A 244,743-nucleotide genomic window follows, 5' to 3' on the forward strand; every position below is an offset into this window, starting at 1 on the left:
TTGAAATTTGGTTTTGCAAATATCGAGCTTTTATAATGCGTCCTTTCACTAGGGCCGGAAGTTAACTTGCTGCACGGTCACGTGGTCGAGTGACGTATTACAAAGTAAAATGTTGTATTGATGCCGCCTGAATGGCGAGGGAGCTGGCACGTTGAGCTATCAACTCAGCTGTCATTGTGTACCTCTTGGGTGAGTTTCCAAACCCCGTTAACGACTCATGGCCATTCCCCTTTTCTTGAGCGGTCAAAGCCTCGTGTAGTGATGTAAAGCCTCTTACCTGTCTATTATATTCAAGACTATCCGTGCTAATATAAAACCACGTGGTCGGAAAACATCAGAGCATTTTACTCATTCTCAATTCGCGATGGCAAACATAGCTGCGCATCTAAAAAATTGGCATTACCAGTTTGAGCCCACTTTTCAATGTATTTCACATGTCGACAGTCATGACAAATCTGAGGTTGACGGAGGGGATTGCTCTGCAGACGAGGAGTATGTCGAGTATGATCGATATCCACGTCTAGAATAATATTGAATAGGGGGAATGTGCCTTATTTATAGTTAATTAACACTCGTAAACAAAAGTGAAATATTTTTTATTTATTTGTTGATGCTGGAATTTTAAATTTTTAGACCTAATAATAATTCAAGTCTTAATACTGCTCAAAATTGCTTTTTTTTTTCAAAAAAATCGCATTGGAAGGAGTCCTGCACTTGTAAGTCGACAAATCCAAACCGACATCGTTTTCTTTAATGTAAATAAATATCATACAAAACACAGTCACTCAGGGGCGGGTCCAGGATTATTTTAAGGGGGGGGGGGGGTCCGCGAATATGAAGCCCCCCCCCCCCCCCCCCGAAGGGCCCCGAAAATATTTGGTATTTTAGATGGCGAACGGTGCCATTTGGAACGGTTTAGTATTAAAAATCAGCTAGTCAAAATTTTAATTCCAAGAGGGGGAATATTGGTGTGATTTTTTTAAGAAACCGAAGGGGGGGGTCAGGACCCCCTGACCCTCCCCCTCTAAATCTGCCACTGGTCATTTATCTCTTTATGATGTTCTTTTCAAAAAAAAAAAAAAAAGAATTCCAGGTTTGTATGGGGTTCATGTCAGTCGATGCCCAACATTAATTGTAATGTAGACGCTGTCGCCAACTGAGACATTTAGAGGATAAAATAGCCTGATTAAAGAGAACATATACGAGATTTTTTTCTCGAAAAATAAAATACGGTTGACGAATTCCCTTAGCGTCCTCAAAATACTTAACGATTTTTTCAACCTCGGAAATAAACGGTTTTAAAATTACTGTTAAAAAAACAAACACTTATTGGCCTGTGCCGAGTGAAAAATCTCTTAACTTCATGTTCTTAAAACCAAGGACTTGTGATGAAGAATCATTACAAGTCCGTGTCAAAACGAAGATAAAAAAATTAACTTTGTGATATAAAATCATGTGAAATTTAGTAATTGATAACGATTTTGCTGTCTCTTTAAAATTTAAATGATTAGGTTTCGGTTAAAATATTAGGCTACTAATTTCCTAAACTGAAAAAAAACCCGGAAAAAAAACATTTTCTTGGCCATTAAACATTTACTCCGTTACATTTCGTAATGGTCATGAAAGAAAGAAAACATTTGTTGAAACAATATATTTCTTCATACTGCGTCAGTTAGGGGTAACGTGACCGTTTAAGATAAGCGTCTCAGTCACCTGAACATCATTTGACCTGCTAAGATGAAATATAAATAAGGACAGCCAGAATTACAGAAACATATTTTAGTTCTTTTTCGCACCTGGCAACATCTCTACCTCACAGTAACAAGGTAATTGTTGCAGTGTTAGATATTACTGAGATATTTCTATATCCTAGCATAGTGTGCATGAATGCCAAATTGCAAAACCGCCTTTAAATTGTTTGGGACTTTAAGAGATAACATCGATTTTCTGGGATCTAATATTTGCTTTCAGATGCAACTTATTATTGTGGCAGCCTCTTTGTTCGCGGTAGCTCTTGCTCGCCAAGATGTTTACAGTGTCGAACTTGACAGCGAATGGGAAATGTTCAAGTCTGTCCACAAGAAGCACTATATCAATCAAGAAGAGGAACTTCACAGGTAAAGTTTGGTGTGAAATAATACCTCGCATTGTAAAAGACAATCGAAGACATATACATATATATTATTATAGATCTTTTAGACTGCCGTTGCCCTATACATTCTCTGAGAATTAACAAGTTGCTCAAGGAGTGAGATAGCTTTACCTAAAACGTAGCTGGGTTATCTTTTAAAAATCTCGATGTTCTCATCTTCAACAACTCTTACATTATTGTGTAACCGTTGCACTGTCAAAAAGGAAGGTTTCTACTATGTAATTTCTCCTGTCTTTAGTAGGTCAGTCTATATCTTGTGTATATTTTTCTTCACTCCTCTTCGAAATGACAGTATCAACACATTGCTGTCTAATTGCAGAAGAAAAATCTGGGAAGACCATATTGAACTCATTGCAAAGCACAACAGAGAATATGACATGGGACTTCACACATACACCCTGGGAATCAACGAGTATGCTGACATGGTAAGTACAGTACGGCCCCTCAAAGTACATTCGGATAGAAAGCTTCTGTTTGCTTATTACGCCTAACTGAATATCCAAATTACCAAACTGTTCCAGCCTTTGAATTCAATATCTGATGTATGAGAACAGAGCGGCTTTTTTTTAAAACTGATAACTGTGACTGATAACTTGGCTTCTTAAGAGCTAGGCCGTTTCCTCCCATACTTTTGTCAATATCACCAAAAATAACGGCAATACATAAAAGGAAATTCCATAGCTACCAACTGAAATAACAGAGACGCTCCCTTTACCCTTTTAACCCCGTTTTAGAGCAGTCGCAAAATCTACTGAGGCACTTGTCCGCTTTACCTGTCAAGGCCCATACTACATACTGATAACAGTTGCGCCTTTCTGCCCTTGAACAAGGTTAATGTACGAAGAGCCACCTTAAGTTAATAATTTAAAAGACAAACTGAAAATAGAATTTCAACTCGTGACCAGCCTCTTCATGTTTTAGGATAAACCATAAAAGCCTTGGTAATGGAAGGGAAAACTGTTTTTGATATTTTCTTAACCATATCCTTAGTTATTTCAAAGTGCACCAAATGATTATAGGTAATGCCAAACACGATGGAAATAATCGAAATGATAAATACTAAGTCCACAAAGAAATTGAAAACAAGACATAAGTTGGGTTGTAAATGAAATAATTCATGAGTTTCAGCTGATATAGTGAAAAAATATTAATAAACTTGTCCACTTCACACATTGCAATATACTAGTAATGAAGAGACTAACAGAAGCATCACTACAATGTCTTCATGGCTCTGATAATCTTCACTTATAAATTCGTTTTTTTTTTAATTTTCGTTACGTTTATTTCTAAGCTGTATCATCTATCCTCTCCTTCCTATTTCAGTTCTGTTATATGTTTATTTTGAATTCGTGCTGTAAGCTTATATCAACTACTTCTCATTAAAATATATTTCAGTCAAATGAGGAATTCGTGCAGACAATGAACCGCTATGTTATGTCCAACAGAACCAGCGGTAACGTGTTTCTGGCTCCAAGTCACGTACAGATCCCAAATGAAGTAGACTGGAGAAAGGAAGGCTACGTCACCGAGATAAAGAACCAGGGGCAGTGTGGATCTTGCTGGGCGTTCTCTGCCACCGGATCCCTGGAAGGACAGCATTTCAAGAAAACTGGAACCTTGGTATCTCTGTCCGAGCAGCAATTGATTGATTGTTCAAGGAATTACGGTGGGTATATACTGGGGTATTAAATAAGTGGGGATTTCTAATATTTCCCCGTTTGCATTAATTTTTGTTGGGAATAATATTTAAACGGTTTCTTCATTGATTTAAAAGATGAGGAACTTTTAAGCATACAGAAAGAATAATGTTTTTTACGATGATGTGAATATTTGATTCGAACTTACCTGTTTTTTATCTACATAGGCAATATGGGTTGCCATGGCGGTCTCATTGACACCAGCTACAAGTACATCAAGGCAAACGGTGGGATTGATACCGAGCAGTCTTACCCATACACAGCAGAGGTACTCTTTTTTTTTCATTTGAAATTTTAAGTTCCATGGCGTATCATCAAGTTACAATTTATCAAAACCTTCAAAGTTTTTCCCACTCATATCGATTCTTTTCTGTCTGTTAAATGTATTTATACTGCTCAGTTAGGGAACACTTGGTAAAGCAAAGAAGATAGGGAACTCTAAGAAAAGAAATCATTAAAATAGAACATTTACTGTTCAATAACTAAAAACGTAAAAATGATAATTGTCTTCCATCCCTTTCATTGAATCGTGCATTGTGTTTGGACTTTACTATCAGTAGGCGTTATGCAAATGAGCATAAAAAGGAAGTGGGGTCAAAAATTAAATTCACAGCGCTGAGTATCTTGTGGGTACGGTGCAATAAAGATTCTGACAAATTGATTTCATTAACAGACTGGTCCCAAATGCAAATTCACCACGGCAAATATCGGTGCAACATGCACTGGATACACCGACATCAAGAAAGGAAGTGAGACAGACCTGAAGTCTGCTGTCGCCACAATCGGGCCCATCGCTTCCGCTATGGATGCCAACCACGTTTCTTTCCAGCTTTACAAGTTAGTGCAAGTGTCAGTTTTGTATATCTCTTGATAAGGATGGCCTTTGTTATGTTTTTTTATCGTCTAATTTAAAAAAAAACATGTGTATCTGTTTAACTGAATTTAGCAAGATTGCAATGGCCCAGTTGCATTTATTAGTCAAAGTTCAACTCATGTAATGGGAAGGGGGGGGGGGAGGGAGTGCTTCATTTTTGGCACAGATTAGGTGACATGTGCTAAGACTTTTGGATGCTTCTTTAGTATTCTGGGTCGTCAATTGATTCCTTTTGTGTTTTCATTTTATTCTATTGATGATAACACATCGACCCCTTTTAAGATCAAAATCTTTGGAATTCTTAAAATATAACGCGCGCAAATATTTCTATAATCACTTTTCTTCCTGTTATGCTTTTTCTACCTTATTGATGGATTTGTTTGTTTCAGGAGTGGAGTCTACAATGAGCCTCGTTGCAGCAGCAGTAGCCTTAACCATGGTATTTTGGTGATCGGTTACGGAATTGATGGCTCCAATGATTACTGGCTTGTGAAGAACTGGTAAAATCACATCAATAAAGCCATATGCTATCATAACTTAAGATCTAATTTAAAGGGGGCGTCTCGATAGTCCGAAGGTTCATTGGTCCGAAGGTTCATTGGTCCGAAAAGTGGTAACATTTTCATCGATTTTTTAATCAAGGGTTCATTGGTCCGAAGGTTCTATAGTGAACATTTGGACCAATGAACCTTCGGACTATTGAACCTTCGGACTATCGCTACGGCCCCAATTTAAAATGTCCTTATGTAAACGCCACTGCTTCTTATAGTATTTGAATTAAATTACTTCATTGCATGATGCATATATCTTGCATCTTCCATGCAGAGCTAATTTTTTCAATAACAAATTTTTATACATGTTCAGAACATTGTTCTTACATTTTAATGTAAGTCTTACGTGTGTCATAACATAGTATTTTAATCACACAACCCTCGCACTTTCAACAGGATGCTTTTGACTTTTTCAGGTGGGGCAAGTCCTGGGGTATGGAGGGGTTCGCCATGATGAGCCGTAATAAGAAGAACCAATGCGGTATTGCCACCTCTGCTTCCTATCCGCTGGTTTAGATATTGGAACCTTTTGAATTGTGAACGTTGCAGTAGTGGGTTTGGATGGTTAATTCATTCGGAGAAAAACTTGTCTGTTAAGTCAACACATTGTGATTTAAAAAATTCTGAAAAAGAGATGGTGATGCACGCTTCGTCACTGATGTATAGGATTTGTAGAAATCATTGGTAGGCCTACTACATGTATGTACCGGGGTAGGTAGGCCCTACATGTACCTACGGTCGAAGAATTTGCTGCCTCAGCATCGTGTTACGTGCAGTCCTTGAACTGTTTGCATCTTCATAGCACAAATAAATCAGACAGATACTTTCACTGTTTTGATACTTGAATTATTGTTATTCTGATATATAAAAAAGGAAAATAAAAGTTCTATGATAGTTTCTCTTCTGTTGTTAAAAGTAACGGCAAATATATTCGAAATGCACAAAAGCACGAGGATTCCGAGAGCAGAATCGAAATATATGCCGAGGAAAATGCTGGGGGGGGGGGGAGTGTTAAAGATCATAAATTAATGTAAATAAATCCAAACATAGGGCCTTCCGACTAAAAAGAGGAAAGGTGTGGGGGTAATCAGATTGAGTAGGCCTAATGTATTAGGTGAAACTGCCGCCTGAGAGGCGACGGAGCTGGCACGTTAAGCTATCAAACTGTGCGGTGATTGTAAACATTCAGTTTTTCTTACCTAAGTGGTCAAAATCCTCATGTAGCCATTTGAAGTCACTTTCCTGTCTTTTCAGTTCTTAAACAAGCATTAGATTACAAATATCCGTGCTAGTATGAAATCATTCCAAATTTCATTCATTCCAAATTTTCGATGGAAGACATAGGGCCTATCTGGGGATCTAGAAAATTTGCATTACCAGTTTAAGCCCACGATACGCTATTCAATGGATTGACGTGAACAGTCAATACCACGACAGTCATGAATAATCTGAGGTTGAGAGTACTTCTCTTCAGGCGAGGAGTATGCTGAGAATGATCGATAAACCATCCGAGTCTAGGGGTGCATTCGCAGAGATTTAGATCGATCCAGAGATTTAGATTTAGATCGACCTAACTCCCTGGGGGTTCACGCTAAATTGCAGTCAGCCGAGCGCGCACCTTACAGCTTTTAGTAGGCGGGATAGACGCTTAAGCCGGCTAAGCTGACAATAATCTAGTGAGACTCCCCACAGGGATAGATCAATCTAAAATCTATGGGAATGGGATCTAGAAAATACTATAGGGCTATGGTACGGGAATATACATTTCTTAATTGTTTATTAACGCTGTCAACAAAAATGAAATGTTTTTATATTTATGTTGATGCCGAAAACCTTTAAAGTTTTTAGAACTTATAATAATTCAAGTCGTAACACTGCCTTTTATCTCACAAAAAAGCAATCCAGCAGCGAGTCGGAGAGTAGCCCCGCACTTGTAAGTCGACAAATCCAAACCAACGCCGTTTTTAATATAAATATGATTCAAACGACATTCACTTATCTCCTCGTGATGTCATTTTTTAAATTATGTGGTTCATGTCAGTCGATGTGCAAAGGATTGGATAGCATATACTGTTGCATGTTGAGATCCCTTTAGGATAAAATGGACGTATAGAGAGAGCGTATACATACGAGATTTTCGGGCGAAAATTTTTAATACCCAACGATCACAGTTTTCAAACTCTGAGATACCCGCTAGACACACAGTTTTAACATCGCTGTTTTTTCCTTACTTGGCTCGTGCCAAATGAATAGTTAATCACTCAACCTCCGGCACCAAAAAAGAAATATAACGTTCAAAATCACGTGGAACTAAAGGGATAACAACGTTTTGAAGAAAATCTTTATTTCACAATAAAACATTGTAAGCAAATCATAGTTCTAATATAATGTATTCTATTTTACCACAAAAACGGCAGTTAAAGCAAATATTCTGAAATCTGTGCTTGCTATCGGGCCGATGTGAATTTCATAGAAGCCTATACTCTGTAATAATCTCTTAAGAGAAAAAAAAAACAAACAAACACACTTTTTAGAAAAAAAACAGGAACTAACTTTGAATGTAGAAATGGATTCATTAACCACTGGTAAGTATGGGAAAATTGTTGTTTACCCCAGGGTAATTCATTTTTTGGCCAAAATGAACAGTTGTTATCTCTTAAAGTAGCTGATAACAATTTTGCCCCCTCTTAAACATAAAAAAGGATACCTATTTTCGGACCTTTATCATTCAATGAGAATGAGGAAGCTGTTGCTAAAATTTTAGAAAATTCCCTAGCGAAAAAAAAACTAAAAAGAACCATTTGTATGACCCGTAACATTGACCCCGTTAGATGGTTTTGAGAGAAAGATAATTTGTACAAATAAGATTTGTTTGTATTGCATAGATATGGTGTAACGTTTAAGATAAACGTCTCAGTCACCTGAACATCATGGGACCTCCTAAGGTGAAATATAAATAAGGACACCCACAATTAAAGAAGCACATTTTAGTTGCTTCACGCACCTGGCAACATCCCTACCTTACAGTAAGAGGGTAACTGCTGCAGTGTTAGATATTGCTGGGTTGTTTTCTATTTCCTAAGAGTGTACATGTACACCAAATTTAGATTAGCAAAACCGTCATATAATTGTTTGACTCTTCAAGAAAATAGCCTTTTCGACTTTTTGTGAAGTAAATCGGAGGTGCTCTGGCTGTCAACAGTCTTTTGCTTTATAGTCAAGCCTGAACGTCTTCACTACAATTACCGAATTTTTCACTCTAATATTTGCTTTCAGATGCAACTTATCATCGTGGTAGCCGCTCTGTTCGCGGTAGCTCTTGCTCGTCCCCATGTTTACAATGTCGAACTTGACAGCGAATGGGAAATGTTCAAGTCTGTCCACAAGAAACATTATATCAATCAAGAAGAGGAACTTCACAGGTAAAATTTGCTGTGAAATACTATTTTACATCTTAAAAGACAACCGTTGACATGATAATGTAGATTGCTTAAGATCTTTTTTTAGACTGACGTTGCCTTATATATTCCCTCGGAATTGACAAGTGGCTCAAGGAGCGAGATGTCGTGAATCTATCCTTATTTTGTCTAAAACGTCCCTGAGTTATGTTTTAAAAAGAGTGATAGCGTGTAAGAACATCTTAGGCTTCTACAATTATTGTGCAACCGTTGTACCGCCAAAAAAGTGACGTTTGTTTAAACACCTTTATTTATTATGTAACCGTTGCACTGTCAAATAGGAACGTTTCTACTATGTAATTACTCCTGTCTTTAGTAGGTCAGTCTATTTCTTGTGTATATTTTTCTTCATTCATCTTCCAAATGAAAGTATCAATACATTTCTCTCTACTTGCAGAAGACAAATCTGGGAAGACCATGTCGACCTCATTGCAAAGCACAACAGGGAATATGACATGGGACTTCACACATACACCCTGGGAATCAACGAGTATGCTGACATGGTAAGTACAGTACAGCTCCTCAAACTAAGACAGGATAGAAGCGTTTGTCAATTACTAAATATCCATTGGGGAAGGCAAAATGTCCCAGTTTTCGATTTTTTCTGTCAGTCCTTATTCAACATCACATATGAAGCCAATAATTAAGAAAATGTTCGTAGTTCCTTCCTGAAGTAATAGACACGCCCCCTTTACTCTTCCAAATTTAAGAGAAGCTGTGAACGAAGGCACTTGGCCGCTCTATCTGTCAACGCCATGCTAAATACTGATAACAGCCGCGTCCTTCTGCCCTAGAACGAGGTACATGCACGAACAGGCATCTTAAGTTAATCATTAAGAAAAACTGGCGATAAAGTTTCAACTCGTGACCAACCCCTTTAGGATAAGCCAAAATGCCTTGATAATGGAAGATAAATAGCATTTTAAATATAACCATTTCTTAGCCCATTTCCTAGTACACCAAAGACTTATACACTATGTATATATAATGTCAGACACGACACGATGAAAATAAAAACGACATGATAGATAAAAAGTCAACAAATATTTTGAAGACAAAACCGGCTCGTGAATTTCGGCTGATATTATCAAAACTTAATAACTATTTGTCCTCTTCACATTGCCAAACTTTCTATACGCGAAGATAGCACAATATACTAGTATTAGAGAGAAGAACAAAGCCGAACGGAATCATTCCAACGCTTAAATTATGCCTCTGATTATCTTCAGTTTTTCGTTTTTAGTTTCGTTACGTATATTTAAATTTTGTTCTGTATCATTTACGTCCTCCTTCCTTGTTTAGTTTCGTTATGATTCTTTTATATCCAAGCTGTTATCATCTGTGCAACCTCCTTTATTTGTTTAGTTGCCTTATGTTTACTTCGAATTCATGCTGTAACCTATATCAATTACTTCCTCATTTTAATATATATATATATATATATATATATATATATATATATATATATATATATATATATATATTTCAGTTAATTGCGGAGTATGCGCAGACAATGAATGGCTTGTTTAGTTATATGATGATTTTTATTTCGAATTCATGCTGTAAACCTGTATCAACTACTTCCTCGATAAAAATATTTCAGTCAACTGAACGTGAAGACATTGAATGGCTATGTAATGTATGGCTTGTTCAGTTGCGTTATGTTTATTTCGAGGAATTCAGACAACTGAGGAATTCATGCTGTAAGCCTATATGAACTACTTCCTCATTTTAAAAAAATATATTTCAGTCAACTGAGGAGTTTGTGCAGACAATGAATGGCTATGTAATGTCCAACGGTACCAGCGGTAGCGTGTTTCTGGCTCCAAGTCACGTACAGGTCCCAGATGAAGTAGACTGGAGAAAGGAGGGCTACGTCACCGAGGTTAAGAACCAGGGGCATTGTGGATCTTGCTGGGCTTTCTCTACCACCGGCTCACTTGAGGGACAGCATTTCAAGAAAACTGGCACCTTGACTTCTCTCTCGGAGCAAAATTTGGTTGATTGCTCCAGGAAATATGGTACTAATAAACCAACCATTTCAGTATTATTTACTGCCATGCAATTTATATAACTTTTCTTGGGGACCTATTTAATAAATTATTTTTGGTGACCTATTTGTAAAATATAACACAAATTTTTATGCGCTCAAACTAATTTTTTGATTCCATACTCTTTTGTCGTTTGTCTTCTACGCGAACTTTATAGAATATTTAATACTTTAACTTTGTATAAGTTCATACGGAACTGAGGTGGGTCAAGAAAAGAATGTGCACCTTAATATAAATCATGTAGGGCTAATAGGAAAAATGACTGTTGAACATTTTGTCTCCTCTCTCCAGCTGTGCTAGACACGACCGAATGATATATATATATATATATATATATATATATATATATATATATATATATATATATATATATATTTATATCAGTCAACTGAGGAGTTTGTGCAGACAATGAATGGCTATGTAATGTCCAACGGTCCAAGTATATATATTGAAAAACATTACTTTATAACTACAGGCAACATGGGATGCAAGGGAGGTCTGATGGACAATGGTTTCAAATATATCAGGGACAACAACGGCATCGACACCGAGGCATCCTACCCGTACACAGCAAAGGTGAGTGTCGTGGCGAAAGTGGATGGTACCATTGAATACAAGGTCTTTAGTCAAATACATGCATATATTATAATTCACTCAAAACCATAAGCATTGTATTCGACGATGCAATCCAATAATCCCGTACAATTCCATCGGCCAACCTATTTTCAGAAGTGAATGATTTAGCATTTGAAATTGACATCTGTTTTGTTAATTGGCCAGCATACAATAACTAATAGATGTTTTAATATAGATATCTGTACAGAATAACTAGAATTACACTGATAAGTAAATAGACATAGTGAAACCCCAAAGACAGAAGGAAGGATTAGATAAACATAATACAGAATGTACACATGGGAAATTAGTGCACACACATATACAGTGTGAACTATACAGGGGTAGTATTCCATGATTATACAGATGCCTTCTTGTATTTCCAGACTGGGCTGTTTTGCCGTTTCAGAACAGCAAGTGTTGGTGCAACATGCACTGGATACACCGACATCAAGAGGGGGAGTGAGTCCGACCTCCAAGCCGCTGTTGCCACAGTTGGGCCGATCTCTGTCGCAATTGATGCCGGCCACAAATCTTTCCAGCTTTACAAGTAGGTGTAGTAGTAGTAGTAGTAGTAGTAGTTGTAGGTTATTTACCGTGACATTCTTGTCATAGGTGCGGTACAACAATTTACAGCATAATAATGTTAATCACAATAAAATAAATAAATGAGAAATGAAGATAATACAATACCAATACGTCAAATATAATATCTAAAATCTTCCATATATATGTAGTTCTTAACATGTAATTTCCCTGCGCTTGCAGGCCTCTAATAAAAATTTCCCGAGATTTCTATTTTCTGTTAGGTTGCGACTTCCAAATAACAGTATTATTTAAAAACCGAGGGCTTTTTCCAGTAATATTTTTTAAATATATTTGCTTCTCAAGTCACTATAATATGGGCAGATAAAGACAAAATGAAACTCATCCTCTATATCATTTCGGTCACATAGTATACATTTTCATCTTCTTTCGGAACACTGCGGTATCTCCCCTTTTCAATCATGAGTTTATGATCTGACATTCTAAACTTACATATGATTTATAGGTGTATAGTTTGCATTTGTCTATTGCTATTACTATCAGTTTAATCACCCCTATGTCTATTTTACCATTGGTTTCGTAGGTTAAGAATATAATATTTATTCTTTATTCTAAATGCAAAAAATTTATTCTAAATGCAACAGCATAGCCATATTATAAGATATATTTTGTATGCAGAGCATTTCTGACCTTCACATATTTTTCTCTCTCGTTTGTTGCCTTGTCAAAACTACTTTCCATTATTTTATAAAGGAGAGGAGTATACAGCGAAGGTGCATGCAGCAGCAAAAAGCTTGACCATGGCGTGCTTGTCGTTGGTTATGGCACAGACAATGGACAGGAATATTGGCTGGTTAAGAACAGGTAATATATAGTTAACCTGGTTATCATGCCATTCCATGTCATTCCAATGGTTTGAAGGGTATTGCTTGTCATCTTACTTAATTTAAATGTTAAACTTACCAATTGTGCATTGCTTTTTACTTTTATTAAAATACCTTTGCAAGCCTTCCGTTCTCATGTTGTAGTAGTAGGTATACCTGTGCGCTTTGAATGAAACTTCAACTGGATGCACTGAAATATACACTTTGATTTATGTTTTAGCGCTGCAAAGAAGGGAACACGCCATTTTGAAAATTCATAGTTATTATTATTATTTTCCAATTATTTTAATAATTACACGATATAATAAAAGATAATTTTTCTAGTGAAATGGCAGTTGAAGAATTAGCCATCTTTTCATTTTTTTTTCAGTTGGGGACCTTCGTGGGGAATGGATGGCTACGTTGAGATGAGCCGAAATAAGAACAACCAATGCGGCATTGCTACCCAAGCCAGCTATCCTTTGGTTTAAAACGGAACTTGTTCAGAACTGATGGTGAAAGACAGTGAATCAAATACATTTTGAAAACCTCAAGATTTAGAAACATTGGAGAGAACATCAAGGCCCTGCAGAAATGACAACATGCTTTTGATACGTATTGTTGCCGATGGAACATAAACACACATTTTAGATCAAACCACGATAACAAGGACCATCATCTTATCGGGAAAAAAATGTCGAACTTCATTCCAAATCATTATGCGTTTAAAGTCATTCAAGATTTTTATTATTTATCTTATGAGACAATTGTCATGAATAAAACCCATGTGGTTCTGCCGCAAAATTTTTGCCATGATTTTTCAAGTACATTCTAAGCAGTTCTTTTGATAGCATATATTGTCTGTTGTGTTGACCAAATTTGTCTTTTCCCTTTTATTGTGTTATTTAATTGTTTATATTTCATTAAAGATCGTGAAAGAAATGACCTTGCCTTTTTTATGTTTGTTTCGTTTAAAAAGGAAAATAAGAGACCATTATACCAGTATAACAGATTTATTAAATAAAAACCCATTCTAAATCGAACTAAACGTTGGCAAAGTGAATAATCGAAATGTCACAGACATTCCTGTATGTACCTTATATTTGCTGGTATCATTTTCAGCAGAATGATGTTCCTCGTTCATAAATCAACAAAAACTCCCACGTCAAAATCCCACTGACACAGGATTTAAGGGGTGCATACTTAGTTCGTCTCTGCTAGCGTTTCATATGGGGTTTCTTATTTGGAATAGGTTCCATATGATGCAATAGCGCACTGGTTGCCCCTGTTTCGGGACATGTAGATGTATCCTTGGACTCCCCATCTGGTGCTCCAGCTGAAAAAAAACATTCATACCGTTCAGGTTTACAATCACTCTCTTGATACAGATGGAGACCGGTGAATGTTACTCATAACATAAAAGATAAGCAATTAAGGGAAAAAGAAAAAGTAGACCTCAGTGGTTTTGGATAAGGTATTCCTCGGCCATGAAGGGATTCATACTGCAATGTCCAAGAAATGTAAATGTAGCGCGAATTGTATATCTATAATCAAAATATACACGTACCTGTTTTTCACCAACCAGTAAGCTTGTCCACTCATGGTTCCATAGCCAACGGCCAACACGCAATGGTCAGTGCGGTGAGTGCAAGCTGGTTCATTGTAAACTCCACCTCTGAAATTGAAAATAAAATGATGGAATTTTTCCGATAATATATAAGTGACAACCTTTTTTAAGCATTTGTTTCCAACATAACTTAAAGCGTATAACAATAATTGTTTTTGGCTCAGATTTAATATACAAAATTTTCCTTAATTTAAAAAAATAATGAAAATTAAAATAATGAGCCATGCAATTCTTTTTATATTCATGTTAAACTTTCCTTTGTTGCTAATTTATTTGCATTCACGATAATATATAATCATATACTGGTCCATTGGAAATACCATTATATGCGTAATATATCGTTATCTCTGCTCACTTGTATGAGCCAAAAGAGCGGTGTGATGCATCAATGCAGACAGAGATTGGGCCTACGGTGGCTACGGCAGACTGGAGGGAGGACTCGCTCGCGGGAACGTGCACCACGCCGGAAGTGGTGTATCCAACGCCACTTTTGCTGAAGTGGCAACTGCCGTCCTACATAGAAATCAGAGGTGCTAGTGCAATATGTCGTTGAATCTGTTTTTATCTTTACTCATATATCATTTTCTTGACTTCTCGGCCTACAGACAATGTACAGAGGGCGTTAATCTGTTTAACTGTGAGTTTGATTATCCTAAAAAAATTTAGATTCTTGTTCTAATCCACTGTAGCCCTATTTTAATTAAAATTTTTGCCTTAATTTAAAATTGATTGATTACCTTCATCAATACAGCGCTTTCTTTCCTTCATTAATATAAATAACTAGGGATAAAATTAAACAGTTCTAAAATGAGTAAAACCATCTCTTTATTTCGTATCAAATAGCACACCAAAATATAGAGATTAATACAACCGAATATGTATGACTGACAATTAATGAGTGACAACTATGTATAATATGGGTTTGTGAACAACCTACCCTGCCGGTGTAGCGGTAGGCAGTTTCGGTGTCAATGCCGCCGTTTTTAGCCACATATTGGATAGCAACGTAAGGCCAACCGCCATTGCAACCACCATCACCTAGACAAAGCCAGCAGAAAAATTATGGTTAATTTCAGATTATATTTTAAAGAAAGTAAACAAACTAAGATATATGATTTTGAATATCAACATCAAGGCTTTATTCAAATATATAATTTTTAACGATATTTCCTTGATATTTTGCTTTGTTTCATCGAAATTATAATTATCCCATTTGCACTAAGATGGAATTAATAAGTAGGCCTAAAACCGCTGCAAAAACATAGTAATTTTACATGGGCGTGAATACGACAAAAATGTCCGTCTGTTTATTTCTTGTATGTGTGTATGTCTTTACTTAAAATAAAGGCTTGATTCTATACCATTCACGATCAGATCTGTTTTCTTAAACCTTCGCATTTTACTCTCTAATACTGGGTTCTAAATGAGAATATTTAATATGAATGAAATGAAATTTAAAAAAAATATGACAATAATTCATTCCATTGCAAGGCGTGCAGCTTTGATGTTTACACATATGCCGTGTCACGTAACTAACTATACAAGCAATTTCAAATGTTTAATTTTTCGTGGAAAATTTTGGTAATTGCAGTTCAATAGGACAGTGTTGGTTAATGCTAGGAAAGTATCCTTAATAAAACAGGGGTACTTTCGTACTCATCCCACTCCCCATTTTAACACCTATGTACCACATCTTTGAATATACATATAAGCAATGCTCACGTTTGTCACAGTCCACCAATTGCTGCTCTGAGATAGAGACTTTTTTATGTTTCCTTAGATACGACTGTCCCTCCATGGTGCCTGTGGCGGAGAAAGCCCAGCACGACCCACACCCACCCTGGGGATAAAAAAGCAACAAAGTCTGCTGTTAACGATTCATTGTGAAACATACATATAAGTTTCGATAGAGTATATATATATATATATATATATATATAGAGAGAGAGAGAGAGAGAGAGAGAGAGAGAGTACACTCCTATAATAAAGGTAAGCAGCTTTAACAACGGTGGACCCACAGAAAAAAAGGAATAAAGAGTAAAACGAGACAAATTCACGACAAAATTTCCAACCCTGTGCTCCCCATCCCATGGCAAAATTGCCATCTTTTGCCGTTTTAAATTTGCCAAGTGAAGGAAGTTAAAAAGCTTGTCCTTCAGCAACCCCCCCCCCCCTTCCCAGCAGAAACCTGTGTGAAGTACACGTGAAATGTCCAGAAATGTTCTTTCCTCGCGCGCTTGCTTTTCATGCAGTTTCTCACTGGTTTGTGCAGCGTCACGAAGACGAAATTTATCATGATGCTGCCACGGGGAGTGGATCCACTCCTTTGGCCGAAACTAAACCATTGATGAAATGCGTTTGGGTTCAAATAATCTTACGCAATATTATAACCACTTTTAATGGAACTATGAAAAGAAAAAAAACTACTTAAAATTATTTATCTAGCGACCGTGCACATATTAGCATATGATACGGAATATAAAAATATTCCTTCCATTACCTGATTCTTGACCGGGGTGACGGCACCTTTTTGTCTCCAGTCCACTGTGGAAGGTAGTTCAACGTTCAGGGGCTCCTGAAACCATTCCATACCATCGTAGGTCAGGTTCTGTGGCATAACTGCGCCGTTCATCTTCCTAACTCTTTCCTGTTGTGTCTGAATGATAGAAGAAAAAAATCGTAGTGTTGCCCATTAGTCATCACTTTCATATCTGTAAGGAAGATACAATGACACTTCGATATACATTGGACATAATACACTGCTCCATCCATTAGGGAAGTAATAGCTTGTCTTTAAGGATAAATAATAAAAAATCAGATCTAAATGTAAACTTCATAAACATATAAAGAGAGTGAATTCCACTGTTGAAGAAATAAGGTGAGAAGGAGATTTCGATATTGTAAGTCATGAGTTTCATACGGCTGGTCTTGCATACAACAACATCTATCAAATGTCTAACTTACCATGTCAGAAAATTGGTTGATTCCCACCCAGTAAGTGTGGACTCCCATGTCGTATTCCCTGTTATGTTTGGCCACCCATTGCACCGAGTCCTCCCAGAGATTTCTTCTGTAACAGTCTTCAGTTGGGGTCTCGTAAACTTTGTTGTGGAATTTTTTGTATACTTCCCATTCGTCGTCCAACTTCTGGTTGCATTTGCAAGCCAGAGCGACTGACGCGCAGGCAAGCAGAACTAAATATTTCATCTGGAGGAGAAAAACATGAAAATCACATTGACGTGCGAACACTTTGGAAAACAGGGACAAAACAAGTGGATTCAGATGTGGTCTTGTAGCTGCTTAAATGAAAGCTCATGTATGACTTCCTATCTGTCGCCAAGAGTACTGTAATGTACTGTAATTGTATGTATATCTGTGAAAAGTAAGGAGTAATAAGTGGAAAATAGATCATACAATACATTTATCTAAAGTAGGCAAATTTACGTTCATAAAATACCATTGATTGAACCTAAGAAATGTATTTTACACTGAATAAACGATTTCGACTGAATCAATGAAGCGGAACAAAGTGTGCTGGTCTACACCAAAAGTATTACAAGAGGTGTTTCTAAGGTAAAAGTAAACTGTACCTTGGGAACGTCTACTCTTCGCCACAGTCCAGTCCAATTGAAACCAATCAGCTAAACTAAGGGATTTATATCATCCTCTGTATCAGCTGCACACGTTCCTGGTTGGTTCTTATCAAAATCATGCGACTCGTCATTGTAACATGATGTGGTTAAACGCACACTTTTTACCTTGTCATCAATATCAGTATCATCCCTTGTCAGCTGAACCTGGTGACTTTCCGTATAATGACACGGAGGGGGGGGGGGGGAGAGTGGGGATTGCATTGATAGTTTTTTTTTTTTTTTTTTTTTTTTTTTTTTTTTTTTTTTTTGCAGTATACTTGCAGTTTGAAATGTGTGGTATTTAATCGTTTTCTTACTATTACTAGGTCACAACATATACTGTAAGGGATATGTACTGTCACTGCACGGTCAAACTGATAAAAAATGGCTGTATCATTGTAATGATATCATAATAATCTTTTCATAAATAGTTTTGGAAGCTAAATTAAACCACCGTGTTCTACATGTGTTACAAGTTAGATAAAATATTGTCATTACGGTGACGAGTTTGATCAATGGTGGTTTACATGATATGAATAGAGATGCATGAAAATTTGATACTCGTGTGAGCACATTGCGCGCTCGTCTCTTTCTATTCATTTAACTAATAATAACAGACACAGGCATAGGCGGTACTAAATGTGTTTATTTTAATTGTAATTAAATGCAAGTGTATTTGTAGTGTCATGTTATGCATAAAAAGAACTAGGGGTGACCATTAGCCCCCGCCACATACAGTATGACCTGTCAACACTCGGGAGTTTCGCGATTTTGGGACATATCTCCCGATCTCCCGATCTATCTCTCTTTTCTCTTGATTTCGTTAGAAATGAAAGAGAGACTCCATTCACGAAAACGAGCCGTCACATGATTTCTTTCTTAGTTTCATTTAAGGAGGGTAGTAATTGCGGTAACAATGAGGAAATGGCAAAGACAAAACCACGTCCGATTTTTGTATTTGTACCATCATGACCGTTGTCATGGGACGAAGCTTGATCCGAAAGGAACCGAGATACCGAACATTTAAACCGCGGGCATTGTTTGTATTAATTGTTTTAAGGGTAGACTTCCTCAGTTAACGTTAAAATGAACACCATCTGGCCCAGCTGAGAAAGCGGACCTTCTCCCGAACTTCCTGGCTACGGGCCTGCTTATCCATAATACTTTGGATATTTTTTGTCTTTTCTCCAAGTTTTGGTAGCTGCATGAGGGAATCTGACTCATGATCTGAAAAGCAGAAGAATAAGTGTCTCATTAAACAGAGGTGGTTACGTGATAAATTTAGGAAACAATCCTCTCTGCTGCACAAAAAAGTAGCTTTTTAATCTTCAAAGTGTTTTCGGTTTTGCTTAAATGAAAAAAAAATTTTTGAACAAATTCTATTTGTGCTGCTTTGAACATTATATGTGTGGACAGTGGTAAAGAACTAAACTGCTTTTTAACCTAGCAATGCCGGTCAGTAAATTTGGAGACAAAAATATGAGAACAACAAAGCATTTTATTTGTTTACAAATATACTATCAAATGCGACTGTCATCTGCCAGTGTCTTAGACACCATGCATTCACGTGCCTATCTCAAGGCTCAGACACACCTAGCGTAAATTGAGTATCGATGTACATGTATTTGTATGGTTTATGATTGATTCAGTTTTGTCGGTATATGATAAGTCTCACAGGTTTTGGCCAATGATAAACGCAGGAGTGATTACTACTCATTTATTTAAATGAGGTCTCCTTATATAAGCTGACGTTATGAGTTACTATTCATTCAGCCAAGAGTCAAACTAGTTAACGTGTATAGTGTATAATGACCATTGTTGTTTCTATTTTCTGGGTGTTAGTTTTTGATATTATTTTTCTCATATACTGTTGGAAATGTGCGCAAAAGATTTGTTAAAATATGTTATTGCATTGGTGCGAAAATTACAATAAAAGCCACAGGGTGTTTACACGCTTACTTCAGTTTGGCTTCTGTGGCAAATACTACAAGTTTTAATTGTTGTTTTTTATTTATTTGAATCAAGAGTGAAGAGTTTACAAATTATTTATGTTCGTTTGAATAGACGAATAAGAACACAATACGTTAAATCGGTTATAAGCACAATTTTGAAATAACCCTTTTCCAGCGTATGACAAAAACATATAAGAGACGTATGAACATTTTTACAATTCTCAAAAATCATTTTTATCTCCCTCCAGAACACCTCGAGTATAAGTGAGAGGTTGTTCAAGACATAAATCGCGAGAAGGTGGCAGTGTGTTATTTGACATTCAGACCGAGAACAAGCAATCGCAATTCACCTAAAACACCCTTCAAACCGAATAAAGCGTATATCGCCACGATCACATAACATCTATTCCATTCACTAACCACGCCAGTATCTTACAGTAATCACTCGGCGTATGTTTATAGCCAGCTACCCTAAGATTCAGATAGTGATGGAAACTTACTCTGTTATCGGCAAATCTCTGCCGTTTCAAGTAGTAGAAACGGGAGGGAGTTGCTGGTCATGAAGGCTACCTTCATGCAGTTCTGGAAACTGCAGAGGCTTGTAATATAGTAATGTGTCATATAATAATAATAATAATAATAATAATAATAATAACAGCAACACACTAAAAAAGGTTCGCTTTCCTGTAAACTCTTTAACTCAGGGTGTCCACATCTTGAGCGGATAATAACCTGTCTACCTTCGTACAATGTGCACTGGAGTACTGATAACTGTTACACACTAATTGCGTAGATGACTGTTCTCGTTTGCGCCTTGTCAAAAAGCAGGGCTTTATGTTCAAGCTGCAATCATTTCCATGTGTTTCACAAGAAAAAACGTCGTAAGAGTTTCGGATTTGTACCTGCGCTGCATCCCCTTGTATTTGCCCATACTCTGTTACTAGAGAGACACGAATCCGTGTCCACACATCTCAATAAGTGGAGACTATAGGTAAAGATACGATGTCGATCTTCCAATAGAAAAGCGCGCCATTGTAAACGACATCTTCTCCAAACGAAGACGGAACTTATTTCACTTCGTAGATTATTGCAACACTCTTATATTGGTAAGTGGTAACTCAAATGTAACTTTGATCATTTTCAAAGGATGCAGTTAGTCAAAGAGAATATACCTCCAGTATTCTGGTAGATATGTAACTCAATTTTCTATGGCAATAATCAAAAGGCCTTGGTGAACTGTATTCGAATATGAAGTTTCGCTCTTCCTATAATCGATATTAGTTAGATTGTAGTTTTGGTTTTGGTCAAAGGGGTGAGTTTTTAACGGGTCTTCTTCAACACAGAAATAATTATCTTAATTGAGACCTTATGTAGAAAGTGGCGATTTTGGTCTTGCCTTTGGTCAAAAGGATGAATTAACAAATTCTTGGTCAGTCCACAGCTGTCACAGAAGGTCATTACGTACATAGGCTACCTGACCGGCTTCCAAACTATTTTAAAATAGTATAAGTGCTTCAGTTGTTTGGCTTGGTTCAATAGCTGACTCCACTCTGTTGTTTATCTTTGATGTACAGCTTGACAGGTTTCTAACTTTCATTTAATAAAAGCACTTTAAAAAACAGTTAAAACTTCACCAGGTATCTGATCAGAGGGGCGGAAAAGGTCTGCTACGCAACGCTGCACCGGCTAGATAACATACCGTAAAGAGATGCACCTTCATAATTACTGAGTGCTCAGCGAAATCTTCATTATGATCCATATGTTAAGTAATGAATATTTATATTATTTATATTATCTTGATCCATATCTACCTAACAGAATGTTGAGGTCAGGATGTAAAAGAGGAGTCCTTATTCAGTTTACTGGTATAGATGGTGTCCTCATTCCATTCATTGGCATTGTTAGGAAGATCGTTCCGGATCCGCTTGGGCTTATAAATCTGACTGTATTCAAGTACGGAGTCGGGGGTTGAGCAACGTTGACAGCTGGCTGCATATGGATGTTATTTGTTGCAAAAATCATGTTGTCTTGTCGCATCCTGTCGGCACTTTTTTCTTTTCCTTTAGTACATGTAAGACTGACTTTTCTTTTAGTACTTTTATGCGCTCACTTTTTACATTGATGATTACACCCGTTTGTGTTTTCATAGCATTCACCTTCTCTTCTACTAAAGTTGAGATGTCTCTTTTAAAACCGTTTGAAACTGGCTATTTATCTAATATAACATCAAAATAATTCTTATGCGATCCCTTCGTATTTATCAACCCCTTGCTGTTATTTCTAAATTCATTTATACTATTAAATGTGTACAATTGTTCTACAATTGCTGTATAATTCTTGCTAATCGACTTACCCATTTTGGCATGACACGTGATTTTTATTGTCGTACATGTAAAAAATTGCAAAAATGTTTCTACGAGTATACTTTCCCTATGTGAATTTTAAAACTCTTTCTTACAGAATACTTGGGCGTGGTATAAACCTCCGCCATGGATGCTGGTGAAGCTAACGTGACTCTGGCATCTTATGACACAACCGAGAAATCCACCGACGCCCTGAAGATCAACGGGAGTAATGAGACAACGACTTACTACTACTATCAGTCATCGTGGTACAAGCCTATGGTGGTGACAGCGTTTATCTTGCTAATGACATTAATATGTGTTGGGAACGCCCTGGTGCTCGCTGCGTACTGCAAAGCTCGCAGGCTGCGGACCAGAAGCAATTTGGTGATGATCCAACTTCCGGTGACAGATTTCATTGGCGGCCTTTTGTTAGTGTTTCACATTGTGACATTCTTGGTTTTCGACACTATTAAGTGGCTGTACCTGTGTATCCTGAGATATTGTCTGACGATTTTTCCGGGTATGGCGACAGTGTTTGCCTTGCTGATGATCACTGTTGAGAGATACTACGCCATTCTGCATCCTCTGAAACACCGACAGCGGCACTATGCAAAATGGTCTTTAGTCATCGGCCTTTCGGTCTGGATACCCTCTTCATTCGTCGGCCTTATTCTTCCATTCGTTTGGCACAAAGACTGGTCCTATGACAAAGATAAAGATTGCGAAATGTCGTTAGTTCTTCCAGAACACTATTTAGGCAGTTTACTTTGCTCCGGCTTCACCATTGTTGCCTCTTGTATCGTCTATATGTACATCAGAATAGAGAGAGCTGTTCGCCAGTCAAACTTTACAGTCAAAGAAAAGGACGTGAAACTGTCAAAAACTGTGGTATTAATCCTTGCATGTTTTTTCACGTGTTGGGCTCCCTTGATAATAATGCTGGGTGTATTTAGTTCTCCTCTTATTCAATACACGCCGACAACAATAACTATTCGATTCTTCCTGATGAACTTGGCCACATTGAATTCCGCCCTAAACCCGATCATATACGCAATTCGGCTACCAGAGTTTCGGAAAGCAATTTGGGAAATGGTCACCGGTAGAAAACCTATGAGAAGGAACACAGTCAGCTCTTCTGACTGTTATTCCACCAGTAATACAAGAACTAGGTCGTCCGTTCGTTCTGATATTGTTTAGGTATGATATTGATTAGAACTATTATATACACGCAAGTCTATATGATAATTAAGAAATAGATATTCGAAGAACAGATACAAAGCATGGTGTTTAGAGCTAAATTAAAAGTAAAGGGCTATTTTCAACTGGTTGGCTTCTTTATTGTAAAGAAAAACTTGAGTTTATTTCATAATCTCAGACATTTTTATAACTCTGATATTGCGTTCCTTTGATATAAATCGTTGATAAATAGGCCCTTTATTGAATGTTAGAAATAGTAATAACAGTTAAAGTTGATGATTCATTTATTTTTCTATAATAGCATAAAGTGAAGTTTGTTAATTTTGAGCTATTTGTAGTTCAATAAATATATATATAAAACACTTGTATGCAACGTGCGTTCACCCCTGGCAAGGGCAAATTATTGTTTGATGAATACATTCAAGTGTGAGAAAGTTTATACTAAATTAGTTCGGATTTAGTAAGAACAGCTCTGGGTGTTCTAAGGTTTCTAACACCCCATTTCCATAGATTAGATCTACCTACTTTAGATCGACCTAACTCCCTGGGGGTTCACGCTAAATACATGTAGCTGTCAGCCGGGCGGACACGAAAGTTAATTACCCCCTTACAGCTTGTAGTAGGTGAGACGGACATTTAAGTCGGATTATCTGAAAGTAATCTAGTGAGACTCCCCGCGGGGATAGATCGATCTAAAATCTATGGGAATAGAGCCTAAGACACCGTTAGTAGGGCAAAATGCAAAATAGTTGTTCCATCTTTGGCCACACCCATTGGCGCGTTCCATCTTTTGCCTTACCTATTGGCGCATCTGTATCGTTGGCATTTCCCGGAGTGATATATTTTCTCTACAGGTAGTCCATGTACATGTAGCTCGGGAGCACCTTATTCTTGCTCATCTGTCCCCTTCTTCTTGACTTGACTTCCCATTCCGTTCCATTTTCGTGCACTGAAAAGCTAACATCTCATAATACCTGATGAAACCTGCGATTTGTCGTACTTAACAGTTACAGGACAGTTCCATAAAGTTGGTTTGCCAAAAAAGTGATATAACTTAAACTTGCTGATAGATCGTGAACGTTGCAGGCTGAATAGAACGGAAGAGGCATTCCACCATTGACACGCACCCTTTGAATAGTAGACAAGGATATATCTAAAAAAAATTAGGCGAATAAGATACATCTAAAGCTAACTTCTTCCCTTCTTCAAAACTCTTTCTTCCAGAAGCGTTCCTAGATCAGTTCTGGTATTTCCGTTCAGTTGAAATTAAATCCGTTGTCTTTTGCCATAATGCGCTACTGATATCAAAGTGGTTTTCAAGGAACTATTACGTATAAAGTTTAGAACGTAGCGCACCATGCAGAATCAAGCCCCTCCCATCCCTCATCGATACCACTTTTCATTTTCTAACCTGGTTTGTTTGATAAAATTTCATCTTCTAAATGTTATACTTTTATTTAGTATGGGAAAAGAATCCAAATGAATTAAACATTTTTTAAAAATATTTTTTCTTAACATTTTTATTATTTTTTTTATCTTTAAAAGAAATATTTTTTCTCGGTTTTCAAATAGGGGAATGAAGGGAAAAGGGGAGCTTCTCTATGTGTAATAGTATAAACAAAGACAAGTATAATATATCAGCTGGGAATGCCATCTCAGAAATGAAAAAAAAAAATTAAAAATCTCTGTTGAAGTAATCTTCATAATTATATAACCTATACTATAGCATCTAGTTGCTACATGTAAGGACCAACATTATAATGGGCATAGTTTGCAAGGGAAAATTTTCAAATTAAAATCTGACCACATCTTTATTTTTACTTTCTTTATTATTTACATCATAAATGCAATCAAATTTTGGCATATGATTTATCACAGATATACTGAGGACGGAATTGTGTAAACAAATAAAATCAAAAAATTAAAAAAAAAACATGTACATGTACATTAAATCAAAGCAGTAACTCCTTAGATATATTTACATTATCCTTTTAAGATATGAAATAGCATAGACACCACTGTTTCTAAAAGGAAATGTACAATATTATTATATAAGCACAAATGTATTATAGTCACCTGTAAATCCTATTAAGTAACTTTCTTCTTTGCAGTAAAAACACTGCAAAATAATGTGAATCTCTCCTTGCAAAAACAATGAAAAAGGTTAATATTAACACCCTGTTTTATACAAAGAGTATTGTATAATGTGGTATATCTATCTATCTATCTATCTATATATCTATATATACAATTATTGACTTTAAGTGAGGTCAATATGTCATTTTGCAGACCTCAGAAAAGAAATATAAATGTCAGTGTCCTTCAAGTTAACATCAAAATTTGCATCATCACTGTCATCTAGCATTGTTGATAATGTGTTCTTTCTGATTGGTAAAATGATCAGCAATTATGCCATTGGTCAATTATATATTTGGAGACCACCTCAATATGTCAATAGTGGGCCTTATCAGACCTCACATTACTAGATATCAAATTATATTCTATTATACACTTGGCCAAAAAAGTTTGGAATTGTTTTTCAATAATTAAAAACTATGTAATGTAGTGGGAAAATCTTCAGTGTATATAAAAATGTAACTAATGGTAGTTGCATTATCCATCAATATTTGGCTAAAATATATATTTACCTTAGCTCATATGGTTATTTTATAATTATTAAAAATAACATTGTTTCCAAACTTTTTGGTCAGTGTATAATTATATTATATTATGTACATGTAATGCACTTAAGAATGTTATGTTATGCCTTAAATCACAGAGCAGTACCGGTAAATATTACATTTCTAGTGTTTTTATATGACAGTTCTGCAAGGTCCTTCTAATACTCGGTAAATGCACCCTTTTGGTCCACAACAATGTACACGCTACACCTGAAACACCCTTTACTATATAATGGTAGCTGTATGTGGTGCAATTGTTATAGAACAAAAAATACAAAAGATGAACCTAAATTCAAAATAAAACCAATTTATCAGCATTTTTACACTTCATTGCTTTTTTGAGCCTTAGTAACTTTGTAAAAGTATTTTTATATTAATCTGTTTGATTATAATATCAGATAAGAAAAATACAATGTATAAAATGCCTTGTGCCATACTAATAATCGGTGTTCAGTAAGGAAGCAATTAAAACATTTATTTTACAATAATGACTTTCATGGGGAAAAAAGAAAGCAAAGTTCTGACTTGTAAAACATGACTCCCTGTTCACAACTTTTAGAAATGGTTCTCTTGCATTTGTTTACAACACAATTATTTGTTCCCTTTTATATTAAACTGATGTTAAATGTATACATGACACATAAGGTAACATTAGATTAACAAATATACATAAAGAAAGTACACATTAAAAAATGATGTATACTTGAACGTTAATTCACATATCAAATTCACATTTTCTTACTTAGGTCAAAAGACCAGCAGTTAGTACAAAACTTCTTTGACTTAAAGTAAAGGACTGGACCACACTCTAAGACCACATTAAGGGTAGTTAATACTGTATTGTTCATTTAACTGCTGACTTCCAAGGCCTCCTGTCTTTGTCTGCGACTACGCCTAGCTTTCAATTTTTCTTGTAAACCTTGGTCCATACGAGCTTTGTTGATTTCTTGAGCTCTTTGGAATTCTTCCATCTCACGCTCGTGTTGTTTCTTCAGCTCCTCTATGTCTCCTGTAAGACAACATTTTTACAGTGAAAAAGAGTATAAAGGAGATACTGAGCATGCATGTTTATGCAAGTAAATGTCTAAGATACAATGTTTTGACTTATTTGCTTTTTTGTTTATGTGTTTGTTTGGCAAACAATGATGTCAGAGCATCTATCATTATAAAAAATGTTTTATGGCATCTGCACGTTTGCTCAAATATTACGCAAAAATTTTTAAATTTACAGAAAGTGTTTAAAGCATTTAAGAGAACTGCAGCTTTTTGTTTATATTAAAAAAGGAAAACAAGACTTCATTCAGCAAATACACTTACGTCCTACTTAACAGAAGTGCATGAGGAATTAAAAATAAAATAAAAATATATAAGGAAAGTTTACCAAAGAGGTCTTCCTGAGAAGGAGGTGGTGCCAGTTCATTCAGAGGTAGTGGCGTGGCAGATATGCTGTCATTGTCACCAGGTGCCAGTTCATTACCTGTGATGACCCCCTCAGGTTTCTGTAAGTAATAACAATGTTAACATTTAAACAATCAAATGGAATTAATAAAATACATTGAATGTATACAGTCTGTTATGTAGACTTTGTTTAGACTATTAAATGGAAAATTTCATAACCAGTCAGAGACAGAGAGTTTTTTATCTTTAACCAAGAGTTGAGAAATTTGCACACCATAATAAAAAGTCAGAGCATCTGACTCTTCCCATTAAAATATTTCAATTTACCTCCACATCTTCTCCATTTGTTGATACTGCATCAGCATCTATAATGTCCACAAGTTCCTTCTCTTCAACACTGTCATCAAACATGTTCTCTGCAGAAACAAAAGAAAGGATTGTTACTTGAAATTTCCTTCTTTTCGGAACTCACAATATCTTGCAGCAACTGCACTTAAGTGAGACTTTTGTAAAATTAGTTTTATTAATGATGATTTAGGGTTGCCAATATAACATCATACCTCTATTCAGAATGTGCATACGATCATTTAAAATATCAGTAAAAATTGAAAAAATAAAATCAAATTGGTTGTGGAAGTGTATACATGTACATGTATAAAGAGGAGATCATGTAATAATCCTTCTACCTTCTTGTTAATATTTGTGCATGTGGAATGTAAGACCACTTTTTGGTAAATTAAGTCCATTATATATAAAGTTAATAAAAGTGCAAATTAAATTAAATAGTTCCCACAAAAAAATCTGTCTATTTGATTTTGCTGTTAACACTCGTGGGTGTGGGTGTGTGTAGGTGGGGTTGGTTGTGTGTGAGTGTGGGTGGGGTTGGGTGGGCATGGGGATAAGGGGGGGGGGGTAGGAAAACAGTTGAGGCCATCTCTTGGAAAGTCAGTAATATAATACTTACCATCTGACACAGTAAAGTCCACATCTGTTCCCAGAACCTCCTTCACTCTGGCAACGAGAAGGGTTACCCTCTCCTGTCTCAGTTCCTTTTCCTTTTCATTGACTTTCTTAGTGGCATTAGCAATATCTTTGTTGATTGTATTGTTAATTACCTAAAATTCATGATAAGACAATATTGACTAAATGAATATGAACACTGAGCAATCTCAACATACAAAATAAACCCTAACATCCTTCCTTTGGTTATCGTACTACAATTAACTTTTTGGGAGTTCATTGTAAAAGTTACCACACACACGTAGCATAGTACTTGCTACAGAACTAATACCTATGCAAGATACACTGTTGTAAGTATGGAATTACAGCAAAAACTGATCATGAATTTGCGTGTAGTATTATTGTGGAGAAACGCACAAGATATGAATCTCATGCTACTCAGGATGGAGAAGATATAAAAGGCTATTTTTTCTTAAAAAAAAAAAAAAACACTCGGCCTGTATTCTCTATGGAACTCTTCAAAATACAGCCCCTGAGCATTTGTGTGTTAATTTCCATTAGAAATTCTTTTGGAAAAGCTTACAGTACATATTAACTTACATGGTCAAACCACTGTATCAGGGCAGCACACCTCTTGTATGTTGTGATGTAGCATTGATAAGCATGCTGGTGTCTTTCTCCTGTGTTCATATCCGAATAAATATTTGTGGTGGCTTTATTCAGGGTGTCCATCTCGGCTTTGGTGCAGTATGGGAAGGTTATGCCGTGGAGGTAACGCTGGGCACTTGTGATGTTCTGGGACGCAGCAATCAGGTTGTTTCTTGTTTCTGTTGTTATGGTGTACTTCCTTGGTACATCACTTTAAAAAAATGGCAGTAATTTGAAATACAAGAAGGAAATTTTTCAAAAATATCTTAATCTAACTATCAAACATACTTCAGTGCTACTTGTACTTTATCAAAATATCTTTCATTATTAAGTTCCTTTTTCAAAATTGTCATAGATAATAACAAGATTACTTACTTTGGTTGTACTTTTAAAAGTTCCAGCCATTTTTTGCAAGCAAATGACAGTTGGTTGCAGCCATGCTGCAACAGGGTACGAGCATTTTGCCATTTAAATTTGGCCACACTAACTCTCTGGTGATGGTCCAGAAGCATGTCTAGCTCTGATTCCAGTTTGTACTCCTTTTCACTGCCATATTTACCATTAAACACAGAAGCTGAAAGACAAAAAAAAAAAAAAAACACATTGTAAACTATTGCAAAAGCAATCAAATTAAGTGGGATGTATTTGAAGAGACTTGCAGTTGCTGAGCTGAAAGCAACTAAAATACTAATCAATGGCCTAGGATTTTGGCTAATTCTGTTGTCTAATGGTTAATTTAGAAGGTTTTGGGATGCATCACACTTGAGGAAAGTCATGTGTTGACAAATTATAAATTGTAAGCAAATCAAATGATCTGACAAGATGGGTCACAAGGTGTTAATTGAGCCAGCCTAACTTCACTGGAGCAATACCCACAGGAGTAAGGCCCAAAACTGGGTTTAACTTAATATTTGAACACACACACAAAGCCCATGGTCCGGAGGGTTTGGAGATGGGGGTGATGTTTAAAAGAACCACTGCCTTTGGCAGAAAAGGTTCAATCTAATCAAATCTGATTTAGGTTCAGTGCCATCTGTCAAGCTAGGTCAAGTTATGGGGTAAAAAGGACAACTTTTTCAGAAAAATAAAATTTGAAATCATTGGCTACAAGGCTACTCATTCTGCATACCTAACAATTCATCCTGCTCCTTGTAAAGTTTCTGTAAGGCCTCTGCTGCCAGCTTCATCTCCTCCACTTCCTTGGCTACTTTGTCTCTCTGTGCAGTTACGCCAACCAATTGCTTCTTAGCAATTTCTTCATTGTTGACTGCATCAAGGTATTCCTCCTACAGAAGATGAAGCAATGACGAGACAATTAAATAAAATATTTAAAGAAATTAATCACCTGAAGTAATCACAAGAAAAAGAATAAGGCTGGATTTGGTAAATTTAGCCTCATTTATAAATATAATTATTATAATACCAGTAAATCAAGAACTACATGTACTTTAAATATAAGAGAAAAAAATCATCACTGCATGGACACAACCCTGACTGAAAAAGGATAGTATTACTTTGATAGTGAAAAAGTAATTTAGAAAATAAATCTTACCTGTTCCTTTGTTAGCATAGCTTGGTATTCTTCTGCATTCAAAAGTTGTTGTACAGATGGTGCATTGTCTACATCGGCCTTTTCCTTCTTCCTACAAATCAAAATAATTCATCATTAATTTGTGTGTGCTATTGTAAGCTCAAAACTAGACTTATGTGCCATATGCTAAGTAATATTTTCATTGTTGAATTGAGTGAGGCTAAATTAGTGAAAGTCAAACTAACACAGAATTCAGAAAAAAAGTTAAAGAGATGAAAAATCGAAGCTTTGTGTATGACTACAGTCTTTACATAATTTTGACAGCTGCCAATCTGACAAAGAAATTTATTTTCAGTCTTATGCATTGTTTTTAAAGCTTTTAAAGAAAATACACCAGTTCAAGAAATAAATATTATAATAATGATTATTTCATAAATTACTGAATGATTGACAATATTTTTTACGCAACAAAGTTTAATATCAATTACAGTAAGTCATTCAATAAAATCAGAAAATATTTCTACATACGTCTGTTCTACACATTTCTTGTAATGTTCTTCCAACTGCTGTATGGTATCAGAAAGTTCAGCTACTTCTTTCTTTTTCACTTGCAAGGCTTTGACAACATTTTTGTTTTCTTTCTCATGGATTTCCTTCTCCAAAGCCATATACTTTTCCAGCAGTTCTTTGTTGATGTCAACTGACTTCATCTGTAACACAAGCAGCAATGCTTCTATAATAATTTGATCAAGTCTATTCAAATAAATTTTACTTGCTACTTCCGTGAATCCCTTTTAATTCAACGTGTATAATATATTATTAATGTTCCTGTTTGCACCTTTACTTTATTTTTCCATTTTATCTTTCCTCTTCAGCAAATTAGGGTGAAATCAATTAAATTCTTTAATCATTTTCATAAAATACTTGCAACTTGCAATTTATAGGGCTTCAAGTTCTGTGACCGTGTTATATTTTCTGAGACCTACCTCAATTTCAGTTTTCTCCTAAAATAAAGAAAAAAGCAAATATTAATTGGATGGATCAAATTATGCACTCTGAAACAACATTTGTCAAAAAATATATATCATAGATTGCGTCAACTGGTAACTGATAACAAAAATGTGAGACAACATGACAAAAAGTAACTAATTACCAGAATAAGACTTATTTTAAAGTGAGAAAAAAATTCAGAGCAAAAACAAATGTTTATATATCAACATGCATCAATTATGGACAAAGGAACAATTAGTCTAGATTGCATATGAATAAATCAATTCTATGAAATGCATTTCAGTAGTGAACAAATATAAGTAGAATATTAACAATAAATACAGTGTAATTTAGTATACTAGTATATATATTATATAGTGTTCAAACCTCTGGAGAATTGTCAGTAATAACAGGTGTTGGTTTTGGTTTCTCTGCAGGCTGTTGCTGTGATTGTGATGTTGCTACTGGAGCAGCAGCAACTGTATTGTTAGCAGGCGCAAGTTGCTGCAGCAAAATTATATCACACGTATCAATACACAAGATCTCAAGCTGGCATGTTAAGTCTGTGATATACATATTATGTGTTTTTTAAGCATGAATGCTGCAAGCTTGCATACTAATTAATAAGCCAGTTGCTTAAATTAGTTACAGTTTAAATCTGTTGAAAACTGGTTAAAGATTTTTACACTTAAAACATGATAAATTATGAAAAATGTAACTCAGTTGTTATAGAGAAAATATTTTCTTAATAAGAAAAAAAATCTCTCAAAGATATTTTATTATGAATGACAATTTGACATAATCCTATGCAATTCAATATAGCACAATGACATACTATGCAGAAACTACTAGGGAAAAAGCTAGCACACTTTATGTGATGAATAAGATATAAAAAAATCTGGACTATTAAATGCCTAAGCTAATTCAAATGCAGCAAAAAAAAAAAAAAAAAAAAAAAAATCCAGCATATAAGCAAACACCATGTATAATTATTTATATTAAGCATTAAGCATAAATACTGATAGCAATACTGAAGAAAGAAAAGGCCTAAAAAGCGACCACTACACTTGGTAAGTGAAAGGATAGGAGGGCTTTGGGATGAATAGTTACTGACACATCGCCCATAAATGGTATGATAAAAATATCCATAAGACTGAGAAAGTTTAATCACCTCTTTAACTTATGTGAATGTAGATAATGAGGCAAAAAATACCATATCTTGAAACCATGAGCAAGGTATATTCAGTGAGGATGACAGAAGGGATATGGGAGTGGAGATCATGGTTTTGTAATTACAGTGAAACATTGTACATGTACAGTATGTATGTCTTTTTGATTCTAATTATTTAAACTTGGTGTAAAGTAGAAAGATTTTACTGTAAATTTGAAGGAACATAATACTGGCGCACTAAATTAACTGTCATAATACTAATAAGTTCTATGCTACATGTGAATGCTTGGGTTTTGGTTTAGGCACATGTACTACATGAAGTGATATAGTTATAAATTAGTCATATATATATATATATATACTTTGGGCACATGCTTTTCATGATCTTATATATACTATATATACAGTACGGGATACTAGTACTGTGTATGTCTGTCAATATATGTCCTCATGCTTAGCACATGTTTTTGGGGCTCATGCAGTCCATAAATGTCATGCTTTTTATTATGATCATGCCTGTCTACCTCAATAAAGAAAACCACCTCCTCTTGCAAAGAGTCAGACGTGGGCTTCTTTTCAACTGAACTATTTTGGAAGCTGTTTGAATCCTGGATTGCATTGAATTCCTTGATTGCTTCGGGAGGTGCCTTTTCTGTCTGCTCTGCAGCAATGGTGGAGGTGATGGGCATTCTTTCATTGACCTCCAACTCTCCATCTCTGAGACTTGCCTCTCTGAAATCCAGTGCAGGATCTTTTATTCCTTCAAAAGGAGCCTCTGCAATACTGGATAAGCCCTTTTCTCCATTTCCTTTCATTTGGGTTGCAGTTTTAACACTGTATTCTTCCTCGCCACTTATAACTTCACCCCCAAAACTTGGCTCAGCCGCGGACGTTCCAGCTGCAGTGTTGTTTTCATTCTCAAATGTGAGCGACTTGACTGAGGCAGTGCTATCACTGTCTTTGTGTGTATCCTACATGTATTATGCAAATGCTCCATGAGTACAGATATTTTTCTAATATCAATATAAGATGCCTGCATATTTCAAAAATGATGGCAATGCTCTCTATGCATCAATAAATATATGATAACGACATACTGTACACTGAAAATACAAAAACACATTCTTTACCACATCAAGCTGTAACAAAAACACCTCATTCCTTATCCCCAATATTTCATCATGGTAAAAATTTAATATGAACTCTACTACATGACCATGTCCTTCATAGTTAAGATAATGCATTACACTCTCTCAAACCCCCTCTGAACAAAAACACACCCAATCACAGTGACATTAAGATACATCAAGTGTCTGTATGATTGTGTGTATGCATTCGTTTGAGGCATATGGGCTTAAGATATTTATGCCACTTTACATAGGTTTCACCTACACTGGTACCTAAGTTAATGTCAATATCAAAAAGAGTAAAGCAAACATACTTGTCTTAACACATCAAAGATCAATGCTTCATGCACAGTCAGATCTAATCTGCATTAGGCTATAGCTAGGATGCAATATTCATGAATATTGCGTCCTAGGTTATAGGACTAAGAAAACATTAATCTCCTCCATAAGCCAATCTAAAACTCTACACATAAAGGTACTATTATAATCAATAGTATAGGAGTATATATAGCATACCAGCATGATATTCTGGTTCATGTTTAAAAGCATTTCAGAAACAGATTACAACCTTGAAGCTTAAAATATATATTTATGAGTACACATGAACATCACTGGCACTAGTATAAAAGTATACAGAATTTTTTTCATATTTTTTTATCTCTGGGCTTTATCTCACCTTTGGACTGCATTTGTAACACAAATAAATAATACTGCACTACCAGTTAAACAGTACTTGCACTGTGTTGAAATAATAGTTTACTGCCACAACAATCACAAATTCAAAACTTGAACATTTAATGACTGAAAAACTACATTCTATGCCAAACACATGTGCATAATTTTTACCTATAACCTATGAAGAAATTAGAAGATTTCACTGCTCGTGCAACAAGACTGTTAAGTTTGGCACATTAACACGGTATTGAATTAGGTATATCTGCCTCTATTTGCCAGCCAATTACTTTCACCACTTGATTTCTAGAAATAAAATTCATGCCAGCCTATGAAATTATGAAAGTGGTTGCAAACAGACTTTAACTATGGGAATGACATGTTAATTATAATATTGTTGTTATTTTTTACTGACAAAAACAGTTACTTGGAGGCTTAACAAATTTGAAGGGCAAATTAGAAAATGTAAGGAGGCTAAGAGAAACTGGGGTAAAATAACAGAACGCTAATGGATATATATCCAATTTTCATTCTGGTCAAAATAAAAAAGTAGCTCACACAGCAGACAGAAGTACATGCAGTTGCTCTCCAGCAATTCTCTTCATCCAAAGCACATGAATATGTGCATTCTGCTGAATGTCAAACCAAGTTCAAACCTTTTATTATATATTACCTTTAGAGATGATCTGCTACTAGTAGTGCTTGCACTACTCTTGCTTTTAACTGACTTTCGGCTTATCAGGCTGCAACTACTTGCAGCTCGGACTATTTTGTCACATTTTCCTTCTTTCTTCTCAATTTGGGGCAAAGAGCTATGAGCCTGGATAGTTATATCATAGCAAAAGTTAAAATTAATTCTTAAAAAATAAGGAAGACGCCTTAATACAGTACTAGTACATGTACATACTATAATACTAGTGTAAACATATGCCCATTTATTTATTTATTTATTTATTTATCATGCTATATCAAATACTAAATTTACTTAACCACCACACCCTTTCAGAAAGATGATAAACACTCCACAAAAGAGTAAAATAAATATATTCATGCATATTCATGCATTCTTAGACACAATATTTAATAGCACAAATTACCATAACAGTTAAAAAATCAATATAAAAAATCATATTATTACAACATGCAAGTTTATATTAATTTCATCATGCTTTACCATCAATAAAAGGTGGTAACAATTGAAAGAATAACTATAAGTAAAAACATATGTATTGATTAAGATTTTCTACAATGGCAAAATGCATCTCAGTATCAAGAAGTGCTCAAGATTGACATAAAGAATTTACCAAATATTTGCATTCCTATATATTTTGTCTTGAAAATACACTGAAAAATTCTGATACAAACAACTGTCCTCGACTTAATGTAAAACAACATTAACAGTATAAGGAAAATTATCTCCATGCAAAAAAGAGAAAATTGTGAAATACAGAAATGGCACAATTCAACTGTCTGTCAAATGTACACATGTGGGATCTGGTCATATGCACCTGTGCATTTGCACATATGCCTAAAGGTGTATGCATGCATACCAGTACCTATATGTGTAAGTGATATCCAGATTTTGTAATGACTGATTCTCTTTCTGTTAAGGATGAAGTTTAAATTGAAAAGTATGCAGGGCGAAAAAGAAGAGAGTAGATCACATCCAATCCGGAAGGAGCAGATGGGCCCATGCTAGCATAAGCGTGAATCATATTGAATTTCTGACCAAAAAGTCATGAACATCTGATTTTGCCACATTTAAAATAAACCTAATTGGCTGAAAATATGGTAGAGTGAGCCCAATAATTCTGCATAACCTTAGTGAAATTCAGAGATCAGTGTATTCAATAAAAAAGCCAAATAAATTTATAAGAAGCTGTTAGAGTCAGCATCACATCCAAAAGTTTAAAAGACCAGTAAGAGTTACAGAAGAAAATTAACTCAGTCCTTACCTTCTGCTGGGGTGTTGGGTGTACATGCTGTGTAGGTTTTTGTTGTTGCAGATGATGTTGCTGATGAGCATGCTGTTGTACAGGGTATGCCTTGTTACCATTGTAACGAGGTGCTGGCTGGGAACTTGCTCCACAACCCATGTTTTTTTTTTAGTTTATTTTCTGTGGGTACGTAGGTCGCTAAAAAAGAAAAAGAAATACAATTAAACAATGGAACTATTATACAGTTATAATTAAAAACTAACCAAAAGTGACACAAATGCTTGTTTTCTGTTAAACAATCTTTTTATGGTTGAATGCAAACATATTAACTTTAATGGTACCCAGTACATGTACAGTAAATGTAGACAAATAAAAAAAATAATAAAAATCAAACTCCATGCCAGTTGGCTGAAATCTGATTTTGCAATTCTAGATATGGGAAGAGGCATATGGTACAGCTGTAAAATGTTCTCAAAAATGACTCTGAGAACCAAACTGGTTACCTGAGATCAGAATACAATGATTGAACTTCACAGTACTGTGTACATCTAGCTTTATAATAATTAAATGCAATGATATACAAGAAAAAAATTCTTGTCGAGGAAAACATTTCATATATCTATAATGATCTTGCCAATTCACTGCAATATTCAAGTTAATGTGTTACAATAATTAAAGATTTTAAAGTATGAAGGTACAGTGTACTGCAGTACATGTACCCCAATACTCCCAGTACCAGTTTGGGGTAACAAAATGTAGCCATGGGGCAATTACTGCTCAGATTTCATTTGTGAAAATTTTAGAAAATATAGCCACGTTTATGTTGGATGTTCACAGTACAGCTATACTAAATTGATATTATGTCATGGCATTATACAGTAATGGCCTCTCTACTGCTTAAACACAAGTACTCGTACATGTGCCGGTTAACCAAACTTCGAGTATCACAATCACAAATTAAACTAATTTACAGTATTAAAACGCAGAAAACTTTCTTTAAAAAGTTATATATCTGACACTCACCGAATCCGAATGTGTTAGTCAAATGACTTACTTATTCCAGCGCCTCGTTAAGCACAATGTTGCACAATGCTCAATTTGCTAAGTTCAATATAGGGGTAGGCCTACTTCTAGTTGTTGTGGTGTTCTCCATAACAGATATTACCATATGAATGCTTTGACGTCACCTCACCATGGACACAGCATATACAAAAGTAAATGGGACATTTTCGCGACATATTTGTGTCAAGTTTAGTTTTATTTCAGATCTATAAAGGCACTCTAATAGAAAAAGACACTTTAAATTTTGAGTTGGAAGCCACAATTATGTCTTACAGTATATCTAATAATTGAAATTGCTCTTTTAGACGGTCGGTTTAGCGTAACACGGAAGTCAGAGCGGGCACCTGTTGGGAGATCATGAAGATAGATGGCGCTTTGTAACAAAATAATCCCAAGTTTCACACGACCCCTATCGTTCACCTCGTCCACCTTGCCACATTTGAGATTGGAGATTTGGACTGGTACAGTATGGAGTTGGGGATACGGCTTATTTCCAGACAGAATGGCCCTTGACTTACATTGTTAAATTATGGAATTGTAGATTGAGGTCAGTGTTTTACAATTGCTTGTGATAACGTTATTAGTGGGTTGTTTCACGGCACTTGGGATTTATCATTGAGATGTGTGTAAAAATTCTATTCAAATAGTATTTACTATCATAAGTGCTAGTACTCGTAATTTCCGAACTGCTGTATCTCTGCCCTGGTCTGAAAAGAGCCTAACCGGACAGTGCATATCATAATTACTTTTTATGTTGCCTTTCTAAATTGCAACTTCTTAAGTGATAGCTTCTCTATACTAACTGGTATTTATTGTGTCAGAAGGTTGAACGTTATGTTCAGCTTGGACACATTCGTCATGCATACAATTATGTATGATGATTGACTGGTTGATGAGAATGCACTTTTAATTTTACTTTTGAAAATAGTTGTATTTTGGGGTCTAATATTAATTAAACTGTAGTATGTATATTTGCTTTAAGTGGTACTGTAGAGAAATATTTATCACAATGAGCCTTTGAAAGTTTGGAATATAAATTAGTGATAATCATACATTTTTATTAGCAAATATAGACAAATATATAAAAGGATAGCAAACTTGTTAAAAATTATACTGGGAATAAACAATTTCTGTGTCAAGTAGTTGCACAGTAGTTTGATATCTTTTATCTTCATGCAACACTTAATGCAAGAAAAGTTGGTTTTATGGGTACATAAAAAGGATAATTAGCATCAAGGAAGAGATTGTAATTATTAAATAATATGTTAATAGAATGTGACATGTAACCAGGGTTGCCAACATTGTAGGTCTCCACATGGATGGATCTATTGTTTGAAAGTGTAGCTATTATCATTAGAATAGCATAGGCCTGTCTCACAGGAGGTACAGCCCTAAAACTTGTCTAAACTTTAAGGTCACTTTGGCACAAGATGAATGGGCAGTAGTGCAATTTAAGTATTCTGTTTAAGTTTGAAAATGCCCTAAAGTGATTTTTTAGAATATTTTTGTCATCTTTCTCGGTTCTAACTTTAATAATGATAAGATAATCTGAAGTGTACCTGAGGTCATTATTTCCTTTGAAGCCTTAGAACAGAGCAAGGTCCAAGACTTGGTATCCTGTGTCCTCACATGAGATATAAATTTGTCTATTTTCTACTTAATACAAGGCCATGTTTCAAAACTTCTCAAGGATTTATGTTTTCTTATTTTTTGTTTGAATTGAAAACTAAATCATTCACAATCTGTGTGCAGTTTGTGTCTTTTGAAATGCCAGGAAGACAAAAGGCAGTCTTAATGTTAGGAGAAGCATTTAGAGCTAAAGCCCAGAGGGGATACCTTTAACTGCACCGTTTTATAACAAGAGATACATGGCTTGGATTTAAGGCAACACTTAATTTAACTGGACTATTAGGCTGCGTTCACATGAAAAATCTATTTTCTAAAAATCTATTTGCGGTATCTTGTGATCACGGTCTGTGCCCTGAATATCCCACGGCGTAATTACTGGCAGCGCCGAGAATTAATTACAGCTTTGAAAGTAACTGGTTGTTGCTGCCCGTAATTATGCCGTGGGTTATTCAGGGCACAGACCGTGATCACAAGATACCGCAAATAGATTTTTAGAAAATAGATTTTTCATGTGAACGCAGCCTTATATATGTATCATGAACCGAAGCAGTTCTTACTGATTAACAGTATCTGTAGATATGGCCCTGATTAGTTTAATAAGATGTTTGGGAAAAAGTGAGCAGTCAGATGATACCCTGTGTAAAAATTTAACTATCATCTACTATTTTGAAGTAAGAACGAGCCAAGAATTACATGCATCAGAAAACAATGAATAGAGTGCATACAAATGTGCCAAGTTGGCAACGCTCAGTTTCATTATTCAGTGAGCCTGTTTTTTATTTATTTTTTTTAACCCATAGTATCACATTCTTGCATTGCACTCTTCAGGGGAAGAATTCTACCATGAACTTCTTTCTTTTTTCACTAGACCTAATTTATGTTCATTTTTCAGCTGTTTTTTAACCCCCCCCCCCCAAAAAAAAAAAAAAAGAATTAAAGATTTCAACCTTGTCTGATGAAGTCTATTTGGTGGTCTGACCCATCCTGTTGACAACTTGCATGTTTTAATGCTAGAACAGAAAAGCATATATGTCCATTTACATGGACATTATTCTCTCAATCTTTCTTTCTCTCAATATTTCTTAGATATCTGAAAATGTGCACAATTTCAATGCCCTTACTAAAAAAAAAGTTGATATACAAAGATAATAAAATTGCTCATAGAGAGCAAAAAAACTTGCAAAAGTTGTAAATTTTTTAAAATTTCAATTTACTTTTAATTTTTATTCATTTTTGAATCTAGTATTATTTAGATTTAATTACAAATTAAACAAGAAAATGCATGTTGTACTGGCAGCATATTTATTCTATCTAAATCTAACTTTGTTTTACACTGCATTATAATTGCATAAATGATTGCCATATTTTTTAGTCTTTTTTATAAGTAGATATCTGATAATACTGTAACTATGTTTTCATATAAATAAATAAAACGATGTTAACATATGCTTAAATATGCACAACCATATACTGCCTGCCTGGGCCGAATCTCCCCGACCAACCAATAGACTTGCAAATTCTTTGCAAGTAACAAGAATGAGAATCGCCATAGTTGCTCCTCATCTATATAGACATTTTCTACATGTCATTTCTATCCTTGTAAAACAATCTTAGCAGCGTATAAATATATAGCAGAAATGCTATGTAAGCCCCTGGCCAGTTTCAGTTATAACGGATGAGAACGGGGCTTGAAATGATTTTAATGGCTGTGACTTCTGCTAATAGCTCCTTTAAAAGGAAACCAGAAGTTGCTTATGGCATTGATCGTGATTGAATAAAAATTTAGATAAAAGAATGAGATTGAAACAATTTGATAAAAATGATGCACACAGCCATTAATTTTTTTTTTTTTTTTTTTTTTTTTTTTTTTTTTTTTTTTTTGTGCAGGGCAATTTGTATCAATTAACTTGTTTTCTGGTGGTATGCCATGACCTATGGGGACTTGTGGCACAGTGTGGTTGCATTGTACAGTACATACTGGGTATTATAGGTTGTGTAAAGTTAGGAAACATTGGCTATTGCTTGCCCAGAAAGATTTGTTTCAAGTTGTAACAAGGTTTGCTCTTGACAGGTTTGCTGTCTGAAAAAGCATTGTGTGAAAGTAGTGCAAAGGCAACTTCTGATTACTGATAGTACAGTCTGGTGGATCGGACGGCATTTTAAAAACTAAAATCCATAAATTTCAGACTGAGATCATGTATTGGGTTTCACATGTGTCCACAAAGCATGGAATTTTCAAATCAGGATATCAATTCTTATCTGTACATATATTTCTAGTTATAAGATATCTAACAAGAGGAAGTGTGTAATTATACCATGGAAAACTAAATGTTGTCAAGCAAGTTGTCATAAGTCCTCAGACAATGTTTTATGACACCACTCTCTTTTTATCAATTCATTGCAAGTATTAGCATTTACATTCAGGCAGCCTTTGTTCAAATTATCTGTAATGGTAATTTAGTATCACCTGTTTAACAAGTAGTGTTGAATGTGGTTCGTGCATCTTTTTTTTTGTATTTACAGTGTAAATAGGAGTGGTTAACAAAGATCTGGTTTGAACTACATTACTTCTGTATGCGTGCACTATATATTGCTATTTTCTCTATGTGGCAAACCAGCATGGCCTACATTTAGAACTGCATTTATTCAGATAACTTCTCTCTGGATTTTACCCCATTCTTGTTGGGGCCTAACTTAGATACTATTGGGTACTTAGTGCTCTCTGTTGCCTAAACTGCAGTTATGATATAAAGAGGAGAATTACTAGTAAGCAGTATCTTTTACAGAATGCTACTTAGTGCCAATTTCATTTCTAATTAATTCAGCATTAAGTACATAAATCACTGAGTGTTTAATGCATTTTTTATTTTAGATGTATGTATAGGAGAAAACAGACATTGAGTACCTGTAAGATTAGTAGGAGGATGTCCTAAGGAACACTTTTGTCATGAGACGAAGACACCTGGTGTATGTTATCATTGTCTGCCTGGTGGGATGGCATCTCCTGGCATACATGACAATGCCTAGGAAAGTAGCAGAAAAGGTAAAGAAAATTGTGATGTCATTTATTTAAGCTTAAGAAAATATAAAAAATGCGTATTTTTAGTATTGTAGTGTACAGCCAAGTTGTTTGGGTGAACAGTGATGGACATGCTTTTAGTAAACATTATTACTTTTTAAATTTTATGATAGCAAACATAGATCAACAGTTTTGTTATATATGTAAAATGAATTGATTATTTTCTTCAATAAATGGATGTCAAACATTATCCTTCTTTTTCTAGAAAAAAATCTTTTTCATTAGTATAAATATGATATTTGACTTCCAGTGCTTTTTTTTTATAATCACAATGACAAGATCTGAAATGGATATTTTCAGGTTTTGTAATTGATGAGTCTTTTGTATTAGTACTAACACAATGCTACAACTAATCAGATGATAGATCTTTTCTGAAATATCATCTGTATTTATATTAACTTTCAATCTCTGTTTTATATTCTGCTTATTAGCCAAATTATAAATTTTTGTGACCACCAGGAAGATGTTGACTGAGAGTAATATTTTATCACAGCAGTAATTGTTTCTCTTTAATTTTAATTATTTTCCATCATTCATGTTTTGTCTTTGCATAGGGTGTACACTTGGCTTTTTACTCTAAGTGCACTTTTCAGTATATAATCCTTAGTGCATCCGAACTACCTGTTTGGAGCCAGAACCCTCCAAAGTGTTTACAGGTGGTAGATACCAAAGTAACTATCTTTAGATCCATTAACTTTCCATCACCACATTAAAACAGCAATCATAGATTACCATGTCCCAAGGTTGTTATTTTACCCAATAAGACTATAACTGATAATGTTAGTTCTGGAAGCAATTTGTGGCATTTATTGGCAAGGGCCCATTATTTCATGCAGTTTGTTCATCCAAGCTTTCCAGGGATGGTGTTTTGAGGAAAGGAAATTGATGTTCGAGCCTCTAAGGGATTCTGTCAATTTTTTACAGCATGTTTGAGGCTATGTTCACCATCCTAAACCCTAAAGATATCATACATTAAGCTTCTCAAAGTGCATAGATCTGATATTTTTTACATGTTTTAAAGAGTAAAATTACACAGAAAAATTACTAATGTCAAATAATACTGAAATATATGTAGAATAACATAATTCTGTAAGATTAGCAGCCCTGGGACTTGTTCACTAAGAGGGCTTACCTAATCAGGTAATTGACTAATTGCTGTCAGAGTATAATTACATTACATAGAACAGAGTGATTTTTCGTCATGAGATCTTATCCAGGTTTGCCTTTTATTACTGGGCCCCGTGTCACTGCATGGGGGAGAGAGGGATTACAGCAAAGCATGTAATTTATCAATATTTCTTCATTCCATTGCTTGTTCCTTCTCCCTCCCAATGCTTTCTTCCTCTTCCCCTTTTACATCAAATTTCATGTCAATCATCCACATACAGATTTCATCAAAAGGGTTTTTGCAGTCCTTTAAGTGTTCACAAATCTCGTGCAGTACGTATGTTATCTGTACTAAGAGTATGGGGAACACAAGGGCAATGCAAGGGCAACGCAAGTGGACATAAAGTAGTCTTCCTGACTTCCTACGGTTGTTGCTCGTCCTTTGTTGTTGGTATAATGGTTATTTGCCTTGTGGTATCCTGGGCAGTGACATCAAAAGCCTCTGACAGTCCAATCCGTGAGAAGCTCGTGTCCAGGTTATGTAGTGACAGTCTGGTCTGGGAGGGATTCTGACAAAAATAAGACATAAATAAGAAATCTTTTTAAAAATTAATTAAAATGTATGAGGTTTTTACTGCTCTAAAACAGACATGAAGTACTCTGATAACATCGAAAGCATAGTTTGGTAGAGGCCTCATCAACATTGACAAAATTCCTCCAACAAATATATTTTAACGAGTACTGATCTGTGTGACTGGGACTAAAGGGGCACTGCATGAACGAGATGGAACAGTCGTCAATTGCTGTTGTGCCTGCTGATGTTGCCATGTTTGCTGTGGTTGCTTTTTCCACTGCTGAGGCTGGGAGGGCCATTGCTGCTGCTGATGCTGCCAACATTGCTGTGATTGGGGTGTCCACTGCTGGGGCTGGCTTCGCTGCTGCTTCGGCTGCAACCACTGCTGGGGCTCCCCCTGCCACCTTGGACGCCGCATTCTTTGTTGGGATGTCCAGTGCTGGGGCTGGCTTCGCTGCTGCTTCGGCTGCAACCACTACTGGGGCTCCCCCTGCCACCTTGGATGCCGCATCTTTGTTGGGAGGTGCTCTGCAGTGCTAGCGGAACAGAGGATGACTGTGTCGAATATCTGGACTCGGGACTTGAAGGAGGGATATGGGATTGTAGTGATGGGTATGGGCGGGTATACTCTTGCATGAAGGCCTGTGCGGCGCTTTGGAACTCTTCCCACCAATGTTCGGGTACTTTGGCCATCTGGGCCAATATCCACTGGCCAAGTGCCACTCTCTCAAACTCTCTAGCTAGGGAAATGAAATGTTACTACATTTATCAAAATGAAAAATGATGATATAACGAATAATACAACATGATCTAATCAAAACTTAATTTTCATGTGTCAGGTATGACAGAAAATGCGCTTATGTGCTATGTGCTAAATTAGAAACTCTTGTTCATTACATTATGGAGAAAAAATGCACCTACCTTTTTATTAAGTCCTCGACAGGAATTATCCTTGAAATACCCTCGACCAGCAGGTCATCCAGCCTGGATTTTTTTGGCCTTCTTAGAGACCAATGGTGGCTACAGCTGGTCGTGATGGTCTGACTGGCTTGTTGGTGGGTTAAATGGTCCTCCTTATCCTCATCACTAGCTTTCCCCATCTGAAAAAACATTCATTTCCATTCTCCTTATATTGACACATTTTCTTCTGTTTTTTCTGCACAACCTCATTTCCCTTCTTTACAATTACATGTATGTTGGAAAATTATTTTTTATTGAGGTATGATATTTTCCCGGCAGATTATGGTAAAAAATTGCTTTCCTCAACCTACATAACGTGTTGAAATGTTTTTTTTAAATGGTTCATAACACATGTAGGAAATAAACCAAGTCATGATTAAAATCAGCATAATCAATAAAATAGTTTATAATGATCATTTTCACCTACTGGTGCTGTCTCTGTTGTATAAGTCCTTGGAACTATGTGGTTTTTTAGAAAACTGAAATTCTGCAGCTACCATTTCTTCCTAGCTGTCAGTGATTCTGCAGCCTGTCCGGATTTCTTTTTATAAAGCTTTCCAACGGAGGTTCTTTGGTTTTTCACCAGCCAATTATCTTCTTTGCTGTAGAATAAAGAAATGAAATATTTTGTTTAAAATTAATTCATTGTCAAGCATATTTTTGTTTGCAGTTGATCAAACTCCTTATTTTGTACTTAACACATACATTAATAAATATGCAATGAAAAATTGTTAAATAAATATGTTTGGTATACTTACCGTTTGAGTCCAGCTTTTTTGACAGTCCTGCCAACAGCTTGTCTTTATTCGTTTGGTTTAGGTAGTTCGGGTGGGATTTGTTATAAAAACAATTGTTGTTTGAGAAGAATTCCACTATCTTCTCCTCCTTACTTGCTCTGAATGAATACAACACTTTTTTCTCATTGTCCAGCCACTCTTGCTCCTCCTCACCCTCACCCTCATCCATTTCTTCACGGACCTCATTCCTCTCTTCTTCCATGCTTCTGGCCAATTCCAACGTGGCTCTCTCTTCTTCTTCTCTTGGAAACTCTTCTTCCATGACCCTTGCCTGGCTTGTCTCCGGTCCACCTCTCCCCCTCTTGCTCTTCGCTGTCTTTTTTGGCATTTTACGCAGCGGCTGTTGATCATGTCGAAAAAATTTCTATGTGCTGTCTGCACTGTAGACCAGACGTAGAAGCCCGTACGTTGGGTTGGAACCCAGGCTTAAGTTACTGCTGATGGGAACAAACCTTGGGTTACTTATAAGTTGTTTAACAGCTGCCTAGAGTCCAACATACTACTGCCTGAATAAATAATTTAAGACTGATATAATATATGATATAATATATGATATATTCTATGATCATCCTGGATTGAGAAAGTTGATTGAAATCTGTCAAAGTTGGGTGCTTTATCACCCATGATTATATAACATGATAAATGTATAGTTTTCATTCTAGTAAGTTCAAGTGTTTTGATGCTGATGTAATTTTAAATACCATATGAACACGGCCCAAAATTTTACATAATAATGTATGTGCATTTGTTTTCTTGTTGTCACCATTCTAGACCAGCAGTTAAGAGCATGTCCATGTCAATTTGCCAACATGATTTGAGGAAATAGATGTAATGGAGTTAAACTCTCCCACTGGAACCTACTTAATTCCATTTTCTCTGGATTAAATTTCCTGTTCTAAAATTGTTTGCAAGTTGAGTGATTAAAAATTTTTGGACTCTCTTTTGGTCTGATTGCCTGTAGGATGTTTCTGCTTTGCTTCAATTCTTTCTTTGTTATTTGATTCAGAGATGAGGTAGAATGCTTTGGTAAAAGGCAGTTAAGTCAATTGATCTTTTTCATTAATAATGATTTAAAATGTCAATGCAATTTCCGTTAAGCAAGTTACTGGTGAATATGAACCAGATGACTGTGCCACAAAACCGACCAACACATGTGTATCATATAGATTTTATTATATAATATTCTGTCCTGTCATCAGTATTGTAAATATTGCCTTGGTTTCATGTGGAATGCATAAGATATTTCTGCTTTTATGGATAAAGTTGTTCTTGACTAGATTCAATTATCCCTTATTATGATGAAAAGAGGGGAAAATGCCAGACAAGTGATAATACAAAGAGGATTAATGCAAATACTAAAAGAGTCAATTGATAGATTATAATTTTTAAAAAAATGTGCATACATGTTTTAAGGCAGCTGAAAAGAATTATGTCCAAGTACAAAGATGTTTCATTTTGTTAGCTTGTATTAATCTAAAACCAGTCTTGGAGATGCTCTTGGAAGAATAATTCATTGATAAAGGGTTGCTTAGACAGAAATATCCCATGGCTCTATTTGAAAATGGGGCATTTGGGATTTTTTCATGATATTTTCTCATTTTCCCAGAGGCAACACGAATGATTGCCTGCTAATGTAGCTTGCTCTTGGGGTCTTTGAATAACATTTTGCTGCTCTCTAATCCATACATTTTTGTATTTCCTATAATTTTGATAGCACACTGTACCATTAAGACTAGAAACAATTATAGTCTATGTGAGTTATATCCGTACTGTACAATAAATATGTAAATGATTTATAGACCAGAAATGAATATTGCAATGACAAAAAATGGAAAAGACACAAGTTGTCTCTTTCACTGTAATCTCAGTTTGAAATGAATGTTGAGAGACACCTAAGGTATCCAGCTTGTCACACAAATCTCATAAATGCTTTATGTGGAGATGAGTATGTTGGGTAAAACTTTTGATTTGACTCTCACAACTTGGTGGTGATGGTGCACTTATTCTCAAGTTTTCAGGCATATGGAAGATTTTCTTTTTGTCTTGCTGATTCTGCAAAACCGGTATTCAACTTGGAATTGTCCACTTTATACATAAAAAAAATCTTCCTTTTCCATAGAGTGCCACCATGGATAAAGAGACTCTTTTGAGACGTTTAAAGGCACTCCAACAAGAGGTGCGCCAGCAGGCTAATTTTCACGAAAAGTTATTGAAGCAGTTGGTTGAAGAACGGAAAGCAGTTGAATCTGATCTTGTACAAGGGAGAGGAGATTATTTGAGTAAGTTGGAGAGGCGTGGTACTCTGGGAAAATGGGATTTTTATTTCTGGCTTTATTTTGAAAGGCCATTCAAAATACATGCTCTCATTGGATGGAGTAATTTTTCATAAAAAGGCTTGGCTACAGACAGTTTCTTTAGAAAGATTGAAGGGAAGAAAAGGTTAACTTCTTTTCTTTTAATTGCATTAACATTATATATCTTCATTACTGGCTGCACGTTTGTCTGATTTGCTGCCTTTTTGCTTAAATGGATCACATAAGTAATAACTGGTTCTAATCAAAGCATGCTTTTGATGGCCTTTCAAAAGAAGGAAGAAATGTCCCCTTGGCCTTGTCTCTCTCTCTCTATCTTTCATCTCCTGGTTTGGGCACTGGTTTCTTTTGTTGCTTTAGGAGCCTAATCATGATGACCTAGTGTCTAGGGAGCTAAAAGCAGTAGAAGATGAGCTTAGACACCATGGGTTGATAGTACCAAAAAGTAAGTGTGTGGAGCTGGGTTGACCCAGCATGCAAAATTCTCGGATTTTTTGAAAGGACATTTTCAGAAATTGTTTTCAAATTTAATTTTTAATTTTTTTTTCTATTTCCAAAATGGTGGAAACATTAATGTACTATACATTGGACTAAGTAAACCCACTCCAAGGTTGTGTTCACACTAAACTATTTGCTCTGAAAATTGACAAAGTGCATCATTTTTGGCCAGTTTTTTCTAGAGAACTTTTCTAATTCAAATGTTTGGGAAAGCTGAAAAAATGAACATTTTGGTCCATTTTGACCATGTATCGATCAGTTTTTGTCCACTTGAATACTTGGGCTGTTTCTCTAAAAGAAATAAAGGATACCTCTAAGGATTACAGCTTCTTTATTTCAATTAAGCACTTGTGATTTATCTTTGTCGAAGAAGAAGAAAAAATTTAAGGTAGAAAGTGAAGACCAACTTTTGACCATGAAACCTGCGGTTGTTTTAATGTTTGTATACAACCAAAACATAGCTTCCTTAAAAAAAAAAAAAAGGTTAGCTTTTTCTGCTGCAGGACAGAGATTAATATCTCAGGGGTTTTATTAGCCCTTTCCTCTGGTGACATCAGCTGTAGAATGAGTGTCAAAGGTGACGTCAAACGGGCCAGTTTCTTCATTTTCAAAAATCAATACATGCCTGCATATTTTTGTATCTTAACTTCAGCAGCATTTAATTGAAGTTTCTCACACCAACCAGTGGCAACCACTAAAGTTAGATAGGTTTGTATACTATATTACATGCCCTTTATGGGTCCATGAAATCTGGATGTGAATCTGTGCTTGGTGCTGTAAACTTCAAACATACTTGTCGCTAAGGATCAGATTTAGAAAAAAAGTCCACATATGTACGATGTAGGCTTGAAAATGAACAAGCTGACACATCAGATCTGAAGCTCAGGCTACATAACTGGCATGTTTTAGTCAATTTCCAGTTCAAATTAGTTGTGTCTGTGATCACAGCTAAATTATTTGTTGGGTAAAGAATGATAATGGAGCATTATTTTCAATTTTTTACTGAAGGGATTGCTTTTTATGAGTTACGTTTAAGATTTTGCATTTGATGAAGAAATATTATTATATTATTTATTTATTATTTTTTAGTTTTGAAATATCAGAAGATGATATTGCACCAATTTAAATCACTTATTGAATAGATTAAACATATTGAATTTGTTACAAAAAAGGATAAAAAGAAAAAAGATGATGTATAGTCAAAAGGGACTGGTTCAGTCACTACCCTCATTTCTAAATTAAAAAAAAACAAACATTTTTTTTAAATTATGAACAAATATTTTGTTTTTCATTCCAGAGGACCAAGTGACATCCAAACTCCCCTCTGTCACAGCTAGGTATACTGCCACAAAGGTTACACAACCTGTAAAACATGTTGAAACAAATCCACCTGTGCAGCAGATTCCTATTGGTAAGAAAATATATTGTGTTTTCTGTTAAATCTGTGCTCAGTTCCGTGAAATTTAAAAGATTTAAAAACTTTTTTACCCTGCAAACTATTAAAAAAAAATTCATGGCATTATAAAAAGCATGAAGCATTATTTCACCTTTAGTTTAAAAAATAAAATACACTAAAGCAGTGTCATTTTTTTCCAGATCCCTACAATGCTGTCATACCAGTGTTGGTGTTTGCTTGCAATCGCATAACTGTAAAACAGAATCTAGATCAGCTTTTAAAGTGAGTAATTTTACTTTTGATATGTCAGATAACTGAAGAAAAAATGATAACTGTAAAATATATATCAGGGCCATAACCAGTGGGGTTCAAGGGGTTCAAACAAACCACCCTTGTCGTTGAGAAAAGGTCTGTTCTGGGTAATATTTGATATAGGTACGTTCAAACAAACCACCCTTGTCATTGAGGAAATGTGTGCTCTGGGTAATATTTGATATAGGTACGTGAAGGTTTCATACCTTTTTGAAATTTCTGGCTACAGGCCTGTATATCAATATAATTTTATCATATAGGAAAGTAAGAGGTATTTCCTAAAATGAGATTTATTGATGTAAGCATATATTGTCTACAAAAAGAAATATATCGATACAAAAGGCATTAAATATTGTGATATTTTCTAACTTTTATCGATAATTTTTATCTCATTACTGTTTAGATATCGTCCATCAGCAGAAAAATATCCTATCATAGTTAGTCAAGACTGTGGCCACAAACCCACATCTGATGCCATTGATTCATATGGAGCTCAAATAACTCATTTAAAGGTGAGTTAGTTTTTTACACGAGTTTGGATGGATTTTGTACCTTGAGCATCTCAACGTTGCAAAACCCAATTCTTTTAGATACCAATATTTGATACAAAAAATCCTCATGTTTTATTGAAATGTTATGAATGTATATTTATATTTTCAGCATCCAGACCTGACAGATATTAGTTTACCTTGGACACAGAGAAAATTTCAGGGTTATTATAAAATATCAAGGCATTACAGATGGGCCCTAAATCAGATATTCAGGGTTCTAAATTATTCTGTTGTTATTATAGTAGAAGGTAAGTCTGTGGATGCTAAGGAATATTTTGTATATTTTGTAATGCTGTTTAGTTTTCAACAATCTCAGTACTTGCTAAATTATGATCCCCTCACTTGTTATTAAAAAAAATCAATTATTAGTTTTTGTTCTAAAATTTATAATATTCTTGCACATTCATCTAATTTTAAAATCTGTCAACAATTTGATTATTTTAAAGAACATTTTAAAGGTTAAAAAATTATTTTTCTTTTTCTTTTCAGATGATTTAGATATATCACCAGACTTCTTTGAGTATTTCACAGCTTTATTCCCTATATTAGAAAGAGATCCCACTCTATGGTGTGTGTCAGCATGGAATGATAATGGAAAAGTTAACAATATTGAAGATAATCCATGTAAGTTTGAATGGTTTTTAATCCAAAATGTTAAGATAAAATTTAGAGTAGGAGAACATAGTTGAGACAGCAAAAAAAAGTCAATGGAGAAAAATGCATCTTTTCCATACCAATCAGAGGGAAAAAGTTCATGTTTTTTTTTTCCACCAACGTGAGGTCGCAACACTTCAGAAGTAAACATTCATGTTGTGAAGCAGTGTATTGCAAGGAAAGTCTTTTAGTCTGAAGAATGTATCTTGTGAGACAAAAAAATATTGAAATGTTGTTTGAAGGGACTATTAACAAAGAAAGCTAAGAAATTTTTTGTTGGATCTTTATCTGGTTTGTAATATTTAATAGCTGTATTAAATGAATATATGGTTACTGTATTCCATGAAATCTTGACTTTCTGGATTTTGAATAGGACTTTTCTTAACCCTGATGTGTGTTTTCAATTTCAGTGCTTCTGTATAGAACAGACTTCTTCCCAGGACTTGGGTGGATGTTAGATAAAAATACTTGGTTAGAATTGGAGCCAAAATGGCCAGCAACGTAAGAAAACAGTATTTGCATAAAGCAGGATGTACGGAAGGAGATTTTTCCCTATGAGTAACTCTTTAATTTATGTTGAGAATTAGAGCCAAAATGAGCAGCATCTTTAATGTAAATAATCAGTTTTCATTTATTGAATATGAAGAAGAATTTTTCTTGTTTGTGACATTTGAATATTGATACACGATCACTACCATGATTTATGTAAATGGGCCAGTGTATATCACTTAAATAACAAACAGTGATTATATGTAATTTGACTCCTGTGCAACCTGACTCCGTCATCTCCATCATTGACAAAAAGTGAAATTGAAAGCTGTCATTTATCCAACTTGTAGGTTTTGGGATGATTGGATGAGACACCCAAATCAGAGAAAAAATAGAACCTGTATACATCCTGAGGTGTCTAGGACAAGAACCTTTGGGAGGATTGGAGTTAGTAGGTGAGACAGAATATTTTTTTATTTTATGAATACAATATCAATTAAGTTAAAATATCTTTTGAAGTTTTTGAAGAAAATAGCTCTTGAAATGAAGGCACTTTTGTAACCCCACAAAACAATACTTTGTCTCATTTTTTGATAATTATCTGAGATTTAATGGACAGACAGACAGACAGACAAACAGATGAAAACATCATGTAAAGTTTTTTTGAGAGGTGGAGATTATTGCCAATGTTTTTTATTTTTCAGGGGCCAGTTTTATGATAAACATTTAAAATTCATTAAGCTAAATGACAAACCAGTGCCTTGGACAACAATGGATCTCACATACCTATTAAAGGTAAGTTCATTTGAAATCAAAGTGTATATTTTTATTCATCTATTTTTTGTTTCAATCAATAAGAAATGGAAATTAAGTCTCAAAGTTAGTTTGAATGGGTTCCAATGAGTCTCTGGGATGTAGGTAGAAATTCAAAGATTGTACCATCAATAGTGGTTAAGTGTTTGGAATGAGTTTTAATTTCCATTCTTGATTTAGTAAGTTCTTTTGGTTGTATTACATGTAGTATTACTTGTAGTATTAATTTAATATGAAAGGTTTTTTCTCTCTATCCAAAACCATTTGCAAAGATATTAAAGCTACCTTTGTCAAACAAGGACAATAGCACTGAAGAAGAAAGTTTCTGTGATTTAATATCTTTAAGAATTGTATGGATGGAGAAAATGAACCTGTTTGAGTTTTAATGCATTTTGTTCACATTTCATTAGAACCTTGTATTAAGCTGAATTATCAAGTAGCCTTGGAAAAGATTTAAAATGTTTGATCGCATACAACAGACAAGCTGGGTGATTGGGTGTAGTAAAAAACAATAAACATGGTAATTTCCCACCTGATTAATTATGGAAAATCATGGTTACTGTAATATGTTTGGCAGCTTTTATCTGTAGAATGAAGAAAAACAAAAACTTTTGAGATAAGTTTGTGTGTTTTGTTTGATAGAATTAGAAAGATTATAACATCAGGGATATGCTAATCTGGAAGGCAAATAACAGTTTCCGTTCCTGTGTTGCAGGAGAATTATGATGTGAAGTTTGTGAGGGATGTTTATGAGTGTCCAATCGTTAGTGTTGCTCAGTTACAAGCTGGTGTCTCAGGGAGCCATCCAGTCAGGGTACAGTACACTTCAAAAACAGATTTCAAATCCATTGCAAAAGCATTGGGGATTATGGATGATTTGAAAGTAAGTGCACTATTAATCCTTTTACCCCCACCCTTCCCCCTCATCCCTCTTCATAACATCTTTTTTCAGTCATAAACCTTTTTTATGGCTCAAAACAAAGAAAAAAAATCAATTCTGTGGAATGAAATCCTGGAATGTCAAAAGCATTGAACATGGTCACATATAAAAAAATTAAAATGATGATAATATAGACCGCGAAAATTGCAACATCTGATGTAATTACTTCTGTATTGATTTTTTTTAATGATTCAACTATTGCAGTAAGTCAGAAGTTGTGAATTGTTACTTAATCACTTCAATGGGTTTACTTCCAGTCTGGGGTGCCAAGGGGGGGTTATCGAGGAGTGGTGAGCTTCATGTTTGCCGGTCGGCGAGTCCATCTTACTCCACCCATGCCATGGACAGGGTACGATCCAACGTGGAACTAGTCCCATTTTTATGTCTCACGGGGATTTACTCAAGGAGATGTTGATGATGAAGATAATACACGCTTCTCTGTATGGTGGAAAGAACATGGTGCTTAACAATAATCAAACCTTTATTTTGCCAGCATAAGGTGGTAAGATGCCACACTGAATTAAAATTGAAGCACATTTTCCATAGCTTTGCAGACAGTCTGGATTAGCTACTCTGAGATATGCTAAAAAATACAAGAGCTTGATTTTGCAAATGCACATGAAATGCCCAGGTGCATAGGGTTTGGAAGCATGTGTGGATTCACATTTGCACATGAGGACATTTGCTCCCTTAATTTGTCTGATGCATTTCTCATTTGTTAGATAACGGGGTAACATATTCATGTAATTTTTTTTGTTGTAAGATAGACTGAAGTACATAGCCAGGATTGACATGGAAGAGGTCTAGCTGCATTTACACACAATGAAAAAAATGTTCATTGAATTACAGTGAATGTATTATAACATAAGGGTCATTTTCATAAGATTTTTGTACTGGGATATGTTATTTATTTCTGCTTTGTGCTTCATGATGATCACTTCTTAGCTATGAAATAAGGTGTTTTGCCAAATGACTTGATGAGGAAATAAAATATAATGAACTTGTCTGAAGAAATTAATAATGTTTGTTTCAAACAGAATTGCAAGAGACCTGTGAGTAACTTCATCTCACATGTGATAAACTCAAACCAAACTGGTGATGGGATGCAATAATAATTGTTCTCCAATCTCATATGATGAAACATTAATGTATGTGTGAGGTATAGACTGAATGTCTTGTAATTATAAATGAATGAAAGAATAAGGATGCTCAAAAAAGCAAAATATTTAATGCTGAAACTCCTGAAGAAGGAAATCATGTCAGAGAGTTAATTAAGTTTGCTGCTGTTAAAATTGAAGGAATGCTGCATGGTAGTGTACCATGCAGCAGTGCATTGATCTGTTACCTTTGTTTTAGTTGCATTAGAATATAATTGTATCTTATTGTATTTTCATGTTTATAGAGTACCTGCAATACTGGCAGATAAAACTGCCAACTTTAAAGTGGGGGTGGGGTGAAAGAGATGTTATATTTAGGCAGTTGAGCACATTCTATTCACTTATACATGTTCTACTTTAAGCCACTGTCATAGTTGAAGATCATAATTATCTTCCAGTCTTTTATGTTGTTTATTTGAAGGGTTTATAAAGCCCAATGGTTTCTAATGATAATCCGATGTTTCAAGTCTATGTAAATATTAAAAACATTGTTATGAATAAATGGTAAACACTTTATAGGTGGACAAAAATTAAAATGAAAAAATTGTTACGATGTGAAAACTGACCATTGCATTCCATGTGAAGTACAAAAAGGACTATGTTAAGAAAGTTTTAAGTATATTTGTAGGAAATGCTGCATCACTGATCAGTTTTTTTTTTGTACCATATCTGGCAATTAAAAGTCTCTTCATTAAAATTTAAATCTTTGGTGTGTTTTTTTGTTTTTTTTTTTGTGTGTGTGTGTGTTATGGTTTTACGAAAATTGGATATTACAACACCTGAAATGAAATGAATGTCCAAACTACAACCCCAAAGATGAAATGAATGGACAAGTCCAAGTATAAACCCCTCAAATGAAATAGGCTTGCTCAACCAATTCCTCGATTCCTCCATATACATGGCAAAGAACTTGTACAAATTGTAAGCGAAAAGATACAACACTTTGCTTTTAAATAATGATTTGTGCAGTTATGGGATGTGCAAATATTAATTTGCACAGAATTTGATTTTAAAAAATATTTGCACATCCCATATTAAGTTATGGGATGTGCAAATATTTTTTAAAATCAATTCTTTAATTTTTTGTTTGCAAATTGCCAATGAGGGAAACCATGCATTACAGATTGTGCAATTCATGGAACCAGACGTCAGTAAAATCCTTCTTCAATTTTTCTCACAAATAATTAAAATCAATCTTTAACTTAAAGCCTCAGTCACAACCGGACACACAAATTTCAGGATCGTATGTCTCCTGCGATTTTTGGGTGTTGTGGAGGTCGTAGAGGTAGAGGAAAGTCTGCCTTGCGAGTCGCAAGGGCCACATGTGATGTCCTTTCAAGCAGGTACGCCAATTGCAAGGAGTGATGGCCGTAGAAATTGTATCAATTTCTTGAGTTTGTCTTGCTTCCTGTGTATGTGGCACACACTCACCACTTACGAAGGGAATGCAACGCACGGCGAAAGTAGTGCCCTTTTGCGTCAGTTTTGCTTCACACTTGCCTCACACATTTGTAGTGACATACTGACGGCGTACGTCAGTTTTACTTCCTGTTCTCCTCTTCTTTCTTCCTCCTCCCTTTTTTCTACTATGTAATCTTCTTTCTCTTTGCCTTTTGGAGGCATATTAGAAACTTAATTGAGCAAAAATTTGAAAATTTTGAAAATTGTTGTACACATTACACAGTCGATGTTCATTGTAAAGACACGAGCGTGAGTAAGCCTTTTATACACCAGGCGTGGGGGTGACGCACGTGCCACACATTCCCGGTGTGCTATCGACTTTGTTCGTTAGTTGTGAGGGCATGCACCTTACTCAATACACAAAGGGCACTTGCTCCTTCATTGCTTGCGACTTGCGTCTTGCAAAACGCAAATCTCTCTTGCTAACTCCGTTCGAGGGGAGCAAGTTACGCTTGCAGCCTCGCTGTTCGCAGGCTATTCGTAGAATCTTTTAGATATGTCTAACATCTTCCGGACGTGCTTATGGGCTGTCTGCGAACTCGAAATTTCGTAAGAAGGACTTGCATGGGACGTGAAATTCTGCACAAATTTTGGATGCAAACAGCCCGTAAGAGCCCGTACGGCCGGTTGTGACCAAGGCTTAACTAAGCCATAGCAATAGTATAATTTTAACTAAGCTATTGCAATTGTAGTTTTATACTTTAAATTTTTTTATCCTGAAAACTGGAAGCATATATTAAAGAAGGAAATCAATTACAAGTAATAGGTGTGCTGTCACGTTTTTAAAAAATATATAAGCAAACGCTATAAAAGTTGAATAAGAAGTTTTACTTAAAAAGTGCAAGGAGCACCCCTTTTACATCAAAGTTCAGATATAAGACCAAGTTCATATCCCTGGTCAAGATTTAATGTTGACCAAATCTTAGATTGATTATAATTTAAAAATGATAAAACCCATACAAATGACTTTGAATACAATCTGCTGCAGGTAATGCACCGATACCCTTTACAACAAATACCAGTAAGCATAAGTAAATACATACTAATAAAGAAAGAAGTTAATTAGCAAAGGGAATAATCTCAAATTAACTCAAGTAACAGTAAATACTCTTAAATTTCAAACTCTTCATTAGAATAGCATGTCTTTTTACATTTTGACATTTGTACATGTAGCTTATCAATTACTTCCTGAAATCACCAAGCTCACCTTTATACTACAATGTACTTCAAAACATTTTCAAGTATTGGTTAAATTATAATTATATTTTACTTAGGGAAACAAAAGAAATCAATTTTGTTCAAATGTGTTACCAAATTCTTGCAAAATGAAGCTAGACAGCCAGGCTTGAATATGTACAGACATATTAATACTTCAAAGTGATTTGCAATTAAAACCGTTCAAATATCCAAGATATTTTCTTCTTTTCCCCTACATATCCTGGCTAGATGTCCTTTCACACTGGCATTTCAACAAAAAAAAAAAAAAAAAAAAAAAAAAAAAAAAAAAAAACCCTAAAATTTTGACTAAAACAGAAAACAATTTGGCTGTTACAGGGCAATTGATACAAATGATTACAAAATATCACAAATCATGCAATAACTAAAATAAAATTGGCCAATTAAATGTTTCAGATGTACAGCCTTTACGATGTGTGTATATAAAAGGGCATTCCACATTCCACAGTGAAAACAGTTGTCCATAACAAATAAACATGACTGAATTGAATAATCAAAGAAAACAAAACCCATGTCGGAATGTAATTAAGAAATAATAGTATTATCAAATAAAAACTTAGGAGACATTTGACTTCTTGCATAACAATTGCACTTTGTCAAAAGTTTTCCCTCTGCACTAGTGCATGCTTTTAACAATAAATAAAAGGATAATGTGGACAAACATTAGTTTAAATATTCCAAATATACAGTGTATAAAAAATCCATTCGATATATGAATGTTCGATATGACACTGCATGTTGTACATGCATCTTATAACATTAAAATGACCACGGATCAGTATCATAACTTTCAAATGACTACTCCTTGATTTCTTATTGATTGAAGTGCACCTTGCTTGGAATTTTCTTTCAGATGAGCAAGTTGGTAATGCTTGTTGCTTTTCTAAAACCTAATGCTATGGTGCATCTCTCTCAGACATCTGTTTTGACATAACCAACAAATCAATCACACATCATGAGCCATATTTGACTCACATATACATACCTTGGCACCATTATGATTAGCAGAATTATACATGATAATAATACATTCTTCAGTGTTCTTAATGCTTTATAACATAAGTATTACTTATACATCAATGACTTATCTACAAAATGTCCAGCATTTCTTATTATTTGTTTTTTAGTTGCATGGTTATACCTGCTTCCTTTTAAATTATACATTATGAATGAATGGTAATAAACATTCAACTATATTTAAGTCAATCTTTGACAAAACAACACCCTGAAGGTTTAATAAGAATAATATGAGCTTTGGGGACTCATTTGGCATTGAAAATTCTTCAACAGAAATTTTTCACAAGCATCACATCATAAGAGATGTCCACTTTAAACAATTCTTACAATAATTGATTACACGATACAAGAACATTTTAGAATTATTCCAAAAATTTGATTTTTTTCAAAGTTTACAGAGAACATAACAGAAAAGATAGTTCTTCTGAAAACAATAACATTATCCACCTCAATTCGAACGCAGATTTTCTAAAGAGAAAAAAAAATCTGGCTCATTCATTCTTCTGGTAATATAAATGACATTAAGGTACCTTTATTCATGACAATCTTATTAGATAATATATAAATAGCACTCCTTCATTAGATATACAGTCTATGCAGAGATGTGGGTCCAATTAACTTACCCAGAGCTTCAGATCCTACTTGTGCCAATTTTCTTCATTCTCAAAACCTCTGTTCATGCTCATTTATTAGACTCTGACCATCAACAGCAAGTTTGTCTGGATTTAACCACATTAAAGGGATAACAACTCTCCTTATAACATCCATATTTCACAATAAATACATACAATAAATTCTATCTTGCCACCAAAATGGCAGTTATCGCAATTATTCTGGAATCTGTGCTTGCCATTGGACAAGGTGACTTCCACAGATGGGTACCCTCTGTAACAATCTCTTGAGAGATTATTACAAAAGAAAGGGACTAACTTTGCATGATGGAACAGATCCATTAACCATTAGAAAGTTTGGGAAAAAATGTTGTTTACCCCAGGAAAATCCATTTTCTGGCCCAAGGAACAGTTGTTGTCCCTTCAAGCACAGAGGCACACCCAATCATTTGGATTTTGTGGGTCCATAGAAGCACAAATAAAGTAGTTAACAGACTGGTCTGACATGTGGGATTGGAGTAGCAGACTTAAATCAAATGTCATTGAACTTTAGGCAACAAAAGTTGGCACCACTGAAATTCAAAAATGAGGAAGTTGGTCATTGTCGTTTCTGAAACTAAGGCTAAATAAACTGAAAGACATATCTACATGCATCAAAGCATTAAATAATTATCTATAAACCCTAATGCCTGTTATTAAAACCAAAGCTTAGAGACAATCATATAAGTGACACTTCTTCAGTAGAAACACAGTCTGCTGGAAACCAGCCTTTCACGTTGTGAGCATGTGGTCTGTTTAAAACTTTGCCGTGTACATAACCCTGTCTTCTGTCCAAAATCTCAACTATCTCATTCTGAAGGACTGTGATCTCGCCTTTGTCCTAAAAACAGGAAAAAAGCTGCACGATTCCTGTATTTTAATATAAATAAACAAACAAACAATCATTTTATGGATTACTGAAAGCAATGGATAGCAAACATAAGCGCTAAGTTTGCTGATAGATTTGCTAAAGTGCTTTCTAATAATTTGGCTGAACATTAAAAAAAAAATAACCCAAGGGACTCTTAATATAATTGACAAATACAGAAGGGAGGTTAATCTAATAAATTTGAATGGTAATAAAACTAGGATAACAAAATAGCCATAATCTAAAAAAAAAATTGAAATAATCTCAGTTTTGTAATATCCCAGAACATTTTTTCACCCTTTAAGAAAGTTGAACATTTGCCAGTTTTGACATTTTTTTATTGCCAAAATTGGACACAACATCAATGAAAAGAAAAAGAAGCATAGGGATGGGAATCAGAAACATATAATACAATTAACTACTAAAATAAAAGCACATGTAAATAACTGAAGCAGTCAAAATTAAAAGAAAAGAAAGGGAGCAAGCGGTAGCCTCCACATTGTACCTTGGCTTCAAACTTCTTGATAATTTGGTAAGTTTTGCGTTTGTCTGGATAGATTTCATTTACAGAAGCATACAAGCCATCACCTGAGTCTGCAAAAGGGAAAAGCTATAAATAAACTGAGTGCTCTTTCCTGGCTGTGCTCACCACGCCCAACTAAGTTGTGCATTGCATAAGAAACCTCAAAACACTGAAACATTTTCCTTATAATTTCCAAGTGAATAATTCTAAATTATAAAAGTAAAAAAATAATAAATAAATATATAAAAATAAAATTTAAAAAACTTTTTAATGCCTTTAACCTGAAATTTAACCCCCCCCCAAACAATTCTTGTAATATTTTTAAGTTCTTTGATTAAAAATTAAAGGAAATGAGCCCTGCAAAAGCAATATAAAAAGTTGAAGAAATGTGATTTTTCTTAGCCTCAGAATTTAGCATGCATGTTCAGAGCCATTGAATTTCATATAATTTTACATTTAAAAGAATAAATATCAAAGAAATCAAAAGTCAGACTGGAAAGCTTACTTAAATGTAACATTATGAAATACTGTTTAACAACTTACACCAAAGCAATGATTACAACAACAACGTGATATATGGAGTAAAAAAAAAAAAAAAAAAAAAAAAAGTCAGCAGCAGTTTCCACAATAGTTAAGCACTACCCACTAAAAAAACATTGATGTTCTTACAAGTTCGTAATCAATTTTCACAAGATATACATAACAAAAATTTAACTTAACAATAAAAATTCTTCAAACAACACCTAAAAATCAGAGTTATCATCACTCCAATATTTCAATGTCTCACAAGAAGCCTTCATCATGGACTGAGGCTATAGGTCCTATAGTAACCCCTACCTAGGACTGCAGTTGCCCCCTTTCCCTTCACTCTTTGTAAAAATTATGTGTGCTGAAAAACTCAAATATTGGAGTGGTAAAAACGCTGAGTTTACCTGTTGTTTGAAGAAACTATTATTGCAACTTTGAGTCCTAAACACAGCTGATGAAATTTTTTGCTGATGAACGGGGATTTATTACAATTACCGGTTCCTTCTGAAACAAAGAAAGTTGCTGAAGACACTCCTACTGGTGGTGGCGGCCTCTTGGGATTTGGCATTGTGCGAAAGTCGTGGTGGCGGTTATCACCAGGAAGAGGCTCAGGTGGACGACGGCTTAATGTTGTCACTCTGTTTCCATTTCCACCCCATGACTGCTGATACCTCTCATATACAATTGGGTCTACAATACCATCATGATCAATATAAGTATCAGAAACAGAAGACAAAATGAGGTGTCATTTTGTTCCATTTTTCAAATTGAATGTCACACTTTTCTGCAGCACACCACTGACTGGTTCTAACATGTAATAACAATATGGGAGGTTTTATTGTCTTTCACAAGTCCCAATTTACCAATCAAAACTAGAGGATCAGAGAGGCGATACCGCCTCCTGATATAGTACCACCAGCTGGAGCAAGCGCATTCATATGGACCCCGCCCCCCCCCCTCCAAAAAAGAGACACCACCACCAGTCTTATGCTTGACAAGCTCTATAAAATGCAATCAACAAGAATTCTCAAAATCTGCAAAAAAAATATAACCAAAAATGGTTCAATCAAAATTCAGTTCATCATAAAAAGTAGGTCAAAGGTCAATTTTAAAGTCACAGTTAATTGCCAGTATATGACTTCCTATTCAAGTTCAATAGTAACTATGGACCTATCTCTGCCAGTTTTGGAGATAAAAGGAAACCAAATTTTACAAAGTTCAATTCATGATGAAAAGTAGGTCAAAGGTCAATTTCAAGGTCACACTTAGATTGCCAGTATATGACTTCCTATTCAAGTGCAATAGTAACTATGGACCTATCTCTGCCAGTTTTGGAGATAAAAGGGAACAAAAATTTTCAAAGTTCAGTTCATGGTGAAAAGTAGGTCAAAGGTCACTTTTAAGGTCACAGTAAATTGCCTCTAGTGACTTTCTATTCAAATTCAATAGTAACTATGGGCGTATCTTTGCCAGTTTTGGAGATAAAAGGGAACCAAAATTTGCAAAGTTCAAATCAGGATGAAAAGTAGGTAAAAGGTCAATTTCAAAGACACACTTAGATTGCCAGTATATGACTTCCTATTCAAGTTCAATAGTAACTATGGACCTATCTCTGCCAGTTTTGAAGATAAAAGGGAACAAAAATTTGCAAAGTTCAGTTCATGGTGAAAAGTAGGTTATAGGTCTATTTCAAGATCAGTGTAAGATTACCAGTATATAACTTCCTATTCAACTTCAATACTAACTATGGACCTATCTCTGCCAGGTATGGAGTTAAAAGGGAAATAAATTAGCAGAGTTCAGTTCATGGTAAAAAGTAGGTCAAAGGTCAATTTCAAGGTCACACTTAGATTGCCAGTATATGACTTCCTATTCAACTTTAATAGTAACTATTGACGTTTCTCTGCCAGTTTTGGAGATAAAAGGGAACAAAAATTTGCAAAGTTCAGTTCATGGTTAAAAGTAGGTCAAAGGTCAATTTCAAGGTCACATTTAGATTGCCAGTAAATGACTTCCTATTCAACTTAAACTATAACTATTGACCTATCTCTGCCAGTTTTGGAGATATAAGGGACTATATGTTATAATTCTGAGTTACAATAATGTGCCACCACAATGTACTTTTTAATACAGCATAACACGAAAACCGTATGAAATACAAAAAAACGGAGACTACATCCCATGTTGGGCTTTACATGCTCTACAAAATGCAAAAAAGAATTGGTCTCTAGCATTAACGGTTTCCGAATTAGAGACAGTTTTCAGTTTCGGTATCTTATGGCCGCTACTCCCGTGAAAATGTACTGATTGACCCCAAATTCACGGAGATGAAAGATGACCCAAAGGGTAACACTTTCCAATAATATTATTGGTTAAGTCTGTGTAGTGTCTGAATAACAGCGCAAATAATTTTTTTTTCGTAAAAAATTTGTTTTTTTTTGAAAATTTTGGCCCCTTCGACCTTGGAATAAAGGTCAAAGGTCAAATCCAAGGGCATATTTGTAATCTACACATATGACTTTTGGAAAGCCGTCTGTAGAAATTTTTCCCATAATTCCTTCCGTAGGGTAGATAATTGGTATTGAATTTTCAAAAATTTTGACAAGGGTGCATTTCAACAAGCGTCACGCCCAGGTCAATGCACCGACTGAGACAAAAAAAACCTGGGTGTTCAAGTTGAGGTTATATGTGACCTAAATCCAAGAGATGGGGACAGGGGTCCTTGTGGTCTAGGAGGAGAAGCGGTAACGGTGACTTGTATCCGGCGCCAGTACGCGGAGCTCACGGAGCTCACGGAGCCGGCGGAGCCAACGGAGCCGGACGAGACGGGTCGGGACTAAAACCATGAGTACCGCCAGCGTACACGCTGGTGGTACTAATTAATAGAATAAGAATTGAAATAATTCTGTTACCTGGTCTACGTGTCCCAGTTTTCTTGTCTTCAATAAAGGCCATAATGTCTGCTTCTTCTTCACACTTTTCTAGGCTCAATCGAACAACTTCACAATGCTGTAACATGAACACTTATATTAATGAATATAATGAGAGAGAGAGAGAGAGAGAGAGAGAGAGAGAGAGAGAGAGAGAGAGAGAAATAGAGAATGAACCAATGAAAACCTGTTGTGGAAATTTCTCTTTAGCAAAATGTCAGAAGAAGATTAGAAAGTTGCCTTATAGACCTGCTTGGCTGCAATGCAGGTAAAAGAGAGGGAGAAAGTGTTCTTTACTTACATCATCAACTTCCACACATAACTGAGAGATAAAGTTTATATGCATCCACAGCTCATTCCTTAAAATACCTATTCTCTCCTCCTCCATTTTTTGTGTTACCTGCAGGCCAATAAAAAAATATGGGCAGTTAATAAAGACAGAGCTTTCATTTTGTGTTTAATCTTTGATGAATGATAACAAAATACACTTGACTTCTCACGAAACACTTATAATTAACTTAATAAAAAGATTTTTGAAAACACCAGTGATTATAGTACATGTTTAAAATATTTTAGTCATAACTGAAAAATTAGTCATTCCTAAAAGCCATTTATTACATTGCATGCCAATTCCATTTCTTTCTCCCATTCCCGCCGAGCACCGTCTAAAGAGTCAATAGAACTACGATACATAAGATCTGAAAAAGAAAAAAATGGTGATAATAATTGTTAAAATCTATATAACAATATTTAGTTGTGAAAAATCTAATAGTATATAATACATTTTAAAAAATGCCACTTGTTAACATCTTTGATTATGTCAAATCAAGAATTTGAGTTTTAGTTTTGAAATTTTAATAGATTAAAAGTTATGATTACCAACTATCAACAATAAACATGCTCATTAGCAGCAAAAATAGATATTTGAAAAAAAAAGCCATTATGTACAAGGGCAAAGCTAGAGTAAAATGTGTTAACTGTTCTGAGGTGATGAGGGAGAATTGTGAGGGCTGTGTCATTATTACTTTTCAACTATATTTCTATATTCTATCATATACTACTTTTTTACATCCATTATTATCCTTTTTATTCTTATTTGCATTTTCATGTTTATGCTCATAGATATAGGAGGTACACTGTGCAATATATAGTCCATTTTCCTAATAGAAAGGAAAAAAAGACTCTTTTTACTTCTAAATATTTCAAAGGCTTAAATACTGAACTGATTTGCTCAACATGAGAAAATAAAGCATTTAGTGCTCAAGTAATCACTATTACATGATCCTTTACTCCATTTGCTACAAATAAACATAAAAAACAAGCAGAGGCCAATATGCCCCCCGCCCCCATATCTATGTATTAATTGGCACATGACTTCATGAAACAGGCTTTTCAAGATATGTAAACACTGTCATGATATCATGTGAGCTAAAATTACAAAACTGAACTGGCCATTTAAGATTGCTTGAACATGACAAGTCAGATGTGAAAATCCTCAACTTACAGATTTTTTATATGTTCAACCACTGAAAACAAACTTAAATGTCCAGTTAATCAAAATGTTTTTGTTACCTGCTTGGTCCCGTTCTGTTTTAGCTTTTTCATATTTGGTTTTTGACTGTTGAGAAATACAAAAAATTACAAAAAATGTTTTCTATGTGATTTTGAATGATGCATAAACATGGCATTATAGCTCTCTAGTCTGTGCACTAGTGGTCTGTTACAAAATAATTGCATGTCAGCTGCAGCTCATACTTAAAATTTTGTATTCTACTTCAGAAGCCCCCGACATCAGAAGATAGTATTATAGCATAAATTTACCTTACACATATAAAAAACATGCAAATTCTGTTTCTCTCTAAAGGCACTAATCAACAGGTTATAATAAATGGCACATACATTCATACTATGTGTCTGATAAGTTATCTGGCTGGTGTCACAATTTTTTTTCAATTTCAGCAACAAACTACTTAGTTTCCTCAATCTTGAAAGAATTCCATCTTAAAGTCAATTGCACTTTTTCTCTCTTCTCTGCCATGCTTCTAAGCACTGCTACAAGGACTTCCAAAATTTTCTCAGGCTCTTTGTTATGGCACTCTTGATGACCTCCAAGTATTCAAAACAGGTCCCCTTGAAGTTGGGAAAAAAGAAAATGGTCGCACAGAGCAAGATCCAATGAATAAGGAGGTTGCTCAAACATGGCCATGGTACTGCTCATCTGATCTTGCATCAATTACCTTTTGCCCCCCCCCCACCCCCTAAGCCCAAGGGGGTCAGCAAGAGCATCTGGAAGATTCCTTAAAGCACTGTATACAAGAGTGGCAGAGAAAGGTAGAAAAGTGCATTGGTATTATTTTTAAGGGAAAGCATGTAGTTTGTTGCTTTGAGTCGAAATAAATTGTTTCTGACCCCAGTCTTGTTACTTTTTAGAAGCATCTGGTACACATCGGCATATACTAACTTATACTATGTAAATACATATAAAAGAGATAACAATTCAGAACCCCTCACATTTGGTGTCACTTAGGGGAAACAGTAAACATAATTTAGCAAATTTACAAAGAGCACAGCAGCAAAACATTAACATGCTAACAAATAGTTATATTTTGATCATTTTATTTCATAAAAAAAGCCCTCAACAATTGCATGTAAGATATTGTTTTTACTAATGCTTACCTTCTGTATTTCCTTAGCTTGTATATTTGGCTGACTATTCAGAGAGAGATATTGTTCATGAGCCTCATCACAATTGCGACATTTGCTTTCATAGTTCTTTTTGCTCTGAAATTATAAAAACAAACATTCACACAATTACTGAGACAACAGAAAACATCACACTCAATTCTGTGTACAGTAAACCTTTGTTTATGAGCTTGTAAGACAGCTTATTTTGTAACTTTCCCAAGTTAATTTCTTCAAAAAATACAGTAGCTCTTTAGCTGCATTGTCTCAAAATGCGCTGCATTGTCTCAAAATACTTCATTTAATGTATTGAAAGAGGAATTAAAAACTATATATGGCACTAAATTACCTGAATGGTCTTATGGTACAAAGAAATTTTATTTGTTTGGACTTTTTTCATGGTATCTTCCACCTAAAATAGAAATCTTTCAGAGGTAAGAACAGCAAGTTCTGTGTAACTATGCTTTTTTTAAAAAAATTCTATGTAGATAACTTAGTTATAAATGAACCACAAGAAAGACTGCCACCCATCTTTCTAAAAATCTAGACCTTGTTTTTAATTAATAACAATAAAATTGTCATGCTGTGTTTGTATGGTGCACATAGTATCTTAGATTGCTAGACAATTTTTTGTAATGTAATTGCTGGATAAAGCTCAGAAGGAAATATTGACTTCAGGTACACCTCTTATAAACTTTCAATTGGGATTCTTTTTTTAGCTTTATAGGGTCTAAATTGGGAAAACAATCTTGAAGCTTTCCAGATAAAAATATAACTTTAGGACATTTCTAAACGGCACAAACTACCTATTGTTTTAATCATACAATTTATCATATATTTTATCATTAAAATGTTGGTCTTCTATATATTAAAATTGTTATTCTGCTTCTTATGTGCAGTTTTCTTGTAAACTCACTTGTTTTCTCTCATCTTTTTGTTTAGTCATGAATTGATTTAATCTTTCCACTTCTTTATTTAATTCCCGGCTAAACTCTAAGTGAGCATTGGCCATGGCTTCAGTGCGAGACTTCACTTCTTCCCATGACGCCCTTAGGGTACTGTAAAATACAATATAATATAAAGGTTAACTCAGTGTATCTGCTTCCTTAAGGGGAAATCAGTGCATCCCCCTTCCTTAGAGGGAAATGAGTAGCAAGTTGACACTTGGTAAAATGTTTCTGTTCCTACCAATTCAGTTCCAGAACAAACACTTGTTTTTTTGTTTCTACAGTTGTATATCCTCATGGGGCATAATGAAAAGAGGAAAAGGTTTAATGGCAGGAAAACAGCATCATAGAAAAAATGATGGGATGCCCAAAACATTAAACAAGTGTTTCTCAAAATGAGAATATTTACTTAAGAAAATCTCCTCTCCTTTCCTCTAATGCATTCAGTTTTCTTTCATCAAAATTAATCCGCCTCTTTCATAAATCACTAAATTGTCATATCTTGCTTATATTCTTATGGTGTAATTTTCTTCTACGATAGTTATGAAATTTGACATACAACTATAGGGGTTAGGGCCATTATTATCAATTTTAAAACTTCTCAATTAACATGCGTTTCAAAGAACAATTTCTTGCAAATATTCACTATATAGCATGTGATTTTCATTTTAAGTAGATAAGATGATTAAATCTGTGATAGATCATATCTTGCCAAAGATATCAGCTCTGACCAAACAACACTTTCACAACATGAATATACATACTAGCACTAGATATAAACTGAAACAAAAACATATCCACTTGTTGTTATCTGTTTCAAAATAAAAGAGGTCTACTTGTAGATAGCTTTACCCATTTTCAGTTGCACCTCCTGCTTTCTTCGTCAAGTTTATTAAATTCTTTTGGTAGTCTTCCTCAATCTTAGCCCTTACAAATGAATAAATGTAATAAGGTAATGTAATATTCTTAATAAGACAAAAACAACAATTACATAATGAATATTATTAACATCTCTCAAAAGGGGAAAAATGGATGTTTCAAAATGACCTCTATAAAAGTATATAAGCATCATCATTATAGGCTGCCATATTAAACTTGTAAGTACTATATATACACAATGGCAAAAGCATTATCATATATTAAGTAAATAGAAGATAGCACTTTACTCAAGCAATGATTGTCATTCTGCATTATGACGACAAAAGATGTTAATCATTTAACTTCAGTTAAAACTTATCAGTCATTGTTACCCTTTAGGGAGCTTAGCTATGACAAGCCGAGGTGTATGGTCAGCTTTTACCTGCCATGTGTTGATGTGAGAGGGAGACAAAAGAACGCAACACTGCCCATGCGCTTTTACTGCTCTAAACTAATCTTTATTTACCATTTTTATAACATTTTTTATAAGTATGCTGCAAATGTACTTAAGCAATTTGGCAATTCTATGATATCTATAATATGTTTATTGGGGGTAATAGATTTTTAACACTTATAGTGGACTCGTACGTGTGTGTGTAGGGGGGGGGGGGAGAGAGAGAGAGGGGAATCAACCTACTGCTAGGTTGTTACAACTTGTACATTTACTTTCCTCATGCAAATATTCATTTTGAATATTTTAAACCTCAAAACATGACATCATGTAAAGCAAATGAACCAAATGAATTTCACCTGCTGAAAAAATTTTGGATAAAATTCAAGATACCTCTGTTTTAGAAAATCTTCCACATCTTTGACCATCTGCCTTCCATCTTTCAATCGTCTGCATACTGTATCGAAACCAAGTGTGCTGCAAAACTCTGTGCCCTAAAATGATATAATTTGCTCCATGTACTATACCAGTTCAATTTAGCTTTTACTGTTTATATTGAACCAGTCACATGTGAATCAGTGACAAGTTTGCCACTGTACCTACAGGTGTACCCAAGGAAAGATCTTTTTTTTTGTTTTATTGTTGTATTAAAAAAAGACCATTTTGATTCAGTCAAACTATAATTAATAGTATTATATTTTAGACAAAAACTATTTTGATGCACAACATAAAGCAAAATGGGAAGCTTTCAGAAACAATGACTAAGAGGGAAAATTATCGATTCTTGGAAACCGAGCACTAGTACTTAATTGCTCGTCCAGCTTTGTCTATACACAGTTTTAACTGCATATATGTATACGGGTGTTTTACATAATTCTTTTTTTACCAAGATCTATCAGAAACCTCAGCTGAATCTATAAAACAAATAAAAATATAGCAAAACTGAATGTACCATAAACAACACTGATATACCTCTACATGTACATTCTTCTCTAACGCTGACAGAAACACTCACCCAAAAAGCGTCTGAAAATTTCTTCAGCTTGGTCATCTTGCAGATTGAAAATGCTCCACAAACACAATGAAATGGTGGAGCTCTCGGCTTTATTTTGAATCAGCAAAGTAAGTGATTCCTGACTAGCCTTGTTTTACCAGTTTGCTACCAGCATTAATTATAGGCTTGCACGTTTCTGCATCCTGCATCCTGTGTCCCAAATAAATGATTTTTAAGAGGGTGCTGTATGAACCCGGAAGTTTAATGTATACACCAAAATAAGAAAATATCAGTCAAGTTACTCTTAAAACTTGGTAATATTTTAATACAAAATCGTTTGGGGGAAAATTGCAACGTTTCTTTCTATATTTTTATTTACAGTTATTGCAAGTTTAATTCAGTGCAGAACAAGGTCAAGGTCATAAAAAGTTGCCAACCTCTGCAAAGGCACACGTTTGTCATACTTTTGGACATTGCCCGAATAAACGAAAGACAATGTAATGTGAGATAGCTTGAAAGGTAGCTAGTAACATGACCGAAGAAAAGTACAAGTGCCGTATGTGCAGACATACCCTTACTTCGAGTACAGACATATCAGGTGACGTGTTGTTAACACAAAGTTCAAGATAGTCCAAAACCGGTTTTACAAATGAACTTATTCCTGAATTAAATCGATCTAAATTATTGTCTGTTTTTGACTAAAATGATTCAGCAGCAGTTCAGATAGTTGGAATATCGGGACTCTTTTAAAACAAGAAAGACTTACAATACAATAATTTCATTGAATACTAATAGTATGTACAACTACCGGTACTTTACTATACTTTTGCTAGTGCCACCATTTAACGTTCAACTTACCATGTACTTCCATGAATTACCATGTTTTAAAACTCTAGAGGCTTAAGTTCTTTTGTGCTACCAGACCCTAAGGCTTTATAGACTAACAGTAAATTAACCCACATATTACAATGTACTTGCACATACAGTACATATACAGTACCATTACTGTACAGTACTAGTAGCATGATTATAAATATATTTCGTACTCTGACAGTATTTCAACATTAATATTGACTTTAAAGTAAATCTTGTTCTTAGTTTCATTGGTAATTTGACCTTTATTCAAAGCTGCAATGAGTTTGATTGTATTTCTTTTATACAGTATCTTGGCCCACACTGACATTGATATGGTTCAACAATGCATTGATGGAATTTATTTTATCATTATTCCACAATAGATTTGGACTGCAACACTTCCTCATCTTTGATATGGTTAAGAAAGATGGACAGTTTGGAAGGCCCCCAATGGATTTTGGATCAACTCTTAAAGGTAATTGTACATGTTAAAGATGGGGTCATTTCTTTCTTTGTGTGAGATGGATAATATAAAGAATTGAGTGTAACATGAAACTGTATTTCATCCAAATATCCTCTTTTTGAAGCACCCTTTTACTTTATAAATGTAACTACAGTAATATTACTGGTTTGTGTGTGTGTGTGTGTGTGTGTGTGTGTGTGTGTGTGTGTGTGTGTGTGTGTGTGTGTAAAAAAGAGAGATAGAGAGAAAGGGGGTGTTCTTTTAGTGAATTTTTAAATATTATAGCTGTTTTTCAATGTTACTAAAATATAGTTTTCATTAATAAGTTTTTTGTCTGTAACAGAACTACAAATGATGTTGATTTTGGTCTTTGATATTTCCAGGGAGGCTGGACAAAAGGGAAGCTAACCTGCCCAAAATGTGGTGGAAAAGTAGGTGGCTTTGATTTCATCAGTCCAAGTAGATGTAGCTGTGGTTTGCATATGAACCCCTTCATATATCTAACAGCTAACAGAGTGGACAGAGATAGACCTGTCTCAGTGCCACAGTCCACCCCCAGTGCTGCTCCTCTAGCACAGAGGCCAGTTATTACAAGGGAGGAAAGTGGTGGCATTGTACATTTAGATGGTGGAAGTGAGAATCTTGCAATTGTATCAGCAGCCAGTGATGACATTGACCATTTACTACAAAGTGATTTAATACAGGCATCTAGTGATGGTGGTAATACCTCTTTAAGGTATAGGAATAGAGAAAGAACTGAACATTCTGTTAGTGAAAGAAATGCAGACGCACTCAACCAGCAAGGTGTTTCAGTGGAGGCAAATGGTGCATCCCAGTCAGGTGATGATTCCCATAGGTTGCATGGTGCACAGGAGGGAGCTGTGACTAACTCTGACACTTTATTGCATTCAAGTGACTCTGAACTTAGCGATTCTTCTGTGAGCTCATGGATACTTGAAACTAGTAGTTCACCAACTTCACAGTCTGAGCCAGATGAAACGTGGGCAAATAGTGACAATTTACATTCAAGACAAAATAATTTTACTCTGCTGGTACAGAGCGGAAAAGAAAGTGACAATGATTGCAGTGACAGTGTTGATGAGAAAAATAATGAGGTAAGATCTGGTGTACATGTTGAATTCTTGCATATAAAAGATTAGCCACTTGCACTTTCAGGCCTGTAGCCAGATTTTTTAATGGAGGGTTGGGTTATTTTTCTGAAAAACGCACCTTTGTACCCTCTCATTTGACCCAACTTGAGATACGGCAAATCTTGATGCAGAGTGAAGCTTTTTGCCTCTCTCCCATAATTAGTTTGCTACTATGATGAAGCTTTTTAGAGCAGACAGTAACTTTGAATTACTTCTTTTGTTTTTGTATTTTAAGAAGATTTAAAAAAGATTCTAAATGACCTAAAAATCTGGAGTTGGTAAATTTACTAGTAACTGCATGTAACTTTAAAATATGATTTTGTATTGTTTTTAGATCTATTGCAAGTTTAAAAGAAATTAAGCAGTCTAAATTATCAATTGTTTGCGATTTATTTTCATTTCTTCAGCTAGGAGATCTTGAGTTGATCAAACAAATGGAGGGCTTGACATGTTCCATATGCCTGGACCTGTACTACAGGCCACACTCATGTTACCCTTGTCGCCATGTTTTCTGCGAGAGCTGTCTGCGTCAGATCGCCAACTCCAGTTCCACAGACACTGTGTGCCCATTGTGTAGAACTGAAATCAAGAAATGCATTTTACATGAAGGTACTGTATAAGTGTCCTATTAAATTAGTTTCTTAAGCATATTTGAATAAAAAAAACTTCATATTTAACTCTAATTTTATTTGGTACGTAGACATTGCCGTACTTGATGACTAACTGGTAAAGTGCTTCTTTGTAGCGTAGGAGGTTTTAGGCATGATTCCCAGACTGGATCATATCAGTGATCATCATAAAATTGTCACCTCTCCCCCAGGCCAAGTTTTCAACTTAGGTGGAAGTTGGATTTATATGGTCATGGATTAATTGACAGAGTTTGAATGATTAGCCTTACAATTATTGACTGATCATTCAGCATCTTCTCTGGTAGGTGAGAAATGCAAAAAAAAGTGCATTTAATAATGTTATCTGTATATATAAAAAACCAGTGCATCTCTTCTGATTTATTTTGAAATATTATTTTTTTGTGAATTCCAGATCTAGAGAGACAAATCAAAACCACTTTCCCAGAGGACTATAAGTGTCGACTAAAAGAAGGCAGGAAACTGAGACTTAAACACATGCCCCTTCCTCGTAGAAGATGGAACCCGGGGCTTGACCTGGAGTACCAGCAGCAGCTGAGCTGGAACAGTTATAAAACTGAGCTAGCTGTGGTGTTCATGTTGTTCTTTGTGGTGGCAATATTGGCTCTGTCATCGTTTCCCATGGTGATGGTGTTACATGGAGGGGAGCCTTGACAACGATTGACTTACATGTATGTGAATATTTACACCAGGCAAAGTATAGTTGTGTTGAATGTAAACTTTACTAGATTAATCATAGAGAAAGTAAGAAATCGATAATATGAGGTCATTGACAACGTAAGACAGTAAGAAATTGATATTTTTTACTTGAAAGTGCTCAGCTTCATCAGGTGAAAAATCTTTTTTCAGTTAGCACTATGTGGTTATGAAGTTGGAGCTTGTGGCATCTGATAAATGCACCTTTGTGATACTTGTCAACTTCAAACGTTGTGCAATAAAACTGAAAAACTGAGGATACACATAAGAGTGATTGTGTTTATTCTGGTAAATTATTTGAAATAAAACTTGGGGGAAAAATCATGAGTCAAATTGTAATATAGTAAGCCAGGTTTCAGTATTTTTGCTGTGAATGATATAACAAAAAGCACTTAAAACTTAAGTGGTTAGTCAGTTCCCCAAAAATGGACAAATTCATCCCAGTTGAGTTTTTTGTCTCCATCCTTGTCATTTTCAAGTACCATTTTCTCTATTTCATCATCTGCGATGTCAAATTGTCTCATGATCTGAAAGAAATACAAATCAAATCATGCTCCAGATTTATGTTGTTATGCATTGTGGAATTTTTGGTTTTGAAAGTCAATAAGGAGAAGGTTAGTTAATTCAAGTCAATTTATTCTTACTATTCAAAAAAAAAAAAAAAGAAAAGAAAAAAAGAAAGCCCATTGAACTAAGTGGTAAGCAAAGTTTACCTCTTGTGCTTCATATATATCTACATATCCATCACCATTTGCATCAAATTCTTTGAAAATCCTTATGAGCTCTCCTTTCCTGAATAACAAACGTACTCCATGTGGGAACAAGTCTATGAATTCAATTCACCTCTCTCTCTCTCTCTCTCTCTCCCCGTTATACATCAATTTGTCTTTAGGCAATGTAAAATGTACTTCTAGTCGTTCAAAAGAAAAAATCAATCATCCACATTAAAGCAATAAAAATTTGATTTAGAACAATTTTTAATACTCACAATGTATTCTGTTTGTTTAAATAAGGTTTATGTAGCCATTAAGAAAAACAAACATACTTTTCCTCTACTTTTTCATAAAAATCAGCAAATTCATCAATGTTTAGCTTTCCATCCTTGTTTTTGTCAAAGAACTTCATGTATGCTTTTGACTTGTAGTGAGGAAAGGCAAGTTCTTTGCTCAACACATCTGTTGCCTCTGTAAGAAAGCAATTGTCAGAAGCATGAAAATTCTCTTTTTAGTTTTTTTTACAAGTAAAAAACAAATGAGCATGCTTACAGATCCTTGCAATGGCTTCCTAAAAAATGAAAAGCAGTGTTCAGTGTGTTCCATTATTGTGCTGAAGTATGTGGCACCAGTTACCGCAGTCAATGTGATAGACTTTGAGACAGATATAATAGATCATTGTGTTTTAATGGAGGGCTACAGTTCCTACCTTGTTCAGAAATAAACCCAGAGCCACTTTTGTCAAACTCCCTGAAGTGAATCCTCAGTTCAGCTCTCCTGGTTAAAATACACATTTCAAAATTTCATCTTTTTTCCTCTATACATTGTTAAGATTGTTATACATTCTTTCATAATAAAAAAACACAAAATCTTCCCTTTAAGTAATACTGTTTAATTTCTTTAGCTTTGTGACATATGGCGTGCCCTGGCTGAGAGTTCAGAGGCTAATTGGTCTAACATTTTGATGGTCTAAAGGTTAACTGTTCAGAAACCCATTGGTCTGATAGCTATATTTATGACATTTTGCACAAGAATCAACTACTGGTAAGAAGTCATTACTGTTTTTCTAATAATTTTTCTGAAAGCACTTGCTGTAGAACCTTGAGGCTCATGAACCTTTGAACAAAAGAGATGCACATGCAACCATGTTGAAAAATTTTGTATACATTTCAAAGTTAAATTTACCAAATGAAGTTACTGGACCAGCTGGACCAGGTATATACTGGACAAAACCTACTGGTGTTGTCTCGATAGTCCAAGGTTCATTGGCCGAAAAATCATAACATTTTCATCAGATTTTTACTCAAGGGTTCAATGTTCCGAAGGTTCCATAATGAACATTTGGACCAATGAACCTTCAGACTATTGAACCTTCGGACAATTGCTACAACCTCAACCTACTTGTGCTCATCTCTGGGTATGTGGATAGCATTCCCTGGCATGGCATTGATGAATTCTTGAAAATTTAAGCAGCCTTTTTTGTCTCCATCCCATCTCTGGATTATTGCCTTAGAAGAGAAACATATTTATACATATAAAAATATAGGACTGAATGAAAGTAGTAGAGACATGGTGAAATGTACCAAAAATATGAATTCTTTTTCTGGCAATAGCTTGCATTATACACTGTAGTCAAATAAGAGAATAAAATAAAACTTTTTTCAGGAATTATTAGGCAATTACCAGGTAATTATTCACCAAATTCTAAATTGAAGAAGAGGATGTAATAAAAAAGAGCCATTTCAATAAAAAATGAATATAAAACTGCTATTTAACCTCAATTTGCTGTTTATCCAGATTATATCCAAATTTTTTAGAAACTGCTGCCAACTCCTTCACGCTTACAGTTCCATCTTTGTTGATGTCATATAAGTTGAAAAGAGCCCTGTACTTAGCCAGTTGCTTTTCTGTGAACTTTTTCTTCCAGTCTTCTTCTGTTTCTGTAGCCATTGTATTTTATCTATGACAAAAGGACTATATCAATTAAATACTTATTTGACTAAAAGGGCATGTATGATAAGATCGAGTAAACCTTATTTAAAAAAAATTCCCTAGAACTATTATTAAAATGCCCCAATGTTAATGTTATGTCCTTGCAACAGATGTTTATAGGTAATATCCACCTAGACTACAAAAACAAACTTTTGAAGGTGTGCTATTGACCTACATTTCCTGGTATGTTGCAGTCTACCACCAAAAGTTGCTTAGACATATTAGTTTGCTCAAACAACTAAATTAATTGTCATAATAATATGTAAATTAAAATGTAATGAAAAAAATTAAAGTAATAAATAAATACATTCAAAGTAAATTAAATTATAAATGAATAAACCACAGGTATAACAATTATATAAGGTAAGAACTGTTCCTTATTTTCCTCCCAATGTGAATATGATTCAAAGCCAATGCTACTGTACACCATATAAAAGCTGGAGCAACTCTCCCCTGAAGATAAGCATCAGCATAGATTTATAGGTGTGTGTGTGCTAATAATACACCTATTTCCTAGCCGTATAATGCAATTAAGGCCAAATCCCACTTTTTATTTCTTTTTCTTTTGCCATTATCATTCCTTCATTTTTCATTCTTGCTTCTTTAGCTGCAAGCACATGGCGCTGTGGATGCATTTTTTTGTTCGATGAAGACATTTCCTAAATAAAGTGAGAGATGCAAGATTCCAAAATGTTTAACTGTTGGACATGAGACCCAATTTTATTACCTGAGCAGGTCATTTTTGGAAACTCATTTTACAAGCTGGCCATATCACACAAACTTTTGAGGAAAACCAAATCCTACACAGCTGTAAGTGATCTTTTTTTCAAAAATATTTTTCTGAGGTCACCATAGTGCAGTGATGAGCAAATAAAACAGCTAGGCCATATAGAAGTGTTTGAACCTACAACATAGGCAGAGTTGATATATGAATCATGGTAGCCTAGAATCAATTAACCGTAGAGTTTAAGCAACTGCTTAATTACTTCTGGGTTTATTTGACTTACCGTCATGTGAATGTATTGGAATTTACTTTAATATCACAAGGAATTTACTTTAAATATTCCTGAGCCATATAAATACACAATATTTATATGCCTCAGTGGGAAATCCAGACCTACCTGGGCTGTACTTGCTGCCTGCCAAACTTTCTGAAGCCAACTGGGCCCCTAATAGGTGGAGTTCCACAATTGTACTCTGGGAATTGAAGCCAGCAGGAGAGCTCTTACTAATCAACATCATATTGGCAAGTGAAATTCTCAGGGACTTTTTCCCCCCCCCCCCTTCTCCTCCCCCTACTTTTTATCTATATTTTTGAGAAAAAAAAAATAGCTGCATATTTTCTGTCCTGCAGGAATTCGTTGTTCTTGCAGGTTTATCTATGATCTAAAAAATATGGACAGCAGCCTTTTTTCTGGAAGGTCCTTATCCTCAGGAATGCTCAAAATGACATGTGTGTTTATCTTATCTCAATTATCTCACAAATGAGGGCAGTGCAAAGGTAAAATATCAGATTTCCAACTCATCTTCATAGAAATGAGAATTTTGGTGGCCTTCATTTTTTTCTACAAAGACAAATAAAAAAGAATTGATTGGACTTTCATGTTGGCTGTTAGCATTTAAATCATTTTGTCTAGGTATGATGCTTTAAACTGAATTAAATCTTGTGCAGCACAAGTGACAGTTAAAATTCAACTCTGCAAATTAGTTTCATCTTTTTTGACAAACCAACAAAATAAACACCTGGATGCTTGGAAAATGGCAACAGCTGTCAAAAAACAGATATATGCATAGATTTACTCATTGGCATGTTGAATTAGTAAACAATTTAAATCTCAGAAAAAAATCGATATTTATACACATTTGATGAAGGTGTTTAACACCCAGATTAAAAAATTTAGTTTGCAAGATTCCAAACATATCAAAAAGATGTGATCAAACATTCACATCATCTTATTAAGCACCTCACCCCATGACCCATTTTCAAAACTAGATTAACATGAAAAAAAACAAAAAACATCTTCATCCCTTAAATATATAAATTCCCATCTAAGGTAAGAGCAAAAGATTTCATGTAATTCATGAACAAAACAAGAAGTATTTATGATGGAAGCACCTGTTTATTTCAAAAGAAGCAACCAGCTTCCAGAGGAAAGGAAAAGATCGCAGCACACACTGTGCTTGATTTCAAGAAGATGCTTTATCTATTAGCACCACATTAAAACACCAGTTAGGAAAAAGGCACTGCTAATGATGACCAACTGCTGAAGCAAAATTAAAAAAATACAACAAAAACTTTGCACTTAAATCATTCAATAATCATCACTTTAAATCATCACCAAAATCAGTAATATGATTTACATGTAGCACCAGAATTACAACAAGAAGCTTTGACTTTCTAAAAAATGAATCTCCTACTCAACTTATCTCCAAATCTCTTGGGGGAAAATCAACCCTTTGTTTTAAAACTTAATATGAACTTTCATCCATGGCACATGTACACAAGGTGGGACAAAATATCTAAAATGACTATATAAGATAAATTCAAGATTTATAGTAAAATACTGCTCTGAAAGCTTAAATACATGCACTAAAAGCAATGTAATTTTACATCTGTAAAGCTTTGTACCAAAACTGCTGATGATTCATAGATTGAAATGATCAGCCAATATACATATCCTACTTAACCTTTATATATGTGTGTGTATGTGTGATTATTCCATATAACTCTCCACATTAAATACATACATTGTAGAGCAGAGATCTTGTGTTCACGTGACAATCACCTGGATATATGAAACAGTGTTTACAACCAACATTTACAATACTTACAAATGACCATAGATACATATAGCACAAAATTACACAGCAAATGTACAAATATACATATTAATATGATAATATTGTAATCTAAAATTGAAACATAATGCATATTGTGCTTCCATTTATCCCATATGCAGTCTTTAATACTCTTCCATTCCTGCCAATACCCACAACCAAAAACGGAATAATTCAAATTGCAATCAATAATGTTAATCTATCAGATAACATAAGCCATAACAACAACTTAACTATAACATATGTCATTAAAAGCAACCCTGGCAGAAACATCTCTGTTGTTTCCTGCAATAAAAATCAAGAGAATATTAAAGCTAAGAAATGTTTGTCAAATTCCAAATATTCTACGGCATTAAAAGGCAAGCAAATGGGCAAAATATGTCTGCATCATTTACAGGCCTACCCAACTACCAGACTCGGCACCGAATGATCCTGAATTCACCGGTAGATCAGACCACACTACCCGTTTTCAAGGTGTGTGTCAGATCGCATTACACAGTATCATACCCTGAAAAAATTTTGAGTGGTGATGTAATGCTTTTCAACCCCGCTGAGAATCGTCACTATCACATCGCGTACTAGGCAAGAGCGGTGTCGTGTGTGATACTGTGTAATGCGATCTGACACACACCTTGAAAACGGGTAGTGTGGTCTGATCTACCGGTGAATTCAGGATCATTCAGTGCCGAGTCTGGTAGTTGGGTAGGCCCGATTTATTATTGTGGAAAATTGAGTGGCATAGAAAATTGCCTATAACATAAAAGAAAAAATTGGTACTTGTACAACAATATCTTAAAAGCAAAATGTAAAAACAAACATATCTCTCAATGACCTTTAAAAGAACAAATCTTGCAAAACAATTTGGCAAATATTTAACCAGATGAAAAAAATCTATATCTATATTCATTTCACTTGTGAACTCATTTAATTACAGAATCCACTTATTTAATAAATGACAGTTAACTTGTATATTTTTCAGATTTTAGTAATTACATCCAATTTTTACTACTCTTCACATCAACAGGTTCAATGAAGATATTTCAAATTTCCTGCTCAAATGCAAAAAAATACATTAAATTAAGAGATTTCACCACATCATCCATAGATCATATTGGCAACTGTCATATACTGTGCTCCTGCATCACCACACAAAAAGCATATTTTACATGCATACTCGTGACTAAGTCCACGGATGTACTGTTCCTGTGCCACCGTCTGCTGAGCTAAATGATTCACAACCTTGACACGTTCTGTCTCAAACCACAGCTGGAATGTATCGTCACTATATACAGACTCCTTCCCACCCATCTGAAGTATAACCCTCATGTCCTCCTCATTTGGTCCGAACAACAGGAATTCTAGGAGATATTTAGAATGTAAAAGGAAACTCCCAGGATCGGTTTTCAGGATGTCGAATAATTTTTCAACTCCCCGGGAATATTTAGGAGTGAAGAGGATTACCGAATCCCAATCTGATCCTGGAAATGCTAAGTTCAAAACAGACACTAACATGTCCTTCACCTCAGATTTTTCAAATGCTGTGAAAGATTCCTCAGAACTATTGTCTTGAATTTTTGGCATCAGGGCAACGGTCCTATCCTGGGAACTTAGTGGAGATACCACTACAATGTTGGCAAGTTTTTGTTCAAAATTTTTTTTATTATCTTGCAGCACTCCAAAACCATCGATAATCTGCAGCAAAACAAAACACATCTGCTTCTCAAAATCAACGAGATCTGAAGAAGATCGAAGGCGAGTCAAGTACTGATTTAATGTCTCTATAAAACTGAATTTCAGGAGTCTAAGGTGGACTTGTTCAGATGATGTGTGGTATTTGTGTAGTGTGTAGGGAAGGCTGCTGACATCTATCTTATCTTTCATCAGTGGTTCAAGGTTAAAGATGTTTGGGTGCTGTAAAGTGACATCATCATCTGTGATTGGATTGTCTGTGACCTACAAATAGAATTCAAAATATATACAGACAAAATATAGAAGAGTAAAAAAATGTGACTGCACACTAGAACTTAAAATAAAGCAGTCTCACAGCTGACAGTAGATAAACATAAAAATATCAAAACTTTAATTTTTATTTTCATCATAATATATGTCTTGTAAAAAGAAAATCTGACAGGAAGTCATTTAGCAACGGCACTGAATACTGTTTTACATGGACAGTATACATTATATTCATCTTACATCTCCCCTTTTTATCTTTAAAGCGTTAATGTTGAATTGCATGTTTTATCCTTACAAAGTACTGTACTAGCCCCACCCTCCCCTCCAGTATTCTGAGTGTGGAACTCCCTTAAATGGATGGATGGTTAGTATAGGACAATAGTAAAGTGGCCCCAAAATTGCTGCCACAATTCTATATCTGTCCAAACACTAATAACTTACCAAAAGCACATATTCTGTCCTGCAGCGCATGTCTCGGAGCCTAACACAGTAGAAGCTGTAGTCACCTATCTGACAAATAGGACCATCTCCCTTTATATCCAGATCCTGAAACCTCAGATCAGTCGGTATTTTGTCCTCTGGCAGAAACCAGTTCTCTTTGTACAATTTGTGGATCTTCGTCAAGGTATTCAGAGTCAGAGTAGCCTGATAGCAAAAAGCATCCACAAAACTTGTGAAAGGTTGCTCCTTTAGTGGCTTATGTCTGCCTTCTTTAATCATAGTCACATAAGGATCCAAGGGTTTTGGCTTCTTTATGGAAGGCCCTCGAGATAGTTTAGGTGAAACACCACCAGGCAGAGACCTTGAAGACCTTGGACGAGGCAAAGGCTCAGGCCTATGACCGTACCTGCTGGCCATACACACTAAACCAGCAGTGGAAGATGTACCAGCCAGAGAGAGATCGTCTGCATCAGAGCTAGCCCCAGATTTGTGCTGTTCTACCAAGTCATAGGAGTCACTTTCCTCTGCCTCTTCTGGCACATTTCTGAAAGGTAATGGCACCTCGCTGGGATTGTCCCAGAGCTTGGAAGGTTCAAGGTAGTCCTCTACATTGGCTGGTGGTAATGCAGGTGGCTTCATCTCATTAGCAGAAGACGAAGTTGTGTGACTTGAGTCTGAGGACGTATGTGAGAAGTCCTTTACATCACCATGGGCCTTCACTCCCACTGAGTCATAAATTGGCTCGAAACCATCTTCCTCGTCATCTCCATCACCATCACTGTCTCTATCTTCCACCCCTGTTGGAGTGACTGGCTCATATATCCCCTTGTCTGGGTGGTCAGGGCTGAGATCATCTGGGGGTGGCAGGGCAGGCAGGGGAGGGGGAAGAATTTGTAAAGAATTGGCACGCTTTCCGAAATCAAAGGCGGCGTTTCCTAAAAGGAATTAATTAACATAGGTAAGTTTTGGTGCTTTTTTTTTTCACTGTCCAGTTTATATTTTTAAAACATGCAATCATGCCAGCAATCAAGCAAAGTCTTAACATTAATAAGATTATACATTATCATCATAATATATTTAACTAACCGATGGTATGAAATGCAGGATATTCACATGGGACATTTACACCTGCTCCATGCCAAAATTGTTCAAACATAGCCTACTTTAGCCAATAGATTCTTCGACCCTTGAGGCTCAGAGAGCCACTAGGTCAAAACAATTTTGGCTCAGATTGGCTTATTAGAATAGCACTGCACAAAAGTTTCCATTACCATCATTGTTTTTGAAAAACAGTGGTAAACAGTACACATAATGTAGGACATACCAACTGTATCATATATATTTTCTCCTTCTTCTGTCATGGCTTCCTCAGTCAGGGTACCACTTCTCTGCTGTAGACTGCTTTTGGCACTGACTACTTCATCAGAAGATGCCTGCAAAAGAGAAATGTAATTCTCACTTAGAAAGCTCTTTACTCAATAAAATTCTGTGAAGATCAAAGTCAAATAAAAATAAATTAAATTAGCTTACACTAATATTATCTTACTGATAGTTACTAATATATTTCAATCAGCTATAAACAGTTTACTAAGACCAAATGCAAGTAGCACAAAAGTTCAGAGAAATACCATGGAAATCCACATTACTTTAAATAACCTTGACAAAACCAGTTACAAAAGTAAAACTACACAACATCTGTAATAAGCGAAACAAAATTAACAAAGGTTCTCACCCTGAAAAGCATTTCTTTGGAAGGTGGCATGTTCTTCTCCTTTTTATCCTTCCCTTTGTCTAAATTAAATAGTTTGAGATGAAAATGTTCTGTGGGCGGCAAGGACTTTGGCCTGTTTAATACTTTGGCAAGCCTGTCCCTTGTCTGTGCCGAGTCCCACGGTTTATTGTAGGTCTCTTCTGGGGAGCCAGGCGGAACAGGTTCTGAAGATTCTGCATCAATCTCCTGATCCTCCGTTTTGTTTTGATCTCGGTGAATTTCTTTACCCTCTGCATAATGCACCATAGAGCGCTTTAATCTCTCTCGTTCTTGTTGCCTTTTGTTCTCTTTCCTGCCAGACTTGCGTATATTTTCAAGTCTGGTGAATAATGAAGGTTTGTCTTTGTCTTTATCTTTCTCCTTTACTTTTTTATCCTTTGCCTTAGAACCTTCTTCTGATATACTCTCTCTGGATTCTGCTGATAACAAAGATTCTTTGCTTGCTTTGAGAGAAGCATCCTCATCCTGATTGCCCTCTTTAACCTTCTTCTGTTTACTTTCACTGGCAACTTCTTTGTCCTTACTCTTTTTCCTTCCAAACAACTTCAAAGAATAATGCTGTTCTCTATCTTTTTCCTTCTCATCAACTGATTCAACAGACACAGAATCTTTATCTGGACTTATGTCAGACACATCTTCTGTGCTTTCCTCCTGTTCTTTCAATTTAGCCTCACTACTGGCCTTTCTACCAAACTTAGGAATTAGTTTCTTGTATCCAATTTTGAAGTATGATTTACTTTGTTTTTCTTCTTTACCAAACTTCTCCTTGAGCAGAGCTAATTCTTTTGGGTTTTGGTGCAAGTCCCCGTAGTCCATATCTTCTTCATCAACCTCCTCGATTGGCCTGTCATCATCCCATGTAACATCTGGTTCATTATCACCAGTCATTTTTGGGATTGGTTTTCTAGACTTCGACTTTTTACGAATAGCTAAATCCAGGGTGTTTTCAATAGCAGCTGATAATTTTGCTTCAAAGGCAGTAGACCTTCCAAAAGAGCGCCTCTGAGCAACCTTCTTTTCAAATTCCGCTTTGCTTTTCTCATTTTTGTCGAGCGAGGCTTTAGTCAATCCATTTATCTGTTCATCCTTATTAATCATGTCAGCAGACAAAGCAAATTTGACACTGTTTGACCTTTCTTCTTTTAGTTTCTTGGGGCTCTCACTTTTATCTTGAACACCATCTCCTGCAGATACAGTGCTGGAGTCTGTCTGTACTTTTTCCTCTGCTGCTGGCAAATCAAGCCCTACAGGTTCATAAGGGGACTTGGGTTTCTTATTTCTATTTCTAGGAGGTGGTTTGAGGGGGATTTTTGCAGGACTTGCCAAAATGGTAACATTGTCTTCAGCAGCAGCAGCAGCAGCAGTCTTTTCTGGTGTGGGCGATGTTGGTTTAAAAGTGGTTAATACTTTAGTACCCTCTTTCTCAAACAGATTAGCTTTTGGGCTCTTTTCTCCAGTAGCATCATTTGATGTTATCGGTTTATCATATTCCCCAGGTGGAGGAGTTTTTGGTGGCGGAGGGGACAAACTAATGTCCCTCTCAACTCCATTATCTATAGGCATGTTAGATATATCAACCACAGTGTAGGGCAAGACCTCCTGAGGAGGGGCAACTTCTATAACTTTATATGGACGAGCAATGTTAGCTTTTGATTCCTGACCAACCTTAAAGGGTTTAATTGGAACCTTCTGATGTCGTATCTCAGCTTCCGATTTTGGTGGACCTTTGGCTGACAATTTTTGTAATATTTTAGCTGGTGATATGGGTTCTTTAGTTTTAGCACCATTAACTTTGATGATTTTTTTCACCCTAGGTGACACATCCCCTTCTTGATCCAGAGAATTTTCTGTGCTTTCGGAAGGCATCTTGTAATGTTCACTCTCGTTGCTGCTACTGGTATCAGCTTTGGCCACATCACATGGCAAGCTGTAATCACCATCTATCGAATAAATTTTTTTGTCTTCAGCCTTGGTTGAAGACGGAGTTGGATCAGAGTTGGAATGTTTTTTGGTTTGTGACTTGTCAGTAAAAACCTCATCATCATCATTTTCTCCATCTTTTAAAGCCTGGTCTAGTGAACAGAGGACATCATCTATTTCTGACTGCTCTGTATTTAATCTTGACAGCTCAGGACCAGATTTCACCACTTTAATTCCATCCCCCTTTTCTCTTTTTACTGGAATAGGCTTTCCAGTTGCTGTATCCCCTGCCCCTACACTGCCTTTTCTGACAGGTTTTTGTGGAGGACTAGGTTTTCCAGTGGAAGATGGACTAGGTTTGCCAGATGGTACACTGGGTTTCACGCCAATGGGTTTTTGTGGAAGAACTGGCTTTTGTCTTTTTGGTGTCTCTGGCTTGTCTTTAGGAACAGGAGAAATAGCAGAGGCCGTCCCACTCACCATCTTAGTCTGTGCAGAATCAATGTCAACAGACAATTTTTTAACTGCTCTGGGAGGAGGCTTGGGTTGTGAAAACGAACTTGCCGACTGTGACACATTGGCTGGTGTGCCTTCATTAGATTGTGTTAGTGAAGATTGTTCACCATTTGGTTGAAACTGTGCTGAGCATGTACCATTGGTTGAGGTGGCAGTGGGAGAGGGGATTTCTGGTGGGGTCTGGGAGGGGCGTTGTTTTGGAGTTGGTCTCCGAGGGCGATGTCTCTCGTGCTCTGCTTGGGGTAAAAAGCAATTGCAACACACCCCTCCCTTCCATGCATTTTCTTGGTAGTGTTGGCAGGCTAAGGACATCCTAACTACTGCAGTTTACATCACATGATGGGTTTCCTGCAATGAGTAAAGAAAATAAATTTTATAGCATACCATAACCTCATACAAATAAAATTTCAGAAAATTAATTGTGGGTGAGAGGGCACATACAAGCTGTGCTTCTTAAGGAAATGAATGAAAAGAATATAGACAACATGTAAACAGTGCCAAGGTGCTACTACTCTTGAAAAGAAAATACTAAGTGCACTAGGTTGGTACAGTATAAAGTCATGACCTTATTTTGAAGATTACACAGAGATTATTTTGGTTAACCCCGAAGTATCAAACTGAGCTCTGACCCATACACATCCTTATCTCAATCAGACAACACTTCAAAGCTACCTGTATTCTTGGATAAATATCCAACAAGAAATCTACAATTCACCAACTTCAGATATTAACCTGAATTACATAAAGCTGGTGAGCAGCAGTAACATTTGTGTGAATGTGCCATTACTTTAGTATGTGATATATTGTGGTTTTTTGTGCCAACAATAACAATCAACCACACAATAAAGGCAAGTTTAATAGGGATGAACATGGCAACCAGTAGAAAAGATGAAACAAGGCAGCAAAGCTGTCAAATGTACAGACAAAAAGCAAGAAATAACAAAACAGGCTACTGTCAATTCTGATGCAAAAGTACATTATGCTTAACTGCAAATTCAACATCAAATTTTAATTATGCTCAACAGGTAATACCAATGTAAGTGAAATGTGTAACAAGCGTAAGGCTTCAGGCCCATGGGAGTTTAAGTTCACACTTTGAAAATGCCAGAATGAGAAAAATGAAAATTTCACATAAAACTGCTTAAATTCAATAATAAATGATAACCCATTTGAGCTGGCTTCCTTATTTGAACTGCATGCCAATCCTACAAATCATACTTGTAAGTTGAAAATAATAATAAGTAACACAGTTTTCTTTTCATAATGTTTGTAGTAGCAGTGCAAAAAGATTTTTGTCAATTTTGATGTAACATTACATAATAAATTACAGAATAATTATCACCAATTTTTGATTATTGACTATAAATAGCATGGACATGTAGAAAATTTGATTACCATTTGGCTTCATGTCCATGGGAGCAGCACCCAAAATTGTGTTTTCTTCTATTTTAATGCAATATTACATAATGCTTAAAGATACATACAAAGTCAATTTTTTGTCACAAAAACCAATCAAATGCCAGCATATAGTTTCAAGTAGTATAACTAAGAGAATTACCAAAAGGCATTGTTTAATTCTACCCGAAAATGATGTTCGAACAGATTTTTCTGCTGGCATTCTAAGCTGTATGTCAATGGGGCAGGAAAGTAGGTCACGGAAGTAGGTTAAATTTACAACCATAAATTTAAAGAAAGGAGCAGTCTAAAGGTCTTTTATGGCTGATTGAGTGATCTATTCTGTTTATCCCTTGGCATGTCAAATTTATTTGAGTCATATAAGAATCTAGTAGAAGTGGTTTACATGTGTTACTGGGAATCCACGCTCCACCGATGCTCGGTTCGTATGTACCTTTAACAGCATAATGACCATCAGTTTTTAATAATAAAAGATCCGAATCATGGATTTTCAGAAATGTGACTAGCATGGGTCTTCAAGCCGGTGGAGATTCTTAAGTCACACCTTGAAAATGCCAATATGTGAAAAATTAAATTTTCACAAAAAACTGATTAACTGCCAAAAAAATTTACCAAATAGACTGCATTGCCCACTGAAGCTTTATTTAAGTCCCATGTTTCTTCCTGTAAGTTTGAGAACAGTAAGTGACATGGTTTTCCTTAAATGGTCATCATGGGAGCAGTGTCCAAAATAGGGGTGTCTTCAAATTTTGATGCAATATTACATAATGTTTAACAGGATAATTACCATCAATTTTTAATAATAAAATATTAGTATCATGGATATTCAGAAAATGTTCCTAGCAAAGGTCTTCAGGTCCAAGGAACTTCAAAGTCACACCTTGAAAATGCTAAAATGTAGACAAGACAGCACTGTCCTGAAATTTTTTTTTTTTCCATTTTTAACAATTTTTTAACATATAACAAAATTAACAATTTACTGCCATTTATATATGATCAACTAAGAAAATTGATGAGATGGGAAAAATATCAATAGAACAGTGTTTAATGTCCAATTTCCTCCATTCTGAGTTTCTGAACATAGTGAATGAATGAATCTGACAAACTGCAATGATATGAGTTTATTTCCATTTTTGAAACTCTATTATACAATACATGATAACAAGTTTACCATCATTTTTACATAATGAACTAACAATGTTGTAAAGATGCAGGAAATGTCAAACAAACACTTTTACTAATCTTATTAGTTAAATAATGAGACTGTTAACATGCCTAAGAATTGAATCTGAGGAAATGTGAAAAAACAGCATAACTTATAAAATAATGGCCCGATTATGCTGATTTTCGAACTTGACCTGCGTTTTAGTAAGATTGATTACTCCTGTGAGTTTCATGACAACAGGTCTATCGGTTTTCCTTGAAATGTGTTAACAGTGTTGCACATATGCTGAAAAGTGAAAAAACAGCATAACTACTAAAATAGTGGCCCGATCATGCCGATTTTCGAACTTGATCTGCATTTTAGTAAGATTGATAACTCCTGTGAGTTTCATGACAACAGGCCTATCGGTTTTCCTTGAAATGTGTTAACAGTGTTGCATATATGCTAAAAAGTGAAAAAACAGGATAAATTCTACAATAATGGCCCGATCATGCTGATTTTCGAACTTGACCTGCATTTTATGAATATTAGTCAGCTCTGTAAATATAAAGCCAAAAAGTAAAACTGTCTTCCACTTATGGTGTTAACGCTGAAAGTGCACGGCGACGGCGACATGATCGGCGACGGCGACGGCGACGACAGACGCAGGTGATGGCAATATGTACAGACACATCTGTGTCTGTACATAAAAATGGATACTTCATCTTTCTGTAGGAGTTATAAACCTCTTACAGGAGCCTCAACTGACTGCAGAATGCTTTATTTTCTGATAGACTGTGGAATTTAAAAATAATTACACATCTTAAAATATTACCATATAATATTTTATAAATCCATGTGAAACTTAGATATAAATACCTCTCTGCAGGATTTCACACAGACAAAGTAAGGCGATGCTACCTCTCTTTCTCTCTCTTTCTTTGAAACTTCAAATGCATCTCAAGCTAAATATATCAAGACAGAAACCCAGAACAACTTGCTGCTTTCACTGTTTTCCCTTCCTTGCTGCTAGATCAACTCAAACTGTGCAATTTAATTCCCACAGTTAACTTGTGCAGTATTAAATCTCAATACAAACACCTTTTACTGATTTTCTGGAAGGAAATCCCTCACAGCACATCAGAGCCAGTCTTTGTACACCAGCCCTACTCAAACTGTGATAATTGAAGGGACAGTGACCCCAGAGACCTTTAAGATAACCCAAAAAAGCAGCAATATGATACCCATTGCAGTTGCATTCACACGTTTTGGGTGATTTCAGACTGATATAGATGTGGTTATTTGATCACAATTGACAGCAATTAAGTCAGACAGTACACAGCATACATTCCAATTAATCAATTTGTCTAGAATATCTGGGAGGGGGGAGAGGGGGGGGTTACACCAGCTTTTATTCTAATAAAAGTTGTAGAACTAGTGACTGCAGAATAATGTGAACGTGTTCAAAGCGTCCGCTGATATTTTTTTCAAGTCCGGCCCAATCAAACAGCGTAAACTGATGATTCTAGTTTGAATTTTTTCTCCTCTTCTACTCTCTTTGCTACACTATATCAGTCATGAGTTAACTTAATTTGTGGGATGGGGAATTATTGCTTGCTCAACAGACCGCAGACTGTACACAACCTCACAACCTTGTATATAAACATGTAAGATTATCTGCACTGTAAAAAGACTGTGTAGCCTTTCCAACTCTATTTTCACCAAATATTTAAAGCACTGACAAATGGTGTGTCATCAAACTGAAATATGAGCCATATCACCTGGGTTTACTCATGGGCTAAGACAAAATTGTCTTCCTACTCAAATAAAACTATCAAAAAGCAAAAAAACCTGTATCAAAATACAGAATAGCTTGGAAAATATACTAGACATGTTTCACATTCTGTTAAATTCCGTGTACTGTTCCTTACAATGTAACCTGCATGCAAGAAAAAAATTTCTCTGTATAGGATTTATGGAGTGTGCTTCATTGCATGATGGCCTTAGCTGAGAAGGAAAAGTCATGATTCTTGCTCACTGGGTCCATCATTCGTAATAGCTCTCTGGTCTCCTGAGCATAAAACTAATGCTAACGGCTAAAATTTGTTTCTATGAAACTGCAATAGAAGCAAATTTCTTCTGATTAATTTACTATTGCATCAACTCAAACCAGATGCCTGGTTGACCTAAAAAATGATATTAATAAGATTACAGAGGGCAGAGTGCTATACAAAAATTATCACTGATTTTTGTAATTCCAGTCATTCACTTTAACCCAACCATAAGATACTGTGTTATAAATCTAATCTTTGGGATGCCACATGTACTTATATATATATGGGACTGCAGTACTGCATGTGGGACAGATGTGATAAGACTCTTAACAGCCAACTCACGTTTTACCATCCTAAGAGACCTCCTCATCCAACCAAGTCATTGGAATTATTGATTTCTGAACTAACCAAGTGCCACAAAGTTGTATTATTTCTGCTCCTCTGAGGGGCACTACTGTTAATTATGACTGGCTTCAAATCATATAAAAACTACTTTGTTGGCCTAGCTGCCTCTCGGTTCTTACATGGTACTTACCTTTTTAATGTGCATAAAACTCAAATCAATACTGTATGTCATTGGAAGTCTTCGTGGGTAATTTGACAGACAAGAACCAAATTTCCATCCTCTGTGTGGTAGCATTACAGATTTGTACCACTGAGCTATCATAATCTTTAATTAGATTAACATGAATATCTATATATATTATACATCTTTATAGCCTGATCTTACACCAATAAACAAAGCCTAGTTTCTATTCACAGTCCATGCAGGTGCATGTGGCCTAATCTTTCACTAACTAACCTCAGTAATCTAAATCAATTTCAACCTCTTCATGAAATTCTATACAAAATTCGGCCACAAAATGAAAGTGAAACAGCTTTTTTATGACCCCAAAACAGGATATATGTACAATTTACATTACAGCAGGATTGTCCACATCAAAGCTTATGACCCTACACAGATGAAATCCAGACTTGTACAGCCTCCAGGAAACACTTCCCCCCAAAATCACTTTAACAGACATTTTCAAACAAAATTTCTGACTTAAATAACAACAGAATTAACAGCAGATGGGTATCAATTGAAAAAGAAAGATGTACTAAAGCATGCTTATACCTTCCATAAAGCAGAAAAACTACTGTAGGAAAATAGTAAAATGGGCATGCCTTTAGATCACCTATAGTCATCCGAATACATGCAATATAACATGATTAGTATACATACATGCATGCACCATCTTCTTCAAGTGGCCTAGCAATGGATCAGTTCATACCAGTTCTGAGGGGCCCACCCACACACAGTCACAGACAGTGGCCCTTACTGTAGCCAGTCAGTCTCTTCTAATCTGAAACACAGACAGAATGCTCTTAGCTTATCCAGTGAACGGTGTTAGTTTCCCTAATTAACTGTTTACTTGGTAGATTGCACTGTCTCTATGCACTTGGGTTGATTAACAATGAGCATCAGCAACTGTGCTATAGGCTGATAGAGTTTCCTTGTGAATTGAAACAAAAGAGAAAGATGTCCAAGTTACTTATTAAGAGTGTACCACAAAAAGCACCCTCTCACTATGGGACAATATCTATAAAGTAAATATTGCAGAAAATTATTTCAAATATTATACCATTACTTCCCATTGGCAGATATAGGACCCATTTCTTGACACTAAAATATGGTTGAAAACTTACCCTTCAACAAGACTTTTAGTCATCACTGGTCATTTTTAAAAGTCAGTTAAGTGCATTGCAACAGACAAATTTTCACTGACATTTACTCCTATGGCTCTGCCTTCACATTGTTTTCAATGCAAGTAGCAAGAGGTGCACTAACTAGGTGCTTTAAAAGTAAAAGAATATATTCTCAAATTACTCACAGCTGTTCTAGACTAAATTAAACCTGGGTCCTGCAGAAAGATCAACAAACTTACAACCACTAGGCACTAGGTCTAATCGTTTATCAAAACCTCACTTTGGTTTATCAGAAATGACCCATACAAGAGGCACCCTAACTGTGCTGGGTGTACAAATTCATGGGGGCAGTGATCTAAAAACTAATGTATCTATCATTCAAGTTTTTTGCCACTCCTGCCACTTATTCATAACCCCAAGTTCTTCGTTACCTCTCTTTATGCCTAGATGTGAAATGGACCATTTAAAAATTGGAGAGATAGTGTGTGTGTACATCTACATGCATGTGTGTGTGTGCGTGTGTGAATGCATGCCCATTTAACTGAAAATTGTTCATGTCTCCTGCACATAAGCAAATAACATTCAAGCATACTAGTACAAAACTATAACAAATCAAAGTAAAAAATAATCCATTTTCCTTTGAAACTACTATATTCTAGTGGATATTGTACACCATTACCATACCTGCAAGGCTACCCACTGATAATATAATACAGGAAGTGTGTATAAATGTAAGTCATCCTGAAGACATGAAATCTGCCTCAAAGGTGAAACAGGACAAACTGATACTTTGAGTGCATTCTAATAGCTTTGTAAATCCAAGTATAGCGTAAATGTATCCTAGTCACTCACATAAGACTCAGCTAAATAATATCAAATATCTTGGCCTCTTACAATCAGTATCAAATTCTAAAATTGAGTCATTCAGTTAAAGTTTCTTATCTTGAATTTCATTATCCATTTCTGTTTGACCTTAGTATGGTTTTGTCACCCTACTTGCACACTTGAAATAAAACACTTCTCTGTTTCACATACAACATAGGAAAACTAGACTTTCCATGACTACTTTACCTGAAGTTTCTTCCATTAAATTCAACTCGATAGGTAAAATACATTCTTTTTCCCTTCTTCATCAAACTAAAATAATCTTACCTGTGGGTTTGGGGTCTTGATAAGGTCATGTTCCAAATAAAGTACTAGTACAGAGCTCAGGGAATAATGAAATAGGGCAGACATTCAAATGCAAATTCGCCAATGACTAAGTCCCAAATATTTCAAGTCTCTGACATAAAGGTAAACACATCATTCAGGTACCCTATCACATGTCATAATACTTCCTGTTTCAAAAGGGAAGTGTCAAATTTAAAAGCAGCTGTGGTGGATAAGAATGATCAGTCTTCTGACTTACATTTACCACTATCTTCTAACAATATTATATATGTACTAGTACATATAACAGTTAGTGACTGTTTTTTCACTTAAAACACTGGTGGATTGCAGAATTTAACAAAATGATACCACATGATGTGGGTAACTCTTATGAGAAAGGTGAAACCAACACAAGATGGAAAATGACTACTTGTGACCACATTTTCAAAGAGGAAACTGAGGAAGAAGGACATTTAGAAGTGCGATATATCACAACAAATGTGTAAAACTATAGAAGACCCTGGTGAGCCTAAAACTCTTAATGCATCACTCATAAATGCATAGACGACAAAATTATTTTTCAAAATACTGATGGTTTCGAGTACTCCTATATCTTATATCATGATAAACCACTAATGACTATGGTTTTCAATAATCCTTGAGACAATGAATGTAAAATTACATTATTATCGTATGATTAAGACACTTAAAAGAAACAAAGGGATTATGACGTCATTCTTTTTCAGGTATGTGTGTTCAAAATTCAAATGCATGCCATTTGTCATTCTTTATGCTTTGCCACATCACCTCTTAAGACTTATACTTCTCTTCAAACCAACATTCTATGTCAGTTATGTTCAACATCTACTACTTTTATATAAAAATTTTCCTTCATCAACCTACCTTTCCAAGGTATCTTAATAGCCTGCTAATCTATATAAGAAGCCTTTCAATACAACACAACTGCAGCTAACCCATAATGTTGTCCCCAGTCCCCACTAAACTCATGATAAATGAATATTCAATAGAGCCCAAACATATGTTGATGAAGAATGAGTCACTGGATCAATGGCAACCACTTTGCTATTACTAGCGCAAGTCAGCTGAACCACATGTCGATACTTTTTCAGTTGTGAGTCAAAGTATTGACTGCCATTCAATGCTGGCACCCACACTTTAATAAAATAGATTTATAAAAATAACATAAATTATAGTCGTCTTAATCAGCCTTTTTTCTTCTTTGGGGTGAAAAAAATCACCATGCTTTTCTAATTCTACTCTAATCTTGACATCAAATAATATGGCAAAATGGATTTATGTATCGCTACAAGAACACTTAATTTAGATGGTATTTTCTTTGGATTTGTTATAATAAATATATAACCATATGAAATTTTACTTTTAACTTTCTTTTCCATCAGACATCTTCTGGTGTTATGAAATGTCAAATAAGAAAAGCTACTCACTTTTATTCAAAAATCACAATTTAGAAGAAGAGTTATTAAATTTTTACTTCCATAAAAACAACATTAATTCATTTTATCTATCTTTTTTTTAAACTTGGTTTCAGACAACCAAATACTAATAATAAGAAATTAATTCATATAAAATACCACCTTAAAAGCTTTATTACACTATATTAAACAGTAGAACAAAGCAAATCAATACTATTGGAAATTTCACGATAATAAGTGCTTTGGTATTAGCACTCCTACTTAAGAACAAATTGATCACTGATGTGATAAGATAGAACCAGCTGGCATTCAATATCAATGGCATAATAACAAGAGCAATCAAAGCACAAAACAAGACAATAAATGTCATTAGCATTTTATGTACCTTTAGCTTTATAAGGCTTAAGCATAAAAACAGACCAATGGGCACTTATTTCTGGACATATGCTGCAGGGATATTGAATTTCAGTATAAACTTAATAAACTTCAAAAGTCCAAGGAAAATCATTATTATAAGGATGTTCTATCTAGTATATCAGGAAGGTTACATATGCAGTCAATTTGCGTGATTCATATGTTAATCAATCACTGGCAAATTACTGTCTGGACAGGAGACAGGCTAACGCAGTTTATAACCTACATAAAGACAGCTTTTATCTCCATATGCTGAACGATATATATATTTACAGGGATCAACCAGCAATGTCCAGCATGTTTGCTAATTTTCAACCAGGCAACAAGGGAGTTTACATTTAAAAGCAGAAAGATGTTTTTTAAAAGATTCTTTACTTTTCCCATTTCTACTCCAATTTGTAATTCAACTGTGCATCTTTTTTAAACTTACTTAATACTAATTAATAATTTCTATTTTTACATCTTAAATTTTAATGATTTTATGTGTCATTTCAAAGAGCCCCAACAGGAAACCAATTTCTGAACAGATGTATATGTCATAACTATTAGCTGACTAAATCAATAATTAATGTGGTAGATTTAAGCTGTCCATTATGACTTATTTAAAATGTGTTATGTATAAATCTTTAAAATTAAAAAATTTACCAATAATGTTATATAATCCTGCTCAAAGAAGTCTTTGTCTACTAGATTTAGTGGCAATATGGATTCAGGAACATACTTCCGGTCTATAAATTTGCCTAAGGCTGATGAATTAGATTGTCACTTTCCTTTCTCTTAAGTGCCATGGGACATTATGCAACATCATTCTTATATTATATACAGAACACTCCACATAGCTTGAACACTATGGGACAAAAAAATTTTGCACAAGTTACAGGTATAAATTCAAGTTGGAAGATGTTCATACTGATTTCAGCATATACATCTACCAAAGAAAAAAATCAGTTACTAGTTAATATGATTGGTGATAGATAAGTTATGGGGAATCTACTGTATGCATGAACATAGTAAGGGAAAGTTGAGACATGGGATTCTCAAGTCTTATGGTGCATTCACAAAGAATCTATCATACTAGCTACTGCGTACTTACTATACGGGGACGGGGACTCTTGTTAAATGCAATAAGTCTAACATGCCTCCTCTAGGCCTTGAGTAAAATATAGAATTTGAAAAGTTGGTGATTATAAGAATACACATGTTAGTCTGTAAATCTGATTGCATTCAGTGAGAGTCCCCGTGGAGTCCCTGCAATAGCTACATGTACTACAGTAGTACAATATATTCATTGTGAACATACTCTTTGTAAACCCCATGACAAGCAATTTGGTATCATGGTGAGAGCAGTAATGTGATCTGTAGGGGGGGGGGGGCTGAAAATTGACGATGTTGTGCAATTATCCCTGAAAAGTTAAAAAACAAAGTTTAAAAACCTGAAATCAGGCAAAAACTGAAATATTATATCCTTTGAGAAGCAAGCTTGTTCAGTGGTTAAGTGCCAGTGCAGATGAAGTGATGCTGCTTTATACCTGCATACAGTAACATTCAGGTTGTCACCTTGATTGATGAATATAAAATTGAAAAACACATAAATTTGAAAACGGCCTTGATCTGAAGTAGAGGTGAAGTTGTGCCAGTAGATCTACATTGTCAAAAATGGGAGCATCTTTCAGCTACCATAAATCACGTTTTCTATTTGTGCTTTACAAACAAAACCATGAAGGAGAAGGACCAGCATATAAATTATAGCCTATAGGGTACCGCAGTAGTCCAATACAAGTGTCAATAACATTTTGTTGTAAGTTGTAATAAAACTAAGAGAATAATTATTGGATGTACACTTTTCATATTTTGATGAGTCACTTTTCGGCAGTGAAACGACATTGATAAAAGTGACAATAAATCCATTGGTGAAAAAAATACTTACTGTTTGTACTTCCCGGCTTTGGGTGGTTAAAACGAAGAGAAAGGTCAAATTTCCGCCTGCAAGGAGGCTGACATGTTTATTTTTGGCAACCAATTTACTACATATGCCCACGCACAAAAGAGTCCAACAGTGTGGATCATTTGTCAATCACCTCACATTTTTGTGAATAATCTAAGCAAAAAGAAATGTATCTAACAGATTTTGTCATCAAAATTGCGTCGAAATATGTATTTAAGGCTGTAAATTTTTATTTTTTTGACATACTGCGTTATAAATTCATACGCGGCCTTGCTGTCGTCCATGTTGGAACCACATTTGTAAGACCCCTCTACTGTGAATTGAAAACCAAAACAAGTGCACATGGTTTTTGCCGGTAGGTAATGTGTGGTGTCTGATAACACCTAAGGTGCCAGAGAGTTAAATGGTTGTTGAGATGACCTGCGATTGGGGATATTATTAATGAAAATCTGTTATCAGTACTGCACGTTAAAATTCACATCCAGTACAAGCTTCTGTTGAGAATAAATAACCTTAGTCATGATAACTGAAGTGAGTGAAAGAACCAATGCGTGACAGTTTCATACGTTAGCACTCATATTTACGCTTTCTGATATGTACTGTTACGTCTATCATTCATCCGTTATAGCACAGTATAGTACGTAACAGAAAACGTGGAGCATGTAACTTCGTGCTACCGAAGGTCATGTGGCAGTGTCCCTAGTGGTGACAAAAGTCAAATGACAGCTCATTAATATGTTCGATAATGTTGACATAAACGTGACTGCTTCAGTCCTGCACCACCGTCCCACTCTTAACACAGATTCTTAATGTCACTGTGAGCGAAAAATGTCACATGGATTAATGTGGTATACACTGGACTACCTTAATTAATACCAGCAACTCAATCAAAATTGCATTTTGAGCTGTAAGTAGTTGAAATACTGACATGTCTTTTTAATCTTATGTATCAACTAAAAAGCCATTGAAATGTCAGCAATATTCCCATTTATTACCAAGGTACATTTCCTAAAAGAATTAGAAACTTAGCACTCAAAAGCTGGATCAAACTCCAAAACAAACTTTTGTAAAAAAAAAAATTGCCATGTGGTGAAGGAAAAGAGTTGAAATTTTTATTATTTTTGTCTTGTTTTTAAAAAGTAAGTGTGACTTACATTCTTGGCTTTAAGAGCTATTGCTAGATTATGTTTTTAAATCTAATCATTTTATTTCAGGCAGTATAGTTGCACCTATTGCAGCTGAGTGAACTTCCTAGTCATGGATCTGGGTACAAATTCATCTTCTGGTATCCTTCCTAATGTTTCTGCCTACAATTTTGACAACTTTGATGATGAAGTATCCAAAGAAGGCAGTGATTTAACTGTGGATGCTGTGTAAGTATTTCCTGTAAATGATGTATATTAAACCTTGCAACTTTTTAATGCTACATCATAGAGCTGATATTATTCAAAAGTTAATTTCATGTAGCCAAGATGATATTGTTGTCTGCACTCAGAGATAGTTTAAACACCTCCTTTTGAACTCAGTTGTCATTTACTGTCATATTCTATTTAACTTGAAAGTGATAAAACTATTACTGTGACAGAAATGAGACTTTCTGGGTCTGTTTTCAGTCTATCCACAGGCGGTACTGCCTTCAACACTAGTCACACCCAGTCTTCCCTCAGCAACCCACAGTTTGTGTCACAAGACATTACACAAGGTCAGAAAATAATAACTCTTGGCATAAAAATTGAGATTCATTGTTTGGGCATGTATTTAAGTGTCTCTTTTCCATAATGTTAAAAAAATATTCTGAATGGATTACTTCTATAATTTTTTAGTTTGATCATGGGGTCTGTCTGTTTTACATATATTGATAATTAAGATACATGTAATTGGAGGATTATTTAATGCCCTGTTTAAATGGATAAAGTAAATAAGACATTAGCCTTTAAATTTTAGTGCAACTGTTAGACCAAGATTCTAACTCCCAACCAGTGGCAGAACTACAGGAGACAGAGGTACCTGAGGTAAACACTAAGACAGGCATTTTTATCCCATTTTCATTATTGAGAAAAATGATTTCACTCAACTCAATGCGAAAAAATAATACCTGTTGTATACTCATATATGTAATTATTTTAAATGGCCAGAGTAAGAACATGGAAGCCATGGTTCACAGGATAATGTTATTTTGAATTGTTGGTAAAAAGTGCTTGAACTGTTAACAGTCAAGTTCTCTGCTTATGCTCTTATTCTTCATTTCAGAAAAAGGTCTTAAAGGGAGGCTGGCCTAAAGGCAAGAAAAGAAAGAAATTAAAAGATGTGAATGCACCAAGGCAGCCATTGACAGGGTACATAAGATTTCTGAACGAAAGACGGGACAAATTCAGGGCAGAGCATCCTACCTTATCATTTTCAGAAATCACCAAAATGTTAGGAAATGAATGGAGTAAAATGACGCAGCATGACAAGCAGGTGTTGTTGGATATTACCATATTGATTTACTAACAGATTAACAGTAGTCTGTTTTTTCATCATTATCACGTATAGATATATTTTTTCTAGTCAATCATGTTTTTTCTTTAAATATAACACAGAAAAATCAAAATTCAATGACAACTTAAAATTTTACAACCAATACAAATGAATAAATATTTATTATTTAAGATTTGTTCAAAATTTAAGGATTGAAAAATCACTTCAAATTTTTGTTCAATTTGTAGAGATATCTGGATGATGCGGAGAGAGACAAGGCAAGGTACCTGAAGGAACTGGAGGCATACCACCAGACAGAGGCATACAAAGCCTTTAAGAAACAGCAGGAAAAGAAAGCAAAAAGTAAGCAAGCAAATACTGGAATTAGAAAATCATAGTTTCTTCAAACAACAGCTAAATTCAGAGTTATTTGCACTTCAACATTTCGGTGTCTCACTAGACACCTTCCTCAGGGAATGATACCTCTTTCTGAAACATTGAAATTCAAGTGCAAAATCTGAATATGGAAAAAAAATTACAACTTCATGTGTAATTCATGGGTGATAACATTCATAGCTGAAATAAGAATAGTTACAAATAACAGTTTCTATGCAGTAAATAATCCTTAGAAAAAATCCAAACTTTCATGTTACCCAAATTTGTATGATATTTTGTTTCAGGTGAACTTGCAGAAGAAAATGATAGTAACCATTCTGCATTAAATGGCTCTGGTGTGGAGGTAAGCTTTAGGACAGTAATGTTACCTGGCATTCAGTTGAGTCAGTTAAGGATAGGATGTATACTGCATTGATGCATACAATTAACATTCAGGACTTTTTGTTTCTGCCTGTGAATATACATTTTCTTATGATAACTTCCCATATATATATATATATATATATATATATATATATATATATATATATATATATATATATATATATATATATATATATATATATATATATATATATATTGTAGTATTCATTTTAATATTATGGTTTAGAGTTAATGTAGTTTGACTTTGAAATACTGACACTGACTGTGGTTTGCTATGTTATTCTGTTTTTCCATCTTTTAACTTGTATGGCTCATTAATAAAAATACAAGCTCATGTCTGAGGTACAATTTTTTTGAAATTTCCAGTTGCTGACAGAAAACATAATGAAGGATGAAGGGCATATACCAGCCTTTGATATTCCTATTTTCACTGAAGAATTTTTAGATCACAACAGAGGTAGGGAATTAGATATACTTGATAAGTTCATTTGAAATATTTCAATATATATTTACAATGTGATTGATTTTTAGTCTAATTATTATTAATATCATTTTGTTTGAGTGTGCAGCCATGCACAAATCTGCGTGAATTGTCAATTTTAGATTTAGAAAGCTAACCAGCTAGACAGCGTTTCTCAAGATCAGAAATGTAAGAAATCACATCAATTACCTATTGTCAAGTTTAATTCTGTCCATTGATCATAATTTTACCTTCACATTGTATGTGTTTTCAGCAAGGGAAGTGGAACTGAGGCAGCTGCGCAAACAAAACACAGAGTATGAAGAACAAAATGCAATCCTCAGTAAGCACATAGAGAATATGAAGCAAGCGATTGAGAAACTGGAAGTAGATGCTGTTCAGCAGAGGAACAACAACATGGCTCTCCAACAGCACCTAGAGAACCTGAGGAGTATACTTACTACTAATTTTGCAGCAGTACCTTTACCAGGTAAGATATCACATGTGAATTTCAATACAAAAATTATTCATATAAATAAAATGTCTATTTTCAAAGGCATGATTTTGTCTTTCATGTTTATCCTTTCAGTGGAAGCATATGGCAGTCACCTAATATGCCTATAATAATAAACACTGTTAATATATTTTTTTCTTAAATGTGAAGAAATGTTTACACCCTTACCACTGCCAGAGTTTGGAAAGTGGCAAGACAGCTACCCTCTATTATATCCGGGTAATTTCATACAAGACAAGCACCTCATCTGTTGTAATGTAGGTGTGCTCAGTTTACATTATGATTTCTTTCAATAATACATTCCTAGAATTTGTGTGTATACCTATGATTTGTGTGCACTGTAGCAATGCTGAGACAACATTTTTATTGTTGCAGGCTCTAATGAGGTTCCAAGCCTGGAAACTGTGGATACATACATGGCCAAACTCCACTCCATTATACTGGATACGCCGCAAGAGAATGAGGCATTGATTGCCACTGTGAGGGAGATTGTTGGGAGGCTCAACTTTGAGAGGTATGCTTTGTCCAGGTTTTTTTTCTTTTTTAGAAACATGAGTGGTGCGATAGTTAAAAAATGAATTTTAGAATTTTTAGATTATAAAAAATGCCTAGTGTCAGTTGTTGATTGCCTCCTAACAAATCGGACAATTTAACTTTTTTCTCTTGTAGTGACAAGTTATGACCCAAAGAGGCAGTGAATTTCTGGTGAAGTATTCAAATGTCAAGATCAAACAGGAAATCAAATGGGACACGCAGGCCAGCTGTACATTTGGAAAGATAAATTACTGAATAGCATCGACAGTCTGATGATTGCAATAAAAAGAAATTGAAAGAATTTCAGTCTACTTAAGACTATAAAGATGTGGAATCTGTGTTGAAAACAACACAATTTATAATGTAGAGAGTTCTTCAACTTTCTTGTAAAATAAAATATATCTTTCCTCCAATTTCAATAATGCTTAATAATAATGATGGGCATCCAAATCAGGCTATTCCATGACTGATGCTGAAATGCTCCAAAATATTCATGGCTGAAGTTTGAAAGATAATCCCTGTGTAAAGTAATCATTGGTTTCAGACATTCCCTCTCTGCCTTTAAAATAAGGATGCCCAAATTTCACAGACATTATGAAATGTGATAAAATGAAATAACTGACAACAGGTCTCCAAAATATTTTCTTTTATTGAAACCAGGCATTGACAAAAATGAAAATGGCCAGTCGTTGTTATGTCCAGGTGCTAGTGATTAAATATAATACAAATAATATTCAATGCTAAAATTGTAGAGCATTTTTCTAAATAAGTAGTAAAATGGCCTTAAGTCTCTAAACATTAAGCTGTTTGATAAGTCGACTTATTTTCTCATTCAATGTATGTGTAAACAAATGAGACTGTGTTGATATGCTACCACAAGATTACTCAGAATATTGCCACTATTCAGGTTGCAGACATTCGCTCAAGTGACACTGCTCAACTTCCCAAAATCCATACTTCAAGCCCAAATAAAAAGCGCAAGCCTCTGGCTCACAATGCAAATTCAATTATTATCTTACACTTGAACTACCATGCATTTTTAAAAGTACACCATTTTAATTAATTACTAGGTATCAAAAAGAGCACCAACATCTTCAAAATATACAGACATGTTAGCTTTCTATAGAGATAAGCCAGAAAATCTTTATCACAAACAATGTAGCTTTCAGAAACATATTGCACCATCTTGTGTCTTCCAATGAGACTTTCGTTTTATTAAGTACTCTTTTTCAAGCCACTCCATTTGAATTGATAACAATAAACAATACAGTTGCAAGTACGAAATGAGTACAAACTTCTAGTAAGGGAAGATGCACAATACATTCGAATAATGCATAAAATTACCCTAAATGACATATGATATGTGTACTTCTTTCCACGGCAAAATATTTTAGAATGGCTTTTTAGCAAATATTTTCTCCAATAAAAAATGCATAAAAACAAAATGGCTCTTGTATGGGAAATGATCATACAGTTAAGAGCAGTTAGTTCCTGTTTGTACATTTCCTAGCCACAAAGGTGAAATTCAAAATTCTATAAAAAATACAATACTGCTTCAAAACCATAGAAGAGGATATATAAAACTATTTTCTAGTTATAATACTGGAAGACTTTGCCTTATATATTGCCCTTAAGATATGCTGTGAATGTGGTTATCATGAACTCAAAATGACTTCTTGATCACAGTAAGTGTGACTTTGAAATTAAAAATAAAAAAATAAAAAAACTTTGAAATTAGGCAGCACAGATTTAAGTGTTTGATGAACACAGCAGGTCACATTTCTCAATGTGGAAAAATGCCTATAAACTTTTCAAAAAGATTTCAGAATAATTTCCTTCACAGGGGTTGTACTTTGTACTCAGTATAAAAAGTATTTGTTACCAATGTACATTAAGATGTACTTTTAGAAACACCCAAGTCATTTGTCCACTGCTGATATATTAAATGAAAAGCAGCAAATTGATCCTTCTAGATCAAACTGCCAGACTTCGACACAATAAAAAGGAATGAAAATACTGGAAAATATTGTTTGTTTAGCTGATCTATGCATTTGTACTTTCTTCGATGTCTCCATTGTTGGCAAAAGTGTTGGGTTGATCAGAGGGAATGTTGCTGTACATATTTTCAGCTCTCTCATTCAGATTTTGATGATAGTCGAGTTCAAAAGGGTCAGCATACACATGATCGTCAATGGCTAAAAATGAGATAAATCTGGATGAAAAAAAGGCTATATGATTTATCTTTTGTATAAAACTGCACAAATTAGTGAGCTTTGACAAGAAAAAAAAACATTTTAATGACTTCAACATTATTGTCATAATCATAAGGGAGAGATTGATAAGACACTGTAAATAATCCCAAGCTGACAAAAATAATCAAAATAATAGCATTTTGTAATTGCATTATCAGACCAAACTTCATTGCAAAAATCATGGGTCTCACTTTACTTTTTTGTTCAGTTGTGAGACCTGCAGATTATAGAGAGGGGGAGACAGTACACGAAAAGAAATAGGACTTTTACTTATTGTCTATTTGGTTCTGTTTTTGGTACAGTAAAAGGGAAGGGGGGATCAAGTGCAATACACTTTTTTCATTATCATAATTATTTTACATACATATATATACATTGTTTATTGTATATTGTTAGGTTATCGTCATCTCAAAAATGTAATTGCATCAAAATAAATCGATTAAGAAATGTTCCTCTGTGCCCACTTACAAGCACTGCTCTCAGGCCTGAAGCCAATCTGTGAGTATTGATGGTTCAAGCGGTTATCATTATCCTCTGTGTCCTCCGGATATGGATCAATGTTCAGTTTCTTTTCCATCAATTTGACTGGTGTGTCATTTTCATCTGGAATTAAAAGGAAAAATATCAAAAATGATATTTAAATGTATTTATAAATTATTTATCTATTTATATAAATAAATAGATATTTCACAGACATTAGTTCTATTTGATGATACCAAAGACACTGAGAAATCTCAGTGTACATCTTAAGAAAAATACACATATTTTGGTAATAGCAATCAATACAAGTGGAACTTTACATATTTTAATATAAAATTGTACATCCATGTAAATACTCATGTCAAACACAAAACGAATTAAAATTTTTGTTTTAATTCAACACTCTGAGTCACTGGTAGAATATGCTATAGACCTTGTACAAGAAAGTTACTTGCAATCATTTTTAACCTAAACACAACTATTAAAGATAAAGGCATTGACACACTTTGGCATCTACTGTTGTTCTGTATGTATATATGTAACAAGACATACCAAATGGTAAACAGAGAAGGTCATTACTGTTAAAATATCATCATACAGAACACCCAAAAAGTAAACTCCTCTAATCAATGTGCGTTACATAATGACATAAAATTAGATATGTTATACATACTATGTTAGACTACATCAGAATATAATTATTTGTGAAAAAAAAACATAGACTGAATCAATGTAACTATACGGGAAACAACTAACAGACATCAATTCAGGCAAAATGGAATGTGCATTCTTTCAACATTAAAATTCCACATACATACAATTATGTTCTCAATGCTTATTAATAGGGTGAACCTGGGTGATAGCAGGAAAAATTGAAATTTCTAGGACTTTTGTCATGTAAAGGTATAACATGCATTTTATTCCATTTTAACTTAAAATAAACAAAAAACACATATAAAATCTACATGTACAATAGTTCTAGAGATCAACCTAAAGATATTATTTTGTGCATATTTACATATACATGAAAAAATATCACATACAGGCATATGTGCCATAAACATTCTGCAATAGTTGCATATTGTGCAATAAAAGTGAACCCCAAATAAAAACACAGTACAATAAACATCATGACCAGTTGCAGGCTGTTTTTCACTCTGCACATGGTTATATAATTTAAATCTAGTCTGGCCATCATTTTTACTTAAATTAAGAAATACCATCATCACCTAAGCACAAAAGATATGCTGAAATTTTAGATTTAGAAATATCCAAGTTAGTTTAAACATAAAACAGCCTTAGTGAAAGCAAGCGGTTGGTTGGAAGTAATAACTACATGTAACAATTTGACATAGAATTTGTTATAAGTACATGAGGGCGTGAAAATAATTAGATATGAAACTCTTGGATAATAATTCGTTAATGTTTGCAAAACACTAGTGAAATTACTTGTGATACTGTTGTGCAATAATTGTGAAAAGAACATAAAATTTCCAATGCCAACATTGTTTATAATTATGATGAAATATGTAAAATAAAGAAAAAAACATAATCAAATTTTGTCATTTCCTTTAAAAAAGTATAATTGGACATTCAGAACTTCTGCCAATAAAATATTAACAATGCATGCATCTAAGCTAATTCAAGTCGAAAAATTTAAGGCACTTTGGTCTGAAATGTTGACCAAATAAAACAAGGAGCAGTTGAAGATCCACAAGCAATGCTAGCAAGCTATGCAGGAGAAGCACTCAGATCTCTATACCACTGGACGTTACCTAAATTGGACCAACATAAAAGAGGTTGCTTTTCTGCAATTTTGGGTCCTTCATAACGGTGGTATGCTGAAGAAGGCAGAAGAATACTGATACTGATCATTTTCTTGTCAAAAATTTCAAGAATGTTTTGCTCATGTTGATCAAAAATTAACTCCAGGCACTTTCAAAATCTCCATGGCTGTAACCTGTAATTTTCTAAAATTAGGTCAGTGGGAAAATATTATGATGCATGGCCCTAAAAGGAGAGAAAATGTGACAAAGAGAAGAAGAGACCACAGATATGCTGGTTAAATTAAAATGTCATGTAGGAAAACACACTTAATATCCCACCAGTTTAAAAATATTTCCCAACTGTCATAACCTTTTTACTTATATTAATCGCATACCACTAAAAATTATGATGGTACACAACCAGTAACTCAATCACAATTTATGTTGAAAATGAATCCACACCCATTCTGCTACAATACGAATACTATAGACACTCAACCAAGAAGGAAGAAACTGACAAAATAATTCTGTAAGGTAAGAGAAGCAATGATAAAATAAATAACAATCACCTGTTTGATTAACATTCCCCTTTCTTCTCAGTGACACTGGTTCTTCATACTGATTGTCTACTGCTCCGCCACAGGCCCCAGCACAATCTCCTAGCTTCTCCCTGTCTAAATTCACTGAATTCTTGGTAAATATCTCATTTTGTACTCGTACAGCTGAGCCATTTTGCACTGCGTTGTTCATAGAGATCTGTCTCTGAGGTAAGGCGGGGGCAGTCTGGTACATGGGATTCTCAAAGTTTGAAGCTGAAATAAATAAATAAATAAATAAATAACAATATTGAAATAACTTTGTTACAGTTTTCATGTAAAACATTTACATTGATTGCAAATGATTACAGTGTTTAAAAAAAAGAAAGAAAACCATCTTCTCCTTTCTTGGCCTTTCTCGTTACAAATATTTTATTTGGTATAAAAAAAGCAATATTCAAAAGCTTTTCTATTAAAAATTTGAAATATAGATTGATACTGATAACTGTGCTACTTATGTGGTTAAAAAGTTAAATTACAGGTAACATCGCCATCTGGTAGAGATGCAGCTGTGTATATAACACTGTCTTCCCGTCTTTGCTTCAGTCTTTGAACTTTTCTTCGATAATATAGTACCAAGATGAGCACGGCAATGAGAAGGATCAGTAATATCAGTCCTACTCCAAGTCCCACCATTGCAGCTGATCCACTGGCACCAGATTGGTCATTTTCACTACTTTGCAATGAGGCTAGGATCACTGAAAAATATACATAAAAACTTGATAAACCCTCCTTAGAATGCCTTATCATTTGGCCTTTCTTGTTACAAAAAATTTATTTGGTATAAAAAAGGCAATATTCAAAAGCTTTTCTTTTAAAATTTTGAAATATAGATTGATATTGATATCTGTGCTGCGTATGTGACTCAAAACTTAAATTACAGGTAATATTGCCATCCTTAATTTACATGGAATTGGATACTTCTATAAGAAAGCATGGCCATTTATTATAAAAAAAAAACAAATCCTGCTAACCTGCATCACATCTATCTCCGCCATAACCTTGTTTACAGTAGCATTTTCCACTGATGGGTTCACAGGTGGAGGAGTCTATTGTATTAGGCACCTGGCAGTCACACGTCTGACTACAGTGAATTCCATACACCCCTCTAGGGCACACTGTAAAATATAAGAAATCATCATAGGTATAATGTTCCACGAACAATTTAACACACACATCAGTCAATTATATGTTTCAATGCTGAATTCCATGGACTCTTGGTACATTAATGACTAAAACATGTAAAATACATGAATGTAATAAAGAAAAATAAAATGAAAATAGATAAATCTCAGCTTTAGAAAACTGTGTCCAAAGGTCACATGGCACAGATAATTCAATATAAATAGTCTACTATCTCTGAATCAAATGTCAACAATGACTTGAAACCTCAAAGACAAAGATCACCAGTGCAAAAAAAAAAATCATAGAGAAGCATCATTAAAGATAATAAATAGATAAATCAGTAAAGACATTAAGATAAAACACTGACTCGAATTCCCTGACAATGCAATAAATTATATTCCTTTAAAATACAATTCATGCATTGGACAGCAGATTTCATATTCCATTAGTCCAACTATCTGTGTGTCTGTCTGCCTGCCTGTCTATCCATTCGCCTCTCCATCCATCTATCCACCTACCTAGATAGGTAGATACATTTATAACATGTACATTACCTTCTGAGCAAGTAGGCCCAATATACCCCGGCTGACATTCACAGAACCCATCAATGGCATGGCATTTGGCACCATTCACACACATGCACTCACTCGTGCAACCAAGGCCATATTTCCCCATAGAACAACCTAGGAAAGAGGTAAAATATTTCATTAACTGGCATCAAAAAATATTTGAATTATACATATAATCCTCATATAGAAGTTTCCTATTGCCATACAACATTTCTTCCTGAATATAAACATTCTGGAAATACTCCTTACCCCTCTTGCTTTTTACACTTATGGGGGTGGGGTGACTAACCCCCACCCAACCCCTATCCAGCCCCACCTACCACAAGGAATTCTGTGGACTTACGCTGAATGCAGTTGGTTCCCACCCAGCCTGGCAGACACAGACATTCACCATTCACTGGGTTACAAGGGGCACCATTTTCACAAGAACATTCCTCAGTACATCCAATGCCATACTTTGTGGGAGGGCAGGCTGAATGCAAAGAATTGTGTAAAAATATATGTAATCAATATGTATGTAAATGAAAATTAATTTTATTTTTTTCTTTTTCTTTTTGTTTAGATATGTATCTATTGATGTATTTATGTTTAAGTATGTATTAACTTAGACAGAGAGAATGGCACCTTTATAGGTTAAATACATGCATTTACTCAACTCTACAGGGAATCAGCCTAAATATCATTCTATAGGGTATATATAAACCAGTACTTACATGTATCACAGTTAATACCCTGGTATCCAGCTGTACAAATACACTCCCCTGTGACAGGATCACAGGTACCATTACTGTGGGGACACTGTGTGAGGCCAGGGCAAGGCGAGGCACAGTTCAGGCCATAGAACTTGGGAGGGCAAGCTGAAATTATGTTTAAAAATTTTTCTTTGTTAAAAAGTTAGTCTTTTCTAAAGAGACCCTGTATGTCTTCACCTATGAGGCACAGCTTAGTTATCTAGTGTGACTGTTGGCTACAAATATATCACACACACTGTTCTACTTGCTTATCAAGCAATAAAGGAATCTATAACAAACCAATAAAAACTTTACAGTAATCATTATTTTCTATTTAAATTATTATTATTATTATTATTTTGTCAAAAATTTCTACATGAAATGGAAGTTTGTAAAAGTAACCTACAATATTTACCATACATATACATATACATACTCTGAGAACAATCTGCCCCAGTCCAGCCTGGCTTACACTGGCAGGAGCCATTTTGTGGGTCACATGATCCTGCATTCTGACAGTCACAACTGTTCTGGCAGTTAGGGCCCCATTTGCCACTTGGACACGAGCTGTCACATCGCACTCCTACAGTAGACCAAAAGCATGAAATTCTGCCATAGTGAATAAATTATTTATCTCTTCATAGAGACAATAATAGTTTCTTCAAACAACATCCTTTTTTTATTCTGTTCTGCCATTTGCAATCCAACAATTGCATTACAATTATTGCTCAAAGAAACTATTATTGTAACTTCAAAATGGATAACACAGCTGATAAATTCTTTGCTGGATTACTTTTCCATTTGGTTACACTCAATACACTGTGCTTGATCAATCATAACACTCAAAACAGATAAAACAATAAAAAGGTACAAAAAATTCTGTAAAATTGTAATTTTTAAGTTCTTCATTAATTATATTTTTAAGTTAAGTTTTGCCGCTTTACTTTTAAGTTAAAATATTTTGTTTAAAAAGAACCCACAACCTTGTTTGTACATAAGAATCTAATAACTTAACCAAAGTAGGAGTGATGAAAAATAGTTAGTAAAGAATGCATAGATTAATTCCTTTTCAGAAAAACAAAATTAAAATACAACATAATCATACTTTTTAGCAATCTTTTACAAAGCAGCTGTAGTTTTATTTAAGGATAGTCACCACCAGCAACATGCACAGATACAGGAACAATAGATATAACTCACCTATAACAGATTCTGAAATACATGACGTTTAAGAAAATTTGTAAGCGGTGGTTTTACAAGTGTCATTTCTGATACAAATGATATTTTGGATATTTCGGATAACTAACCAATATTTATTTTGTTTCAGAGAGAAAAGCAGAGATGGCTAGAGCTACCCTAGTCTGAAACAAGTGGTGTACAGTGTTTTGGGATGAAAAGCTGTGCAAAAGGTGTAAAAGCAAAATAATGAAAATAAAGTCAACTACCTTGAAAAACTACACAATCACCTGAGTCAGACTCATTTATCTAGACTACACACAACTGCTTTACTACTTTAACTTGATCTAGTGTATCAGTTCACCTAATAAAGCACTGCCATGTGCAACATGATTTACTTTTCAATAAGGGATTTCCAAGATGGCAGGGTCAGGCTTACCTTCCATGCCAGTCTTACAAATGCAGTCTCCAGTCACTGGGTCGCACCCTACTGCATTGTTCCAATTACAGTCACATGTCTGTGCACACTCTAGACCAAAACTTTGAGCCTGCAAAAAATTCAAAATAATAAAAAAGAAAGAAAAAGAATAAGATTCCATAAGAAGATATATTGATTCCATTTCTGACTGTATTTTATCCTTTGTTCCCAAAACTTAACATACAGCATTCTTGAATGTTAATAAAAATGAAATTGAAAAAAAAAATATAAATCATAAATTGAAATTATTATTGATCCCATTCTTGTTTGCATTTAGTGTATGTGAAGCCACCTGTCTTGTAATGGATTGGAAGTCCCTGCTTACAAGTTTGAAAATAGTAAGAGAAAACCATGTTATGTCATTCTATAAAGACAATCAGTATATTGTGCTGCCCTTTTTTTTTTTTTTTTGGTATAAATAGGACTTTGAAGGTTTGTGGTAAGCTGAGATGGAGGAGACATAAATAGTTCATATATTTTACCTCACATGTTTCTTCACATCTATATCCTTTGTAACCAGCAGTACAAGTACACCTTCCTGTCACAGCATTACAGCCACCCTGGTTCTGACACTCACATACACTAGAACAGTTCACTCCATACTTTCCACTGTCACAAGACTCCTGGCAAAATAGGCCCTTCCATCCTGGAAACATCATATCATATTATGAAGAATGTATCATTCTAGTAGACCATCACATCCTTGGATAGTCAACATCTGAGTGATCATTTTTTTTAACATTTAAAAAATAAAAGTAGCAAACTATCAAATAAATGCAAAGTAAACTAATTATAGCATTTCTCCAGAAAGACTTGAAATGAAAAAAAAAAAACCTTCACCAAACTTTCCAAAAATAAATTCAAGATCTAAAATCAAGTACAAGCAAGCAAATCAATCATGTGATAAGATATGAACTACATCCGATTCAGCCCATCGTGGGACATGGAATTCACCAAGTACCTGGCTCACAAAGACATCTGCCCGATCTTGTGACACATTTTGCACCATTGAGACACTGACACTGCTGAAGACAGTTTAATCCAAATGTTCCTTCTGGACATGCCTCTTCACACCTACGTGAGCCAATATCACATGCTATTAATGTCATAAAATCAATATACTAAAGAGAAGTATAATGTGCAAAAAGTTCTGGAAAAAGCTTCATTTTTGAAAGATGTACAGAATATCTTTGATTGATGGCTGCAGATGCGATCAAATCGCCAATCAGACATCAGACAAAGGTATTCTTTTTTCAGTATTCCTAGATAAGATCCTATGTTGTTATTTGGACTTATGCAGGGAATTGTTTGCAAAATATTCAATAACTTAAAACTAAAACATATCTAACAATAAGCTGATTTAATATATAATAATTACTTATTAAAATAAAATAGAGTACTTTGATATCATGATACAAAAAAAATTATAATAATTGTTGTGCACTTATTGCTGCCATTTTAATCCAAAAAATAAACAATCCTTGGCATTATTGTAAGCAAGCAATTACACAAAACCTAATGTACAACTTATAAAAATAAGCAACAAGATGTTATAAAATATTCCCTTGTCATGCACAGCTCTAAACATTCTACAGGACTTGCTCCATACTGGCTGATCAGCAACCACTCCATTGTAATAATTTATTTTGCAAATAAATAAAAAAAATTAATGTCTTGAAAAAAATTGATATAAGGTAGCATGTCTACCACTGGCAAAATAAATCTGATATCTGGAACAAAATATTTCATGATGTATCTTCAGACCTCACTTACACTGAGAGTACCAAAGAAAGAGGTAACATTTACAAATGGTGGGCAGACAGCAAACACCCATGGGATACATTAATTATTAAAAGAAAGATGAAGGCCACATAATAACAATTATAATAATAAAACCCCTTTAGGCCAACATCTATATTATTTTGAGAAATCCCCTTAAGAACACCCGTGCACTACAGACTGGATGTGGTCACTTACAGTGCTCCTTTGAACCCCTCCTGACACCTGCACTCGCCTGTCACCGCATTACAATAGCCACCATTGCTACACTGACACAACTGGGCACACCCTTCTCCATAGAATGGTGGAGAACACATCCTCTGGCACCTAGGCCCAGTGTAGCCTGGTTTACAGCTACATGCACCGTCTGTTGGATGGCAGCTGTCACGAAGAAAGATATCTGTTACATATTTCTCATTTTATAAATTGCTTTACCATATTTTACTTTATAATACATCACATGCTAAAAGTATATTCTATAAGGAATATATCTTGTGCTATATAATTTTTCTTTAATAAATATACTTGTGGCAAGAATATTCAGCAAGTCAAAGACTGTACAGAATATCTGAAATAGCTGAAACATAACTGTGGCATTGCAATTTTCTGTAGCCCCAAGCTATGGGAAAAACATTTTATAAACCTTATGTAATAATATTCATAACTATCTTGAACTTTGAAAAAGATTTATACTATTAGCCTATTACCTTTCAGTGTTCTCAGTCACACAGGTACAGTTATGGACACAGTTCACTCCATATTGATGCTCTGAACAAGCTGTAGAATAATAATAATATATATCACATCAGAATCAGTTTAATCAGTTTTATGTGCTAATCTCAAAGTACTCTTAATACAATTTCACAACTGAACTATTTCAAGACAAACCAAGTGAATAAGGCAACAGCCATCCTGAAGCTATGTCTTGTTGGGGGCATAGAGGTATTGGAACACATTCACAATGCTTTGCCTGATTAAAAAAAATACAGAGTACATCAAAATGCAGACCTCCTCCAACAAGGAAAAGGGTAAGAAAAAGGGTAATTATTTTAAAAATATTAGGAGACATGGATTAAGCTGAAATTGTAACTATTACTTCTGTCCTTTCTATCCTGAAAATTTCACCAAAATTTGAGATGATTAAACTGAAATCGTAATCATTACTTCTGTCCTTTCTATATTGAAAATTTCACCAAAATTTGAAGAAAACTTTTTAAAGATATTTTGTCTAATGACAAAAAAGAGAAAATAAGGTAAAAAGAAAACTTCAGCACACATAAAGTTACAAACCTCTGGTCTGGCACTTTTCTCCAGTGAAACCCACTGGACAGACACAGGCGCCATCTGCCAGCGCGCAGGTGGCTCCATTCTGACAGTCACACTGCTGCGTACAGTTCATGCCATAGAAACCACTGGGACAAGACTCACTACATCTAAAAGAAACAGGTGTACTTTGTAATACTTTGATACAAAAGATAAAGCAGTACATTACTTACTACTTATATCCTCTTCATGTATAGATACACAAAATGAAGAAAAGTTGTACGTACGAGATAATTAATTTCTGCCATTACTAATAATGTATTACCACCAATGACATAAGGCCAGATTCATAAATATTTATAAATTTTGCATATAAAACCATGAAACTATATTAGGAAAATATTAAAAACCCTTGTTACTTAAAAAATTAAAACAAACAAATAATACACTGCAGGCTAGTTGGCAAAACTAGCTAGTAAATACTTTCACCAAAACTCTAAAGTAATTCAAATCAACTTACTGTTCTCCAATGAACCCTGCAGGACACCTGCACTCCCCAGTAATATGTTCACAGGTTCCACCATTATAGCATGTCTTGCAGGATGCCATACAGCCATTACCATAGTAACCCTCAGGACACTGATTCCCACACACATCACCCTGTGAGAACACATAATAAGACTCACTATACATAGATAGATAAGTGGATTAGAGGAAATATCTTTCTCATGCACCTGTCTGAAATAAAACTTTTTTAATGATAAAAACATACTCCATGTGTTATAGACCTTCAATCAGCAGTAAGAATAATTTCAAAAGTGCAGCTGAGTCAGTACTGACTTTCATGAACATAAAGCAGCTGTGAGCAGATATAAAGATACTTCTATAGCTTTTAGTGTGTGTATGAGTTCCCCTTTCTTATCAGTTTTTCTCTTTAAAGTGCACACATTCAGCACAATAAGGACATAAATCAAAACAGCCATGCGTGGAGTGTTAGCATCATCCAATTTTGATTTAATCAACTGAAAGCACAAAATTTATTACTTAATTTATCAGTGAAAATAAGACAAATATTAAGCTGTGTATTTTGTATACATACATATGACACAAAACCCACACACCCTGGTACTAATTTAACACTTACAGTCCATCCTGGAGTACAAGTGCACTGTCCTGTAACATCACAAGTGCCTCCATTTTGGCACCTACACTGCTCACTGCAGTTGGACCCATGGGTGCCACTTGGACAAGGAGTGTCACACCTGAAGTTGAAATAAAAAATTATTAAGTATACACACAACGAGTTTCGTGATAACTTGACATAATTTTAACAATGATAAAAATTGTATAAAATTTGTCAAAAGAAAATAAATTCAACTTTACTTTCATTCATTTCCCAGTGTTGTTATTTAAATTTATCAACTTAACAAACTTGTTCATGCAAATCCAGTATACCATAAAATATAAAAAACAGGATGTTACAAAAACACTGCACATCCTGCAGGGGAACTCACTACAGTAGTTCAAAGGAAATTTAATATGATTTGTAAGTGGAAACAATGGGAGAAGTGTCAGCTTATAAACAAGTATCGGATACAGAGTAAAGTCCAGTACTATTTCCAGCAAAGAAAATATATCATCCTTTGACTCACACTTGTTCTTGTTTGCCACATGTGATTTTAGCAACTCCTTTTTTTTATAACATTGCCAACTTCACCTCCCTACCAACAAGAACTGTACTTTCAATATTCATCTCACCTATATGAAGATATTAAAATTTAACAATTCATGCTTTTTCTCCCTACCAGCCCCCCCTCCCCAATCCCTCCTCTTCATACAGAAATATCTCCCTAAAATGTCCTTTACTTACAAAGAGCCCATGTATCCTGGTGCACATAAGCATGCGCCACTGACAGGATCACATGTAGCACCATTCTGACAGCGACATGTTGAGGAACACTGGTCGCCATACTTCCCTGCTTCGCATGGTTGACTGCAGTCTGCTGATCTCCATCCTAAGGATAAAATAAAATTGCTTTAATAAAGATCTCTTGACATGCTTGGTAATACAACATTCATTTTACTCCAGATTTAGAGAAATCTTAGGGAAGTAACATGGATACATATGCTCATTAGTTAAACAAAATCAAAATATATTTTGTAAGAAAATAATTTCCTTTCTCCAGCAATATGCAATCAAATTTATGCTCCTTCAAAAATATAAGAAATCCATAACTTTTTGCTTTTGCTTTTTATGAAGGGTTGAAACATCATACTTCACATGTAAAAAACTTGCATAGTATTTTTTGAAACAATTACCCTCTTATGTTATATGTTCTTTCAAAATTATTTTATTAAGAGTCAAGTTAGTACCCCACCTGGACTACATGCACACTGTCCTGTCATGACGTCACACGTGGCACCATTCTGACACTGACAGTCATAGGCACAATCATGCCCCCACTTGCCTGCCCCACAACCTAGAGAAACAGAAAGACATTTGTTCTCATTATTAATTAGACCATCATGTCTATCAATTTTCTAACATTAAAAAGTATTCTTACCACTTATAGAAAATATTCAAGATTTCAATGTGTTTCTGAGCGATAAACAATTTTAACTTCCACATATTTTAATCAAGGCTTATATAATGAATTTTACCCATTAAATCAAAATGACCTCAACTGTTTATTCAAATACAAATTCCCATCACCTCTCTTTAATAGGCAATGGTATTCAAAACTGCAATAACTGACAGAACTTTGTTTGGAACTATTGTTTCCTGACAATTAAAAGATGACTAGCCATCAATTCAAATGAATCAAAGTGTAAGTGGCAATAAAATACTGACTCCTATCACATGTATCTCCTTGGTAACCAGATTCACACGAACACACGTTGGGAGCTGTACAGGTGCCATGATTACATGAATTCGCACAAACAGCTGGAATGAAAAAAGGGAAATCGTGAATCTCCTGCCGAGATGATATAAAAGCAAGTTATTATGTGTGTTAGGTAACAGTTCTCTATAAAAATCAACTTAGGAACAAACGTACTTATAATACAGTACTTAAAAAATAGTGGCTGCCTGTATATTGAACAAAATTCTTGTCATAGACCATGCTTACTAATATATCACAAAGATACTACAAAAATAGTTATTATATAGATCATTATATCATGAAAAAACAGCATAAGTTACCTATACACCTGCCACTCTCCTCCCTGTAACCTGTGCAACACTGGAACACTTCCTTTATACGAGTATGGTAGGTGGCACGGTAGGCAATTCTGTACTTAGTTCTATTCAGAAAGAATAAGATAAGTTTCTACATGGGACAGAATCTATATGTAGGCACTGTCAATGAGGTGTACTTTCTGGAAGGGCAATTTCACAAAATTTACTCCCTGTAAGTTACTTCCCCTCCAAAAATCATTTCACCTACTGGATTCAGATTAGAACAATTTTAAAATTCACTCTCTTGAACTAAATTGATCAGGATGAAAGTGGAAGAAACTTTGATGAAGAGAAAAAAAGCAAACAAAGCCTGGAATTATCTGCAAGTGAAACTGGGCATAACACTATGTTCTGTAGATATAGCTGTTTAAAAAGGTGGGCAGTTTTCAAACCAAAACTCCTAAGACAATTGCAACTTATCTTTTCACATTCCCCTAAACAAATACTTTAAGACATGATTTTCATTAGAATTGTATGTAAAAAACATTTGTATCCAAATCATAAAATCCATTTGAAGTATCACTACTTAACTAGTAATCGCACATTAGCTAAAAATCAGTTACATCTAAAATCTCAGTCAAGGATTGACCTTAAATAACCCAATACAATTCTTGTTGTATCCCACTGTCATGGTTTTATTTCATTTTATTTTATTTTATTTAATATAGCTAGAGCAATTCTTAATTCTTTGTGGCATGCATATCAGTTACATACCAGCACCAAAAGACTGTGCTTGCACAGTTGCCAATAAAATTAAAGATCAGATACTTTGCACACTATGCCCTGATAATTCACACAATGGCATCCTATTATAATATGAAAACCTCAACTACATCAGATTGGAGATTTGCCAATATAAAACACAAGTCAAATCATTGCCTTTTTTTAATACCATGCAAAGACATTGTAAGCAACATTATGCTAATGAGAAGTCTATCTGCCTAAGAAGAAATTCATCAAGTCTTGAACTGTTAAAAATCTAATCAATCTTGATTTTGAGATTATCACATTCTTACTTACATGATTGTGATACATAATTATGGAAATGATATGCTAGTAAGTGCAGTCATATGTACTTACATATATTTGGTACATCTAGGAGGCCAGTTTAAACACCATGTCATAGTCAGGTAAGTATATGGCTGGCTATATGTCTCGGTTCTTGAATAGGTCTCTCTGTGAAAAATACAATTGAGCCAACATTTTCATCAAGCAATTTGAACTCACAAATAAGTGTTGGAAAAAACGTTTCTTTATATGTCTTTTCACAAATGATAGAACTAATGAATTATTTTGTTCTTAAAAATATTTTTTACCTTCTTGATTTGAATAATTTCCAATGGTAAAAAATTGAAATAAATTAAAAGAAAAAAATTGGACCATGCACTGAAACAAATGAAGTATAGCAGATCATGGGGCTTGTCGAAAGAAAGATTTTTAGACCAAAGATTTGTCTCAACTATATGACCATCAATTCAGTCTGATATGATTAATTGGAAAAAAATGTAATATGAGAAAGTATGGACATTGGTAGAAGAGAGAGCTTAATGCTTGCTTCCATCGAAGGAGACACGGGTGGTAAAAAGCAAAGAGAAGAGGGCAACGTGGAATGAATAATGAAAAATCATTGCAGGATGGTGCGGAGGAACCACATAGACAAGATTATGAACGGAGATGAATATTGAGACTATTCTGGTGGACTATCTACAAATTTATTTAATCTAAACTGACAAAGACCAAAATTTCAATCAAGAAGTAAAAACCAGCTTTCAGTCATAATTTCTTTAAGTAATCAGTAATATGAATGCCCAAAGCAATGCAAAAAAGTGAAAGGTAATATATAACTTCCACACATGACAGAGCTGAATATTTCTCCATAAATTATATCTGATATTAACAGATAATAGGAGAAAATAGCCTCTAGTCTTCTTTCTGGTTTCATAATAAAATATATATGAAGACATAAATATCATCAATCCTGACACAGGGCGTTGCCATATACTGACAATCAATGGACAGTTTCTCTGAACAAAGCTATATAATACACCATGACTCTTATGCAATGGAAGGGGACTAACATAGAGATCAAATGGGGCCCATTTCACAAAAGAACTTAAGTCCAAAAATTGAGTTTATCTTAAAGACCGAATTTTAAGTCTACTTTAAGCTAAGATCAATCAGTATTTTGTTCAATAAACATGCATTTCAGCCCAAAACTTTCTTTATATAAGTGATGGCCTTAAAATTTAGACCAAATCAGAAAAAAATGTCTTTTGTGAATTTAGCCCCATTTGTTGCTTCAGTCAATAATATTATTATTCTGAATGCTGCCTTTATTACTAATGCTACTTACGTAGCCTGAGATGAGCACACATTGGGCACATCTCTTGACAGGGCTGTCACCAGTGTGACCAAAGACAGTGTGACCAATACCACAGTCTGCATCCTGGCAAGATGACTGAAATATAAGATTTTAATTTTGAATTTAGAACAACGCTGACATGATTTTTCTGTCCCAAGAATTTTACATCAATAAATTTAACTGTTTTTTAATTTTTGAGGACATTTATGTCCAGTTTTCGCAAAAAAAGAATCTTCAATCATAAATTACCCCAATAGATATAAATAGCAGAAGAAGAGACAAGAGAATCTGGGTGCATTTAGGTTGCTTCTACATTTAACAGAGTCACAACACCACTGGACATATTAAAACTAATACATTGAGTTATTAACATGATAGTGCCCCCTACTTAAAAAAATGCCTCTACTTTAATGAGCAGTCTACAATACTCTTAAAGTGTAACAAAGGAGTCCCTGCTAAACTATAGAAGCCCATGCATAAATAAAGGCTTCCACCTCCACCCCCCCACCCCCCAAAAAAAAAAATAAATAAATAAATAAATAAATATATAAATAAATCCCTGCATGGGCCACTGGCACTACTGTGTGAAATATGGAATGCTAACATGAAAGGTATTCACATTATTGTAGATTGTGGTCAACTTCAGAGAATAGTAAAACCGACCATTCAACACGGACATACATTAAGGGTTTCACCAGGTGAAAGGGGGGGGGGGGGCAAAATGTGATAAGTGAAGCATAACATGCAAACTGTATATACGCCGATTTATCGCCCAGATCAGATGTGATTTAGATCATTAGGTACAGAATCTTTGAGCTACTGAACAAAATATAACTGTGTGATTTTGTCAATGTTTTACTATGCAATGCCCATAAATACTCATTACGCACAGCACTGTTTAAAAAATTATTTCTTTGATTTAAGTATAAATCTAGTATAAATCATAGAGACTGAAAAGCTTACTACGGTACTCACCCCATGTTCACCAAGTGAAATCAATGGAAAACCCGACTTCCGTTTTCCTTATTTATCAGATACAGAATATAGTTCAACCTCGGCAGTAAAAAATCCAGATAAAACGTGACTCATTGTGTTTGTTTCACTTGAATTTTCAGTTTCATTGTACCATTTTCAGTTTTCTTGCATATCTGTATAAGTTACGATTACATAACGCTACAGATCCTTACTAAATTTGGGTGCCTTATATTCAATAAAAACAATATTGAGTCTTGTTTTGATCGTAGAGTCCCTCAGGTAGTCCACAACACGCACCTTACTATGCGAAATACCTTGGATGAGTGAACATTTAGGTCAATGTCAATTTACAAGTTCTCACACAATCCGCTAGATGACAGCATAAGCATAAATCGTTTAGGCCAGATGTTATCAACTCAACTAACACATTTGTCTCGTGCGTAACTTGACTCACTGTTAATTTCTGCATGTACAAATCTTGAGAAATAAATTAAATCAGACTACAGGTAGACTACATAACTATAGTAGTATAACTAACTACATAACTATAGTATAGTATAAATACCAGAAATTTCCTAGATCTTATCATGATATAGGCCTAAGATAAAATGGAATCTTTTTAGATATAGGCCTATTACTGGATTTTTATTCCTTTTTTTTTTCAATCTGTTACTGGAATCTATTCTAGTTTATTTTGTCTCCGCGAGAGAGAAGCAACGAAGAATAATTTTTTATAGTTTATTGTAGTAGGCCTATATTCATCTGGTGGCAGTGCAGCTTACACCATAACACGAATACTATGCGTATCTCAGAAGGCGATTTTGGTATGAAATAGGCCTAAATGTCATTTTCAGTTTCATCCCCCCCCCCCCCCCCCCCCAGCTTAAATACTACTTGGTTTTATGTAGCTTTGGGGTATTTATACAAAATCAACACAAAAATTTCAGGAATACTTTAGCAAAAACATGAAATCATGCTTTTTTTTTGTCCAAAATTTCGGGGACATTTAATAATTCACCAGCAATTTCGGTAACTTCACATAATAACTTTGGTTGTAGTCCGTAATTCCTTATAATACGTTATAAATGTAAAGTCTAAAGAGGCAAAGTAAATACGTTGGCTTGTTAACTAATTTGATAAAGAAGTTATGTTCAAGAATCCATAGTCAGAATGTACCTGAGCAAGCAACGAGTGAACGTTAAATGATTGAAACTGGTTATTGTTGTCAGCGTTGGATTTCCTCATAGCGATTTACACTTAAATAACCACGGAAAGTAGTATTAACACGTTATTCAGCCTAAAAGTATACAACGGTGTCCGTATTTCGAGCCTGCTTGTAATTTTCATTCATTGCTAAATTTGCGCGGTTCCGGACACACTGAGGGTCATCATTTTGGAACAAAAGGGTTGGAATCTAATATCTCTGTTAACAATTTTGTCTTCACATCTGCTTTTATTAACTGAAATGTCATCTTTTTTCGAAAAAGGTTCTATGTAAAACCGATCGCAATCTCGACCTTAACTAGGAGAGGGTTTAAAATATGTATATAAAAAAAGCGTCAGTGCTGAATCCAGGTGAAATTGTCGAGCTCGGCTACAGTATCTGTTTTCAGAAGAGTTATACACTAATAATAATAATAATAATAATAATAATAATAATAATATCTCAGTTCTTAGCAAGACCCCCCGATGTAATTTGCGAAAAAAAAAGAGCAAACAACATTGAGTAAATATTTCCCTTTGAAATAGGTATTAAATTCTACCGTGAATCAATTATAGATTTGTTTGATAGAAAAACGTCATTTTGAATAAGACTGCTCAAATTTCTTGATTTTAAATGGTTGATAAATGATTGAACACAAATGATGTGTGAAAACTAAAAAAAAACATTATTTCTGGCGATGAATAGGTACCTACGTCAGTTCGATTTGAAAGACGGCCAGATTGAGAGGCTCTGTCGTTGAAAGCGTTTAATTTTCGATCATACAAATAACAGTTACAAATGCAAAAGAAACATCTTTCTGAGTGAGATTAGTCTCTTTATCTCCATTTTAAAGTCCCGACATCACAAACCTTACTGGGCCTAATTGTTCACCATTTATTCGTCTATCTATTTAATGTAAGTATTAATTCAGCAAAACACAGCAAGAAAGGAACTCTTACCTAATGTGTTAAAGACTGAGCTTAACTAATATCCCATAAGACATTAGACAGGAATATTAACTACCAGTTTATTTGTCTTATCTTTTATCATGATTACACTCCATAAGGTAGATCAAAATGTACTGTAAGTTTATGATAAACTACTGGAAAAAGGCTAAGAAATCTTCTTTACAGACGGGTCCAGAATTTTGCTGGGAAGCCGAGGGGGGGGGGGGGCAGGGATAATGATATTGTCTCACTTTATCCTGCAACTAAAATGGTAGAAAATCTACACCAGGTCAATAATAATTTAATATCGCAGGAATGGAGGCTTCTGATTTCTCTCTCTTTTTACATGTTATATATTTTTCTTTCGAAGGAGGAGGGGGAGAGTAAAAGAGTAAGCGTAAAAGAGTAAGTGTAAAAGAGTAAGCGTAAAAATTGAAAAATACCAAGAAGTCTGCTGCAGTTTAGTGTGTATCGCCGGGTGTACTTGTTTTGTTTCTTTGGCACACAAAAACATAACAAAACAAAAACGTTGGAAACATCTAATAGGGTATATTGATTTCTTGTTTTGGAGATAACATACTTGGTTAAAATAAAAATGTCACATTGTACGCCCTAACTACTGCCTAGAAACATTGTCTTAGTTCACGTAAATTGAGTTGTAAATCAAACGGAGAGGGTTATTTATTTGTAGGTCCTATTTATAACAGGTTTGCATGAAAGTCAAAAGATGCGATTTCTTAGTAAGTTCTTTAGTAGTTCTTTTTTATCAGTTTGCATTATTTGATGTGGATTTTTTATTATAAAAACGCTACGATACAACACCCAAATTCGTTATTTTGTCAAGAGGCTCATACTGTAAACGGGAATGAAAGAGAAATTCAGGCAGTTAACCCCATAAGCCACCGGAGACAGTACAAAAAAGTTTGCCCAGCTGAAAAAAATAAAAAAAGAAGAAAAAACATGGGACGATTCATGTACCCACCCCCTTGGATATGACAGAATGCTAAAGTCAGATTATTCACCACCCGTGCACTTAGTTTATTAAAAAGTAAACGTGAATCTTATCACGGGGAGGATACGCATTGTTCGGAATAGCCTCGAAGTCGCAGCCAGCTTTCGTTGCACATTCCCACACTCACTGCTGTCGACCCGCTATGACTACGGAGCCAAGTTTTTGAACTCGTGTAAGCTAGCGCATCTTCTTCTTCTCCTGCGGAAGACTCCACCGTAACTCTTTGGACACTTGTCTTATCTCAACCGGGAGCTGAGTGTCATACAATGAGAACAGACAAGCAAAGGCAGGAGATGTTAATTCTGACGAACTTGACATGAATGAAAACTACTGATACTATTACTAGGAAGCTCGGCGGCGTTGCTTATTTCACCGCAACACAATGGCCTCTGTGTATTTCATAGGGGCTTTTCTCCTGCTAACGTTGAGCTCTTTCCTGAGGATAAATTGCAGAGTTATTGCTGGTACGTATGGAAAATAACATTCGATACAAATGCCAAGTAAAATGCAGTGAAGTACACATTTGTTTCAATTGTTGTTTTTTTACATTTTTGGGGGGTAGGGGCCTACTCAACTCGACAGTACTGTAGTCCGTGTATATTAGCGACCGTCTTTTGCATTTTCAACTAATGATAACGTTTTGGTACTTACATTGTAATACTTTGACTTTTGTTTTAATACGCATTGCGATACGGACTTGAGATGCTGAAAGGGGTGTGGTTGAGTTATGGTGGGAGTGGGGTGGGGTGTGAATAGGTGCATCAGCTGGTTTATCTTTGAAAATAACATTGAAATACATTCTCTCTGTCTCCCTCTCCCTTAATTGACTTTCAAGCTTGTTTATATTTTGGATCTAACAGAACAAGTATTTCCTAAAGATAATATTCATAGTATTAATCTACAGGGCCAAAACAAAAGCTTTGCCTATTCCAGCCTCAAAAAAGAGGTAAAACATCCAAACCATTATTTGTAGCCAAATGTTAACAACTTACACTAAACTAACCTCATAGGTGCTTGCCAAAACAGATTTCACACAAAAAATTATTTGCTGTAGTTGAAGTCAATTTTAGTAAAAAAAAATAAATAGTAAAATATATATATGTAAATGATTGCATATTTGAAATTTTTTCCAATCCCTTTTGAGAATTTATTTAACTGAAATAAGTATGAAAAGTTTTTTTTTTGAAATGGCTCCAAAACATGGGGACCTACTTGTATGCTAAGAATATGTTTTATACTTTCATTAAGTTTACACATTTAAATATTTTATTTTCAATTTTATTAGCAAACAAGAACAACCTTCCCATAGTTTATTTAGTTTGTAACTCTGTACCATGAAGTTTTATTATGTTTACTTTGCGTAACTTATGATATCTCTGACATGATGTGATATATTTGCTGTTTGAAATGGAAAGGTTTATAGTACACAGTAATAACATTTAAGTTGCTGTTTATTATATGACAAAGGGAAAACCGTACATTTTAATAGCTATTAAGGAATCATTTATTGATAAACTGTTTAGTGACAATTTTTACTTCTATAATATGAAAACTGCCCCAATATATATATATATATATATATATATATATATATATAATGCACTCTGCCACAAAAATGAGAGTATTTAACTAGAATTATGCCAGACTAGTTTATATAGTCATATTAACTTCACACATGTTGAAGCACACTAGTTAATCACTTCAAGTGGATCCTTATCTGTTAACAAACAATGTTGGGATAGAGAACTCTAGTTGCTTATCACTTAGGTAATTGCTGAATAATTGGAATTAATGACCTATTGATTAGACTTTGAAGAAGGTATTTTTGGTTATTGAAAAAGGGCATTTTTTAAGTCTCCAAACAACTTAAAATCTCAGCTATTAGCTTTTTATCATTGCACAATTTCAAATAATAGCAAGACATTCAAGTCTGTAGAGGCTTTTTAAAGTTGATTGCTTTCTTGTGAACATATTTGATTGTGGCACTTAGTAAATTGAATTTTCTTACAATTCTTGATGAATTGTACTGTGGAAAAATGTCATGTGGGCCTTGAACTGCAGAAAGGTATGACCTTGTGCAAGTGTATAGAATTGCTTATTTGATATATTATTACTGGACCATCAAATGTTAAATGTAAAGAATTATTTTTCAAATGGTCAACATTTCACTTTTAAAGATACACACAGATTTTGTTATCACAAAGTGGGCACTTTAAGTGTCCTGGTGTGTAATAATTGACTTGCAGATATATAATACACATCTAAAATAAATGTTAACTCAAGCCCAAACAAATTTACATGTCCAGTTAAAAGTTTGTGCTGGAAGGAAAATGCTGTTAATATTTATTGGTCACCAGGAAGTAACAGGATGCATTCCTCAGGTGAAAACTAGCCTTCAGAAAGACTATTGAAGATATAAATCAATTTCTTTGTCAGATTGCTGAATGAGGGCCATTTTGTATGTCCACATTTCCCAATGCCTAGGACAAGATGGTAAATATAATGTGGATGTTTGCAAATGTAGAAAATCAAGATATTAGCCAACTGTCTGTCTAGGTGAAGACAGTTTCTTTCCTAACTCAAAGGTGGATTGTTTACTTAATTAAAGTAGTTGTTTACCCAGTGCCAACATAAGTGGTGTTTGTACACACTACTCTATAAAACTGGATACAAAAGACAGCTAGTTCATACCCTGGCATTGCTGACAGAAATTGGTGTTTATGATTGCAGGGCCCCTACAGCTGTAGTAATTTGAAAAATTCCCACAATTCACATGTGAATATCAGAAAAAAGGGCATTGGATCATGGTTGTCTGATTCTAGTTTGTATTCAAGGAAGCATTAACATGGTTTATAGCTATTTGATTTCTAAATAAGCTAAACAAAAAGAGATTGTGATTTGTAATGGTGTGATATTGGAAATATGAGGCTATGAAATACATGTAAGGCTCACTGGAAAGGATCAATGCACAGTTTCATTTTGAAGAATCGTGATACAGATCTATATATAGGTGTTTTGATCAGAAGTACATGTGCACATAACCACAAAGTTCTTAAGTCTTCTAAAAAACTTCCGTGTTCCCTTATAAAGTGGGTAGTATAACAAAGCTTATGCTGTAGTTCAACTGCCCCTTTTCAGAGTAGACATTGTTTTCTTGTTGCCATGACTTAAGTTTATTACACTTTTCAAACATAGTAAATGGGTTAAATGTTTTGAAGTAAAACTTGGACCTTGGAAGTATATGTATCCAGTTACTTGTATTTGATATTGTGTCCTCATTTTTCTTAGGGTATTGAATGTAAAAATATTACATTCATCAAAAGAGTACATTCAGAATTGTGGAATTAAAAGTAAACATCAGCAGTACTTAAATCAAGTGTCCATTTGGACCAGTTAAAGGAAAGTTTTTTAAAGAGTAATAGTAGTACATATATAGAGTAGGAAGAACAATTAGTGGGTCTGCTGGAGCAAATTTAGATATTTTTACCCATGATTGTGTGGGAAATTTATATGTAAAATTAAACTGGAGCATCTTAAAATAGTCATATTGCCTGATTGATTAAGTGCAGTTTAAAATGTTGTTTGATTCCATGGTACACCAGCTGATAAAAATCCTAGATGTTTGTTAAGGATCAAAACTTTGAAGTGAAGTAATGTTGACATAAACGATTAATAGTGATTAGGATGATAATATTCATATTAAGATAGTTGCAACAACAATAATGATGATAAAAGATCGGTTGTCATAATATCTGCTCAAATTATTGACCACTGGAGGTATGTGTTATGAAAAATTAATATGTATGCGCAGCAGAGATGGTGATACATACAGTTATTTGCAGCAAGTAAAGATTCACCATGGTGTTTGAGTTCTACAATCAATTATTATTGATTGTTATCATGAATTCAAAATTCATTCAAGGAAATGCAATGCTGCAGTGTTTTCATGGAATTATAAGAGTGAAATTGACATTTGGTATTTTATGTGATTTAGGAAAAGTATTCAAAACACTAACAACATTTTATGGCATTTGAGTATCTTGCAACAAAATATCACAGCCTGTGCCTTAAAAAATTTGAACTATGAAAGAGAACACCACCCTTTTATAGTGAAGCCAAATAAATTGAAAGAAAAATATTTGGATGGTACTGATTTGAGACAAGGTTATTTTAACTTTTCCAATATACACAAGATTTTGTTTTGCTCTGAATTACTTATGAAAATATACGGTGATTTGTTATATCAAATTTTTAATGAAGGACGATAATATTCATATTTTTAATTTTTTTATTTTTAATGAAAATGGGGTTATTTTCACTTCCCTCTCCAAAATACACAAGATTTTGTTTTTGTTTTGTTTTGCAAGACTTGTAGAAAATTATGGTGATTTATTCTTTTTTCAGCCACTCCTTTGACTTCAGCTATTCGCCATTATGAGCCATTATATTATGATGTAGAAAGCCTTCATGCAGAACATCACAGAGTGAAGAGATCCAGCCAGAAAAATATTGTATGGGAACTCTCAGCACATGGAAAGTAAGATCCTGTTCCAAGCCATTTGCCAACTTTCCCTATCACAGCAATAAATACTGGATGTTTTAGTGAGACTTGCCTAGATTAAAAAAAAATACTTGGAAAAGCAATATTTTACAAAATAACTATTGCTTTTGTTTTATGTTGTGAAAAGTAAGAGTATTGCCAGGAGAAAAAAAAAAGAGCTAGAAGCTATGTTATTTATTATGAGATGATTAAATGGCTCTTAGGGATGAGTTAGAATTTCACCCAAAGGAAAAAATATTCAATATTGAAAAAAAAAGTAAGAGAAAAAAGCAACAAAAGCAAATTTCCAGAAAACAATTAAAATTTTTGAATTGTGTAGTTGAAAAAATATTTTTTTAAAAATTTGTTTACAGAAAAATGAAGATTATTTTGAAAAGGGATACCTCCATCTTCACCAATGACCTAGTTGTGGAGACATCAGAGGGACCTGTACATTGGGACATTTCCAGAGTGTATGTGGGACATGTATTAGGTAAGGTGCAACAATAAAATTTTTTAATTTTTTCATCAATTCGTGTATATTGAGAAAAGATAGAGTTTGGACAATTCTTCTGCAAAATATAAGTACATTTTACATTGAAGCATATCCCGAATTTATTTATTTATTTATTTTTTATTTATTTATTTTTTAATTAAGTTTTTGTAGTAGATAAGAATAGGTTTTTCTCACCAGCCTTGTACAGGAGCCATTTTCATTCAACAGTTTCATATCAATATTTGTAGAAGACCATGTAAAAAAGGACTGATATAAACAGATGTAACCAGTCCAAAGCATATTCTTTATCCTTATTTTTCACTTTAAAGGGATTGCTTTAATGTCAATATCTATAGTATGCTTAAGCAGAGGTCTTCTCACACAAAGTTATTTTATGTATTTTTATTTTGTCATCTTTAAGCCTTTCCTGAATCAAATCCTTTTAACAAATCTCTTTTTAAGTCTGACGTGTCTGATGTTTTATGAGATTCTGGAAACTTTTAATCAAAAATACCAATTTATATTTATGCTCAGTTATTTAACTTCACATTTGCTTTAAATCTGATGGATTTAAAACAAGGACAGCAGATTTATACCAAGAGGAACATGTTTGTTTAGTGGATTTTGTTGTGCCAAGTTTATCATTTAGCTGCAGGATGGAGCTTGAAAATGGAAAAATGCTTAATGGCCATTTGGATTACCGTTGATAGCCAGTGTTTGAGATAAGTCCTGCGATAATACGGTCATTTATTATCAGGTTTTTCATTTCTCTGTCATTAAACTGTGGTTGAGCAGTATGGTAAGCTGTGGTTCAATATTGGTTTAAGCTTATTGTGCTTTTGTTGTGACTGTAATAATATTGTGTCTGCAACAATTTAAAAGACCACCTAGGCATTTTTTCTTCTTTTCCCTGTAGATCGATTAACAAAGAGACAAAAAGGCTATTCATATCAGATTGTTTCTGTAGATCGCGGTGCTCTTAACAAATTATTTATTATGGTAAAGACTAGATTTTTTCAATGGGTAAAATTGTGAATTTTACAGATACTTTTTTAAAATCATGAATTATTAAAAGTATAACATTTTGAGTGAGTGATAGCAAAAAAAAAAAATGAAAAACAGGATAGTCTGTAGTTCTATTTTGTATAGTAAAAACATATAAAGCATAATTGCTGTTTTCTAATACAAGCCTTAGATTTTGGAACACAAATGCACAAATTAACCATCCCATTCACAAATTAACTTCCCCAACGTAGAATTACTTGACATGAGCTTAGTGTTTCAAAGCATGCACAATTTGGCCAGCAACTTGGCCACAATTTTTTCACCTGCTACACCTGTCGCCTACGAGGGACGATACCCGAATGACAGGTTGAGCTCACGGTCGTTGTACAAAATTTGTCCCAGGTATAATACTATGAAATGCATACTAATACACACTTTGAATACAGGTAGCTGACTCCTATCTACCGGTGAATTCAGGATCATTTGCCTGGTAGTTGGGAGGCCTGTAGTCTGGTAGTTGGGTAGGCCTGGCTGTGGCAAGTAATTATATGTTGGGTTAGTTAATTGGTGACTGGAGTCTTTAATTTTGGCATTTGTTCTTCCAAATCTGAGACTTATGTTAAAAAACACCTAATCTTATAAGGGCTGCCAATGCTATATAGAAATATATATTTTTTGTGATATCAACATTTTGTACCCGAACAATTAATAATGAAAGCTTTAGCTGTTAATCAAATAAAGATTGTACAGCTGCTAACTCCTTGGTCAAATGAAATGAGAAACTAAGGATGACACAACGCCGGCCGGCCAGTGCCAACAGGGATTCCTGGTGCCAGGTGGAGTGGCCTATCAGCCCACCTGTGTGATTTTTTTAAATAGACTTATAGACTAATTCTTTTCGTATTGTGTCTTATATCATAAATTGGTGACTCTAAGTAATATATCTTGTCTTTCACAAAATCAACAGGCATAGTGATAGTGCAAACAGTACTATAAAGTTCCCTTTGATATCTCAGTGTAGCTACTCGTTACACAACAAAAAAATTGTTCCTGCACTAGCCAGGTTTTTGAGATACTGATAATCGAGGCTTGAAATTGTTCTGTGTCAATACTCCAAAAGTAAGTCGCTTGTGTTGTCCCACTTTTGTTTACATTGATTTCTTCCTTAGAATCCATGATAAATGCTTAAGAGCATTTCCACTTCAAAGCATCTCCTATTTTGATAGTGACATTTATATATGGTCACAAAGTGCAAGGATGGGAGTTTTTCTCATTTTTCTTTCTTGGATTTTCTCCTATTTTGTGTGTGTTTTTACCACCACCCCCCAAAAAAAGCTTTGAAGTTTTGAAAGTTAGTTGAATCTGCATATATTATTTAAAAAAGTGATTGTTCAAAGGGAAGTGGGAGGATTTTCTTTCATTTCAACAGTCTGTGTTCCCATTCCTGATAGCTTTAACTGCTCCATAGAAATATTGATTTTGTCCCCACTACCATGCACCATTGAAATGGATTATTTATAGATATAAACCATTTCAGAACCTTTTCAATACCTTAACTTCTTGCATTATGTATGGGTGGGTTGTTTGGCAAGTGCTAGATTGATTTATGGTTTGTTCTTGAAAATGTGAATCAATGCAGGAAGAGGATTCATACTTGGATAATAGAAACTCTTAGAGCTTTAAGATTCACAGTACTTTTAATGAACTGTATGAATTCCCATTGTTTTTCACATATTGCTATTAAGAGGCACATTTATGAGAACTGTTTATGCTTATGGCAGTGCGAATCAATACTGAGAGGAAAATTATACCCGGAAAATACAGAACATTTCAAATCCCTGGATCTTAAATTGGCTGCTTGTAATACCACTTGTATTTTATATTTATGATGTAGACACAATTATCTTACAAAAACCCTGATGTGCAAAGGCATTCAGTAAGTTAAAAATTTTAAATATTACACTGTGTAGTAAAACATGGTCACCATGGCATGGGCAAAATATTGAAGGCTGGGCCCTTAAGTGCCATTAGACATAAAAAATTCTATAAATTTAGACTGTTTTGACAGCTGTAAACATTGGACCTTAGTTAAATAGAATGCTGATAAAGGTTATTACACAGTTCATTTTATTTTACTGTTGATAAACAGGGTTTCTGTTTTCACATTATTTAAGGGTTCTTGATGCATTTTTGCAATTTTCTTTTAGGAACCGCAGTGTTTTAGAAACAAACTTTCAGACTTTCATTTGGGATTTCCAGATAACCCAAGTTGAAAAGTAATTGGAGGCATTAATGGCAAAAAGTTAAAAGCTTATGAATAAGCATTATGAATCTTTTCCTTTCGTGTTTCTGCTTAAAATTACCAATTACCTTATTTATTTTAGATGATGACACTTCCTATGTCCATGGAGTGATAACAAAAAATGGCCTCTTTGAGGGAAAAATAACCACCAAAGATGACCAGTACATGATAGAGCAATCCAAACGTTTTTTCAAAGACCCTCAGAAATTCCATTCTGTTATATATAAAGCAGGTGATGTGAAGGATTTTGAACAGGGGTGTAAATCAAAAGCATTGTTGCAAAAAATTCAAAGTAAACTAAAACCCGAAGGAGTTGACAGGCCACAGTCAGAAATGAGTGTTGAAGGAAATTTCCATGATCATAAGGATTTTGATGAAAAAGACAAATATACCAAAGTGTATCAGCGTTTTAAGAGGACTATAGTTCCGTCCAAGACTGAATGTGCGATATACATGCAAGCTGATCATTTGTACTATCAGAAACAAAACAGTGATGTGCATGCAGTGATTGAACAGATCACAAATCACGTCCAGGCTGTCAATCAGATCTATGCATCTATTGGTAAGTACAAATCTGCTTTTAATTTTCTTTTTTATTGTGATTTACTGTATAAAAAGCCTGTAAATTAAGATTTTTTGTTTGCTTGATCTAAATAAAGAATTTTCTTTAAATTGTTGCTTACTTTGTAGAATTTTGTTTAATTGCTCCATTTATGTATATATTTTTTCTTTTTTAGAATTAAATCATTAGTTGATTAGGTTAACAAGTTAATGGCTCTTTTCAGACTTTGACTCTAATGGATCACCTGATGGTATCAATATGAAAATCAAGAGAATAAAAGTCCACACTGACCCCAATGCAATAGGGTATAAATTTGATGGAAACTATGGCGTGGAAAAATTTCTTCAGAAGTTTTCAGAGGATAACTACACTTCATATTGTCTTGCCTATATGATGACACACAGAGATTTCAATGACGGGACCCTTGGGTTGGCTTGGACAGGGAATTTGACTCTGGCTGGGGGTGTTTGTGAAAAATATGCAGTAAGTATTCACAGGAAGTGGATGCATGATTATATCTTTTATTATTTATTGGGTTTGTATATTTTCTTACTGATTTGATTTCAACAAAAATTATAGCCATATCTCATCTATCTCCATTACGTTACATACTATTTGATTTTTGCAATTAAAAAATTTCAAACATGGCGTATTTAAATCAAGTAGTGGTTATCAGTTATGCTACTCATGTTATTCTTCTGCATAAAATAACTCTCCTGTGCCATAAGAATTTATTCTAGACAATAAATCAGTATTTAGTCTTTCATTTCAGATATTTTCAGGAAGTAATGCCAAATTATTTTTAAATCTTCTCATTTCAGATATTTTCTGGAAGTTATGCCAGTCTCAATACAGGGATTGTCACCACACTGAATATGGGCAGTGATGTCCCTCCCATTGTCTCCCATGTCACATTGGCCCATGAGATAGGACATAACATGGGATCAGATGTATGGAGATTTATGATAAAAATTTTCTTCAACTAATTGAAATTTGTTTAAATACAGTACAAATATATGTGCTATGGAAGATATTTGTATTTCAGTCATTAGTGGCATAAAGATTGTGCTTTTATGGCATAGCTTTTAGGTTTCTTTACAAATATTTTGACACACAACCATCAACATTTCTCATCTTGTACATGTTGTCATACAACCATTTACATGTTGCATTTAGATAAATAAGATTCAAAAAGGTTTTAAAAAATTATTATAGTATTTTTTTTAAATTTATTTTAGTATTATATATTCAGTTAATTAACTCTGTTTTTTTTAAATATATTTCAGCAATGTATATTTGATGAGATTAGTATATTTAGATGTTATTTATTTTAGCATGACCCAGAAACCAACAGTAGCTGTGTCCCGGGGAATCCAAATGGGAATTTTATTATGTATGCAAGGTCCACATCTGGAGACAAGACCAATAACAACCGGTTCAGCCCCTGCAGCATAGCCATGATGGGGCCAGTCATGGAGAAAAAGGCGAGAGGGACAGATGGCTGCTTTACTGGTAAGTTGATTTCACATTATGATTTTTAGATATTATTTAGGTGCATATAACTAATATTAAAAATGTTGATGTTGACCTTGTATGATTTGAAAGCTAAATATTTCTTTTGATAACTTAAAAGAATAAATGGTGTGTTTAAAGGGTTTCTTTTCATAAGTAAATTTGAGTTTTTACTGTAATTTAAGTCATGAAGTTTGGAAAATACATTGTAATTGATTATTTATTTATTTATTTATTTATTTATTATTTTCACATATGTTAAGATATAATTGGGTGAATTTAACATAGAGTTATGGGTAGATAGATTTCTTGAAAAGTTTGTGACCTGACTACACAATCCATATAAGCAAGTAATTCATGGCCTTCAGTGCACCAAGTGAATAGAAATCAAAGTCTACTGTATGATTAACTGAACATTTACAGCACCGACTGCTAACATCTGTGGCAATGAAATTGTGGAAACTGGTGAAGAATGTGACTGTGGTTGGGACAGTCAGTGCACTGACCGTTGTTGTAATAAACAGTCAGACAACCCCGCTGCTGGAGAGACACCATGTACCTTAAAGAAGAACATAGCGGAATTAGGAGGCATAAATGCTACTTGCAGGTTTGGATTTTTTTTCTTTTGTACAATAAATGTGTTCAAACCACAAATGAACTTACTTTAACCAAAAATAGACTAAGTACATGATTGCTTATTGCTTGAAGTGGAAGGAAAAGTGTGATGTTGTGATGATCTTGTCTTCTCGTGATGTTAGTTGAACTGTTTTTGGTTTCTGAGTTAGTCTGGTTCTGAATGCAAGCTACAATATGAACTTACATGCTCTGAAGATTGCACTCACTGTTATGGACAGTGTCATGTTGATGTTTTTGTCAGGATTACGTTTTTCTTCTTTTTGCTCCTTTCTTTTTCATTGTCTGCAAGGTGGTTAAAAAAATACAAGCAGTAAGTAGAGGGTGATACTTTTATTTTTATTTTTTCAAGTTAGAAGATATATGTTACTAAAGTTGTAAAGTAAATAAAATGAAAAGGTGTTGAAATCTGAGTGATATTTGTTTCATGACATATTTCTGTTTTAGTCCAAGTCAGGGTTCATGTTGTTCGGCGGACACCTGTGACCTTGTGACTGCCGCAGAAAACAAGACTTGCAGAGCTGCTGGAGAATGCAGTGAAGCTGCCTACTGCAAATATCCTTTTTTGCAAGTAATAAGGTCATATAGATATGCCAGTATATATTGCTTTTTCACTTGATGTTAGTTACTGTTTTTAAAACAGCTGTCACACAAATCTAAAGGAATATTACATTTCCTCAACACAGAAAGGTTGATTGCATTACATCACACAGAGAACTGCAATGTGGTGTGATAAATTTGAGTTAAGCATGCAGGGGTTTGGATCCATCTAGTGCCAGAAATAGATGTTATACTTAAAGAGCCGTCTGTAGTAATGCTTTTATATTGTTGAATTGAGAAGATATTTTTCTGTGGTCGATATAATGAGTGCATTATGCAAATAATTTCACTGCCTTACTCTGGTGTTTATTTTCATGTCAGGTAAAGTGAAATATCTGTGCTATCAGTATTAGGTAAATCAATTGGATATCCTGACATGAAGTGAAATTATTTATTTGAACATGTTTATGCCTTAACGTGCCTTCACTGGGAGCAGTTTTGAATGTCCTGCTAGTGTAAACAAACCTAATCAGCTTACCTGTAGCACAGGGATATGCAGTGATGGGGTAAGTTCATCTTCATCCTTATCTGACTCTTTAAGCTCAGTGAATGAGATATTTGTAAAGTGGCCATCTTAAATCTTGTGTTTAATTGGAGAAAAGAGAAAATGCAGAATTTGACTGTTCTGCCATTGTAAAAGTAGGTATGTTGTTGATCTTTTTTTTCTTACAAGTAGTCTTTTGTTCTATCATTATATATAGGTGTGCAGTACTGATATATGTCCAGCTTGGGGCCTAGTGGGTTGCCAGTGCTCCCCTACTGTAGATGGAGATTATAAAGATGTTAAACTGTGCCAGTTATGCTGCAAGCAGAATGTGACTGGCGCAGAGTGCAAGTAAGTCCTGTAAATTGTCATGAAGAAGATTTCTATACATAAACAGCCTGAAAATTTCTCTATTTTAGTGCAGCAGACACCAATTAAGTCCTTTTAACTATTGCGTTTGACTCTTGATACTAACATGTTTAAGGCATGTTCCATTGCTGCTTAGAACAGATTTTTATGACATTTTATACAAAAGTTTCCTTATGGCCTCTATGTGTCTAGTGTTATATCTTAGTGATGTAGCTATATGTTTTGAGAGAATCACCTTAATAGCCTAGCCATTACATGAGAGTCACCTTAACAGAGCCCCTTTGCTTAACACTACCAATTTAGAGTGCATTCAAAACATCGAACTAACAGATCCATGGATTAAATTTGGCAACCGACTTAACAGTAGAAAGCAAAGACATTAAGGACATGTGAAAGGGAGTGAATTCCCCTGGATTATAATCACATGGTAGAACCCTTCAAAACATTGTTACAAGTGCACGGCTAAGATGTAACACGTGAAAAGGCCTTTTATCTACTTGTTAAATTGATTTTAGTATAATAGACATTAACAGATGATCTGAAAAATGTAATGCTTTTAAATGGATTGAAGTACAAAATACATCACCAAAATGTTATAATTAATTCATTTTCAATCTTTTTCTACAAGGTCTACTTTTGAGATTACCACAATGCCAAACACAACTTTAACCTCTGGAAAACCATGTTACAACTACAATGGTTACTGCGATGTGTTCTTAAAGTGTAGGCAGGTGAGGGGAAACTTCAGTACAAATGGTTATTGGTAAATTTCATTCTGATGTGCCTTGTCTGTCACACCTTTATGTGGAAAATTTTTCTCATGGCACATGAATTTCATTTGTGAATTCTGTTTATTACTTTTTCTGTTAGGTTAATCCATGCGGTCATTTGCTTTAGAAAAAATCCTAGATGGGATACTATCATTACTTTTTCATGCAGTTTTAAACATGTAGCTTCATCTGTTTTTAATAAACTATCCTTTGTTTATCCAGGTGGTTTGACCACTTTGAAAAAAGTTTTTTTTTTTTTTTTTCGTGTTAATTCAGGTTGATCCAAGTGGCCCTCTGTCCATGTTAAGGAACCTGTTCTCTAGTGATGGACTAGAGAGTATGAAGGCCTGGCTGACTACATATTGGTATGTGGTGGTGGCTGGTGGAGTGGGATTCTTTGTTCTCATGGTAAGTGGGCATCAATTTTTTAGAACTATTTTTGATCAGATGGCATTTTTTAATTTAAAATTATCGTTACAGGAGGTGTTGTTTTTATTATCTAGTAATACTTGAATTGATTGAATTTGAACTTTTGTTGAAATAATGAGAATGATGCATGGTGCATGGTATCATAACTGACTTATTCGTTTGCAGTCATTAGACACAATTTATATTTATTGTAAATTTATTGAAGTATTTGCATGCAAGCTAACAAATTAAAATTATTCCACATGCCATATCTAGCTATGGCTACAGTGTTTGAAGGCAAGGCTTCAACATGTTTTATGCAATTTTATTTGAGCTCAGTAGGAAAAGATGTCTATGAAATAAGGGCTTTTGAGAGTTTGCTTCAAAGATACACCACAACCTCTAACCTTTAAATTACTGCAATGTGGCATTATTGACTTACATGGCATGCATGCATGTGACACATGGAAACAACTTACACTACAAATCAATTCACTGGGATAATGAGAAAAAATTTCCAGGTTGCTGTCTGTCCATGTCATCGTGTCCAGTGGGTGCTGCAGAAATTACTTAAAATACTGAAAAACTTTTGAATGACTGTTTTGGATAAAATTTGACTGACATTGAGGCTTTTGAAATGCTCTGGCTCAGTGGTCAGTGGTGTGCCACTGTTTATATTTAGAAGGTATTAGTACCAATGATAATGAATGCTTGCTTACTTATAGGAAGGATGCATACATTTACATTATTTTTTGCATGCAGGCAATATTTATCAAAGTGTGCAGTGTGGATTCTAGCAAGAAGCCCAAGTCTAAGGATGAGGAAAAATCTGACAAACCTGAGGAAAAGCCTGAAAAACATGGCAAAAAGAAGAAAAATGGAAAAAAGAACAGGGTTTCTCCTACTGCATGGGATAAAAACTAAAAAAAGCATGTATGATATGTACTAACTAATTGAATTACACTACTGTGAAGCCTTTATTGATAATAATTTTTTTTATGAATATCCATGACCATGGCTTTTGACTTTTTTAAAGTGCCTGTGTGTAGATTTTTTAATAGATGAAAAAAGGGAAATGAATCACCATATGAAGGCCCTTTTCCTGTTGATTATCAAATTTTACAATTATTTTTCATAAAGACTTCATAGTATTGCTTTTATTTCATACCATTGTTCTTATATGTCGCTCTTAACTTAAATGTAGTTATACATGTACTCGTTAAGTAATTTTCATTGCATGTTTTAGCACATATTATAATGTACCACATGACTAGCTGAAAATTGCATGTGCATGAGAAAGTGGTAATAAAACATAACATGTTATTAATAGGCCAGTTGTAGACACTGTATAAGTATTATGTTGAAATAAGTATTGTTTTAAAATTTTCAGGCTCTTTTCATCAGATTCTGCAGTGTCAGTCATGCTAAAGATCCAAACAGGGTTGAGGAGTTAAATTCTGATGAATCAGACAAAAAAAGCAAAATAAAAAACATTTTCTCAACCAAAAAATCCTATTCAATTCCATCAGTTGAAAAATCAAGTCATAGACCTTTGCCTATTGTTCGGCCGAATCATACTTTACGTAATAATAATAAAGAGTGCCACAAATTAGAGCCTCAAAAACTGGAAAGCGGGCATCCACAGTATAAACATAATCATTCCAAGCATGACCGCCCTACTGTACATCAGTCATGGAAATCCAACGAATGGAAGAGGAAAGTGGATCATGAAGACCAGTATATAAGTAACAGGAAACCATCTAGGAGACCCCCAATTAGCCTCCGTCCACCAAGACTACAAAGACATAATAAAGTGGGCCAGTCTCCTTAGATCTGAGATATTAAAACAACTTTTTTTGTGAATATTTGTAAGCCTTTATTGGGTATATGCATTTATTTATAGAATGAATTGGTAAAAAAATCATTGAAGCTCTTAAAATTGATGAGTGACTGTAGACTGGTATGTAGAGCAAGGGGAGCTTTAACACCACATCTTCTATGATGTAAAGGGAATGTGAAACTTATACAGTTTTCCTCTCTTATTGTGGATAACTATTCATATATGACACATATCTTTTGGATAAAGTGCCAGAAATTATTATATATGCCATTTCAAGAAAAAAAGCTATGCTTAACCTTTTAAAGTTGTAGTAGTACCAATCATGATTATACAGGCATTGCGCTTCCTTCAAGAAATGCCTCTTACCCAAACATTTTTTATAAATCTTTATATACAGCTGTTGTAGCAAAAACTTGCAGTTATCTTATGGTGACAGTTATAGAATACAAGATATTCATATTTAGAAGACAGATATTTTTGTAACAATTTTCTTATTCTTTTGTAAACTATTATATGCTTAATGCAACCGTCCACTATTAAGCCAGTAGTTACTTTTTAGTTTTTTATGTTTGTTAGCATCTCACACATTGTTAAAATTGTAAATTCCCCTCATTGACTGTCTGAATTATATCAGGGTTATATAGACTCTTCTATATGTTGTTTATTGACATATTATTGGATAGTAATATCTTCGGGGTCTACTATCACAGTTACCATATTGTAAGTTGTGGGTGCCTTGCCTAATTTTATGTTTTTCAATGATCTCACTCGGATATATACCAATACATTGCTATGTATTTTAATTTAAACTGTAGTTTTGTATTTTTACCACACAACTTTGCCTGACAAATCAGGGTAGCAGCAGTGGCAATAGTGGCTAGAGGTAACAGACTCCCAAATGACTAGTTTCTTTACCAGCTATCGCAGTGGACTTCTGGGGTCGCTTACAACAGAAAATGCTAATAGCACTGTGGGAACTAGCATTTGTATTCTAATATTGCGAGAGTCGATAGTCTTGAGGTTATGCAGTTGTTAGTGTGCCACCACCACTGCAAATATAATTATTTAGCTCTGAACAGATTAATTTAAAAGCTCAGCATCTGTGATATAAATATTTAACCAAATGCTTATTCTTGAAGTAAAGACGTTGTGGATATGGTATATTCAGATATAAATATATATGTTCTCTATGAAAGTTTGAAGTACATTGTTCTGTCAATGTTTTGATGATAATTTCATTTTTGTGTTGGGTATTTATGTTGGTTTAGCTGTAAGACCATGTTGTAATCTTGCACCAGGTAGGTATCACCTAAAGTGCAGTAAATTATTATATTTTTTCTATGATTTTGATGAAATGCTCACAACATCTTAATCTTAGTGTTGTCCTCTGAGATTCAGCACTTAATGAAGGCTGGGGTAGCGCTAGCACTTTTTTTATTTTTTTGGCTTAGCCAAATTGCCACTTGTTTGTCAATTTGTTATCCAAATGGTTTTAATATGACTAAAATTAGTCAAATCAAGTCCCTTTTGTTTAGCCAATTTGTCAGTTTTAACATTTGGCTAAATTGGCAAGTGTTAGCGCTACCCCAGGGAGGCCATCCTCTGTAGCAGCATAGGCACATGATTTTGTTATGCTGTACATGGAATTAAGCTTAATGTACAGTCATGCCTATTTGTTACGAAGTACAGAATGATGTTATACTGACATAAAGTAGTCAGTAGATGAATTTGTTTTAAGTTCTTTGAATATTTGTGTTTTTACATATGTGGACAAGATGCATAATGATATACAGATGAAGGGGCCTATTTCAATGTATTGTGTCTTAGTTATCATGTTTTTTTTTCTTTCTTTTCATTATGACTGAACCTTTGTAACCATAGAAATTTGGCAAGACCCTGTACCTGTTGTAAAAGTTTAAATATTTTTGTAATGTTTGTGCCTTGTATAATAAAGTGTGAGCAAGCAATGAGCAGAATTTTTTGTTTCTTTGATATTCTATTCTACTAGTTTAATTTAAAAATTGAATAATAAATATGATATCCTTATGAAATCTTCTCTAAAACATTTCCACAGCTAAATAAAGCAGTAGAATAAAAAAGAATTAATTTTTAAAATTTACAGTTAATTTTTTTCACAAACATCAGCCAGAAACTGAACTACTACTAAACGAGAAAAACACTGCATTTTATTGAAAACATACTTCTCAAATATTATGCTTTTACTTAACAAATAAAAAACAGACATTAGCTTTTTCTGCAGAATTCCCCCTTTTTTAAAAATTCATTTGGACAGCCTGTTCAGGCAGAAGACGATTGCAACCTATTGCAACTGGCATTTTTAAAAACTTACCCTACCCTCTACCATCTAGAGACATATCTATGGAAAATCAATCGGTCGCCCTGGTAGAGGGTAAACCTACCCTACATGTACCACCCACCCCAGCACTTATCATCACGATGAATGTCCAGTGTTTTTTCAAATACCCAGGTTCACATCTGAAAAAATTAAATATTTGTGATAACACATCAATTCCATTGTTAACATTGTACAAATTTAATTTTTTTTCCATTTAAACAATCCGGTCAAGCAACTTCATAGGTGGGATTGCCATATGAGCTCCAGCTTCCAAAGTCGTCCAGGGTAATGTATCGATATCCTTTGACATGACGCTTTCTGAAAAAAGGAAAAGGAGATCAAGGTAGTCTTATCATAGGGTTAATTATCATTAAACAGAACAAAGGGTAATCAGACAGGTCAATTTAACAATGTTTAACAATTTAATAAATATTTTTAGAATTTTATGTAAGTTTTACCAACATATGCAGTGTTATTTTCTCGGTAAAAACAGTTCCGAAAAGTACAATGGCATCAGATTTTAGTATGAGACTATAACTTCTATGTATGCAGCAGACAACTGTTTAAAGCCAAGAAATGTGCTTCAACAATCTGTTTGATATAAATGTTGCATGTAGTATTTGGCATGAAAATGTGTGTAAAGAATAAACTACAAGTCATCTAATATCATATATTCTACAGTTATTTTCATCTTACCTCATCCACAGGAAAATTACAATAACAATGATTAAAAGCACAGGCAGGCCAACTCCTAGGCCCACTGCCAGTCCCACATTGTTTCCTGATGGCTTTTCTGTATCTTTCTGTGCAATGTGAGTTGTTATGTCCTTGGATAAACTTGTTGTAACAATGGATTCAGGGGATGTTTGCATGTTCCTTCCAGTTGTTATTGTTACTGGTACCGTTTCCTTGCTGATACCAATGGTACTACTGGCAATACTAGGCGGATTCTCAGTTACTGTTGTAATTATAGTACCAGTGACAGTGATGCTGACATTGTTATCTATAGTTGATAATGTAGAAATGGGTACAGGTGTTGCTGTTGTACCTGTTGTGTTTGTGTCTGGTGATGTCTGACTTGTAGTAATGGACTGCTCAGTTGTCATGGTAGCTCTGCCACTGTCAGGAATAGGCTTCTTTGTTGAGCCTGTAAACATGGCTTCAGTAGTAGAAGTCACGGAAGCTGTCTCACTGGTACTAGTGTTGCTTGTGGCAGTTAAAACAGTTGTTAAATCTACACCAGGGTTGACAGTGCTTTTGGCACCAGTAGATGTTGAAATATATGTACTCAAGTCCATGTATGTAGTGCTTGTTGAAGTAGTTGTACCATCTTGTATTGATGCTGAAGTTGATTGTAAGGATGAAACAGATGTTGTACCAACCACAGTGGGAGTAAGGGTTTTTGCCGAATCGTTGGAAGATGTAGGATTTGAAGTTACTGTGGTTATAACTGCAGTTGTCTCTGCTGCTGTTTTAGTTTGCATTGCCCTTGTTGATGAATTAACCTTAAATGAAGTTGTTAATTTTGACAGAAACTTTGATGTAGACACTGATAATGATGTAGGTTCCTCTGGTAATGCAGTTGTTTGTGTACTGTTATCCTGCATACTAGGACTGCTACCTGCTGTTGTAGTACCTGGTGTTGTTCTTAAACTTTTTTCTGAGCTTGTATTTATATCCGGTGATGTCCCCTTTTCATTTGTCACCTTCTTTGCTGTCACTGTTGGTGTCACCAATGTTGTGGTGGACCCAAGTTGAGTCACAGAAGGTGTCTCGGTGATTCCAGTTGACGCAGTCATTGATGTTGTAGAGGTCGAGACTTTAGTTGTTATTGTGGGTACCTTTGAGTCTGTCATAGACTGTGTGCTAGTCACAGGTGATGTCTTTGGTGGTTCAGTCTTTATAGGTGTCACTTTTGTCATCACTTTGGAAGATGAACTGATACTAGGAGGCATTGTTGAAGATGTTGATACAGTTGATGAGGCTGAAGCATTACTAGAACTATCATTGTTTATTTTAATTGAGGTTGTAAGGTGTGGTAATGGACTGGTATTTAGCTCTGGAGAAAATGCATTTGTCCCAACCTGGCAACTTACTAAAACTGAAAAAGGAAAGAGGTTAATTAAATATGAACAAAAGATAATTAGTGAATGAGTAAGTAAATTACATGTTTACTGCATTTTCTGAGAAATATTTTTGATAAGTAAAACCCGATTTCTTACTTTTTGCACTTTCTTTGATGACTACCCCTTTTATGAAACTTTAAGCTAGGATCTATCTAAAAAATTAAATTCCTGAAATTCTGCAATATAAATCTGTAGCACTCCTATTTCCTGTCTTTTTGGGGAAAGTGGATGGGGAATTAGGAGTCCCCTGACCCTCCCCTCTCTCCTTCTTATCTTGGATCTATCAGGGGAAAATTAATAAATATATACTTTTTTCAAGACCTTTATTACATCTTGGGCCCAGGTGGGACCTCGATTACACTATTGTGAAGTGGCACTGTGTTTTGTCCGGCAGGCCTTACTAGCATCACACGGAGATGAGATTTCCCGACTATCGGAGGACCTCCGACTTTTTGGGAGTCTAAAATGTCCCCCCCCCCCCCCCCCCGGCGGTCCCCACTCCATATTTTCCGACTTTTTCACTAAATGGCAGTTTCATCCCTGAAAAGGAAAGGTAAGTCGAGTTGGGACCTTCCTTTGTACTTCACATAAGTGCCAAATCACTTTCACTTTCCCTTTTGGTTGACTGTTTATAATATAAGGCGCGTTAATAATCTTGTCTTTTACCTAAGTGCTTAACAAGATTTTAAATAAAAACCGCAAGTTTGGGAGTTTAAGTTATTTACATGATGACATCCGTGTCTCGCATACCACCAAATACCCCATACTATCGTTACCCTTAGCACTTTAAATTTGTAAACTTTGTTTTTAACTCTCGAGCATCGGTTTTGCTAAAATAAGGCTATCACACTTTTTTCTTTTCTTTTTTTTTTTTTTTCGTTTTCATTTCCAGCGTCAACTTATACGGACCATGATAGGCAAAGGGGGATAGGGGGCGGGGGCAAAGAACAGTTCAAGTTACGTGAACTAAATTTAAAAGTGAATGACAGAGTCCCGCTCTGTTACAGATGTAGTAAAAACTAAAACTTCTTACCTAGACTTAGCAATACGACATACATTTCGACTCCCATTTTACGACGTGTGTCCTATAACTTGCTTGCATGTCCTTATGCTTGTTAAAACACTGTAAAGTTGTAGGACCAATATGTTATCTGCTTTGTCCTACTTTTACAGATAAGCGAGACAAGGCATGACAAGGACACATAACGCTACTATTCACATGCATGCAGAGGTCACACATTAATCTTTATACAAAGAAACCTTATTATAATGCACGCGGCACTAATGTTTATTGACACCATGCCGTTATATATTAAACAGAAAATGATTTTGTGACGTTAATAAGTACCTTCAGGTAATGTACATGTATACATATATGTTGGTGATGTACAGTAGTGTCGTATGCAGCCAAAAGAGGGCGATGGTATTCGAATAAACAACTCGTTCACTCGTCCACTCTGGTGGGCGAAAGACGTTTTCCAGTATTCATTGGGTTTTTGACATTGAAAGTTTCTCTGAAAAGTAACAAAATCTGTAATATGTTAGTTTTCATTTCACTTATCATATTGAAAGGGACTAATTGAGCTGGCCAGATCTTAGCAATGAAGAGGATTCGGTGTTTTAGTATAGAAATTCATTAAAATGTGTAGGCCTACTGTACCACGGTAAATTATGAAAGTACAAATAAATCCAACTTTAAGAAACAACGATAGTGTAGGAAGAGTTAAAAAATTACAGTTTTAATAAAGTTTTTTATTTAGTATCATTGAATACCTTGGATGTCAATAAAGGAATCAGAGGGCGTCTTTGATTTTTTTTTTTTTTTTTACCTTATTTATTTTTATGAATTTTTAGGGTCCCGTTTCTCATTATCATGACATTGCATGTATATCTCGTTCACCGAAATTCATTCACCAGCTTTTCATCTATATAATATAATATAATATAAGGTTTCATTTTCCGGACATACAGAAAGAAGGGTGTCTCGAGGTAAAGCGTTATCAGTACCATTTAGTTCATTTAGTCTGGAAAGGGGCATTTACTCAACCCCAAAAACTCTGATAAAGCCTAACGTAAATTTTGTATAGAATAAAAAAAGTAGTCAGTCCCTGACTTAAGCGATCCTATTCGGGATTTTCTCACCAAAATCGAATTTTCCCATGAAAAAAAGGCAATTTCTTCTACACACGAACCATTGCTTGACCCGTCCCTGGGCTTTTGATTTGATGTTTAATACCACTTTAATATAATAATTTAGTCCTGAATGTTTCCCGTAACATTTAGACTGTCATGTCTTCCCGTACATTTCAGAAGGTACTTTTATTTGATGGGTTTTATCGTTTATTAAGTATTGAATCGGGAGAGATAAGTGGGGCAGTTGCAATCGTGGATAGCTTATTTTTAAACTTAGGACCCATATTGTGATAGTGGACACGTTTTCCGACGGAAAATATGTCTGATTCTGAATAATTCTTTCCAAAAAAGTATTTGTTTCTCTGGCATTTTATGATACTATTTGGAATAAGAAAAGACTATATTAATAGATGACTAAAATAAAATGTGACGCACCGTCACAAAGATCAATAGTAGAACTGTTACGAAGTGATGATTCCAAACCTGTACCCTTCACATTATAGGCCTATTTGTCTTGTAGCACATAATCATTGTATTTAAATTAATAAGTTCTATATGAACCAGAGGATTCACTTATCTTTTCTACGGAAGATTTAATAAGAAATGCCAGATCCTTCGAAGTTTGCAACTTTTTTTCTTGTGCACGAAATTTAAGAGTGATAACGGTAAAATTGACGGGAAAAGAAATGAAGTTATCGATCCCCCTGTTTGCGCACGTTGCAAAAAGTCAATGGCGCAAACTGATAAAGTTATCATGCAATTCAGTCATTCTACCTGAGTTCCATTAAAAATTCAAAGGCAGGATCGATTTTGTTTTCCGGCAAATCTACCGGCGCAACCTGGGTATGACACCATCGACGAGTAGCCTAGACAGCTTTATTTCACTTTTAGAAAATGAGACTTGCAAAATAAGACATCATTCCCAGTAAATCAAAGTTTCTAAATGTGCGTCTTAAACTAAATTACATGTAGATCTCACTTCTTGTCTGACTGCATACCACTGGTGGCCGGCTGAAATCAATAAACACCTTTTCATCAACCCTTTCTATGGAGGACCCTGCAGAGGGCGCTCTTTTCTATCCGTACCGCTGGGACGCAAAATAATCGATATCAACAAGCCTCGGCATTTCGTGAGGCAGGTTAGTTGGAGTCGGGTCCAAATTACTTCTTGTATTCCCATCTTGCGTGACTTCAAGAAAGTCTTTTTCGGGAAGAAAATTAAGATAACGACCAAATGAGTGCCAAGTCGAAAAGAAGCCCCCGTGGCTCAAACAGTAACTTGACAGAAGCTGACGAAGCTGAAATGGATCGCATCGTCGGACGACCCGACAGTGCCCGCTCCCGTAAGAGCGCATGGGATGAAGATGGAGGCATGGACAACATGGGGTTTGACCGACCCTCCTCTGCGCGCAGCTACCGCGAGGAAGAAGAAGTCGGACGTATTGAAACCACCGATGATCTGTTCCCCACCGATACCAGCATGGATGAGAAGAAGAAAGCCGAAGAGGCCGCCCCACCCTCCGGTTGCTGTGGAAAGTTCTTGGGTGGAATACGATGTAAGTGGAATTATCTGTATCATTGCTTTGGTGTTACTTAAACTTGGAAATATGTATATATATTTAACACTGCTCTTAAGCAGAATATAAATTTTAAGAGTTTGAATAAATTTGTAGAGTGTTTAAGCACTTAAATGGCTATGAGGCGAGACCCCGTTTCTTAACTATTTACAGTGTAAACGTCAGTCATTCCGGAAACGTTCAGTTTTCTTGGTAAAATAACCTGGCATAATAAAACATTCATTTGTTGTGTGTATAAGGCAAGAAAAACAGCGAGACTGAAAGGATTTCAGTTCAACCCAGTTCACAATTTATATCGCTGTCTGTATCGTTTTGATATAAGTAAACGGACCATTTACGTGCATATTAATTCTTCCAAAGATTTGCCCGTTCAGATAACATTCATTTTGGTGGATCTCTAAATTTGTACAACTGTAAAGACACTAATTTTATTTGATGATGTATAAAAAAGAAAACATGGCATTTAGATTTTTTATCCGTTCAGTTCCCTGTTTTTGTAGCTTTTTGAATGTTATTTAGGATAAGTGAGAGCTTGAATGCTGCACAATGCAACCTCAAAACATTCTACTAGACAGCCATTACTAAACTTAAGGAAATAAAGCAACAGATTTTAAACGGGTTTATGAAGATGTAATGTTGTATATGTTATACTTTGTACATAAAGAAACAAAAGGCAATATTCATTGTGTGTTGTTGGATGATTCAGAATGATACATGTATTCAATAATATATGTATTGATCAGTGAGAGTTTTAAAGTTTTTAAACTTTAGAAATTAAAAAAATTATATGTTAATGAGGTTGACATAACCGACAATATGGATACTTTTTTAAACTAAGCATTTTTATCTAAGACTTTACAAATTAAATAAAATTGCATTTTTGTTATGGTTGAAGATAATTTTCTTAAAAAATTGCAATGCACATTTATGTACTAATAAAAATTCAAGGAGAAAAAAATAATCTCACCCATTTGCATATTTTTATAGAGCAGTTTTGTATATCAGTGAGCTTTCATTTATTGTTTCACTGATGTTGAAAATTAATTATGCCTAATCATGTGTTTGGTTGGCAACATTTGCCTTTCAGCTGCCCTCATTAAGTTTTGAATCTAATTATCTTATTCCATATTATTATTATTATTATTTCGTATTTTATTCATAATATTTTAAATGAGGTTTGTTTATTGGTATAAAATATTTGCAAATATTTTTTTCTTCAAAAACATTCACTTCATATGGGAACTACTGATTATCTTATGTTGTATGCATTATGTCAGTTTCACTTTAATTTCAATATTATTTACTTTAATTAAATGTTTGTCACAGTCACGTATTATATATTCATTTCTGCACATTTAGCACTGTGGAGAACCAGAGAGACTGTGGATGCATCAGGCAATAAAGATCTCTACATCAAAACCACCCTAAAAGAGCTGATTATTTATCTTCTCTTTTTGGTGGTGTTATGTGTTAGTAAGTACATGTGTGCACTGGCTTTCTTTAGATTTTAGGTTTGGTTTGGTTTGGTTCTGGTTGGTTTTGGAGTGCTCTGACATTGACTTGCTGAGCATCTATTTAGAAAATATAAAACACCCTTTTTCATCAGTTGGCACATGTAGATATGACCTCCCTAGCTGTTTCCTGTGGCACCCAGCACTCAGCGTGGTAAGTAAAGTGTGAATCATCTCAGTTTGCAGTGAGTTTGTCTTACTTTTCTAACTATAACTTCTTCCAGCAATGTGGGCTACTAGACAATTGCAGTTTGAAGAGTCTACAAAAAATCAGGAACTTTACATTAAAACCACCCTGAGAGAGCTGATAGTGTATATTCTCTTCTTGGTCATTCTGATGGTTTGTAAGTATTCAGATTATATATCCGTTTTAATATAATATATTTTTATGCCTCAAGATATATTATATTCACTTTAAATTGGTTGGGGAATAATTTTTAAAGGATATAGAAAAAATGCTGAATAAATGAAAAGATATTGATGAGATAAATAGTAATTAAGAAATGCAGTACATTTTATTGATCTCACCTTTGTATGAGACTTTGAAATGTTTGATTTTACCTGTTGAATTGATTTTTTTTTTTTGCTCTTCCCAACCCATAATCATGAATTGCTCCTTTGAAATGTTATCCATCAAGATTCATTCATACATTGATTTTTTGTCCGGTTCACAACATTTGATTGCCATTCGATAATGTAATAGAAAGAGAGTACTAAATAATGCATTGAGTATTTGAGTATGCAATGCATTTAGCACATACAACTGAACTTGTGATGAATTTGAGTGGTGTAGAAAATTAGGAATCATTTTTACAGAAGTGAGATCAGAAATTGACATTTTTTCTTTGAATACGTTATAAAACAACAAAAACATAATAAAGTTAATGTTTTACTTACTAAATTTTCCACCTTCTCTTGGACACTTTTTTGTGATTTGTAGAGATTTTTCATACTGTTTTTTCATAGACTCTTTCTTTGTGTGGTGTGTCCAACATTAATGCCAGTAGGTCACTAATTGATATGTAAATGCATTTGTATCCACTTGACTTGGCAGGAAGTGCAACTTTGCCCTTTAGATATTCACTTTTCAACCAAAAGATTCTAAGCTTCAGCACCTTGAAGACTGGACTTTTAAGATTTCCATTAAAAAAGTGAACACTTCTTGAAAATCCCATTACTACATGATCATTTTTCTCCAAACTAAAAATTGTTATTTCACATGTAATATTTTCTTGAATTTAGTACTGTATACATTGTACTGCACAAGCCTGGAAATAAAAGGGTTATTTGTTGGATATAGAGACCATAGACCTCATTACATAATCAGATTCTTATTATTGAAATGTTTGCTTTGGCATTACTATGTGGAACTGTTATGCAGTTACCCCATCCAGGCTTTTGGCAAAATAAACTCAAGCATACCAAGTTTGTGGAAACTGAAGGCCTACTTTATTAAATGAAAGAATGGTCCCAAAGCTGTTGGTGCTTGACCCAAGTTATAGAAAAGTGTACCAAATATATGCACTGATATCAGACTGATGAATTAAATAAAATATTATTGATTGTGCTCTGCTTTTTCCTTTTAAACTAGGATCTAAAATAAATACAATTTTTGGATATTAGATTAAATAAAAATTAGTGGAAGATTTATCTAGTTTTACCAATATTAATTACAAAGATGGTAATTTAACACAGTGTTAACTTAATATTTTTTTAATCTAAAATTCTATTTTCTGTTAGTAACCTTTGGCATGACCAGCTCCAACATGTACTACTACACCAAGGTAATGAGTGAGCTCTTCTTGGACAACAGCTTTAATTCTAATGGACAGACCTTTCGATCAATTAGCAACCTTGGAGACTACTGGCAGGTTAGAAATATTTTCCAATGTGTATTTTATCAAAATTAATACTTTTTTCTAGTAAATGTAATGCATTAAAAAAAAAATCTTGTATTGCTTTATTTTAAGCATATTGCAGTTAAATATCTGTGGCAAATTACTCAAAACTAGAATTTTTTTTGTTCTTTTTTTGAATGGTAAATTCATAAAGAACATGAATTTTGTTATTTCATTTCAATAAGAAAGTTGCAGCCAACAGAGGTAATTTTATGACACTGTCTCTTAAATTAAGTTCGCTCGTGGCCCTCTCATGGATGGACTGTACTGGGAAACATGGTACAACAACCGCAACGTGTCACAGGATGAACTCGGCTTTATTTTCTACGAAAACAAATTGCTTGGTGTCCCTCGTATCCGTCAGCTGAAGGTTAAGAATGGCTCCTGCAAAGTGGAATCAAACTTTGGACATGTTATCGATGATTGCTATGGACCATATGCTTCAGGAGATGAGGACAAGTCAACCTTTGGGAAGGCAAATGGAACTGCGTAGGTTCAAAATTATATTTTTGTGAAAGTTGATTATGAAAGTGTATTTAATTTATTTACTATTATCAAAGCTTTTTTAACATTTAATAAAAGATTTAGTACCAACTGATGTAGCACCACATGCAACTGATTTTAAACTAAAATTTTGAGAATATCTGCAAAGGGTAAGAAAATTAGATTTTACTTTTTGAAGTAAAGTAAAGTTTATAATATATCCCTTTCATGTATAGATATGTTGCTAACTGTTAGAGCCCTATTTTCAGTTGGTCCTACCAAACCTCTGAACAGCTTGATGGCTCAGGCCATTATGGCATCTTGACCCGCTATGAAGGTGGTGGCTATGTCCAGAAGCTGTCCACAACCAAAGCCAAATCCCTGGCCATCGTTGATGACCTGAAGCAAAACCTGTGGTTGACTCGTGGAACCAGGGCAGTTTTCACTGATTTCACTGTCTACAATGCCAACATCAATTTGTTCTGTGTCATCAGGTGATTGCCATTTTTTTCATTGGATATGAAAAGTTAAATGAAATTGAAAAGCATAGATAAATTCATTGAGTAATGAACTCCTTGAATAAATACATGATACAGTGGCAAATTATGTGACTTAGGGTATAGGCTATATCAAAATCTTAAAAATAATATATATAATCTATTAGAGTTATAATCATTATTATTAATTTTATTTTTAATTGATTTAACTAATTCACCCTTTTTGATGTTATTTCATGATATATTTTAACACATTTTCCAGACTTCTGGTTGAGTATCCTGCCACTGGTGGTGCCCTGTCCTCCTGGTCATTCCGTACCATCAAACTTATTCGCTACGTGTCAGTGGGAGACTACTTTGTCATGGCTTGCGAATGTATCTTCATTCTCTTCATCATTTACTACATCATTGAGGAGGTTTTGGAGGTGAAGTAAAATTTTGAATACTTTAAATGTTAAAACATGTAGGTATGATGACTTTTTATGCCCAAATGATATTTTACTAGTATCATAAAACAAACCTTGAAAGTTTGCATTTAACAAAAGTTTTTTAAATTACAGATCAAGAAACACAAAGTGGAGTACTTCAAACACTTCTGGAATGTAGTTGACATCCTGGTGCTGGTGATCTCCTCTGTGTGTATTGCCTTCAGTATCTACCGTACCATTGCTGTGGACACCATGCTGGAGAAGCTGCTGGAAAACCCTGAGGAATTCCCTGACTTTGAGTTCCTCAGTTTCTGGCAGATGCAGTTCAACAGTGCCGTGGCTGTTGCAGTGTTCTTTGCCTGGGTGAAGGTAAATATTGGAAAATGTGAATAGGGATGCTGTACTATTTTATACAGAAATTTTTAAATTAGAAAATGAGTGTGTTTTATAGCAGCGGGTCATATTCAGGGACACTTTTCTTTTTTATTTTGACTTATTTTGTTTTGAAAATTATGAAATTATGAATTGATTAAATTGAAAAAAAAATGTAATAATTAAATACTCAAAATAAGTTGAAATTATTAATATTGGATTTTTTTATGTAAATTGAGTATTGATCTAATCATGCCCAAAAATGTTGCAACTTCAATTTATGTTTTACAATTTTTATTTCAGGTTTTCAAGTACATCAGCTTCAACAAGACCATGACCCAACTGTCCTCCACCCTCTCACGGTGTGCTGGTGACTTGGCTGGATTCTTGGTCATGTTCTGCATCATGTTCTTTGCCTTTGCCCAGCTTGGTGTGCTCGTGTTTGGAGCAGTGATCAGAGACTTCAGCAACTTCTGGAACGCTGTGTAAGTTAGTTAAGAGACCATTAGATTAAAGATGTTTGTATGTCAATTACACTGTATATATGTATTTTTGGGAGATGAGTAGTCTTTTAATCAGATTTGTTTTGTAATTTGAAGACATTCTTGTAACATCATGCCTGTTTTCTTTAACATCTTTAAACAAAAGTCAAAGTAGTAACAAAACTAATTGTGTTGATATGCATGTTTGAATTTAAGAATATAAAATTGAATATATGAAGACAATTTGAAAGCAATGAAGTGATTTGGCAATGAAAAACATTTATATTAACAAACGACATATGCTGTTTCAGGTTCACTCTGTTCCGTATCATTCTTGGAGACTTTGACTTCAATTCCCTGCAGGACTTCGACAAATTCCTTGGCCCCCTCTACTTCTTCTGCTATGTGTTCTTCGTGTTTCTCATCCTGTTGAACATGTTCCTGGCCATCATCAATGACACTTACGCTGATGTCAAGTCTGACATAGCTTTGCAGAAGAATGACTTTGAGATGACTGACTACTTCAAGAAGGTAAGGTAGAAGAAAAACTTTAAAAATATGTTAAATGAACTTTAAGAAATATTTGGTTTAATGCTGGCTTGAAAGTAGTAAAGGCTCCTAAGATTGGAATAACCAGAGCAGTTATTCAAGTAGTAAACTTTTGTTTTTTGATAAACTATGTATAACATAAACTTTATAAAATTATTAACTTGTGCATTTTAAAGATGATACCATAAATGCGATTATTGTATATAATTTATTTTAAATTTACAGGGCTACCAGAAGATGATGGACAAGTTGAATTTCAAGCGTGACAAGATTGTGGACATTCAGAAGGCTCTGGCTAGTGCCGACATGGATAATGACATGGTGGTTGACTTTGATGAGTGGCGTACTGAGTTGAAGAAGTGGGTATTGTTTCATTATGTCTTTTTTCATTTACTCTTTATCGAGTTTTAGAAGCCATTTGACATCATCTGTTAGTATTTTAACAGTTCAATTGAATGTTGTTGATTATATATGCACAAAAATAGAAATAGATCTTGGGATTAAAGGAACCAATTTCTGCTGTTAATATTTCAAAAATAATCTTTTTCAAAAATCTTATTTCTAGGCGTGGTTATGCTGACACTGAAATTGAAGCACTGTTCGCGAAGTATGATGTAGATGGTGACCGTACTTTGGATGAGTCCGAGCAAAAACAGATGGCAGTTGAACTTGAAGGCCAGAAAGTAAGCATATAATTGTAAAAGAAAAAATTAACAAGATAAAAAACCTTAATTCATCATATCTTTAAATTGGCAAATAATTTAACTGGCTTGTCTAATTTTGTTTGATTGTTGTTTAATTGATGGTTGATTATTGTTGTTTGATTGATGAAAATTTTATCAATAACCATGCTTTTTAGTCCTCTTATTCAGTAACACAGGGAAATTATTTTTCTCTTGAAAATTTATTCTAGGCCAAACTTGATGAAGAAGAAAATGAAATCGAAAAAGACAAAGAAATGGCACAGGCAGGTCGAAAAATGGGCGTGACAGTTGAAGAATTCAGTGTCCTACAGCGCAGAGTAGACAGAATGGAGCACTCCATTGGCAGCATTGTTTCAAAAATAGATGCAGTCTTAGTCAAGTTAGAAGCCATGGAAAAGGCCAAATTAAAACGAAGAGAAACAATGGCAAAAATATTGGACAGTATCACAGAGGTGTGTGTTAATGATATTTCTGAAAGATTTCAGTGAAATGAGATCATTATGAAACAGGAGGAGAAATAATGGCATAAAATACTGTATTCCACGGATTTTAAAAATTCACTTTTTTCATAAAAAAAACAGAAAGAAATAATAAACAAATGTGCATTTTAAGGTCATTTCCTTCCCATTATTAGTGCCTGGCCTTGAGTATTTATATTCTTTATACAACCAATTAACCACCATTTTGAAAAAGAAAATTAAAACTACAGATAAAGAAACACATTTTCTAATCATCTTTAAAGGCTGACGGTCTTGATGATGAAGAAAAGCGAGACCAAATGGAAAGACTAGTGAGGGACGAATTAGACAAATGGGACCAAGATATAGAGACCAACAGCACAGGTGCCTCCTCGGGCTCGGACAGATCTCGGACAGCTAGCTCAAGACCACCTTCATCAGGATATGTTGGGGTAAGCATTGTTAAATAAATATTTTGAAAACAAGACTTAAAATTAAAGTAATGGATAAAATACATAGGGTATTTTTGTAATTATTGCAGTTCAAGTATTATCTTCTTGTAATGCCAGAAATATGAAAATTTAGTTAACTTTTGTTATTTATAATGGTCACGTGATCTGATGTGAGAGGTAACATTTTTCAAATGGTTTAAAATGATGACATTGTAATGTTTTTATACTTTGTTTGCTAACAGTCGGACTTCTAAACATGAAAAGGTATGCTGATCTGAACGTTATACCTATTTGAATATTTGTTGTTGTCTATAGTTTTCTTTGGTTTATTTTTTCTTCAGTTAACTTTTTTAAAATTCGTTGTGATTGATTAATTTGTTTTTAAAATGCAAAATAGCAATTTTTGCTTGTGATTTTAAGCTATTCGTTATATTTTAAATCGACTTTAAAGTATCATTTAAAAACACCCGCCTTGCGCCAAGGAGTCTGTTTTGGTTGAACGCCGTTTAATCTTGTAAACTTTTCGCGTGTTTCTGTTTGGGCTACGATTGGTGTTCGTTCAGTTCTCCCTTTTTTCAGTCAGTTAACACTGCCAGAAAAGAGACTGCGCTTTCCCTTGATTCATTGTGTAGTGCTCATTCTTTCATGTTGAAATTTATACTCTGACGTAAATGCTTGAATGACTAGTTCGATTAATCAATCTCAATTGTGTCACGCCCAGTGGAACATAATTGAAGTGTAAACTGTTTTGGACAGGTATAAACAGTGCTTTCAGTTGGTATTGATTAAACCGCCCCTAGGGAAATCATTAAATAAAAAAGTCGAGACACATTTGCAGACAAGGTAGCGATTTTAAATTCGATCGGCAAAATCAACGAAATGAATTATTTTCACTGTGTAAATCTTAGATGACATTTATAAAATCGCTATGAAAATATCCTCTGTTAGCTTTACAAAATAAAATCTGTACAGACTTAAAAACAACCCTGTTTTGACGTTTCACCTTGAGATGAGAAAGGTGGCAAAAGTTGAATAATAAGTTTAGCTGAACGATACGTTATGTCGCCAGCCACAACAATTCGAATTTTATCAAGCTCAATTGGTAAATAAACGAACCATTCACCCATGAGAGCTTGTTCGTTTGTCTGAGCAGTCTTATTTATTTCTTTGATATTCTGACTTTTCTTTTCAGGATCGGGTTTACCAAAACAGAAAAGATTCAAGTCCAGTGTGAAATCGGCATATACGGCAGATGCCTACCGGTACCAACCAGTTATTATTGAGATTCTGTTTTCGTTCAATTTCAATTAAATAATCCGTCCGGGGAAACTTCAAGTGTCAAGAACTACCTTTTGCCACGCACTGTCTGAGAGCGTGACCTTCACGACCACCCTTCGTGATGCGAAAGAAAAATACGTAAATGGCAAAATATAGCGTTATTTATCAAAACTTTTCCTTGACATGGACTGTTGACATCTTGAACGTCTTTTCATCAGAGTAGCCAGAATGAAATGCAACAATGTGCAATGGTCAATGTCACTTCAAAACAGCATCTACTTAAAAAGAAAAGAAGTCTGCATTGCGCGTGACTGGGAGTGAAGCAGGGTTAATTATTTATTGAGAAATGAGCGTTTTTCAGCCGGTCTGAAATGCGTTTAATTTGCTGGAGAAACGTAACTGTCTGGTCGTGCATTATTTATAAACAATTACTGTATCCATATTTATTTGTCTCATCGAAAAAACATGAAATACTCTGCCGATGTGCAAGTCTTATGTTGGATTTGTATCTATACTAGTGATATATCTATTTTTGAGTCGTTAATAGGCTTCTCGTATATATTTACAAATGTCTTCAAAGACATGCTTATCAATGTGAGATAATGTGATATTACTTGTAGGGCAATTATTTAATGAGTGGTGTCTAAAAATATTATTTTGTTCTACACTGCATTTACTTGTCAGGTTTTAACGTAAGAAAGTGAATGGTAAAGATTAGCAGCGCTTCATAGCGAGTTACTGCAACAGGTTCCTAACTGGTATGTCTATATATTGAGGTCGAGTTGTAAATTTCGCAAAATAAATGACACTATTCTTCTGTTCTAATTCTTACTGTTTCGGTCCTTCGGGTACTTTGTATATGATGCACTTTGCTTTTCCTGTTTTCTGCAGCAATAAAAGCAATTAAAATTATTTGAAAGAGTTTTTTATTTGTTTGTTTGTTTGTGATGATTTAGTCGAACTCCCTTAGATATTTAACTCTGAAATTTATTGATTTATTTAAGATTTTGGCAGATACCTACCATGTGTTTAGGCAAAATGGTAGGCCTACCACTTTTTAATATCGGATTTACGACGGTTAAGTCTCCAAAGGAGAAATGTGCGAGCGTCTAAACTTTATCTTGGTCATTAATACGCTCGACAGTGTCGAATTGGCTTTTGGTAACATTTTCACATTTTCTAAGATTTGAAAATATATAAATTGCTTTTTACGATGTGAGAAAAGAAAAACTAAAATGATAATATAATAACTATCTAATAAATTTTATGAAGTAAAAAAATAAATTATGATTTTAAACAAAAACCTCTTCAATCAATCTAATTGTTGGACAAATCGACCAATAGGCAAATTAGTAAATGTAATTGATTTGCACGTTCTCATACTTTTGCCTTGATTTTCGTTAATTGCTAGACTCCATTTGATATTACAAAAATCTCAGTAAAATCTTGAATTATCCAGTCAATTCACAAGAGATATAATAAGGTAAACCTTTTGGCCATTAGTTCAGAGATGAATAAACCGGCATAAATTTTTCCTTTACGAATGTCAATCGATATTTCAGTTATCATTTATTAGAAAAATAGCTATAAGATGATAAAATTAGAAAACGTTACAAAGAAAAGTTGGGAAGCACAATAAATAAAACTGAAAATGTAAAGTGGACGTTGTTATACGTCAGCAAAAACGCGACCAGGCGATTAAAACTTCTCCAATAAAACATTTTTTAATCTTTGTTTAAAGTCCTTGAAACAAACTCCATTTTTGTCTTGAATTTAGATAACGACACAAGGCATCCACTTAAGGTCAGCATAGCAAAATCAGACAGATGCAGTTGATTTAATACTTTGAAATATCCACTTTTGTTCAACACCACAAAGTCAAACATCGAGAGGTTATCTCGGGCGAACCAACATTTATGCTTTCTTTTCATTTCTTTTTATCCCAACTGTTTAGAATCGCCGTTCTTGCTGGCGAATAACCGTGATATGTATGTAGTTTGAGTTATACTGTTATGAGTAAATCTATAAAGAAAAATACGATGAATGAAGATGATAATAATTAAGAAGTCTTGATACTCATGCTAGACAGATAAATAGGCCTATCGAAGAGAACATATCCTTGTTTCCGTATGGTAATTAGAAATTTTATGGATTTAATTTCTTCTTTTTCATGTTACAGGTGAAACACAACACTTATCGAATAGTTGCATTTAAAAAGGATGATAAATGAATGATTGATTTGAGATATTGATCTACTGAATTATTATTCGTGAGGACCTTTACAGATGAAAAAGAACCCAGTCTTCATTGATTATTAATAAAACAACTATAAAAACGGATTCCAATTCTCGTACGTGGGGTACAGACATTGATTTGCAATGCAACCTGAACATTTTAAGTTATAAATCCATAACAGGGACGGATCCAAGATAATTTGAAAGGGGGTTCACGCGTGCGAAGCCGACCCCCCCCCAACCCCACCCCACTTGGCGTGGGGTTCGGCCCGCTGAAGGGCCCCGGAAATTTTTGGTATTTTAGAGGGCGAACGGTGCCATTTGGTTCGGTTTAGAGCGATGATTCAGCTAGTCAAAATTCTAATTACAAGAGCTGACCAGAAATCAAAGGGGGGCTCCCACGTAAATTTGAAATTTGTCACCACCCACGTTTTACCCCCACGTTATGTGTAACGTTGCACCAACGTTACTTTGAACGTGGATCCCATGTTAACTTGTAAGAAGTTTGAACGTGGCAGCAAAGAAATATTGAAAGTAGATTCTACGTAAATTTGTAAGAGTTATGAACGTGGAATACACGTTGAAGCTCCACTTTACCTATAATGTGGCAGCATCATTAATTTGAACGTGGATCCCACATAAATTTGTAACCGGTTTGAACGTGGAATACATGTTGCAGCTCCACTTTACCTATAACGTGGCAGCAACGTTACTTCGAACGTGGCGCTCACATAAATTTGTAACCGTTTTTCACGTGGAATACACGTTTCACCCCCACGTTACCTATAACGTGGCAGCAACGTTACTTTGAACGTGGTGCCCACGTAAATTTGTAAGAGTTATGAACGTGGAATACACGTTGCAGCTCCACGTTATCTATAACGTGGCAGCAACGTTACTTGGAACGTGGCGCTCACGTAAATTTGTAACCGTTTTTCACATGGAATACACGTTTCACCCCCACGTTACCTATAACGTGGCAGCAACGTTACTTTGAACGTGGTGCCCACGTAAATTTGTAAGAGGTTTGAACGTGGAATACATGTTGCAGCTCCACTTTACCTATAATGTGGCAGCAACGTTAATTTGAACTTGGTGCCCACGTTAATTTGTTAGAGGTATGAACGTGGAATAGGCCTACACGTTTCAGTTTCACGTTACCTATAACGTAAGAGGTTTGAACGTGGTATACACGTTACGTGTACGTGGCAGTGACGTTACTTTGAACGTGGTGCCCACGTAGATTTAATTGTAACCGTTTTTTTCGTGGAATACATGTTTCAGCTCCACGTTACCTATAACGTAGCAGCAACGTTACTTTCAACGTGGTTCCCACCAGGGGCGGATACAGGATTATTTGAAGGGGGGGGGGGGGGTCCGCAGATGCGAAGCCGACCCCCCCCCCCCCCCCTCCTACTTCTCGTGGGGCTCGGCCCGCTGAAGGGCCCCGACAATTTTTGGTATTTTAGAGGGCGAACGGTGCCATTGATTCAGCTAGTCAAAATTCTAATTACAATAGGGGACCCCCCTGACCCCCTCCCTCTAAATCTGCCACTGCATAACTCCCCTTCCCAAACGGTCTGATTAAGACTTCTTCGATGTGATATTTTTTTCTATAATGCAATTCATATCTCGTTGGTAATAAACACTTTTACAGTCCCCAGATATTGGACAAGAAATTGTATTTTAATCAGAAAAAAAAAAACTGTAAAGAGGGGGGTCTATTTTGTCGTCATGAGCACTTCCTCAATTTTAAAATAAACAGTCAATACACGAGTATTATGCTGATGTTAAATTTGTTATAAAATATTTAGTAAGCTCTTAAAACAACATAAAGCTTTGCATCTAGAAAAGATCCATGGTATTTTTTTAAGTCGTGGACTTTTGTCGACTTATCTACTTTCAGCAGGGTAACAGATTTAAAAGTTGTTTTAAGAAAACAATTTAAAATCCTGTTATTATCAGATTTTTGTTGTTCTACTTTCTTTTGACTCCCCTTGACCATTTTCTATTTGCGAACGGCTGCGTGTTCCACAGTTCGGTTGGTAGAATCCATATTTTAGTGACGTCATTTAATCTCAAGGGAGCCATGTTCTGTTGTATTTGTAGACAGGGACTGACACAGCGGTCGATATTTTCTCATTAAGGTGGGCTTTTGCTGAATTGCAGGTGAATATTAAAGTTGATTTATCGAGGATCGAATAGAAACTACTGAGCAAGCGCAAATCGAAGAATCTGACGGTGGTTGGGACTTTAGTATGAGTTCAAATTCACACAGAAACAACCGCACTTTGCAAGAAGAGGTGGAAATGTCGAACAGAAATCGCCCTAGCAGTGCCCAGTCAAGGCAAGCCTGGTCGGACGACGGGAGCGACCGCCCGGACTCACGCCAGGGACGCGATGGAGGTTTTCGGGAGGATGCCGATCTGTCTCTCCCCGCAGCAATGGAAAGCGACAACTACCTGAATACCGTCTGCGTCCAAGAGCGTGATGAAGTGGAGGTGCAAGATAACTCCAATGGTTGCTGGGCCAAATTCAAGAGAGGTGTCAGATGTAAGTTGTAAAGATGCTAGCATTTCCTACATTTTAAAATAAATATACACTGCTGTTACTGTGCCCCAAATTTTCTTGAATTTTTAGAAGAAACTTTTTTTTTTTTTTTGGGGGGGGGAGCTTAGTTTTGTGAACAATGCCAATGGTTTAATACGTTCTCTAAAACACCTCAAGAAAGATAATGTACAAAATAAGATTTAATGTTAGATAAAGCATCATGTTTTGATGGATGACCGAAAAAGAACATTTATAACTCATTGTGGGATTTTCATCGCTAGGGTAAAACATAAAACATTTCCATCCTAGATCTGACCTGTTACTTTGCTTGAAAAATTTATTGAAATTTTTTGTCAGGTGGCAGGTCAATGAAATATATATAAATATCAGTAGTATTATGTAAAAATAAATAATGCCAAGGGAAAAAATATGTATGATTTTATTTTGTGCTAAAAATGAATAAGTAAAAGTATCTTATAATTCTTTTTCCCGAAATTTTAATATACAGACAATTCTAACTTGCCAGTGGAAAGAAAAATACTGTTAATGTTAAAACATTGAAATATAGACAGTGGATATTTGTTCATAGCTGAACAGTATTTGTTAAAAGGAGATCAGAGTTTATCCAACTTTTTTTTTTAATTTGCTTGCTGCACTTATTAAGCCATTCCATTTGTGCTAAGAAAAGTTTTCACTAGTGATGCGAAAAGGTTTTTATTTACACATTTAGACAAACTTTGTCATAATTTATTGTGTTAAAGCAAGACCGAATCATCACATCATCAAGAAAGTTTGATTGCCAAATATTTGAATTATTAGCTTCATAAACATATAATACGTTGCACTATATGGACATAAGTTTATTACATAAAATCTCATCTGTGTTTACTTTAAATTACTTTTGTGGGAGTGAAGTAACAAAACATTTTTTCATTACAAAAGAACAAGCCGATTGAAAGTTGTAAGGGTGCGAAACAAATTACTTATTTAGGTTTATGCATATGAAGGCCTTCAAAACATAATAAGGTTTAAAGTTCTATTGAGATATTTACCATTTTTGGTGTATGGTTTATTATAGAAACTACAGACAGTAAATCCTGAATTGGGTTCACTTGATTAGGTTCCTTAAACAAATTGCTTTGAATTCAGATGTAAGGTTGTTGGGTTAATTGTTATTATATTTCAAAAATCATATAAACAAAGTATTTTATATGAATTTTTGCACCAGGGCATGTTTAACTTTCCATTCTTCATCAGTATGATAAAATTTTCTACAACCAAATACATTCTTTTCTTTTCTTTTATTTCGAATTTGTATATTTATGTGCTCATTATAAATGTTCTTAAAACTTGTTAATTATACTCCTGTACAAAATACTGAATGATTTATAAACATACAACTTTTATGGAATAAAAATTATTTACTCTTTTACATACTCTAAGATTATATTTTCTTGCCAGATTATCATTCACTACTAACTTCTTACATAGGTACAATGAAACTTAACATATTCCAATTAAAACTTCACATTTTATAGCTATTTGGCAAACCAAGGATATGCAGGATGAGGATGATGACAATAAGGACTTCAAAGTGGTCACAACCATACGAGAACTGGTCATTTATCTCGTATTCTTGTTGGTTCTTGTTGTTTGTAAGTAAAGGATACTAAATCCTGGACGTGCATGTGTTGATATTGTGTGTACTTTATTTTCCAGTTGTATTTATTTTGTTTTATTATATTTGTATTTTCTTTTTGATGTTGTCTTATTTAGATCCTGATATAGATCAACACAGAGGGGTTGTACCACCAAGCAGAGATTCACCTTTTGTTTATAGTGCATTATTATGTCTCTTGTGTTTTTATTTTATGGTTTATCTGTCTCCCTTAAAATAGCACTTTGGGCAACCAAGCACACTGAAGACACCAAGACTGATCGAGAACTCTATGTTAAAACCACTTTGAGAGAGCTGGTTATCTATCTTCTTTTTCTGACTGATTTGACTATTTGTAAGTATTTGTGATAGTGCATTTTAGTTTGTAAATATGTTATTGCACTTTTCTGTCCTGGATATATGTTTTTTTCTCTCATTTTAAATGGTCAATCTATTTTTTGTCACTTTTTTTTGTCTTGCAGTAGAAAATGTTAATATGTTGACATGTAACTTTTACAATTTAATGATTGTTTTTAGTTTTAAAAAAATTGAATTTAACCAATTTGCAAGTTGAAGTATTTGTACTTAGAACATGCTAATGCAATTTTTAACTCCCAAGCACAAAACACGTAACGTAAAAGTGAATTGAAAATTAGTGATTTATATAACATATTTAAAAAAGAGCATTAAAAAAAAGAGTGGAATGAAGGACTAAATGAATGTGTTCCAAAAGCCATTTTGATGGCACAGTGTGTTTGGTAATGGCAAACTAGGTGGTGGTAGACTTGCACAGGAAAAAGAAGATCGATGTTACCTGTGTGCTTGACAAAATCAATATGCAATTAATACTGTGCTTGCTCACAGACCCTGGAAATTAGACAATGATACTGTTAATCCAAAATCAATTATTCAGAGACTGGCATAGAAATAATGTCTTTGTCAAACAGTTTCTATTCAGAAGAGGCAGTAGTTGCTACAAAACAGTTATATCTGTTTTAGCTATGATCATCGATTGTGCCGTTAATGTTCTGAAGTTTTACAGCCGTCAGCTTTGTAAAGTTTCTAGCTATTAACTTGTTCAGTAATTTGTCCCATGGTGTTCTAATTGCATATTTTGAAATTATAGATTATTGGAATGGCATGATTAATTATTGACCTTTACAAAATGATATTGGTTATTAATTGTGAAAATCATTTGAGCTAGAAAATGTTTTTTTTTTTTTTTTTTTTTTTTAATTGGGCAAAAAATCCATGAATCATGACATTTCTTTTGGGATAGAGTTTTTGGACTTTTGCCAAAAAAAATTTTTTTTTTGGTCACACCTCTCTGTACGTCATGACATCAATGGCAGTGAAGTTAATTTGAGATACATGCAAGATATCCATTGCTTTTTAATTACTGTTAGAGTGCCAATCAATATAACTTCATTTCAAGTTTGCGTGCTTACAAGGAAATGACCAAATGAAAGTGCATAATTCAGTACTTTGTGGGAAATAATATCCTTATTTTTAACATAACCAGGAAATTTTATAGCAGTCTCTAATGGCATTACCAAAGTTAAAGCATACAATAACAATGAAAAATAACAAGACACGACACTAGAAAAAGTATTTGTTTTTTGATTTCATTAAAAAATTTTATCATAAAAACAAATGGTTAATTTATATAAAGCTCTTGTTTGGATATATGATTTTTGGTAAAAGGTAAATATAAGAAAATGTCTTAAAATGGTAGTTACATTGAATTTTCTCTTCCTTGTCTTGGCTACAGTTATTGTGATTGACTGATGGCCACTAAAAAGGCTATAAGGGCGAGTCCAGTATGCATGACACCGACACTGAGAAAAAAATATATATATGTAGAAAAAGAATTAATTTATTTATAATAATCAATTAACTAATACTTTCTGAAGTTATTATTATAAGATTAAGTTAATAAAATTCCTCATCTTTAAACCTTAGTGACCTTTGGCATGAACAGTGAGACTTACTACTACTACACTAAGGTGATGAGTGAACTGTTCTTAGATGGTCAGTTTGCCGACACCAAGAACACTTTCCGAGGAATGACTACAATGCAGGACTTCTGGAGGGTAAAGATATGCTTATATTTATACAGATTTGAGATTTTATTTATTGACATCAAGAATGATGGCATGTTAAATTAATGATATGAGGAAAATAGATGTATTGATTGTGGAATTTATAACAAAATGCAAACAAATAAATTAAAAGATTTTAAGTAATAAATCATGGAGGTAATTAAATTAAGAATTAAAGAAAAAAATGAGTTGTCTTTAGTCTTATTTTACTTCTGCCTCAAATAACAGTCAACCAGTCACAGAAGTTGAAAACTTCATCATTACTATATGAATTGCTGAATTGCTCTTACACTACAAATGTCTAATAACATTTACAGTTTGCCGAGGGACCTCTGATGGACGGACTTTACTGGGAAAAATGGTACAATGGACAGAACGTCAGTGACAGCCAACTTGGATACGTCTTTCATGAGAACAAACTCCTTGGTGTCCCTCGCCTGAGACAGCTGAAGGTCAGAAACGACTCCTGTGAAGTTCATGATGACTTCAAGAATGAGATCAAGACTTGCTATGATGCCTATGCAGAAAGTATAGAAGACAAGTTTCCGTTTGGGAAAATGAATGGGACGGCGTAAGTAACCTTAATTTGAACATTCATAGTATCCAGCAAACAAAAAAATACTTATCTTTTTCAAATGTTTTTTCTTAATTAAGAAGCTTGAGCAACATTGTGTACATTGTATGTGATGTCTTATTTTGTAAAGTTTCTCACTTGGCAAAAAAGGCATGTTGAATAAAAAACAGCACCTGTAATGTGTAAGTCATCTTTTTTCAGTTGGGTCTATCAGACTGAAGATGAACTGGACGGCTGGGGACACGAAGGTTTGATAAGTGAATACGGTGGAGGAGGTTTCGTCCAGAACCTCTTGTTGACCAGGGAAAAGACTGAGCCCATCATTGCTGACCTGAAACAGAACCTTTGGCTGGACCGTGGAACCCGAGTCGTCTTTGTAGACTTCACTGTGTACAATGCTAATATCAACCTGTTCTGTGTTATCCGGTAAGCTACTTTGATCTCAACAGATTTAGGGATAAAAAGCAGGTACCTGGTAAATGTTTTACATTGTCTAAAGCTTGCAAAAGTAACTGCACAGTAACTGTTCTAACGAGACCCTTTGGTTAACTTTTGCCATTTAGCTCAAAATTATGAGAGAGAAAATCTGGTCTTTTAGGTGGCAATTAAAATGAAACAAGTGTCATAATACTATGTGCGCATTAAACAATTTTAAAGAACATTCTTTGTGTTTTGAGTTGTCTCTGACATTATGTTTTCAGACTGGTTGTGGAATTTCCTGCCACTGGAGGAGCTATTCCATCTTGGTCTTTCCGTACAGTCAAGTTGATCCGCTATGTGTCCATTGGAGACTACTTTGTACTGGCTTGCGAGGGCATTTTCTTGTTGTTCATCATCTACTACATCATTGAGGAAGCATTGGAGGTGAGAAATTTGTTAATGAACATTACTAATATTTAATTTTATACATTCTGGTTTAGAATACAAAGGTGATGGGATTTGACACATAAGGTAACAGAACTTTAAAGCTTGTGAATAAAATGCATTTCTGTTTGGCAAAAAAATGGTACTCCTTAAGATTTTTAACTTCGCATGATGTGTTCTACAGAGCATTTATCTTCATTTTCAGATTGCCAAGCACAAGTGTCAATACTTCAAGAGCGTCTGGAACATCCTGGATATCGTCGTGATTGTGATCTCTGTGGTCTGTACCGTGTTCAATGTGTATCGGACCATAGCAGTAGGGAACATGCTGGAATCGCTGTTACAGAAACCGGATGAATTTGCCGACTTTGAGTTCCTTAGCTGGGCTCAGGTCCTGTTTAACCAGGGCATTGCTTTTGCCGTCTTCTTCGCTTGGGTGAAGGTGTGAAAATTTGCTATAACAAGATTTATATATTTTTGTATAGAATAATCATTTCAAAAGGTATCAATACTGCATGACTACTTAACATTTTGAATAAATGACCACTTTCAGTAAGCATTATGAAAAATATTGTAAATATCTGTCTTGATATTTAGAAGGGAAAAATTCAATATTTTTCATATTATTACATCTAATTAAAATCTTGTGAAGTTAATTCTCTAATTACGTATCACAAAACTGAGTTACTTTGTGTAATAAGGAAGTATATTGATGCACAGTTGTTACAATTTTTTCCAGATTTTCAAGTACATCAGCTTCAACAAGACTATGACCCAGCTCTCCTCCACCATTGCTAACTGCGCCAAGGACTTGGCAGGATTTGGTGTCATGTTCTTCATCATCCTGTTCGCTTTTGCCCAGCTTGGTTACCTGATCTTCGGTACCCAAGTCAGGGACTTCAGAAGCTTCCCTGACACCATGTAAGTGTCCACATTCATCAATTCTTCTTATGAGCCTTTTTATTTAGGTGCATAAAAATGTTATGTGCCATATTCAATAAAGCGTCTTCTTTTTGATGAAAACCCCAAATTTGCAGCAGTATTTTTATGGCCATGCATTGAATATTCTTACTATAACATGGAAGCGAACTGAAATTGAAAATTTTGTTGTAATTTGTATTCATGATTTAATATAATGTACTGTGTATATATATATATATATATATATATATATATATATATATATATATATATATATATATAATTTTTTTCAGCCTTACCTTGTTCCGTATCATCCTTGGTGACTTTGATTTCCATGAGCTGGAAGCTGCCCACCGTGTTCTGGGTCCACTGTATTTCCTCCTGTACGTGTTCTTTGTATTCTTCGTACTGCTGAACATGTTCTTGGCCATCATCAACGACACTTACTCTGAGGTGAAGGCTGATCTGGAGAACCAGGAGAATGAATTCGAATTGCAGGACTACTTCAAGAAGGTAAATCAGTAGGCTGAAAACACTTGGCAATGTTTTTTCATTACCTTCTGGCTGGGTATATCATTTTATTGAATCTTGGGTAAGAAATTATATAAAAAGCACTACTGAAGCAGACAACAAGGAGTTAAAGGGCTTATAGTGTTAAATTTGGATTTTATTGACAAAAACAAAATTTATATTTAAGTTTGTTTGTTTTCTAGGGCTACGACAAGATGTTGGACAAACTGAAGTTCAAGCGTGATAAGATCATTGACATCCAGAAGGCCATTGTTGATGCTGACGCCAATGCTGACAAGCAGATTGACTTTGATGAATGGAAACGTGACCTGAAAGAGTGAGTTGTCATATGTGGAAAATTTCTCCATAATGACTTTAAATTGTTTTTAAATTATGTTCTATTTCAATGACCTCAAAAACAGTTGTTAAAAAGTTTTTTCTTACAGATAGGCATCAAGATCAGATACTTATATGAAAGTTTATTTTCTTAGGAGTTGAGAGCAGGAAATGATATGTTTTCTATTTCTTTTCAGACGTGGTTATGCTGACAGTGAAATTGAAGCTGTGTTTGCCAAATATGACTTGAACAATGATCGTATGCTTGATGAAGAAGAAATCCGCAAAATGCAGGAAGAACTGGAAGGACAAAGGGTAGGAAATGATTTTTACCTAAAGATTATAAGAAGTTTTACAAGTTTGTTGACAGTATATGGATAGTTCTATGAATCTTCATGTGCTAAATGTTTAAAGATACAGATGTAAAGATATAGATGTTTAAAGATGCAGATGTAAAGATATAGATGTTTAAAGATATAGATGTAAAGTAAAGATAATTAGAGAAAATATTTTGTTTTTCAAAAAAGTTAACTCCTAATCAAAATGGAAGTATGTCTTTTCAAATATAAACGTATTCTTCCTTTAGATGGCAGTTGACAAGGAATTTGAAGGTCTTGAAAACAAAGAAGGAGAAGCAGCAGCCAGACCAAAGAGTTCAGCCCGTCGCAGATCAGCCAGACCAGGTAGTCGGAAAGGAAGCAGCAGATTCAGTTTCGGAGACGACAGTGGTGATGATAGCGATGATGAAGACAGTGGAACACGATCAGGAAGAACAGGACGCTTTGTCAGTGGTGTATCATATGAAGAATTCACAGTCCTCTCTAGGAGGGTAGACAGAATGGAACATTCTATAGGCAGTATAGTATCCAAGATAGATGCTGTTCTTGTCAAATTAGAAGCCATGGAAAAAGCAAAATTAAAACGAAGAGAAACCATGGGGAAAATATTGGACAGTATCACAGAGGTAAATTTCAACACTGTGATTTCCTTCTTTTGTAAAGTGAAAAAGTAATATATCTTTTCACCATTTCTTCCTTTGTATAACCATTTATTGTTTGTACAGCCTGTTCAAGTGAACAAAAGTCTTTCAAGATTCTCTTTGCTTTTCTTTGGGGAAGCTGCTCCTTTTGAAAATTAAAAAATTTGAGGTTTCTGTGATGATTTCTATAGATATTAAAATTTGTGCCAATTGGTGGAATTATGCGACAAGAGCATTCTTACATGTAATTTTACATTGACTTTTCAGTCTGAGGGTGTAGGGGATGATGAAAAGCGTGACCAAATGGAAAAACTTGTCAGAGAAGAACTTGAGAGGTGGGACTCTGAACCATCCATCCAACAGAGTGGCCGTGGTGCCTCGCCACGCTCCCCACCATCTGGTGTAAACGTAAGTTATTTTACATCACTAGCTGAATTAAACTAATTTTAATATTTAAAAACACATATAGAAAATTCGTCTACCCCCTTGAGATAAGGGATTAAAATGCAGTTTGTATAAGGATGAGAAAAAAAAAAGAAGAGTTGTGTTTAGAAATTTGCATGGAACTGTAGATGAATAATAATAATATTTATATATGTCAAAGTGGAATTGTATGTGAAAGTTTACACAGTCATTATTATTATTTACATGCAGTCATCTGAAGTGTAAACATGACAAGGTAACATAAATGTGATTTTTTTAATGTCTTGTTTTGATGTCTGTCATGGTTACTCTTATGAATGTCTGTTTCACCATCACTGGTAGGATATTAATTAATGCATGTCTGTTATTAAAAAAAATTTTCATTTAAGTGTTTTGTGCTTTTTGAGTAACTTCATTTGCCCAGCAATAACACTTATCTGTTATTAAAGATCTACTTTTCCTTTTTTTAGGACACAGACCAAATGGGATCACACAATGTGTAAAGAATAAACGGACTTTCAATTATTTTTAACCCCAGCAAAGATACCAAGTAATCTCAAGAACTCCAAAGAACTATTTATTTTGTTTTTAAAGCTTTTTTTATTTGCATTTAACATGTTAGTATTATGCAGAGTATTGTGTGCATTTTACTTGATGGATATTTTCTTATTACGAGATGTTACTACTTACAACTCAAGTGATGTCAGGGAAAACAAAGTAGTCAAGATGATATGTTTAGTGGCAATAGCATCTATTTACTTGCCAGTGTAATTCAGCATTTGTGTTCGACTTAAAAAACTTAATTGGATATTACTAATTTCATTGAAATTCACGATTTTGAAGTTTTATCTAGATTTAGCTGGTCTAAATTAGATACAAGAGATATTTGCCAACATTCTCATTCTCAAACAAACTTGACTCGTGAATTTTGAACCAAAATTTTTTTAATACTTTCTTTCAACACATTTTTGTAGAACTGCTTTTTAGTTCTGTATTGTATCAAACAAACTTCAGTGATTTAACTGAAGTGCAAAATGAGCTAAATATTCACTGCACATCTCATTCCGTCCTTACAGTAGGCTATGCTGTACTTAACGTTAGTGTGAATTGTATTGGACTAATTGAAGGCCATGTGAGTTTTGCACCAGTGTAGCAGCACAAAGCTGTTAGATAATCGGCATTGGGTTAAGACAATCGCAAACAATGTAAATATAACCCAGAAACATTCAAGGCTTGAATTGAAGGGATTTTAAGTTCAAAGAGGTTGGACAAGGGACCAAAACTAACAACTGCACCGTCCAAGTAAACAATTACAAAGAGCATGGTTACACTTTGATATGTTTTAATAAATGTGGAGGGACCAAGAAGTGTTAAAAGATCTTTGGCTGGATTCAGTGCATTGCATGTGAAAGTTTCACTCCAAATTATTGCACATTCTTGTCCACTTAATACTTTTGCCAGTTCTGTTCACCTAATTGTATGAATGCAATAAAATGTTTTGTCAAAGCAACAAAAGTGTTAAAGTTTATTTACAAAACCTTGTGACTTTTTCAAAATGAATTATTTTTGTAAAAAAAATTATTTCAGTTATATCACTCACTATACACACTTTCAAATGGTGTTTTCTAACTAAATTACATTCCTTTACGAGGAAATTTTCATTCTTTAAAAAATATTTAAAATGACCAGGTTATATTTCTTCTTTATAAGTGACATTCATCTTATCATTAATTACGTGCCCATGAAGTTCACCAAACTAACCAGCAGCCAAAATCATTTCTTAGTTTGCATATAGCTGCTAACCAGTCCCAGATAGCCAATTTTCTCTTGAAATCATGACAAGGAATTGCAATTTTATGCCAAATGAAATAAAATTGAACCAGTGACTGTTATCAATCCTATGGTGTTTTATTTTCTTTGCAGTTTCTTCCCTTTAAAGTTCTTCCCTTTTCCAGTTTTTCGAAACTTATTTCCATTTTTCCTTGGACCTCTTTGCTCTCTGTTAGATCTGTGTATTGACTTTTTGCTCTTAGTCTTATCCATACTTCCTTTACTTTTGTTACTTGAAAACTGTTTCTGAGGTTTTCTCTGCTGTCTACTGTTGGTTTCAATTTTCTTTCTTTTCTCTGGAATGTCCGTTTTCATCTTGCGTTTTCGCTTTTGTCCACCAACAGGAAAAAGATCTGAAAATACAAGATTTTATTGAAATAAAAAAAATTATTCTGACTCGCATCCTTATGTTGTCATTGAAAGTAAATTCCTCAAGCTATGGTAATAAATATAAAGCAAGATTCACAATATTAACCAATTTGCAAATTAAACGTTTGTTCATTGCATGTTTTATTTATTCCATTCTTAAGCCTGATAAACTGGTGTAAACAAAACCTAATGTATACTGCAAATAAACTGGAAGAAGTCTTCCGGTAGTCAACAAAACTCTGTGTCTTCCTGAAGAACTCGGTTTCACATTTAATGAAATAATTTAGATTAACGTTTTTAGGAAAAGAGGAAAATTAGAACCAATTAGATGTGTACTGTCCATCTATAACTGAAATGGTGAATTTTAATGACCTAAATTACTAAACATAAACTCAGAGAACATGTTTACCTGGATCTGGTGCTGAGCCAAGTTCTTGTTTATAGTATTCGACATCATCTTCATCACTCATCTCTTCAGCATCTGAAATTGCAAAATAATCTAAACAATATTATAAATCATACTTTACTAAATTATGTTTAACTAGACTCAAGTTGGTGTTTTTGTAGATTTCTCAAAAACACCCTTTAACCTTCCATAGACAAGTTGTCAGTTTAAAAAAAAAAGTTACTGTTATCAAGTCATAAAAATTTTTTTACGCTGCACTATGTTAACAATTCCTAATAAAGAAAGAAAAACCTTGTCATTACACAAACTATGAAAATAATGTGTAGCAGAACACTCATTATTTACTCCTTAAACATCAATAAACCACAATAAATCTAGAATAAATGCTACTGAAAAAACAAAACAAAAGGATGTTATTATCATGATGCATTTACCTTTGCTTGTTTCATTGTTTTTCTCTTCTTCCTTGTTCTTGTCCATCCCAGCTAAGCACTTTTCTTTGTGTCCTTCTTTCTCTTTTTCTTTTTCCTTTATCCTCTCCATTTGTTGTTGCTTTCTTTTCAATTTAAGTTTTCTGTACAAATTTTAAGACTGCAGATTAATCTTTGAATCAATTGCAACCTTCTACAAGCCTTTACATCAATAAGTTAAAATATAAGTGAGAATCTTATTGTTTGACAAAAATTTTAGTGCTTGATAAAAATTTCTTAGGAAGCTTACATATTACACAGTTGTGAAAAATATACTATACAAAAGAAGTGGCCTAAAGCCTAAGGAAAAAGCTGGATGCCTATAAAAAACAAAGATGTCTGCAATTCACTACATATCCTTTTTTACAATTTAAATCACAAACCTCATCTCACTTACTTTTTATGTTCTCGGAACTCCTTTGCAGCTTGGATTTCCTTTTCTGTCTTTTTTACAAACCTATGAAACAAAACATCACCACTGCACATGCCATCCTCAATCTTGACTAGTTGCAAAGTCATCCTTGGACCAATCTCAGTCAACCTACAATTGTGGAAAAAATTATAACAAAAATATCATTACTAGCTTGATACCAGTACGTGAGCAGGGCTCAAAATAGCCCATTGCCTGTCATAACTGACTTTCTAAGAAGGCAAGACCCTTTTTAATGCCAGTTATGGCAAACATAACCCCCCACCCCTAACAACAAAGTCATGATCACTTTAAAAGTAAAATCCATAAAAAATCTTGTATTCTCTAACCTAAATGAACAATTTCCATGTAATAATAGCAAATGTTCCACCTCATTTTTTTTCACTGCCATCCTATCAAAAGTATATTTACCTGATTGCACTCTGAGCAGACTTAATGTTTCCTCTACTGGACATGTGCTGTGGTAGAACCACTTCATTATGAGGACCATCCATCTCAGCTTCACTCTCAGAAAGATTGCCGCCACTAAATCATCAAGTACAAAATTATTATGCTGGTTTTGGCGAAATGTGAGCATTTTATTCGCATTTAATCTCTTAAGTTGGACAAAATTAAATTTACAGATAATAAAAGAGTGTGAAATCTTAACTACTTGTGTCTAAAGTAATACTCGTCCTGGTCTCGCATACAAATTGTGATAGGAGGATTGCTGTTGCATCATGATTCATGCTTTAAAGAATAGCAAATAGTAGTCATAAACACATAAAGAACAGAGAGAAGAACAATTGTATTACTTCATTCAAAATTATAACAATAAATAAAAATATGTAATATTCTAATTTTTTATTTTTGAAATAAACCCTCCAAGCAATTGAGTTCACTTGTTTTATTACAACTAATGTAATTTTTCATCATTCTAGCCCTAGCCTGTCATTTCAGGACAATCCCATTAGAAAAGGTACATTACCCAAGAACAAATTCACTGACATCATCAAATCTGCTCATGTTGGGAATTTTTGCTTTGATAAGTTTCTTCACTGCTCTGCCCATCCCCACAGGAACCACCTTGATGTTACTGAAATAACACAGCAATATGAAGTAAAATCCATCAGATATATTCTTTTGGATGGAAAGAAATATTTTTACAGATCAAAAACCTCATGTACAAACTGAATTAATGAAGAATCACACCACAGACTTTGCATTAAAATAAGCAAATCTGAAATAAAAAGAATATCAATAATCAACTAACCTTAGATAAAGCAAACATTTTATCTATTTGTTTCAAACTGCAGGTTTTATACAGAACTTATATACTTGAATGGCCTATCGATAGAACCCAATTCTAATATTGAAACTGTTGCCACAGATTATATATTTATATCCAAATCTTCCTGTAGATATGTTTTTGTATCATTCTATGCACAAGTGTACTGTATATATCTAGAGGTAAAATCTTTAGATGTACTTACTAATGTCTGAATTCGATAGTTTCATCTTCTTGGTTATAATTGAATAGTACACATCTTCTTATGTCATTCAACTTCACCTTAAAAATAGTATAAATTGATAATAAAAATTGAGAACAGACTGGATTACACATAGGAATAATTTCTATTTCAGGACCTTTTACTGAAAAAGCTGAATTTTTCTGACTTATTTTTATTTGCGTGTGTGTGTGTGTGTGTGTGTGTGTGTGTGTGTGTGTGTGTGTGTGTGTGGGAGGGGGGGTAATAAGTGAACATACGTTTCTAACTGTTCAATAAATGAGATCAGTAATAATGTAAATGAATTAATCATTTCTATACATCTTAAATTTTGCACATCAGTGCACTCATGACAAAAGCAGAATTCATGTAAACAACACGGTTCTCCATTTGGTGTAAAAAGCAATTTTGTTCTAAGAGGATTGCAGATATATTTACCTTGGTAACATTTATAGAAGGGAATAAATTCTGAAACATGCTAGACATCAATTTAAGATGAACACCTTCTCCTGTAAAATTATTCATCACCAACAATGGATGTAGATTGAATTGCTTTGGGTCCATATTATGTCTCTTAAGAGAAGAAACAACATCTTTACATAAACTGAACTTCTGGACTTGGAAAGTCAAAGTGGGTCCTCGGGGTAGGCGTGTCACACGCAAGTTTGTTGAAGTTTCAGACTTCGTAAACATGAGAAGATGAGACACGTTAAGGGTTCCAGCTATCGTCACAAAATCCTTCAGCACATTCTTCCTTCTTGTCTGGAAAAAAATTTTCATAAGTCACTTTAATAGTCCCTTAATGGGCCATATGAAGCGAGAAAAAGTGCTATAAAGTTTTTGAAATGACATCAGAATGGTGTTTAAAATAATTTATCTAAAATAGTTTATCAATCAATTTACCTTCTTTCACTAAGACATGAATATCTATTGAAAAACAATTAAGTTCAGATTAATTATAATGCACAGTATATGCTTTCCACTGGCAAACTGAAGATATTTATAACATTTATATGTATGTTTAATTATAGAAACTATAGAAATACCTTTAGTTTTGAAGCTGTATAGGGTGACATAACTCTCCTCATATCAGTAATGAGTTCTGACACATTTTTTCCAACATGTCCACGATTTATTACAAAGGAATGAGGAGCTTTCTTATAATGCTCTTCAGCATTCTGCGCCTGAGACTGCTTGGTCTTCTTGGTTGCCTTTCCCTGATGAATGATGGATGACGAAAACGTATGTGATAAGTAACATTCGAGCTAACGTTATATATATATATATATATATATATATATATATATATATATATATATATATATATATATATATATATATATAACGTTTTTAAACATAAACTTATATAAAGGGCCATAACAGGTAAATAATAGGAATTATAATTTCTCATCTTCAAGTAATGTCTACTAAGAAACAGTAATACACGTGTAAATATGTTCTTGGAGCTACTTAAATTTCGGAAATAATTTGGATATTTACCTTCTTGCGCTTTCCCATGACTATTATACGCAGTGACAGAGAATTAAGGACACAATGATGTACACAGTTTTGTAAATCTCTAGCTCAAGACGATCGAGCAAGACTCCTCGTGGTGGCTGACATGTTGGACTGATAAAAATTGTGGAACGGCATAATTACTTCCGTGCAAATGTTTGTTAATTCTGAATGTTAACACTGTCAGAAAACAAAAACAATAAATCAAATAAGAAATGATAAAGTACCATGCTATTATTTTGTGCATAGTGTATTTAGTCAAAATGTCACAGATTTAAAATATTTATATTATTCCTTTCCGATAAATTCCCGAAGTGCTACATAACCCAGCAACCAAGGATGGCTTCGGCAGGACCAGCAGTGGACATGGAGCTGAAAAAGGCATGTTTATCCCCTTGCTAAGCACATAACTTTGCATACATATGCAATAAAATCTCTTATAATTGATAGTGTTCTGTAGTGTATTATGTAGATTGATCCAGATCCAATTGAATTGGCTATTTTATCCTGTTAACGCGTGCATGACCAAGACTGACATTTGTAATTTAATTTCTTATTTAAAATTATCATAAAGCCAAGTAAGATTTGCTGTGAAATTTCATAATGTACACTTCTTTCACTATATTAAATCCATTTTAAATACCAAGTTACATTTCAACTGATTAACGATGATCAAGAAGTGTATTTACAGTATAACCATGATTAGATATATTTTTGTCGTTGATTGCTGCATGGTTTAGTTGTGTTAATATTTTAATGGTGTTATATTTATGTTTTTAAGGCTTTCCAAGATCTGCAGTCCAAAATGATACAGACCACTCAACAGCTGAAAATGTCCGACATGCAGGTTGAACAGCTCAAGCGACAAATTCAGCACTCTAAACTAGTAGAACAAGAATTAAAAACATTACCGGAAGGTGTAAACACTTATGAAGGAGTTGGAAGAATGTAAGATATCTACCTATGTTAATGCATTTTTTTTTTGCATTCAAATTATCAGATAAATAAATAGATGAATAAATAGATAAGCAAAAACAAAGGCCCTGTACTAGTAGTAGTAGTAGTAGTAGTGCAATATCAAAGTATTCAATCATTAGGATTAAACAAACATTCTTGAATAAAATGAGGATAAGGCTGTATTATGGAATCTAATTTGTCATAATTCTCAGATAACAAAGTTACTTTTTTGAGCACTGATTAAAGATAATTTAATAAATATTATATTTAAACTATCTGGAGTTGTTGCCATAGTATCACTATTTGAATTCTTATTTCAGGTTTATCTGTCAACCAGTGGAAACTATTAAGTCAAATCTTGGAGAGAAAGTAAAAAATGCAGAAGCAAAAATTAAAACCATTGAGGTAATGGAAGGTTGAGAATTACGAGGACAGTTCTGTTGTTTTAATTGTGGTCTAGTAAAGATGTAAAATTATCTGATACCCCTATCATAGGCATATATTTATCAATATAGATGTGTAAGTATAGCTTTTAACTTTGTGTTAAGAATGTTAATTATTTTTTAAGTTAAAAAGAAAATGGACCCCTATGCTTGTTAAAGGGGGATATCACTTTAATTTCTCTTTCATACTTTGGTAAATAGGTGTAGGTTATATGTTAGAATTTTCAGTAGGAGAAAGTAATGCAATATTTTCTTTGTAAATTTACAGATTTATCTTTTATTTTATTTTGGATTTCAGACTAACAAACAGTATCTGGAAAGAAGTATAAAAGAAAGTGAAGACAATCTAAGGGAATTAGTTTTGTCAAAAACTGGAAGACATTAACCTTTGCATGTGTTAAAGGCACATTTCTGCTTTGCTGTTTTATATAGACTATATTATGTATGCAACATAAAATAAAGGAATGTATAATCGTTAAGTGTGCATGTATAATAAATGTATGTTTGTAAAGTACTATTGTGTCACTACCTATGTGTCACTACTTGGCTTTAAATAGATTTAGAATAGTGAAATAAAAGAATAAGAAAAAAGACAATAGCTAATAAGGATGATGATATGGTGGATATTTTCTTCCATTTGTTAAAAAGAATTGTTGGGTTACGTCTCTAATAAAAGTCATTCATTTATGATGTGTAACATGTTTGATGTATTAGGAATGCTGACATTAAAACTTTGTTTATAAGTGTTTATATTGTAACCATCTGGCTAATCACCTATTAGACTTGGATTAAATCATCTTCATTCTTGATCCTTTAATCTGAACACAATTCAAGCATGTGAGGATCGCCTTTGTGCATGCCTGTGCAGTAAAATTCTTAGAGCTTACAGAGTACAGTAGTTGTTAGATCTTGACATTTAAAAAAAATGTCACTGAATAAAATCCCACGGTATGGCAGAAATAAGAGATTGATTGATTTCTGTTTTTGTGTTTTATTGGCAAGAGTTTTTACACCGTCTTCTCCCCTACCTGAAGGTCTTCTCTAGCACATTTACATTTCGGTTTGTCTTTTCCACGATGATGTGCAGCGCCATCTAGTGAGTAAAATATTGTAAACACTATCACGTGTTAGGCATGAGCTGGAGTTCAGGGTGGTGACCCAAAATTTGGGCCAGCCTAATCTATCTGTATTCCTTGGTCATTATTCAAGCGAGTGTGGCCTTAATGCAGGTCATGGGGGAGAAGTTGGATACAGAGAAAATTCAACATATTTTGCGCAAATGTGCTCCACTTCCTGGACTAGAGGTGATGTCACATTAGTTTGTAAACAGCTAGGGAAAGGGAAAGGAATAGTGTAGGGTGGTGGCGATGTAAATTGTGGATGGCCTCTCCTCGTGGTGTCTGTCTGTCACACTGTGTACATTTAACGGGCTTAAATATGTGTGGACTGAGCTTTGAATCGGGGAAATTTGCCCCCTGTCATCAACATACCCGCATGTTGTTTCTATTAATAGCAGTATTAGACAACTGAGTAGTTGATAAATACTCACTGTACTCAGCATGCAGTACAGTGGCGGATTTAGAGGGGGGGTCTTGGGGGGGTGGTGTCGGCTCCGCATCCGCGAACCCTCCCCCCCTTTCAAATTATCCTGGATCCACCCCTGCAGCACATTCTAAAATGTGAAAAAGTTACAACATAGCGGACAAGGTTATTCATGCTTGTAGCTAGTAGAAGTGAGTGGGTACTCTTTAGAGTTTAGTTACCGTCAGTATCGCCTTCTTGATCGAGATTGAAAAAATAAGGGGGGGGGGATGAATGATGAGCAATATTTTTCTCCTCATGCTGGCATCCTCCACAAAATCTTGGATGTGTCATTGAGAAGGTGATACTTAACATGATTAAGTCAGACATGCGTTTTAAACTTCATTTGAACTGTTGGACATTTTTTCTTTGAATAAACATGAAAGTTCTGTTATATTACTATAGTGTTGAGGTATATGTTGTATTGTATATGTATTGTTCCCAGTGTCTAGATGGCAGTGAAGACATAGAGTTGGAAGAGATTGGCGATGGAAATATCAATGATGTTTTTCGAGTTACAAGTGTTAAGGAGCGCTCACAATCCCTTGTTGTCAAACATGGACCAGCATATATCAAGGTAAATAAATCTATTCTAGATTTTAGATTTAGATTTATTGATATAAAATTTAAGATGATAAATTATAATTAATAAAAAGAATTTTAGAAATTTTGTTAAATACTTTTGAGGTTTGAAGTTGGGCATGTTTTGATGTTTTTATTGCTAACCAATTCAGTAAGTATGTACGTTAGTCATCCAGTCATATTCTATATAAAATAAACTTAAAATATATTGCTGGCCTTAGGGAGATGCAGTGTCGTCAGCTTGTTGTCATCTGCCAATTTATTTTTATAATTTATTTTATTTATTTATTTATTTTTGCCACAGTGCTTAGGTCCAGAGTTCCCATTATCCATAGTCAGGTTGAAGGTGGAGTATAATGCATTAGCCGCCTTTCAAAGAATTTGTCCTGGATACTCCCCCTGCCCATATTATTTTGATGTGGAGACCAATGCAGGTACAGTTGAAATTGGCCAGGAATTGTTTTAAAGGCATGTTGGCTGTAAAGCACTTGTAGTAAGGTAAAGTGTTATTGGTCGTTATAAATTGTTACATCCCTCAAAACATGGTGGATTTATACTCACAAAGTAGATGACATTATTGAGGTTATAAATAGGGAATTCATTACGGTTCCAGTTGGCAAAAAAGACATACATGTACTTGCTGAATTGCAGTAATGAGCAAAAATTGTTTTAACCTAAGAAACCAAGATGATTTTGCATGTACAACTTGAATATATGAATGTGAACAAATATTATTGTCAGATCTATAATAATCTGAAACATATATATAAACAAAGATGTAATATCTATTTCAGTTTTAATGGAAGATCTGAGAGATCATTCCATAATGAGAAAACAACTGATAAGTGGAAATATAAATATGGAGACTGTGAAGAAGATAGCCTACTTTCTTGGTTGTGTGCACAGGGACACCCATGTCAGCAAACTAAGTGAAGCAGAATTTGAGAAACTTCAGCAAGATTTTCAGTAAGAACTCTTTCCCTTAATCTCCAACCATTTTTGGAGGGAGAAGATTGATAATTTTAATATATATATATATATTCTTTTTTTTTTGGGGGGGGGGGGGAGATGTTATTCCTCAAGTGCTGAAATAAAGCCAATATTGCTTTCTTTTTAATAACATAATTGCAAATAAGGATTGGATGCAATGATAACTTAATGTCAGATATTGAACTAATTCCTCAATTTCCCCATATATATATATATATATATATATATATATATATATATATATATATATATATATATATATATATATATATCATTTAGCAAATATACATGTTTTCTTTATTTGACAGACATCTATAGATGCATGGTGTCTGAATTGTGCGATATAATAATGAATAACATCACCAGACAGACACTTAGCTTTGCAGATATTAAGGCATAATTATTCCTTTTTAGAAATGAAGACATGGTTTCTTTAACAAGACAGTACATTTTCACTCGCCCATTTGATAAAACTGATCCTACCAACAGATGCTCAGAAGCAGTGCAAAAGAAATTGCACCTCGTATATGAAGACCCTGGACTATTAGACAGTGTGTGGAAAATGAGGAATTTGTTTCTAGAAAAGAAGGAATGCTTAGTCCACGGAGATTTACATACTGGCTCTGTACTAGTCAGTAATAATTCAGCCAAGGTACAAACCACTGCACGTGAATGTGTGTGTGTGTGTGTGTGTGTAAGTGTGTGCCATAAATTCCAGTGCCATAAAAATGTAAAAAGTTCAATATATTCTTTAATAGAAACCATGCATGGCTGGTGACACTCCCTTCCAAACAGTAAAAATATGTGAATGAAAGATGTGCACTATCTATCTCCACAATTGCTACATATGTATATTTGATATATTAACAAAGAGAATGTGCCCTTTGGCTACTAACTACTGGCTACTTGTAAAATAAAAATCCAATTTATGAATAAGAAATTTTCCCCTGAATTTTAGAATTTTCTTGGAGGTATTACTGAAACTTTACACCGAATCTCTATGAATTTGAACAGAACTATGTAAAATTATAATGATTATATATATATATATATAACACAATTAGTCTTGTTGATATTTTTATTTCCTTAGGTGTTTGATAATGAGTTTGCCTATGTTGGGCCTGCAGCTTTTGACTTGGGACTCCTGATAGCCAATTACATCTTTTCCTATTATCGTCACATGTCAACACAGGAAAATCATGACACACATCGAAAGTTCAGTCAGAAATTGATTGAAGCTTGTTATCTGACAGGTGATGTACACAGAAATACCTAGAAAAGGAATTAGAATTTATGACATGATGCACATTTGTATTTAAATTAAGTAACAAATTGGTTTACATGTATGCTATCGATTTTTATCTTCAAAATATCAACCAACTTAATATAAATTCTTTGTTTTACTTTTGTTTTTTTTTTCTAGTAGTTATTAAAATAATTGCCTTACATGTATGATATCGATTTTTATCTTCAAAATATCAACCAGCTTAATATAAATTCTTTGTTTTACTTTTGTTTTTGTTTTCTAGTAGTTATTAAAATAATTGCCAAGTTTCATTGATGCTAAGTATCATTGAGAAATTCATTAACTATCAAGTATTCAACAGTTGAGTTCAGTATTGCTTATTGTTTATAACTTATTGACTTAGTACCATTTCATTAATATTTTACACGTGCACTAATATGATAACATAATCTGATTTTTCATCTTTGTAGTTAACACTTACCTGTCAGTCATGACCTGCACAGTAGGGCAGCGCCATGAGTACTTGAACAACCTGCTCACAGAAACGGCTGGATTTGCTGGCTGTGAAATCATTCGCAGGTATATACCTCTTTGGTTGTATTTCTAGCATTAAACTGTAAGGATTTTTTTAACGGGAGGTTGTGAATTCTTCTTGATTAGACCATTCTGCAATGATTTACTAGACCATTATAGAATTGACAATTGCGGATTGATTTTATTGATACAGTATTGAAATAGTTGAAACATAACATCATTTGGCAAAAACAATTAGCAAATATGGCTCATTTTTGTGTGTATCTGCAAATCAGTTGAGAGAGAAAAAAAGAGAGTAAATTCATTTTTATCTGTTTGAACTATTTCATTTCCAGAATAATTGGGACAGCTCATGTTGAGGATTTAGAAGGCATACCTTATGCTGAAGAAGATGCACTGGAGGCTGGTGTACGTCTTCTTCTTGGACATGATAGGATCCATACCATTGATAGACTAATGGTCATAGCACTTATGCTAACATAAGAGACACCAGGGTCAGATAAATCAACTGGAGGTCCAAAGCAGAGAAGACTGTAATTGAACAAATTGAAAAAAAAAATATTGGTCTGGGTTCTGTTTCACTGGCATTAGGGATTCGGCCTGTTCTAGTTTCACAAACTGAGGTGGTAGCACATTTTTCCAAGATTAAAATTACTCACTAGTATATCATGCTGATATATATTTCTTAACTAGAGGTACTCTTTATGGAATTAACCTGGCAAAATGAATTTTCCTTGGGGAAGAAATAAATTTTCTCATACTCGTGAATCATTGCTCAACCCATTCCTTCACTTGGATTCGATTTTTTACTCCACTTTTATTTAAATAATTTAGTTTTGAATTTAGAATTTAGAACACCATGTCTTCCTGTATTTTTCAGAATGAAATATCATCATCAAATACTTTTATTTGAGGAGATCTATGTTTTCTGAATTGGTAATTATAAGTAGTTTTGCAGGATATGTAGAGAAATAATGACAAAAATTAGGGAAATTTTCAAATCTTTAATAAATAATTTAACCCATTTTCATCCTCTCATGGACATTGACTACAAGGATTCTGTGGTGAAGGGCTTCTGCAAGTTTGCCAATGAGTTTGTCTCAGATTTATTTTGTTTAAAACAATATTTACATGTTATTTAGGAAATTTTAACATTTTTAACTAATATTATTTGTTGACATGTTTATTGATAGAAGTGAGAAGCCAATTATCTTTAATATTTTACTTATTTTTGTTACCTTTATTCGGTATTTCAGTGGTATCTTTTGTGAAATATCAACAATAACTTGCTTAAATGTATGTGTGATATATATATATATTTCTAAAAGATTAATTACAAGGGAATAAATGGTCTTGAAGATGGGTGTTAGCTCTTTTACTGGTTACTAAAATTTCAGCTTATATTTCATATTGTGTCATTGATGATGTTGATGTGGCATGAACATATTTTATTATCGGGATGTGTGTGTGTGTAACATTTTACCCAAGAAAATGTGATGATTGTTTCAAATAATGGATGAAAAACAAAAACAATCCAAACCAAATTTTTGTTATAACACATCTTTTCCTTGAAAAATTATAACCAAGAAATCCAGAAAGTTATTTCTAAAGTTGACTTTTAAGTTTTGCAAACATATTTAATATTAAGCATAGCATATGATGTGGAATACCAAAGAACATTATTGTAGAGAACATAAAAATCAGCTTTACTTGCAGCTTTACTTGGCTAATTGCGCTTGTTATGACCCAAACATCTCAACTAACACAATGTCGATTTCAGTGTTGACACCGTGACGTCATATCGTCCTGCACATGTAAACTATGGCGGAAACGAGGAAGTGAATCATATTGGGCCACCTCCATTTCAATTGTTAGGTGTGCCTATCAGTGTTAGTAATAGTTTATTTTTCGTGCACCTGTTATCGAATTATGTGTACATTCAGTTTGAGATGTTTGACTGATTTTCATCACAGAAAAACAAGTTAGTCAGGAGGCCAAAGAGACATAGACAGCGGCAAGTGCCCGCAACCGTGGACTTACCTTACAACTTGTAGAGCATCCCATCTAGAGTGACACCTTCGCCCGAGGTCCTTTTGAGGTAATACATTGTTTGATGTTTTTGTGAAATATATAGAAAAATATTCTCGTTGCAGCATGTATTCTTGAGCACCTTGGAGATATTCGTTCATGATTGCCAGGTGTTTTGACTGAAAATAAAAAAGTTAGCTTGTTAAATGGAATGTTATCATCAACATCAATTATGTGATGTGGCGATTCGGGTTCCGCTTGCTTGGTTAGTTGAGGGCCATATTTTATATTTATGACTTAACCACAGGGCTATTCTCAATTAATTTTTTTCTTGTAATATGTGTGCATGTGGATCACTCATTTACTTTTGTGTGAAAGGTTTGAAGTTAAAAACTGTACCAGTTATTAGTGAAACCTTGTCTGGGCCACTATATACGTGTAAACGTTTTTTGGGGTGATGATAAATGGCTTGACCTTACATGTCTTTATTAATGGCATAAGAATTTGACGTAGCTTTTTTGTATTTTTGTTGTTTCTCTTTTGGCCACAGTAAGCCCAATGCTGATATGCATTCAACACAAAAAGGAAATATAAAGGCTTTGGACTTCCTTTTTGTTTTATCTCCTTTACCTTGGCTTTATCTTTCATGTTGTTGACAAAGTAAAGAAGGATGTAATATAGTGTAAGATAAGCAAAGTATGCTTATATAAGCTCAGGCCAGCTTTATACAGGTAAGCGCTGTGCACTTAACCCCAGCTAGGTTCAAGTTACATACAACTAACTTGAATTTTTGTTAGTAATAAATTAATTATAAAACAATGCACCAAAATCTTGGGTCGCTTTTGCCTAAGCTTAGAGTACCACTGGTCCAGTAAAAAAGAATATTAAGACATTACAGTAGCCCACAAGAGTTCACATTATTAAATGAATTGATCATGAGAGTTGGGGAATGTTTTTTTACTTAGTTTTAATGATGTAAAGTTTTAACTGAAATGAATGGAAGATTTTTGATTATTTTCACCAATTTAGCGTTAGTTTTGTATTGGATTCAGTGGGCTATATAGTAGTTGAAAAAAGTGATGGCCACTACACTTGGCACATACTCTTTGCAGAGGATAGGATGGTTTTGCATGCCTGGGCCAAGTTTTGCAAAATAATTTATGTTGAAAATCAGTCTTAACCCAATTGAAAAATAAGTATTGTCCACTGCCATTTAGGATAATTTCTTAGTTGTCCATTACATGTACATATGCATTTTGTATAAAACTTTGGCCCATTTATTTCTGTAATACACAAGTTCATCAGACACTATTCTTATTTAAGTGGACTACGGACTACTAATGTACCATCCATGATTATATTAAAAAAAAACTTTTGATAATAAAGTTGAGGCTACCTTTTATCATAGGGTCATTTCAGAAAACTTGTATCTGCACATCTTGGTTGTATTTCTGTGATGAAGCTGAAAGTAGAACTAGTACTGCATAATTAAGATTGATTCTGACATGATATAATTCTTCAAAATGCATTATGTTATCTGAAAAAGGTAAAGGGGCCTTTAGCTGTTTCAGATAATAAGCAGATAATTATGTTAATTAAGGTAGGTGTCAAATTTTTCCTCCTTGCCATTGTTTTGTACTATGCCTTATCAAGTAATTGTGTTTAATAATTCAACTCTAGATAAGACCCAGATTATTAGCCATTCATACTTTCATGTAAACAGCAATTATCTTTTAATCTATGGTTATTTTGGAACATAATTCTGAATTGATTATACTTTTGAATCATTTAAAACAATAAAAATTATTTGAGTGTGCACTTTAATTAATTTGCTGGCATGGAAAAAGTAAATTATACCATGTGGCCAATTGCAAAATTTTGAAGGACCATTCTAAGCCCCCCACCCACACCCCACTCACCCCCCCCCCCCCCCCCCCCCTCCAATAACATCTTTTCCTACTGTAATTTACTACCTGTCAGTCCTGCCCCTTCCAACAAAAAAAAGCTATATTGGGGTTACTTAACCAAAGAAACAAATTAAATTATAAGTGTTATTAGTTTGATAGGAATCAGTTGACTCACATGCCTCCTTTTTTAAGAAGGAAGACAAAGAGATTTAATTTAATTTGATTCATATTGTCATTATATTATGTTAAAGTTTAAATACTTTCCAACTCCCTTCCAGGAGAGGATGAGTACATGTACTCCAATACTGTAACATTCTGCTAAAAAAAGTTAAATAAATGCATGATAGATGTGTTCCTCCCAGCACTTAGTGTGAAGATACAACAAAGATTAAACATCCTCCCTTGACATTGACAGCTCTTAAATCTTCTAGTAAATCTATCACCTGAGAGGACCTGTGGTGACAGTTGGTGTCCATTGTCATTTCTGTATGACCACAGTGCTATAGCATTGTGCTAGATATGTATCATCTCTGGTGTTGGGGATATAAGTGTTGATATGATATATTTTTGTTAACAGTCAATTGACCAGATTAGTCGAAAATAAAGCAGAGGTCAGATGGGTTATGTGAATGTAGATAAGTGAATTGAGTAGTGAATAGATAAATAAGGAAAAAGAAAGAAACAAGCAGTCAGGCAGATAGAGTAGAAAAAGTGTTAGTTGGAAGTACATATTGGCGCACTAAGAAAAAATTCTTGACATTGAAATTTTGCATTAAAATCATGTTAGATATGTGACTTGCCAAACACAAGAAATTGCAATCACATTCTTGGTTCTTTTGGATGTATTCTCAAAACTGTTTGAAAGCAAATCAGTGTACATGAATGTCACCAAAGAGAGGTTTTTATTGAGTTTATGAAAGTACAGGCCTTTAAAGATTTTGGTTTATTTTGAAAATATTCACTAATAATAAATCTAAAATGTATCATAAGGAAAACCCTTTTACTGGGCCCATTAATTACCTTAAAATGATATTTTTGTAAGTCTCCAACTTGCCAAAATTGTCTGCATGACCTCGTTTCAAAATGTTGCGCAGGCATTTGATACCTGTTATGTTTCAGTCCAGCTAGCAGAGTCTTCAAAGGATGTTCTATACCAATGGTATTTAAGTAATGTGATTGTCATTGCCAGGTCAGACAAATGCACTTGTATTACCACCCACTAGGGTTAACTTTCTGCAGTTTACATGTTGCTTTGCTATTTTTTTCTTTTAATGATTATTATGCCAAGCAGGCAAACTTATGTATTCTTGTGTGCTGGACGCAAAAAATTGCTTTTGTTATTAAAAAATGACTCCTGTATTGAGCATAACAACGATGTGGACGTAATAGAATACCTATACCCCATGGCATTTAATTCCAGTCACCTGATCTTGTGCATTGTATATTCTGTAGGGAAGTTATCATTCTATTGAATAGTATGTGTAGTGGTATTGAAAGAGGCTATAATGTGAATGGAAATTGATACAAACAAATAAGTAGAAGTCTTGTGTGATTGTATTATCAATGTAGATATAATACAAATATTAAGATTTTGAGGCTTAGAAACCTGGCAAATTGTAAGGGTGTGACATGGTGTTTGGTGTAAAGAGGGGTTCTGTGCAGACTGCTTTTAAAATTTAACTGATAGTTTGTGGCTTGTTAATGCGTTTTCTTGCAAAATGACTAGGTTTTAAAAATTTCCAGATACCAGTTCAGAGAAATTGTGCAAATTTAGCAAAATTATTGTGAAGGGTTTCTGACAGACAATTATGCAATATTAGGTTGGCCAATAGTCATTTTAATAATTGATTAACCCAGTTCTGTAATTAACAGTGGACAGCCTATGTGGTATTGCACAGTTTACAGTAGACAAACATGAGAACTAACCACCTGAAATATTGAATTAATTGATTTCTGCCCTGTGCATTAAAATGGGTAAAGAAATATTAAAACACAGTGAAGTCACACAGGTAGTTGTTTTGGACAAAGACAGAGAAATGTGTTTATAGAGAAATGATAGCCAAAATGGTGGATTTAAAATGTAAATCTTGATAACGTACAGGGAAATACATGTTATGTTATGGCCACTAGCTCTCCCCACCCTGATGACATAATTAAAGCGATACTAACTCTTCGTATGACATCTATATTTCACAGTAAAAACATTGTGAACAACTCATAGAAATATAATATATTCTGTTTTACCACAAAAATGGCAGTTGTATTATTCTGATATCTGAGCTTGTCTTTAGACCACTTGACCTCCATTGATGGCTATACTCTGTAATAATCTCTTAAGAGATTATAACAAAAAAATCTAACTTTTTAGAAAAAAAAAAAAAAAAAACAGGGACTAACTTTGAATGTAGAAATGGATTCATTAACCATTGGTAAGTATGGGAAAATTGTTGTTTACTCCAGAAAAATTGATTTTTTGGCTAAAACGAACAGTAATTATCCCTTTAAAGTAGACATAGTTTACAAATATTATACTAGGACTGTTACAGGTTAATATTCCTGGTATGCTGCACAGAAGGGTGATTTTTTTCACAGTATATACACATACTTTCTCTGTTTTTCTTCTTTAAAATTCAATTGATTTGGAAGCCATTAGTATTGTTTCCCAATGCCCTTTCATACCCCTACCCTCCCCAACCACCACCTCAGTATTACTATTTGGCCCCCACTAAGGAAACACATAAAATATACTGTATAACTATAACTATGTACTAAAATGATGCACTGCCCAGGGGTAACAGTGCATTATTTGTCATACATGCAAATGCAAATTGTACAGTTCCCATCCCAAACCTGATACCCTGATATAACTATGCATAGGTATGTATGAGAAGGCACAAAGTGTGGCATTCCTTACCTTTTGGCTTCCCTTAATGTGCTGGCCAAAGAAAATGCTGCATTGTGAGGGTTTGCATCAGTCTAAATGATTGAATTTACTGCTTACTTGGTTCATATTAAAAACAAAGCAAAAGCCATCACATCTGTCACTCAGTTTTAGTATACACTTGTACTGCATGTATTATACAAAAAATGGTCAGTTTTAAAAATCAACAACAATATCACTTCCATCAAGCAAAAGCATACTTATACATTACTTATGCAATGAAGATGAATTACTGGTTACATATTTCAAACAACTATCAGTTTCTTCAATGACATTAAATCACAAGGAGAGGAGATAGATAAATTGAAGTTACCTTCTGACAAACTCTTGCTGCTATGGCATCCCACACTCCTACCCTGCATGATTGATTTCTCCTTATTTCAGTAATAGTACTACAAGGAAGGAAAGTTTAAGTAATTATTTTGGGTTTGAACTGGGGAGTATTACAAAACACTTTGAACTGCTGCGTGTAGAAACCTGTCACATGCTAGGCGTTGTCACAAAAAGCGAGCTGTACGGTACCAGCTGCTCACAGATGTGAACTCTGTGTTATGATTACTGGTTTAAAGAATACCTTAAATAATGTAGTTCTCTGTTTTTAAAGATAATATTTTTTTATCTTTTTTTTCTCATTTGTAAATGATTCAAAGAGAGAATTAAAGATGGCTTTGGATACAATGACAAGCAATGCCAGTTAAAAATTTTAAAGGCTTTGTAGAGAAAAGACTAACATGATTTTTTACCAACTCTCAATTAAACGCATGTTGGGTAAGATTATGTAATAAATAATCGGTTTTAACAAAAACAATCTAAAATAATTTAAAACTCTTGAAATGCTGTATGTAGCACTGCTAGAAATGCAAGATGCTAATTTGTTCAACAAATTTTCAAGCTGTTGTCAACCATGGATGTCAACTTAAACAGCTGGTGCCTCTTCTTTCGACCAATTTTGTTCATGGAAAGAATTACTTTAGTCTGTATCAAGTGCCACGGTGATAGTGCATTCTTCAAATACCTCAGCAAAAGATTTTCAAAAATATTGGTTGATACAATATGGCTTGCAAGCCAATTATGGAAGAGTTGCCTCTGCTCTTGGAAAAAGGAGACAGTATGTCTTTTGATGTTGCTGCAGGAGGTAAAAGTGAAGGCCAGACAGATGTACAAGTTAGCACTCAGGAAAATGTGATAGAACCTGGTGACACATTGTCTGTAAGACGCAACCGTAGACCAAAACTTTCCACATTTTTCTCCAAAAGGACTGCATCCTTTGCTGACAATGCTTCTCCTACTACTGGGAGAATGTCTTTAGGTAAAACGCTAGGGAGAAAAATAATGAAATTTCTGAGAAGAACCCATAGTGAAGAGCAAGTTATATCAGAAGAAAATCTGACTTTGATGGAATCCTCTCCTTCTCCAAAAATGGGCTGTAGTAGCAGTAGTAAGAAAGGCAGTATGGATATCACTGTCCCAGACAAAGTGCAAGCTCTTCAAAAAGTTGATCAGCCACAAAAGCCCCCACGTCCACCTGCATTGCCAGCTTCTTACAGGATAAACCCTCAGGTGCCCCCAGAACCAACATATCAAGAAATTGGCTCTGTCTGCATTGACAACACAACGCAAGATGTTTCAACACAGTGTTTGATCTTGAACACTTCTGATGCTGGAGATTCTGCTGCCAAATTCATTGGCATGGCAACCCCAAAACCAATCCAAAGACGCACAAGTAATGTGTATGACACTGTGACAATTCGGAGCTTGCATGAGGGAGGTCCAGTTGTAGATGAAAAGCCTAAAATGGTGGTGAAACCACAACCAAAGCTTACAGCAGAAAAAAACATGGAGCCCAAACAACCTGAAGTAGCTTCCCTGGATGAAAGAACACCTGCTACAGATGAAACAGAAGGAGGCTATGATGAGAATGACTACATAAGTGAACAGCATGAATTGGAAACTCTCTTGGGTATGGAATTTTTCAACATTTTTTCAGTGAAAAAATTCGGTCCATGTGAAATTGATGCTTAGAGTAGCCAACCAAAAACACAAAATTCAGAAAAAATAATCTCGTAAATGTACATCAAATATAAGTCGGTGAGAGTTTGGTGTGTTAGGATATATATTGTTCCAAGTAGCCAAGAATTTAAGCAAGGGGACAGTTATTTTGTCTCTTAAATTGCTAACAGGTATCCTGAGTTAAAGGGTAAAAATATCCTCCCCTCTGTAGGCTCTCCTCTACCCAGAATATTTGCTGTCAGTATATTTGAAGCGTCCAATCGTCTCTGAAACTCGAGGTAAAGAAAAACAATACATGTTTGAAAATGTCCCAGAGTATATATTTTCATGTCTGAATATCTGACACAGCTACCTACCTTTCCCAATGCAGACTTAAATAATAATAATAAAACCCTCCAAATAAAAGTATCCAATATTGATAATTTCTATGACATTTTAATTGTTTGGCCAGACATTTAGAACTAAATGATTTATTTGGAAATGGTATAAAACATCAAATCAAAGTGCAGGGATGGGTCAAGCAATGGACCTGGAGTAAGAGAAAATCACATTTTGTACTAAGGAAAATTAAATTTGGCACAGATATCCCAAATAAGATGCCTTAAATGTCATAACCCTGTAGCACATAAAAACTAGGTTTGAGAGGATGGATTAGTTTAAAGAAGACTTATGCTTTGGTTTATGGTTTGGACTTGATTACAACATCAAGTATTTTTAGACCATGGAGTAAGATTTTTTAGGCTACCATATTGGATTTGGTGACCATGTTGAGATTTTCAGATATATCACAATAACGTTGATAAAAAAGCACTATTTTGAATATGTCAAATTTCACGCTTGCCCAGTGCATTATTCCCCTCTCCCATTATGGGCAAAAATTGCTGATTAAATAAAATTTGTGTTTCTTGCAAACTTCTTAGCATGAATTGCTTTTAATTTCATCTTTTTCAAAATGATATTAAATTGACATACATATCTAACAATAGGAAGAATGCTAGCCTCTTGAGGTTATAGTTATCTTTTCCTAAATGAAAAGGATCTCATCTGTTTAACAATAAGAGGAATGCAAGCCCTCTGAAGACCTTCAGTACAGACATGCAATGTAGCCTGAAAATTAGTCAAGGCACAGGTAATGTAGTTTACCTGAACCAGTGGTATACCTGTGGGGAGCAATGAAGGACTATAAATTTTACGATCTCATGCACGTGTCATGGAGCACCTTCAGGTGGATGTACAGTTGAAGCTGTATGTTAGCAAATGGAATTTATGTAGAGATGGTGTTTATGTTTGGAGATAAAAAGAATGTGTTAATTGTAACATTTGGTAATAATAATAATAATAACAATATACATTCTTGCAACTAAAAGTTGGATTTAAAATGCACTATAAAAGAGTATTAAAAGTAACTAAAACATGTTATGGCACTAGAAATATAAAACACGAATTCACTAATTTAAATATTACATTAATCTGCTTCTTAAAAATAGTTCAGTAACATAAAAAAAGAATTCATTTATAATGTATGGTGGTTGAATCTTGAAAAATTCTAATACATCATTATGTTAGACAAGGAAAACCTTAGTTCAAATGAAATTGGATTTTTTTTTACTTTTGCAAGTTGATTTATAGTCTTACCTAACACTTGGAAGGAAAGGGTAGGGTAAAATTTATCTGTTGACTTGCTGTTAAAGATATTTAATCGTGGGAGCATTTATCTGTTAATGCAAAAAATAGCAAAGTTTAAATGAATAAGGAAAAAAGGCTGCAATAAGTCTGATATTTTTAAACTTTTATAGTGCTCTGAGAAACGCCTTCCTTCACTATGGACCATTTCCAGTTAGCATTCAAAGCTTGCGATAATCACCACAGGCCGTGACTGATAATAATGTATGATATAGTTGTACTGTTTATGGGTGGTATGGATAATGGCACCGACTGATAATGCACAGAACACATAAAATAATGGACTGCACACTGTTGAAACATTAAAGTTCTTCTGCCACTAGGGACCCATTGTCATATAGTCCATCACATTATGATATGCCAGGCTGTATTCAAGTGATTTACTTTGTTGTAAAAACCAATAAGCATGTGGAATTTTTCTGAGACTAATTTGATTTGACATTTAAAAATGAATTTGTTTTGCCAGATTTGAAAAAAATGAAAAGGAGTAAAAAAAGTTGACAACCAGCTTATTTGATGTTTTGCTTGTGTATTGTACTTCTGTAGACATTATATATTCCTTAAACAACTTTCGTGAGTTCTCCTTTTTGGGAGTCATGATTTGTTGAATCAGTGTTACGGTATCATACTGTGCAAGTTGCTTGGGCAAGATGTTTCAAAGCAGATAAAAATCATGACGTTGTGATACTGTCATGAGAGATTTATGCCCTCCCCTCCTTTTTACCTTCAAGGTTTACGAATCCATATTGAAGTTGTAAAGGTGTTCATGATATTTCTAATTGCCATGCCAAGAAGAACTAAGAATAATGGTTGGATATTGTCTGTAATTACATCAAAATTTTCAACAGAAATTATATGTTTCGTATTCTTAAATTATTTTTTAACCACCACTCATAAATATTTTAATGAATTAATTAAAGGACAATAAAGAAATTATAATAACATAGCAAATGTGCCCTGTTCATAAACACCCCTCCCCAAGTCTGCTACAGCATTTCTTGAACATTACACAGTAGCCTACATGTATCTCGAGAGACCAACTAGGATAATTAGTTGGCATGCGCCATGTAATTATCCATTCTGTTGTCCCATAGATCAGTGAATGTTGCCCATTGTTCTAGCTTTATGAGCAGAACATTTTAGAAGCGGATAAGCCTCAGACTGGTACTCATTGATAAATGAAGAAAGATGCCCTATTATGGCTGGGTCACAAATTATCTGACCCATGTTATCTGATCTAAAGAAGTTATTATTGTACAGAATGTGTTATTAAATACAAAAAGTATCTGTTTTATAAATGAAATGCATAAGGATTGATGGTAATACTGAGTGTGTTAGTTGGGATGAAGATGTTAATAGACCATCTTTGAGGAAATGCATTTTGACATTTTGCACATATTTCTCATAGCACATTTTCTGATATCTGTGTTAACTACAGTCCAATTTTTATCATAAAGATTTAAAAAATAAGTAGAAAAATCATTAAAAGATGCAGATGGTAAACTTCCAGAATGTTTATGTACAAATTTTACATAGCAGTGTTGACTCATCGTCCAGAAAATAATAAAGTAATGCTACTTAGTACATATGAGCATGTGCTATATATATACAACTAGACTATAACTTCCAGTATTTAGCTCAATGGGTTTGGCAGAAGCATTTGACCTGACCCCATAATTCTTCAAACAAACATCTGCATTGCAGGAGCTCCCTGTATGAATGTATAAAGAGTGTTTTAGCTTTGTTTACATATATTTTAGGGGGTAAATGTTGAACTGAACTGTATTTTTTGTGTATAAAGCAACATACTAACCGTATGTATGAAAAGATAAGAGAGAGGTCATGGTGGATTTTCTGTTAAATGGTCTGGCATTTACTGAGGTGGGTTTCAGATTTTAGCTTTGAACCACATCACTGGTATTTTTATATTTTCTAGGTTATGTTTTTTTTCCGTGTAGTTTAAGGAAGGAAACAGTAAATACTCATTTGCACCTGGCACCATTTGGCTCAGTTCTTAGTCTCAGGTGTTGAGGATAAAAAAATAATAAAGGATGATCATGTTGGACTCTCAAAGTTGTCAATCATGGGTGATACCTTAACTAAAGACACCATTAATAAATTAAAAGTTAGAATGGATCCTGAAGGTGCTTTCACATGTCACCATTCCAGCTGCAATTTTGCTATATTCTTATTGAATCATGACATGGATGTTACAGGTATGTGAGGTACAGAGTGCATATTGTGTTCAGGTGTCATGGGTAACAATTAAAACTGTCTGTGGAATAACGTGAACTGCCATTTGTGAAGATTGTGTAATGCTACCTCATCCATGCTAATGGTGAAAAAAACATGTTGAAGCAACTACTGTTAAGATTTTCTCCAATTCATGACATACCATGTATATATAGAGTGTGTTTTTTCATTATGGTCTTATAATATTATAAGCAGTGAAAGTTACGTTATTCGTATGTAACTTCCATGATTTTATTAGTTTACCTGTGTAGTGACAAAAAAGTGTAAGTCAGTCTTCATACCTATTCAGTTCTTATTTATTTAGCATATTTTTACATGGAAATGCCAAATGGAATCATTAGCTTATGTTGTAAGTTATTTTATTATTTCAATTTCAGCTGCCAAAATGCTTCAGCAAATTTTGCGGGACATGTACATCGAGCCAGAGCTGCTGGCAGAACTGTCAGAGGAACAAAAACAGATCCTTTTCTGTAAAATGAGAGAGGTATGTTAATTGTGACAAGTTAACTGTATGTGCATGCTTTTCTTTGGAAATAAATTTAAAATACATTATGCTTTAAGTTGTATTTGTGTATTGCATAATATTATGTTGATTGTAAGCATATGGGTAGTAAAACAACTAGGTAAACCAGTTACGATAACACAAGCAACTTTTTGTTTCAAAAATGTACATAGAATATAATGATAGCATGTGTATGACATTAACTCCCTTCTTAAGGAACAAGTGAAAAAATGGAAAGAAAAAGAAGCAGTATTAGAGGAGGAAGAGAAAAAGAAGCCCAGAAAACCAAGAAAACCAGGTAAATATTGTCATTAATTTTTAAAAATGAAGACAAGAAATATGCAGTATTCTAAGAGATGATAAAACAGAATAACTGTTATATGTCTGTTTATGGTAACGGAAACCTGCCTATAAAGTGTCTGATATAATTCAGAGAAACTACCTGCAAGTAGTCATTGAATATGGTTATAATTTTTCATTGATCAAGTTAAGTATATTTAACATTTAAGGTATAAAAAAGTGCTATTATAAATTATATTTTGCAAAGAAATTTGCAGGAGGGTTAAATTTAAAATATTATTTTGAGGTATATTAATTTTCACAGTGAAATGAAACTAATGGTGTTTTGTTAAGGAGACTACTTGTCTCAGATATATTGGGTCTGGTCATTGACGACATTGTGGATACCATTAAGTTTGGGTAACATGGGCAATCTTCTTTTACTGGTATGTCTGATCAACTGGTTTTGCGGGTTATATCAACCAGTATTTTTTCTATTTAAATCTGCAGCAAAGGTTCATATTTGATAGCATTGTTGAATTGTATTGAAAATATTGTTATTCAATCCATAAAATATGGCATTAAATTTGTATTTATATCCCCTTCAGGTCATTGTATTTGTGCCACTGCCACAATTAGAAATATTTCACAGTTCCAGTAACAGAGTTTCAGCCTAATTCACAATCTCTTAAATGAAATATATGTCAACTTTTTTTTTATCAAAAATTACTGCTCCTTTTTGTAAATAGTATTGATTGGATATAATTCTTCAGTAATTACACTTACAATTGAGATGTTAGGATGTATGAGCCAGTATTGATTATCATAATTATTGCATAATTAATATTCTTAGGAATTTCCTTTGTTCAAAGATTAACTATTCTTCTCCAGTATAAAAGATTAGTCATGTTGGTAACATGTGCGTGTTACAGCATATAGTGTCTGAGAAGTAAGTTTTGGTTAGGTTATTTATATGACATCCTTTTGGTGGAAAATATCTGTGTTTTGACATCTTGTTTTGGTCATTTTGAACAAACAGTATTAAAATATTTGTGGAAAGGTAACTATAGATGTATGACAATAAGAAAAAAGGAGTTTAAAGGAATGATTCAAGGTTTAAGTTTTGTGGTCATGCTCAGGAAATGGGTATTTTTTCCTGAAGAAGGTGATGAAGGAGATGCCCCCTCCAATCATTCAAGCAGTTGGTGGTATTACTCATTGTTCAATGAAAAGTGAAAATTTTATTTAAAAAAAATTCTCAAAATAAACTTTAAAGACAGTACAGCATTATATTTTCAGCTATTATCAGTATGCTCAGCAATCTTGTTAATAACTTGACACCAGCAATATCTAGTTTCTATACGGATACTTGCCTTTTGTTTGGTGTGTTATACTGCTTGCCTCAGGTTTTGTTTGAATGTGTGAATCAATATTTAATCAAAGCTTAACTTCTTTAAAAGATCTCCTGATTAGCATAGCACAGAGAAATATAATCCCCCATTTCTTCAGCTGAAGGGCAATTATGAATTATCATGGAGAAATGCCAGTCGGCTTCCGTGCATTTAGTGACAAAGCGCGTCTCACCTCAAAGACTCCATTTCCATTTTTATTAAGCAGATCATCCAACTAGCTCTTTCTGTATGATTGGGCAAGAATAGCAAAACCACAGTTTTATCACAATAATGGTTTCAATTCACTGAGAATTAATCACATTTGAGAGTTATTGATATGCATCATACTTAATGATTAGGCCTGTTGTCTTGTTTTCTATTGGTCCATGATTCAGTACAAAAGAGGGCATTTGCTGGCTGTGTGTTATTGAGGATGGATGAGCCAGAGTGTGGATAAGCCAGACATGTTTGAAACATTTATTAGTGTTTTTAAACATTTTTGGGGAAATACTTTCAAAAGGAGTTTTCGTAAAACAAGGTATTAATATGGTAAGTAAGAGAGAGAGAGAGAGAGAGAGAGAGAGTTGCAGACTCAATGTGTTTTGTGTATGTAGGCGAAAGATAGATGATGAGAGAGAGAAAAAAGAAAATGAAAGACAAAGGGAGGAAAGGAAATGATAGCTGAAAGACAGTAAATTAATGGAGATTTATGGTGGTGTTTTGAACTTGCACAATCACTGTGTTCAGGATGAGCAGATAAGTCAAAACAAGAAATCATTGGCATTTAACTGCCTCATTAAAATCTCATTGCAAGCTGGCATTATATTTCATGGGAGTAGATTAAAGCTATTAGAGAGGAATAAGAAAAGCGTCTGTGCACCTTGGGCTGTACCAATTAATAGACCAATCAGTCATTTGATGAGCAGGCCATTCTTCTCAATTTATTGTTTTTTGCAAAAGAGAATAAGTAACTCCCCCTAGTTCATACATTTTTGTTATCAGTTTAGAGCCATGCACTCGGTAAATGTTAGGAGCATCATTCTGTCTGTTATTTGTGATTGTGGTTTATTATCAATATGACCTATACAGACCAAAGGAGAACTCAGGAAAAGGATGTCTGACTCAGATACCACTGTGTGTCAGCTTTTTTCAAGACTGTATAATTCTCTCTGTTTCTATATTCTTTTTATATTGTACATCATTTTTCTAATATTTGTCTTTTTTCCTTTGTTTTTTATTTATTTAGAATTTTTTTACGAAAGAGTTGTTTGAATCTTCTTTGAGCAATTGTATTTAGGTCATTAAGAATGATTTTTGGGGAAAAGTAAAGTTCCACCCAAAAATGATATTTTACAGTACACTGTAGTAGACTCAAAACAGGAACTAGTAGACGATATTCCTCACTTTTGAAGGAAAAGAAACTAAGAAGCACCTGTGTAGCCTGTGAGTTGGGATTTGTATAGAAAAATGTAGATTTTTAGTTTAAAATTTAACTGGTTAACGTAGATTATTGATTATTGTAGATTGCATCTAGCCTGGTGCTATTTGCACTTTGCAGTTGTTTTCATATGATATTCATAACAAGAAAGCACATAATAGGTACTGCAGTTTAAACCACAGTAGAGAAGTATGGGTGATTCTGTCTTCCATTGATATATTATCATGAAAAAAATCTGTCTTAGTTTTGGTTGAAGAAACTGCTACTTAGGTGATAACAAATTTTGTGGTGAGTTTAGTTGTAAAAAACTTATGTTTTGTTAAAGGAGGAACATCAAAAGGATGTTTTATAGTCAAAAATATTATTTAAAATACACAGTGAATGATTAACTTGTGTTAACTTAGGTCATTGAGTGATGATGGGGAAGACACAAACCCTTATATCAAATCCCCCCTCCCCCTTCTTTAATGCAAAGGAGTGATTAAGAAGATAATTGGTCATAACCTTTAAGGATAATATCAAGATGAGGAGAGATGGTGAAAATTCTGCAGTTTTGCACCAATAAATTATGCCAATGTGTGGTCTTTCACGCCACAATTTTTTTCTGATAGCATCTGAATAAGCGTATGGAATGCAATGCCGCTCTTGATTTTAGTGTTGATGATCTGCCTTCCTTTGCCATTGCAAGGTTGATTTTAGTGTTGATGATCTGCCTTCCTTTGCCATTGCAAGGTTGAGGTATGTTGTTAGGAAATTTTGGTTGGATGTGTATACCTCATTTTTATCTGGTTTATACATCAATCAGCTTATTTGTTTTATTGATTTTTCATCTTCCTAATTGAATATATAGAGTACTAAATAACATGCAATATTAAAAATGGGATATATATATATATATATATATATATATATATATATATATATATATATATATATATATATATATATATATATATATATATATATCCCATTATCAATATTGCATGTTATTTAGTACTTTGTAATAAGACATCTGTTAAAGAAGAAGATTGAAAAAGAGTGTCAGAGGGATTACCAGATATTTTCTAGACAATGTAAGCCAGGCTTTATACATGGTTGGCTTTCTAGGCTCTGTCCACATGACCTTGTTCATGGCCATTGCGTGTTGCTCTTGATGCATTAGACATCTCCCAGACTGTTCCAAACATTGTTCTCCATTTGTCAGGCATTTGCCACAATGCAACGTCACCATTCAGATGTATAACAGATCAATGTAAGTATGCATGGTAAAATAATATATGATTGATAATTCTTGATATTACAGGATCCAAGAAGGTGAACTTTTTACAAGGCAAAGATGGCAATGACTGGGTCTGGGTGATGGGGGAACATCCAGACGACAAAACCATAGAACAAATTATTGAAGAAGAAACTATAGCAAAAGCAGCAAAACTGGCTGAACAGGAGGCAGAGGAATTGAGGTAATATGTCAGTTTCTCTTTTTATGATAATGAAAATGGAAAACACTGTTCCAAGATGATTTTATGAACAGTGTGGTCACATTGCATTTTAACTGAGACTGCTTTACTGCTTTCAGTCATAAACATTATCTGTTTCTCTTTATTGTCTTGTATTTATTGACCAGGTCAAAAATTTCCATTTTATTTGTCTGCTGGTTCTTTTACAACCTGGCTTGTGAATTTTTATATAATGGGGGTTATAAGAAGGATTTATGGTAAATAAAGGAGATTTGGTACAGAAAATGATATTATTATTATTATTATCATTGTTGATATAAATCCAGTGACAGAGCCTGAACTATTTTAGTTATATCATATCAGTTGTAAAATTTGACCTACTTGAACCACTGTTAATTAGATTATGTTAAAGTCATCTATTGCTAATTTAAAATGCAATTAACTAGCACCCATATGTAAGGTGATCATTCACAGAAGGCCATAAATGTCATTTCTCTGAACATTGAGTAAAATGGAAAATTAATTAATTTGAAGTTGTACAAGTGATGGGAAATATGAGATCTATTTTTATTTACCAGATCAGACATATTCTAATCTGATTATTTATTGGAATCAGAAAGGTTAATATATAATAATTATGACACACAGATTTCATATCAGTTCTTTAAGGTTGGACGTATGGTGGAATTTTCATTTGATTCATGATTTTTGAAAAAATCTTTGTTAGATTCCACCTTATAAACAAATATATACTTTTTTTTATAATTACATTCCTGTAATGGAACTGAAAATATTGATGAGTCAAACCAACATTAGTGTTTGACTTGTCTGCCACAAGCAACATTATTTCCCCGTCAGTGTACAAATTCGATAGAGGAAGGCCTCAGATTTGTCTTTCATTTTTTCTCCCGACTCCCTGGAGACAATGCAAATGTATACTCGTGTTAAATCAGCCTAACGTTACTTATAGAGGGAAGTAAGGTAAAATCAATAGTGAGAACACCATGCACTAGACAGTCAAAGATAAGGCTGGAGTAATCAGAGACTGGAAAAGTCCTTCTTGGCTGCTAAATATTTGGAGGTTGGGAGTATTGGTTCTCAGATAACTTTGCATACCTAGTTCTTGAATTTGAGGCTGCTTTTGAACAAATGAAGTAGATCTTTACAATCTATCCCTAAGAAAGGAGGGCAACAGAAGTGAGATTGGAAAGATAAGGCTTTAGAATCTCTCAGCTCAAGTTGCTCTCAGAGGTATGTAGTCATCTTGGCACAAGTGCAACTCTCTCACACTTAGTAATTACCCTTAATGTATCCTTTTTACTAATTCATCAGGAGGAAAGAGGAGGAAGAAATAAAGCTAAAAATGAAGGAAGAACAGGAAAGATTAGAAAAAAAGCTGCAAGAAGAGGAAGCAGAAATGAAGTAAGTGTTTCCTGGAAAGATTTTTTGCTTGAAAATTTACATTTGTTCTTCTGCTTAAATTGCATGGACAAAGTATTACTTTTTTCAAAACTTCTTTCGTATGTAATGATTTCAAAGATGTATTCAGTTGTCTCATATTTAAAATGTATTGAGAATTCACTGTAAAAAAAATACCGAGTCTCTTAATTAAGTCAGCAAAGACATCAGATTGGATTTAAATGATTTGAATTTTTTATTTGCTTATTTGTTAAGTGACAAGTGAGTACCATTCCCATTTCCTTTACGGTACATGTAACCTAACAAAATCAATTGTTTAAGCAAAAAGTATGGATTTTTCATGTTGGGCCCATAATTTTCAACAGTGATAGATTATGAAGCAGAACACCAGACACACAGCAATGTCTCTAACTTGAAAATAATGAGATAAGCTTTCAGCAATGGAATGCTTCTCTGCATTGATTTCACATTTTAAAGTTTCTCTGAGGACTCCTAATGATTTCCACTGACCTCATTTGCTTCTTGTAAATATGACCCTAATTCAAAGATTTCTTACCTACGTGCTGATGATATAAATAAAAATTAACTAAAATAGGTAATTTTATCCATATTGTATTCATACACAGAAAAATTTATGAATATTTGTTCTTTTTAAGAGATTTAACTCATGTCGCCACAAAATTATTTGTATGATTACTGATTTAAAACATTTACATTTGTTTTTAAATCTAGCAATTTTCATAGGTGTATTTTATTTATCCAAAATGGTGCATAATAGTGAAAAAAACATAACATCTGCTGTTTTTTAGTGAAAATTACTGTGTATAGTACCTGTTCTTTGACAGACAAAGGCTCCCGAAATAACCCATCATCTTTCTCTTCCATGATTACTCAGAGAATAGTCCGTGAGCATAACATGAACAAGAAATTGAAATGTAATTAGTAAGGAGGGATAATTAGACTTATCAATCATAACAATGACTCATCAACAGGCGTGAAAGCTTAATTATAAAATCAATGAAACGGCCTATGCTTCCTTGATCTAGCCATTCATCCTGTCAAACCTAAGTGCAAACGTGATATTTTGTGCTATCAGTTCTGTTCACACATTGGAACTAGAATAGCACTCCGAGAGCGCAGACCTCCGCCAAGGCAGCGATTTTTGATAATTATTGATTATTGATTACCACTAAAAACTAATCGTCTCTTCCTTGGCCCATTTCTGACAGTTCATGAAAATTTCATCAAAAATCGGTCCATAACTTTTTGAGTTATGCTGATGACAGACAAACAAACATACAAACAGCGGTGAAAACATAACCTCCTTGGCGGAGGTAATAACTTACACAACTTAAAAAATGGACTAAATTACATCTGCACTAGTACTGAGCAGGTCAGTGAAATGGGATCCAGTATGAATTGTCTTTATTAAACATTTTTGTACATACAATATTTATATGCCATTTGGTGCAGCCTAGTCAAATACATATTTGTTTCAGACTTGTAAATAGTAGTTGTCAATTTTTTAAAAAACTGCATAAATTAATTGATTTGATTATTTAATTATTAGAATGTATTGATTTATACCCTAAATGTAAAGCTTTATGACCAGTAAATGAATTTATTTTTTTGTAATGCCTCTGTGCACTCACCATTTGCTTCACTTCACGACCAATAAACTAATCTTTAACAAGTTGTTGTGAATAAAATAGGCGATGATGAAAAAGAGTAACAGTAACATAAATATTTATATTTTTTCTCTTAGGAGGAAACAAGAAGAAGCAGCTTTATACCAATCTCTAAAGGAAGCACGATTAGCAGCAGAGAAATTAGAAGCAGAAAAAGTAAAGATAGAAAAAGAGGAAAAGGCTAAATTAGCAGAGCTGAAGGTAGGAATTTTCAGATCTCCAGAGGGAAGAGACACTATACAAATCCTACAAAAAGTACTAAGATAATTTGATCATTTTAGAGTTTTTATGTAGAATTTTGTAACAGATATCTTAGAATCTTAGAATTAGTGGGGATATTTACATTCCTTTAATTTATATTGCATTAATGCTTAAAGTAAAATAGATATCCTTTCCCCATGTCCCAGTATAATGTATTTAGGAAGGTCCCTTTTAGTGGTTCGTATATGAGTTATAACAGTGAGGTTTGTAAAATTTTGCTTCACAAAAGATTTTCCAATGTGTGTGGCCTAATGTGGAAACTTTGAAATTCAACAAAAGGATTTTTGAGTGAATAATGGTTTGTTCAGTTGCACAATTTGCATTAAAAATATTTATTTATATATTCAATTTGAAATCAGCCGTTAGCAGAATTTGGGAATCCTGTAGTGATGATACAGTGTAAAAACTCCACTTTTCATCAAAATATTTCAAGGTTTCTTTTTGACAGTGTTCTAATTATTTTGCGATTTCCGTATGCAATAATGCTTGTATGAGATTTCAAGCAACCATATACATATAATGTGCACCAGGACAGATGATACAGCAAGCAACAAGCTTTAGAATATTTATTCTTTCACACAGCCACCCGCCAGTAATGGGTTTCTAAGCCCCGGGGGATACGCAACATGTAGCTATGGAGACCCATTCGATACACCAGATACCAGTGCAAGTAGTCCTCTCACAGTCTGCATGTTATACTTACTTATGAACCTATGGGAAAGATGGGATTTTTTCCAGATTTAAAAGCCCTGTTTGCTAATATCCACCCTACTAACAAAATGGCCATTTTTGCAAAATTTCTATTTGCTGTTTTGGATCAGTTCCAGATAGTTGCTGGCATGGCTGATTGGCAACCCAAATGTATTGATTTTTTTATTTACTTATTTAAAACTGGTCTAAAAGCTAATAACTCTATTGGTATGGTATTTTAATTACAATGCTTTGGCTCAATTTTGTATAGAAAAAAATTATTTGAATTTGAAATATTTAAAAATGATAAAAGTTTTTCTTCTAATAGTATTTTCAATATGTGTGGAATACTTATTACATTTAAGACCATACCGGTAGATATGTGAGCATTAGTACTTGTATGCATTGGTTTCAAGTATTTTCTACATTCTGGAAACAAGTAAGCAGACAGATGATTGTTAAATGGCTGCTAAAGTATGCTTTTCACAAAAAAAAGACTTGATAAAATGTTTTGGGTTTTTTTGTTTTTTTTTTTGCACAGTTGTTACTTATCATTTAAAAGGGTGATCATTTTATGTTCATTGATCAAAATTTGCATGAATAACTGTATGCAGGTACTTGCCAAGAGCAAACAAGAATCAAATTCAATACTTGTCACAACCAAAAATATGTAGAAAATACTTCACCATTTTAATCAGCAAATGGCAATCATGAGAATTGCCAATATTCTTGTGCGTTGGACAGGGAATGAATTCTTTAATGATTTGAGTACAAGCCAGAGTTGGTCAGTTTGTGTCATGGTTGTTTTTTGATTGTTCATTTGTAGCTAGTCCAAAAGGTTTGTTATGTTTTAGAATTTTGGTGTGTTCTGGTTGTGGTTGAATGGCAGGGAGAGGCAGTTGCTAGTATAGATATATTTTTATAATAATTGGACAAAGATGGCAGCTATTGCATGTTTCATGTTGCTGATGCCTATATGAAATGGTATGCAACAAAAACTTGAACATATATGTCCATAACAGTTAATAGAATGTTGCTTATAACAAAGTTTCTAAGTAACAAATATTACTCATAATAGACTGCAATTTGCTTTCCAGAAAATATCATTCCTAAACGTTTAAAACATTTATCTTGTTGATAACATCATGTATCTTTACCCAGAGCTAACATGTTGTCATAATCCCTTTTCATGAGCAGATTAGAAACCAACATTTAAAGTACTAGCATTATTGATGAGCATGAAATGGTTTGGATATGTACCTGGCAGTCAATAACATGAGAATTAAATTCATTGCTTTTTTTACTACCCATGTTATTAGAAAAGTTATCTTATTAAACACTGAAAATTTGACTGCTGATTTTGAAACAGATGGTAAGACAAAGCAAAATGGATTCCTCAACCAAGAGCTGGCTTTGTATGTGCTGGGGAAAAAATTGTTTTTGTATTTAGTTCAACTTACTTTTAAAGCATGATACTAATTTTGTAGGAAGGGTTTTACCAGGTTATGTGTTAATTTATTTACCATTTTAACCCAGATATGATTCATATATGCTAGCATATTGTGTATCATTTTAGCTGTATGTATGCATATGAATTTACAACCAAAATGTTACAGAAAGCTTTGTTGTTTTCTGGCTGAAGATTGGATTAAGATAAACCTTTTTGGTAAATGAATAATGATGTCTAAGAATAGCATTATTAAGATTTCTAGATTATTTTTATTAGTTGAATCTAAGTATTTCTATGTATGGTGTGATATGCATCAATTTTCATGTCATCATTTTTTTTTATTATTTATTTTTCTCAGCTAAGTAAATAATGGTTATAACAAATGTTTTGAACAGTATTTCTTCACATTTGTAGGCCAAAGCTCAAATAAACCAGAAACAATCAGAAGAGAAAGCAAAGAAGATGAGGGAGAGAAGGAGCAGTGAGCTCTACATGTCTTTCAGGGAGGCGAGGAAAAAGTTTGAAAAAATGGCGGAAGAATCTGGAAAGGTGTTGGAGGCAGAGTGGGAGGAGCAGGGTGAGACTCATGGCCTGAAACTGAAAGTGGTTGATTTTTCTTTTTTGTATATTTATCAATTTTTGTCAGATTTCTGATATGGCAGTTAGAGGGGCTCATTACTGACCTACATGCTATGTATTACTGCTCTGAATATTAGAGGGTATATTTTAGGTGAGTGGAAGTAAGAAGTAAAAGAGTATTTTATAAAGGCTGTATATTGTTTTTTTTAAATTAATTTAACCCAGAAAGATATATATGTTGATATATATTGTTAATTTCAGAGAAAAAAGCAAAAGAAGCAGAAAAAGATATGAGAGAGATTGCACGAAGAGCTCGTGAAGAGCACCGCCGTTCAACCATGTCACTGACACACGAGGTCATAGACGCCTTTACGCACAGCTTACAACAACAGAGCATAGCAGACGCACCTCCTGTGCCTGACAAGTAAAAATTTCTACTTTGCTTTGGGACATTAATATTTCAAAGTGGGCTGCTTACATGTTGGTTCAGTGGCATGCTGCTTTGTGTTTGTTAGGTGCTGTAGGTTGACTTATAGAATTTATTCAGGATCTTTTTCTTCAAAGTGATTTATCTGTTGATCATACCATGCACTTTCATAATTTAACATGACAAAATACATCGATTCACTCCGGAAATAGTGTAGATAGATTTTGTTGTTAATAGAGAAATTAATTACAACTCCGTGCCAAAATCACGTAAGTGAGACCAATGTCATGTATTACAGAAACACCGCTCCCAGTACAAATAACAATCTTCCCCCAACCAAGAAAAGTCGTCCTCCCCGTCCCATGTGCAAAAATGATGTGATAGAGTGGTTCAAGAATGTTGAAAGGATTAAAGGTTCGGGCATTGATCCTTTAACAGGGAAAACAGCAGAGTGGTTTCATGGTAAGTAACAGAGAGAAATAATTTAGAGGTTTGATAAAGGACACAATTCTTTATAATAGATAGAAGGCAATATGAGTTAGTGAAATTGGCCATGCACCTTGTTTTGTGATGTTTGCTTATTTGTATCACTAACTGGCATGTTGGAGCAGTTATGCTAATTTAACAAATTTGTAAGTTGCTTACTTCCATAAAAATATAATAGAAAATATTGGTGAGTAGTACAATAATGCACCTTCAAAACACCACTCACAAGTTAAGCAGCAGATCGTTTTTAACTGCAGAACATAATTTTATCATGTTATATCATATTTTTAACTTTTACAGTTTCTGTTTGGCCATTTTTAATAAGCTGTTGAAACAAATTATCAACCAATTTGCCTGTCTAGACATTCTTCTGTAAAAACAACTTTACATTATGAGATTTATTACAAATTTTTACCATTTTAAGAAGTTATTAACCACCTCCATTTGCCGTATAAAATTGATTATATTCTAAGGCATTTCAAATTTGGCATAAGTAAACTAAACTGCATTATTTCACACCTTCACATGCCCTGTACAATGGGCTTAAATCTTTCAGTTGTTTGGAAACACAATGTCAAATGGCAGATTTGTCTGGTTTCAGTCTCGTTAAGTCATGCCAATGTGAGCTGTTTAAAGTGACGTTAATTAAAATCTTTTCTTATACTGTCTTTGTCCTTTTCTCATTTTGATACTCTCCAAATTGCTCCCCTATATTCTGTTATAGGTGTAATATCAAGGCAGGATGCGGAGGACTTGCTAAGAGGACAAAAAGTTGGAACCTACCTAGTACGAGTCAGTGAAAAAGTCTGGGGCTACACTATTTCATACAAAGCAATTGAGAGATGTAAACATTTCCTTATAGACACTTTGAATGATGGGACATACCAGTTTTTTGGCAGCAATCAATTAGTTCATAAAAATTTAGCAGATATGATAGAGTTCCATAAGGTAAGTTTTGCCAGTTAAATTTGCCAGTATGTTGCCCGAGTGCGTGATTCTACAAACCCTTCAAAGTTTTTAGGTGTGATTAAGACAAGAAGATTAAGACACTATATAATCTTATAACTATTTAGGACTGTATCATTGCATCCACCATCTGACACATCTCTCTTGTTCATCCTGTTACTACCAAACTTTATTTTATTTTTGTTTTGCTCTTTTTCTAAAAATTATTTCTCTAATTACTTGGAAAGATCACAGACAAAATTTAAAGCCTTTCAAAGTTATTTTACATGATTAAACGAAGCACTTAAGGTTTTGCCTTGGTGTGATTCTCAATGCACTATTTTAAAAAATTGCAAAAAGTTGAATATTGCAATAAATAAAGATAACCTTTTACTACATGACTATATCCCTGTTTATATAAATATGTGCATTTTTTTCAGACAAAACCTATATCTGGCATAGGAAAAGAGCTGTTACTCCATCCATGCAAACAGAAAAGTGATCCCCCAGACTATGCAGAGCTGTTTCAAGAAGAGGACAGGATAACAACTTTCCTATGAAAACAGTTATCAAATGATTTCCATACTTATACATACATAACTGTACACTCTGTTGTTGAAGTGTTGCTCACATTTAGTCTGATACTCAAACTAGAAAATTGCCTATGAAGTTTGGCTGGAAAGGGTTTTAAACAGATTTTAATAAACTCAGAATAAGAATAGACCCTTCAGATTTGTGGAAAATATGGAAATATGCCATTAAAAACACTTTTGATCAGTTGATTGCAGGGTAGAGTGACATTATTTTGGAGTTTTTCTAACATTTTACTGGTTCCTTGAAATTATAATAAAAAACATGGTCAATGGAATACCTTCCTTTGGTAAAATTCAAAATGTCATTAATTCTGGATGTTTAAGTTTTGTAAAGAGCGAAGTTTACGTTTTGCTAGAGTTAGTATTGAGAAGTCTTATTTAATGTACTGTATATATTTTATATAGTGTCTATTCATGTCCTATTTCAAATATATGCCTGAAGTTTTCATATTACTGAAGTATAATGAGTGATGAGTATTACTCATTGACCACACTTTCTGTAGAAATCTTCAAAATGTCTCTTTAAACCCTCTGGGTTCAGATCTGTATTTAATGTAAAGTAAACAGCTGATAATTACAACTGCTTAATTTATTAATCATATAATATGTTTGACATTAGAACATGTATCAAAAGATTTCTCATTGCGTACAAAAGTTAGGTCTAAGTACTTATTGATATTTCTAATTCAAGTTCTGTAGTGTACTGTTTTACTTATTTTACATGACTATTGGAGTGTGTTAGGCATGCTTATTTAACTAATAGACATGTGGAAGTTTTTTCCTGTCCATTATTGGTAGTATTAAGGTCAGGTGAATCTGAAATCTTCTATAAGTTCAAAACCTTACACTTGTTGACAGGTAATTTCAGATTGGATGCCTACCAGGTGATATTGTATTTCTTTTTGTAATTTTGCAAGATTTTCAGTTATAGCAGTTATTTGTGGTTAGATATGTAGTAATTTAAATCATTCATATTAGTAAGATTTGTCACACAGGCATTCAGGAATGAGTTATATATGTTTAAGATTATTCATGTTCAGTTTGATATTAATTTGCCTTAGTAAACAATTTCCATGACAACCACCCTGGTTTCTTATCAGATTGATGGGCTACTTGCCATCAGAGTTACTAGCCTGTATGTGCATTGACAAAATGAAGTGCATTGGGGCATATTGATATGTACAAAGAAATAACTGTGCAATTGAAATACCTATGTTTAAATGAGGTATTTTCTAATCAAAGTAATCAAAAGGGCAGTGTATGTCTGCTTTCAGAAACCAACTGATGGCAAATAAAATGATCTGATGATGATGCAATTTAGCAATATTATGTTGCAATTTACTTCATATAGAGTACAACTTGTTATATTGGCAGTTACTGTGCAGGCCTTACAAGGACAATACCAAGTGCTTTTAAGGTCCTGTATCAGGTTTTCACCCCCTTCCCCAGTTATTTCCAGTAGATAACTTTTGTTTATTTGTAATGAAACAATTATTTTGTTTTTGAAGTTCAAAAGATTTTAAGTCTACCATCAGGGATTTTTCTTAAATTGCTTTTCTCCTGAAATGGCAATTATGTTGTGCTTGTGTAAATAACCACAGTTACATTTGTAATAAACTTTTTTTATGATATAAAAAGTTTAAGAAATAGCATCTTCAAGTGAGGTAAGTGTGGAAGGATGTCATAGTTATTTGTATATTTTGCTGCTGCTGTATATTTTAAGATGCTTGAAATGATACTTTGCAAGGGAGTTTCTACCGTCATTCATATGTCTGTGAAACAACACACAATCCCAACAGTTCAGTTTAAGAAAAATGCTCAGCATTTAAAGATCATGGTAATTTGTACATGCTGTATAATTGAGTCTATGAGTCTGCTTTCAGGTTATCAAACATTTGTAATATAGGTGATAAAAGAAATAGACCAGAGTTAAAACTAATAATTGTTAATAGTACAAAATTCCTTTTTTGTGTAATTACAAGTTCTGTAGTCTTAAGACTTAATTTCTCTGTTTTAGGTTGCACAGTAATCAAGAAACGAACATAACTTTTGTGTGCATTACATTGTTTTAACAAAATGGAATCACGTAAATGATAGGCCATCATCTCGGCAGTATTTTGCTCATCTTAGTCATCCATTGATTATTGAAATAAAATACATAACAATTTTTTATTTGTATTTTATTCTCTGAATCCTTCTGGCAGGTTTGAGAAAAAATTAATTACAGTTTTTCTTTTCAATTATTTTGTTATACCTTATTTTATACTTAATTCAAAGTGATAATTGGCACAGAAAAAGGCTTTCTGTAATTGCATGAATCATATCAATCTAAAAGCAGCAGTATGTTATTCAAGTTCTCTGCCATGGAGGAAATTTCACAATGATTTGATGGTCCAAATATTCTAGGCTAATGTGGTAGTGGTGACGGTTGCTGTAACTTCCCGTACTCACAATTTACCAAAGCATGGCATTAACATCACAATAGAAAGGTGAGCTAGATTACATCTGTCTGATCCAATTATGTCCTGGGACCATTCTGCAGTGAGGCATTTTAAGACACTTATGAAAGATTGATTAAATAATCTGAATCATTCAAACGCTCACAAATTTTTTTCATTTTATGGATTAATCAGGAAGACCGAAGACCGTAAAGATTCGCCCGTCTTGTGAGGATGATTTCAACAACTTCTCGATCAAAACGCGCCCTACCTGTGGTCATTTACATAACAATATGACGCTCAGCGTAGAGCGAGTTGTCTTTCAGAATAATCATTTGACGGCTGGATTCTGTAAGAAGTGGACGCAAGATAGGTGTGGTGAAGTCGCAAGGCCAAACATTTCTTTCAGTCCGGAACCAAATATGTCTTGTGAGTAACAATTCATTTACAACCACGTACCAAAATTGTATACATGTTCGTCCAGTGTGCACAACTCTTAAGTGTACATGTATGACTCTCGTAATTTCAAGGTACAGGCTAATGATTTGAAAATCCCTCAAATGCTTATTTTTGCCACCACAGCTTCTTATATACCTTAAATACACCTTATAAACGATTTAACCCCTTAAATAATTTTTCTTGGGAGTACATTATCTGATGTTAATATCCCTTAGAGCTTAGGCAGATGGTCGCTGGTTAGGCCTATACATAGTGGCTGGTCAGTCATTTAAAACTAAATAAGCCTTTATAGCTTCAATTAAAGGTCAAATCCAAATGCAGAGAGGGGTAGATAAATGATTCGTGAGTACAAGAAAATTGCTTATTTCCTCGGGAAAATTTTTAATGATTTTTAAAACAAGCGAGCTGCACGTGCACATGTCACCCAACGCCTCCTTTTGTCACAAAGAAATTATGTAAAACTTATTTACGATGTTGGATTATAAGCGTCTTTTACGGACTGAAAAAGATGTTTAAATTACATGTTCATTTTACGTAAATTCGCCATTACGCTTCCCTGTCCAACGTGATAGAGAGCCCCCCCCCTCCCCCCACATGTACTTTCTCTTTCATAAACAATACATTTGAAATTATATGTGAACCGAATAACTACATATTTTGACTTTCTTTATCCCAAATGTGCCAATGAAATAAAGTGCAGGTGCTGAGTTTGAAAGACCTTGGTACCGCTGACGAATAATTTATATTTGTACTAATGGTGGATAGTTAGAAATGGGTAGACAATGGGCCGATTTTAAGTCTTAACAGAAAAAAACTTAAAAATCTAATTTAAAATTAGATTCAGTATCTTGATAAATGCCTTATTTACTCTCGTTCCCCGCATCTTTCTCATCCGACCGACGACGCCCCTTTCTGTCATTCAGAAACCGAAAGTGCATGTACATGTTAAATAACTGCCAGTCTGGAGATGGGTGATGAAAAAGAAAGATTGATTAAATAATTTAAAATAGCAAGTATATGAATTGAAGGTAAATTTTACCAATGTACTACTTATGTATAATGTATACATGTATGTTAAGCAGTGTAAGGAAAAAAAACGCGGACACGCGCGAGATGTGTGGTAATGCTGTGCCCCATACATTTTTATAATCACCCACTACATGTTAAAATTAAGCACTTTTATGAATCTGCACTTTGTACTTGCAAACCAGTCATCAAGGATGTGCTTGGGCAATTTGGAATTCAGTGCAACAGGGGGTTTGGCTGTCCCTGGGGTGTTGATTCTAAATTCTTTTCACATTGTTATTTCTATATAGGTCTGTCAAAGATTCAACTCCCTAACTCTAATGGTCTAGGAAGAGACAGAGGGAATTACTAACGCACAGACCCACGGACGGGCAGAAGAACATGATCCTCGACTTGTCTCAAAAGGGGATAAAGATGCAGTAAGTCTACCTGTTGTCAGCGACAACCTGGTTCAATTGTGAGTTTTCCCATATAATATAGCTGAGGATACTTTTGATGAGCAAAATATTTGTTAACAAAGGTAAAACTGTAAGGTTTTCACTCCAATAGGATACGTGTCAATATGCATTTAGGTGTCACAGACTGTAATACAAATGAGAACTGTTGTCGATGGGTAGCCATCGCATATCCCCGCACTTCCCCGCCTGGTGGTTTACTGAAAACGTGTAAGTGGATCTAAAAATTTTGCAAATCAAGCTGCAAATGATCGCATGGATGGTATGGAAAAGTTATTTTATATATCACTTTTATATATCACTGTCAGTGTGATCACACAGATCTACTCCACGTAATTGTGCCACGAGAACAAATAACTCTTTCAAAAACAATTATGTTTTGTAGCTTATGTTTTTCGGTGCCTACATTAGAAAGTGGCCTATGTTATATTTCGTTTGATTTTTTAAAACAATACATTTTTCAACTGTAGCAGACGTTTTTTTTTGTTTTCTCGATGGCACAAAATTTTTGATACCCGTGCGATATTTTCTTAATAGTCTTTTCTCATGCTATAGATAAGTATTGTACCATTCATCCAATAAGATTTGCTATTCGCGAGAAAACTGGAGGATCCATCAAATCATTTGCCTTACTCGATACTTTACGATAATCTGCCCCTTGGCTAAATTCCCTCCTTTGCAGTAACTTTTGAGACAGTTTTTAAAAATTTGTTCCATTTTCCCTTGCCATTTTTTTCGAAATAAACTAGAAATTGGTGCAAACGTGAAATATTCACTGAGATTCGTTGTGGAAAAAGGTTAAACCTTGAGATATACATCAAGTGGCTTTTTAAAGTTGGTGTGTAACCTACAGTGCGATTTTTTCAATATCAGCCTTCATTTTCAGTTTATTTAATCTTAGTCCAAATTCTATGTCACTGAAACATCAAATTATTTGTAACTTTTTTTTCGTATTTCAGAAGCTCCTTTGCAGTGATGCTGTAGAATGCACATGCGACTGACAGAAACTTGTCCAGCCTTCTGTCCCTGTTTGGAACCGGACACACACGCATGCACTCACACGCACGCAAGCTATATAGTGAAAATAGCGTATGCTTTTACTGTGATTTGTAAACCATTTTAACTTATAAGCCTACATATTTTCATATATTAAAATGGTGCTTAGAATCACCGTGTTCTTTTCGTGTCAATTTTACCCTGAAAACACTTTTGTTTTAAAATTATACCCAAAATATTGACAGTGACCTTTTTTTCCCCAAATTATACCCAAGAGCGAGCTAGGATGCATCTGTTTCTGCCAGATTTTGTTATGTACATGTGTAATGATTTAGATCCAAGTGTTAGAAATATAATAATGTAATGTTCAAAGTGTGAGCACATCCCAACTTTCAAACTGCATCGTAAAATGAAACTTGTAAGCTTGTCGGGTTTGTATATCAAATTGATTACTACCGCATCAGTTGATATTGTTCTTTACATTGTAGAAGTTACTTTATTTATCTATTTATTTTTGTTGTTATTTCTATATGTTATTTGACAGTCATGAATGACATACAGTTTTGTCTGAATAAATGTGCTTGCCAAGGGGAGTTTTCAATTTCATAAAAGTAATAATATTATTAATATCAATGTTTCCTGAATTTTCAGAACCTATAATCTGTAAAATCCTACCAAATGTGTTTTTATCCTTAATTAAAATAGATATTAGTTATAACATTTTGCAAATAAAAAGAAGTGAAAGTGAAACTGAGACGCGCTTTTGAATTAAGACCAAGGGTAATTAAACGCGGGGCATTGAGGGGCGAAATAAAAATTGTAGGACTGCCAATTTTCAGATTTCATATTTCCGCTTAAATTATAAAAGAGTACACGTGGCTCATCGACCTATGGTGTTCACCGTCTTACATTTATTATGCCAATTGGAAAATCCCTTTTCTGCTACCTAATGTCTTCGCTTACTTTGGTCTTATTTTAAGATATTGGTTTCTGCTAGAAAACGGCATATCAGTGCTGTAATTAAAATTATAATTTACAAAATTGCAAAGTTTTAACATTACTCTAAACCACGCATTTTACATTTTGGAAAGTGAGTCGAATAGTATTTTTTTCAAGTCTACAAGTTTCAGATGAATCTAATTTTGCCCGCTAATTTTTTCACGCTAGAATAAGTGAATCTTGTCCATTGCAACTGAAGGAGAGGTGGGTCAAGTCCACTCCATCTGAGGGGTGTTAGGATGGGCGAGTCCACTCCAACTGAGGGGTGACAGGTGGGGCGAGTCCACTCCAACTGAGGGGTGACAGGTGGGGCCAGTTCAATCCAACTGGGGGGTGACGGGTGGGGCGAGTCCACTCCAACTGAGGGGTGACAGGTGGGGCGAGTCCACTCCAACTGAGGGGTGACAGGTGGGGCCAGTCCACTCCATCTGAGGGGTGACGGGTGGGGCGAGTCCACTCCAACTGAGGGGTGACAGGTGGGGCGAGTCCAATCCATCTGAGCGGTGACAGGTGGGGCGAGTCCACTCCATCTGAGGGGTGACAGGTGGGGCGAGTCCAATCCAACTGAGGGGTGACAGGTGGGGCGAGTCCACTCGAACTGAGGGGTGACAGGTGGGGTGAGTCCACTCCATCTGAGGGGTGACAGGTGGGGCGAGTCCACTCCAACTGAGGGGTGACAGGTGGGGCGAGTCCACTCCAACTGAGGGGTGACAGGTGGGGCGAGTCCAATCCATCTGAGGGGTGACAGGTGGGGCGAGTCCACTCCATCTGAGGGGTGTTAGGTGGGGCGAGTTAAATCCATCTGAGGGATGTAAAATGGGGCGAGTCAATTCTATTCAGGGAGTGACTATATGTCAATGGCAGACGTTAAGGTGATTAACCATTTTATTTTCAAATATTTAAAACGTACATAATCCATTGTGGAAGTTATCATTAAATTTACAATTTTTTAACAGAAAAGAATGTGAAAGCAAAGCCCTTAATAAAAATGGAAGCAGAAGCTGTAAATTGTAAACAAACCGCAAAAATGAAAATCTGACTGAATATATTACTTAAAACTTACACACCATACAAAAGATGATAGATTGATTGATTTGAACTAGTCGTAGGGTTAGGAGATATCAACTCTGGGGAGATAGACTCACATTAAATAATTGGTCTGAAATTTGCCTACTCCACGATAAATTCAAACTCGTAACATTATTTCCTGAACATTTTAGTGGAATTTAAAACTTATCTCCAAATACACGAAATAGTGAGAACACTCAGTATTTTTTAACCATGCCATTTTTTTTCACAAAATAAGAATTGGAAAAACGTTCATTCACCCTTATAATATCACAATATACTTGTTGTCCAAATTTCAGTTGTCAAGTTGTCAGAATCTTTCCAAGTTTTCGATTTTCAAATCTTTAATTTAAATCTTCATATAATTAAATGTTCATCTGAATTTTATTAAATGTAAAACATTTTTATAGGGGTGGACGGTCGCATTTGTTTCAAAAGATGCAAAAAACCTATTATACTATGGAATAAATTTAGAAAAAAAATCTATAACGCTAACTTTAAATACAATTGATGAATATTGGTGGAAAATTTTGTAGGTTAATTCTTTCAGTGGGTTTAGAATTTTTAAATGCTCAAAAAGTATTTGGCTAAGTACATGGCGCGTTTTGAAAGCTTTTTGTGTTTTAAAAACCTGGTACCTTGGAAAGCTGTTTACCCCAACGGCAACATGAATAGATCATATTAAGCAAATTTGAAAGTGTTAAAACAGTTATATTTATATCATTTTCCTTCCCCCTAATCATTATCAAATAAAAAACACGGAACGTTTTTTTTATTCAGTTTTAATATAACACAGGCATGAGTGGGCGTCGGTTTCCTGAATGCTGGGTGGTGGGCAGGCGCATGTTGTGACCATCTCGGTGCGCTTCTGAAATGAAAAGAATAATACCGTTTTAAATTTCTGGCCACACGGGCAGATGCGACCAATATACTAATATGATATTTCACAGGGGGGGGGGGGGGGGGGATACTTAAATTATTATGACATATCACTGTGGGGAGAATACTTACATTTTAATTAAAAGAGTTAATTTGTTGGCGTGTCCGAAGCTCAAGGGCGGCTAGTACCATAAAAAGAGGCTGGATTCGAGTGTGCCTTACGAGACGTCAAAATCATATTCTGAAATAAATAAAATATTTAAAGACATGACTAGAGTACTCCGAGATGACGGTCCTTTACCAAAACAAAATGTGAATATTAATGAGATAAAAGTTATCTAAAAATATGGAGAATTTTGAAATCACTTCTTTCTCGGTTAAAACAATATCTTGAAAATTTCATCAAAGAATATAAAACGCCTTTTCAAATATTTTGCTTACATTCTTTTTATTACACAAGAGCAGTTCAAGAATGCTACGGTCCACACAGTAGGCCTACTAACCAGAACGATACAGTTAATATATTAAAAGGGTTATCGTTTTTTATCAGAATCAAACGGCACATCGGAAGATTAACTATATTACAGGGGTGTGACATTTAACTTTATCTCTTGGTTGATCGTGCATTTGTCATATAAATGATCGCAAAATACCAAGGAACTTTTTGTTCAATTTCTGCCGTGTAAACAGTGGGCCAAAATGCATAATATATAATCACACAATTTTAAGAATAATACGTTAAGAAACTGTAAAGAAACGACAAAATCAATTTACTTGAAAAAACATTACACATTTAGCCAGGAAAAGAACTCGACTCTGGTCCCCAGTGTTAAGTGACCATGAGACATTCAGCAAGAACACCCCACAGGACGTGAAGGAGGGACATATAATCTGGATTTTTCTTCACAAACACCTCTTGAACACGAACAAGAATTAGGCTTAAGAAAAAAAAACAGGGGCAAGGCCAACCTTCGAACGAAATCCAACCTATACTACAAACCAGAAAGTTATAGTTTACATAAAATTTATAGAATATATAATTACATAATGAAATAATCATGGCAGGTAATCACTGGCTGATCCAGGATTGTGCTTTTTTTTTGGGGGGGGGGGGGGGGGGGGCACACAAGGATACAAAATGATAAAAAAATCAGTAATCAAATCAGAAATCAATTTTTGTCATTTGTAGAGCACTGGGATGAAAAATATTTTTACTAGTTTTGATAGTTATTATTTTGAGAAGGGAGAAGTGGTGGGCCTACCTCTGAACCAAAAGTAGATACACGTGTTCGCCGTGTCCCGTAATTCCGCCATTGTGCTATTACTTGCACGAAAACACGAGTCATTTCCACAAATAAACTGGTGTGGTACATGTATTAGTTCAACACCGTATTGTTAAATGTTTTCACTTCACTTTTCACAGTAAAAGATTTATAACATTAAGTTCTTTATTTCAATGCACCGACATGAATTTTGCAATCCGAGCGCTGGCAAGTTTGGGCAACCTTTTAAAATCAAATTCTTTAAATGCAAAGATGTTCACCCAAAACGTATTTATCAAGAAAAGGAATGTAAATGAAATCATGAGCCTTGAAGTCAAAGGAATAATTACACAGTAACAGGTAGATGTGTTTCTTTCTCTTGCTTGGTCGCTGCTAGCTCTTTATAAAAATTGTTTGTGCCAGTTTACTTCAATAAACAGGATATGTTGATACTTCGATAAACAAATAGCTGTCGTCAGCATTCCAAGTAATAAAAATATTTCCCAAAATGTGCTACCAATGTTGTCAAGCCTTATCTGCCTTGTTGACTTACACGTTCTTCTTTTTAAAAAAGACACAACGCGTCCAGACCTTTGGAGGACTGGAAAAAACCCTTTATTGGCAAATGCTTTCTCTATAGAAAACAAACTGAAAAGAAAATATTTGCGATGCAAGCTGATTTTGGACATTTGAAAGAAAGTGTCGTCCACGTCAGTAAAATGTCCCATGATCATTATGTTATGCCTTACGTAAGGGATACGCCAATTTAGGCAAATATCGCCCATGCAAAATAAACCATTTTATGTTACACCATCCATACAGTACTTACGGCAAATAGCTGGTGTTTTCAGTACCACATTCTTGACCTACACGTGTAAATTGTCGCAACCTGACATGAGGCTTCTTTCTTCTCCATCTTCTACTGACCATGGTCCTATCTGAACACCTCTCACCAAAATGCTCAACTGATTTGCATAATAATGATAATGTACACTTCATTCACTTTCCGTACGGAAGCTTCTACTAAAAGAATAGTATTTGTATTATTATAAAACACAATGAATTTCCATCCTTGGAAATTTATTTGGGTTTGTTTAAATTACAGCGTCAAAACAATCACATTTTATCAGCCATTGTATTCGATATGGTTGATCAAATGAATGATAGGAATCCAATGAAAGCACTGGTTAGTGATTGTGTTAGAGAAGATGCAATTTTACCCAATCTATTGTCAAGCTATTGTGCAACATGCCATGTTGTAAACTAAAAAGAAAATTCATATATATCTGAAACGGTGCTTTCCGACTAGTAAACCAAAACACTCAAATATTACATATGTTTTATGAAAAAATTTCTTTGAACAGCGACCATAACATAATGGGCGACAAGGTTGCGATGGAGTTATCTGTTAGCGCATTTCTGTGTTAGGCTCTTACGCCAGTTAAGTTTGTCTTTGCGTATGCAGAAAGATGTGGAATAAGACAAGTGGGATGTTTCTGAATAACTTTCCCCAGGTATGATTGATGAATGAGAGTATTGAGAGATTCAGTTTAGCAAAATAAATTAACAGTAACAGTAATAGAAAAAATTTAAAAAGCATATAAATTCTGAAATAAATAAGTGAATAAAATGCGTGTGTGACAGTCTCAAATCCTCTTTTCACCTATTCCAGCAAAATGATTAGTATGCCATGCCACGTATATTGTTTGGCAGTGGCAACATGTAGAATTTTTGCCATAATGGTTGTATTATTCAGCAAGAAACTTAAACAAGGTCTTATGTACCTAGGCAAATGGTGTACACATTTCAAAGATTTTCTTCTGTTTGTTAAAGTTATGAAAAATACCATTTTTGAAAAAAAAATTTATTACCTTAAATTGGTTCTGTTTAGCTGTACAGAGATGGAAAAGAATGAACGTATTGGAAAATGTGGTAAATAAAGAAAAGTATCTCTTTAAAATTAGTTGCCCACGTTGAAACGGCTTCTTCCCTTGGAATATCATTTAAAAATTAAGCCATCATTTTAACACTACAGAATGTGCATCATAATCATGGCTCTTGAACTGATGATGGAATTCAAATTTCCCCTCCACTCTATATGATCAGAAAAACTAAAAAAAATTGAGTGAAACCATTTTGAACAGTATTTTTAAAATATATGGAGATTTTCTCAAAGAAACCTCTAATGCACTTTAACTCTACAATTTGATTTTGTAGATTCAAGTCAACTAAATGTGATCTAAATTGAGTGAAGTTAATAGGTTTCTGATAATTGCTGTCAACTCTAAAAGAGTATAGTCATTTTGAATTTTTTCAATTCTCACAAATACTGGAAAAAATGCTTGTTAAAAAACTAATTTAACACAATATATTATGCACTGCAAATAACATTATGCTGATTTTTCCTGCCTGTCTTGTTTTCTAATTGAGCAAGTGAAAACACAAATTGTGAGATGTGCCTAAAATCACCTAAGAGATGCTTCAATGTGATAAATAAAACACTTCAAGAATGATAACAACTATCAATATACAAACTTATGGCTCTGTTAAAACGAAGTCGGCAACATTCTTGTTGACACCCAATCAAGTATTACTACAATATATGCGCAGGCACACTGTCTGAATTCAAACCCTGTTTGCCTTAATACATCGCTGATATATTGCATTCCTTCTACTCACAAGACTCATTCACAAACTAATACTTCTGGCATCTGGAGGGGATTTCAAAACTACAATTGACACAAACATTTAATAATATTGTGAACATTGCCAGGATTTTATCACTTTACTGTTCACTGAACCCTGGCAAATGATCTGTTATTGTATACTTTGAGCAAGTGTGAAGGACACAGTTTCTATGTGCTCCTTTCTGATTATGCAACATTTCTCTAAAGAGCAGTGATTTATTTGACAGTGATGTCTCAATAAATAATTTTGAGCATGACATGGGTATTCTTCAGAAAAAAAACTTGATTGCTGTATAAGTGCATCACAGTCCACAAGTTCTGGTTTCTCCACAAAGAACTCTATTTCCTGTACATGTCCATGGTGCTGCTGATCTGCTGCTGATGTCTAAGACGTCATACTGAGGGAAGGTTGGGATCTTTGTCACTTCCTCCACTCTGAAACAGAAGGCAGAACTTTAAAGAGAATTGAAATCATGTTCTTTATCAAACAGTCCTATTTTGGGGGGATTGCCATAAATATTAAGTGTCAGTTTCCCAAACCCTATCCATTTTTAAAATAACATAAAATTGAATTAGAATATGACATAGCCTGAAACACAATTTATACTAGCACACTTGACTACTGAGAAAACTCTGAGACACTGTTACATGATTCATTTCAATAACAATACAGAATGTTAAACAGAAGGGCAGAGACAGATTCTCTGAGTGGAGGTATACAAATACCAGTCTTTACATTATTGAAACAATATGGTAATGGAGGGATCACAGACAGTATTGATTTACATTTTCTCTTATGAAACCACCACCATCAACTATTATGTGGAAATAATCAAACAACACAATGGCACTATTTAAGAATTTCACAGAAAAACTGGCAACTAAACACGGCTTTGTTACGACATCTTATTAAGTACAATATGAAGTGCTTACAGCACCTTCTTTCTATTTTTCCACTTGCAAGTCGGTAAAGGTCTTGACTTAATTTCCAGATATGCAAATAGTGCAGGGAGAAAAAGGGCACCTGTTTCATTGAAACAACTTGAGTAATATTCCCTACAGCAATTAAGCAGACTTACCAGATTAAAAGGGTCTATTGTTGTTATGCTTGGCATTGTCGCCATGTAGGGTTTCTTGCCCTTGTTTTTTGGATTGCCTGTGAAAATTTGAGAAAGAGTTCCAGTTGAAAGAAATAAAACAATAGTTGATATGAGATATTGACTACTTTAATGTGAAAATTCTAGAATAGTAATACTGAAAAAAAAAAAAAGCAAAACAATTGTATTTTCATTTATATCGAAATATTGTTATAATGACTTCGCTGAATATAAAAGCCTCACAGTATTCATCAAAACATTTTCTTCTCCTAAAAACAAATTGTAAAAAAGTACTCCAATGTGCTTTGCATGTGTAGTGGCTGGAAGTTTGTAGCTGCATTGCAATTTAATTACTAGTTTTGAACTGAAGCCAGCCCTGAGAAACCCTAATGTTGAGGGCATTGCATAATATGTGCCTCATTGTAAAGTCAATTAAGTTCAAGCTCATGAGTTAAGTCCTTCATTAAACCATCCATGAAGTAATCTCTGCTCATACATCATATAATTAATTTTTCCACTCATAATTTCAGATGACAGGGGGAGAGAGAAATAATTATCATATAAAAGATATTTTTATACATAATTTTAAATGCTGTAAATTGTTAAATCAAAAATACTCAATCTAGGATAAAATATGCTAAACACCTGTTGATTGAGAAAAACAAAAACTGCACCTTCCTTTCCACAAAGTTTTTTACATACCTTCTGCACCCTTGACTTCTGGCAAAGACAAGCTTTCTTTCTCCTTCTTGCTGTCATGATGGCCTTTCTTTTTACTGACCATTTTATCATAATGTAATGCCTTCTCATGCAGAGATGTCCTCTCTGTCTGTAACACCTGTGGGCTCAGACTGGTACTGTGATGGTTGGGGGTGGGGGCTTTCTTCCCTCCTGGGGCTGGGTGACTGTACAAGGGCGGGCTGCGCTTGTGTTTCTCACTTACCCTACAACAAATGACAGCATATATGAGCTAAATGTCAAAAATGCATATATCTTTGTTTATGTTTCATGCATCAATTCTGACATATTCTGTTGCTGAAATAATTTGTTTGATAATCAAATGCCATCTAACTCAGAAAATTGAGGTTTAAACTGCTGAAAAGACAGAAAAGCATACTTTATTCTTTTTTCTTAGAATACATTCAAAATAGGTGTACTCCTTGGTAAAAGCATCTATGTAAAAGATTGGTTCCTCTATGTTCATTTTCATTTTTTCATTTTAAAAAGCTTCCTGCATTTGCATTTAACACAGAGAAATGGCACAGACTGTTGTAAAACTTGTTAACTAAATCCTCCGATATATGCTTTTCAGAAAACATGTAGGGATTACTAAGTCCAATAATTATGTCTGAAAACCATTTCATATTTTGTAACAAGATGCTTATATTAAACTACTCGTGTACAGCTAAGTAGTGATAGGAGTGAATGAAGCAACCATAGCACAAATAAGCAAATGTGTAAGAAAGGAATGTTGTTAGTTACAAAAGGCAGGTTAAAAGGAAATAGTTTTCTGGCTTCACATTAACTTTGATCTACAATGCTATTCTCATAAACCTGAAATTAGTAAAAATGTAGAAAACATATAATATCAGCCTTTTGTCAATGTATAAAAGCCTGCAAGGTGCCTGAAGTAAAAAGAAACTACTTAGTGCCTGAACTAAAATGAAACTATATTGTGCCAGTACTAGTCAGGAACTACTTGGTGCCTGCTAATGAATCATAAGGAACTACTTGGTGTCAGCCAGTAAACTGTTAGGACTACTTGGTGCCCGAACTATAAGAAACTACTTGGCAGCTTTCTCACCTTAAGGGAGGGGGTCCAGTTGAGTTCACAACTCCACCCCCAGGGGGAAAAGTATTTGAAAAATGTATACTCGTAACAGGAGCATGATAGCTGGGTGGCGAAGTAGTATGCGTACTGAAATAATCAAAACATCCAGCAAAGAAATTCAATACAAAGTCAACTCACAGACATATAAGTGGTTGAAAAAGAAAATGAAGAAAAAAAATTGAGAAAAAAAAAAAAAGAAAAGAAAAAATATAATCGTGTAAAATGGAAAATAATAAATACATATACATAAATTACAGATTGCTGCTATTGACTTTTCATCGACCAACACCTGAAAAGAATATTTGTCTTAGCAAAATCTAAGACACTACTGTGTATATTTGACTGTCTTTATATATATATTACCTACAGCTGTTTCATTTAATTTACGTGTGGATTTGAATGCACAAGCTAAAATAAACAGCAACTATAGACTGTTGTATTGTTCATAGAGCAAAGAGTTTCTATTGGTGTTTGCATATAAAAGGAAACAGGAAGGCTTATGCCATAAAAAAAAAGGTGTTGACAAGGTGATGAAACTTTCGATATGTCTAACTACTATAACAATGCAGAAACCTTCAGGCTGTCGTTATCATAAATGGCGAATGTTACAGGAACATTTGTCACTAACGGAAAAATTATTATACACATAATTCTGGATTCCCAGATTAACATTCCCTTAATCTTTGCTATATTGCCATCAAATGCAAATTTTTTCTCCAAATCAAAATATACTGAATACCATAAATATACAAGAATTAGTACAATTACACTATCAACACACTATCAACATTGCACAATCGGCAATCAATGTGATTATATTGCCTACCTTGATATGCTTGAGCTTGGCTGACTTGCCGGTGACTGTGAACTACTGGTCTGGCCTAGCATAGGGACAGATGAGGACATGGAGGAGTCTAAAGCATGTGGTTCCACTGAGCCCCCACCTGTATCCTTCTGCTTGTGAGGGGAACCAGCAGCAGCAGCAGCAGGAGAGACTGCCACACTGGCTTTGCCTCCCATTTGATCTGTGGGAGAAGACTTCTTTGTGGCTGCCTTTTCTGGTTCTGAGTGTTTGCGTCTTGGCTTATCTTCAATCCCACTGTCTTTTGATTCAGGCTGTATAATAGAAGTAAGAATAAAATCACGAAATGGGAAGACTTATCTAATATAAACCTTTTTAGGAGAAGTCAAATGATTTAAATGAGTAAATTTCCAATAAAAAGGAAAATGTGTTCATATATTGTTCTTGTCTACAGTACCTTTTCTACCTTTTTCTCTTTCTTCTTTTTCTTTCCTCCACTGCCTTTATTTTCTTCCGAACTATCTCTCCCAGAATTATTTCCATTTTTATCATTTTTTAATAGTGGATTGTCATGATATTCTTTCTGTATTTTGGCTTTCAGGCCACCTGGGAATTTTTGAGAAAATTCATCTTTCTGGAAGAATTCATGTTTCAGGAGCTGTGAACAAGTCGGCCTGTCATCGGCTTCCAGCTGTAAACTTAGCTAGAAAACAAGAAAGAGCAAACTGATTCACTAGTTATAAAAGACAAGAAAATCAAAGATCTTCAACTAATCAAATCTGCACACAGAATTAAGTTTCACACAGTATTCATACTTTAAAGAATTAAGATCCTATATTAAAAGGACATTTTTGCCCTTCAATTCCCAAGTACAATGTAAGAGCATATTTAGAAAATCACTTATCATGTACCAGTATTACATTAATCAGCTGCAATGGAAAAATAAACACTTATTTGAGAATATTAGCTGATCAAATCAACACGTTTTGTTGTCAAGTGTAACAGATCCTTCACTAGCAGACCATAATTCCTTTCCCTAACATGCAACTACACACCTTTAAAAATGCCAATGCTAAAACTGACAGTCTTGGAAACTTTTTCTTCAATGGCTCTATTTCTTTCACTTCTGGCAATCTCATCCCAGCAAATAAAGGATTTTTCTGGAAGATTTCTCGCTGTCTCTGATTTAGATTACCTATAAAAAGTTGGCAAGGCAATGTGAAAATATTTGCACATATACATGCACCTGATGACAAAATTTGTAAAAATCCTATTAATCATTACTAATATCTGTTTCCTGAACTGGTAATGCAACTTCACCTCAATCATTCTGGCCCTAACAGGAAATTCCAATATGCAGCATTTTTGGAATGTATTTCAAAGGAATGAAGAAAAGACAGTGTGAAGATTTTCATTTGTTTCATTAATACCTAATCATTATATGCATGAGCACAGAAAACCTTGATAAAAGGTAAAAAAGTATGATAAAATGTTTACTCTCAAACTGTAAATTTATGCTTTACTCTTAACTGACAGAATCAGAGAAATTAATATTTTTTCTATCTTGATATGTTCTGTTATCTTAAGAATTAATTAGATGGAGACATGTAGAATCTGTTATTTGTTTCAACTTCACCGCTAAGAAGTACTTAAATAGACATTCATTTCAGACTTATGCAAACTTCTCCCATGAGTAAAGTGTTTTCATCAAGCACCAAGACGGATTATCACAAGAAGAAGAATCTACATCGCCTAGGGCTTAGTCAATATGTACTTTGGCTGATCAATAGACTGTGAAAATACTATTAACATGTCATTCGTATTGACTGCGTAATTTTGGGTCTCAATTTACAATAATTTTTCACCATTGTATGCAATCATTTACAACCATTACATGGCACAAATCTAGACATCTAAGACGAAGTCCTTTGGGGTTTGGCCCCATGCACTTACCTAATGATAGATAAGTATTTGATTGATAAATTATCATGTTGGGAAGAAATTACAAATGACAAATCTTCTTTAAAACATGACATCATAACTCCCCTAAAGCTGACATTTAAAGGCCAATTTGCAAAAGAAATTGTTTGACGTCACCATTGTGTTGTTATCACAACAATTGTATCTGTCTAGCCATGTAATGTAAATTTGCCAAGTCATTAACATTGTCATTTGGTAAATTCTACTACTATAAATGTGATGTTTGAAAAAAACACACTTTTGCACACTAAAGGTTTATTAGCTGCTGGCTGTTGAAATAGAAGAAAATGAAAAGAGGGGGTAAAGCCAATTGAAACAAGTTTAGCCATGCCCGTTTTTGTCCTACAAAATGTTACACCTCATGACAGGAACTCCAGTAAGTGCCCTGACTGAGGCATCTTTTGAATTGGCCACCATTCTGTGCACATAAGTTGTATGTGGTGGAAAATACCCATAGGCCATGTACATTCAATCAATTTCACAGTCATAAAAAAAAAAAAAAAAGTAGGCCTAAAGTCTATTGGTCACTGGTACCTTGAACTTACCAAAACAATTGATTATGTGGTATAACTGGTCGATATCAGAGTCTCCAGGAAAAAGTGGTTCTCCTGTCAGCATTTCTGCCAATAGACATCCTATTGCCCATATATCTACAGCCCTGGAATAGCAATTACAAAATATTCATGTAATAGAAACAATTAATAGATGAATAAAAGACAGAGCTTTCATTTTGTTGCATAAAGAAACGGGGCACAGACAAATTCAAGGAAAAAGAGTCAGACAAATGGACAGTAACAGGTCATCAAAAGTATCGCTGCCTATAGATCTAAATGCTTACAATTAGTTCTCTAATATCACTTACCTTCCATATTTTGTGTCTCCCACTAATAGCTCAGGGGCCCTGTACCACCTTGTGGCCACATAATCCGTATATGTCTCCCCTGGCTGAGCTAATGTCCTGGCAAAGCCAAAATCACAGAGTTTCACAATCCCTGATTTGCTGACTAAAATGTTTTCAGGTTTGATGTCCCGATGGATTATCTAATAATGAGAAAATTATAAGATCAAAGACAATGTTAGTCCATGATAAAAGATATTTTTGTATCGACTGGAATATACGCTGGAAAAAGTAAACCTTACAAATGTCAAGGATTTCACTTTTCCCCATTACTGAACAGCATGGAGTTTTTTCACATCCTCTTTTCACAAGCAACCATGGAAAATTTAACATATACAACAAGAATAAAAATCACCATTTTTGTCTGTGGCAATGGTGATTTCTTATAACACTTTTAATTCCTTTTTTTTTTTTTAAAGCTAAATCCACTTTCAACATTATCAGGTCACATTACAATACACAGATTGACCAGTCAAAGTTAAGGAGTACCCTTGACAGGGAATAACTGAAACGCTCTTGCAGATGGAGACAATAAATAATACCACATTGATTATGGCCACAAGTAGCAATTAAACTCTGCGACTGAACCCTCATCTCACAATGGAAGCATAGCTAGCTTTACAACACTAACAGCATCATCTTTTCAATATGCCCCTGTATTGCTGACAATGACTAAAATGAATTCCTTCAAATCAATATAACTCCCTTTTGTGGCAGAACTATCAATTAATAATTTGTCCCCTCTGCCACAACTCTCATCCATAAAAATAAAATTTGAATGATAATGTGACTTTATATATCATCCAATCTAAAAATGCATCAATAAAAAGTTTCCTTTTGGAAGAGGCCAACTTTGGTTTCAGGGTTAAGACATTAACAATAATCTCAACTGCAATAATAAAGAGAAATCTGAAAGGGGTCCCTTTTAATCAATATCCCTTTGTTTTAGACCAATAACTTTGCCGGACAAGTCAACCATGAGTAGTGCATATTCACACAAAGAAAAAGGCCTTTTACCAAGCCATATATTTGTTTAGAAAAATCTAATATCAAGGATTACTGGTTATATATGGTAAAACTGGCTTATGATGTTGTGTGAGACAACTAAGTCATGTATAATATCATTCCAGTAAATTGTTGTTGGATTGATTTCTTATAAACTTGTGATAAGTGACCCATGCCTAAGCAGGTCTTATTACCACTGGCAATTTTCTTAGCTTGCTTTAGATACACTTAGTAACTATAAGTGCTAGGTGATACGCATCACTGGATTGTCATATCCAAGTTTTCCAAGCTTCTAAAAGGTCTCGTAGGAAGCACCTGCGTCTTTCCATGAATTTCTGAGTAATCTAACATGCTAAGATAATGAAAGACTCAAATACCTAAGAAAGCCTAAACATTTCAATTGCATAATGAAAATTCTTTGCCCCTCCTTACTGATGTTAAAACACACTGTGCTACACACCCTTTTTTTTGTCTAAATACTAAATAAATCATTCAGAATTTTGACAAAAACATTGGCTGTTGAAAAATGTCAAAATGCTCAACATTTTACAAACACAAAAACATGTGACTTGTGAGAAGGAAAACAACTACTTCACATATTTGTCATTTTGTACATGAATCAGCTAAAAGAGAAATTTTAAATTAACTTATACATGGCGGTATAAGATGGCTCAATTAAAATCATATAAAAATTAAATTATGGCATAAATGCAGATGATACTTACATTGTGTAAATGGCAAAATTCTATTCCTTTGAGCACCTGCCAGAGAATTTTCCTACATGTATGTTCATCTAGTCCATTTGGGCATCTTTCTAAGTCATCTAATACTGTGTGATCCACAAATTCAAATACTAGGTAAAGTCTTTTCTTTCTCCGGAAAACTTCTATTAAGTTGACTAGGTTCTCATGTCGTAGTTGCTGGAAAAAAAAGTAAAATAAATTTACATTTGCATATGAACATATCATGCAATTTGTCAAATAGACTGAACTCTAAATTTTCGGTGAGTTTATATGAAAATTGATGTGTTCCACAGGTTTTTTTGTCCAATGTTTAGAACTGAACACTGATCGAGTTTAAAAGACACGGATCACATTTAGCATAATTCACAACTTTTATCTATCTTTGAAGAAGCAGAATCCATATGTAATTATACTTCAGAGCAGGTGTGCTTTTCTGTTTAATCTTGGTGAAACATTATCTGGGGTATCAAATTACACTTCTTAAATCAATTCATTCTGCAAAAGAAGTATTTCATTACTATTTCTTATATTAGGATAATAATTAACTTTATAAATTATTAATTTTCAGAAGGAACTGTTTGTACATTGTATCTACCTAAGCCCAGCATTTGATAACTGTCCAACATATAGTTCAATAAAACAAAATCTGCAAATGTCAGAGTGTCCTTTAAAATAAATATGTTGCAGTGCACTTGCAGGTTCCCTTAGGGTGAGGTACCATAACTGTTTATATATTTATAGTTGTTCTTCATTTGCACCTAAAAAGGTCAGTTTTCATATTGATTATAACAGTATACAAGACAAACCATGCCCCTGGCATTGACATACACTTTTGCTTGCCTAAGCCATTGGTTTCTCTGACAGGGGTAGAATAACTGGACCCCAAAGAAACTTACAAAAGCTTAAGGCTACTGGTAATTTTCTTGCCTGACTGGAGAACTATATGCGTCTGGTTTGCTGGACAATGCACAGTTACCTGGCAGTTCTATTTAGCTCCTACACCCCACAGTCTTTTCAAACTATCCTTGTCAAAACAAAAAATAAACCAAGCGTGCTCCTTTGATTCTGAATTTTGTTTACACTATACTGGTGTATTTTTTATGTGACTGAACAAACCTTTAAGTTAAGGAGAGACACTATGTGGTGCTTTATGATGTGAATGTGAGTAAACAGAATAGTTGATATAACGTTACAGCCACACACTCATGTCAGCAGTTAAAACTCAGATTTTTCTCTCTTAAGAAAGATAAACACATTTAAAAACACACACCATTTACATGGATTCAAATAGCATCTGAAATATGTCATTTAATAACTCTTGCCTCATTGAGCAAAACAACCCAAAAATAAATGTTCATATCTTAGAAATGACCAACTTGAAGGAAAAAAAATGAAAATACCCTCACCTTCTCATTAAACAAGTCAAGCATTGGCTCTCAGCAAATATTTCCCACTTGGAAGAGAAATATTTGTCCGCCTGGGTAAACGATAGATATGCTTGACTATATTCGATACATATTTGCTCTGGAACTTTCTCCAAGCATTCATATGGCAATACCTTCCACAACTACTGGCTTTTTATTAACAGTGTCTATTACCTTCTACACCAGCTATAATTCTTACAGAAGTCCATTGAAAGATGCATTGCTTTCAGAGTATCTGTCATTATTTTTTTACTTTTAACTTCAGTTTTAAGTATTATTCATAAATCATATGTTTTTAAAATTGTCGAAGGTATCATTTTTCAAAACAAATATCAGTTCCTATGATATATTAATAATTTTTTCAAAAAAAAAAAAAAAAAATTAATCAAATCTTTTTTAGAGTATGCCTAACTCTTTACTGAGCTCAACAATGTTAGACCGCATTCTCAATGAATTGAGCCAGGCTTTACAAATCCTGAGACTAAAAATGGCGGACGTACATGAAAGAAAAACCGCCTAATCTTTTAATAGTCTCTCCGCCTCTCACATGCCTCCCCACACGTCGTCCCTGCAGGGTACAGTAATTAAATCTCGGCTCCGTTCGCCATGTGGAAGCTACCTGAGAAATATTAAGTGCGCATGCTCATCAGTTAAACTCGTGGTGAAGAAAGCATGGCGACTGAAGGCGATCGAAGGAAAAAAGCTCTTCTGTTCTATAATCTTTCAAAACAGAGACGAAAAAGGAATGAATTGGCCCGTAGAGCAGCAATGAATCGACTATCTACAGAGATAATATCACCAGAGATATTCACGGAGATATTCATGTTAGGAGCCGAGATTTAATTACTGTACCCCACAGGGACAACGTGTGGGGAGGCGTGTGAGAGGCGGAGAGACTATTAAAAGATTAGGCGGTTTTTCTTTCATGTACGTGCGCCATTTTTAGTCTCAGGATTTGTAAGTCCTGGCTCAATTCGTTGAGAATGCGGTCTTAAAGGCTTTTTAATTCTGTTCATTTTAAATCATATTCATATTTGATGGAAAAAAAAGGTATAGCAATACCTGACAACAATGTCTTATTATTTTCCAATCCAAAACAGCTGGTTTAATTCTTTATTTAAAATTTATATGAATATGTGATGATTAACTAGAAATAGTTACCAAAAAAGAGGGAATTTCAGCTTCATCTTTGTCATAGAAAGCTTAATGTGATTTTACAGAATGGGGGCTTTGAGTTAAGTAATTGGATTATCCTGCTGGGAGAGGCATGATTAAATTATGTAACCTGACACCCAGTCCTGATTGCAGTCTCTTTAAGAAACCATTAAACATGACAGTGCTCCTCCCCTCAATCTCATGGCTACTTTCAGTATAAATTAATTGCTCCAACGTTTACCATCTGGGCACTGTCTGACAAAAAAAAAAAAAAAAAAAAAAACATGTCTATGGACTAAACTTATATTGCGACTCTCTACCAGAGGCCAGCCAAGTGATGATGTAGTTGTTCACAGCTAGTGAATATCTAGACAAATATAATATCTGTGAATATCCAGTGAACAAAATTCTTTCTGTGACCCTGGTAGAGGACAATACCCCTATAAAGTTGATTCTGCATCAATGGTCTTTATGTGCTTCATAAAAGGTAAGAATGCTAAATTTTAGTTTTCTTCAAATAGTCAGCCTAAAATATTATGATAAGTAGAAAATAAGTGACAAACAACACTTCACCTGTCATTATCTAGGTTGTCAATGATTGCTTTCTACATTTTATCCATCATGACTGTGTAAAGAGGAAACAATCATCACATACCTACATTTAAAGATGTCAGATGTTGATATTCATCAATTATGACATGGTCATTGATACTGCCTTGTGGGGTAGAGGAACACCCCTCTGGTAATCAACAAATGAAACCTTAGGTAATGACAACAACTTTTCAACGAGCAAAATTCATCATTTTTTCAGATTCATAATTTTGTATTCATTAAAAATCACATTTCTATATATAGCATTTGTGGTTCTTTTACTGCATAGAACTATATGGGTAACCCGCTTTTCAAATTTTGTTGCTACCATTCAATTAGATTGTTCTAATTTAAAGAATTTTGGACTATAAAAAATACAGTATCTGTAAAATCACAATTTTCCCCATTGAAAAGATTGAATCATTGCTACAAATAATGATTTGAAAATGTTAAAACTAACAGTAAAAAGTTAAAATGATCATGATCAATCAATCTATCTGACATTCTGAAGGTATTTTCTATTTGAAATTACCGTAAGTTGTATGCAATATCAGTTGCTATGTTTCATTGGCGATCAAAAGCTCAGGCCTGCCTCATAGTAGGCTAAATGCTTGGCCTATGGATTTAGTGTTTCAGTTTTCTCAAAAGATGAAGAGAAACAAAAAAAAAAAAAAAAAAAAAAAAAAAGGAGCCTTAATCAGTCCTAAAACTGACTTAAGGCTTCATTCACATGCAATGTCTATTTTCTAAATTCTATTTTCTATTCACGCTATCTTATGATCATGGTTTGTTCCCTGAATATCCCGCCGCGTAATTACTGGCAGTGCGAGCCAGTTACTTATAGTAACTTATAGTAACTGGCTCGCGCTGCCAGTAATTATGAATGAAGCCTAAGACCAGGGCCCTTTCTTTTATCAGTTATCAAGATTCAAAATATGCTTAGATAATTAGTAAAATATTTTACAACAGCTTTACCTGCATCTATAATCATAATGTATAACTTGAAATATCACTGTACCAGTACTTAGTATAAGATAAGTTTAATAAGAAACTATTAAAACTGCTTTTTATTTTCCATATATATATATATATCATTTTTTCATAACTCTGTCATTAAAAAAAACAAGTTTGATCCCTTCCTTCATGTTGCTTTTTAAAATCACTGCAAGTTTATTTATCCATTGGGTCTTTATGGGGTTAAAGGTATCAGGCAAAAAATCTTAATGAGACATTTTATGCCTCATTAAAACAACCATAAAATGTTTAAGTTTATTTCAGAAGCAAGTAAATACATGAAATAATTATCATAAATCCAACATTTTTCAACCAAAAGGTGACACAGATGGCAATTTTCTATCTCTGCAAAATATTAATTAAATTCAGACCTGAGTAAAAAAAGGAAAAAACAATATAAGAAAGTGTGTACAAAATAAGTCTTCTAGAGCCTTGTATTACTTATTCATATGCTAATACTATTGGGTGATGTGGCTGTCGATAATGGGTTAGCAAAGACCCCTCTGTTCCTGTAAGTAGGTCAACCACACATAACAGGTATTACTCAGGTGTGTGCTGTGGTGAAGATGGAGAGTGTGTGCCCCACCCTGCAACCTCTCTAATGAAGATGAAGAGGAGTTCTCTGAGGAATCTCACAGTTTTTACAGGTATAGCCTGTTTATTGTATGTGGGGATTGTCTTCATGGTATGGACTAAATGGGCAGCACCCTCACATCTTGAATCTCAAAGGAATCCAGCTGAGCCATTAAGACTGAGTGAAAATGAATATAAAAACCAAGTAAGAACTTTACCTGACTCAAGACCAAATGACTGTAAACTGAGGACACAACCTACACAGTGGTTCAAAGTTTCTATTGTGATATTTATTACCAATGAAGAAGTTGCTCAAATAGAGTCCACCTTACTATCAGTCCTTGCTAACACACCTAGTAACATACTTCACCAAATACTTCTAGTAAGTCATAGAACTAGTGTTACTACTGATAAATACTTGGACAAAGCTGCAGCTGACCACAAATCTGTCCAAGTGGTCCAGCTGAAACAAGACGGTGAGCTCACTTTTAAGTCAAAAATAGTAGCAACTTTGACAGTAGTTACAGGAGATATGATAGTATTTATGGAAGCTGATATGGAGTGCAACAGGATGTGGATTGAGCCTATAGTTTCTCACTTGGCTGACCATCCACAGACAGTAGTCATACCAGTACTGGACAACATAGATAAACTTAGTGGAAAATATATAGGAACAGTAAAACCTGTAAAAACAGGCTTCTCATGGGATCTTCAGTTCATGCACTATGAACCAACATTTACTGAACTTGCCCATGCTGAAAGTGAGGCTGATCCCCTACAAACCCCTGTCCTGACAGGAAATGTGTTTGCAACCACCAAAGAGAATATAGTAAGTTGGAAACCAGTGCCATTCGAAGGAAGCCTTGAGTTGTCTTTTTATCTCTGGCTTTGTGGACATGAGATAATTCTCCTCCCATGTTCCAGAGTAGGCAAATACTCTGCTTATTCAGTCAGCAGTTTACCTGTGCAACAACATGTTAATAAAGTAGCCGACAAATGGTTAGGTCAATACAAGAAATACTTCTATGCAGCAACAGATTACAATAACCCATCTACTTCTAATACTGATGTGAGCATGGAAATCAATGAACTAAAGCAAATAAAAAAGTGTCATGACTTTGATTGGTACATGAACACAGTAGTATTGGATCTCTTTAAACCTGTGGGAGACTTAGCAGCTTTTGGAACTTTAAAATCACAGCCAAGTTCTATGTGTTTTCATGTTGAAGTCAATCAAAATTTAGAGGGGCTTCGTGGTCAGTGTAGTCCTGCTAGAGAGACAGGGATATTTCAACTAGACGCAGATGGCTTGCTGCGCATCCATGACAGGTGTGTCACAGGAGAAACCCATGGATATGTGACAATGAACGACTGTAACCCTGATGATAAAGCCCAAACTTGGACTATTACTTCAAAGAAACAGATAATGCTAAAATCTGGACAGTACTGTCTCATGCATAATACTGATCCAGACAGGGAAAGAAAAGACAGACAAGTACTCATGGCACAGGTCTGCAGAGATGATGAAAGCTTTCAACAATTCGTTTTCAGTAACTTTTTTGATCTAAAAAAATTGAAATCTTCCAGATAATGAATTTTATATGATGGGTTGTCCATAAGTAAATGTAGATTATAAGTGCAGTTTGAATAGTGGATAAAATGAGCGAATGAAAACATTCATACAAGTAAATGTGCTTGGAATACAAAGGGTATACAAGAACAAGGACTCAATAGTATTTGGATGCAAGCTTCTCCCAAAATTAATGTCTTATGTCTGTCCACATCCAAGACTGTATGGATTGTCTTTGTATTACACATTAGTTTTCTTATAAAGGAACAAGTTTCATGAACCAAATTAAACATAATATTTAAAACCTTTTTGAATGTGTATTAACATTAAATTTAATTAAAATTAAAAGCAAATAAAAAGCAGTATCAAATGTGAACTGTTACATGACAAAAGGTGTGGAGTACATTTGATGTCTAAGTTTGTTTAAAAACAATACATGGTGCTCACTGCATTAACTACAAACAGTCTTTATGTTAAACGTGGGAGTCATCACACTTCTTTTATGTAAAATTTAGTGTCTTAAAACTGCAAGCAATATTATCCAAAATTCTGCACACCCATAAATACCACCGTGACTAAAGAGCTTAAATTCTTACATCCTACTCTCATACCCAGGCAACATCCATCATAACAAAAGCCACCAACTCAACAAATTTAACCACATGCAATCTCTATATGTATCCTGAACAGCAATTAAAACTAAATGGGATGTGAACATTTGCATAATTCTGAAGAAAAAAAAGTGCATTAAAATCTATTACTCTGCATCAAATGGAAAAAGAGTGGTGAAGCATACATAGTGCATTTCTTTTTCAAAAAACAGAGCTGATGGTTCATCCCAATGGTATTTGCAAACTATTTGCGTACATGAAAATACACATTATCACAGATACAGAGTAACAATATGCTTGGTTATTGGTCTGTAAACATTCTCTGGACATTAACACTGCCTGAGAAAGGAAATTATCTGGATCTTATAAGATATACTTGAAATTGTTAACTCTATTTGCACAAAACTCCTGACCTAGAGCAAAATAAAAATCTTCCAACTTTACAAAGATTGATCGCAAAGGTCTGAATAAAAACTGCTATGAATAAACTTCAAATGCCATAATGCAAGATGCTGGTTAAAAGTGCACTCCTAATAGCTAAAAGTAACCCTTGAGGAAATTTCATCCTTCAGTGGGGGTGACACAATTCTTTCTCCATCAGAGATTTAAACTGCACTGAGAATGTGAAGAGCATCTGAGGTCATGTTTCATCTTCAATGGTATCTCAGCATAGAAATAAATAACATACATAATAAGAGGGACTTAATTTTTTCTTTCTTTTATTTTTTTAAATATGCTAAAAATAGATGGTGCAGATGGAAGTGATTTGGATCCCATCATTATCTTTTAACCAGTGCAACAAATATGGTATTTTTTTAATATATATAAAGCCCTTTCATGAATTTAAACATTATCACAAATATTTGGAAATTATTATTTATAAACATAAAACTGAAAAATTTGATAATCACGAAAATGATTTTGTGACATAAGACTTTTTTTGCATTTCGTAGTAACATAATCGCATAAACTAGCACAATGTGCAATGAGCCAATTGTATACTCTCTATCATTTTATTTTAAATGATCTGCCCATAAATTGGAAAGATATTGTACAAGTACAATCAGTTATCTCTCTTTATTCTCATAACACATTGTGCCTTAACTGGGGTTCAGCATAAATCTTTCGGAAAGTAAAAACACACATAGCCTGTGTATGTGTGTGGGATTTTGCAATTCCTAGCACTAAGTCGAGTTTCTGTTTCCAATAATAAAGTGTGTTAAACTAAGTGACATATGTATTGCATAAAACTTGTGGAACATTCACACTAAGAATAAGAGCCTTTTCAGCTGTGACACAATAAAAGGATTTTGAATTCCCTTTCATCAAAATACATGGATATTTCTCTTTATTGTTATGGACAACAAAGACATTTTATGTTCAATTGAAATTAGAGTATTTAGGTTCCTATACAGATAATAATACTTGTTTTTAACTGCAAACACAGTGCTAATTTTCAAATACCTAAAAGTTCTGAACTGATGACGTTCTCATACAATAATGAAAATGTTAACCTGCTAACACTACAGCACATTTTCTTCTATTTGAACTGTTCTTTCACTGTTTTATGTTAAGTATACCTTCACCAGAAACCTCTTAAATGGTAGGTTTGGTAATTTCTTTGGGACTATTATGTATGTACAGTCAAACATAATTATGAGCTATTTATTTTCAAGCAGAAAACAGCCCAACAGTTCAGTCTAGGGTACAATACCAAACAGGTGTTAAACTAGAAAGAAACAAAGACATTACAAAACACTGCTATACAGCCCACAAGACTGAAAGTTGAAATTGAAAAGCCAACGTTTCTTGGCATTATATTTAACTTCAGCTTGGCAAACTCTTAAAACCATATTTCCAAAAACAGCACTTGTTGATTCTTTTTTAATATATGTTAATATTTTGGTTGTTTACATATCATGCAGCTTATGACTAATCAGGCATTTGGTGTGCTTCACAAAAAGAAAAAACAAGAGAACAGCTGAGTCTAAATTTTTTTCAACCACTACTACTACTACTATTATTAGGTCACTTCTTGGAGTAAAGCCATTCAAGACACAGAGTTGAAAAAGAGTTGCACTTACCTTCAGCATTCTGACCTCCCTCATTGCAATCTTTTTCACCATTTTGTCATCTTCACTCTCCAAAAACTTTTTAATAGCCACAATTTGACCAGTCTCTTTATGTTTACATTTAAGCACCATTCCATAGCTCCCCTCCCCAACAAGTCCAAGGTTTTCATATTTCTCCATAGTGTTCAGAATTTCCCTGCCATGGAGTCGCAGGCCCTAGAAAGAGAGATCAGTAATATGTAAACCAGATTGCTAAAAAATAAATCACTACAGTATTTCTTGAGAGACAAAATTAATACAATGCATCAATGTGTTAACATATGTCTCTAAGGACCAAGATCCTAAATAAATTCATTTTTTACAAAATCACATAAATCTGACAAGGGTTCCAAATTGCACATTAATTAAAGCTGAAATATACCAGTATTAAAAAAAAATATATATCCAAAACCTTATCGTCATCCAAGTGTGACCACCCTTACTCTTAACTGTAGATGGTCACAAAGAAATATTAGCACTTATTTGCCTAGTATATCAGCATCTTTGAAATGCTAAAGTGCTTTGCAAACATAAGATTCCATTTTCCTCTCTGTTATTGTCAATATTGATAAACTGCTCTGTTACCTTTTTGAGTGGCATTCTGCCCACCGTAATTTCACTTCTAAAGTTGAATACATTAAACTATGGCCAAAGACATAGTCCTTTCCTGAATGGTGTGGTTGCTACTTCACTGTGTGTCACGAAGCTGAGAAGTTTTCAAGCAAATAATGAGCCTGCTAAGAGGTTACAGCAGTTTGGTTCCTTCCTTTATAAGTCTAAATATATCTGCTACAAGTGAACTTCAGTACATTTACAACCTACTGCACACCACAGCCAGATGGCTTTTAACTTTGGAACCTAACATAACCCAATTTAAGGTCATGGAAATTGTCAAATTTGAAAACAATGATAATTAAAAATCAAGTGGTGTACTTGAATCTTGCAGTTTTCACAAAACAATGAGCAACATACTGTGTTGTACTGTGACTATTACTTAAATTCTTAATTAGCTGCCGGCACACATCAGTCAACTACCAGACTTAATATTTGTAACCTCACTACTTGCCACTGTGTCCCTAGTTGCCTTTTTGTCTATAGTCGTGAACCTAGAGCATACTTTCAAAACTGCCGAAACTACTTTGAAATTGATAAAGCCTCTAGTCAATATTAAAATTACTCTTTCCATGATCTCTGCCACAATAAGGGAGTACCTTAAATCAACATCTATTTGTTTAAAATGTCACAAGGTAAGCATGTTTTCCATTGATCCACGAGCAATGCTTCAATAGATCAAGCATTGATTCACTATAACATCAGATATAATTGGGTGGTGCTCATAGAACGTCATGACTATATCAAAACAAGCAATATTTGATCAGCAGAGGATGGTCGGAGATCTAAATTAGAGAAATGGCCAATTTAACAACTATCAACTATCAATAGGTCAATTGAAATAACAGGGAAATTTTTCACATCTGGTCTTTGTACTGCTGAGGTCCTTGCAGTTTATCTACACACACAGTCAAAATGGTCACAATATGCATGCCCACAGAATAGGAATGCAATTATGGTAACAAAATAAAGGTTACTACTGAATACATAACTTTATATACAACTTCCCAACATTAAGTAAACAATATGTAATAAACTGATATTGATTAGGTTATGGTATCTCATTCCAACTACATTAATAACATTTTTCCAAGGTACCAACGGTTTTATGAATAGCAGACATCCAAATCTGAATCAATTTTTTTTCTGTTAGATTAAAAACTGATAAATCAAAAGATATTTTACTAACACAAGCATTTAAATTGAGTCTCAGCTTACCTAACCCTTTTTATTATAAATTTATCAGACTATGTGCTTAAAATCTAAATCTAAAATGTTACAAAACTCCTTGTCTTTAATACTAAGTCAACATCAGCATAATCGGTCAAACATACAGTAATTCCATAAGCATACATTAGGCACCAACTTCCTAACATACCTGTCTCTCTAAGTGAATAATTATCTGTAAAATAAAGATGTCAACTTATTTCATTAATAAATTTCTGCAATCTAAATATATCAATCACTTGTGATCAATACCTTTCAAATGGACAGAATGAACCACCAGCACTATGTGCCTCTCCCACAAATATATCAGTTTCCTTACATATTCGAATACCAAGCAATTGTCACAGCTCGCAAGAATGATAATACTTTAGACAAATAGGTGCACTGCTTCAGACCCCCTGGATGTATCAAACTTAAAACAATTAACTACCTTGGGTCTGAATTTATGACTGGTTGCAAATCAGGAGAATTAAATTTTGAATTGGAGCTTTGCTACCATCAAAGAACAATAAAATTTTAACATCACATAGAAATGTGTTTACATTTCATTATAGCCCACCTTTTTTTATTGACAAAAGTAACAAGTATTTTGTAGTGACTCTGTAAAAAAGTAATAGTAATAAAAGCATGGAGCTCGATAAAATCTTTATTGTACAATGAAGGATACCAGTGGGCTAGACTGATCAAACAAGATGCACTAAAGACTTTTTGACTTTCTAATAACTTTCTAGGTTCATGCTGACATAAGAGTTTTTGCATAACACCTTGGTTAATTTACTTTGTCTGAAAAAAAAAAGTAAAAATACAATTTGCTTTATGGCACACCATCATTTGGGAAGAAAAGAGCTATTGGGGTAAATGTAAAGATACGATAGTGTAACCCCAGGACTAATACATGATAAGTCATGACCTTCTCCACCTAGTAAATCTACAATAAGAAAAGAGACAAAAAATTGGGTGGCAGTGTAACTATGGTACATACATTACTTTATCATGCTCATTTCCAATTAATATTATTTGTCAACAAATTATACTTCAATACTTGATGAAATAGGACTGTCACTAAGCATCCTTAACATTTCATCAAAACATTCTAAACATTGATTGACACATAATACAAGCTATACAATATATATTCTCTTATTATGTATCAGCGTGACATTAGTACACACAACTCATAAAAATTGAAAATTTCTCAAAGACTGTACAAAGCTGAAAATGACACCTACAGTACATGTATCATTGAAAACTGCATATGACAGCAACCTTGAATGTAACTTAAAAAAGTGGGACAAGTTTTAACCAAATCTGTTAGTAGGGGCAATATATGCAGTAAGCAATGGTCTATATGTAACAGCAAAATTTAGAGTGTACATTATATAAAGTAACACCTGATATTAATGTAATGCCCTCGTCCATTATCACAAAACACAAAACTGAGTATTTAAGCAGACTTTTGACGTTCACTTACTCATCTGCTATTATAAGCAGTAAAATTATTTCCTCGACAGACCTTTTTTCTTTCTTCAAACCAAAGGTGACATAGTTTCCTCTAAACAGCTCCAAGCTTTGGGTCGATGTTTCAAAACAAATCAATGCATAGCCAAGTTTTATGGTCGTTATACATACGCTCGATATCTACACAGACCTTATATACTAAAGAAAGTAGATTTTTCCTCAATTAATTTGTTTGTTGACTGTGATAAAAGTACCCATGTAATCTACGCGATAAGTTATTTCATTACCAGTAGCTTATTTTGACTTGATAAATCCGATTATAATCACCGAAAAATTCGTCTGCATACACTCAAACACACTTCGCGTGCTGATACTATGACAATTTTCTTACACAGAAATACTGCACTTACTTTATATAATGTCATAAACGTCTTCAGTCCTCAGAGACTCCATTTTGAATACTTGCTGACATTTTCACGCTCTTTTTCTCACTTCAAAGGACGTGATTTATCCACCATTCAAATGGGTCTCCAGTGACAACATCAAGCGTTTCTGCCGTTACGTCACTTGCTGCTGCGCCCTCTGTACAGGTGTGCCAATGCGTACAGATAAAAATGCCCTTGGAGTCTTCGATCAGATAGTTGGTCGATATTTCAAAGATTGTATAGAAAATAAAACCTGGATTTGTTGGAACACTTTCACAAAATCCCCTGAAAATCTTCGAATAACAGAGGGTCGATTTCCGTTAGAACGAATAGCAGGAACTTCAAGATCAAATGGAAACATGAAGTGTTCCCATTGCAGTAGATGTTCTGCGATGTAGACCTACCTATTATCACCAGTCTCTATATTGTAATGATTTTAAAAACTTTCACTGTATAATATTAACGTTTGGTATTAACATAATCTTTTATTTTTTATTATTATTATTATTATTATTATTTTATTATTATTATTATTTTTTTTGTAATAGGTCTGTTTCTTCTTTATTTTTTATTTAGACTTCTTTCTTCAACTAACCAATTTGTTAAAAAAAAGTTGATCTTTTTATGTTAAAATTAATAAATGGAGTTGTCATTTTCGATATGATACCAGGCCCACAAGGACATAACTATTCTTTCAGTATAAGACACACTCAGACCATGTCCATTTTCAAATTGACCTGCAGTTTAGATGACCTTCCATATCTAACTGATGATCAAACTTTCAGATACAATATTTTATAATCGCAAAATTATATTACTATATAGCATTTGTGGTGCTTTTATTGCACAGAATAGAACTATGAAGTAGACTGCCTTTTTTTTGTAATTTTGTCCATGGATAAAGTAATTTTAAACCTGTAGCAGATATGAGCTTAAATATAATTACCATTTTGATGATCATACAGCATCAACAAACCATAAATTATCAAAGAAAAATGTTACAGTACATGGAAAAGATATGAGGAATAATTGATTTTGCCCCTTTTCAAAGCGGCTCTTCAAGGTAATCAGTAATCATCATGAGTTGGAAGCAAAATGGCCACATTGCTTCCCAGCTATTGCAATATCAAGAAATATGTCTGCAGCTCCCTCTCTGGCTTTGGCACCCGCCAGGCCTTCAGCCCTGGCAACATGGACAGACACAAATGATGAAAATACAAACAAGCACTACCCTTTATCTGTAAATACGAATAGTAGATAACCCTAGATCTACAATGCAAACTGCCACATCTACCATGGAACTTATTTAACTTTTTTTTTTATCAACAATATCAATTATTTATTTTTTGATTTATTTTTGCATTTTGAAAAATTCTGGTCGATTATTTACACCTGACACTTAATTTCCTTTCCTGTTCATTTTAGGAAAAATAAAAACCAATGAGTCATTTTGTACAATCTTTATTCCACTTGTGGTTGTGGTAACTGGGATGTATGTGATACTCGTGTACTGCAACTTAAAAAAACGTTGTTCTCACATCTATTGCAATTTTGATCCAAAGCACATTCATTACCATGATGTAATTATAGTAAACATCAAAATCCATGAAGTCTGCTGATAATGGCATTTATCTACAAAATGTTAAAAATGAATGACAAAATAAAGAATTGTCAGAAAATCAAATGCCATTACATATAATAACATTGGTCTTGCAATTTTATTTATTTATTTATTATTATTATTATTTCATTATTATTATTTCTTTGAAGACTGAATGGTTCATTTAGGTAATACAGATACTGTAGATTGGCGGACCATTATGAGAATTAAGCTGTAAAGTAATCAAATAAATCCCCCCCCCCCCCCATCAATAACTTTCCAGTACTATCTGATGATGGATCCACTACAAATAACTGTTTTAAAGAAATTTAACATTTCACTTTGCTTTCTCAATTCAAGAGAATCTTTCAGGCTGTTTTTCTTTTTTTCTTTTATTATTGTTTTTACATGAATTCACAAGAAAATACAA

The 244,743-nt window shown here is 34.4% G+C and overlaps 23 protein-coding genes and 1 long non-coding RNA gene across 73 annotated transcripts; 14 read left to right on the forward strand and 10 right to left on the reverse strand.

Moving 5' to 3' along the window:
- The first annotated feature begins 1,681 nt into the window (after positions 1 to 1,681).
- Positions 1,682 to 6,168, forward strand: LOC106177017 (procathepsin L). 2 transcript variants are annotated; one of them, XM_087005984.1, is made up of 8 exons: positions 1,682 to 1,826; positions 1,972 to 2,117; positions 2,445 to 2,577; positions 3,548 to 3,818; positions 4,017 to 4,117; positions 4,523 to 4,686; positions 5,113 to 5,223; positions 5,691 to 6,168. In XM_087005984.1, exons 2-8 carry the CDS (start codon positions 1,972 to 1,974, stop codon positions 5,788 to 5,790), a joined length of 1,026 nt encoding a protein of 341 aa, XP_086862110.1. In that variant the 5' UTR covers positions 1,682 to 1,826; the 3' UTR covers positions 5,791 to 6,168. The 2 variants fall into 2 exon arrangements, with proteins under 2 accessions (XP_086862110.1, XP_013415102.1); XM_013559648.2 differs by having other exon boundaries at positions 2,472 to 2,577.
- Positions 6,169 to 8,177: 2,009 nt separating this feature from the next.
- Positions 8,178 to 13,749, forward strand: LOC106177016 (cathepsin L-like). Of its 2 annotated transcripts, none has more exons than XM_013559645.2 (8): positions 8,178 to 8,308; positions 8,551 to 8,696; positions 9,130 to 9,235; positions 10,483 to 10,753; positions 11,259 to 11,359; positions 11,785 to 11,948; positions 12,698 to 12,808; positions 13,199 to 13,749. In XM_013559645.2, the coding sequence occupies exons 2-8, from the start codon at positions 8,551 to 8,553 to the stop codon at positions 13,296 to 13,298; spliced, it is 999 nt and encodes a 332-aa protein (XP_013415099.2). In that variant the 5' UTR covers positions 8,178 to 8,308; the 3' UTR covers positions 13,299 to 13,749. The 2 variants fall into 2 exon arrangements, with proteins under 2 accessions (XP_013415099.2, XP_013415101.2); XM_013559647.2 differs by having other exon boundaries at positions 8,195 to 8,300.
- A 52-nt stretch (positions 13,750 to 13,801) lies between these two features.
- On the reverse strand, positions 13,802 to 18,169 carry LOC106176987 (cathepsin L-like peptidase). The gene is made up of 8 exons (XM_013559595.2): positions 18,025 to 18,169; positions 17,399 to 17,641; positions 16,935 to 17,090; positions 16,157 to 16,274; positions 15,372 to 15,472; positions 14,790 to 14,947; positions 14,375 to 14,482; positions 13,802 to 14,143 (listed from the first exon to the last, which is right to left on the reverse strand). The coding sequence occupies exons 2-8, from the start codon at positions 17,639 to 17,641 to the stop codon at positions 14,047 to 14,049; spliced, it is 981 nt and encodes a 326-aa protein (XP_013415049.1). The 5' UTR covers positions 18,025 to 18,169; the 3' UTR covers positions 13,802 to 14,046.
- A 2,652-nt stretch (positions 18,170 to 20,821) lies between these two features.
- On the forward strand, positions 20,822 to 23,928 carry LOC106176986 (mu-type opioid receptor). Of its 3 annotated transcripts, none has more exons than XM_087005982.1 (2): positions 20,822 to 21,124; positions 22,479 to 23,928. In XM_087005982.1, exon 2 carries the CDS (start codon positions 22,508 to 22,510, stop codon positions 23,558 to 23,560), a length of 1,053 nt encoding a protein of 350 aa, XP_086862108.1. In that variant the 5' UTR covers positions 20,822 to 21,124; positions 22,479 to 22,507; the 3' UTR covers positions 23,561 to 23,928. The 3 variants fall into 3 exon arrangements, with proteins under 3 accessions (XP_086862108.1, XP_013415048.1, XP_086862109.1); XM_013559594.2 differs by having other exon boundaries at positions 20,822 to 21,009; XM_087005983.1 differs by lacking the exon at positions 20,822 to 21,124 and adding an exon at positions 21,137 to 22,089.
- A 2,604-nt stretch (positions 23,929 to 26,532) lies between these two features.
- LOC106177002 (uncharacterized) lies at positions 26,533 to 37,879 on the reverse strand. Of its 6 annotated transcripts, none has more exons than XM_087005979.1 (14): positions 37,730 to 37,879; positions 36,694 to 36,873; positions 33,464 to 33,910; positions 32,156 to 32,272; positions 31,765 to 31,782; positions 31,307 to 31,488; positions 30,800 to 30,890; positions 30,377 to 30,533; positions 29,623 to 29,821; positions 29,200 to 29,458; positions 28,604 to 28,754; positions 27,967 to 28,055; positions 27,623 to 27,740; positions 26,533 to 27,250 (listed from the first exon to the last, which is right to left on the reverse strand). In XM_087005979.1, the coding sequence occupies exons 2-14, from the start codon at positions 36,832 to 36,834 to the stop codon at positions 27,090 to 27,092; spliced, it is 2,130 nt and encodes a 709-aa protein (XP_086862105.1). In that variant the 5' UTR covers positions 36,835 to 36,873; positions 37,730 to 37,879; the 3' UTR covers positions 26,533 to 27,089. The 6 variants fall into 6 exon arrangements, with proteins under 6 accessions (XP_086862105.1, XP_086862104.1, XP_013415071.1 ...); XM_087005978.1 differs by having other exon boundaries at positions 37,699 to 37,853; XM_013559617.2 differs by lacking the exon at positions 33,464 to 33,910 and adding an exon at positions 35,412 to 35,558 and having other exon boundaries at positions 37,699 to 37,853.
- A 229-nt stretch (positions 37,880 to 38,108) lies between these two features.
- LOC106177004 (alpha-1,3-mannosyl-glycoprotein 2-beta-N-acetylglucosaminyltransferase) lies at positions 38,109 to 55,708 on the forward strand. 2 transcript variants are annotated; one of them, XM_013559622.2, is made up of 13 exons: positions 38,109 to 38,284; positions 42,239 to 42,409; positions 48,003 to 48,162; positions 49,991 to 50,104; positions 50,290 to 50,371; positions 50,805 to 50,913; positions 51,062 to 51,200; positions 51,442 to 51,576; positions 52,017 to 52,107; positions 52,446 to 52,550; positions 52,800 to 52,890; positions 53,624 to 53,791; positions 54,106 to 55,708. In XM_013559622.2, the coding sequence occupies exons 2-13, from the start codon at positions 42,314 to 42,316 to the stop codon at positions 54,217 to 54,219; spliced, it is 1,404 nt and encodes a 467-aa protein (XP_013415076.2). In that variant the 5' UTR covers positions 38,109 to 38,284; positions 42,239 to 42,313; the 3' UTR covers positions 54,220 to 55,708. The 2 variants fall into 2 exon arrangements, with proteins under 2 accessions (XP_013415076.2, XP_013415077.2); XM_013559623.2 differs by lacking the exon at positions 48,003 to 48,162 and adding an exon at positions 48,556 to 48,640.
- LOC147763462 (uncharacterized) lies at positions 42,417 to 47,996 on the forward strand. Its single transcript, XM_087005986.1, has 2 exons — positions 42,417 to 44,557; positions 44,650 to 47,996. Exons 1-2 carry the CDS (start codon positions 44,328 to 44,330, stop codon positions 44,762 to 44,764), a joined length of 345 nt encoding a protein of 114 aa, XP_086862112.1. The 5' UTR covers positions 42,417 to 44,327; the 3' UTR covers positions 44,765 to 47,996.
- A 1,567-nt stretch (positions 55,709 to 57,275) lies between the features above and the next one.
- LOC106177001 (proline-serine-threonine phosphatase-interacting protein 1) lies at positions 57,276 to 70,397 on the reverse strand. Of its 2 annotated transcripts, XM_013559613.2 has the most exons (13): positions 70,172 to 70,397; positions 69,550 to 69,650; positions 68,700 to 68,774; positions 67,817 to 67,958; positions 67,250 to 67,312; positions 66,895 to 66,999; positions 65,791 to 65,836; positions 64,837 to 64,916; positions 64,520 to 64,618; positions 64,201 to 64,297; positions 61,784 to 61,978; positions 60,743 to 60,831; positions 57,276 to 60,210 (listed from the first exon to the last, which is right to left on the reverse strand). In XM_013559613.2, the coding sequence occupies exons 1-13, from the start codon at positions 70,205 to 70,207 to the stop codon at positions 60,049 to 60,051; spliced, it is 1,290 nt and encodes a 429-aa protein (XP_013415067.2). In that variant the 5' UTR covers positions 70,208 to 70,397; the 3' UTR covers positions 57,276 to 60,048. The 2 variants fall into 2 exon arrangements, with proteins under 2 accessions (XP_013415067.2, XP_013415069.2); XM_013559615.2 differs by lacking the exon at positions 60,743 to 60,831.
- A 122-nt stretch (positions 70,398 to 70,519) lies between these two features.
- On the forward strand, positions 70,520 to 74,230 carry LOC106177000 (uncharacterized). The gene is made up of 5 exons (XM_087005987.1): positions 70,520 to 70,748; positions 71,389 to 71,480; positions 71,852 to 72,583; positions 73,027 to 73,228; positions 73,661 to 74,230. The coding sequence occupies exons 1-5, from the start codon at positions 70,682 to 70,684 to the stop codon at positions 73,918 to 73,920; spliced, it is 1,353 nt and encodes a 450-aa protein (XP_086862113.1). The 5' UTR covers positions 70,520 to 70,681; the 3' UTR covers positions 73,921 to 74,230.
- Positions 74,228 to 77,931, reverse strand: LOC106176989 (calmodulin, striated muscle). 4 transcript variants are annotated; one of them, XM_087005988.1, is made up of 8 exons: positions 77,789 to 77,904; positions 77,044 to 77,326; positions 76,452 to 76,635; positions 76,077 to 76,183; positions 75,385 to 75,452; positions 75,008 to 75,146; positions 74,676 to 74,754; positions 74,228 to 74,489 (listed from the first exon to the last, which is right to left on the reverse strand). In XM_087005988.1, exons 3-8 carry the CDS (start codon positions 76,623 to 76,625, stop codon positions 74,370 to 74,372), a joined length of 687 nt encoding a protein of 228 aa, XP_086862114.1. In that variant the 5' UTR covers positions 76,626 to 76,635; positions 77,044 to 77,326; positions 77,789 to 77,904; the 3' UTR covers positions 74,228 to 74,369. The 4 variants fall into 4 exon arrangements, with proteins under 4 accessions (XP_086862114.1, XP_086862116.1, XP_013415054.1 ...); XM_087005990.1 differs by having other exon boundaries at positions 77,008 to 77,326; XM_013559600.2 differs by having other exon boundaries at positions 77,044 to 77,120; positions 77,789 to 77,813.
- An 836-nt stretch (positions 77,932 to 78,767) lies between these two features.
- LOC106177006 (uncharacterized) lies at positions 78,768 to 97,493 on the reverse strand. 10 transcript variants are annotated; one of them, XM_087003487.1, is made up of 6 exons: positions 97,357 to 97,472; positions 91,953 to 92,069; positions 83,635 to 86,457; positions 83,227 to 83,335; positions 81,903 to 82,837; positions 78,768 to 81,458 (listed from the first exon to the last, which is right to left on the reverse strand). In XM_087003487.1, exons 3-6 carry the CDS (start codon positions 86,419 to 86,421, stop codon positions 80,601 to 80,603), a joined length of 4,689 nt encoding a protein of 1,562 aa, XP_086859613.1. In that variant the 5' UTR covers positions 86,422 to 86,457; positions 91,953 to 92,069; positions 97,357 to 97,472; the 3' UTR covers positions 78,768 to 80,600. The 10 variants fall into 10 exon arrangements, with proteins under 10 accessions (XP_086859613.1, XP_086859611.1, XP_086859618.1 ...); XM_087003485.1 differs by having other exon boundaries at positions 91,949 to 92,069; XM_087003492.1 differs by lacking the exon at positions 97,357 to 97,472 and adding an exon at positions 94,465 to 94,754.
- LOC106177009 (high mobility group protein 20A) lies at positions 93,927 to 102,535 on the forward strand. Of its 2 annotated transcripts, none has more exons than XM_013559638.2 (11): positions 93,927 to 94,084; positions 98,589 to 98,747; positions 98,988 to 99,076; positions 99,319 to 99,386; positions 99,625 to 99,834; positions 100,083 to 100,197; positions 100,515 to 100,573; positions 100,981 to 101,071; positions 101,349 to 101,564; positions 101,964 to 102,102; positions 102,258 to 102,535. In XM_013559638.2, exons 2-11 carry the CDS (start codon positions 98,632 to 98,634, stop codon positions 102,268 to 102,270), a joined length of 1,116 nt encoding a protein of 371 aa, XP_013415092.1. In that variant the 5' UTR covers positions 93,927 to 94,084; positions 98,589 to 98,631; the 3' UTR covers positions 102,271 to 102,535. The 2 variants fall into 2 exon arrangements, with proteins under 2 accessions (XP_013415092.1, XP_013415091.1); XM_013559637.2 differs by lacking the exon at positions 93,927 to 94,084 and adding an exon at positions 97,568 to 97,729.
- A 218-nt stretch (positions 102,536 to 102,753) lies between these two features.
- On the reverse strand, positions 102,754 to 121,244 carry LOC106171514 (uncharacterized). Of its 6 annotated transcripts, none has more exons than XM_024077164.2 (26): positions 120,913 to 121,243; positions 119,929 to 120,033; positions 118,656 to 118,751; positions 117,540 to 117,640; positions 117,189 to 117,281; positions 116,716 to 116,817; positions 116,208 to 116,352; positions 115,482 to 115,599; positions 114,858 to 114,997; positions 114,365 to 114,507; positions 113,782 to 113,851; positions 113,273 to 113,455; positions 112,257 to 112,369; positions 111,778 to 111,941; positions 111,257 to 111,365; positions 110,842 to 110,853; positions 110,078 to 110,224; positions 109,624 to 109,767; positions 109,254 to 109,382; positions 108,896 to 109,024; positions 108,191 to 108,334; positions 107,696 to 107,914; positions 107,190 to 107,432; positions 106,630 to 106,695; positions 104,843 to 104,977; positions 102,754 to 104,317 (listed from the first exon to the last, which is right to left on the reverse strand). In XM_024077164.2, exons 1-26 carry the CDS (start codon positions 120,915 to 120,917, stop codon positions 104,166 to 104,168), a joined length of 3,207 nt encoding a protein of 1,068 aa, XP_023932932.2. In that variant the 5' UTR covers positions 120,918 to 121,243; the 3' UTR covers positions 102,754 to 104,165. The 6 variants fall into 6 exon arrangements, with proteins under 6 accessions (XP_023932932.2, XP_086859623.1, XP_023932934.2 ...); XM_087003498.1 differs by having other exon boundaries at positions 104,163 to 104,334; positions 120,913 to 121,244; XM_087003497.1 differs by lacking the exon at positions 119,929 to 120,033.
- A 2,913-nt stretch (positions 121,245 to 124,157) lies between these two features.
- Positions 124,158 to 141,563, forward strand: LOC106180087 (disintegrin and metalloproteinase domain-containing protein 10). 4 transcript variants are annotated; one of them, XM_013563975.2, is made up of 15 exons: positions 124,158 to 124,539; positions 128,480 to 128,612; positions 128,990 to 129,108; positions 132,501 to 132,980; positions 133,204 to 133,463; positions 133,802 to 133,930; positions 134,315 to 134,492; positions 134,916 to 135,099; positions 135,573 to 135,680; positions 136,153 to 136,231; positions 136,427 to 136,560; positions 137,207 to 137,309; positions 137,625 to 137,756; positions 138,519 to 138,685; positions 139,147 to 139,316. In XM_013563975.2, exons 1-14 carry the CDS (start codon positions 124,458 to 124,460, stop codon positions 138,678 to 138,680), a joined length of 2,283 nt encoding a protein of 760 aa, XP_013419429.2. In that variant the 5' UTR covers positions 124,158 to 124,457; the 3' UTR covers positions 138,681 to 138,685; positions 139,147 to 139,316. The 4 variants fall into 4 exon arrangements, with proteins under 4 accessions (XP_013419429.2, XP_013419426.2, XP_013419428.2 ...); XM_013563974.2 differs by having other exon boundaries at positions 124,159 to 124,539; positions 138,519 to 138,689; positions 139,147 to 139,318; XM_013563972.2 differs by lacking the exon at positions 138,519 to 138,685 and having other exon boundaries at positions 139,147 to 141,563.
- A 197-nt stretch (positions 141,564 to 141,760) lies between these two features.
- Positions 141,761 to 145,300, reverse strand: LOC106180065 (uncharacterized). The gene is made up of 3 exons (XM_013563935.2): positions 145,112 to 145,300; positions 142,649 to 144,053; positions 141,761 to 142,270 (listed from the first exon to the last, which is right to left on the reverse strand). The coding sequence occupies exons 1-3, from the start codon at positions 145,146 to 145,148 to the stop codon at positions 142,180 to 142,182; spliced, it is 1,533 nt and encodes a 510-aa protein (XP_013419389.2). The 5' UTR covers positions 145,149 to 145,300; the 3' UTR covers positions 141,761 to 142,179.
- A 2,003-nt stretch (positions 145,301 to 147,303) lies between these two features.
- Positions 147,304 to 157,812, forward strand: LOC106180089 (polycystin-2). 3 transcript variants are annotated; one of them, XM_013563978.3, is made up of 15 exons: positions 147,304 to 147,767; positions 149,524 to 149,643; positions 151,040 to 151,170; positions 151,433 to 151,686; positions 151,950 to 152,174; positions 152,440 to 152,602; positions 152,738 to 152,974; positions 153,281 to 153,462; positions 153,771 to 153,990; positions 154,234 to 154,367; positions 154,574 to 154,691; positions 154,922 to 155,164; positions 155,455 to 155,622; positions 155,865 to 155,886; positions 156,815 to 157,812. In XM_013563978.3, exons 1-14 carry the CDS (start codon positions 147,446 to 147,448, stop codon positions 155,874 to 155,876), a joined length of 2,529 nt encoding a protein of 842 aa, XP_013419432.1. In that variant the 5' UTR covers positions 147,304 to 147,445; the 3' UTR covers positions 155,877 to 155,886; positions 156,815 to 157,812. The 3 variants fall into 3 exon arrangements, with proteins under 3 accessions (XP_013419432.1, XP_013419431.1, XP_013419430.1); XM_013563977.3 differs by lacking the exons at positions 149,524 to 149,643; positions 155,865 to 155,886 and adding an exon at positions 149,148 to 149,261; XM_013563976.3 differs by lacking the exon at positions 155,865 to 155,886.
- A 3,383-nt stretch (positions 157,813 to 161,195) lies between these two features.
- On the forward strand, positions 161,196 to 171,565 carry LOC106180085 (polycystin-2-like protein 1). 3 transcript variants are annotated; one of them, XM_013563970.2, is made up of 15 exons: positions 161,196 to 161,687; positions 163,223 to 163,339; positions 165,304 to 165,434; positions 165,761 to 166,014; positions 166,219 to 166,443; positions 166,719 to 166,881; positions 167,087 to 167,323; positions 167,621 to 167,802; positions 168,096 to 168,315; positions 168,516 to 168,649; positions 168,846 to 168,963; positions 169,235 to 169,612; positions 169,895 to 170,035; positions 170,282 to 170,306; positions 170,521 to 171,565. In XM_013563970.2, the coding sequence occupies exons 1-14, from the start codon at positions 161,393 to 161,395 to the stop codon at positions 170,294 to 170,296; spliced, it is 2,610 nt and encodes an 869-aa protein (XP_013419424.2). In that variant the 5' UTR covers positions 161,196 to 161,392; the 3' UTR covers positions 170,297 to 170,306; positions 170,521 to 171,565. The 3 variants fall into 3 exon arrangements, with proteins under 3 accessions (XP_013419424.2, XP_013419422.2, XP_013419423.2); XM_013563968.2 differs by lacking the exon at positions 170,282 to 170,306; XM_013563969.2 differs by lacking the exons at positions 163,223 to 163,339; positions 170,282 to 170,306 and adding an exon at positions 163,583 to 163,696.
- Positions 171,563 to 176,726, reverse strand: LOC106180086 (suppressor of SWI4 1 homolog). 2 transcript variants are annotated; one of them, XM_013563971.2, is made up of 10 exons: positions 176,543 to 176,726; positions 176,089 to 176,259; positions 175,481 to 175,804; positions 175,028 to 175,104; positions 174,523 to 174,630; positions 173,967 to 174,080; positions 173,523 to 173,666; positions 173,090 to 173,229; positions 172,659 to 172,730; positions 171,563 to 172,233 (listed from the first exon to the last, which is right to left on the reverse strand). In XM_013563971.2, the coding sequence occupies exons 1-10, from the start codon at positions 176,558 to 176,560 to the stop codon at positions 171,959 to 171,961; spliced, it is 1,443 nt and encodes a 480-aa protein (XP_013419425.2). In that variant the 5' UTR covers positions 176,561 to 176,726; the 3' UTR covers positions 171,563 to 171,958. The 2 variants fall into 2 exon arrangements, with proteins under 2 accessions (XP_013419425.2, XP_086859982.1); XM_087003856.1 differs by having other exon boundaries at positions 172,659 to 172,748.
- A 146-nt stretch (positions 176,727 to 176,872) lies between these two features.
- On the forward strand, positions 176,873 to 178,925 carry LOC106180073 (prefoldin subunit 1). The gene is made up of 4 exons (XM_013563941.2): positions 176,873 to 176,938; positions 177,339 to 177,505; positions 177,835 to 177,919; positions 178,256 to 178,925. The coding sequence occupies exons 1-4, from the start codon at positions 176,897 to 176,899 to the stop codon at positions 178,340 to 178,342; spliced, it is 381 nt and encodes a 126-aa protein (XP_013419395.1). The 5' UTR covers positions 176,873 to 176,896; the 3' UTR covers positions 178,343 to 178,925.
- Positions 178,926 to 179,046: 121 nt separating this feature from the next.
- On the forward strand, positions 179,047 to 184,254 carry LOC106180084 (uncharacterized). 2 transcript variants are annotated; one of them, XM_013563966.2, is made up of 8 exons: positions 179,047 to 179,261; positions 179,984 to 180,115; positions 180,425 to 180,554; positions 180,915 to 181,086; positions 181,525 to 181,762; positions 182,201 to 182,363; positions 182,827 to 182,935; positions 183,226 to 184,254. In XM_013563966.2, exons 1-8 carry the CDS (start codon positions 179,181 to 179,183, stop codon positions 183,371 to 183,373), a joined length of 1,173 nt encoding a protein of 390 aa, XP_013419420.2. In that variant the 5' UTR covers positions 179,047 to 179,180; the 3' UTR covers positions 183,374 to 184,254. The 2 variants fall into 2 exon arrangements, with proteins under 2 accessions (XP_013419420.2, XP_086859983.1); XM_087003857.1 differs by having other exon boundaries at positions 179,062 to 179,261; positions 179,991 to 180,115.
- LOC147763463 (uncharacterized) lies at positions 181,453 to 191,274 on the reverse strand. Of its 2 annotated transcripts, none has more exons than XR_015332768.1 (6): positions 190,080 to 191,274; positions 189,740 to 189,825; positions 186,315 to 186,380; positions 183,267 to 185,097; positions 182,838 to 183,022; positions 181,453 to 182,382 (listed from the first exon to the last, which is right to left on the reverse strand). It is a non-coding gene; the product is annotated as an uncharacterized LOC147763463 (long non-coding RNA). The 2 variants fall into 2 exon arrangements; XR_015332769.1 differs by having other exon boundaries at positions 189,740 to 189,801; positions 190,080 to 190,539.
- On the forward strand, positions 184,816 to 211,487 carry LOC106180083 (SH2 domain-containing protein 4B). Of its 6 annotated transcripts, none has more exons than XM_087003852.1 (12): positions 184,816 to 184,988; positions 196,090 to 196,196; positions 196,431 to 196,512; positions 200,626 to 200,782; positions 202,112 to 202,201; positions 203,964 to 204,087; positions 204,730 to 204,813; positions 206,702 to 206,864; positions 207,128 to 207,290; positions 207,592 to 207,755; positions 208,504 to 208,727; positions 209,165 to 211,487. In XM_087003852.1, exons 2-12 carry the CDS (start codon positions 196,098 to 196,100, stop codon positions 209,282 to 209,284), a joined length of 1,470 nt encoding a protein of 489 aa, XP_086859978.1. In that variant the 5' UTR covers positions 184,816 to 184,988; positions 196,090 to 196,097; the 3' UTR covers positions 209,285 to 211,487. The 6 variants fall into 6 exon arrangements, 5 of the variants coding, with proteins under 5 accessions (XP_086859978.1, XP_086859979.1, XP_086859976.1 ...); XM_087003853.1 differs by lacking the exon at positions 184,816 to 184,988 and adding an exon at positions 195,318 to 195,340; XM_087003850.1 differs by lacking the exon at positions 184,816 to 184,988 and having other exon boundaries at positions 204,730 to 204,820; positions 206,709 to 206,864.
- A 5,070-nt stretch (positions 211,488 to 216,557) lies between these two features.
- On the reverse strand, positions 216,558 to 242,987 carry LOC106180078 (cyclin-dependent kinase-like 4). 6 transcript variants are annotated; one of them, XM_013563950.3, is made up of 14 exons: positions 242,699 to 242,987; positions 238,965 to 239,168; positions 229,925 to 230,119; positions 228,159 to 228,337; positions 227,842 to 227,954; positions 226,372 to 226,511; positions 225,783 to 226,019; positions 225,341 to 225,630; positions 224,488 to 224,601; positions 223,386 to 223,627; positions 222,666 to 222,742; positions 219,729 to 222,021; positions 217,770 to 217,878; positions 216,558 to 217,626 (listed from the first exon to the last, which is right to left on the reverse strand). In XM_013563950.3, the coding sequence occupies exons 1-12, from the start codon at positions 242,711 to 242,713 to the stop codon at positions 221,980 to 221,982; spliced, it is 1,848 nt and encodes a 615-aa protein (XP_013419404.2). In that variant the 5' UTR covers positions 242,714 to 242,987; the 3' UTR covers positions 216,558 to 217,626; positions 217,770 to 217,878; positions 219,729 to 221,979. The 6 variants fall into 6 exon arrangements, with proteins under 6 accessions (XP_013419404.2, XP_013419402.2, XP_013419405.2 ...); XM_013563948.3 differs by having other exon boundaries at positions 225,774 to 226,019; positions 242,699 to 242,979; XM_013563951.2 differs by lacking the exon at positions 242,699 to 242,987 and adding an exon at positions 242,344 to 242,563 and having other exon boundaries at positions 225,774 to 226,019.
- Positions 234,636 to 236,661, forward strand: LOC106180079 (polypeptide N-acetylgalactosaminyltransferase 11). The gene has a single exon (XM_013563956.2). It carries the CDS (start codon positions 234,728 to 234,730, stop codon positions 236,288 to 236,290), a length of 1,563 nt encoding a protein of 520 aa, XP_013419410.2. The 5' UTR covers positions 234,636 to 234,727; the 3' UTR covers positions 236,291 to 236,661.
- Positions 242,988 to 244,743: the final 1,756 nt, after the last annotated feature.

The sequence above is a fragment of the Lingula anatina genome, chromosome 2 (genome assembly GCF_051362555.1).
Source record: "Lingula anatina isolate TDL-2025a chromosome 2, LinAna3.0, whole genome shotgun sequence".
Classification (NCBI taxonomy): Eukaryota; Metazoa; Brachiopoda; class Lingulata; order Lingulida; family Lingulidae; genus Lingula; species Lingula anatina.

Bases quoted from the DNA above. Each gene is read 5' to 3' on its own strand.
- LOC106180065 (XM_013563935.2), bottom strand. From the start codon at position 145,148: ATGGGAGTCGAAATGTATGTCGTATTGCTAAGTCTAG. The intron at 144,054-145,111 runs GTAAGAAGTTTT...TTCCTTTTTCAG, and splicing joins TGTCGTATTGCTAAGTCTAG to TTTTAGTAAGTTGCCAGGTT. The intron at 142,271-142,648 runs GTAAGATGAAAA...TCCTTTTTTCAG, and splicing joins GTAATTTTCCTGTGGATGAG to AAAGCGTCATGTCAAAGGAT.
- LOC106180086 (XM_087003856.1), bottom strand. The intron at 175,805-176,088 runs GTATTTCTATAG...ATTTTTTTCCAG, and splicing joins ATACAGCTTCAAAACTAAAG to ACAAGAAGGAAGAATGTGCT. The intron at 175,105-175,480 runs GTAAATATATCT...ACTATTTTTAAG, and splicing joins CTTCTATAAATGTTACCAAG to GTGAAGTTGAATGACATAAG.
- LOC106171514 (XM_024077164.2), bottom strand. The intron at 116,353-116,715 runs GTGGGGTACTAA...TTTTATCCTTAG, and splicing joins ACAGTGTGCATGTAGTCCAG to GATGGAGATCAGCAGACTGC. The intron at 106,696-107,189 runs GTGATTGTTATT...TGCCTTCTTCAG, and splicing joins GGGGAATGTTAATCAAACAG to CATACCACCGTTATGAAGGA.
- LOC106177016 (XM_013559645.2), top strand. From the start codon at position 8,551: ATGCAACTTATCATCGTGGTAGCCGCTCTGTTCGCGGTAGCTCTTGCT. The intron at 9,236-10,482 runs GTAAGTACAGTA...AATATATTTCAG, and splicing joins TCAACGAGTATGCTGACATG to TCAACTGAGGAGTTTGTGCA. The intron at 12,809-13,198 runs GTAATATATAGT...TTTTTTTTTCAG, and splicing joins TATTGGCTGGTTAAGAACAG to TTGGGGACCTTCGTGGGGAA.
- LOC106180085 (XM_013563968.2), top strand. From the start codon at position 161,393: ATGAGTTCAAATTCACACAGAAACAACCGCACTTTGCAAGAAGAGGTG. The intron at 168,316-168,515 runs GTAAATCAGTAG...TTTGTTTTCTAG, and splicing joins TGCAGGACTACTTCAAGAAG to GGCTACGACAAGATGTTGGA. The intron at 169,613-169,894 runs GTAAATTTCAAC...TTGACTTTTCAG, and splicing joins TATTGGACAGTATCACAGAG to TCTGAGGGTGTAGGGGATGA.
- LOC106180073 (XM_013563941.2), top strand. From the start codon at position 176,897: ATGGCTTCGGCAGGACCAGCAGTGGACATGGAGCTGAAAAAG. The intron at 177,506-177,834 runs GTAAGATATCTA...TTCTTATTTCAG, and splicing joins TATGAAGGAGTTGGAAGAAT to GTTTATCTGTCAACCAGTGG. The intron at 177,920-178,255 runs GTAATGGAAGGT...TTTGGATTTCAG, and splicing joins CAAAAATTAAAACCATTGAG to ACTAACAAACAGTATCTGGA.
- LOC106180079 (XM_013563956.2), top strand. From the start codon at position 234,728: ATGAAGATGAAGAGGAGTTCTCTGAGGAATCTCACAGTTTTTACAGGT.
- LOC106177000 (XM_087005987.1), top strand. From the start codon at position 70,682: ATGACCGAAGAAAAGTACAAGTGCCGTATGTGCAGACATACCCTTACT. The intron at 71,481-71,851 runs GTAATTGTACAT...TGATATTTCCAG, and splicing joins TTTTGGATCAACTCTTAAAG to GGAGGCTGGACAAAAGGGAA. The intron at 72,584-73,026 runs GTAAGATCTGGT...TCATTTCTTCAG, and splicing joins TTGATGAGAAAAATAATGAG to CTAGGAGATCTTGAGTTGAT.
- LOC106180078 (XM_013563948.3), bottom strand. The intron at 224,602-225,340 runs GTAGGCAATATA...TGATTATTTCAG, and splicing joins CCAAGCTCAAGCATATCAAG to TACGCATACTACTTCGCCAC. The intron at 223,628-224,487 runs GTGAGAAAGCTG...CATTTGTTGTAG, and splicing joins ACTGGACCCCCTCCCTTAAG to GGTAAGTGAGAAACACAAGC.
- LOC106180087 (XM_013563972.2), top strand. From the start codon at position 124,458: ATGGCCTCTGTGTATTTCATAGGGGCTTTTCTCCTGCTAACGTTGAGC. The intron at 128,613-128,989 runs GTAAGATCCTGT...ATTTGTTTACAG, and splicing joins GAACTCTCAGCACATGGAAA to AAAAATGAAGATTATTTTGA. The intron at 135,100-135,572 runs GTTTGGATTTTT...TTTCTGTTTTAG, and splicing joins GGCATAAATGCTACTTGCAG to TCCAAGTCAGGGTTCATGTT.
- LOC106180083 (XM_087003852.1), top strand. From the start codon at position 196,098: ATGCTTCAGCAAATTTTGCGGGACATGTACATCGAGCCAGAGCTGCTG. The intron at 206,865-207,127 runs GTGAGACTCATG...TGTTAATTTCAG, and splicing joins GGCAGAGTGGGAGGAGCAGG to AGAAAAAAGCAAAAGAAGCA. The intron at 207,291-207,591 runs GTAAAAATTTCT...CATGTATTACAG, and splicing joins GCACCTCCTGTGCCTGACAA to AAACACCGCTCCCAGTACAA.
- LOC147763462 (XM_087005986.1), top strand. From the start codon at position 44,328: ATGAACGAGATGGAACAGTCGTCAATTGCTGTTGTGCCTGCTGATGTT. The intron at 44,558-44,649 runs GTCCAGTGCTGG...CTTTGTTGGGAG, and splicing joins GCCGCATTCTTTGTTGGGAT to GTGCTCTGCAGTGCTAGCGG.
- LOC106176987 (XM_013559595.2), bottom strand. From the start codon at position 17,641: ATGAAATATTTAGTTCTGCTTGCCTGCGCGTCAGTCGCTCTGGCTTGC. The intron at 16,275-16,934 runs GTAATGGAAGGA...TTTTATCCCCAG, and splicing joins TCACCCCGGTCAAGAATCAG to GGTGGGTGTGGGTCGTGCTG. The intron at 15,473-16,156 runs GTGAGCATTGCT...GGCTTTGTCTAG, and splicing joins ATTGGTGGACTGTGACAAAC to GTGATGGTGGTTGCAATGGC.
- LOC106177002 (XM_087005979.1), bottom strand. From the start codon at position 36,834: ATGGGTTGTGGAGCAAGTTCCCAGCCAGCACCTCGTTACAATGGTAAC. The intron at 29,822-30,376 runs GTATGCAGAATG...TTTGTCTTTCAG, and splicing joins GGAGCAGGATGAATTGTTAG to CTTCTGTGTTTAATGGTAAA. The intron at 28,755-29,199 runs GTAAGTTAATAT...CATGAATTTTAG, and splicing joins TGATACAGTGGTTTGACCAT to GTAATTAACAATACAATCAA.
- LOC106180089 (XM_013563976.3), top strand. From the start codon at position 147,446: ATGAGTGCCAAGTCGAAAAGAAGCCCCCGTGGCTCAAACAGTAACTTG. The intron at 147,768-149,523 runs GTAAGTGGAATT...AACTTCTTCCAG, and splicing joins GTTCTTGGGTGGAATACGAT to CAATGTGGGCTACTAGACAA. The intron at 151,171-151,432 runs GTTAGAAATATT...TCTTAAATTAAG, and splicing joins ACCTTGGAGACTACTGGCAG to TTCGCTCGTGGCCCTCTCAT.
- LOC106177009 (XM_013559638.2), top strand. From the start codon at position 98,632: ATGGATCTGGGTACAAATTCATCTTCTGGTATCCTTCCTAATGTTTCT. The intron at 99,077-99,318 runs GTCAGAAAATAA...TTTAAATTTTAG, and splicing joins GTCACAAGACATTACACAAG to TGCAACTGTTAGACCAAGAT. The intron at 101,565-101,963 runs GTAAGATATCAC...TTATTGTTGCAG, and splicing joins TGCAGCAGTACCTTTACCAG to GCTCTAATGAGGTTCCAAGC.
- LOC106177001 (XM_013559613.2), bottom strand. From the start codon at position 70,207: ATGACCAAGCTGAAGAAATTTTCAGACGCTTTTTGG. The intron at 67,313-67,816 runs GTGAGTTTACAA...TTTCTATTTTAG, and splicing joins AAAAAGATGAGAGAAAACAA to GTGGAAGATACCATGAAAAA. The intron at 64,298-64,519 runs GTAAGTAAAGAA...TTCATGTTACAG, and splicing joins TATGTGTGGAAGTTGATGAT to CATTGTGAAGTTGTTCGATT.
- LOC106176986 (XM_087005982.1), top strand. From the start codon at position 22,508: ATGGATGCTGGTGAAGCTAACGTGACTCTGGCATCTTATGACACAACC.
- LOC106177006 (XM_087003486.1), bottom strand. From the start codon at position 86,421: ATGTCCTTAGCCTGCCAACACTACCAAGAAAATGCATGGAAGGGAGGG. The intron at 83,336-83,634 runs GTGAGAACCTTT...TCTCTTTTGCAG, and splicing joins CCAAAGAAATGCTTTTCAGG to GCATCTTCTGATGAAGTAGT. The intron at 81,459-81,902 runs GTAAGTTATTAG...TTCTATTTGTAG, and splicing joins GGACAGAATATGTGCTTTTG to GTCACAGACAATCCAATCAC.
- LOC106176989 (XM_013559599.2), bottom strand. From the start codon at position 76,625: ATGGCTACAGAAACAGAAGAAGACTGGAAGAAAAAGTTCACAGAAAAG. The intron at 76,184-76,451 runs GTTAAATAGCAG...TTCTCTTCTAAG, and splicing joins TGGATAAACAGCAAATTGAG to GCAATAATCCAGAGATGGGA. The intron at 75,147-75,384 runs GTAGGAACTGTA...GCTTTCTTACAG, and splicing joins TGGGTTTATTTCTGAACAAG to AGGCAACAGATGTGTTGAGC.
- LOC106177017 (XM_087005984.1), top strand. From the start codon at position 1,972: ATGCAACTTATTATTGTGGCAGCCTCTTTGTTCGCGGTAGCTCTTGCT. The intron at 2,578-3,547 runs GTAAGTACAGTA...AATATATTTCAG, and splicing joins TCAACGAGTATGCTGACATG to TCAAATGAGGAATTCGTGCA. The intron at 4,118-4,522 runs GTACTCTTTTTT...TTTCATTAACAG, and splicing joins CTTACCCATACACAGCAGAG to ACTGGTCCCAAATGCAAATT.
- LOC106177004 (XM_013559622.2), top strand. From the start codon at position 42,314: ATGAGACGAAGACACCTGGTGTATGTTATCATTGTCTGCCTGGTGGGA. The intron at 42,410-48,002 runs GTAAAGAAAATT...CCTTTTCCATAG, and splicing joins CTAGGAAAGTAGCAGAAAAG to AGTGCCACCATGGATAAAGA. The intron at 50,105-50,289 runs GTAAGAAAATAT...ATTTTTTTCCAG, and splicing joins TGTGCAGCAGATTCCTATTG to ATCCCTACAATGCTGTCATA.
- LOC106180084 (XM_013563966.2), top strand. From the start codon at position 179,181: ATGCAGGTCATGGGGGAGAAGTTGGATACAGAGAAAATTCAACATATT. The intron at 180,555-180,914 runs GTACAGTTGAAA...TATCTATTTCAG, and splicing joins TGATGTGGAGACCAATGCAG to TTTTAATGGAAGATCTGAGA. The intron at 182,936-183,225 runs GTATATACCTCT...TTTCATTTCCAG, and splicing joins GGCTGTGAAATCATTCGCAG to AATAATTGGGACAGCTCATG.